General features: G+C 44.2%; 1 protein-coding gene across 3 annotated transcripts; it reads right to left on the bottom strand.

The window, feature by feature from the left end:
* Positions 1 to 72,447: 72,447 nt before the first annotated feature.
* FGFRL1 (fibroblast growth factor receptor like 1) lies at positions 72,448 to 253,265 on the bottom strand. 3 transcript variants are annotated; one of them, XM_063336637.1, is made up of 7 exons: positions 252,804 to 253,265; positions 251,502 to 251,611; positions 164,874 to 165,146; positions 87,856 to 87,936; positions 82,143 to 82,427; positions 77,810 to 78,163; positions 72,448 to 74,846 (listed from the first exon to the last, which is right to left on the bottom strand). In XM_063336637.1, the coding sequence occupies exons 2-7, from the start codon at positions 251,587 to 251,589 to the stop codon at positions 74,437 to 74,439; spliced, it is 1,491 nt and encodes a 496-aa protein (XP_063192707.1). In that variant the 5' UTR covers positions 251,590 to 251,611; positions 252,804 to 253,265; the 3' UTR covers positions 72,448 to 74,436. The 3 variants fall into 3 exon arrangements, with proteins under 3 accessions (XP_063192707.1, XP_063192705.1, XP_063192706.1); XM_063336635.1 differs by lacking the exon at positions 252,804 to 253,265 and adding an exon at positions 252,325 to 252,389; XM_063336636.1 differs by lacking the exon at positions 252,804 to 253,265 and adding an exon at positions 251,742 to 251,785.
* Between the last annotated feature and the right edge of the window lie 35,093 nt (positions 253,266 to 288,358).

Below are 288,358 nucleotides of genomic sequence, written 5' to 3'. Positions count from 1 at the left end.
TGAGTGCTCACGGTGCTTAACTGTATAATTGTCTTAATTATGCTAAATTGCACTGTGTAGTCCCTTAACAATTATATGGGTCAGGAACAGTATTACATGACAGAAATTACATTAATGTAATCATGGCATTGTCTAGCAGAAGCATGAAAGTCAGTAAATACCAGAGTCTGCACAGGTTTCCCATGAGGGACCGCACTCACCATTGCACGCTCTGGCAGCTGCATGTGACTTTAGCGCAGGGGGTCATCGTACTGTCACTGATTACATAACATGTCTTCGCTTCTGGGACAACTCTACCAAAATGCTTACTGTGAAATATTCACTAAATAGTGAGTGTTTGGACAAAGACTTTTAAGCCAACGGTTTACATCAAAGAGCTGACGTTGGCTATCAGAACTTGACTGAAGGGTTTTCAGCTGGTTTTGAGAGTAACTGTGAAATCTTACCATTACTATCACAGAGCTGATTCAATTCAAGTACTCCAGGACAGTTTTCATGAACAGATTTTTTTCTGAGTGCAGATATGGTCGGCCTTTTGACCATACGGCTTGGCCTGAGAGCCAGGGACGCAAAGCCTTGAGATGAGAATCTTGGCAGTGAAAACCAAGGACGAACTTGCACAGAAATTCTAGTGCCTAAAATCTCAAAATTTTTTGCAAGTGTCTAGTTTGTGACTCCGTTAAGATCTTCCTACTGACTCAGGTACTGCAGACCAGTTCCTTCTTCCCCTGTCTGAGGCAACAGAGCTGTCGGTGGCAGCGTCCCTTACAGATGGGCTCTTGCTCTTGGGAAAGATGCAATCCCTTTTCCTTCCCCAGAAAGGTCAGCCTCCTATAGTAACCCCAATGCGACAAAGAGGTAACTGTTGAACTACTTGAATAGATAATAATATTATCTATTTTAATATGTATCAATTATATTTAACACTTCAAATATTTTAAATTTACTTTTTTTTTAACAGACCTTAATATATATTGCATTTGCGCAGTAAGCTGTGAACTCCAGATATGGCTGTTCTGCCATCCACTGCTTTCCATGGAACTTCTCTGAAACCTGTGTTGTTTCAACCCCTGTGACCAGCAACAAGAGAGTAAAGGCTGTAGCTCAGATGAGCAATCGGACATGAGTATGAGCTTCAGGGAACCCCAGATCGCTACAGACCCAAGTGACAGCTTTTGTGCTGTACTGTATGAAGGCCAAAAAAAGGGCTTTACGTGCATTATTTAAATATTTGACCAGCTTCACTGTGAAATAACATCAGGAATGAACAGAAACTAGTTTGTTCTTATTGAGTTTTCATGTTAGGGTTCTTTAAGTGGTTGTAGGATCCTCTGCAGCTAGCAAACTTTTTACATGCCTATTTTTAAAACGGTGGTTATAGGCTATGGGTATGAAATAGCACAGCCACATCAATGAATCCTATCTTAAATATTAGTGAAGCCTTTATGACTGTTGTCTTAAAGTGCTGCTAAAATCCAGAACAAGGCTCCTAAGCTAAGCTACTTGATTGACTGTCTCTGCCAGTAAAACCATTTGTAGAAGCTAGAATTAATCTATATTATAGCAAAGTAATAACAAATTGTGAAGGACTATTTTTTCACTTAAGCATCCGTGGAAAAATCAGTGCATTCCTCTTTTCCTATTCTGGGGTAACCTTTAAATTAGTTCCTTAGGTATTTATAAGGATAGCTCGGTGTGTGGGATTTGTTAATAAGCCCTCCTGAATTTTAGTTTGGCTTTCCTCTGGTGAAGTGAGGATGCATATCCCCAGGTAAGGTATCTGGACAGACCCTGTTCTGTCTGAAGAATTTAACACTCTTGTAAGGTTTAAGCATTCCTAGAAAATTTTGGATTCCCTTACAAATTGTATTTACATTTTTTAATAGTCTGAGTGTAGCCAAGATGGACTCTATCTGGAAGAGGTCTCTCATTTATCAACTGAATACCTACTCTTTGAGTAGTACAGAGGGCAAAGCCTAGAAAAGCAAAAAAATCTGTTTGAAAGCAGGAAAGAGAGATATTTTCTTAAGACGGCATGCCTTCTTGCATTTGAAGTCATATCTCATAGAATATATGGCCGAAGTTCAACGTGATGTGGTTTGAGCTTGGCTTCCTTTGGTAAACAAAAGTGTATATTCAATGAACGGGCCTTCCTTTCATTTCAAATTCAGACCCAGACTCCCTCCAGAGTCTGGAGAATTGTGCTCCAGGGTTATGACCAATAAGCTGAAAAAGGAAGGAGCTGTATGCAGAGCTCCAGTATTTGAGATTTTGGTTTGAGGACATCTCCACCATTTAAAAATCCTTCCATATACAATCCCTCCATAATGCACTAACTAAAAACCTACACGGACTTATGAAAATGTATTGAAAAATGAATGTGCTCTTTGTCTCTGTTAGTTTTTTTTTTAAAAAAAATCCGTCCTCCTGCGCTCATGTTCAGTAGTGCTTCTGAAAGCACTCAAATAAAACTTTGCAGTTAAAGAATTGCTTTATCAGCCAAAATGATCTATAAAAAAACTTGAGGAATTTTCTGGGGAATAAAATATTATACTGCAAATATTTGCTCTGCTTTAATCTGGCATTGTTCTGGCTCTGAATCTACTGACAATTTGGAGGGGGGGGGGAGGCAAGTTATCGTTTTGAGCCATGTCTCAGCATTCCTGATCTAGTTTCTTTACAGAATATGTTACAGCAGTAATTTCCCTAAAAATGTCATTTGATACTTTGGTACAAGTGGAACAGTGTGTCAGGTCTGTTTCTTTGCAAAATACCTTTGCTGTGGACACAGATCTCAGCGAGTGCAGCTCATTTAAAACCAGAAAACTTTCTCTGCTCCCAGCATTACTCAGCTTCCACATTTAACGTGTCCTTGGGTTCCACGCTTGACAATTGCTCTTGTCCAAAAATAAATAAAAAGAAAAGAGAACCTACTGGTTGAAAAAGTGATTTAAATTAAAGAACAAATTCCTGCAGTGCGTTATAGGTATAGCTGGGGAAGGAGTATGGACTAGGAGCCTTGCCAAGGTCCCAAACAGTTCTGTCTTAGGCAGCTCTGTGCCTCATTTTGGCTGCAGTTTTATCTATCTGTGTTCCCCATTTTGGGTGTCTGCTGTGGGCTGTGGTTCCCTCTGGGCTTGTGGCAGCTTCAGAGGAGAGTGGTCAGCCTCAACACCTGGGGCATTCAGTACTGAGATGCACTTTGCTTTTTTCCTGTGCAAGACACAACCTCCAGCCTGAGAGAGAGGAGACTTGTAGTCTGAGATCTCTCTTGTCCTACCACTCTCAAAACTTAATTTTAAAGGGCTCATAAATTAATTTATTTGTTTGCAAGAGACGTTCCCTTAAGAGAATGGGCTGGATTCATATCTCACACCCATGCAAATCTGGAGTAATGGTTCTCTTCTTGGAAATCACTCTATGCTGCTGCAATAAACCAGGAGTTGGCTACTGTGATCTTCACAATCCTCATGTTAATTCCAGCACATACTTGTATGCGCTCTGCAGTAAAATTAGAGAAAGAAACATCTGGCAAACAAAACAATTACTAAATAGATGTTGCCCATTGGCCCTGATTTCACACTCAGGATATTTAAAACAAATGTTCTGGTGCTATTGAGAACTCGACATGTTTGTGTTTAGCTCGTCGGGTCAACTGAAATTGCCTGTGTTCACAGTGATCCCTGATGAGAGATGTTTTGAGTCACAGATTATTTAGACTATTCTCAGTATGGGGTACAACTCAAAGCTCCTTAGCAGCGTGACTCTCATAACAATGATATAACCCAACAGCAGGTCCTCTGACCTGCCAACACACCCGTCACTTCCAGGGAATTTGTGTAGCTAAACAAAATATTTGTGAACTAGTGGGAAAACAGGAGTCACCTGCAATGAACCTGTCTTTATTTTAAGGACAGGCAGCATTCTGTGGCCTTTTCTTACTTCCTGGCATATCATACCAGGACTTTGTGTGGAAATGGCATTTCAGGAGATGCCAACAGTTTTCTTTTCCTCTTTTCTCCTCCTCGTTTGGAGATGAGCACATGCACAGTTTGGTTTGGCACCATTTGCTCCACTGTTGCTTTTCAAAGGTAGGATGGAGATGCTCAGATGTTAATTAGACAGTGACAAACTAGGTAGAAGAGTCCATAGAATAGACTCACAACGTAGTGTAAATCGGCACTTTTGCCATATCAAGTCAACAACATATGTGTACAGGGAAATGGGAGGGAGAGGAAAAGAGTAGGAGGATGTGTTTGGTTAAAGACTGATATTCTTCAAGATCTGAAGACAGGTGACTTCACCAGGAGTTAGCACACATTCATGCTTGAACCTACCTTAAACTTTTCCTTGTTGCTAAATCCATTTCTCCTTCATCTTTTTCTTCCTCCATCTCTTTTTCTCTTCCAGCACAAAACCTTTCTAGAAAATCCAGCTTCCCCAAAGAGGACCATCCTTTCCCCTTGGCCCAAGACAGTGTAGAAAGTTACTCTTTCCTCTCTCCCAGTTTGAGATCAGTTTGTCCTTGTTAACACAAACAGGAGCAGGTAGCCAATATGTCCTGCAGAAAAATACCTGGCTTTTCCATGTGCGATTCACTCCTCACATATAGTATGCATCTTTGTCTACAGACAATCCACCTTTTCTTTCTTCTCTGTCCTTCGTATGGTGCTTTGGAGAATGCCAAACCCACTGCCCAGAGTAGGCTGTACTCATTATTGTCTGGCTTTACAACATCTTCTCACCTGACGCCTCTCTGTTTCTTTACTCTTCAGCTGAGGCCGGATTTCTGGATGAATGGGGCAACATTTTGGAGTGCTGTTTGGGGGTTTTTTGTCTTTATTGGATTAATTTCTCCATTCAGGAAAGACTAAGTCAGTTCTGGTAAGCTCGTAAGGGCCTCAACCCAAAAGAAGCAAAGCATTCAGCCTCAGCCAATCAGAATCGCTTTAGTGGATCCATGTTCTACCAGAACATGCAAATTTGGTCAAAATGAAACACTTCAGAAAACATACTGATTTTGTCAGCACTTTGGTTTAAGAAAATAAGAGGGAGGAAGAATTTCAGTCTTGTTGAAATGTGCTGTTTTTTAAATACTGCTGTTTTGGTTTTCTTTTCATTTCAGAAAAAATTTTCTTTGGCATTTTAACATTGTTTTGTGTTTTCTAACAAAATCGAAGTAAAAATCAGAAAAGAACTGGTCTTGTATGTTGAATTCTGAAGGCTGCAGGTTTAATTTTAAAAGAAATTAAAATACGTATCTAGATCAGCAGCAATCAGAAATTGCTTCAGCAGAGATCTACACTAAGCCCAAAATCTTAAGCAATATCCCTACCATCTCCCATCATCCAGCTCTACCTGGGGAAAGTGGGACTGCAGGGGATTCAGATAACAAATTAACATGGAATCATTATGAGTAATTTAACTTTTGAAATGAGATATTTCTGCACAAACAATAGATAGAGCTTGAACTCCCTTCTTTCCCACAACTGTCAAACATGCTTGTTTTTATGAGGCCTGGGATAAAATTCAGTTTGACTTCTTGATAACATCTTTTTGGTATCAAAACAAGTGACTGTGGCATAGATTCTGAAAAATTACTATGTACACGCAAAATCCAAACTGACTTTCATGTCAGCTTTTTGCATTCTTGCTGATTTTCTCTTCACCTCCCTTTTTATATCAAGATTTGAGGACTTTTTCAGTTTAAATACTTTTATCTACATAAAAAAGCAGTACTGAGAAAACATATTTTTTATGAAAATCTGTTGATGTTGACAGCGTCTGGTGACTTCTGAGTGGTCATTTCTGAGTGATTTGTTCTAAGTAAAGCATTAGATAATTTTTTCAGACTGCACGTGGGGAAAGTAGACACATTCATATCAGTAATGATGGAAAGTATGTATCTAATTCTTCTTATGCCATCACAGTAAAATCAGTTCTTAATAATGACATTACAGCAAGACAGACAGATTTATTATTCCTAACAGCATGGCAGAGTATGGGAAAGTAAAGGACGGGAAAAGTTGATTGAATCTGAAAAATGTCTGGTATACTTACACTTAAAAAATGTCATCATTAGGGAAGTCCAGCAAGAACAAGGTAGTTGTGTGTCATCCCATTAAGTCTGTCTGTGTTAATGAGCAATTAAAATGTAGTCACACGGATGTAAGTGAACATGATTAGGAGTGAAAACTCACCATGCCCCAGAAGGAATTTTGTTTCAGTTCATAATAGGAGCTGCTGGTTTAACTTTGAACACACAGAGGATCAGAGTCAAAATCAGACTCACTACGTATTTTAATTCATGAATAAAGCTTTTGTTTAACTGAAAGAAAGAAAAGTTGTGATTTCATTAGTGGCATGAGAGTTGGACAGCCCGATCTCATCAGGACTAATCACTTTCCAGGAAATGCTGAGCGCCCTGTCTCACACAGCATCTCCCAGAAATGATCACTATTTTGCAGGACTGACCTCAGTGTTTAATACAACTGTTGCGAGAAGCTGTCATTTGCTGTGTTAGGGAGGACAAAACAGGGACAGAAAGCCACCATTCTTGAAATGAATGTGGCTCTCCAGGCTCTCAAAGCTTCCTCTTGCTCATTAAAACCACAGCTTGCCGTCTCCCCCCCATATAGGCTTGAAGAACAAACTGGATTTTATTACAAAGGGAAATAACAGAGGATAACTCCAAACAAACAAGGAGTTTGGGCAGGAAGAGGTCAGGTTTGGAGAAAATGGTGCACAGATGCTGTCAGGAGTTAATATATCCATGTGGGAGCGGCCACGGAGGGAGGCACGCAGGGCAACAGAGGGTGCCATTGTGCCACTGTGCTAATTGTGTAAGCCTGGGTGTGGATAGTTTGCCCTTGTAAGATCCGAGATCTAGTAGATAAAACACTATCAGATATATTTATTTTTAAATCTTTGATAATTCGTTTGCATGGCAGTCCTGGCAATGCAGGCAGGAGGATGTCACACATGTTTTCATGTATATATATGTACAAATAAATAAATATATTGTTGGGGGCATCCATAAAGACAAAAGATCACACCTCCTAGGCGGGCTGTCGTAAGTGACTTCAGTACACATTCTTTCCTATCTTCATCTGCAGTCAATCCACTAGTTTCTTGGTCTGGCAATCTATAGGGTCCCAGTCAAGCCCTGTCTCTTCCCTCCTCCCCAGTGCTTTGGCATCGAAATATTTCCCAACAAATCTACTCTGGCTCGTGGTCCAGCAGATCAAAGTACTCAGTCATTGACAGCATTTGTTTATAGTAAAAAATGCCATAGCTTCATATCCAGATTTAGCCCTCACCCCTTAGTGCTGTAGAAAAGGGACATTTTTAGATACTCGATGCTCATTCCTAGCTCTCAAGTTATCAGAATTTACAGTTGTAGTGTTCTTATGAACTGAGAAGGCTATTTTTAGTCAGAATGAAGGCCTGTGGTGGACCAAAGCTATTAAGACCCCTTACTTCATTAACAGGAGGGTAAAAAATAGTCCTAATTAAATATTTTTCAGTTCTCCTAAACATTCCTAAAATAGCCTTTTCTGTAAGGGAAAGGGCATAAGCAGAGGGCATGCGGCTTATGTTTTGAGGCGGCACAGTTTTCATGGCACTCCTTTAGCTGCCTGCAGAATTCATACTGCTTGTTATGTGCCCAGCCCAAAGTTCATCTGATAAAGACCTCTCCCCCCTCTTCCTTGTGCTCCTTACCCGTGTCGCAGACAGGCACTTGCACACTTCGTGCGACGTTCGCTTCGCGCAGCAGAAGACACTTGATGAGTAAAATCACTGGTGCCCTTTAAATCACTGTAAAGTGGGTTGAGGTTTTAAAGGCTTAAGAGGAGAAGCTGAGCTGTGCAAATGTTGGTGTAAAAGCTCTGTTGTACAAACAAGAGCCGCGTTCCAAGGATGCTGCCACCTTGGATTTCACTAAAAACAACACCCCCCCCGCCCCTTACAACTACTGAATTATTTAGACTATGAATCCTCAGGACAGGCAACTTTTATTTTGAACCTTGTCCTCTACAAGTCCTGGAGGCTCACCATCCCTTCTCCCCCAGAACACAGACTTGGGTACACATTGCATCGTTGCAATACAGATGTGAACATAAGTTTCGGTTTCTGTCTTTGTTAGAAAGGCAATACAGACCCAGCTAATGACAGGTCCTATTTGCTGTCTATGGAATAGACATATTCCATATAGTTTGTTGGGCATTCAGAGGTAACAGCAATGAGACCAGATTAGCTCCTAACTAGTTTAGGAGCATTGAAGTTTTGACCCTGGAAGACTTTTTTGAGCAGAAGTGTGTGTTTAAGGAACAAACCCATCTGTGTGCCATGCAAGTTGTTCCTACTAAAAATGGAGAGTCCTGTCACAGTGACATTGATTACGACAAAGTGAATGAAAACTACATACAGCATTTCAGTGAAAAACAACACAAAAAAACCCTTATGTCAGAAAATAACTTATGTCCCTTTTTGTATAGACTCATCTGGAAATACTGTTTTCCTTTGAGTTTTGCTTTGAAGGTAAAAAGGATCAGGCCTGTAATAAAAATATCTCATGGAGAGAGAAGTAGAATTATTCAGTGTGAAAAGGTCTGAAATATATGCAAGAACGACGTCAAACTGGCAATGGCTTGGAGGTAGAGGGGCATACTTCTGCTCCTGTGGTGAGTATCCCAAAGAAGATTGAAAGGTTTCCGTCACAACCCTGTGGCAAACACCAGTACATGTATGTTGAAGATAAACTTCAAGCACAATCCGTGAGATCCCCTGGCACTGCCTCTAATGGCCAGGACAAAAGAGAAAGGAGTATTCGGCTCCAGCCCCCTCCATGGCAGTGCTCAAGGCCAGTTTGGATGGGGCTTTGAGCAACCTGATCTAGTGGATCTTTAGGGTCCCTTCCAACGCAAATCATTCTATGATTCTATGAAGTTGGTTGTGGAGGCATCCATCCACATTTCTTTATTTGCTAGCAAGCAGAGGTGTCTTGGGCCAAAAAACAAACCAGCCAAGTGACCATTGCCACAACACCATGTGGCTGGCAACATAACCCCCAGTGTGAAGAAATAGCCATGTTTTTTCTGTTGATCACCTTGAATAAAACTTGTGTTGGTGCAGGGGAGGTGTGAACATCCACTTACTGAAATTCATAGGAGCTGTCATGATTGCCCAGATTTTTCTTTGGAACAAAGGAAACTCCCCAGTTCAGACCTTCAAAAGTCAGACTGGTGTTTAATGTTGCCAACCTCACCCTTCCTGTCCCCTTCTCACCTGCCTTTGATGGTAAGCCAGGTATTGTTTGTATGACTTATACACCCAGTTCTGTCTCTTCACCACTGAAATGCCATCAGCTACAACGGATCAGCTCTTTCTTTACCCAAGCACATTATGTGCATGAGGACTGATAATTTTGGTCGTTTCCTCTTCCATAAATCCTGTGGGATTTGTGCCCACAGACGCTCTCTGAAAATGCTGTAGTAGCAAAGAGTCACCATGGTCCCTCTGAGCCAGCAGCAGTGACCATCAGTACAAGGGGGAAAAGTGGCACCCTCTTGGACGTGCGCTCTTGAATGAGACCTGAGCACCTTTATGGTGTCCCCCTGCACCTAGAAATTGCTTGAAGTCTGAAGTGCCTGGATTTATCCTTTCCAAGTGTTTACATTCTGTTTTCCTATAGCTTTTCATCTTCATTTCTCTCCTAGGACTGAGTCAAACATGGAGTTTCAATCCTATGCAAAATTCTGGCATTTCAGATTCTGTTTCCATTTTCAGACAGAATTAAAAGAATATGCTTAGAAATTGCAGCTTGGAACAAAACCCACCCCTATGCCCCTTCACCTGAGCCATCCCCATTTGCATGTAGCTGACACGTTTTTGCAAAACTATTATTTCCTCTTTCTATCTCAACAGAGAAAAGATATTTTTAAAAGTTTCCTATTATCTTCTTAAAGAAGTTAATAAAAATTGTCATCAGGCTTTTTGTTTTGACAAAACAGTATTATTCTGACCAAAAAAATATAAGCATTTAGACAGCAGTTGGAATCTAACTCTAGTCTTTTGTTTCCCTGATTTCTGCCAAGTTCGTGAACTCAGAGACACAGAGAAGACCAACACTCCTTTTCTAAAGGTCTTTTTGCCACAGCAAAACCTTTTGCCACAAAAATCTTTTGCTGTGAATGAGGCCATTCACTGATTTGAGACGTCGGCACTCTCTGACCCAGTAACAAAAGACTCCATAGAGAGTCATTCCCAATCAGAGGGGTTTATGTAGTTTGGGAAACAGCTGGTGGTGGCCAAGATGTTCAGACTTTCTCACCTACAGAATTGCACCTTCACTTGAAATTCTAGCACTTAACACTACATTTAGTCTGTTATGCTACATTCATCCTATGATCTGGAATGCCGCAAAACCCCAAGGAAAATGGTGTATTGCTGCTTCTGTGAGAAATACTATGTAATCAGAGACATTTCCCAGAAAGGGCTGCTACCATTCTGTGCAAAAGCACAGTCGGGCTTTTTTTTATCCCAGAGGTGCTCTTACCCTTGACCTCCAAAGAACATTTGGAGGAGAACAGTGGTCAGAAAAAGTGGACGCTATGGCATGAGACAGTTGTACACACTGCAATTACAATCTGCTTGTAAAAATTTTCAAATAGGATAATATTAAGTGACATGAACAACATGCTAAAATTGCAAAACTGCGAATAATCACCACTTATCTTTTTTATTGGCATACTCCATCCCTGCACGCACATCTGAAACACACCCAGACCATGACGGCACTTCCCACTAGCACAATGATTTGGCTTTATTGCTACTAGAATTGAGAGAGGAGGCTTTAGCCTGATCAAATCCAGATAAACCCTCTAGGCAGGTGGCATATCTTCATTTTTTCTAAGGAATGGATATTTAGGCAGTCCTCTATGAGCCATAATTACAAACTTTCTCCAGGACATTCAGGTGAAATATTAGACAACTGCCATCCCTATTGAATGGGATAGGAAAAAGTTTACTTAACCTTGACACATCTATCTGTGCTCTTCCTGCTGAAAAAGCAGGGGTTGGAAGGGTGGTGAAGGGCTACCTCTCTGCCATGCTACACGTTCCCCTGGCAAACGATCCCTTACAGACCAACCCCCTATCACGCTAGCTTAGCCAAAGTGCTAAGGACAAACACTGGTGTGACCAGAGCATGGGGTCACTGAAAGAGAAACAGACGTCCATGAGACAGACAGTCCTTTAGCTAATTATCTGTCAGATCTTGAAGCTCTCAAATCCTCGGGCGCTGAAGTGCAGTAGGAAGGTTGTGCCCTTCACGTCCCATCTTTCAGCAGGGCATCCATGGACTTTCTCTGCAAGATCATCCACACGCCGTTGTCTGTTCATGCATCAATCACGTGCCGTTATCTAGCTGCCATTGGCTGGGGTCCTGTCTCCAGGGCCTTTGGTGGAAAAGGCCCCAAATGACCTCAGTGGGTCAAGATCCGATCTTACTATGTAAGAAAAGAGCGTCTCTCGTTTCAGGCATGGTCCCTTACTAGACACACATGGAAGATATATTTTAATAGTAATTCTCTCTAGATGCCAAACATTGCTTGGTTTTTTGGTTTTGTCAGAGCACAAGCATAATACAGCAAGAGTTAATCTCACCATTCAAAAATCATCTCTTCATCCAACTTTCTGTCCTACACAAATGCTACGTCACCTTCTGAGCTATGCAGGACAGATGATCAGCCAGAGAATTACAACACCAGGCTGCAAGGTACAAAAGGGCTGCGTGAACGTGGTTGCCTGGGGCGGGGGGAGTTATTACTTGCTCGGTGGCATCTGTCAGCATCTTGCCATGAGCTTTCATTCTATATTTATGAAAAGGTGCCGAGGCACAGCAGGCATTATGCATGATCTTCAGCATAAAAAAGGATCATGCCCTTATCAGTTTTCTACACTGATTTGCTAAACGTCATTGCTCTTACCCAGGTCTTGTTCTGCAGAGCCCTGGCATGCTGCGGTCCTGCTAAAATCAGTCTGTCTTTCCCCTCGCGCCCATGTGAGCGTTTGCTCTGTCATGAGATCGTCTGAATACTGGATGTTTCATAGGCCAGTTAGCTGCCTGAATAAATATTTTCACTTTCTTTTAGTCAACGCTAGAGCCAAAATTTCAACCGAAAATAGCTTGGGGTAAGCGTTGTTTTAAAATTAATTTTATAATACATTCTGTTCGTGGAATCATTGATTGGTGTTCCTATGCTGGCTTTTAAAGGGCACGGTACCATATTGCAGAGAAATAACATTTTTACCACTAGAAGTATTACATTTTAGGCCCATCTATTTTTGGAAGGCTATCCTAAACTGTTCGTGGAAAAGCAAACCAAACATTCTAGCTGAAAAACAGTGATACATGTCTATTGCTAAAAGAGATTTTATAGTTTGACTTAAATGGCTGATTGCAGTTGCTATCTACTTTTGCTGCAGCCCAAAGAGATTTTAAATGAAAAAAAAAGTCAAAAGAATTAACTCTCCCAGCTGCAGATCTAAGGGGAACATTTAAAAACCTCAATAAGAGTTTTTATAATAAATAACAAAAAGGTAAGATCCTAGTTTGGATGGTGAGCTATTTTGGACACTATTTGATATAAGAACTCAACATGGATCTTTTTGAAATATGGTTCTTATTACCATTTGGATAGAGTACATTTCCTTTTCGTCATTCAATCATGAAAACATTCCACTTACAGATAGTCCATACATTAGTGCAGCTTCTTTCACACATTACTACATCATAATACAGTTGGCTGCGCTTTCTTCGAATAGGTGCACTCTACCCATATGGCCTGGGTTTATTATTTCTTGCTCCCATCTGTTGTAAGTTATCTTCTTTGGGCTACGTTTTTCTAAGAGACGTTCTTCAGATATACGCACAAAGGCTGTTTCTGAGAGAAAATGTGAACAATTGGGGGGTTTTACACTCCCACATCTGGACAAGGTTCATTGAAGTCGGTGGAGCCTACTGGTGTAGATTTTGGCTCTGCAGAGTCTGTTAAACCCCATTTTGTCTGCATGATCTAAGTTTGTATTACAAAACCCTGGAGGCCTGGTTTTGAAATCCTTGATTCTTGTGACTATTCCTGCTGAAGAGCAGCGTCTTGCGAAGAGAGGTCTTTCATTTTCATTTTCCCTTTCACCTCTTTCCCTCCTTGTCTCTCCCCACCAGGTCACTGAGTACTGACCACATCCTCCACGTTGGAAAAGCAAAGCAACAGTCCTTGCCCTAAGGCTTTCCCATCCCTAGCAAACAGGTCCAAACCTAGAGGAGATTTCTACTGACTTCCCCAGTGAGTCTCAGGATGGCCAGGAGAAGCAAATCCAGCTCACAAGACCTTCTCCTACCATCCAGCCTTGCTCCGTGCTCCCTAGGTGGTCAGACCATCAAAGTCACTGCCTTGTTAGGAAGTCCATAATCTTCTCCTTTCTTGTTCTCTCCTGAAACTCGATGTTCCCAACATAGTGATGCCATTTGACATTACTGATCCCTCCTAAACACCTGCTATCAAATGCATCAAATCTTTTCTTGTCAGCTTGCGTAATGCCCCAGGTCTTTGCAGCATCGAGCAAAACTGATACCACACAGCTGTTGTAGAGTCTTATTTTTTGTTTTGTGGACATGTCACTACCCCATACTTTTGCCCTTGAATTTATTTACATTGATCTTCACCTTATACTGGTCAAGCTTAAAACGACATCGGACAAAATCCCAGCTGAGTGGTCCAGAGCACTGGGAATGGGAAAAATACAAAAACATGAACGCTGCCACGATTGCAACAGACCTCAAAGGGGAAGGATGAAGCCAGTATTTCTTTTCATCGATAGACACAAAGCCATTATTTAATCGAAGGCTTTGAAGTTGGTTTCTACTGAAAGTTTCAATTTTTAGGATTTTTTTAATAAGTTTATCACTGGCCTTTGAAATCACCAAAGAGGAGCCAAAGGATTTTGTAATTCTTCTAAATAGCTGGATATACTGTATTTATGAAAGCCCTTAGAAAAGAGAGACAGAAGGCAGTGGATCTTAAATAATGTATTAAGTATGAAGGATGTTTTTCTTTTTCAGAAGGCAAAACTTTGATATTACTGAATTTATTGATGAAGCTCTGCACCAAAATTTAAAAAGAAAATAACAGAGAGGAAAAAAATAAAAGTAAAAGCTCTGTGCATAATTGTTTTCATTTGCCCAGAGGTAGGTAACACCATTTATCACAATTTTTAACAAACCTTCTGACTTTTTTTTAAGTTACGCAGACAGTATAAAAGAAAACAGATAGAGCACAATGGTGTTGATTTTTAAATTAACCTTTCCTGATTTGTTTTGTCTTCTGTTAAAACTTTCCTTGTCTGTGGCAGTGTGGAAGAACAAAAAAGGGTGTGTGTACATTTCCATCATATGAAAATAATTTGAAATTAATTTTAAAAAAATTTCGGAAAAAGATTAGAGCTGTGTAGAATGTATTTTTTGTATATCTAAATTCCAGGAAATGTCCACAGAGCATACAATCGGAATATACCAGCCTATGCAGAGTACTGCATATATTCAGTAAAGGTAATATTATGTCAGAAAATAAAGAAAAGTTCCTTCCTAAAATTATAGAATTTTATATAAAAAAAATTAATGCTTTATGACCTATGCATAAAAGCATACAGTAAGCATGGGCCATTAAAAATATTTAACTTATTCTCCAGTATTGAAGAGGACATTAACAATATATGTTTAAAAGTATTTTGAACAATAATATCTTATGTATCTACAATTGTATAGCTACCTTATATTATACTTATATATAATACATATATAATTATAATATCATAATAGTATTTCAATAGCTATTGAAACAAATATATAAAAGTAATTTTCAATTGATTGTTATAATTCTATATTACTAATTGTTAATTTGTTCTTGTATTTTTACATAGTACAATTATATAACTGTATACATTATATGTAAGATTATTATATATTAAATGTAGGAATAAACGGTTTACAGTTTTCAGTGCCTCCTTTCTGGCAATTAACATAAGACTGTAGAACACTGGTGTATTTTACTGTTTTTACTGCTTATGAAAAGTCATATGAACATAAAAATATCTAGTTGATTCTACCTGTGGTTTTGTAATTTTCATCTAACTTTTATTAACTTAGAGCAGGCTCACATTTCATAAGAAACCTGAAATATTTTGATCTTCCAAAGGAATAAAGTCAGAATGCAAGTAAGGCATGAATCAGTTACTGCATCCAACAGTTCAACTTGTGAACCTTTACTGTGAGCATTTTTCACACTGCTTGTTCCAAATATTGCCTTTGCTGTTTATGTACCTAAGGAAATATACAATACATAATTCAATCATCAGTGTGTCATTAAAAAGCACGTTTGAGAGGCTAATCCATAATTGCAAGATATTTAAATAAACGCAAGTTGAAAAGAATTCCAGTCTGATAGACAAAACTTCTGCAGAGCAAAGATTGCTATTCACAGGAACAGATATTGTCATTTTTCGGGTTGTTTCTAGATTTTGGTCTGACACAGACAGGAGAAATAGATTCATCATGACTGTTGGAATAAAATCTGCCCATAAGCAGGTATGAGAATAGTTCTTGTATTTTTTTGTGCTGGACAACAATCTTTGCCACCCAAGATTCAAAAGATTTATTCTTTTGAAGTTAATAACAAAAATAATTTTGATCAGAATTTAAAAATAATTGTTCAGGTATTTGAGTTGCAATTTAAAACGGGACTAATTTAATGTCTAAATATTAATTTCAGTGTGACTAATAATATGTGTAACCACTACCACAACTCTGATTTGCAAATAAGTACATATCCTTTCTCTATGAAAAATGTACTTTTTTATAAACGTGACATTAGTTTTTTAACTCCACCAGGTTTCCTTTACAAAATGGGAGTCTGTCAATTAGATACTTAAATCCCACTTCAGTTGAATTTGCTTTGAACTCAAGAGTAGCATGGTAACGAGAAAGAATATTTTAAAAGCTTTAAAACATGGCGCTGGACACTGTATAGAACGTGCCCTTTTATAGCAACAGTGACATAAGAGAGAGGTGCCTTTCAACTGTCTATTTTTTTTGCCAAGACCATGTCAAATGAACTAAAAAGAGGCCAGTTGACAATGAGCCTGTGTGTATCTGAGGTCATTATTTCTGGGCACTGAGGTAACAAATTCTGCGCAGCACAGCTACCTGCGTAAAGAGCAATAAAACAGAGGTGATTTTAACTAGAGCATTAATAACGTGCAATGTGATCTTTCTTCACTGTAAATCGTGAGGGTTTGGTTTGTTTGTTGTGGGTTTTTTTTCCCTTGTTTTATTTTTTTTTTTTAAATTTCAGGGCTGTTTGAATGGGGACAAAAGGAGCAGCACATCCCCGTTCCAGCCCGGGTGCCATGACCGAATGCTGGCATCCGACAGGGCTGAGGACTAGCTCAAATAAAAGGATAAAAGCATAAAAGCTACAAATAAAGGAGATGAATCCCACCCCAAAAGATGGGAGCAGCACAGTGAAGGTGACACAGTGGAAACACACCTCAGTCTCCAGCTCTGGAGGATGACTGAGCTGAAATAACTGTTCCACCAGTGAGATGAAGATGTTGGACCTCATAACATGAGGCTCATCTGGGAAATAGCACGGTGTATATTAATTATGACTTTGGACTTTGCACAAGAAGCCTGGTGAGCTAAAGGCAGATAAATGGGGTGGTCAGCTATAACACCAAGAGAAGAACTCAGGTCCAAACATTGTTTTTTTTCCATATGAATAACACCAGAGCACATGTTCAGGCAGGTGTCACACACAAAGGCAAATCATAAAGCTTCCCTGTCTTTCAAACTACTAAGACTTCACCTTCTCTCAGTCTCAAATAGGAATATAGTTCTTCTTATGCCTTTGTTTGTGGGCCCCGTAGGGAGCTACTATGGTACCTGCCCTCCATAGGCGAGCATGGTAGATGGGTTGCAAAGAAATGCCGTAAGAATTGGTCCTAAGCTATGGTGGCAGAAGTCAATGAAAATTTAACAAGAGCAAATGAATCAAAAATCGTCAATGCACAAAAGACGCCAACAGGATGCAGCAGTTTGGTACACCATCGCTTGCAGCTGGACCACAGATTAAACTACTCAGGTATATAAAGCTCCAGCTCAGTACACAAAGTCTCCTTTCCCTGTTCAGTATCCCACAGCCCTGTACCCACCAGGTCTCTCCCTGTGCCAAGGACATCAGCAAGAGCTGAACCTTGGCAACGCTCCACTCCAGAAATCACATGGGACCGAGAGAGGAACAGAAATTAGCTACTGTCCTGGATTGTGAAAAAAGCTCTGAGGTCTGAAGGAGCCGATTTTGTGCCGTTGCTCTTAAATGCAAGAGACAACAGGGTCAGCAGGGGGGACTCCAGGGGCAACGTGGAGCAATTATGTTCTGTGAGTCCTGCCCTGCAGAGCTTACCCAGGTGGACAGACTCATTAACAACAATTAACATCCCATTTCCAGGCATGCCTCGTAAAAGTACAAGGGTAATCACTGACTCAAAGCTGAAGTAACATTTAAAAGTCAGTTTTACTGCACGTCCAAGTCAAACAAACCAGATCTGAGTTTCTGCAGACACTCAGTAGTCCCGTGTGCTGTTTCTGGGCAACAGGGAGGCTGTTACCCAAACAGCCTTGCTGCAGCTCCAGCGGGCTGAAACTCTGCTTTGTTCAAACCGTTTCTGAATGGTGCCTAATTGCATTCTGCCTCCCTGCTTATTTATTATTTTGCATGAGCTGACCCTGTTACCAGCGCAGCTTTGCACGGAGAACGTCAAAGGGAGGTCCACAAGTTATCGGAGCTTTCTTATCTTGTAGCCAGCATGATTTCCTAACAGCACACATCTGCCTCGCATTTGTGAATTTTAGCACGTTGAAATCATTGTGGCTCAGAAAAGCTTTTCTGGAGCCTGCTTGGTTGATACACGCTCAAATCACTGCTGCTTCGCGTCCTGGTCCTCCAAATGCTCAAGTACTTGAGTTACTTTGCACATCTGAGCAGTCCCATTGACCCAGTGGGAGTATCTGAGTGGGTAAGTGTCTGCAAGATCCAGACCCTAAAGCTGAAGTGAGGCTGAAAAGCATAGGTGAAAAGGGGTCAGAGAGAAGGAAGGACATGATATAACCACACTAAGTGGTGAACAACCTCCGGCTGTGAAATCAGGTGTTACTATTTAACTTCTCGTAATAAAGCAATAAGGAACTCCTTGTAGCACAGGTAAGATAACAAACTGAGAAATGACAGAAGGAAATACTAGCTTTTAATCAAGTCATGGAAGTCTTCCTTAATCACAAAAAGTAATTCATGCTGGAAATTAATAAAAAATGCAACAAGGGAACTATTGTATTTCTTCCTAGTTATGGAAGCAGGATACACTCATTCTATGCAAGGAACATGATACAGTGACAATAGTGGGACAATTCCTCAACTCGGGCTGGAAGTTGTTGCTAAATTGATTGACACTGATTTCAGATGCTGGCTAACACATATCACAGATCGAAAACAAAACCTCGCAAAATTTGGTGGTTGGATGGGGGAGAACAGTGGCAGTTGAGACAAAGAACTTTGTACACATTAGGCTGAAAAGATGTTTGGGGCAGGGATTTGCGTTGTGATATATTTCTACAGTCCCTCTGCAGCCTATCAACAAGAAGTATTATTAAGCCAGAAAAAGCTGGTTAAAAAAGAAAAATCAATTTTTTTTTTGTAAATAATACTGTTGGAGACCTGCACTCTTGGGAGTACCATTGCTCATTCGGGGTTTAAACTGAGTTACCAGGATTAGAGACACAGCAAAATAAGCCCTTCCATTAACTCGGACAGCCTGCCGCGAGACGCAAGGGCGACTTGCTCTTGACCTGCTGGTCTCGCTTTTGGCGTCGTGCCCTGATTTGAGTAAATGTGACTCACTAATATTCTACAAAAAAAAGCAGTTTCCTGGTTGTTGGGCGATTTGTCCTGTTGCAATCCTTTCCACTCACTCTCCCTTACAGTGTGGCAGTAGGGCTGAACTGTAAATTTGCTGGAACAACACCACCAGCAAACCCAGCACAAGTCCCCCTGCTACTTGCACATCTTAAAACTTACTGAGATTAATTTAAATAGAAAAAAAAAAAAAACAAAACACTTGCTCCCTCACCCCTTGCACCAAAGTCAGTGATTGCTGTAATATACTCACTGTGGAGTTAATGACGAGTGAGGTTTTGGATGGAGCCTGAGCCTTTGATGTGCCATAGCAAGGCATTTTGCGGGTGCTGCTGCGGACCCCTCATATTTTAGAGCCCACCAGGCTGGAGCTGATGAGCACACCCAGAGCCGCAGCTCTTGGCATTCAGGGATGCAATCAGAAGCACAGCTAGACGGGAATATAGAAAGCAGCAGTGGGAAAAAAAATGCCTGTTTGTCCCAGCTGAAATGCTTTGCAGCAGCTTTCAGATTTTGACAACTGCCGGGGAAAGTGCGGGGGGGGGGGGGGGGAATTTGAGGGGAACCCAACAGTGGAATTTGAGGGGAACCCAGCCGCTTCACCTCTCTTCTGACCCTAAAGAGTTACCGACGTGTTGTCGCAGAACGGCCAGAACAAACTGACTGCAATTTCCCAAGTTTTTTTTTTTCCCAACAGGAGCAGTAATCTGGGTGGCTCCGTGCTCTGGGGATCACGTCTGGATGCCCCGAGGGGCTGAGCATCAAATCTTTGAGTAATCGGAGCGCAGCAGAGCCAAGTAAATTCAAATCCTTTTGCTTATTTGTTTCTGAAATGCTTGGAGGACTCCCCGTTAGTGTGGATTTGTGCCTCTGCCAGGCTTAGGTGAGAAACTGCCAGTTTCTGCACATTAACATAGGTCTCCATAGACTTTATCAACACACCCAAATATTAGCAATTCTCTTGCTACCTCTTCTTTCCTTTCCACTGCGTGATTTTTTTTAAATGCCAGGATTTTCGTTCTGAAGATCATACTATCATTTGACTATTTAAAACTGCTACGTAGCTGTGCATACAAATTTCTCTCATGTATTTTGACATTGTCTGAGGTATTTCATAATCTTGGACTTAAATTATCAATTACTTTGTCAACCTGAGTAGCTGAGTAGCTGAAATACAGCATTTTAAAGTTAGGACACCAGAGGGTTATCTTCCCCTGCCCCTTGGGCTCTCCTACTGCTTTATGTAAAGTGCTGAGCAACTCACTATAACGTTTTGCACCTCTTTTTTATTTTATTTTTTTTTTAATTCTGTTTTGCAGAGCTCCAGTAATTTCTTTCTCAAAATGTTAGTGTGCAACTAAATTCATTAGCTTCCTTTTGGGTGATGAAAGACAAACTATTATCACTTATTGAGCCTGGTAATCAAAGATAATTTGAATATAATGTGGCCTCAAAATTAATAGCCCCGAAACAAATAAGAATAATAGACTCTAAGGAAAATTACCAGAATAGCAGCACAGCAGGCTCTCTTTAAATGTGTCTTTAAAAATAAATTGCATACTAATAATCCTATTATTCAATGGAAAAAAGACTATCTTTCTATTTTTATTAGGTACTCTGGAAAAGCCACAATCTTTTGTAATATTGCTTCTCACAAATCACTTCAGTTTAATGACAAGATACTGTACACTTCATCTCACATTTAAGCAAATATATTTATTTCATCCTGTTGAGAGATTTTTTTAAACTTTAAGATTATAATTTTTTATAAGCCCGTCATAAAACAACAGGAGCTCTGCCAAATGGAAATACATACCACCACCCCTGGTATGTTTAAAAATTAAGTTGTTTTTTTTTTCCGCCAGCACAGAAAAATACTTATTTATTCTGACAAAGAAGCAAAGGACAGCGATCAGGGACACTAAAGTTAACTGCTGCCTGAAGTCATAAACATCTGGTGGCTATTTTAATTGCATTGTGAACTAACCACAAAATCCTCCACTAAAAGAATAGAAATATTTCCCCTGTGCAATATTGTATTTTAGAATTCCTCTCTTCTGAATCAATGTCAGACGTGATTACAGCACAATGAAGTCTGTGTTTTCATGCCTGCATCTTCTTGAAAATGCCGCGTACCCTTATTACAATTACAGCGTTACTCAAAGATTCACGTACAGGCGAATTATTCAAGTTATTGTTGCAAACACTGACTGAAAGATGAAACATAATGCTTACATCATTGTCATTTTTTTGCAAGTAACTTAGATTAGTATGTCCGTATACAAATACCGGACATTAGAAAGCACACGGATAAACACACAAGCGCACAACTTTGCGTATGTAAGAATGTATTTATATATATACACAAACACACAGATATTCATACATATATATACATGTATATATAGGATGCATTTAGTAAGTAGTAATACAACCTACCTAAATGTGAATAGAAATTGTTGTTAACAAAATACTTGCATGAGTTGTACAGGGACCTTCTAAATGTCTGTGCTTCCTGGGGAGACCAAATGACCTCTTTTTTTACAGATACCAAGATCAAAGCTCTTGGTTTAGATACTCCAGCTGTCCCTCTCGTTGGCATTTGACATGCAACCCGGTCCATTTAAAATCAGGGGGCATGTAAACATTTTAACCCTTGGCAGCAGTATCTGGGAAAGATGCTAGCAATAAATGGTCATAACTCTCTGGGCCAAATCACATTTGGTGTCCTTCCTTTGAAGTCCATGCAGGCACTGTACCCTATGGTTTTGACAAAGAGCCAAGTCCAAAAAAAGGATGTAGGCTCTCGAAGCTGGCCAGACATGGACTTTGGGATCCAGAGTGGCTCCACACAGCTGAACGGTTGCCTCCATACTCGCTGCAGGCCTCCCTGCTTGACCTTGGAGGGTCTTTGCCCACAGCTCTGTTTTCAGAGCCCCAGCTCCTGCACTCAAGTGGCAATTTTTTTTGCCTAAGCAGAGGGGCACCTTCATCCCTTGTGAAACCTCTTTCGGTGGGTGTGCATATGGGTAACACATGCTGACAGGATTAGACGCCGCACTTAATGCGGTCACAGCTATTTTCTTTTTTTAAAATCATTGCCACAGGAGGGTGCCATTTTTCTGTTTAAGCCCCAATTGGTCAGATCCTTTGCTCAAAACTGAGTGATGGGTTCAAATCCCTCTTGAGGACCAACATATCCCAGGAGAACAGGAGATGATGGATGTGAACCCTGAGAGGTGTCCTTGCATGCCCTCTCCCTTCCTACCAAGCACAAGCCAGGTCCCTAGGGACTGGCGAGCAAACAACATCAAAGATCCTATGGGTAAAAGCACTTCTGCAGAGGACTTCTGGTCCTCACTGCCAGGTTGATTTCTGTCCCATTTTTGGAACAGAGAGAGCAATGGAAAACCAGTGCTCTTGTCTTCTGCAGCCATGCTTTAAAAAGAACCTTTCTCTCTGTCTCTCTCTTTCCAGTCTGTGAAGAAACAGTGGAGAACACCATCCCATTTGACTCCTGAAGCTACTTGCCTCTTGCACCTGGTACCCATGGTCTGGAGAAAGAATGAGCTCCATACCCAGGTGAAATATGTCCCATTGGCTTGTTTGTGGCTTGAATGCCATTCTCCCCACACAGAGAGCCCAGTTGCTTGACCTGAGCTTCCAACTTCATTTTGGGTTCAGGTGCTTAAATACTTTTGTCCTTAAAATGCCAAGGTGCCCAAAGGTGCCCAAGGGCACCTATGCAAAAGCCAGATCTGATGCAAAGGCAGTAAGACAGGCTGATGTGACATTGGTTCTCAGAGGGGCAGAGCAGACCTGTAGAACAGCTGCCTCTTATAAAGTGATGCAGAACATGTTCAAAGCCATGTGATGCTCGTGGAGAAGAGAAGGACACTGCAGAGCTGGGTACACCCTTCCCAGAGAGGTCCTCATTGTAAGGCAGATGCTGCAAAGCCAACTCTGATGGTTATTGCCTGGCAGTGGAGTGGGGAGCCACGTGCATGGATGAAGTGGCAGGAGCTGGTTCTCAGGGGGAGAGCTGAGGACCCGTTTCCTGCTTGGAGGGTAGTTGGTGTAGTCAGCTGAAATGGTAGAAATAACGCTGTCAGCAGAACCCCAGGAATTTCCTTTCTCCAACCACAAAACAGTTTCAGGCTTTGCGCCCCCTTTTACTGCTACGCTCACCCAAGTGCTTGGCTTCTTCAAATAGCTGAGTTTCATGCACATCCCCCTCCCTGCTCCTCCTGGTCCCATTTTCCTTCTGAACTTTCCTTCCTTCCTTTCCTCTCCTTTCCATAGACTTCCATGGACGGTTAGTCTCCCCCATGCCCGGACAGGGAAAAGCCCTGTTAGGCAACTACCCTGGTGCTGTGATCTTCCTTCTTGGGACTCCATGGATAGCAGTGAGGCATCCTTATGAGCATCCCTGTGCCTGAGTCCCAGTGCCTATAGGCAAATGTAACAAAACACAGACGTTTTAGGGAGCCATCCTTGAGTCATAGACCAAATAGTGACAGCTGGTTTATACCCGTGCTGCTCTCCTTCCTCATCTTGCCCTACGGAATTCATCCAAGGTGGAAGATGCTTCACCCCCATGCTTGGCTCCCCATAGCATGCTCACAGCTGCTCAAGCTGTGATGGCTCCTCCATTACTAAACTCACGAGTACTCAGAAGTGAATTAGTAATATTTAATCCAAATCGACTTCAATTGACTTTCAACGCATTTGAGTATTTAAATGGCAGTCCCTGTCAACTGCAAATAAAGCTATTAATGGCATTGTAATGTATTTGCATTCAACATTTATTGTCAGGAATTGTGAAAGTATTTTATACCAACAAAGATCTCGGCAAACATGATCTAAGGAGGTCATTGAAAGGGGAAATTATAAGATAATGCTAACTTCTGAAGTTTTTTTTACTCCATTATTCTCTCTCATAGAACTGCAGCTATTAAAGTGTCTTGTTAAATATGTGGCTTTTAAATTAAGTACCCACTAACTCAAAATTTACAGTGCTTTAACATTATTTTCAAAGTTATGCTTGCACAAAGAGATAAAACAATCCAACTACACCATTTCAGAGTTTAAACAAATACACTTTGAGCTGCAGTGGCAAGATTTGGTTGTTGTTAACTGACTGTAATTGTATCAGTGCATTTATTTCCATTTCCAGATGATGTTACAGAAAACCATCGGGGAAGGATTTCTTAATAGTGCAAGTGTAGGCAGAAATATTAAAAGAAACACTATGCTGAAGTTCTGTAATTAATACAGAGTTGACTACAAGTGTTTGAGGTCAAGAAATTGAAGAAATAAACATAATTTTTTGAAATTTATGCTGTTCAAGAATTGCTACCTAACCCGAAAGACTGAAACCTGGATTCCAAGCGTACCAATCCTGCACTTCGCTATCAATTGCTGATATGGATCACCGGTCACAGCTCTAATTGACTGATTACACAAAAGCACTTTGCAAATTCAAGACTAAGCCTCTGCAAAGTATAAGCTGCAGTTCCTAGCGACTAGCTCTAACGGAGCTTCAAAGTTTGCATAAAGTCACCAAAATTGAATTTGCTGACTTAAAAGCAAAACTCGGGGGATTTGTCCTGTGCATTTACAGAATCTGAAGGAATAATGAATAGAACTGGAACAGCCAGATGAAACATTAATTGCCAGGGTATAAATTGAGCAGCAGTGTTTAAAAAATATATTTTGTGTCTGACTTCAAGTGAAAAAAAAGGATTTAGATCAGAATTGATGTTAAGGTTGGAAATCAGCTTTTGATTTGCCGATAGCAAAATTCAGATGAATTTCACGAAAAAATGATAGCATAAATGAGCAAGCCTCTGGAATATGATTTCATTGATGGGGCTGTGAGCTTGCTTTCCTTTTACCTATTTCAAAACTAATTAAATTAACTGGCAGCACATCTACCTATTTACACTGTAATCTCAAATCTAATTCTGCAGATGGCCTTGAGACATCTTTTCGTCTGTTGCCTAGAAAACAGGAAGAAAAGCAGAGGCAGAGAAAGGGAAGCATAATCAAAATTCCTGGTAGTAGCTAAAGATCTGAATATCAAACCGCTTCGTTGTCACAACTATTTAGAAACAAGCCATCTCACTTTCAGTGTGCACTATGATCTCACATGGCAAATGGTGGAATATCGTATCAGGAGTGCAGAATTTATGTAGTAAATTAATCACATCAAGCATAATAAGATTTTGTGTTCTATTTCTGCAGCACCACATTATCCATTTCATGAAGGCTAGGATACATTTAAAAAGACCCTCAGAGTTTTCATGGATATTTCAGCAGCCCAAGAACAGAAGCCATTATACCATTGCAACCTAATAAATTCTACCAAACCAGTGGGGTTTTCTTATTCTTATTCTTATTTGGAAATTCAGAGAGGAGATAAATGAGTTAAAATAACAAGGAGGAAAATTACTTTCCCGTAAATCTTTGCCACCTTCTAATTTATGGAAGAAGACAAATGTAATTTGGGACAGCAGATTTGTATTAAAATGTGACCCTTTACAACTGGAATGTCCATAATGGGTGGCAGTTGAAAGATCTGTTTTATAATGCCGTCACTTCTTTAACAGCCTTGCATGCAATGATTTCTGCATTCAATTTCCTGTACATGTGTACGACAGCTCGCCCAAGGGAATTAGGTTCCCCTACAATACTCCTTCTTTTCCTGAGCATTTACAATTTCTAGCCACTGAAGGAAAAAAAGAGGGAAAACATACTATAAAAATTAACACAATAACACTTACTGTATTTATGAAACAGTGAACTAGTTTGCATTCTTTGCTTCCAGTGGAATGGAAAAGGTCACAGCCTGATCCCACCAAGCTGTGCCACAACTCTACCAGCTGGAGGACAAGCCTTCCTCACCAGGGAGAGCAAAGATGCTCCTTGTGGCAGCTGTCAGATCCAGATGCAAAATGCTGTATTCCTCTTTCCCCTTCCATCTCTTCCAGCTGAGAATGGAAGAGGAAAGGGAAGGAGACGGAGAAGAGTCGAACTCAGCCTTGCAGCTAAAAGGGATAGTCCTGAGCCAGCTATGACAAGAGATGGTGGAGATGTCATTCAGTTTTAATGTTAATCTTCTTCACAGTAGTCCTGGACTGTAATGACACACACTGAATAACTTACAATTTATTATTTGGCATGGGAAATCATAAGGAAATCCTTTACTTAACAATGGAAAGTGTTTTCAGCCCGTTTGATAACTGACACTTCCTTGTCTATTGTTGTTGGGTTTGATGCGAGAACTGCTGGAGGGAATCGGTAGCCCAGGCTATGCCCAGAGGACTGACTAGAAAACTGATTAATCTCCTCTGGATGTGTAGTTCATTCAGAGTAATAAAAATAAATCACCTATTGAACTACATACTGAAATTTTATACACTTGGTTATCTCTGCTAACTAATGCTCCAGGCTTTTAGAGCTGGCTTTGGGCAGATAAGGAGCCTCAATGCTTACAGGAAAACCATTTAAGCCCAGTGCTAGCCACAAGCGTTAGCCTCGCCAGCATCGCGGCTTTGAAGGGACGTGTCATACAGCTCTTGTGGACTCGAGGTCATCTATCTTGTGGTGGATGATAGTACCTCCACCCAACCACCGCCAGCAGATGAAATGGTACTCATTCCAGCTTGTGAACATAGGTCATCTATATTTAAAGTCTGCATGTGCATATAGCTCCATATCTATATGTATGAAGTCCATAATATTTAACAACTCCTCAGCCTTAAGTGTAATACCAGTGTTAAGGTTTTGAGCTAAGACTAGATCAGTTTTTGTTTTTGTAACAAACAACTCCCCTGTTTTTGGCATAGTCACATTCTCCCAGAGCTATTTAGTGTCCCTTTGCCCTTTTGGGGGTGAGGATGGTCTCCAGGATGCCTAAGCGTTGCAGGTGTAATTGGAGCACAGATGGTGGTAATAGCTTCAGAAAATTAACCACTTTTTTTTGCTTCTCTTCCTTTTTTTCCAACAGACAATAACCATCTTAGAAATCATTTGGCCAGGCAACGCTGCTCACCGCACCCAAATACAATAAGAAATCCAACAAAGCAGTCAAGATATTAATCAATTTTTCCAATTCCTTTAAAAAATGTCAAGTGATGTGGCAAAATAAACTACCATCTGGATAATTTTTGTTGACACAGCAGCGTACATCGCCTAGAGAAGCTGCCGCCTTTGATTTGTTTCATCCAGCAATGAGGCAAATGGGCCTTCGCTCTCCAGCTACATTATCGGTGAGAGCATTAGCATGGCTGCTGTGCCATTTATCTCCTGTGCTTCCTGACACGTCCTTCATCCTGCTGTCATAACAGATATTTCTGCAGCTGGAGACACTCTGCAGTGAGCGTAGCAGCCCAAAGCAGGTACACCTACGGCAAAAGGGAACTGGGAAACGTAGCACATCTTGGGAAAAAAAAGGCCATTGTTTCACCTTTACTTCCCAGGAAAGCAAGAGCATGCTGACAGCACCCTTTATATCACAGAAATTACTTTTGCACCTGGGAAGGGTATTGCCCAAATTCCCTTTGTTGGTGTGAGCTAGAAGATGGGGAGCAGTATTGTACATGAAATGCTTTTTATTTTTTTCAGAAGAAGGAGCAAGCCCTGCTGTATTCATTTCCCAAAACACCCTCAAGGATAAAGAAACTCCAGGCATCTCCAGCAGGACTAGTGCACCAACATAGCATGTTCGGTAGCTTTAAAATCATGCAAGACTCTTCTAGCTGGCCACTCACAGAATCACAGAATGGTTGAGGTTGGAAAGGACCTCAGGAGATCATCTTGTCCAACTGCCTGACTCAAGCAGGGCCATCTGGAGCCGGTTGCCCAGGATCATATCCAGATGGCTTGTGAATATCTCTAAGGATGGAGATTACACATCTCTCTGGGCAACCTGTGCCAGTGCTTGGTCACCCCACAGTCAAAAATTGTTTCCTGATGTTCAGAGGGACCCTCCTGTGTTTCAGTTTGTGCCCGTTGCCTCTGGTCCTGTCACTTGGCACCACTTAGAAGAGCCTGGCTCTGTCTTCTTTGCATCCTCCCGTCAGGTATGTATGTACATAAATAAGATCTCCTCTAATCCTTCTCTCCTCCATGCTGAAGAGTCCCACCTCTCTCATCTTTCCTCATAGGGAAGATGCCCCTAAGAAAGGGCTTCTTTGTCACCTTTGTTGGATTCTCTCCATGTCTCTCTTGTACTAGGGAGCCCACAACTGGAACGAGTACTCCAGGTGTGGCCTTACCAGTGCTGAGTAGAGGGGAAGTACCACCTCCCTTGACCTGCTGGCAACACTCCTCCTGATGCAGCCCAGGATACCATTCACCCTCCTTGCAGCAAGGGCACATTGCTGACTCATGTTCAACCTGGTGTTCACCATAACCCCCAGGACTTTTTCTGCCAAGCTGCTTTCCAGATGGGTTCACCCAACATGTACTAGTGCCTGTAGTGGTTCTTCCCGAGGTGCAGGATTTTGCATTTCTCCTTGTTGAACTTCATGAGGTTCCTGTTGGCCCATTTCTCCAGGGACCTGTTAAGGTCCCTCTGGATAGCAGCACGATGCTCTTGGCAAACTTGATGAGGGTACGCACTGCCCTACCATCCAGATCATTAATGAAGGAGTTGAACAGGACTACATCCAATATTGATGCCCTGGGGTGCACTGCTGGTTACTGGCCTCCATCTAGATTTTGTGCCGTTGATCACCACTTTCTGGGCACAGTTGTTCATCCAGTTTTTAGTCCTTCCAATCCTTTCAATACCCATTAGCAGTATTCAAAATCTTGGAACTGAGGAATTGCCTACTAAAATGACCCTCAAAACTGCAAACCTTGCATTTGATGATTGAAGAGTGCAGGGGTTTTATGGCCTCTTAAAATGTCTGACACTGAGTGTCAGACACTCTTAAGTGTCTGAAAGGTCATTCTGCTTTGCCTTGCTGTGTGATGCAGGTGAGGCACTGGACGATCAGATGGACTTGGTACAGAGGAAGGTAACTCATCTCCCTCTCAGCGTCACGGCATCCCGCCCTGCTAGTCTCCATGGCAAGGAGAGGGGAAAGAGCCGCTTGGCTCTTTGAGGGGGAAAAACATGACAAAAGGAGGAGAATCAAAGTCATTTTAACCAGCTTGTTATCCTGGGAACACAGCAGCCTTTAAGAGCAAGACAGTCCTTTCTTTTCTTTCTTTATAGAGAATTTCTTCTGGTGCACTGCGATAATGGGGAGGTTCTACAATGTCAAAAATGTCTCCCTTCACCTCTGTCCATAACACTCACAAGCTGTCAGTCCCTCTGCTATGAGCTTGTTTTTCTTGTCAAAGACAGTGCTGACCACTTGTGCTGGCTAAAGAACCGCAGTGCTTGGTGCCAGAGGCGAACCTGCAACTGGACTAGTTACAGCTGTTGAGACTTCAAGCCAAAAGCCTCCCTTTGCAGAGCCAGCGGCATACGCCGTGTATCCCTCCATGCTGCCCTATCCATCCTGTCGCACAGGTCTGCATTTCCATGGTGGTTTCAATGCAGTCAGTGTTAGTCCCTTGTGTTGTTGGGCTCAGCACCATCCAAACCCCCCAAACAACTGACAGCAGCCTAGAATCCAAATCTTGGTGAGATACGGACTTTTCTTTGCTGTTTTTTTCCCACTCCAAAATGTGCTAATTGAAACCTGCAGTTGGAAAATCATAGAATCATCTATGTTGGAAGGGACCTTTCAGATCATCGAGTCCAACCATTAACCTAACACTGACAAAACCACCACGAAACCATGTCCCTCAGCACCATGTCTATCTGCCTTTTAAATACCTCCAAGCATGGTGATTCAACCGCTTCCCTGGGCAGCCTGTTACAGTGTTTGATAACCCTTTCTGTGAAGAAATTTTTCCCAGTATCCATCCTAAACCTGGTGCAACTTGAGGCCATTTCATCTTGTCCTATTACTTTTTACTTGGGAGAAGAGACCGACCCTAACAGGCAAATTTCACAGGATGGACATGTAGGTGGTACACGAACACAGCTGGCTGCTGTCTCACCACCAAATCTGGAGCCACCAAACCACAGCGTTGCTGGCATGAAGTTGCCATCACATGAGGATTCAGTTGCTGTGTCCATGATTTTGCATAATCATGGGTTAAAGTGCACAGGTTTTTTATGCAACCATGTGGATAGAGGATGTCAATGTCATAACTGCCAACTTTATGTCACCAATCAGGTACTTTACCACTGATTGTGATTGGACATGTATTTACCAGCTAGGTTCCTGAACAAAATAGAGCTAGCTTTTTAACATTAAAAGAAAAAAAAAAAAAGAAAAAAAAATGGCAGCTTGATAAACGTTTTTATTTCTGACTTTTAAAACCTGGAGCCTGAGAACTACAAATATATTGAGGAGTCTAGGTCCTGGTTAGGAAAGCAGTAGGGATTAAAATGCCTGAGTAAGTGACAGGCACTAAGCACCTTTTTGCTCCTAGGCCTAAAATGTTATTGATACAAGGGATTGCCAGCAGACTTATTCTGGGAAACGGTTTATTCAGTTATTCTGAATTGTTACATTTTGTTCTGGTTGTAGATGTACCGTTGAAATCGGAAGGGACAATGTGCCCTTTCCACAATAAATTAAACACTAATATGCTTTGGAAAGCAATAGGGAGGGATGGTGTGGGCTTTAGCAGAGCTGGTTTTATTTCACATCCATTTCCAAATTCTTTATACATTTCTGGACAAATCATCTTATTAGTTTGAGCCTTTATTGCTTAAAGTATAAAAATATTTCCTTTCTCTGTAATCCTTTGTCTCTCTTGTCTGTTCAACTTGTAAGTTTTCTTTGTGTACATTGTGAAGTAGCTTTAACAGGACTCCAATATTAGATGGCAATTCTAACACTATTGCAATAATAACTGCAGCCAGCTTGCATTAAATCACCATATATTTGATGTAGCAGTGACAGTTTCAGTGGAATTAGGCTAGAGAGAAATTTATCCAAGAGTCTTTAGCAGTGATTTAGACATGAATGCCCTTTTTATGTAAAGCGATAGTTGGAAGGATTAAGATTGGAAGGTTAATCTTTCCTAACGGCTAGCTCATTGTTTTCTCACGATTCCAAGATTCTTTGGTAAGAGACATGGTCTGGATAGCTCACCATTAGCAGTTTTGGAATGGAAAGTTAACCGCAAAATAGTCAGAGCTGGATATCTTGCAAAACTCGCTCAAATACTGATTTCCTTCTGAGTCTTTCTTCTAAAGATGCCAGACACATTCCTATCCATGTCCAACAACTCTGTTTTCTGAAACAGGAACGCTTACACATACACACATATCCACGCAAAGACACACACACACACTCAAAAGAGACAACTTAATCTCTGCCAAAGAACACGTACACTGGAAAATATATTGATTAAATAACTTGTTTTCTTATCAGGATTAAATAATTTGTTTTCTTATCACAGGCTAAGAAACCTTAACCGATGTAAGAAAGGGTGCTGCTCGTAGGGGAGGCTAACATCAAAGTTAATATTAATTAATTAGAAATCTTTAATGATTTTTTTTTTCTTTGGTTCCTGAAATGGGAAGTCATTCCAACAAATATTTGGGACAGGAAGGAATTTTGCTGCTAGTCCTTCCCAGAAGGAGAAAGACTTTCTGTCAAAGAACGGGTGGAAAGCAAAGAGGGAAGGTGCCATGAATACTTTTTGACTTAAATCCCAACGTCTGGAATCTAAAATGAGAACTTTTTGGTCTTATGCTAATACATACCTAGTATAAATCGCCTTCCAACCTGTTTCTAAATCTTGTCTTCAAATCCAGCGATGTAACATGTTAACGAAAGCTTTGTTTCTCCTTGGTCTGTCTGAAACAAGTCTGCAGTTCAGCGTTGTGTCTATTGGGCACCCTGTTGGTTCATGTTGCCTCCAGGGCACTTTTGTTACGGTCTTGCCATTTTGGTGATTGCAAGGCCGTGGACTCAGAGGGAGCTTGCTCCCACAAGGATTCAAGCATATTTACAGGCAAGTGTAGAGAGGTCTGGGGTTTTTTTGGGGGTATATCTTTCATATATCAAGGGTCTGATGACTTCAGGGCAGCTTACGCTAAGGGGCCACCTGGAATAGAGGATGCTGCTCATGCTTTCATGTAATCATTTTGAACCATATGCAGAATACATTTAGGGACAGGATTTATGAAACAGCCCTGCATTAGGCAAAATCTGCTCCCATGGTGATATCTGAGTGGTACATGCACAGAAACGGAGCAAGGCTAGGCCAGCGAAGAGCGCTTTTGGAAAACTGCCAGAGTACACAGTTGTGGGATGACATTTCTCAGTCACACCCTGAATTCTTATATTCTTCCATCCTGTTAGAAGTGAAAGTCCTATTACTTGGAAATTGTTAGTTATGCTTCCAGTTCCTAAACAATTATTAAAGAGGGCCATCTCTGGTTATTTATGGCACAGCTGCAATCAGAAAAAAAATGGCTGTAAAAGTGCCATTGTGGATATCTGGTTCAGGAGCAGCTTTCTTCGCTCTGTTTACAAATCAGGGGAGTTGTCAGCCTCACAAGCTCAGCCAGGGAACTGGGATTTAAATGGGGTCATTTCTGGCTCAATAATCATTAGCAGTACTGAACTTTCTGCAAGATAAAGAGTCCTCCATCTAGGCACAGATTTATATCGGTAGGATCAGAGCCTGCAGACCATAAATTCTTTCGAGGCCAGCACTGCCTACATTTATGTTTTTAAAGTATCTCACTGTAAGGGGCCTCAGAGCCATATTGTATCAGAATTAAATGTTATTTTTAAATCAATATGTTCCTGAATCCCTTACACGGTTTTGGCAAACCCCAGGCATTCCTGTTGATAGAAAAACAATAATTTAATTTTACTGGCTAATTCATTCTGGACACCTTTAGATGAGGCAGTGACCTGATGTCCTCTGAGACTGGTGGAGAGACAGAGAAAATGCAGGAGGGAAAAATCTTTGAAGCTTCAACTAGGAAGTCCAAATTTGGAGGAAAGGATTTTGTGCCATACAAATTATGTTATTGTGAGTTTGGGACTGAACTGTATCATTATTTTTTATAGTGCTATAAAATGAAAAACTCGTTTTATGAATCCAGTTCTAGCTGTCCCTTTTGGGTTGTCAAGTCCAAGCGTGCCGTGCACAGGATATCATTAGCTTAATGCACAAGTTAGTGAAATAAATGGACTTTAAATGATGCTCAGGGTGCTCAAAGAAAAGAGTAGCCAATGCAAAAAAGTGCATTAGAACTGGAAGTAAAATAAAATTCCTTCTTACAAATGACTTTTTGGCTTGTTTGCTCATTTTGTCTCTGGATGTTTCTTCTTGCTTTTTTTTTTTCTTTCTTTTTCTTTGATTGAATTATTCTTCATAACTTCCAGGGAGGCAAACCTGCTGCAGGCACAAACTTCCCTGACTATTTGATCTTCCCACCCAGTCCCAAACAGCTGCCATTTCCTATGTTCCCTCACAAGAAACAGCCTTGCCAGCTCTCCCCTGGCCCACCACCGTGTCAGGCTGTCTGGTGAGGACGCCCCTGGGCCAAGCAGGCTGCAGGCTGAGCAGGCTGAGCCTCAACAGAGTGGGGGTCAGGAGACCTCTGATCTGCCCCCTCTTCACTCAGCAGAAATGTCATTCAATTTTCTGTCTTGCTTTTTTCTTGGAAGTGGAAAAACTGTTCTGGATCCCCCTGACTTCTGCTTCTGGCTCTTTCTCTTCAAGAAAGAGCAAGTCCAGTTCTGAACTTCGAGCCCTTTGCTTAGGAGCTGTCATTTTAAGAGGAACTTGTCTGCCTTTAAAAGACTACAGTTCTTAAGTGCATATAATTTGTAAAGAGTGTAAGTCTCATGCTAATTATACATATCCTGTGGATGCTCATACTGAAAGGCCATCCTTCTTCCACAATGTACTGAAAAAGGGAAATGAATCACAAAACACAAGCCTCCGTGAGTCGGACTGAGTGCAAGTGTCTCCCTATCTTAGTTCACAGAAACTTTTGGCTCTGAGCCCTAGATCCATTTGAACTGGTGGCAACCTTCCCACTGCCTCCAGTGGCACTGAATTTGGCCCCTGGACATTTATGTTGTTAAATGGAGCTAATAGTCCCTGGACGAGCCAGGAGAAAGGTCCCCTCCAGCCTACAGGGTCATGGGGTCTGACTCTCACTTACTCAAACACGCAAAACAACGCCATCAAAAACTCATAAACAGCGACCAAGGCTGGAGGTTAAAACAAATGCCTGCATGCTTCACAGAAATCCAAAAGCAGTTGTGCAACTGAAAGCACATTAAAGCATGAGTCAGACCAGCGTTTGGAGGGAAAACACATCCCGTGGTGGACAGATACAGCGGGTAGATGGACCACATGGCCCACTGCCATCCTAAACTTTTGCTATTTTAGGTCTCTTATAATATATTATTTGCAAAACAACCCTTTTAAACCAACTTTTGTGCCATGAAGTGGGGTGTAACTTCCCTGTAGGTTGGGTTTCTGCCCCAGATCTCATTATTTCTCCTGTTACACTCTCAGTTTTCCACTTTCCTTTTCTATAACTCACATTTTTCTTAACACTGCCCTTTTGTGCCTCCTACTGCCTGCTCACATCTCCTTAATCCCAATGTTTGCAGTTGCCCTCCCGTTACTTTTCCACCAGTCAGTATCCTTCTTCCCAGTTAAACAAGTTATTTACAGAGCTCTGTTTAAGTGTTGCTTTCTTCTCACCTGATCCCACACTCCACGTTTTCTTCAACCCTATGCCAGTATCAGTGCTTGATTATTTGTGTTATTATTATTAACTGGTCTGGTGTGCGCTCATACTTACGCTAGGTTTTTTCCAGTTCAATCACTACCCTCACTTACACAGTTTGATGAACTCTTTCTTTGCTTTTCTAAGGAGCTCCTTTGTTAAATGCTCTTTTCCTTAACACGTTTATGGAAAATCCAGCCTGGTGGAAGCTCAGCTGTTAAAGATCTTATCTGGGAAGAGCTGGAAAAGTGAAGATGAGTTAAGCCACTGATGCAAGATTGCTTTCTAGGCAATATTTGGCTGGTCACCTTCTACTAACAGGTGAAGTCAGCATCCCCCTGCTTACCTCGTCACACAACTGTAAACCTCATGCAGCTTGTGGCACCATTTATAGCAGTCAGTATGTGGGAGAAATACAATTTCAGCTCTAAAATTTTACACGCTGTTGTTATGAACTGTGAAACTATGGCAGCTTTCCCTCCGGAAACAGCTGGACTTGCATGCTGATGAAGTAAGCCCTGTATTTTACATCTATAATTGTTTTATCTACCATAAGGTAAGGATTTCTGGAAAATGGATCAGTCAGTGCATTAGCACACCAAAGCATGTTGCTATCCTCACAATTAATGTCATAGATAGTAATGAAATTGTCACACATATCCCATGATCCATTTGCATGTAAATTTTCAAACCCAGCTTGGCATGTTTCCTTGGAAAATGTGAGTTTTTAGGTGAATTAGCCATTTAGTTGTTAAAATAAGGCCTTTTTGCAGAGCATGATTGAATGTGTCTTGGATGCCAATCAGCTCGCTCAGTGAAGAGAAAGAACAGACAAAACTCTTGGAGTGCTAAAAAGCTCCTTAGCTGCCATCCACCTTCCTGCTTTCCTTAAGCAGCCAGCCTGGTGGGAAACTGGTTTTTCTCTCCTTGCAAAAACACTTGGGCATGTGTGGTGCAAGGCTTAAGCAAAGCAGCTTCCAGCAGAAGCAAGTAATTTCTTACCTAAGAGCACGACTAAGCTCAGTGTAGACAGAAATGAAAAATGAAAGGTTAATATTTTGGCTCCAAGGTCCTTCTGGCAGAGTTGAGATTATCTTTGGACGTGTCAAGAAAAGCTTTCAGGACAGACCCCAGAGCCAAACATTTCTGAAGCGACTAGCAGTTTTGGAAAACTCAGCTGTGCCGTGCCTGGCTTGAGAAAGAGACATCTGAAATCTCACCTTGTGAGAAATCAGGCCCCTTTTCAGGGCTGGAAGGAGATAACTCAGCCCTCCACCTCCAGTAACTCCCCACCTATAAAAGCATTGAGCAAATCCTTCTCGAAGCTGCCTCCACTTCTTCCCAGTAAGACATTTCTGCAATGTAAGACATTCTCATTTCAACATGAACGTCTGGACCACATTAGCATTTGAGATTTCTGTCTTGAGGCCTAATTGCTTTCAGCCAATCGCTCCCGGTGGAAAATCAATAGAAGTTTTGTCACTTATTTCAATTGCACTGAGATTTCTCACAAATGAGAGCTTAGGTGTCAGCCCGCCTCTTCATAAAGACACAGTAAATCACAGACATGAGGACACAGCATACTTGAACCTGTGTTCATCGGTCAGACCTCAAAGTTGGCTCCATGCAGAACAAAACAATTCTCCTCTTCCCCACAGGGCAAATGAGGAGTTCTCCACTGAAATCAGTGGGGTAAAAATAGTATAACTGAAGAGAAAGTCTGTCTCAAAAAATCAGCCTTTTAAGGCTGTATTCTGATTTTGTATACACTAGCTTGGATCTGGAGTGTGCCTGAGACAAAGATTCTGCAGCTTAAAACTTGCACTTAAATGTGAAGGCAGATCTCAGTAGTATGGGGGATAAAATTGACAAAAGAAATGAAATGTTGCCATGCATATGTAAATATTTCTGGAGGTATGTAATTCAGCTGTGAATCCTCTGCTACTGTAAGGTCTTCAAGGATGGTCTGCCTTTCCTTCAACTGTCTTATATAGCCATGGGGTGAAAACACACACTTTAAGTGTAGGAGACTGAATCCGAGCTTTGAAAACAATATTCCAGCTCCAGCTCATCTCTCCCTGTCTCCCCTGACCTGATGGATGTCTGACTGTGTACAGAAAGTGAGAAATCTTCAATAGGGGTGCATCACTCCAATAGCTTAAAGGCTATCTGACCTTGCAAACAACGCGTGAACTGATAGCTCAGCTAAGCTGGGGGGGAGGTTCTCCGCATGGCCACAAGTCACTCAGATGACCTTGAAAGGCCATTCCTCTGCATTATCTGGATACCCTTGCAGTTTGGTTTACAGGCAGGAGAGGGAGGGGAATGGCTGGTATGGGAACCCCTAGAGGTTCGTGCACATGTCCAGGTATCTTAGCTCTGACAGGGCTTGGTAGGTTTTCTTAGACTTTCTGACAGAAAATTAGGCACCTGCTGTGTCAGATGAAGTTTGGAGCATCTCAGAGGAGCCTGTGTGCTGAATTCAGGTACCTCATCATCCAGCCCTGTTCCCAAAGCTTTTCTGGAATTCAATCCTTTCATTTCCCTGAAATGCTGCTATGAGTTCAGACTTGCAGAGAGACAGAGCTCAGATTCAGATAGTAAAAAAACCAAGAGAACTCTGCTGCACCACCACGTCTCCAAGTGTTATGGTCCACAGGTGTCCAGCATGCAGATGTGCAAGAGGCACATCTCTTCAAACAGGTTGTGGTCTGCCCAGCACTGTACAAGCTAATTATATTTCTTTCACTGAAGAACATTCCTTCCAGCAGCTCATCAGGGCAGGGGGAGCTGCATTTGTCAATCGAGGAGAAAGGTTTGATTATTGATCCTTTGTGGATGGTTCGGGGCAATAGTGACTCAGCTGTTGTAGCAACACACGCTCCAGACTCCAAGTTGGCTGTCGCCCACTCAACCCTCGGCCTGTTTGCGCCTTTTTTCACCCCCAGACATTGGCAACAGAGCACTGGAAAACAGAAATGTTCAACACGTAGGAGTGTTTACTCTTGTCATGACACAATTTGGGATTTTCCATTTAAGCTTGAAAAACAAACCCTAAACAGAATTTATTAGGAAAATAGTAGCTATGAGGTAAACTTATGTCAACAAATGCCAAGAGGTCAAATAGACGACGCTTGACATTTTGCTTGAATATTCTATGTGTTCCTAGAAGCAGTGCGAAAGCTGGCTTTCAAAGTATTTGCCGGAGCGTTATAGTGACTGGGGAATAGGGGAAGTCCAGAAGGTTCCTGAAAGCAAAGCCTTATTCTGCTTTGTTGTAACAGAGGTCTTTTCTTCATACACCAAACCCAAGTGCTCCAGATGCCAAGGCTGGGGAATGGCAGGGGATGGTGACACTGGCATGGCCACGTCGCCAGCAGGAGCCAGAGGTTGCAGGACAGGCTGGTGCCACGGACTTCCCCGCTTTGGCCTGGGTGAGAATAACTCTGACTTTTCCCATGATACTCCCAAATTAAGTAGTCATAATTCTTCCCGAAAACAGTCTAAGCAATCCAGCCAAAGTGAGAGATTCACAGCTGTTTCTCGGGAAGGTGCTCAGCTCTCATTAACAGAGGCAGAAATCCACTCAGCCAGCAAGAGGGGAAGCAAGACTAACGGTGAAAGCTGAATATGAGGAAGAGGAGGGTAACCATCCCTGCTTCAAGTAAGCTTCATATATTGTCCTCAACAATCACGAACAAGTATGATGCGTCTCACTCATTTTTACATCACGCTCATTTTTATTCTTACCTTGTGTTTAACTCCACAAGTTGTGTTCTAAGAACACTGTCATATGACATGAGATTCATAGTGAATATCACAAATGAGAATATTCCTTTATCTAGGCAGCATCTGGAGACTGTGTAAATCCTATTTTGTCAGAGCTCCTGCATTCCTGGGTTACTAGCTAGACAACCTTGCACTTGTCTATCTTCAAGATGTCTTGGCATCACCTGGATAGGAATATTCAGTACATAAAATATCACAGGTAATCACAGAATCACAGAATGGTTTGAGTTGGAAGGGACCTTAAAGATCATCTAGTTCCAACTCCCCTGCCATGGGCAGGGACACCTCCCATTAGACCAGGTTACACAAAACCCCAGCCAGACTGGCCTTGAACACTTCCAGGGATGGGGCATCCACAACTTCCCTGGGCAACTTGTTCCAGTGCCTCACCACCCTCAGAGTAAAGAATTTCTTCCTAATATCTGATCCAAATCTCCCCTATTTCAATTTAAGACCATTATCCCTTGTCCTATCACTACACTGCCTGACAAAGAGTCCCTCCCCAACTTTCCTGTAGGCCCCCTTCAGGAACTGGAAGGCCGCTTAAAGGTCTCCCTGGAGCCGTCTCTTCTGTAGGCTGAATGACCCCAACTTTCTCAACCTGTCTTCACTGGAGAGGTGCTCCAGCCCTCTGATCATCTTCGTGGCCCTCCTCTGGACTTGCTCCAACAGGTCCATGTTCTTATGTTGGGGGCCCCAGAGCTGGATGCACTACTCCAGGTGGGGTCTCACCAGAGCGGAGTAGAGGAGGAGAATCACCTCATTGGCCTGCTGGCCACGCTTCTTTTGGTGCAGCCAAGGATACGGTTGGTTTTCTGGGCTGTGAGCGCACATTGCCTGGTCCCGTTGAGCTTCTCATCAACCAACATGCCCAAGTCCTTCTCCTCAGGGCTGCTCTCAACCTGTTCTGTGCCCAGCCTGCATTTGTGCTTGGGATTTCCCCGACCCACATGCAGGACCTTGCACTTGGCCTGGTTGAATTTCATGAGGTTTGCACGGGCCCACCTCTCAAGCCTGTCAAGGTCCCTCTGGATGGCATCCCTTCCCTCCAGTGTCCTGACCACACCACATATCTTGGTGTCATCAGCAAACTTCCTGAGGTTGCACTCAATCCCAATATCCATGTCACAGATAAACAATGTTAAGCAGTACCAGTCCCAATACTGACCCCTGAAGAATGCCACTTGTCACTGGTCTCCACTTGGACATTGAGCTGTTGACTGCAACTCTTTGAGTGTGACCAGCCAGCCAATTCTTATCCACCAACTGGTCCGTCTGTCAAATCCATGTCTCTCCAATTTAGAGGCAAGGATGTTGTGTGGGACAATGTCAAATGCTTTGCACAAGTCCAGGTAGATGATATCAGTTGTTCTTCCCTTATCCATCAATGCTGTAATGCCATTGTAGAAGGCCACCAAATTCGTCAGGCACGATTTGCCCTTAGTGATACCATGTTGGCTGTCACCAATCACCTCCTTATTTTCTGTGTGCCTTAGCATACTTACGAGGAGCATCTGCACCATGACCTTTCTGGGCACAGAGGTGAGACTTACTGGCCTGTAGTTTCATGGGTCGTCCTCTTTTCCCTTTTTAAAAATGGGGGTTATATTTCCACTTTTCCAGTCAGTGGGAACTTCACTGGACTGCCATGACTTCTCAAATATGAAGGATAGTGTCTTGGCAAATTCATCTGCAAGTTTCCTCAGGACCTGTTGATGCATCTCATCAGGTTCCATGGATTTGTACACCTTCAAGTTCCTTAGATGGTCTTGAACCCGATCTTCTCCTACAGGGGGCGGTTCTTCATTCTCCCAGCCCCTGCCTTTGCCTTCTGCAACTTAGGCGATGTGGCTAGAGGACTTGTCGGTGAAGACTGAGGCAAAAAAGTCGTTGAGTACCTCAGCCTTCTCCATATCCCAAATCATGAGGTCTCCCATTTCCTTCTGGAGAGGGCCCTCATTTTCCCTAGTCTTCCTTTTGTCACTGACCGTAGAAGCTTTTCTTGTTGCCCTTGACATCCCTGGCCAGGACAATAGGTTTTAACAGTTACTCTGGTTTAACATATTCCAATAACTCTGCAAAATTATGTCCCCTTTCTTCCTATTCTGCTTATAGTTTCAGTTTTAATAATACCATTTCCAGGCCTCCATTTCCAGAAATTATTCTCCCTGGTTTGCATTACGGCATATAGCATTTGCAGATGGTGAGTAAAATGTACTGAGATTATGAGAGGGGAATTAGAAGAAAGTCACCAACGAGACAAACAGGACAAATTATCATCACCAGAGCACCCCAAAGAAGTTGACTTAAATGTTGTGTAGGACTATTTTGCAGAGAGGCAATACACTCCAAAATGCCCTCTCCTCTCAGTGAATGGGGAAAACACTCATATAGATACATGCTATTAATAGACTATGGGTTGACACCCGGTGATTCAGGAGAACTCACATACCACAATTAGGTGTGCTAGTTTTCACGGTTGTGATAACCGTACTGTGATGGACATATCGCAACAGGTCGCTTGCAAGCTGCAAATACAACACAACACTGCAGTATGCACAGAGGCCCCTGGAAGATGCCATGAAACAATTCAACATTTTGATGTGTATCTCTCGTGTGAGATGCAAATTCACGTGCTTTATGATACTTAATTCGCAATGCTGAAAAACTGTAAAATAAGTAATACCACAGAAAAGAAGAAAAGATGGATGGGAAAGATAAGATGTTTCAGATGATGGAAAAAATTTCCAGCTGCATCTGTGTGACCCCGAAGGGTAAAGCCACAACTATACCAGCACATTTCCCTGGGCAAGGCCGTAAACAGGAGAAGACCTGGTGTACAGACCATGGGCCATGTCATGATGGCTGACTGTGGCAATGCTTGGGTGTGACAGCCAACCCCAACTGCTTCACAAGCTATCATGGGTAAGAACAAGCATTTACCCACAGTCAGTAAGGTGAAATAAAGTCATCCCCTGGCTCACCCTGCGATGACTTGTTTGTGTAGCTATGCCCTAAATCTCAGTTCACAAAGCTCAAGTAACTTTAAAAACTAGAAGTCTGGAGGTTGTAGAGAGATGGGGGCTGACCTCTTCTCCCTGGTGACAAGTGATAGGACGAGGGGAAACGGGTTCAAGTTACGTCAGGGGAGGTTTAGATTAGATATTAGGAGACATTTTTACACTGAAAGGGTTATTAAACATTGGAATAGGCTGCCCAGGGAGGTGGTGGATTCACCATCTCTGGAGGTGTTTAAAAAAAGGGTAGATGGGGCACTGAGGGACATGGTTTAGAAGTGGCTCTTGTCAGGGTAGGCTAAAGGTTGGACTCGATGATCTTAAAGGTCCCTTCCAACCTCAACAATTCTATGATTCTATGATTCTATGATAATTAATGATCAATTTTTTGCAACATTTCTGGCACCTAAAGATGCCCAGTAAGATTTCAGAGCTGAAATCCTGTTAGAATCACAGCATGTTTGCAAATCCAGACTCCAAGAGTCCAGGTGTTTAAGGTGAGCATATGTGCAAAATGTATGTCCACAGAGTTCTTCAGCTATCACTCCAAAGCTTCCCCCTAAAAATTTTGACTTGTACTGTCAACTATATTTCCAACAACAGCCTTTCTGCCAGGGACCTAATTCACACTGAAGTCTGGTAGGGAACAACCACTAGCCTGAGCAGAGGTCCTGGGGCAAGCTCCCACTCACACTAGTTGGGATGTTATGGTACAGCCAGCTTCCTCTGATATCACAGTGGCTGGAAAATTAACCTTCTACAAGAGGAGGAAAGAGGATAAATCGTGGTCTCTGGTCATGTTTTACACACATTTATGTCATATAGATTGAGATGTAAGGATCTCCATGCTTTGGATGAGCACTGAATTGAGATGCTTTAGTCGGCAGGCTATCATTTCCCCAAGTTTCAGGAGGTGCAAGATTGCAAACATAGACCAATATTTAGCCTTTTTTTGTGGTTAATTAGGGTGTCTCCCTATATGTTGACTGGTTCGCACCCTTTCTTAAGTGATATGTGAAGTATACAAGCCACAGCCCCCCAGCTCAAAGGTGTGGATCCCTCTCTAGCAACTAAACATCTAAGGCAGGTTCTTAAGTGACTGAGCTTTTTCAACCTAAATCGTTTATTATTTCTAGCTCTGAACCTCCAAATATGCCTAAAAACGTGATAATTAGACTTAGGGAAAACCTTATTCCTTCCCTGTAAAGAGCCACATCCACATCTCTGCAACACCAGCACATCTTTCTTGCAAAGATTGTTTTGGTGAGGCATCCATCAGTGGTAGAATCTGAAATATAGATCTTAGACATTTGCCAGGGGGATTCAATATTAAGTAAAGGGAATTTAGAGCTTTAAAATGCTGATTTTGAACCAATAGATCCATCTGCTGCTGACAAGGTGGAGCATAGAGCTGTAGGACTGAGACGAATAGCACAGCAGAAACTGGTCCTCTCCAACACGGGGGAACAGAGCCCAAATCCTGCCTTGGGCACCCTGGCTAAAGCTGGCTGGTGTGTGGAGGCATTCCTAACACAATCCCATAGCAGATCCCAACAAAAAGACAAATGGAGGTCAACGCACTTCCCCACCCTGCCATTCTTTGATGCTAGCTCCCCCCTCTATTCACCCACACAAACCCTTGATGTACATGGGTCAAGACTCACTCTCCATATGGGGCAGCCCACGCTATTTTTAATTTTTGAAAGTTAAACCAGCTCTGAAGCTGGATTAGTGATGGCAGATCCCCCTAAACTATAGGCACGTAAACTGAGGGTGGACAGCTGCTCCGACGTTCCTGGCTGGGAACCCAACCCTTAAACACACTAGATGCACATACATGGCTTCTTGGCTGCCCCATTTATGCCCATCTGTTACAATGGCACACTGCCTGCTTAGAAGTTGGTCAGATCTTTGCCCTTGGGTAATACACCAGGCAATGATGGATATATAAGGACAGTCTGCATACGGTGGCAAGAGATCTCCTCCCAGGAAGTGCCTTCTCCTGCTCCAGTTGAACCTTGCAGTTTGGTGTGCTGGTACATCCTTGCACTCCGGGCACACCTGTTTCATTACTGGCCTCTTAATAAGTAAGCAACCTGAGGAGAAGGAACGGAGCCTGTGGACTTAATGGAAAGTTCTGGCTGTCAACAATGAGCCAGGTTGTATTACAGAGCATTCCCGAAATACATGCGGTCACCAACAGGGACATCAACATGACAGTTCCGCCCACTGCCACTCTGCATAACAAGCAACAGGACCAGGGGGCAAATCAAATTTCAAAGGATTGTGTACATTTGAGCCCAAGATACCACTTGTACATTTGCCTCAAGAAGAGAGCCAAAGGACATAACCTTTCCTGGTCTTTAGTAGGGTGCACGATGCCCTTTCACATGGGAACATGATGACATGAATAACTATGTCACGTGAAAAGCGGGGATTTTCTTATGTTCCTTTAAGGTACGTCCATTTCCCTTTGCATAAAGTGGGAGAACGCCCTTAAAGTGAAGACTGAGAATTTTATGGACTTCGCTTTCCCCTCGCCCCAAAGATCTTTTGCCAGAAGCAAAGATCTTGAGTCTATAGGGCAAGTAATATTTGGTGTGATGCAGAAGAGGGCACACACTGATCTGCCTTTGTATTTGCAGTAACACTTTAAGACCTCAGCTGAGTTTGAAGCCCTAATCACTCTTCAGGACAGCTTCTATCGTGGGAAGTATAAAGCATAAGCACGTAACATGGAAGAAGGAAAAAGAAGAATATTATCCTGCAGTTAACTACCAAGAATTGGATAAAATGACTGATCTGTTCTCCCAAAGGAAAGTTTTATTTTAGCAAAACCCAATACATCCCTCTCACAGGCTTTATCTATAAGTCCTCGTATGTTAGAATTGTCTCAAATACGTTTGCACTAGTGCAGGTTGGTAACAGCACCTCTTTTGCTGCCTTTCTCTCTACATCTTTTCCCCCACCGCAAGATTCCGCTTCAAGTTGATTTATTTGCTTTAGCAAAAGCTTAAGGAAACCAAAATTGTTTTGATGTCACCTTGGAAGCGTTGTTAGGAGAACGATCTCGCAAGATCCAGGATCCTGACTCTGGAGAGCAGAAGCATGCTTGATTCAATGCATGGTGCCAGTGAGGATGCTGCAACTCTCTCACCCTACTCTACTTTCCCAGTAAATCTGCACCTATTTCTACACTGTCTGCAAAGCAGCTTCCAAACCCTGCGTGAGCTCTGGTGCCCAAATGAGCGCAGCGGGTCAGTGTACCAGCGCAAGCGCACTCCGGCTCCACCATCTCGTGGACAGGCGGTTGGCAGCCCTTCAGAGGCCATTCTTGCATGATGATACACATGTCCCCAAGGGTAGGTCTTGGAAGGGTAACTGAATGTCTGGATCCCACTGAAATCCTATAGTCTCCTTGTCCCCCAGGCCTCCATATAAATTGGGAATAACAGGAAATCTCCAGCTTAGAAGAGTGCCATGAGGCACTTAGATACTGATGTAATTAAAGCTATTTATGTACTTCAGGTGGACGGATCTGATGTATTACCCGTGATGGCCCTCGTACTGTCCAAACCAGCCTGCAGTGTGTGTACATTTCACTGCAACACGCTGGCCCATATCCCATCGCTAACAGCTATTTAGAGTGCGCTTTGAGACTTTCTGGTGAAACCTCTATCGTTCAGTCACCAGGATGAGATAACGCTTTAACGCAAGAGAAAGTCCAGAGTTTTCTCACCACCACTAGTGAGAAGCCCTTGGTGTGAACTCCTGTCTCTGGGAGTGCGGTGCAGGGTGCTGCCCCACCGACCTCTGAGTCTGGCTCAGCCCCAGAAGCCAGGAGTGGACAATGTATGCAGTTTCTGACCGTAGGTCATTCCTCTCACCCTAATTAAGTCTGACAAGCCCAGTTTCTCCTTACACGTTGAGCTCACATGTTCCCATATGAGAAACTTTTATTCCAGCTGCCATTGTATAATCAGAAGTATTATAGGTTTTGTTGTTTTCTTGCCAGACAATGTTTTTTCTCTAATTGGATCCATAAGAATGCCCTTACTCCTGAGATGAGACAGACTTTTGCCAAGACTAATGTCTGCAGAGAGGAGCTAACCTCATTTATACCTTAAAAAGTCATGCTTTTAATCCAGCAAAAGGATTTTATCATTGTGTTATTTGGATGAGTGATATGGGGTGGAAGCCACCTGAGTGACCTAATAACTCTTAAGTAGTTAGTAGCATAAATTCTTCTTCCTCCTAGAAAATCTTCCTTCAATCTTGTGTCTGCTGGCTGCATTTTGTGAAATGCCTATCCTGACAGATGCCCTGTAAACACCACTGGGTGGGCAACTTGCTGGTGAAAGGGCTAGAGAAATGCCTCTTGTACGCAGTCTGGCAGGATTTAGCTGTAGGTGAGATGTGTTGGTGTCCAGCACGTTCAAAGTTTATCTGGATGTGCACGGGGTGCACTTGGTGTGTATATATATGTGTGAGTGTGTATATAGATATATATATACACATTTGTGTATCTAGCAAATCATCCCTAAATTCTGGCAAAACATGTGTCAGATAGTTCACAATGGACCTGTCCCAGCTTTTCAGACTTCCAGAGTCCTTAGGAACAAGGAATATTCATGTAAAGGACTCTCCTTCCCTGTGATGGTGCCTCTCTCTATGTCTGGACCACTGTGAAATGCATACCGTGAAGTGAAAAGAACTAGGTTATTCACACATGTGAACACCTGAAGGTCCAAGTCCCAATGTAAATCATGTCTCAAGACTTCAGTAGCACACACAGACAGCAGCTGAGTCAGGGCTAGAGGATCTCAGTTTTACATTTAGGGATTTTATTATTCATTTTGTGGAGCTAGATCAAAAGCACAGATACTTCTTTTTCAAAATGCCTCCTACTCATTAAATTATATTTCTGTTGGCAACTGAGGGCCTTTGACCTCTCTGAGTAGCACACTCTTTCCAGAAGAAAGTTTATGTGTAGACTGACTGGTTCGTTACCACACAAACGATCAGTTTTTGTTAGGAACAGACAGTACTTCAGCATGGTTAAAAATGAAAACACAAAGGAAACTGGTCCTTTTTGGGCAGGAAATCATGGACATGGGCTTCAGCTCTGAATGAAGTCACTGAACTGCTACTCCTTATGGTGGCATGAGACAGGAAAGGCATGATAAAAAGCTGCAATGTGATGCTGCCAGGTAATCGCTAGGGTTGGAATCACTCCTGAACCAAAGACCCAGAGAACCACGGGCTAAGGACTTCCAGTGTTGTCTGAACCATTTATTAAAGATTTAAATGCCAAACAGATCTAGCAAACTCTATCCTACAGAATATTTGAAGGCTCAACTTCAGGCTGACTATAGGAAAGATGCAGGAGGGAAGGGGGAAAGCACAGGGATATATCCAGGATGTCTGCCTTACACAATACCTTCCAGAAGAAGGGCCAAGATTTCTGGCTTCTTGGACGTACTCACCCAAAAACTTGCCAAAGCTTTTCATTCTCTGTGCTGTGAACAGGAATAAGGTAATGGTAACGGGAGGCGAAATTCAATTAGGTGGAACAAAAGGGACCTTTTATGGATTTTCCATCATAAATCCTTTACTTGGACTTTTTTTTGGGGGGGTGAGGGGGGGAATCATACTGTTTAAAGAAATGAGGCATAACATATAAACCAGTAATGGTGATTGAATAAACATAAATCAGTACTTAGTGAAAAGTTGGTGTAAACGCAATAGCTGCACAATATGTCATTGTCCTTTTGCCAGGAAGACTGCTTAAAAGTAATGGGTGAAAAACTGCTCTTATTTAGGCATCATCTAGGCACCAGATGGATGCCAAATGGCATTTGGGATTTTAAATCACAGTCTATGTTTAATGCACTAAGTTCAATGAATCTTAAGCAAGGGACAACTTCCATTCCTTAGACCCTCCACACTTAATTCATGCTGACTTACATCTTGTCCTGTCCCAATATGATGAGGAATTGCAAGGCTTATATCTGGGCTTTGTCCACTGATATTGAAGGGGTTGACTTAGGTCCTACTGATGTCAGGGCAGCTGCCGTAAATTTAGACCCTGACTAGCCTTTTCATTATGTTATTTTGAATTTTTCCCTGGCATGTCTCAAAACACTTTAACAGTATAAATATTGTCACATCAATGTTTGTATGCCACTGTACAAACCAACGATGCATCTATATCACAAAAACTGTCTCCTTCAGCCCTCAAAAAAACCCAAGTAGTAAAATAAGGAAAGTGGCTGTACAGAATCTGTTTTCCCTCTTTTCCTCATCCTTGGATCATAGGTCCAGGAGAACAGGGTCATGATCCCACCAAAGATTTCTGGCAGGTGACCCAAGTTTACCTGGTAATGTTGCCAAAAGCAATGTGGGATGTCTAGGCCCCTGCTGGACCAAGGAAGATGAGACTATCATCTCCCACATTCCACCAGCCAGTTTTACATTCTTCCAAGGGCAATGATTCTTCTTCAAGAAACCTTTGTCAGAGTCATGGTCTCCATGTCACTCTCTGGAGCCTTCATGGCCTTCGAGTCATAGATTTTCCACTTCAGCCCCAGTCAAAAAAATGGTTCACTGCTCAGCACCTCTCACACAACTGGGTCTGCCAGATTCCCTGGCACTGCAGTCAGCCACAGAGGGTGATATGAACACTGGATCTGTTTCTTCAGATGATGGATGAGCCAGAGCCATGGCCTTCAAGAAGCCTGCAGGAGTGGGGCTGGTGTTCCAGGTGATGGAGCAGTTCAGCAATGGCGAGGGTAACAGTGTCAGCTCCATCACCATCATCTGCTCCTCTGCAAGTTTTGCAGAGGCAGGCAAGACTAGAGATTGCAGATGTATCCCAGTGTCATTGACACCTAAGGAAACATTGAACAGTGCTGTAAGGAAGAGCTGTTTGCATGGTTAATTAACCATGGTGATTAGAACCTGAGTGCTCTATGTCATGGGGTTGACCCACCTTCAGTGATCTTCCAGTTTTCCTCTGGGAGAGTGGTGGTCAGCAGGAAAGCAGAAGACATCGGGAGCTTAATGAGGAAGAGCCCAGGTCAGTGCTATATGGATGCAGGCACTAGATCGTGGGAGTGAAGTGCTCAGAGCCTTTGGCTGCATCTATGCCAGCAGAAAAACTGTCCCAAGAAGCACTCTTGGTCAATGCAATTCAGTTGTCTTCACTGTGCATTGCTAGAACAGCCACTGTCATGGTTTTGTCCAGGGCTGGCTAGCATTGCTGAAGGCAATTTCTGGGCATAGGTCAGGAGTCAGTAGCTCCCAGTGAGCAGGTTTCTCATGGCCACCACTTGGGAGTTTAGAAACAGTGGCTAGGATCATTTGGTACAGGCAAGTCTCAATACTAGACACAAATCAAATGCATACTTAATTTACCATTACATTCATAGCGCTTAAGGCCAGCAAGGTCCATTTTGAGCAAGAGGAGAATGGCTGGAGCCTTCAGACCTTGAACCATTTTCGTTATGCCAACTTAAAAGAGGGTATCCCAAGGCCAGAAGAACACGTGTGACTATCTTCAGTTGTCAGTGGTGTCACACAAGGTCCCATAAAAGCTGCATCTTGGATGGAAATGCAAAGGTGCATACCTATCCAAGATATAGCAGCATCAGACTCATCCCTGTTTAAAGATGTAGTTCCTTGAAGATGGTCCCCAGCTCTCATCTGCTAACTCTAAGACCTGAGTCAAGAAGCTCCGGGTTTTCTGAGTGATAGAAAACCTGCGGAGAGGCAGTGTTACTGGGCCTTTGAAGAGGTTTTACATGAAGGCAAATGTCTAGAGACTGCAGAGGAAGAAGAGCTGTCTATACTGTCTCTGCTCTTAGTCATATGCTTTAATTATAGGTAGTCCTGTGAGGAGCAGGGAGTTGGACTCGGTGATCCTTATGGGTCCCTTCCCACTTGAGATATTCTATGATTCTATAATTCTATGCTTCCACCCCTATTGCCATGCTGGGTCATGATAATTCCTATCTATCTCCCTCAGGAGAAAAGAAAATAGGTCCTGCACTGATGAGGTAGCTTAAATTTCTCTTCCCTGATGAAGTGAATATTGCAACAGGAATGTCTGTCTTCTTGTAGGGTCCAAATCCCTTAGGTAGAGCAGTTTTTGTACACAAAAATAACACATACACTTTATTACAGAAAATGACACACCACAGACATCAAAAAAAGGGAACCACATATTTTGCCCCTCCTCCAGGAGCCCGCAGCAACCCAGGCCTTGGATAGAGAGGATGTGGGCACACCAGTCACCCATCACCAGGCAGCATTTACTGGTCCTGCCCACAGACAGAGACATGTTGGTCACATGTACGCAAGAGCTCTGAGAATGGCCCATGGCAAAGTGTACAATTTAAAACCCACCCAGTTACATTCTTGGAAACATTCTTCCCCGAGTCAAACCGAGAAAAATACGTACTCCAGATACCAGCAAGAGGCACAAGGAATTGCATCACTCTCCTATGGCTCCAGGGTTGCAGCATGGCCAAACAAAGAAGGAGGAGCGGGAAGGGCAGGATGCAAAACTGCAGCCCTAATTGTTACCTCAGAGGAGGCTTGAGGGTCCTTGGTTTCAAGCAGGAGAGATTATAGCCCTGCACCAAAACTCTCCTCAGCTACCAGCGTATCATCTGTAGAGGTGGCAAACCGATTTCGTAAAAGACACGGTCTTGCTGTCAGTGAAATCGATGCTAAGACTTCTCCTGACTCCTAATGAATTAAAGGCTCATGCAGACCCAAGTACAACCTTGCATCAGTGTGCCCACCAATGTTCAGCTCTCGACACAGCAGCACACCAGTACGCTGGTAACACAGCGAGCCCGCAACAGACATGCAGTTACGCATCCACGTATTCATGCATTCACAGATGTTACACATGTAAATAACCTGAATTTAAACATGATGATGGAAATGAGCTGTGTATCTTTAAGAAGGTGGGGGTTTCTTTTGGAGAAACAATGATTTTTTTTCATCTTTTCAAAGTGTGAACAAAGGAATGGTAGGTTTAATTCATGTTGTTTTTTGCAGGGGTCATTATTTGCAATTTCAGGAATAGAGATCTTAAAAAAAAATAATCAAATTCAACCTGTTCTTTAATCTGTCTTTTCTTTGAATCTCTCCTTTCTTTGTAGACATGTCCACTAGTCCTTAACCTGATTTATGTGATTGGTCAATTGTGAGTTAATGAAGGGGATAAAATGTTTTCTGGAATGCTAGGATAATCGGCAAATAGCAATGACCAGTAACTGGACCATGGCCAAGACAGGAACTTAATCCCCTGAAGTCCAAGGGTATTGTGAAGTTGCACTGAAGTGGGAACTGAAAGAAACCAGTTACATCATTCCATTTGTTTCCTTAGATTGGGACAAATGCGCTCACTCCAGAAAGCATATTTGAAGACTAATTATACAGAGAGAAAACAAGTTACGAAGGAATTTCTCTACTTCTAGGCATATGTGATTTCAAGTGTGGTTTAAGGGTTTTAATCCTCTTCTTTTCTTGCAAGTTTTTACTGTTTGATGCATTCAGTGTGGGTTGTTTCTTCCAGAGGTCACACTCTCTCACCCCCTACCTCTGCTTTCCCTAATGATGCAGAGCAGCTCCCTCACCTTCTGTCAAACATTTCTCCTGAATTCTCAGTGGCAACACAAGAGCTGAATGGTTCAGCTGCAAGGATTAAAGAGGTGGGTTTAAAATGTATGTATATCCTTCGAGTGTAAAATTTAAATTAGAATACAGAGACATCCTTGCTTGCTCTGCCTTGGATTTCACATAAAGGTCAGAATTCATCGCTGCTGGAGTCCCACTGAAGTTAAGCGGTTTTGTCAAGGAGGAACTTGGGGCTCTTCGGTCTAGCCAAGGCCTCTCAGCCTGGATCTTTCTGGTTCTGAACACACACCTCAAGACACGTGGTTGGAGAGGATAGGGAGAGAGGATTTTCAGGTGATTGGTACAGAGTCATTGAATTTAAAAGTTGAAACTATGCTCATGAAGCCCTGATAAATACTCACGAGTTCAGTGTTTAGACAGGGATTGAAGCACAGCACCTGTAAGACCACCAAGAAGTGAGTTATCATGCCTTTGGTGGAGGAAAAAGGGTGGGCTATGGGCAGCCCACTAGTGATAGCGAGAGAACAAGGGGCACTCTAAAATATCCCCGTTGCCTATGGTGGGTATCTCCACCACTGAGGAGCTTGTCAGGAGTAGAGGGAGGACAACCCAATTTGCCCTGGGTCTCTGGTTTTGAGAAGTTGGACCAGGTCCCCAGTGCATTACATGATATATGTCAGTACAAAGATGTTCTTTGACTCACTCCTAGTACTAAGACTATGCAACACATCCCCCAGAAGGGGATTTTGGGGACATTGCAGGATGACCCCTGTGCTCTAATCAACAACCAGATGCTCAATAATGTTTTCTTAAATACACATCATCAATCTTGCTGGAATAAAAAAAAATAAGCCTTCAAACAAACTGAAGTGACTGAAACTCTTCATGGACTTCCAAGCTAACACCCTCCCCTGTGTTTCTGTGCTGCTTAGGCTCACTTTTCCTTCAATGAGTGGTTAATTTTTATACCATTTTACGGATATTTTTCTGACAAGAGGCCCTGGAGAGCCAGTGTCGCATATGCAGGTGGATTGTAAATTCTCTGGGGAGAGGGCTGAGGTTTATTTGCCTCGTTTGCACCTCAGACAGTGGTCCTGATTTTGATGCTGTGCCTAATTCACGTAATTGATAGGCAAATAATTGAACAGCTTAAAATGCCTGGGAAGGCCCAGGAGAAGGTTCAAATGGAGCCATTGCTTTTCTTATAAGAACAGTTGAGGTCTGTAATGATGTGAGCTTTGAAGGGAGCAAGAGATGGTGTTTGTGGTAATGAGATTTCCAGAGCCAGAGGCCCACAGGGAATGATAAAGAAGAGAGGGAAGTGAGACATGAGGATTGAGGATAGATTAATTAGTGGTAAGAAACATCCTCTTGATACTCTTTAATATGCCAAAACACTGAAATATGTGAGAACTATGTTAATAGCCCATGGTGAAGCACCAGATGGGCCAGCACCAGGGTCTACACCCAAATGTAGGATCTCTGGGGCAGCCCTGCTGCTCTTCTCCCTGTCTGGCTCTGATCCAAATTTGCAGACCCCTCGCCACCCCAAGCCACCTGGCCATACGTCCAATGGAGTCAGGTTCCTCTTCCACCTTCCCCTGGCTCCTCCTCACTGGTCTCTTTATGCTCCTGGCCTTGATCTGCATATTTTTTCAGCAATTTTACCTCTTCATTAGCATTTCAGCAGCTAATTGCTGTCCTCCCGTGAGCTGGCTGGATAACTGTATCAGCCAGGCAGCTGCATCTCTCTTGTGTTTAGGGATTTGTTGATTAAAACGATTAGCTCATCCGGTTTGACCCTATCAGCTCCAGCTTCCTTTGCTGCTGATGAGAAGCACATGTTGGTGGGCCTGGAGCATTTCACTGCAGAGCTCATCAGTAAAACAAGGGTCTGGACAACAAGCAGGTGGGCTCTAGTGGTGTGAATTCCTTCTTGCCATGGGTTCGGGACAGATCCATAAGGAGCAATGGCAACCACCAATACAGAAAACACTGCCGGTAGCCCAGGATCCCATTTAAGACAAAATTCAGCAATAGGTGGCTTCAGAAGACGAGGTCCTTCTAGAGAAAGATTGAAAAAGGTGATGCTGGTTGGGTGAGGTCTAGGAAGTTAAGGGAGAAGAGGATATTTAGCTCTAATTTGCTTGTGATGACAAAAAATAAAGACTTACAATAATTATTGTGTAAATGCCTTGTGAAAAAATAGAAATTCTTCTCATTTGGTTTGTGTGTGGTGTACTAAGGACTTCTAATATATTGCATAAGTTTCGGAGAGCTGCTCTGTGTGTCACAGACTTCAGATTAAGCTTTTGTTACTAGTCAGTTTTCCAGCTCTCTGAATAAAGCTAGATCTGGTTAGCTTACAGCTCAAGGGGCTAAACCTCATCTCCGCACCCTTTTAGTCAAAGAACAGGCCTGGGGGAGAGGTCCAGGAAGGTTTTGTTATTCATTTGCTTTCAATATTTAAATGCCATATTAAGGTACAAACTTGTAAGGTCTAATGTGTATTGGATTTAAATCAGGAGGACAGTTGCTCTTCAAGACAATGAAATACAGCTGTCCAGCAGTGAACATCTACGATAGCTCAGTTTCAGGCCTGATTCATCTATCTCGGGTCTCTTAAAAGCCTGCTGTTAGAAATCCTCCTATGCAGTCTATTCCAGTGCTTGCCTATCCATTGATTTACAGAGCTTTCTGGTTTTCAGCAAATCTGATTCTTTCATTTGTCCACAGTTTTTCCACCTATCTTCTTTTCTGTGGTTTGGATCTCATGCGTCTGAAGTATGTATTACTTAAGTTGCAGTGCCTGAAGCTGAACAAAGCGCTCCACACGTCTCAGATATGCCTCTCTCAATTAAAAACATTAAACTAGAGCTGCCAAGTGCTGACTTCAATAACGTATCTATTAATAGTGACTGTTATCAGGGAAATGGGAAGAACAGCAGACAGATAGAAAGAGAAAAACAGTATCAAATTAGACATTTCTCTGAAAATATCCTCCAACTTAAACCACAAAATGTAGTCAGATAACCTACAGAGTTATGGCTATGTGGGTGATAAGCCTCCCTTTAATTTTTGCAGAGGAAACTGTGCTTCAGACTGGCTTTTCAGAAGGGATAACAAAAGCCATTTACTCCCACGTGCACAAAACCCCACACCAGCACGTTTATGCATTGCCATGGGCAAAGCGCCTTCCAGACACTCAAGATCGTTCCCTGCTCTGAGCGTCGTGCAAACCAGACTGTTTTTGTTGCTTACTGGCCTATAGCAGCACTGATTATTAAGTTTGTAACAAAATCTCAGGTAACACAAATATTTAGAAAGAGCAATCCGGAGGGATTAAACAAACACAGAGACTAGCTCTTACAGGATTTCCCCTGGGTTGTTATTCCACTTGCACATTTTAGAGTTAGGAAAACCCAAGTGCGTAGGGCTGCGCGGATTGCTCCCAAAGACTAAATGCCTGTACGCATGGGACTAGATTCACAGGAAGGATTTAAGGATCAGCATTAGACCCTGTTCCTAAATCCTAATTAGGCAATTCCTAAAGATGGTTGTTCACAAACCCCAGCACCCTGAGCAGGGTTCTGCCTAGTACCAGACCCTCTATAAAAACCAGAAAATGCTGAATGGGACAAATTTCTTGTGGGATTAAAAGCTGGAGTTTTTTTCTTAAATCTAAGCGCTGAATCAGGTCAGTCATTCCTCTCCCTTCTCTCAAAAAGCAGTGGAGTTGGGGTATCTTTTGCAGAGCTCTCCTGCACCAAATATTAGCCTATGCATCTCTGACATGACGGATCCCCTGCAACGTCCACAGACTGCACTGAAAACCATTTTAGAAGTTGGGTCATTAGGTCTTCTGGTGTAATTATTAAGGGTTTTTCATGAAGAGGGGATGGGGCTTTGGAGTGGTGGAGAGTGCAAAGAGAGGGGGACAAGCTTTCTGCAATAGCCCATGGGATATGCACTTGATCTCCGGCATGTTTTTCCAATCTGTGGCCTGAAAAAAACCTAAAACCCAGCTCAGAGTCAGGGGAGGCAGCTTTACGTGGTGAGCTGCTGGGCTCATACACAATGAACCCTGTTTTGGATGGAAAAGCTTCAGTTTCAGCTCCAGAAACATGCTAGCGTCAGGGGACTGACCAAGTTATAATTGAATCTCTTTGTGTTATTGGTCCCTTGGCCTTCCTAAGCTGAAGCAAGCTACATTTGATTTCTTTGGCATCGTCTAGCGTGTGTACTGCCAGCGTGTTGCCCTTGGTGCCTTGTGTAAGCCAAACTGGCCACTTCTGTGACCTCTTGTTCCTTCTATACATGGAACATATTTCAATGATTTTATAACTCCTCAAATAAGGTCTCTTTTATTCTAATCTGAATGCCCTGTTAACTTGGTTTTGGATCCCCTCCCAGTCTCCAGAATACCTGATGCTTTATATTTTGGATATACCGGACTGCCTGTTGCTCCAGGTTGTGACAGATGGTGTCTGGTTCACATACTTCTCCCTTCAGATTTAGACAGCTTATTCCAGTTCCCCACCACTGCTTTAAAAAAAAATAAAAGGGGGGGGGGGAAGAGCATAAACAGCTTCCTTCAAAATTCTCACTGCAAAAGCTGCCCATCAGCTCAGTTGTGCTGTCTCATCAGCTAGCAAAAGCAAAAAGTCCCTCTTGGTGCTCAGTTCAGCTTCTCCAGCTCATGCAAGTGGACTGATTTTGAACGAAGAAACTCAGCGTGGGTTGTTTCAATACAGGTCTAAGGACAGTGACTGAGGCACATGAATAGAGAGATGAGGATCTCCCAAGCAGTGCAGGAAACCAGCATGAGAAAAGTCACATTTCCTGGAAACTGGTTTGTCAGAAGCCAACCTGCTTGCAGGAACATTTGGGGTGGGAGGAATCTCTAGACTAAACATTTTTAAAATATACTTTTCAACTTGCCATAATGCTGGCTCTCTCTTTTTTTTTTTCCCTTAAATTAAGAATTTCTTTTGATTCTAAAGCACCTTTGAAATTGCAGTAGATTAAACTTTTCAAAAGTTTTTCATTATCTTTAGATATCAGAATTGAAATAAACTGTTCCCATATGCTTCAGATTAAAAATTTCAGTGGAACCAATCTGAAACTGGAGAGGGAGCATTTGGCGACAAGAGTTTTACTCGTTCTTCTTATTTATTACAGGAGGGGAAAAACAAAAGCTCTGAAACCTCTCACAGGATGGGGAACAAGTTTCCTACTCACTTGTGGGGGCCAAGTTCTTCAGGCAGAGCTGCTCTCGCAGGAAACCAGCCCTGGTGAAGGTTTCTCTCCATCAACAGATGGAGAGGAATTACTCCCCTCTCAAACGTAAACTGGTCATAGAGGGTATTATGAAAACTGGGGGGTAGATCGAGCCAAAGTGATCGACCCTTGCTCTCATTTTCAACTCGGCTTCCTCCTCTTCCTCCAAATTAACTTGTTTCTTTATATATCTCCTGCTTAGTATTAAGCATGCAAGCTGTAGCTCCTGTAGTGGTGGAAGGTAAGGGTGCAGTTATATTAAATTGTAGCAATTGACCCCAAACTTCTCCTGCTTTTTACGCTCTCATGGTTGCTTTTGACTTCTCTCTCTGGCCTTGGTTATTTATTCCTTGAACTTCACCCTCAAAAAGGCCTCTCAAATCCTGAACCAGCCTCTTGTGTCTCCCTCGTCTGCAGATTTTCCAGTTGAAGTATCCCAGACCATGCCAAACTGGCTATCTTTTAAAAAAGCCTCCCAGAGGGAAGATTCAAGTGTTTCCCCCCACTCTCCCCCTGCTCCTCTTCACACCTTCTTTTTATGGTTTGAACTCTGGGCTGTATCATCTCTGCAGCCAGTAAATCAGCCAGGAATTCATCATAAATGTGGGTTCTTTCAGCAGCATGTGGGTTCCTATCTGTTTTTTGCCATGCTCTACCGCAGCATTCAGGGGAAAACAGTGGCTTCAGCAGAAAAAGGCGAGATGAGCAGCCCTGAGTGCCCTGCTGGTCCTCTCCTCCTGTGACGTTGGGAAGTGCTTAGCAGAGGCTACTGCACATCCAAGAATTTAGCTTCATTATGGACAAGACTGATGAGTTTCCAAAGGGTCATGAGGTCTTGGAAGTGTGGACAAGACTGTCTGCCACCCTCATAAGCTTTTACAAATACAATGTCAGCCTCTCTTCAGGTGTTACCATGAAAGCATGTGCTTACTTCTTAATTTCTTGTCCCTCATGAACTTTCTTTTGCACTCAGATTCCTATAATACAGGTTTTTCTTATTATTATGTGTCCCAAGCTTTCAGTCGGGAAGAAAGCTAATAGTCGTGAGCCAAGGAGACCTTGCCCAGAGACCACACCATTCACCAGCCCAGGAACAGCAGCTGAGGCAAAATGGAGCCCAGGCTGACTTCTCCTGCTGGGAAGTCACCAGGGGAAATTTCTCCAGGTAGCAGATACGACTGCACAACTCCAGGCTGTGCTCCAAGAGTCATCCCATGTTGGCCTAAGATGACTCAATGCCACGTGAAGTGCCATCCTATGTGCACTGGGAGCACATGCTGCTTGCAGAAATCCCTGCCATGATTTACATCCATAATCCTGGGCTGTGGAGAAGCTGGCGTTCCCATGGGAATCCTGTCACCAGCCAAAATTACAGCAATGAAGAATGTTCAATGACCAGGACAGATCAAGTGAGGCTTCAGTGAGGTCCTATGAGCAGCAGAAAAATATTTCAAAAGGTCCTTCTAAAATCCAACTTGCCTTTTCAGCTCTACACCTTTTTATTCAGAGAGGGAATTTTTCCGGGCACTATTGCAAGGACGATCCTGAAGGAGCAGGAGAGTGTGAAGGGTTAAGAGGAGGTGAGGGACAGAGAGAGGTGGCAACATGAGACTGCTCTGAACCAGAAATACAAGGCAACATGGAACGACAAGGACTAGATACCTTACCCTAATCTTCCACGTAAGGATAATATCCAGGTTTTCCAAGGCATCTCCATTCAGAAACAAGAAAAATAGAGAAGTGCAATCAATCTATCCCTACTGATGTTCTGAAGCTTAAAATAATAGCCTGTAATCCCAAGTGAGGAAGCAATTACTAATTACAAATGTAATATAGAAAACGTTTAAAAAACCCCCACCCAGTTCCTCTTTCCTTTTCTCACAAATCATTCCCTGAATTTTATGCGAGTGTTTGCTGTTTTTGAGTACTAACTTTCAGACAGTGGGACGCCTGTGAATTGCTCTCTTAGTCTATATAATTTCCCAGTAAGAGATGGCCGCGCCGCCATTTGCAGTGTCAGAGTGGCCAGTTACACCTGACAGCGGTATCTGTATACAGCTGTAAAGTGAACTATACTACACCATGAGGTGTGCTAAACGTCGAATGAAATTATTCTCGTCAGAAATGAGTAGTTAAGGAGACGCAAACATTTTAAGAAATCCCCAGCGGCTGCCCCATGCATTTGTGAATATTTTATTTAATTATTTGATGGGCTCTGGGTTGCTATGGGAACTTCATGAACTTGGAGAGACACAACAAAGCTGGGCCCCTTCCACTTGGGACAGCAATGTCTTTGGTCCCAAGCATTTCACCATGTACTGTAATTATTTAAACGCCAGCAGAGCAGTGATATCATGCAAAGACATGACAGATCACACTTTTCTCATATTAGGAGCGAGGGCTGGAACATGTGAATATGTGTATGGGAGTCTGTTTGTAATGAAACTGCCGTTATGGGGCCCTTGTGTCCTTGCAGTCTCGTTTCATCGAGTTAAGAGTACTCACTTTTCTTAATGCTTTCTTAATGTGTTTACTTAAATATATTTAATAGCCTATGGAGTCCATTTCCATCTACTGTTGGAGTTTTTTTAGAGCGTCATAGTGGCAATGCTGCATAAAATACCCATGAAAAACATCAGTAATGATAACATATTGAAACTTATTGAGTGCATGTTCAGGATGTAAAGGGAGTAACCTTCAGTTTTGTGATGAAAATAAGTAGATGAGGAAAACTGTGGGGACATATTAAAATAGAGCAATCAGCCAGGAAAGTAACAAATTCCTCTATGTACCCAAAGGGAAAGAGTGAAGAAGGACAGTTTCTTGTTTCAGATGTTGCTCATTGTGGAAGCAATGAATGCCCAGTTTGGGGAGAAAAGTAATAATAGTACAAGATAATTGTGCTCTCTGCTCCCTGTTCACCATCTGACCTCATCCCTATTGCATTCCTGGCTGCAAAACAGCTCAGCTTCAAGGAAAAGACTGGACTGCTCCCAAAAAACCCTGTGACCTGGTGGTTAGGACACTCTCTTAGTACGAAGGAAAGGAAGGTTTAGTGCCCCTTTTAGGGCATCTAGTGCTTCCTAGGTGAATGCAGTAGCGTGCAAACAGCAGCCACTACCAAGACGAAAGGTAGTGGCTGTCCTGACCACACTCTGGGACCTTCTCTGGGAGGCCTTGGGTTGAGGTGGCTGTGACTGCGACGGAGGTCTTGGTGGGAAATGACCACCTCGAGGCTCTTCTGACCATGTCTGAGGACTAAAGGTAAGCATCTAGGGAAATTTCCAGGAAAGTTGCTGCAAGTCCTATGGCTATTCTCGTTTCTCTGTCAGTACACAAGAAGCTCCCTGCTCACTGACCTGGGGGAAGAGAGGCAGTGGAAGAGGCTAAAAGCCTTGAAGCAGAGGCACCGAGGAATTGAGAATCCACCCTTAAATTGCAGGAATGGCCAGAGGATTTTGCGCTCACCCCTTCTGTGTTTGAGTACCGGGAGTCCTGTTATTCCTGCTAGAGACATCTATATGCTGGAAAAGCACGTCCTGGTGGCAAGGGACACAATGATCTCTTCAGAAGGGTCCCAGCTGCCTTCCCTGTTCAGTGTCACTCATACCGCCAGGCCCGGGGAGCCAGTGGTCACGCATGTAAAATCACTCTTTTTAATTTTCTGTTTCTGTAACATGACCTATTACTATACTACATCTTCATGAGGCAGAGCTGTCTGGAGAACATCTGTTGCAGTCCCAGCTGTTCGGGTACTTCCTCCGTCTGATGTTTCAGCCCCTGATATGTGCAAATCACTGACAGTATTACATCCCCCAGTTCCTCCTACAAATCCTATTTTCTCTGTTCTCACAGGGAGAGGAGGGGGGAGGAGAGGGGAAAGATACTTTGTATGGTTAAATATGGGCTAGATGCTTTATTCTCACCAAATCACACCAGTAGGGTCATTGTGGACTGACTCATACCAGACAGACAGTAAAAACCATCCCAGTGTTCATTCCCTTTGGAGCCTATATAATTAAAGCTGCCCACCTGCTCCTGAATTTTGCTGTCATTTTTTGATGCTATGGGCAATGTGATACTCAGTTATTATCATAAACTATGTTAAGCTCTACCCACTATGGGGTTTATGACAACAATCCTTGAGAAAATTGTAATCCTCTGTGCTCAAGTATATCTCCTTGTTATAATGCTTATGATTCTTGGCTTGAGATGATGGCAGATGATGGCCATGAAAGACTTCCAAATATGGGTCCTGGCAACTTGCTCTCTCCCTAGCTTGCCCGTGTTAGATACTTTAGATGAAGCCATTTTCAGCCCATCTCTTCCAGCCTTTCAGCAGAGACATCATTCCTCTTCCAGGACACATGACTGAGAGGTGTGACAGCCTGCCCCGAGGTAATAGTTCCCCTGCAAAGCTGTCCCTCACAAAGCCGCTGAGGGTCCAGGGGGAATTAAGGTGGCTGCAAGGAGGTGGGGGGCTGGAGTGTCATCCGAACAGCTCTCATGCTGTTTCCTCTCAGAGTTTGAACTTGCCTCCTTTCCCTGCCTGTCCCACGACTCTTGTTTTCATCCACACACAATAACAAGTATCAGTGCACCTAGCCGAGGGCGCTCAGTAAGGATTTGGGGCACTTTCCAGGGCTTTGGATGGAAAATTTGCAGGGGCTGGGGTGTAGAGAGCCCTTCTCCTGCACCTTCAGTGAGAGTTACAACCACTAGATGATCACATTAAAGGCTGGCAAATCCTCTGGTTGTGTTTTAAAAGGAGACACTGCCTGGATCTTGAGAGAAGGGCTGTACAGAAGAGCACTCCAGGCTGTGGGTCCCACGCAGACTTGGCTTTGGGTGCATCCAGTGTGCAGTATTTCCCCTTGGAAAAATGGGAGTTATTGACTATTCCTCCTTACATACTGCACAGGCATTGCTAGAGGCAAAGACTAAAACATGTCTCCAACGCTCAACATTTGATGCACTACATTTAAAAATAAAAATCTATCTTCCGAGCTCCGAATACTGTGGAATAACTGAGGGACATCAACTTACAATATTACAAATACAACCATGGGACAGCTCAAATATTCAACAGTCTTGGAAACAATAAAATGAGTTTCCATATCACCAATACCAGTGACACATATATTAAAGCAACCATCATAAAATGCTTACTGTAACTTCATGATCGAAAACAGTAATAACAGGTTTTGTGTCTGTAAACACTCTTCATTGGTTTCTGGAAAATTAAAAAGCATTAAGAATATATCTTTATAATAAAATTTTTCAAACAGTACAAATATTGAAGGCTTTGGAAACTGAAAAATTTTTATGACTTTTTTTTAATTCTGAATAACCAAACATCCAAAATTTAACTCCAAATTGTTATGAAAAATCCACATCTGATGTAGTTTTCCCTGTACTGGTGCCTCCAGCTACAATCTCAACAACGAAAAACTATCAAGATTAACAATCCAAACATGTTTCCTAGACAGTCTGGTCATCCATAATTGTTGGAAGCAGCCACTTCTCTTCACTGCCAAAATTTTGTCTATCATTTGTTGCCTGATACTCCTGGAGGGATTTATCAGTGTTTATTAAATAATTTGAATCTGCTTGGTAAAGTTTCCATTTAATGCTGGTTGAAATGTGAATTATTTATCTCCCCCCCCCCCCCCCCAGCTTTCTGAAGGACAACACATGGTCTTTGATAAAAGCTTTTGAACGCTGGGTGTGCGTGAGCTGGAACCACACACAACTAACTTTCTGTAGTAGCTCTACGACAAAGCTTTGATCTTAACACATCTTGCGCAGGTCTTACAGGATGGCGCAAAGCAAAGTCTCCCCTCGTATTTCTCTTGCACACACTTACCCAGAAAAAAAAAAAAGAAAAGAAAAAAAAGAGATATTGCTCACTTGTATCGGGTTTGCATGGCAAGGTTTTGGTAGTGGGGTGGCTACAGGGGTGGCTTCTGTGAGAAGCTGCTAGAAGCTTCCCCTGTGTCTGATAGAGCCAATGCCATACGGCTCCAAGACAGACCTGCCACTGACCAATGCTGAGCCTGTCAGTGATGGTCATAGCACCTCAGTGATGGCATATTTAAGAAGGGGAAAAAAAACCCTGGGCGGCAGCAGCCAGAAGAAGGGAGTGAGAATATGTGAGGGGAACAACTGCAGACACAAAGGTCAGTGAAGAAGTAGGGGGAGGGGGTGCTCCAGACACCGGAGCAGAGATTCCCCTGCAGCCCATGGTGAACACCATGGTGAGGCAGGTGAGACCACTGTAGAGCAGATATCCCATGGAGGACCCCATGCAGGAGCAGGTGGATACCTGAGGGAGGCTGTGACCCCATGGGAAGCCCGCGCTGGAGCAGGATCCTGGCAGAACCTGTGACCCTGTGGAGAGAGCAGATTTTGTGGCAGGACTTGTGATCCTGCAAGGGACCCATGCTGGAGAAGTCTGTTCCTGAAGGTCTGCACCCTGCGGGAAAGATTCACATTGGAGAAGTTTGTGGAGAACTGTCTCCTGTGAGAAGGACCCCAAGCCAGAGCATGGGAAGAGTGTGAGGAGTCCTCCCCCTGAGGAGGAAGGAGCAGCAGAGACAACATCTGATGGACTGACAACAACCTGCGTTCCCTGTCCCCCTGAGCTGCTGTCAGGGAGGAGGTAGAGAAAATCGGGAGAGAAATTGAGCCCGGAAAGAAGGGAGGGATGGGGGTAAGGCGTTTTAAGATTAGGTTTTATTTCTCACTACCCTACTCTGACTTATAATTGGCAATAAATGAATTTCCTGGAGCTGAGTCTGTTTTGCCTGTGATGGTAATTGCTGAGTGATCTCTCCCCGTCCTTATCTTGACCCATGAGCCTTTTGATATATTTTCTCTCCCCATGTCCAGCTGAGGAGGGGAGTGATAGAGCGGCTTTGGTGAGCACATGGCATCCAGCCAGGGTCAACACACCACAGCAGTGCTGATGACAGCAGTTGTCAGAAAGCTGCTAGCTTCCTAAGAGAAATGCGCTATTATGCCAAGAATTCCAGTGTTAAGACTCCCAGTCACTTCCATGAGGCCAAGTTCAACCCAAACCACTCTGATGGCTTCGCCCAGCAGCTGGGGAAACAGATCCACCTTTTAAACCATGTTTTTGGGGAAACAAGGGTAAGCCAAGACCCTGAATGGACTAACAAGTCATCTGTGCCTTCCACCGACTGAGAAACTGAGCTCAGCGCTGGAACGCAGCCACCTCAGTATGGCCTCCAGTATCTTCACTCTGTCATCAGCTCAGGTTTGGGAAATAATTGATCTTGGTCTTGGTTTGCTACCCCTGGTGCTCTGAAAAGCAGCAGTTGTCCTGTGATTTCCCCATGACAAAGAAGCACTGCTGATTTAATGAGGAAGGTGATGGCTTAGGACAGACATTAATTTGACGCGTGGATCCAAGTCCAAATCTCTGCTCTTCCTGCATTAAAAAAAAAACCTTTTCATTTCTCTGTATTTCAATGTCTCTTCTACACAGTGAGAGTAATTATCACTATAATTCACAGGGATGTAGTGAGAATAAGTGGGCAAAGGTGTCTGGAGTGCAGACACTCTGGAAATGGAGAGAGTCATTCAGTCATTTACCTACACAATGTACGTCATGTTTTCCCCTTAAATTATTTAACAAGTGGATTGGTTTTGACCTTGTTCTGCCCATTTGGTTTTCTGCCTTTTGGTTTGTAGGTGCCAGTTCTAGCAAAAGATGGCAAATCAGATTAACTACTGCAGAGACTTGCACTTTAAATGCTGACCGCAGGGTCATGTTTGCACAGAGGCCCCTGCAGCACTGTCGAGGAACAAAAAACAAGTGCAGACCGAATTGTGCTGACTTTATGCCCCCTTACAAATCTTCTTCTGGCATATGGGGGTATTAGGTCTTAACACACCAAAACGAGAGAAAAGTGTTTTATCACTTCTCTCTGATATCAGGTCATGCCTGTCCTTACACGCAGCCTCTACTGTGCACGCACATTTGGAAGAGGGTTTCAGATAGACATCAAAGTGCGTCTCTTCTGATGTCAAGCAGGAGAGCTCTTTGCTCTTATTCAACCATGACAAGAGGGCAGCTTGTGGCCAGGGCCAGCAAACCGCGGCTGGAGCCATGCGATGAAAGCTGGGGCTTGTACCAGCAGGCAATCCCACCCTGCACGCCTCTCCCCTCTGGCTCCCTCATTTTGTTTCCTATTCCTATGGGCAGGGAGAGTTCAGGAGGACACCGTCCTCCCAGGCTTAGAGGGATAAGGAAAGTCACAATTATTTGCTGAGCTCTCTACCAGATTTCGGCAAATTTAATGTAGATGAACATTTCACCAATTTGCCGCATATCTTTGTAGTTTTCCAGTGCTGTATTTCAGTGCCAAAGCCAGGTTCATCCTTTTATTTCGTGGTACCTGGATGACAAATTTAACTTATCTTGTTGGCTTCAGTGGAACAGTAAACATCATTGGGCATCTTTCTCTCCACCCAGGAACCGAACCACCTTCTGGAAGTGCCAGTTTCTCTTCCCTATTTAAGGAAGCTCATGTTTACTCTGTCCCTAACTTTGTTACCTACCTTAAGAAGGATGAATCATGTCCTTAAAACACATCCTTATTTGTCTGTGAAATCCAGGCAAGGCAAGAACATGCTTTACGTGAAAGATGTTCTCCAGTGATGCTCTCAAGAGAAATTGTCTGTTATAGCGGGAATTGAGTGCTCTGGTTTGTCCCAGGTGCAGGGGGAGCATCCCATAGCAGCCCCTGGCTGCCTCACAGGCTCCAACTCACGTGCACCAGCCAAAGCAATAACTTGACTTTACTGTGCAGACCTCCTGTGACATGTCACGTCTCCCCCTCTTTTTTAGTTGCTCCTTCTTATCATTCACAACTCCTCTACTCCTATTCAGCTCCTGTCTTAGGCAGCATTAGTGAAAATACTAGAATTTTCAATTTTCCATATGAATAGCATCAATATTGAAATAACTCGGCAAAAATTGCCTTAAACCCTTAACCTCGTCCTCAGCAAGATTTCAGATCCCAGCTCCCGCTGGTTTCAGGATCCGGGCCTCCATCCTTATCTCTCTGATTAAATCATTAGCTTTAAAATCCTTCACCATTTTCAACCTGATAAAAAAGCACGGGAAAACGTGGCTGTAAGCTTCATGAATATTTATTTTTTCAGCGGTGAAGGAGCAAGTTTTCCTAACAGCTTTGCTAACTGGTTGTCTGCAGAACAGGGAAGTTATGTCCATGTTAACGCAAGCAGTAGTAGTTTATTGTTTTAGTAGACACTTCTTTTTCCTTCCTTTTGAATAAACACACCGCAGGGTCTGGGAAGACGTGTGCCAAGAGCATTACTGCGCACAGCAACAGCCGAACAAAGCGCGGCAAAAGCACAATCCTAATCATAACAGAGCGAGCAAGTATTGTTAGAAATGTTCCCTTTAGTATGGAAATGAGCCAGGGGTAATAAAACCACCATAAAAATGTCAAAATGACTGATCACCATGAAGCACTGGCCTTTTTATAACCAAAACTTGCAATGAAATTAAAAAAATTCCCGTGTTAAGAGAAATGCCATTTTTACTTAACTTTATTGTTCGACTTATCCTCACTTCACTGCACAGCATAAACGATTGCAGAAGAGAACAACTTCAGAAGGGCATCAGTAAAGATCTGATTGATATTAAATGGCATTCAGGCACGACGGTGGACTCTGGATGGAAACAAACTGTTAACCAGGGCATTAACATTAACGCTGCTACTACCTCTTTATGAGAATGTGGGGCATCTTTAGGTACTAATTGTTTGAACAGCAGCAATAAAACATAATGCTTAATGACATACAAATGAAGAGCTGTGTAACTCATGTAATTCCATCAGAAAACACTCAGGAACAGCAGCTTGACTCTTTAATTACTCAGATCAAAGAAAAAAAAAAAAGGCATTTTGAAGTCTAGTCTAAAGTGTTATTTATTACTCCTCTCACTAAAGCATAGATCAGCTCTGATAGAAATCGCACCTCAGACCGGATTTGGTTAGCAAAAATGGGGAAAAAAAAAAGAATATTAATTGCTTTGCTGATGTCCACATATATTGTGGGATATGTTAAATCCTAATTACAACTGACTGGCAGAAGGGAAAAGAGAAAAAAAAAGAAAAAGTGTAAAAGCTAAAATAAGGACAAATAAAGGTCATAGCTCCACAAACTGATCTCAGAGACCTGAAGCTGGTAAACACACACAGAGGTGCCTGGGCTAAACACAAAATGTAAAACGGGCATCCTCTTTCCTTCAGACTCCACTCTATACATAGACAATATGTGTGTGTCACTTAATAGTCAATGCAACACCAGTATTTTTAATATCGTTATATCAGACACTACTTCCTATTTCAACTACAATACTCCACATTTTTGGTGGGGTTTGTTTTGGGGTGGACTTTTTGGTTGTTTTGTGGTTTTTTTTTTTCAATTGTAGCAAACTTAAAAACTGAGAATCTGAGTGCAAGAAATGCATGGTTGGTAAGAAAGTCTGAAATAAGAGTTTCCTAGTTATTGGCATTTTCTGGCAGGTCCACAATGCTAAACTGACCACAGGCAGGTGGCCTGGGTGCATCCCAGCACACTTGGATGACAGACCCTGGCCCTGGCAAGGCCACTACCTCCATGCCTCGTTTCTTCCTCTGTGAAATTCTTGCTGAGATCTACAGGTGAAACCTACTCTTAAAGCTAGGCAGTTTTGTGCCTATGCCCATCACACCCTTGCTGCATCAATCCCCAAGCAGAGAAATGCACGTGGGTGCCCTCTTTGTGGGTCTAAAACCCATTGAAATCCTGTGCACGTAGGAGACCTGTAGGGGCACTTTGGCCAAACTGTACAACCCAACATGCGACCACTCGTGCCCAAAAGAGTGTGCTGGGGTGAGCTGTGGCCAAGGCCAAGGCCTGGCTGGCTCCCGTGGAAAGCGAAAACGGATTGAAGATACATCAGTGTCATGGTTTAACACCGGGTGGGACCTAGGACCACACAGCCACTTGCTCACTCCCCTGAGCTGGGCTGCAGAAGAGAATCAGAAGAGTAAAAGTGAGGAAAAACTCATGGGTTGAGATAAAGACAGTTTAATAGGTGGAGCAAAAGCCACACACACAAGCAAAGCGAAACAAGGAATTCATTCACCACTTCCCATCGTCGGGCAGGTGTTCACCATCTCCAGGAAAGCAGAGCTCCATTGCACATGATGGTTACTTGGGAAGACAAATGCCATAGCTCCAAATGTCCCCCACTTCCTTCTTCTTCCCCCAGCTTTATATGCTGAGCATGCCGTCACATGGTGTGGAATATCCCTTTGGTCAGTTGGGGTCAGCTGTCCCAGCTGCGTCTCCTCCCAAATTCCTGTGCACTCCCAGCCTACTTACCGGCGGGGAGGTGTGAGGAGCAGAAAAGACCTTAATTGCTTAGGAACAAGTAAAACCACCAGTGTGCTGTCACACTATTCCCATCCCAAATCCAAAATATAGCACTACACTGGCTGGTAGCAAAAAAAGTTAACTCCATCCCAGCTGAAACCACAACAACCAGTAACGAGTTTAAGCAACTGAGCAGGCCAGTAACCGCATGTGTTTACATTCAAATTCACATGTAAATCCTTCATGACCGAAACGGCAGTGAATCCACTAAGATTTTCTAAAATGCTGATGGCATAGAGGAGGGGGGGTGCGTACGCACAGGGCTACGCTGCTGTTTACACGGGGGGTTTCTTGCAGACACAGTAAACGTCGATGCACAGCTCTAGTTTATCCAAGTAACACCATCACCATTGCTGTGGTAATAAGCGGGAAAGTGCTGAGGTGACATACTCCCAGTCGGGAGGCAAGCGGAGCTGGGTGTGCGGCCTGAGCGAGGCTGCCGTGTGCCAAATGTTGCTGTAAGGTCTGGGGTGCATGTGTGCAGCTACAGCGCTCGCCAGGAGCCGCGCGGCAGGGGACTTGCGCTGGCATCTCCTTTTCTCTGCAGCTCAACTACATTTCTTTAGGGACAGAAGGGACCACCAGATGCCCCCGTCTGGACTAGGTGCCTCCCTGTATCCTTACAACATTCCCAATATCTTGCACCCAACTGAAACACCCTGTCCACAAGGCACCCAGCCTTAATTTTGAAGATTTTTGAGAGATGCAGTGTCTACCCCTTCCTTTGATAGCTCCTTCCAAAATATGTGCATTTCCCATTTAAATGTGTCTGGCTTCATACTCTGGACATGTCACATCTTTCTCTGCCAACGGGCCAGCCAGAACAAAGATGTAAAAACTTTGCAATGACTCCATGCGTCTGATTGATTTCCCAATGGACACTGCAGGGATTTTTTCCCACTGGCATCTGCAAGAGCTGGAACGGGCACTGTGTGTAGAATAATCATTGACTTTGGGTAATTTGGAGTGCTGGGAATGCTCAACATACCCCATACAGGCAGAGGTGATGCCCAGATAGCAAAGCCATGATAAATTCTCCATTAACCTTTGACCACCTCCCAATTTTTGCTCACTGCTACATCTCCCCCCGGGGCTTTATTCCAATATTTCAAACCTCAGAAGAGTTTCAGACAGCCACAGAAATGGAGCCGACAGAGAAATATTTCCTCTTTCCCACCCTAAGTGTGCAGTTTCTCTTTGGGTCCGAGGTCCAGGTCAGGTCAAGATGAAGTCTGGGTGAGGGCCAGCTTTTCTGAACTTTGTCACAGCTTGGATGTTTCCTGCTTCTGGAGTGAGTAGTGAGACACTCACACGTTTGCCTCGAAGGGCTGGAGGTGCTGGGCTTGACCTTGAAATCCCTGCTCCACTCCAGGCACTGGAGTTTGGCCATCAACTCCAGCGACCCCACAATTTCATCTTGCTAATTGCAGTTTGGCTCCTGGTGCAACTACGGCATTTGGCTGTAGAGGTGAAGAGAGCAAAAATAGTCCCTGTTCACTAAAAGACAGAAACCTTTTCCAAATCATTCAAAAAATAATGCCTCTGCCAGATTCACAGCACCTACACAAAACATCAGACCAAGCTGTGGTGCAAAGGTAATTTTGCAATATTGTCTGCTTCGCCTTGCCAGCATGTGTTCCTGATGTGTGCAAACACACACACATGCACACACACGTGCACACCCTCTCACACACGCACACGGCCATCCTTTCCTTCACCATACAGTAAGTTTACAGAACTCTATTGTCTATCACCATAGTTCCAGGCTTTTATTCCTTTCTTTTCTTCTGTAACTTTTATTCCACAGCCAACAGACATGCACACACTCTGCCACGCTATCTCATTGTGATGTGTTCAGCTATTGTATTTGCCACCGACTGAAAAGTCACATGAAACTTTTTATTTTAAATGTCTGATAAAATTTTTCAGTTTGAAAGGGGCCGACTGTACAAAGATTGTCCATACAAAGTTTAAAAATGCCACACACAAACTGGCACGTAAGGCCATGTTTGATCTGTAATGCAAATAAAATAAACAAAGATGGTGAGTTTTAAGCCTAAAATTCCTTTGATCTTTGAAGCCCCATGGCTTTGAAAGTACAACTGCCTTCTGTATCACAGCCTGGCATGTACATCTATATGCCTATATGTGTACGTATACTTATACCTAACATAAAAAAACTTCTGTGTTCAAAATAGAGTCAGTAGCTAATTGCAAGACTATGGTTTTCTTCTTTAAACACCCTCTATGCATGAGTGAAGATCTTGTCCCGGTGAAGAAAAACAAATTCAAACACAAGCAGGACCTGGTTGAATTTATTTAGACTAAGGAAGACTTTGCAATACATGCAAGGCACAATCAAGCCCTAAAAATAAATGGCATGCAGTAGGGCATGGGGCAGAGTGACCCTTAAGAGCACTTATTGGTACCCTGTGGAGGCAAAATAACTCCTCAAAAATGCAACACCCACCCAGGCACAGCAAGGCAGTGCAAGGCCCAGACAATATATACAGCCCCACTTAAATAGGGCATAAAATGATCTTATCCTAGGGGGAAATTTCACATCCATTTGGGTGCTCAAGAGGTGATGCTCAAGAGGAAGCTGATACCCAAGGCAGGATGAGCATCCCGAGCTTTCTGCAAATCAAGACCTTTACAGCATCTCACGTGGCACATCCAAAACCAGAGCTGTCTTTTCAGTGCCATGGCTGAGAGCTTCAGCTGCGCTTGGCCATTGCATCGTCCATGCTGGGTGGTTTACTGCAGTGTTTGCCTTTGGAAATCTCTATTAGCATCACTAGAGATTTGTCCCTAAGGGCAGGAGCTTCAACGGGCAGGAAGAAGCCACTCCTTCTGCATATCTGGCAATATGTAAAGTTTTTGACTGCATGATACAACATTACAGAGCTGGACCACAAAGGGTAGAAGGCACCCGCGGAGAGCATTACGGTCAGCATGGAAGACTGTGCTGTATGGGAAATGCAGGATTGCTTCTTTTAACCACTGACCCTCCCTCTGAGGGTCAGCAATATAGCTGCCATTTGAAAAAGTGCCATAGGACAGTCTCTTAGGGATTACTTAGAGCTGAACCATCCAAAAACAGTGTTCACCTCCACCTTTGAAGCTGGTTTCAGGACCTCTATCACAGCATGTGTTAGAAGTGTCCTCTCGCTGCAGCACTGGCACAAAGAGCAGAGAAGGGCCACGGGCTCACAGGGGCATCCTGCCCTCTGCCATGCCCATAACGCTGCTGAAACGTGTGGTAGCTCACGACATATTATGGTGCAATAAGCAGCTTCCCATAGGCACGAAATATGAGATGTAGCCCTTAGTATCTCTCATGGAAACATCCACTTACTGCCTCCTTAAAATAAAGGTGATGTGCGTATAGTTTATAGAGGCATTTTAGGTTTGTGTGGGTTTTTTTAATAAAATGACTCAATAAACTATAGCCGTTAAGAACTGCCTAAATCATGCCTTATACCTGAACAGAGCCCTCAGTGCTCATATTTAAGCCTCCCTGAAGCCGAGAGGATGTATACAAAAATACTCATGATCTGCATTTAGCTTTTATGAGCTTCATAAATTTGTGTTAACAAAGTGTAACTGAACCCTCCTGCTGAAAAAAAAAAAAAAAATTAACAATGAGTTGCTTTATTATAACCTCTACAGGAAGACCATCGTGAGGGATGGTCTTCCTGTAGAGGTTATAACATGAATTTCCTACTACAGCATACAGGAAAGCAGCAGAGTGTGCTATGAAGTACTGTATCGCAACAGTGCCAGTTGGTAAACTCCACATGAGTGGGAAGGTCTCCTTCTTCTACTCCCTCCTCCTCCTCCCCTTCCCCAGAGCTATTGGAAGGCTCCAGCCGGCATCAGCACAGTGGGCAGGGATGGAGCTACTGATCCAAGTGCCTAAGGCAAAAAAGGGACTTTTTGGAGCAGCATGTACTGGTGAAGGAAAGCAGGAGCTTACGTGATTTGCTGAATGGGGGCCCCATCTCGCAGCGCTACGGCTGAGCAAACAGGGAACTGTTTGGTTTGCTGGTGACTCAAACAAGCCAGCAGAAAAATCACTGCAGGTCAACCCAGAGCAAATACCTTCAGAAACGTTGCGAGAAAAGCAAAGCCTAAAGCACTGTTTTGTTTCAGGTTAAATGAAGTGTTTCACTTTCAAACGGAGCAGCTGGTATGCTGAAGATCTCTTTTGCAGGACGCGCTTGAGAAGGAAGTAATTTCGAAGTTAAATTTGGCATGGTTCAAATTTTCAGGGTTTTTGCAGCAGCAAACTTCACGTGAGAACAGCAAACAGTTGCACCATTGCTGAACCTGCCTTCTCTAAGGAAAATTTTGGCCGCCAAAGGGTTGGGTGCCTCTCCTTGGCATGCAGCACAAGGAAGGTGCGAGGTGCGAGCCCTCCTGGAGGGCAGTAGCTCCCGGCGTGCTATTCCTACTGCGTCCAACTCACCCTCTGCTGGCTCCTTCAGCAGCTGCATTTACAAATGAAGTGTTTCACCTGCATTTCATATTTTCCCCTCCCAAGCACCCTGAGGGTGAAGTTCATTTTACAGGCTCACCAATTATTACGTTTTGATTTACAAAATTTTCTTTTAAAAAGGAAACCCACCGCAGGTTTGTCCTTAAAAAACAAATGCAACCTCCTTCCCCCACCAAAAAACATGCATAGTGAAACTGGCTTCCCTGTGAGCAGAGATCTTTGCTGCTGAAGATGACAAGGTGTTCATGAGAAGTGATGTGGCCACTGCAGACCCTCACAGTCAAAGCATAAACAGCGGAAAAGGCCGGTTTCTGATGGAAAGGGTGGCACCAGCGGCACCTGAGATGATGTTAGAAGGTTATATGTGGCTAGTATGAAAAGGCATAGAGATAGATGACCTCCAGGTTAGGAGAAGTACAGTTGGTCACATGTTACATTGAGCATATTCTGAGCGTCGCATCTATAGAACCCGAAAAAAAATCTTTATTTTCTTTGATCAAAAATACGTATAGAAAGGCCTGTTTCGAGGAAAATATCATACACTTTTTTCTTGTTTAACAAAATAAATTAAATATACATGACTTCTGTTTAAACTCTATATAGAATTACAAAGGTTTTATATTTGCAATTGGACTAATTTCCAGTCCATATAGGTATTTAATATGGTCCTTCTTTATTTCATCTTCTTACTGTTGTTTGAACTGCAATGAAGTTGTATCATTTCCAAAATGTTATCTGAGGGGAGGGGACAACCACACACAACCTAGGTGAATATTTCTCAAATGCATTTTTTCCTACAAGATTATTATTTCATTCTCTTTGTTTCTTACTCTTTTTTCTAATGTTTTCATATATTTTGCATTGATGTAGAAAATCCAGTAGCTTGTCACTGTGAGCCATCAGAGGACAGTGTGTTTTGCTTTCTTCACCATCAGCAGTTCAATTATTATTATTATTAATTATTATTATTTCTTAAATATAAATATAAAGGTGTTCTGTACAATGTTCCTCTTTCCTTCTTTCCTTTTTCCTGGCAGTGGCACTGAGTCCTAGGACCAGGGAGCGGAGCATTTGTGGTTTGATCTGCAGAATCCGCCATGGGAAACACGATGCCTTCAACTTGCAGAAATCAAAAACACCAGCTCAGTTAGCCTTTCAGACCAAATTACCGTGATTAAGAAGCATTCAGCATTTCACATTGTGAACAGAAATTCATTTTTCCAGGCCCTCTTGAACTACTTTTTTTTTTTCCCTGGAAGAGCTGAGTTGGTTACGTCTCCTGGTGCTTTGGCACTAAAACTCAGGTACTTCAGAGCTCGAGTCACTCAGAGGGAACAGGCTCTCCTGCATGCTCCCACGTGGGACAGGCTTGGGCGCTTCCCACCAAAACGAGTGATGTGCAGCAGGCACAGGAACAGAAGTGCCCATCTGGAAAAGCGCTGCAGTTGCCTCTTGCTCTTCCTGCTCCTTTTAGCAACACAAGGAAGGAGGTGGTGGTTCATGTCCCTGTGTCCTGTCTCACTTGTTGCCACCTTGATTAAAAAATCCAGGAAGGCTCTGCTGTTGGGGATGGCTGCCTCTCTGCTGAGATTCGGAGTTCCTTCATTATTCCTCAGCTACATCCTGATTGCAATAATTAAAAAAAAAAATCTCTTTTCTCTCTCTGTCTTTCTCTATTATATATATATTTATATAGATAGATATAGATATATACACATATATATACACACACATACACACACGCATATACAATTATATATATATGTATATATATATTTAAAATTATATATAATCTTTTCTGTCTGCTTTGCCTATTGCTGGCAGTGTGAGCTGACTTGGAGCAGTCTCTTCTGAGGTACCACGAGGAAAAGCCCAAACGAGCTACTGTACACGGCCACCCACTTAGCACTGGTACTGAATGTGCTGGTGCTGATGGACTTTGCCTTCCACGTGCGAGTGGGTGTGGGTGTGGATGTCCGTGTAAATCTTTGGGTACATTTTGGATGCCATGGCTGGGGCAAGTGCAGGCCCTTGCGACAGTAAATGCTGCTGCTGGGCGACATATTCCTCATAGTTTATGGAGGAGATGCAGTCTTTGTCGGGGACCTGGGAGACACAGATTCTGTCCCGGGGCTGCGGCCGGTGCACGGGGGCAGCAGCTGGTGGGGAGCAGGGTTTCTTCTTGGTCTGGCAAAGCCACAAGAGGATCGTTCCAAAGATGAAGACGGCTCCGGCGGGGATGCCAATGATCACGGGCCAGGGCAGGCTGCTGGTCGAGGAAGGGGGCACAGGTGCACTTGGAGGCTTGGGATCTGGACATCATGGCAGGAGAGAGACAGAAAGAGTTAATTAAATGCAGGCAAAGTGAATTCAAAACAGATGTCACACTTGGGCTGGCTTTCGTACAGCCTGTCTGGCAAGCGTGCCAGACCAAGTAACAAGGGAGAAATCAAGCCAGCACATGATGTTTGGTAACTGCTTTGCTTTTCAGTGCTCCTGGAAGGACAAGCAACCCATTTTCTTTGGTTTAGGGGTCGGGAGGGGAGTCTTTGGGTGATTTTTTAACTTTCTTATCCAAGCTTTAATGGATGCACTAGAGCCAGCCCAAAAGAGTTTCCTAACACCCTCACTCTGTGATGGAGTGGGCTTCGCTGCCCAGATTGGAGGATACAACGTGGGACGTGTCAGTAATACCTCCATGTCAGCAGCCCAGGAGGCACGATCGGGTTGCACAGAGCAACGGCACATTGCCCACTTGCCTCTGCCAGGTGTAGCTGTGTCTGCGTGGGCTTTAGACACTCTCTAGTATCCCTGTCTAGCGATATACTGGAGCTACTCAGCAATGCTCCACCATGACAGGCAGCATGAATGTGGCATTTTGGGGGGTGTTGTTTTGAGTTTCTTGTGTGTCTGAGAGGAAGGTTGAAGGATGTATGTGAGCTGGTGTCCCCTCCTTGGTGCCCAAGCCGTGGAGAACTGAAAGTTCACATGGTATTAAAGTGTGTGTCCAACTCCCTGTGGGTTCTACCTTCACCAGTCTTTTTGGAGCTGCTGTTGGCTTTCCTAGGGCAGCAAATGCAGCTACTGGAGGAGATAAGATGCTTCAGACAGCATCTTTCACACCTACCTCCCCCCTCTCCTCTGTGCTGTTGGCAGTCTTTACACCCCCGGGTTTCTCAGCCTGATCTCTTGATTTATAGACCCAAAAGGAGTCCTGGGGTAGGATCCTAGCTATCAAAATCCTCATCTAGATAGCTACTAGCTGGGATTTCCATAGCCGTAGGAATTCAGCTTGCAGGAAGACGCTCAAGAAATTTTGAAAACCACAGGTTATCCAAACCGCCCAATATGTTACATTCAAACATATATCACTTAACTTTCAAGTCAAACTTCTATAAGACACTGATGTCTTTTTCTCTCCTTGACAAATAATCCTACGGCTAGCCTGAAATATTAAATATATACCATGTGGTCTCTTTGAAGTCAGAAGCACCTAAACTGTTGACCTCAATAGACAAAACTTTGATTCACCAACACTGAAAATTACAGAATAATTTAGGCTGGAAGGGCAGTTTGGAGGTCATCTTGTCCAACCCCTGCTCAAAGCGAGACAGGATCAGAGAACTGACCCATCAGCTGACCACAAAAAAACAGTCTTCATGTTGGTTGGCAGAAATCCTCTGCTGGGCTGAAATGAAAGTGTTTTGATATTCATCCATGTTGTTCTTCAGAGTTGTCTATGTCAAATCTGGTAGACTTACAAGCAAAATGGTGTTTTTCTAACTCATGGCCTTGCAACCACATTGTTGCCTCTGAGGGCAATCTGGGTTCTCCTTCTCCGTCATTGCTACTAACAACAGGCCTGCAGGCTCTCTTTCTGGAATGAGGCCTCATTATAGTCCCATTTAAATCAATGGAAAGTATCCCACTGATTTCATTGCAAGCTGGATCAGACTCTCATAGTTCAGAAACACCCAGAGACTTTGAGTTATATCCCACCCACGCAGCCTTTTCCTTGGGATTGACAGGCTTTCTAGTTGGGAGTTTAGTCCTAAATCTAAGTGATGCAGAAGAAGATGCCAAGAGCACTCTCTTACTTGGCAACCTGCTGTCAGTATCTAAATTCAAGCTAGTGACTCTCGGCTGCTGAGAAACAGAGCTTTGGCAATCAGCGAGCAGGGGAAGGGGGAATCGAGGATGGAATCCTAAGGCCATGCTGCCTTCCTCACAGGATTCATGAGTGTTTTCCCCACTCTCTACACAGAAAACCAGTCCTAACAGCCTGGGAGAGTTAATGATCTCTCTTTCTTACTGGTGTCTTGACTGGAGACACTCCATTAGACCTGACCGCCAAAATGTTCTGATATTGCCTCCAGCTCCTGAACTCTCTTGGTCATGTTGGCCTTGTGGTGGTGAAGGGAAGAAAAAACAGTAAGGCTGATTTTTTTCATAAAACTGGTGGATCTGAAGCTAGATTCACATGGCAAGATAAGGCAGAAAGAAATGCCCTTTTCAATAAAAAATTTTATAAGGGCAGAACTGCACAGTCAGGAGACAATGGAGTAAATGACAAAGCAAAGATGGTGTGTCTCAAACACACTCGATACAGCCTCAAGTGGACGTGGCCACCAGCTCTGAGGCCTGGAGAGAGAAGGAAGCAGCTGCAAGTCTGGTACAAGGATCCCCAGGGAATCACTGGGTAAGAATTCAACTAATCAATCATTCTCTCTTTCACACTCATTCTTTTCCTTTGCTTGTGACTGGGACAGTTGTTATTGTTCTGTCATTTTATGGGCCTGTATCATTGTTTCCTTTTACCAGTAAAAACAATATAAATAAGAGGATGAGAAAGAAGAAATCTGAGGGAATGGGGTTGCAAACTGTGTTGCTATTCTGCTCCCCTCTCACGCGCTGCACCCTGTCACTAAAGTGATTAGTGCCTGCAACTGTACTATCCTTTCCCAGCTCCTCTTCCATACAGGAACAGGTAACTCATTTTCCTTCCCCTTACTGGAATCATTATTCCCCATGAAGGGAGAAAAGGAAACATCATCAAGAGGATTTCAGCAGGGGCTGATTTAAATCAGGGTTGGTTTAGTCCCTCATGCATTCTTACTAGAACTGGACTAGCCGAAATCAGCACAGCATCACAAAGGGCCATAGAGCCCAGTAGGCATCAATAGTTGGGTTAATAAAGATCATGATGCAGACTATTGTCTGCAATGGTTGTCTATTGTCTGCAAGTTCATATGGGGGAAAAAAAGGCATAACTCACCTGGCAGAACGGTGAGAAAAGCACTGCGAAAGCTGTAGCCCATGGTGTTTGCCCCTAGGCAAATGTACATCCCTGCATCCTCTTCCTTGGCTCGAGTAATCATCAGTTTGTTCAGGTAGGAACCATCGGGACGGGACCAGACCTCCCCCGTGGGCAGCACAACGAACTTCTGTCCCCCAACGTCGATAGTTGAATTGTACTTGCTCTCTGTGCCGTACTCCACCCTTTTCAGCCACTGGATGACGGGTTTGACATCGCTGCGGACTTTGCACTGGAAGGATGTGGTCCCACCGTAGTCTACCGTCGTGTTTACGGGGTGCGTCCCTGTCAGGATGGGCTTGGACCTTGTCCTCTCTGCACAAAAACACAGGGAGCTCCATGGAAAAAGCTGTTTGCCAATCTCATTAACTTGTGATAGCAGAAACATTGGAAAAAGGTGTAGGAGGGACGCAAAATAATTGTCTAGTCCAACTCCCTGCCCCAAAGCAGGCTTAGATTTCTGCAAACCTCTCCTGATATAAATTCGCTCAGCCTTTGCCAAAGCCTCTAATGGTAGATGCTCTTCAGTCTCTACAGTCAACTCCTCCATTGTCTGAGGCTTGGCAAGTGTTATCTCATGCTCAACCTGAATCTTCCTATTTCTAACAAGGAAGTTACTTACTCAATCTGCCGCAGGTCTGGATAAAAGTTTGCTCTCCCTCCTAGCCCTTATATTTCGGAAAATTTTCTTCATCCCTCTCTGTTGTACACTAAACAACTCTCCTAACTGCTAAGAAAACAGGGTCCTAAGATTCTCCTACAGAAGGTTTTTCTCTCTTTTCTGTGTTTCTGCTCTCTCAGGTCTCTCATGAAGCATTTATATTTGGGCGGCAGTTTGCAGGGTGTTACGCAGCACCGCACAAGTCAGACCTGGCCCTTCTGCTCCTTAGCAAGTATTTGAAGTCCAGTCTGAACTGCTGAATTTCCCCATTCCCTTCCCGTACACTGCAGCTATGAGACGACAAAAGGGGCCATCGTTCCTTATACTCCCACTCCTTGTGTACCCATATCTCAGGGACCATATCCCAGAATAATGGGATCTTAATGATGTATCTACAGGGTCAGAGGCTGCACTGATCTTTCTTGAGTCTTGACCTGAGGAAGATAAATGGCCTGACACCAGCCAAAAAGGCCAAAACCCATTTCAGGATTAAATTTGAGCAATAGTATAGGTCTGAACACAAATGAAGTGGATTATTTCACTGTAAATGGTCACTTGATATTGACCCTGATGATGTCTTATCAATGTTTATAAATATCTGAAGGACAGTGTAAAGAAGATGAAGCTAGGTTTTTATCAGTGGTGCCCAGTGACAGGACCAGAGGCAATGGACACAAACTGAAACACAGGAGGGTCCTTCTGAACATCAGAAAACACTTTTCTGTTGTGAGGGTGACTGAGCACTGGTACAGGTTGCCCAGAGAGATTGTGGCATTTCCATCCTTGCCGATATTCAAAAGCCATCTGGACATGGTCCTGGGCAACCAGATCTAGGTGACACTGATTGAGCGGGGGGGGGTTGGACCAGATGACCTCCAGAGGTCCCTTCCAACTTCAGCCATTCTGTGATGCTGTGTCTCTTACCACTGTGTCTGGTAGGGTGCAATTTGCAGGTGAATATGACAGAACCTTTGTATTCTCAGACACAACCTCAGTTTTTTACCAGATTATTTACAAATACATATCTATTGAGAGTCTACACCAGAACCACTGTGGCTATTCCCAGTTTGGGGACAGTGAGGGGAGGGGTAAGATATATTCTTTCTCCTTTTGGTCTTCCCAAATGTTCCCTAAGGACAGACAAAATTGGATGGGAAAAGGCCTTTTCTTTCATGGACTAATGGCAGGCTGTGCATATTGTCTCATCTTTCATCTGGGGGTCCTTCAGGACTTCTGTCATCTCAGTTGCTGGGCCTGGCAGCTGCCCATGGGGACCAAATTCTGCTGGAAGCCATCCCATGCCATGTCATCCACTACTGGGGGAGCGGAGACCACAGACACCACCAGTGAGGAAGATCTTCACTTCACCCTTACCTCCCTGCTTTTATTATTTCTTTCTTCAGTCTAATCGTCCCCACACTCACTATGGAGCAAATTTTTGTGGAGGAAGAGCTCAAGAAGGCTTTTTCTTTTCTAGCCAATTACAAAATCTTTCCTTTCCCACAAATTTTTTTCATCAAGTCTCAGCTGATGAAGGAAACAAGATGGTAGGAAAGGAAACCAAACGCACGAGGTTCACAAGACCATCCTTTCCAGCATGATCATAAGCCTTATGTTGTGTCAACACCACATAAAGTCAAAGGAAAAATATATCCCTCATTCTGAGGAATGTCTGGGGTTTTTTTAGTGCTAGCATCAGAGAAATCAGTCACAGTTTCCAGAAAAGGAGGTACTGCAAACCTCTATCCTAGGCACCGAGATAAATTATGGTATCGCAGTGGGTGGTAACTGCTGGCAATCATCAACTGCATTTGATGGCAAACACTGCAGAATTGAGCATGTAACAAAACAGCTCCCACCAGCACTGGCTTTGGGGTGAGAGGAAGGAACAATGGATCCTCTTTCAAAACCTCAGGATACTTTCAATGATGAGGGCTCTAAAGATGTGCCTGGGGAACAAAAATACCACAGTGGTCTCCACAGGCTTTGCCTTGGGACTGTGAGCGGGAATCACAGCTGGGGAGAGTAAGACTCAGATAAGCAGGACTTAGGAGTGGAGGCTCAGGGGAAATAAAAAAAAAGGAGGAAATTGAATAAAACCTGAAATGCTCCACAGAATTATGTTAAAAATAGAAAGACGTCTGAAAACTGCTTAATGCCCTTATCTCCTTGACTCTGGTTCCAGCTTTGGTTACTGTTTTCACTCCTAGCCAGCAAAAGCTAATGAAAACAAAGGTTACATACATCTTTAAGTTGATAAAAACCAAGATAAACAGGGACACAGAAAGGGGTTTGTTCCTGGTGCTGTCTGGTTTTGATGAAGTGAAAATGCCACAGCTGCCATTAGGATGGGGCTTGATTCATTTCCCTGTCTCTGCTCCTGGTTTTAGTGTAAACACATGTTTTTACTGTCTCCACACAGCTGCATCTTTATCAATCCCAGATGTCCAGCAGGTTTGTGCCTTCTGAGCCCAACAGAGCTCCCCACATGTGCTTTTAATTCCTGTGATTCTAGAGAAAGGACTTATCAGAGAACAGATCTTTACCTTTAAGAACAATCTTTCACACTGGGATAAACTTTCTCATGCTAAAATGTATGCACAGACAGACAAACGACATGCTTTCCATGTGGCTGGAAATAGCCCTCCATGCCCCCGCTCCTCATTAATGAAAGCTATTCAATCTTCCCTCCATTCAGCTCATCTTCTCCACTTTTGTGAGTTGGCTGCTCTGTAATCATTTCCATGACAACTTATGATGATGTCATAGACAAAGCACAATGATTTAAGAATAAGAGCTCTCCTCTGGTAAACGTAGGTAGGATTTGAGTATAATTACCTTCAGTAATAATATGGGAAACAAGAGATGAGAGACCAAGAATCAGAACAGCTAGATAGTAAGAAAAGCAATTTACTCTATGCCACCAAAATGCAGGGTAGTCCCCCGCAGCTCATCTTCTAAGGGCTGAATCTTTAAAGCTACGTAGGCATCGAAAGATACAGACAGGACCCTGGGATTTATTTTTTTTTTAGTATCTCAGTTGTACCCACCTGAACCTTCAGATGCCCAAATGTTTTTTAAAATCTGGTCCTAAAGCTTTGTCTGGCTAATCACTCTAGCCATAAGATTTCTGCTAATTCCCTTGGGACGCTCCTCTAACGAAGTGGGCTTCCTATTACAGCTATATCTAGACTAAATTTTCAGTTGATTGGTTTGACCCTATTACCACTGTGATAGAGTAATCTGGGCCACGCTAAATATTTCCACTCCTCCTCTATGGTACACGAAAGGGCTTTCTCAGTTAGTTCTCAGTCTGTCCTTGAATTGACTCTGTTGGTAGTATAAGATTGAATTGGGCAATGGTGAACTTTTACCATGCAGATGCCCTTAGAGAAGACTGTTTCCCAAGTATCTCTCCTAATTTCAGCTACTAACTTCTATTATTGCTACTCTGTCTTACCCAGGTGTTAGGTTTATTCTAGAGTTTCAATAATGTTTTCTCTGTCTCTAATGTTTTTAACACTTTCCCATTTCCGTGTCCACACACTTGCCATCACACTCCACTCTTTTTCTGCAGCCAGCCTTCTTCTCAAAGCTCCCTCCCTGACTTTCCACCCCAGATGCTGCACTTACGGATTACTTCAACTTTGTATGTTGCATTGATTTCTCCAACTTTGTTAAACACTCGGCAGGTGTATTTCCCACTGTCCTCTGGCTTCAGGTTCTTCAGGTTCAGCGTCCACTTCTTCTTCTTGTTCTCCCCAATCTCTTGGGGTGTGAGGGGCTTATTGTCCTTCAGCCACATGATGTCAGGCCGTGGGTTCCCGCTGGCCACACACTTCAGGCGGATGGAGCTGCCGACAGGACGGGCGATCACTCTCCGTCTCATCTTGGCAGGCTGTGTGAACCTGGGTCGGGCTGCAAAAGGCATGAAAAATTGACTGTGGTGAGCAAAAGGCACACAAAGGAAGATACTACTGTCAAGTGTTATGGACAGATTTGTTTGAGGGGCACCCAACAACCCCATACATACCAGTCTAGCAATCTCATATCAGCTCAAACTAATTTCCTTAGAAAGGGGGCACTATCCAGCCTGATGCATTTGAATGTCTAGTGGACTGCCATGGTCACCGCATTAGCCTTCAGCATAGCAGAACCCTGGAATTTCTCAGTGTCCATAAGGCAACTGCGTCAGACCATCTCACAAAATAATACCAAAATCACACTATTGCAGATGAAGGCAAAATGCAGCCCCATAATCACATTATAATCATTACCATATTCCATGCCACAAGTTCAAGCCCTTATCCAAGACCTAAGGAAAAACCTCAGATACCTGTCAGGCCATCTATTTTCTCAATCTTTTGCTGGTCATTTGAAGCTTCACGTTCTGGAGGTGTTCTGACCCCTAGTTCTCACTGCCTTTAATGTGACTTAAGAAGAGTCAACATCTTTTCAATGTGTAGCAAAGTCTTAGAAATGTGCCAGACTTTTGTACATTAATCTGAACTGAAACGTATGCAATTCATTCAACATTAATTTATGAAGCATTCACGCTGAAAGGCACAAAGAAGCACAAAAACAAAAGGAAAGACCCAATAAAAAAACCTTGAGTTTGTTCTTAGAAGATAACCCATGCCAGTCCATCCCACAAATGGAGAAGCTGAAGCAATAGCTGCTGATGGACAGAATCATGGGTTAAGATAGTCACCTTCTCTTAGCAAGGAAGTCACCAATATTTCTAATGGCAGTGACAAGAGCGCTAGAGAAATGCAAGGTCCTCAGCTGGCAAAATCTGAAACTTAGACCCTCAACTGCACCTAACTTTAATTCAGATTATGTCACAATTCCAGAGGGAAAAGAGGTGGCACCTTTACACCCTAGTAGCTTTACTGACATTGCAGAGAGTCTTCCTGTAAAGTCGTGAGTTGCTCTACCTAATCAATAGAAAGAAAATTATCTTTGCAAAAACTCTTAAAACAATTGAAACAATAGAACATGACCAGTTGCAAGGCAAAAGCTTGTCTAATAGTATCCTGTAGTGCAGAATTCAAAAGGAATTACATATTTCCCAGAGTTACTTTAATTATGCAGTGACAGTCCAGGGGCACTGCTAACTCCAATCTCCTGCTGAGATTAACACCACCTCTGACTCCCGCTTGGCACTCTCCTCCTACATCCAAAATACTGCTGCCAAATTCACCTGTCTTCTTTTTTTTTTTATTTTGACAAAGCCAGTTTCTCCTCTGAGTCTATTCAGCATCTCCACAACACATTTCTCTCCCTGCTTTTGAACCCTGTTTCTTGCTTACCATAATCTTACTCTTCAGCCATAAAGGGCAGTCACCCTGCATTTTCACAATCCCTGGCAAATTCTCCCTGGTCTTTGTCTTGGGAGATAAGAGAACTAGGCAATGAGTGGCCTGCTCTGTGGCACACTGGGTTGAATTATGCCTGTCAGCCACTGGCCTTCACCACTGGCAACTGGAAAGCCACAACCTCAGTAGCACATAAGACACCAAAGCAAGCTGAGAAGCTTGTGCTTTAGGTATCAGGGAAATCTGCTGCAGGGCGACAGAGTGGGACACCCTACTACAGAGCCAGCCCTGCTGCCCGGGGCTGAGGGACAGAAGCTCTGGGATGTGCACTATAGCAGAGCTTTGCTGGATGGAGGAAGCTGCTCTGCAGCTTCTTCTCTCCAAGCACTGGGGAACTGCAGCTATTGCCCTCCGAGGTCTGTGAACATATCCCTTAGTCCTCACCCCACTGCAGCCTTGCCCAACATCCCTTCCTTTCAGAAGAAGACACCCTTTGGCATACCCCTCTCTTCAGAGTCCTTTTCTGTAGGGGAAACCATCTGCCTCCACAGCCTCCCCTTGCCCCCTTGGCTGTCATTTTGGGTCCCAGCCATTTCATGTTATTTCAAACTCTTGCTCAGAAATGCTTTACTCTCCGTACAGAGGCTTTCATGTGTAATCTAAGGAACCGGAGCAACTCCAGCACTGAAAGTCCTTGCTGTGACAGCTGAGCAGCAAGTGTGACATACTAACCCACTCCACAGGTCGTGGTGCGTAAATTGCTGGGTATTCCCTTGAGGGTCTGCTGCAAGAGGAGGCCCCCTCCTAGCAAAAACAATCACCCTCCCAGAGAGATAATTAACCCCATCATAGCTGCACATTGTGAGCAATGACATGCTGACGGTTAAGTCTGAGCGGAGGGAGATGTGCTGATAAGGGCTGTCATTGTGGAAATCCAGTGAATGTCTGCAAGGTGCATGGAGAAGTTAAGAACAAGCTGCGAAATGGGTCTAAACAGTTATCCTCTAACACAGCAGTAATTTACTCTGAACTGCGGGTCCAGGTAGGGGTAGATCCTCACCGGATTCTTGGGCTGGGACTACCATATGAGAAACCAGCCTGGGGACAGGACAGTCACACTGCCCATGCAGAGTGAAGAGTTGAGTGAGGCTAAGCTCTCGCCTTCCCTTACCTCTTCCCTACTTCCACAGCAATATTTCAGAAGGACTTGGTGTCCCTGCTCGGTAAGGGCGCTGCAAGACAGAAAGTCTCTTTCCTCCCCAAAAATCAGGCCTATAAGGTTTCTGGTTTTCCTCCCACTGTGACTCCCATGAATCTCTCTGGGGTTTTGCATTCATTCCTCGTACATTGTTGCCCAGATACATTCCAGTCTACAGGTAAAGCTAAACTTCTTTGGCTCTTTCTGTCTTTCTTTCTTCTTCTGTTTAAAGAAGGTTAAGTGATTATGTGGTCTCAAAAGCTACTCCAGGCTGTGCGCAATATGCTGAAACCAGATCCCATTTACACAGTCCTGAATGTTTCCTTGACAAAAGCCTGAATTAGACAAGTTTAGAAAAGGCAGTTAACAAAAAAGGAGAAAGAGACACACACACATAAGAGAGAAAAAGAGACCCAGCCAGCACAAAGGAGAAACAGGGAGAAGCAGCAGTGTGAGAGAGGCAGAAAAACTCTTTTGAGCTGGTGCTAGTAAATGTCTGTCCCCAAATCTGTACCATTACAGAAGTTTTGCTTGTTGGAGTGCCAGTGAAGACCATTACAAAGTGCCTCTGTGTTATTTATACTTCACATGCTTGTTCTCCTCCACATCACTTGGCGTTTGCTTCATAAACATGAACAGCACATTTGTACAGTATAAATTATGCCACACACAAGAGCAAGGGAAAACACAAGTGGATGGGGACAAAGAGACAGTGTTGTGTATGGGCTCCTTGCTGAAATGCTGTTTACCATAAAGATTTATTCAAGCTAATGAAAATTAAATGAAACAGAAGGCTGTCGGCACAAAGACCTGGGAAGGAATTCAGCAGTCTCCTCTTCCTCTGGGACACCTCGAGGTATATGGATTAGTCACAGAGGCTCCTGTCAGATGTTGCTTATACAAACTGAGGTAGTTAGCTAAAACATGTAGTCTGCTGCGATCCACCACAATTACCTCTACATTGCGATGGTCAGCACCTCTTCAATCTTTCCTGATACTCACACAAAAAAGTGTCATGATATGACTAAGTATTGAAATACTTTCAAGTCTTTTGGATAAGAGCTTACCCAGTTGTGGGAAGACATGGCTTAGGGGTATCTAGTTTCCCAAGATCAGCTACCTGCTCTTGATGGGGGCCCGACCTCTCCCTAGTGATACCACTCAACAGTGGTAGCTGGAAAGCAAAGTGGAGGGTTTTTTTCCCCATGCTTCTCCTCTCCCAATTCTCTAGAGCCCAGGACTCTGCAAACACAAACTGTTCCTTCACCCATTATCCTCCAGAGACCTGCAGATACACACTGACCCTCACAGAATCACAGAGTCACCTCCCTGCACACCAGCTCACACCAACACTTTGCTGGTGAACACTGCTGGATGGAAAGAGCTTGGGTGGGTGTGTGGCCTGCCACAGCCGTTTCCCTGCTTGGGGAGAGGAGAAAGGAGGGAGGGAAAGGGGAAAAAGCAGAGGTGCAAGAACACTCTGCAGCATAATGAAGGACTGGGCCAGGGAAGAACAGAGTAAGACACTGTTTGATATGAGATTGTCAATGCCTAATAATTTTAGTAGAGCTTACATATTTTTTTATAATATTATTGTTGCATTGATCCACCAGCTCTACCAGTAGCACATCTGCCGTGGCATTCAATGTCTACTCCTATGTCCACCAGGGTAATGAAGAGTGGAGAGATGGCAGCTTTTCTTGCTACCTGCTGAATCCCTCCTGACCTGAAGTTTATCAAAGCCACCCTTTCTCTAGCTTTAAAACATTGTCAGCCATTTCCAGAATGAGTGGAGGTTGCCTTCCTCTCCCAGATCAAGCTCAGGCTCAGATGAATCTGTAATTCAAAGCTACTATGGCACTGCCTCCTCTAGGTGTTGACTGGACTACACCACAGCACACCACATCCCTTGTTTGCCAGCTCCTGAAGAAAACTGGCCTCTGCTCAAGTAGTGGAGACTCATATGGTGAAAGTTTGACAGGTTCCACCCCTATCATTGCTATGAGGTTACTCCCTGGCCATGAATGTGGTACAAAGCCATCTCTGTATTATAAAATTAAAAGGAGGGATGTACTGCAAGAGCAAAATGGAAATGCTGTGCTTCATCCTTCGAGGTCATAAACTCACATTGCACTCCTGTTGGTAATGGCCAAAAGCTGTTTGGCATCAGCCTGACAACTTACTGACCTTCAAGGAGTGCTTGGACCAAACTTTGGACCTGCAAGTTTTGCAGTGATTCAGAACCCATTCCATTCCAAGTGAGATTTTAGGAGTTGCCCAAAGCTCTGCAACAGCACCAAAATCCTATGCTTGAACATGCCAGGCCTTGGAGCAGTTCACGCAGGTGTCTAAAACAGAGGGTAATTTTAAAAAATACTCAGCTTTGGCCTAATGTTAATTCTCCTGAAGTGAAGTCAGACCTCCCATTTGCCCTCAGTGGGAGCAGTGTTATGTTGGCACAGAAGGCTTTTGGAAATATTGCTGTAAAAGTCAATATGCCTTTTATAGACAGTCTATGAAAGCTATAATAACTGCACATGCAAAAGAAAGTCACTGCCCAGAAAAACAAATGCAAGGGAGAACCATGCTGAGGTACATGGCAGGGGGCCCTACAGCGGACCATGGGCTGCATTTCACAGAAGGACCCTTGGATGGGATCCATTGACATCGAAATGTTCAGCTAACACACTGTTTATTATTTGACCATCTGTAGGGAGAACTCACTCCAGTCGTTCTGCCTTTCCTTTCCTTCCACAACTGAGAAATGTGCCGCATGAACAGCACTGAACCAAGAACCGAGGAAAACCAACAAACATACACTGCTCCTTACCCCATTGCTTCCCAGTATGATCTTCATATTCTCCATTGGAGCCTTCAGGTACCTGGCTATCCTTTCCTGAGCTGGTGTCATCTGCAAAGGAAAGGAAAGGGAAGATGTTACAAAGGTCTCCTACAGTGCTGCAGTACGATAACAAGAGTTTGCATCTCCTCCTGGAGGCACCATGCAGATGAAACACATTCAACATACATTTGGCATCCACATCCTGGCACTTACAGCCTCGTCAGTTTAATAAACAATTTAGTTTGCTGCTTTATGAGTTTTTCGGCAGGCTACCAAAGCAATGGGAGATTAATCAATGTTTCCATTAATAGCTGACAAAAGCCTCTTTGTTTATGTTTACAGGTTGCCGTTCCCTAGGAGGAGCTGATCTGTTGTACCTTCTATGCAAATAATGGTATAAATCCAAATTACAGCTAATTAAACCTAGGAGGTGGGGGAAGACTTATATGATCAGTCACACAGAGCACAAGCAGTGGAATTAGGGCCACTAATTTGCCTTTCAGCTTCCATACAAAATCAGGAAATCCAGCAGGTCTGGGGTCAAATGAGCCCTCAATGGATACTGAGTGCAAAGCTGTGGCTGGAGAAAGCAAGAGTGAATTGAAAAGCTGTTTGTGTTTTGTTTTGTGTATTTTGGTCTTTTTTTTTAATTAAGACCACCCATCCACCTGTATTGACAATGCACCGCTTTGTCCCTTGTCACTCTAGTTGTCTATACCACTACTACAGAGCAGCACCAAGGCCTCCGTACCCTGTACTGCTAGGAGAAACAGAAATCACCAAAAGGTGAAACCCCCATCTCTCCAGCAGCCCCCACCTCAAATTGCCACATTGCCACTGTGACACGGCCACCTACATGGTCTCCATGAGGGCTGAGGGAGCAGGGGAGTGCCCTGAGCCTCTTTGTGCAACCTGGGCTGTGCTGGTGGCCTCACACCTCTGCAGTGCCCAGATGTGAAGCTTTTTCTGCCTCCAGTAATAGCCTGACCTCTGCTGCACAAGTGCTCAGCTCAGCACAGAGCACCCTTTTACAGCAGTGCATCACACCAGGAGGGATGTCCACCTAAGGGACTTTGGGCATCTATGGGTGACAGTGCAGCAGCGTGGCTCTTCCAAGGCTACTTCTGTACTCTACAGGTGGCGCAGCCCCATACAGCAGCTGGATTTGAGCTCTTGATTAAGAGCTTCTCAGCTCCTAGCTGAAGTGCACTGAAGTGTGTGAAGTTTCATTTTCAGAAATAGGTCAGGTGAAGCTGGGAGAAAGTTCACTTTTAAGGAACTGCTCTGCAGTAGTGTAAAAAAAAATAAAAATGGAAGGAATGAATCCTTACAAATGTCCAACTCCTAAACCCCATAAGAAAAAGGTCTCATGAGCATAAGAGAGGAAATTTCTTGTGGCAGTCTTTGCAGCAGAGAGGAAAAACTTATCTCAGCCTATACATGAGCATGTCCATCCCCCGCTAATGTACAAACAGTATAGCTGCAGAGTACAGTTGTTTTATAAGTTAGGTTGTGCTTAAACAGTGCTTAGTGCCTAAACCTCTGTGCAGTCTTTGAGAGAGAACGTGTGTTTAACCCCATCCTCACCCCAGTTTCCGCTATTTTGGAAAATCATCCTCTCTCTTCAGCACGGGGCATTTTATGCCGACACATGCTCCAATCTTGTTTGCCGCTGTCCCTTAAGCAGAGAGGCTGCAATGCCATATGGGTTTGTCCCCCTCGCCCCTGACAGATTTTTCCCTTCTCCTTGTGGTTACTTCAGCACAGTTTTCCCAGAAGGTATGTGCAGCTGTCACTTCGAGGAGAAAAGAAAACTTTCAGGGCAGCAGCATGCCATGCTCTTACTTTGGCAGCTCACTCCAGCTGACTGCCCCTTCCCACCTCCCTCTCATCCTCTGTCCATCGCTGGAAACCTGGAGGCTTTCCTGAGGGCTCCAGCCAGCTCCCAGGCCAAACCACACGGAAGCAGCCTGAAACGCAGTCACACTCAGGAAAACACGGACTCTTGTGCAGTGCCGTGAGTGCAAACATACCGTCCAGGCTCCGCTGAGGCTGGCCCGCAGCCCGTGTCTCCTACAGGAGAGAAGTAATCCATGTGCTGTGTTTTACAAATATGTTTTTACAGCCTTGGCAAACCCAATGCAGGGAATACAAATATACCCATTATATATGATGGCTTGCATATGACAGATTGTCTCCTTTCAGTCAAAATACTGAATCGATTATCTTCTGGCACTTGTACAGTTCTTCACATAAATATCAGTAGTGCTACGAACAAAGTCTTGGATGCTCTCTGACAGAGAGCTTAGTAAATCCCTTAGCAGAACTAGAAAAATGTATTGAGTAATGGAGAAGAAAGAAAAGCTGTGGTCAGAGATGTAGGATTCCTGCCCGTTGTTAACTGCCGGATATCTTAAAAGTGGTTAAGACATTTAAGTGGTGATGTTCTGTCAATTATATCTTAATCCTCCTCAGCTTGATGTACAAAGAGCAGTATATCCTCCCTTGCGTCCTGCCTCATGTTACAGTATGTCAGCCTATGTGTGCTCCTCCTGCCTACACACAAGGACTGACTGGAGGTCTCAACACCTCTTGACATGCTGCCAAGCTTTTGATGTAAGCAGAATTGCTCTGAACCTGTTTGATCTTTGAAGACGCTTCTCCGGTTTTTATCCTGCCAAATCGCAAACCTGTGGGGTAACCTACCAAAACCAGAAAAAATCATTCTGGGGGGAAGAGATCAGGATAACTAACGCCACCATGCTGAGCCTATGAAAAAGAATCTGGCGGAGGAGCAAGACTGAAATAAAAAACCGCACACATTTCGACATGTTATTTTAGATCCACTGGAACCGGTCTCACTTTTGTGAGTTGTTAACAACAACACATAGTAGAAGTCTTCGTGGTGGTGAGGAAATGTCATAAACATGGAAACTCACATAGAGCAAAACTACTCCTTCCCATCCCCAGAGCCGCACACTGGGGGAGCGATGTTACAGCAGTCTCCGTTCCAGCTGCAACATGCGGTGATTGGGCTCCTACCTTCAGCGTGACCGTATCTGAACGAACTCACACTTGAGAACTGTAGGAAAAAAGCTGATTCATGAGATCCAGAAACTGGATGAAATTCAGCAATGCTCATTTGGGGAAGATCCCCTGAAGCCCAGGAATCTCTGGTCAAGCTTCAATGTGTGAGTGAGGCAGCAGAATAGCCAGTGATATAATGATAAAGTGTTAACCTGGGATGAGAGTGACACAGGGTCAAGTTCCTCTTCTGCATTCAGAGAGGGATTTGAACCTCCCCTCTTGCACCTTGTGTGAGTGTCTTAAGCTCTGGACTGTGGTCTCAGAGAGCCAAAAAGGAGCTTATTATTGCATAAAGTGGAAGAGCACTATAGGAGACAGGTACACCCTTAGGATGGAAGACCCCTGTCTAATACAGATATCACCAAGATTTGACTTCCACCTGCCTCATCCAAAGTTAGTACTGTGGCTGCTTGAAAAGAATTGGTCTCTCCCTGTTTTGAAGAACTTTTCTATTTTTTTAATTTTAATATCAAGTGGCTTCCTAGGGTAGGGAAACACTTTGCAGTTGTTCTGGTCCCTGTGCTAGCTAGGATGGACATCTTTCTGGACCTCAAACACACTTTGGTCAGCCTGCTCACTCCTAGGGAGGTATCTGTGACACTGAAAGCAAAGCCAAATTTCCTGAAAGTTCAGAGGCATTTGGTTTAGCCCAAACCTGCAGTCTGAAGCCTGGTTAAGAGTGCCAAATCTAAAGACCCGCTGTTTGTATTTCACCCCAAGCTTTACAAATGCAAATGGCCTGGTAATATACTTATTAGACAGAGTGGACCTGAAAAAAAGAAGCACATTCAGATAAGTATGACCAGCATACAAACCGATGAGTTAGTAGCAGAAATCACATGAGTCTTAGCTATATTCAAAAATGACCTAATAAGCCGATTGCTTACTCATGCTCTTGTCACCTCCTAGAGAGGCAGGCAGGTCAGGGTGATAAGCATATACAAAAAAATGAGCCTGCAGCCAAAGGGCAGCAGGGACCAGCTATGCAGCATTGCCAGCTTTGCTGCCAGCAGATTACCACAAGCGGCAGCGCTAAGAAGGATAAGTAGCTGAAGTTTCCTACAAGTTCCCTTTTCTGTGACCTATATTGGAAGGTCATCCTGTACTGGACTTCTTGGACAGTATCACAGGCTTAGGAGAGCAGCCAGTTGGAAGATGAAGTGGAAAACCAGCCTTGAAAAATAATCACTGATTAATTTTATGTCACGAGTATCTGAGGCTAAGAAAACATATATACATGATTTAGGTGTCCTCACTGTACGATTTGGTTCCATGGTGTTACAAAGCATGCTGGCTGGTTGAGAAACCTGAAGTGGAAGGCTCTGATATCATGTCAGGTGGCAGACTTAGAGACATGTGACAAACTCATGTAGCCCCTTCCCCTCCAAATGCCGCACCTGACCATAAAAGACAGGGCCAGAATGGATCCAGACGCATCAGCCCGTTGTTCAGGAATGTCATCTCAGTGGCATGATCCCTAGCTGCTCTCCAGCCATTGCCTCTTCTTGCTTTAGGATCTCATTCCAAGCTGGCTTCTAGGTCTGACATGCCACAGGACTGAGATGCTGGCGCTGTGCTGGGGAAGTGTGTGATCACAGGTAGTCACGGGACTGGTTTTCCATGAGACTTGACATGTCTGAGGGTATGAGGCCCTGATTATCAGTGCAGACTTCATGGGCCAAATCGCCCTTTCTCCCCCCGGAAAGCACAATGGTCTGTGCACATTGCCTGCCATGGTCTACCCCCTGTCCCAAAGCAGGCTGGATTTCTACAGAAAAGGGATTTCTGTATGCAACTCCATCAATTGACAAAGCACTTTGGGAATCCTACGCCACATAAGCAGGATATAGTTACTGTTTATTACCATAGCAGAATTGTTCCATTCCCTCTTAAAGGTCAAAAGAAATGGAAAATTCTGCATAACGCTCCGGCTCTGAGAGAAACTGATGGGAAATATTCACAGACTGTTACCGAGCCAGGATCAAATTTTATTTACCCACAGACTATCCATGAAGGCTTCATGTTTTAGCTGAACGCGTATGATTGGTTTTCAGGCCAATACTACACGCTGAGCATCATACAACGAGTCTAAACAACGGCCCAATTTTTGAAGCAAAAATCTAGCTGTGATATTTCTCTATGATTCACAAAGTTGCTTCAATTTGTTATAATGCAAGGCTCGTCCCTGCTCTGACTTGATGGGACCAGCTTTGGAGTCTTTGATGTCAGAGGCCTTGAAAGCCCCATTTCACAGATGAGCCAGCTTTGCATAAATAAACAAAGTGACCTCTGAACTGGAGCCTGAGACCTGAGCGCACTTCAAAGCACTGGGGGAGGCGATGGGGGGGCAACGGGGAATGAAGCGATCAGCATGCATCATTAAGGGAGCCCTCGCTCAACGCTGCTGCCGAACAAGGGGTGTGAATAAAAGGAGGGAGGCAAGCAGGGAGGGAGTGAAATGAGGGGGAAAGTGATGTAATCCAGTCAGGCTTGAACAATTATAATGAGGCCTTCTCCCATGGATGAATGAAAGAGATCTCTCTGAACTCCAGCTTTAAGAGCTGACTCTCCCGTTTACCCAGATGCGTCATATTTGCACATCATATGTGCTCCCCAATGTCCTTCGCTGCTGCAGATGTCTAGTGACAAAACACAAGTTGCTTGTGGGAGGGGGGTCTTGGACGTTACTAGGACTTAAATCACAACTTGTTCTGCTGAGCCTAGCCACTAAAACTGAGGGGTGAGAACACACCATAAACTTATACTGGGAAGTTATTGGACTAATTTCTCAGTAGTCCTGATGGTGCAGTAGATAGAAGAAAATACACATGAAAGTAAGTACAATCTGAAAAAGTAGGCCTCTGCAGTTTATCTCAGATAAATTCAGGATTTCCTGTAATACTTGAGAGAAGTTAAAGAGGACCACAAGGGAAAGATCATTTTGTACTTTGTTTTAGGGAGTCTTCTGCTATCCTGACTGGTTCATCTGATGCACAGATAAATGGTCCATGAGGTATATATGTAGGCAGGCAGTAACAACTTTATCACTGGGTTTGCGGGGATTAAGGCACTTGCTTTCCTCAGATCTCCTTAACATGGATTAACACTCCAGGTTTCACTAGAATTTCAGCTGGTATTAACCCCTAATGGCCAGGGAAACACATCCCGGCCTACTGGCTAGCACGTGATTTCCGTCTGGAAGCTACCTCTGCCAGATATTTGGGGTGTTTCTGGAGGACCTCTATCCTGGTGACTACTTGAGAATCTAACTTTTTTTTTGCAACCATAATAATTCTTAACATCTGTGATTGTAAAGAAGAACACTACACAAATATACCCTAAAAGCTTGGAGGAAAAGGAACTAATTTTTGAGATATCGTGTTTTTTCAGCTTGCTTTGTGACGTCTGAATTATGGCTTCAGAACCCTTGGAACTGGTGATCCACAGATGAATCCCAAGGCTGATTTGAGATCATGAAAAAGATGAAGATGCAAAGTCCTCATTTTAACTAATTCTGAATGTCCTCCCACCATTGAGGTCTAATTTAGCAAGCCTCCTCCCTGAACCCTCCTTTCTGCCAGAGGCAGACACGACAAAACTCCAATGAACTCATCCCATAACACAAACCTGGTGTAAATCTTAGCTACAATTTTGAATGTTTTTCATAGTTCCTCCATCAACCCTTAATCTCATGCTCACCATTCCTTAACCCGCCTACTATATTTAGAGTATCACCTACTGTATTAAGAGTGCTGATGCTATGAAAAGACAGGAAATGTGTTTAGAATTTATTTGGAATGGCATAGTGAAAGCAAAGGGATCAGGAATATTTGGAGGGAAGAAAAAAGATCTTCTGGAGGAAACCCCTCTCCTTGGGCCCAGCCAAACAAAACCCCTCAAGATGAAAAAGAAGAAACCCACTCAGAGGAGCACAAAGCCAAGGAACACTCTACTTTTCTCAAAAAAAAAAAAAACCCAACCAAAAAACAACAAAACCAACACAAACTAAAAGGTTGCTGGCAGACAATTTGCCTCTGTAACGGGCACTGAAGACTTTACTGCTTACTGCCTTTGACTCCAGCTGAGCCAAAAATAACCAGAGGTATTGATACTGGAATTTTCTGAAAATAAAAATAAAAAAGGTTTGTGTTGGTGGCTTTTTTGGTATTTTCAGCTCTGGCCATTTTCATGAGAATTTCCATGCAAAAATTTTAATGGATTTCACTTCAGCCCTAGCACTGGGAATCTCTCTGTAAGTAGGATGCTTTGCAAAAGAAATGTTTGCAGCGCACTTGCCTCCCGAAACACTAAAGAGCTGCCACAGTCTACAGACCAAAGCCCTGGCTGGGGAGCGAAGAAACAACACTTCTGTCCCTAGCTAGATCAGTAACTCACATTTTTAAGTTATGAAGATGTATAGGCCCATCTTATTACCTGTAGATGACAAAGTTCTTAATTGGTGGTTATTGCTGCATCCCACATCTCAACACACAGGTGAACATATATCAGAAGTGACTGCTTTAAGACCAAAGACCAAAGAAGACTTAACTCCTTTCCACAGAATGAAGGAAGGAGGGACTATGGGCAGCACAGACATATCAGAGCCAGCTTATTTTATGGGCTGGTACCAATCTAGCTCCAACAGCACAGGCAAACTAGTCCTACTTCTCTGGAGAGTTTTATCAGTCCGCAGAGAATCTAGCACTGCTGTGCATAAGCTGCTACCAGCACCTGAGCTAACTCTTTTACCAACAATTCCTTCTTAATACTGCAATCTCTGCTGGGAGTCCAACATAGACATATCCCTGCTTCGTACTCTTGCAGACCACTAAAGAATGCTGTGGTTTATTCTTTGGGCTCGATTAAAAAACTTTGGTATGGAAAGGGATCACATATTTCCTTAGAGAGGTAAATGTGTAACGTGGAGAGATGAACCTTCAGAAAAGCAGGGTATTTTAGGTATATAAAGGGATTGATACACAAATAATGAGATAGAAAATGAGAATATTTAAATTGAACATATTTCAAAGCTTACCAAGAGGGGCATCTGCTAAACTATCGAATAAGTCACCCAGAAGAAGAGAAAGAAGTTCTGTTTCACAGAATCACAGAACCATAGAATCATTTAGGTTGGAAAAGACCTTCCAGATCATGGAGTCCAACCGTTAGCCTAACAGTGCCAAGTTACCACTAAACCATGTCCTGAAGCACCACATCTACATATCTTTTAAATACCTCCAGGGATGGTGACTCAACCACTTCCTTGCGTGTTCCAATGCTTGACAACCCTTGAGGTGAAGAAATTTTTCCTAATACCCAGTCTAAACCTCCCCTTATGCCACTTGAGGCTATTTCCTCTTGTCCTATCATTTGTTACTTGGGCTAAGAGACCAACACTCACCTCACTACAACCTCCTTTCAGGTAGTTGTAGAGACCGATAAGGTCTCCCCTCAGCCTCCTTTTCTCCAGACTAAACAATTCCCTCAGCCACTCCTCATAAGACTTGCGCTCTAGACCCTTCACCAGCTTTGTTGCACTTCTTTAGACACGCTCCCGCACCTCAATGTCTTTCTTGTAGTGAGGGGCCCAATAGTGAACACAGTATATGAATCCTGCTGGCCAAACTACTTCTGATACAAGACAGGATGCTATTGGCCACCTGCACACACTGCTGGCTCATATTCAGCCGGCTGACAACCAAGAGCCCCAGGTCCTTTTCCACCGGGCAGCTTTCCAGCCTCAATCTCTGGAACATTTAAAATTATAATAGTCTAACTATGGCTGAACTAGAGATTTTACAATTCCATTTGCCAAAGTTGGCAGAGAGCTTTAGTAACTCCTTCACTGTTACTGTGAATACAGTATGATCGATAAGAATGAAAAAGCCCAACAGAAAAGAATGTTCATGCAAAAAAGAGTCTGTGAAGACCATAAAAAAATTCTCTATTGGCTATATCTATATAGAGGAACTTTGGAAATCTTCTGAGGTCCTGCATGGAGCTCTTTTGAGTCCACGCAGGATGAGACCTGTGCATACCATCTTCATCTCTCTCCTCCCCTTCATCCCCATGACTCTGTATCTGGTTCAGATCTGCACCTACTTTATAACCCTTTCTCCCCCTCCTTCCTCAACCACTTTCCATAAAGCTGTGGAGAGAGAAGCCTTCCTTGAAGGTTTAGTTCTTCCCTTGCTTCTTGTGGTCTATTGCTACCCACAGAGCTCACAAAGTCATCTGAGACACACTCTTACCGCACATCTCCACATACGGATGCTCCAGCTCCTGCTGTAACCACACACAGAACCACAAGGAGAAATGGCTGGAGCTTTTCACTGAACCACTGCAATTCCCTGGCCTACCATTATAACAATTACATTGCAAAGGCAATCACAGGCCTTCCGCCATGCCGACTTCTCCAGACACCAGGACCTCCTGCCTGCCTTCAGGTCTCCATTCCACAGGGGGCAAGAAAACAATTCTTCCTTCTTTGTTGTTGTTGAGGTTACTTTTTTTATCAGCATGCTCCAGCATACACAGCCGCCCCAAGAGCTCTGTACCACAGGCACCAGTCTGCAGTGTGTTCTTGATCTACTACTGAAGAGGATGAAAGGGTGAAGAAATCAGAGAAAAAAGGTGAGTAGCTAGGCTTCTGCCTTGTCACCAGCACTTTCTGAGCATGAATAGTAGCACCAAAAAGACAGCAATTACCAATCAGCTGTTCCGGACCTTGAACAAATTGATAATATTTCCCAGTATTTTTTAATTGTTATTTGCACCATGATAGTATCAAGAATTTCTTTGAGACAGGTTCCCAGTATATTAGACATTGTTCACACGCAGCACAAAAGACAGACTCTTTTTAAAGAGTTTACTGCCTGGGTAGTGCAGGCACAGAGCAGATGTCACATGTACTAAGGTTCCTCAGGAAACATATTTTTTAGCATCCACCTGTTATGGCCTGATTATAGAGTTGAGAAGCAAAGCTTCATTTGTAACACCAATCAGCCTATCTGAATTTATAACAATTTTATTGCATTTATTATTTATAACAATAAATCATTAGTTGCTTATAGTACATTTATAAACATTGGGAAGAATTACGTGATTTTAATTGTTATCTGACAAATAAAGATGTTGAAATAGTCCTTACTTTGGAAACCTAACTGTAGTACCCAAGTTAGGAGTGAGAATGAAAAGAAGGTCAGGTTGACATCCACCTCTCTTCCTGGACTGCAAAAAAGATGATGGAGAGGGCCTCAGCCACGTAGAGTGGGTGCCAAAAGCGAGGTGGTATGAACACTCCATCCAAGAACATAGGCCAAAATTCCATCTCCAACAATCCTAAATTGCTTAGGGTTGGGGGAGGGAGGCATGCCGCTGAAAGGACTAGTGCAAGGTTAATGATAAGAAGAAGATTACAGCAGAGCCGAGGATAAACTGGTAAAACCTGACTCTCAGCCTTCTATTTTAACCACTATGCAGCTGCTGTTCCCTATAAAGTTATACCTCTATCACTCTCCTTCCTTGTAGCACTGATCGATATTTATTATTTCCTTCACCAAGATGTGTGGGAACATCATTGATACATACTCTATCGCCGTGAACATCCACATGGTCAAAATAGCCATCACAAAGAAATTTCCAGGGGGCTGGAAGAGAGGTCGTATTTGTCAGTGATTGAGTACAGGAATTATTTTTGGATGGCATTTATAATCAAACAAAAATAATCAATCGTACAATCCTGACCCTTCCAAACACTAAGTTAATTCCTCAGTGTGGAATTACCCAATCCATCATGATGAACTGGGAATTGCAATACTGGACTTTACAGACAGGAATGTGGATCCAGCTGTTTCTTCAACACCAGTATGGAAATTATTGAAACATTCTTTGTGGGCTTACATATTTCATAGTCTTCTGGTAGAAAAGTAAAAATATCTCCTATGGAAAAAAATGAAACATCCTACGGAGTATGACAATTACCAAATGAAGCAAACTCTCAGAGAGGTCTGCTGCTTAATGTCTTTAATAGGAAAGGTGAGCCCCTTGCGTGTTTGCTTGAGGCGAAAAATCCCACTTCATCAAGATCTATCATTAGCCTATTATGTTTTAACTTTGATTTCAATAAATAACAACACCTATAAGTGGTAACAGTGCAAAGAAATAAACCATATACAAAACATAAAAATTTCAGTGTCTAAGATGTTAGTTATATTCAGTTAGGCACAAAATGTTGTTAGGGAATCCCTCCTCTCAGATTTCAGAAGTAAAGAGAACTATTTCAGAAAACAATCCATATATGTAATAAATGTGGATTTCAAAAAAATATGCCATTTGCAGCTGTCAGCCCCTCAACAGCCACCAACCTATGACTATATACTCAAATATTTTTGATAAATAGACTTTCTAAAGGACAGACAAACCACTAAGACAGAAAGTACAGAAAAGGCCTTTGAAAGGGTAGAGAGAAAAAATTAATTTTAGCTTAATTTTTTTTTTAAACTTTTAAAACTTTAAAACATATTAATAAACTCATATGCAGTAGTGTAATAGCAATATGGCAGTGGTATAATCTCTGACCACTACACTTCATAGCATGACAAGAAGCTAAAGAAAATTGAGATTTTGGGGTCGCATCATAAAAGACAGAAAGTAGCCTCAGTGTCTGACGATGTCAAGCCTTTCAACGTTGCCCCCATATGCCGTTAAATACATAATTTTATTAGTGAAGTGCCATACACCTTCTACATAATGCTCAATGAATGATATGCATATTTCAAACTAATAATAAACCGGTTTAAGTAGCAAAATGTTACCACTTTCACAATTCTGTCCAAGAACAACTCTGTACAAGTGGCAATTTTGTTGGCTCCCAAAACAAACGGAATACTTGGCACCCTACCTAACGTGAGGATTACAGTATATTACATGGGATAATATGGGCCTACGTCTGGCCAAAATTAAACCTAACCTAATTACTTGGAGTAAATTATAGCTTTCCATGTGGGGTAAAACACAAATTGTAAAAATGGTCGCTCCACAATTAACTATATAATCCCAATGCTGTCATTACAAATTTCTAAAACATACTTCTAAACAATGACTAGCGTGGTACAGTCATTCCTGTGGGATGGAATTAAATTCCCTCGTGTTCTTTGTATGTTTTTTTTTTAAAAATGCCTGTTCTGTGACATGACCAGCAGTGTATGAGAACAACAACCAGCACAGGACCAGGGACTGCAGCTACCTAAGAAGACACGTGAAACCCAAGATCATTTTAGGTAGAATTCAACAGCTTTTGGGTGCTTAGTCGCAGAGTTACTGCATTTTTTGGAGAGTGAGGGTACAGCTCTCCCCAACACTCAGAACCCTCTACAGTCAGAGAGGCAATGCACCCTGTGTTAGTGGACTTCATACCTTGAACCTCTTTTAAAAGCTTCACTGAGATGAAGAAAGCGCGGCAGGAGTCTGCGTGAGTAATACTGTTCTGCAGATAGGGAACAAAGGCACGGAGACCATACAAACACATTGAGAAGACAGCCTATGGCTGCAATTTGAATTCAGTGCTTGTCAATGAACCAGAGCTAGCTAACACCTAACCAGAGTTAGCTGTCACCTATGACCTTGCCAAGACGATCCATAAACAACTTTTTTTCTAAGAAGTATTTCACCTTCTTTGATATTTAGAAGCTAAAGCAGGTGCAGTTTATGAGCTTTCTATGGGAGTTACCCCATAAGGACTGCTCTTGGAGAGCACTGGAAGCCACAGTGTGCACCAAGGGTGAAAATGGGAAGATTTAAGTCCTCTATTCAAAATACCGAGGACATATCCCAGTATTATCTGCGAGGGGAAAATATATTTTTTTTTACTATTAAACGGTGCTTTCTCCAAAACCTCTAGATACTTAGTCTAACGAGCACTGCATTTATACACCTTATTTTTTACTGTGATAATGTATACTATTATTAACATACTCATATGAATATTGCATACTGAATGTATCCCACACGCTGTTGGCTATTTTAAACAACAGATGTGAGAGGGATTTAAATACCAATTTTAAAACTGTGCAGTTGATTAGAATCCTGTGAGCCATTCATAGATTGCCAGATATTCTATTTACATGTATTCCTCCCATATAAAATACTTCAGGGAATACTCTAGACCCTGGCATATGGTTTAGAATGATGATAACTGATGTTGGAGATGCCACACAGACAACAGGACGTATTATCCGGTTACATCTGTGTGTAAAATGCTTTGAGATCTTTTGATGGAAGGAGTTATGAATGTGTAAGGCTGAGATGCTACTTTTATGTCCCTCTAAATCATGCTCAGAGATAACAAGCAGTTAGAGCCCCATCAGTGCAAAAACAAGCACTTTTATGAATGCATTTCATTGCATCCATGTGCTGTTATCCTCTAGGGTAATTATGACTTGTGGGTGAACCTTGAAAAATTGCGGAGGATCAGCTTAAAAGGAGAACTCCAATGCCAAAACGTATCCAAACCTTGAAAACGGAAACCTTGTGAGAATAGCCTGTGCGCAGTCAGACTGCAGGGCACTCGGGGCTTACTCTTCACTTCTTCTAACACCGGGGAAACCCCTGTCCATGCCACAAATCTGACTGACTTCAACTTCTGCATCTGTAGCCTCGCAAATCCCACGGGCCCGAAACTCCCACGCTCTCTAGCAGAGGCCCTGTCTGACAGATTACATGCAAATGTTACAAATACATCATAGGTTATAGTGGAGGAATGTTCACAGTGCTGCAGACGCGTTTGGCAAAAAAAGATTCAGCAAGACCCCTTGGTAAAGCCCCCATGGTAATATGTCCTGAATGAGGAACTCTATCGTGTGAACGCATTCCTAATAATTCCTTCTGTTTTCATTAATAATATTGAATTTCCTGCTTCTGGGGTATCTTTTCGTTTTAACAAGGACAGCTTTTTGTCTCGTCTTCTGAAAGACTGTGCCACTGTAGTAATTATTACTATTTATGCTGAAGTCGTTTAAATGGACCAGGCATCCATATCCAAAATCAGCAATTTGCAAGCCATAATCTCATACCAACCAGATTAATGCGACACCTGAGATGTGTTTTCTTTCAAGACATCGGAGTCTGAATGGCTGAAAGTGTCAGAAACGCATGAAAAAATAGCCTTTCTGTTTCAGAAACATATATGCAGTTGATTCTGCAGTGCTCATAAGTGACCTCTGGTAATTTTTTTCTTGAAAAACAGCCAACTAAAATTGAATCAACTTGTAATAGGCCAATGGTTTGAAATCACTAGAAAAAAAAATAAGAGAGTTGTTTTCTTACTATTTGAAATACCTCATTCTGGCCCAGAAATAATTAGGGGCGGATAAATTATCTGGTCTACGATTTTCTCTGGCATATTATTTTACTCATGTCTTTCTTCTTCCTCTGCGGGGGGTGCTTGTGGTCATATTGTTCTTTTATTTATGGCTCACAGCCTTTTCAGTGGCAGCACGCACACCAAAGCACAGGCACCGAGCAGGAATGCAAATTCCTTGCGAGGTAACCAAGAAGAGAAAAATGTCCCAGACCATGCCAAATCTTTACAAGAACAGCAGTTAAACAGAAAACTATACCCTTTAAAAAAACAAAAAACAAAACAAAACAAAACAAAACAAAAAAACACAACAAAAACTGGGAAAAAAACAAACTGGGAAACAACAACACTTAATTACAGTGTCATGATTTGTATATTTACAAGCTTTAAATATAGGACCTGGTTCCCTATTGAAGGCTAATTGGTTCTTTTGAAATTCCCTTATAAAACAGCACTCATCTTATCCAGCTGATGCATTCCCCTATTTATTTTGCTCTACGGTGACTTGCTTCCTCTTTGAATAGGTCGCTCCCAGGACTGCGCTCTGGCTCAGCTTTCAAGCTGATTTCTCTGACAAGCTGGCAGCAATAAAATAATTCATTCCAGAGGCTGAGAGAATCACCCGCAGCATATACTGCAAGTATCGTCTGGCAGCAGTACAGAGGCCTACGCAATGGGAAGCCTGGGGTAAACCCTGTGCTGGGACACACGAATGCTGCGGGGAGGAGGAAAGGCTTCAGTAATTCGACCAGGAATAAAGGCAGCATCATGGCAGTGGGATGGGAGGAATGCTGGAGAGGGGTTGCTCTGAAGGTGGCTCACTGAAAGGATGAAGAAGCAAGCAAGGAGAAGAATATTTGGAGTAAAACTGGAATTTCCAAGAGAAGCAGCAAGCCTCTGGGATGAGCCTTGCGACGTGGTGCAGGTTTTCAACCTTTGGTCTGCATATCAATGACAGCTTCTGAAGAACTGGGGAAGATATCTGAGGAGGACAAGCCTAACAGCAGTAGCCATGCTTTTGCAATGCTTTTGTATCAAAGTTTTCTGCTGGAAATGCTGGGGATCCACAAGCTGAAAAAAAATTCTTGTGCTAAACAATATAATGTTAGAAGTCTTATAACTATGAAACTCTGAAAAAGATGAAACAGCAGATATACTCCTGCTCAAAAAAAATGGCAAACTCCTCAGAAGCTGGCAAGAACATGGGTTTTTGGATCATATCTTTGGCTGGGGTGTCTATAGGAAAAAATAGGCTTGAGATACTACATCTCCCTGCTGAAGTCACTGGATCTCCGAGTGCTCAAGGCAATCAGGACTTTCCCGTATCAGCACGATGTATAACGAACTAGCCCAATATCTCACTGAACAATCACCAGCCTATTGCAAGGAAACCTGATTACATATCCCCGTGTACTTCCAAACCAACCACATCTGGGTAGAGATTAGTCACTGTTTTTACAGCAAACTCCTGGACTAAGATCTGCTGTCTGATGCATTTCCGAGGGCTAGAGACCCCACTACCTGTATGCCCTGAAACTTGTATTAGCGGCAGCCCCAACTGACTCCCACTTGCTCCCTTGGAGTCCCATGTAAGGGGAGGCAAGCCAGGGTGATTTGGCAAGTCTCCTTTGAGATATCACAGCAGGAAAGCAGGGTTTAACTGTGCTGGCTTTGCTCTTTGAGCACTCAAAAATTATACCACTGGAAAACTATATCGGCCTCCACATGAATCTTCCTTCTGGAGATTTGACTTCTGGCTCGTCGTAATCTGTCAGCATCTCAAACTGCAAGAAGTCTCTTCCGCAAGACTTTCTCATAAGAGAGAGCTGACCCTCCCGCACAACCCAGTTTGTTCAGCTGAGTGGGCAGATTTCCATTGCCTCTGTTCAAACTTGCCCACATTGTCCTGTCCCAGTCTACAGAAAGTTCAGTGATGCCTAAGGATAGCCTGGACAAGGTCAACCGCCTGACCTACAGCTAGGATGGCTCTCCAGAGAAGGTGTCTGGAACGGGAGGCACCGCTTTACCCCTTCACAAGCAAGAGCTAATGCAAGCACACTATTAGAACACCAGAGATGCAAAACAGACTTCATAACATGACATTCAATCACAAAGCCCCATACTGAAATCTTTCCATTGAATCGCCAGGCTGAAGTTGGCGGGATTTAGGATTATGTTTTAAATGAAGCAGAAAATTGCTTCGATTTTATTTTTAAGCTACATGTTACTCAAGTGACCAGATATTCCAAATGAAAACTCCATTGGAAACTTCCCAGAAACTGAGGTGTAGCATTAATTCTTTATAAAGCAGAGCAGAAGGCAGCTATCTCCTTTCTATAGCATGAATGGTTAGTTGGTGCCTAGCAGTCTTAAAAAGATTAAATATCACCTTAATTTCAGAAGCCTTCTGCTCTGGCTATAAAAATGCTACAACTGCAATAATAACACGACCCATTGTGAAATATCAATGTTTGGCTTGGATTAATACCACTGCTACTTTCTTCCACAGGGAAAGTAGTGCAGTGTGTCTTACGTGTTATCTCCTTCAGACAAAAAGGGTTAATTACCCATTATTCATTACAATAATTGTGGTTTTGCCTGCTTAATGGAAAAAATACATCGTTTTCTGCTTTACAAATATTGGGTTAATCTTATCAAAAGAAAAAAAGAACCCTCTGAAAGCAGATTTTTTTCCCCATTAGCCTTTTCTAAAAATGAAAAGCATAAAAAAGTTTAAAAGCTAATTCGGTGACAGTAAAGCCAGGGAACACATACACATCTCCATAGGTAAACACACCATTGCGCAGGAGACATCTCTCAGAAGAGACTTTCAGGAAGCTGTTATCTTAAAGCTATCAAAGCCTCTTCCCCTTCCTCACCTTCAAGGGTCAAAAGCGGAGCAGATGGCACAGCACTAGCTGGGCAGTAGGCTCTCCCCTGCCACCAGGGAGGTGACCTTCCCAGCTGATGGCCCAGGACCTCATCTGTGAAACAGGGAGCAACAGGTTCCCACCAACTAAGAGTAATATGAGGATAAATACAGACGAATTGTGAGCCCCTCTGGTATGAGCACAGACGCAGAAAGACAGGCATGTTGTTTTAGTCAGTGTGTATAACTCACTTAAATTTACCATGCAGTTTCAACTTGCAATCCCATATTTCCTGTCCTAATCTCATATACAATGTGGGTTTTGTACTGTTAAACAGTTTCTCTGCGGTTGCTCCATAGCGATGGGCAAATTGATTCCTATACGAAAGGCCAGACTCTGCTTTCAGATACGTACACTGTTTCCAGTGGTCTGAAATGGGAGTAGCTGGTCTGGTCAAGAACAACAATTGGTGGAAGGATAAGGCATAGGTATCACAGAGGAGCTGATTGCTTCTCCGCTCTGCCCAATGCATCTGAGTAAAAATTAGCAAGTTATTCTCTCCACTTACTGCCTCAAATTTTAACCCATGGTAATATTAGTTCTGCCTTTTCTACTGTTGCTAAGATTACATATTCTTTGGGCAAGGGTGCTGGACTGTCCACAATCAGTTGTGCAACAGGACCCTACTACAAGGAGTTAGTAATAATTAAGAGCCATGTTGGTGTTCCTTTAGAGGAAAGGCTAAATACAAACTCATATTAAGAACCTGTACAGCATGACAGCAACCTTATACAACTATCACAGGCCTGATCAAAGCACACTAAAGCCAATTAAAATGTTTCATTGGCTTCAAAGTAGAATGGATGAAGAACATTAATGTTTATGGATGGATGTGAACAACACTGAAGGACCCAATAATCTGAAACTGTTCTCCAGTGGCATCACCCTGAAGGGCTGAAGTGTTCTCCATCACATATTATATCAATAAGACTGAAGCAATGCCACAGAAAAAAAAAAAAAAAAAGAAAAAAAAAGCAATGCAAAGCACAAGCTCTAGAAGATCCCAGTAAAAGGAACAATACAAATTACTTAGGAAAAAAGCCTGGATAAAATTACCACCTTCACCCTTCAAAGTTTCTTCCTGAAACCAAATCTAAATCACACCTTAGCTGCACACAGTGGTCTTGCTGGATGGGGAGGTGAAATACCTAGTTAGCAGCAGCAACGCAAAGAATGTCAGTGAAAGACGCCAAACCATCTGTTTAGCAACATGTTGCCTTAGGACAACATATGTTACATAGGTTATTTGTGTGAGTTCTTTGATACCTGGGTTGATCTACATCTTGGGGGTTTTTGAGCTTAACAAGTAGTAGGCCTTATGATAAATCCTGGTCTGTATACACAGTCAATGGCCCCATAGGCAATTTGTGCCAGAAAGATCGTATTCTTAGGGAACATGGTTATTACAACTGTTGCTTTAAAAGGAAACTATTTTTTCAAAACATGTTATTGCTTGTCTGTACACAGCAGATACGTAAATATTGGTTTGTGCTTCTGTCATCTAAGCAAAGGACAAGCTTCGAACATCACCCACAAAATCAGACAGGACACAAGTGAGTTCCCATGTGCTACTGGGAAAGGGAGTACCCCAGGTAAGAGAAACACCACCTGGCCCTAAGTGCTTCTTTGTGATTGTGATTTCTGAAAACAAGTCACTCGTCTTTGCCATGGCCACAAAGCACATCTCTCAGGAATATATCCAACCCCCATGTCTACCAGAGCTAGGAAATGACAAATGCTTTGCCTTCAGCAACAAATATCCCCTGTGGGAATGGTGGACAGTGTGAAGCCACTCCATCATGGGCAATTCGCCTGGGTGACGATCCTGCACCAGAGACAAAGAGGCAACGTTCCAGTAGGAACAGATGAATTGCTGTTTGATTGGAACTGAGCAGGCAACAGCAAGTCTCAGAAAGGTGAGAACTTAGTTGTCTATACAGCCTTACTCCATGCAAGGAGAGGGACTGGACAGCTAGCACTAATACCTCCCACCTTTGCCGTTTTGCTAAGGTGAAAGAGAAGTCCAAGGGTTGCCTTTTCCAGCAAAATCACTGCATTTCATAGAATCACAGAATCATAGAATTGTTAGGGTTGGAAGGGACCTTAAAGATCATCTAGTTCCAACCCCCCTGCCATGGACAGGGACACCTCCCACTAGATCAGGTTGCTCAGAGCCCCACCCCGCCTGGCCTTAAAAACTTCCAGGGATGGGGCTTCCACCACCTCTCTGGGCAACCTGTTCCATTGTCTCACCACCCTCGTGGTGAAGAACTTCTTCCTAACGTCCAATCTGAATTGACCCATCTCTAGTTTTAATCAATTCCCTCTAGTCCTACCATTACGCGACATCCTAAAAAGTCCCTCACCAGCTTTCTTGTAGGCCCCCTTAAGATACTGGTAGGCCACTATAAGGTCTCCTTGGAGCCTTCTTTTCTCCAGACTGAACAACCCCAACTCTCTCAGTCTGTCCTCATAGGAGAGGTGCTCCAGCCCTCTGATCATCTTCTTGGCCCTTCTCGTGGCCCTTCTCTGGACATGTTCCAGCACGTCCATATCTCTCTTGTAGTAGGGGCTCCAGAATTGGACACAGTACTCCAGGTGGGGTCTCACAAGAGTGGAGTAGAGGGGGAGAATCACTTCCCTCGACCTGCTGGCCACGCTTCTCCTGATGCAGCCCAGGATACGATTGGCTTTCTGGGCTGCTAGTGCACACTGACGGCTCATGTTGAGCCTCTCATCTACCAGCACCCCCAAGTCCTTTTCTTCAGGGCTGCTCTCAAGCCAGTCGCTGCCCAGCCTGTATCGGGGCTTGGGATTGTCCCGACCCAGGTGGAGGACCTCGCACTTGGTCTTGTTGAACTTCATGAGGTTGGCATGGGCCCACCTCTCCAGCCTGTCATTTCACTGCAGGTCTCAGCTGTTGGATTTTTTAATCATACCTCCTCAAGATCTAAGAGCAGAAACTGGTTATTAACATGGCAGCAGCTATGAGCGAACACAGTCAACAAGTGTAGCCTGGGAGGGAGGGGAAAGCTAGCTTTTATGTCATACATTACTGCTTCTGAGCGAGGAAAACGTAACTGGCAATAAATTACAATGAAAAGAAACACGCTGATCAAATACCCATCACTGAAAAAATTGTCATTAAGAAGAAACTGATTCAACCAGATGCAGTTTAGCACATAATGACACATTTGAGCTTCGTCCCGTGAAAAGCAAAGGAGAAGCTGTTGGAAAATGAGCTAAATGCCTCATAACTTACAGAACATAAAAGCAGAGACAGCTGTAGTGCAAAGTCACAGCTGAGAACATTTTCAGTAGCAAAAGCAGGCTCACAAATAGCAGGACAGAGGTTTCTTTTTCTTATGTCTCAACTGTTGCATATTCAGCATGCGAAGTAGATACCTGCCTCCTTCGCTCCAGTCTAGCCAAGCAGGACAGCCCAGAGCCAAGTGAGTGCTCAGAGAGAAGTGGGGCATCAGCGAAAAATTCGCTACGTATCAGGACTTGCTTTAAATCCACTGGGATAATCCAGCAGGTCTAAAGACTGTGATTCAGAGTTCAAGCAAGGTAAGGTTAGACAAATTCTAGACAAGCCAAAAAATAGCAGAAGAAAGCAAAAGAAACCAAAAGCCAGTGCAGTAGCTCTGGAGGAAAGGCTGTTGTATTGGCTGACTACAAAAGCGGTCCCTTTCTCCAAAAAATGTTTGCAAACAACTTTCTAATATTGCAGAAAGGATTGTTCTCTAATACTGCAGAAAGTGTTGGCAATGTGAAGAAGCTCAAGACAAATGCTCTTCCAAAAAAACCCTCACCCCTACCATTAATAATTTCTTATCTTTCAAGAAGTTCTGTCCAGATCCAGATAAATCTGGAGTTCAGGAAAATTCAAATCTATGTAAAAATGGGGTAGGTCAGACCCAGCTGCCTGTATCAGACTTACAGCACAAACAGTAATTATCTGCAACTGTGTGCCGTTAAGGCACCTATTCAATTTTCCTCTCCAGAGCTATGGGCACGGTGGGTTTCATCTGCACAAGTGTCTATTAGCACAACATGCTGAGCGCTCCAGGAGAAAAGTGGAAGGATTATGCTACAAACAGTTCAGTAGCCTTCAAAAGCCTTCAATATGTTAATAGCCTTTAAAGTGACATTTCAGAGCACCAGCGGCACCTGGTCCAGCTGCTCGCGGCTCCACTTCCATCTAAAACCCTTGCTGCCCATCTCCCAATCCCTCAGGCCAAGGTGAGGAGGGCCTGTGCCTGCCTACTCAGTGCGAGAATTTATTGGTTAGGCAAGAGGAGAGGACACAGGATTCTCCTTCGGTTTCTTGTGCACATTCTCCTCTACAGCTGCTGAACGTAACTTTAGCAAACATCAAGGAGAACAGGAGGCTTTACTGAATTAAAATATTTAACATACTGGCTGGTCATCGTTCCCTTTGAAACCAATACCCATCTGGGATTTGACTTCATGAAGACTGCTACAGTCTTTCCATACCATGTCCCAAAAAAGTTCAGAAGGGAAGCACATTGTTGTATACTTTATGTAGGCCCACAGAAAGATTCGGTTTGGAGTGCACATGCACACAAAAGCTTTTTATCTCCAGAGACCTAACCTTTGATAACTGTCATTGCAAACATTTTATTTTGCTCTCTTAAGTAGCGCTATCAATAACTGCCTTTTGCTCTAAAGACAAACGTGGTCTGCTTTTCCAAGCAAAGGAAAACAAATTAAAGACCTAAAACACCCATCAGTTGTTCACTTCAGCAATTTGATCGCTCTCTTTTTTTTTTTTTTATTTCCAGAAGACCCTTCAGGCCAGATAATAGTTACTCACTGCCTGCAACACTGAACTTCAGTCCACAGCATGTGTATTTTTTGAGAGCTTCAGTGAAATATGAGCAAGAGGCACAGATTAGAATCTGGCCTGGAATTACGGTTTGAACTCTGCAAAAACGGATACAGCAGGTCAAATTCTACTCTCAGTTACAGCAGAGTAACATTCCAATGAAGAACAGAAAATCCATGTTTTTTGCCCTAATTTTTTAGCTTATTTATACAACCCAGAATGATGTGGGGGGTGCGGTTTAGAAGGATTAAAATCATTTGTAAGAAATCCGTGGCAAGCTGCATGTATACAGCTCGCTGGCGCATCAGCTGAATGCTTGAGTGAAGAATAAAAAAGTGAGTGGCTCTGCGTTGTTTGGGAGAAAGCAGATAGGTCTTACTGCCTTGCAAGTCTTATGCAATTCCTGGAGTCTGGTGGAATTTGGAGGAAGCTCTCCAGGCAGCAGAAATTTAGCTGCAGCAGCACAGAGTTCAGCAGGGGTGATTTTACTCAAATACTCGTGATCCCTCAGTTGTTTTGATTAACACACAGACTTTCATGCCACCATGGCTAGGTAGGTGCCGCTCCCCCCATGATATCTAGGCTAATTGCATCTGCCATCACTCCATTACACTGAAGGCAGTGATGGAGGCATACTCAAATAACAGCGAGAAGAACTTGACATTTACCTTGAAATGGGAAGAAGTGACATAAACATGGTCACAAAGGATAACACCGAGAAGGACCTTGCGCAATACAGTCTAGGGAGCGCTACTGTGGGAGCAATGCAAGGCATTTCTCATGTGCATGCAACAAAAGCAGCATTTGGAGCCCCAAACACGCGTACATGTGAGTGGGTGCAAGTATGAGTTGCACCCACATACACCCACGCGCACGTGAGGAAGGGAATGGGGCACATGCGTCTCTGGTGCTGTTGCACTGGAGTTATTCAAGAGAGCATTTACTGGCCCTGCTTCTCCGCTTGCTTACAGTGGAGACACATCAGGGATAAATTTCATCCTGTGATTCTAAGCAGCTGGCCAAAACAATAAAACTGCAATCTGTAAACGTGCTCAGATATTATTTTTTTTCCCCAAAAGGTAATAACTTCCCCTTACATACACACATGCACATTGTTCAGAAATATTAGCCATTTCTCCCCTGCTCCAGCTCTGGTAAGTCAGGTAATTGAAGCTTCAAAGGAGAATCACGGTTTAATGGAGCTGTGCTTGCCAAAGAAGACAAAGGACTTTCATTAGATTTCTTCCAGCTTATTTACATGACTTATCTTTTTATAAATTCAACTTCCTTCCAAAGTTGATAATGAGGTGCCTTGAAAAAAAGAAAGAAATGGAACGGTTTATTTTGTCGCAAGACAAGTGATTATTTTTGTGATAGAGTGTGTCTGGTGTACAGTTCAAAAACAATGGAAGTAATAGTCTTCAGGCAAAACACATAACTGTTCCTGATAACAGCCTCCCAGGAAAAAACAGCATTTTTCAGCATTCTGCATAATAGCATTGACAAATACCTTCCAGAAGCAGCTGTCATGGTTAATTTCTGCTCTAAGATCTAAAACCAGGGATGGTTTTTCAAATAGACGTTATTCATAACTTTTTTGCATTTTATTTCTTTTGCCTGAGTAGAGAACGGACATTTCCGAGACAGGAAAAGAACCATTAACATACTAGATTAAAATGTTTCCACGCATTTCAGCCCTTGTCATTCTGACTTGGACACAAATATATCCAATTTCTCCACTGTGGAGTCCTCATAAAATCAGAGGCATGCTGATATTTTCCTAAACTGGCCTCTAAAGTGCGGCAGTGAGCCTTGGGAATATCAAGATTTTAGTGAAGGAAAAACAGAAGCAGAGCAATTGGATCATTTGAAAAAATGATGGGAGTTACGTTCTAGGCAATAAGTGATCAAAAAATAGGCAAGGTGGTTTGTCCTGATTTGCCATTCAGCAGCTGGGATGCATGGAGAAGATTTACCCAAAACAACAGAAGGGGACTGACGACCAGAAAAAGGATGGAGCAAAGCATCCCCCTCTGCAGGGAGTCAGCTTCAACACTTAAACTAACTGCTTCTTTACGGTTTGCATAAAACCCTGACAAATAAGCACTCACCCAGGGCATCTGACAAATTAATCTGAGGCTCTATCCACACGAATTTATCCCAAATAACTACCACAGTTAAATCATGCCTTAGCTGAATCTAAATTCACTTGTGAAGCACTCAGTTCTGGCCCAAAGATTCCTGTTTCCAAACCTTTTCAATATATACATCAGCAAATGAACAGCTTGTATGTTTGAGTTTCACTCAAAAAAAATATTTTATTTCATGTCATGAAATAAAAACGACATTAAAGCAAAACTATGTGTGCAATAATTAAACAAAAATAAAAAGCTCTCGCATACTTGAGCAGACAACCTAAAAATAGTTTCCAAAGAGATTCTCAACATTTCTAAAATTAAAAGCTGCCATAATAAGAGCATGTTGCAATAGCAAATCTTGCTGTAAGAAGTTCTGAACCTTATGTGTGTGAACTAAAAGAAACTAAAGCAAGAATTTTTACAAGTCACTTGACTCAATATTATGGTACATTAACCTTGACTTTTATTACCGCTCAGCATTTTTGCTTTTGGACCAGACCAAAACCCAGAAATACAAATGACTACACATATGGGGGTGGGGAGGAGAGAAATGGGAGGACTTGGGGTTTGTAATCACTAAAAAAATGTAGTATGAGTTCTGTGCTAAAGCCCGAGTGGGTTGTCATTTTATCTAACTGATTAGCTCCATCCATAATTAATCCAACTTTTCTCCCTACAGACTATGAATCAAAACCTGTGTCTGAGAACTGTGCAGGAGGGACGGCCTGGGATGGGACGTGGGCTCAGGTTCAGGGCACAGCTCAGCCTCACTCCATCGAGACTAGACTCCAGGAGGAAATTAACTTGCCAAAACATCCATTTCACTGACCACCTCGTATTCAGTGGAATATCACATGTTTGCAAATAAAGTTGCTAAAAATAAAAGGGGTGGCTGCTCTGCCTTTGCTCTGATGGGAAAGGCAGATGTTGCCTGTAGCTCTACCCACCACAATTTTATTCTCAATTTACCCACCACCCCCTGTTTTATTGCTCACTCTGCGGTAAGATACTGCAAGTCAGAGCTGCTGATTGCCAGTATGAACCTCGTGCTGGTGTTTATAGTGCCTCATACCGGCAGCCTTTGCTGGAAAACAGTTTGGAAATATTGAGAAACATTCTCCAGTCATTCCAGTGGGAACCCATGAGGGCTCTGAATTAACCTTGGCCAAAAAGGAAGTGAAAAGGGAAATAAAGAAAATGAGTGAAGATAGCATTCCTGATAATGCATTCAGTTTACATGCCTAAATCCTGCCCTCAGATAGAAACGGCCGACTCGGCTGCTAAACAAATGCTTGAGCAAAGAATTTGGCACCCACGTTTCTAACCGTAGGTCACTGAAAAGCAAATCATTTTTGCTGCCCTTCGCAGCACTGGAAAAGGTCATTTCCCAAAGATGCAGGGCACCAGGGGTGCTCTGAGTGGGCCAAGGGACCCCAGAAGCACTGTGGCAGAGCACAAAAGGCGTCATGAAGTAGCAGCAAAATCAGTTCATCTCAATCTCTTCTTAAGGTGACTCAGTCTTCCTGCAGCCTCCCAGGTATGACTAAAAGCTGCTTGTGTTGACAGAATGAGATGCCAGTGGTGTGGCCGGTGTCCCAGCCTTTCCAGGCTCCCTCTCATCTCTCTCATTAGGAGTCTAATGATCTCATGATCATCCCAGATTCATCCTACTTCATAGATTTAAGCTATGCCAACATAGTATGGATGCCCTTTCCCACCCTGTGTTTGCATCCCTCCTGGATTAGACACACCTTTACCTTTGTCTGCAATCAAATGTCAGCGTGTTACTGTGGGACTTTTGTAAAATAAATATTTGAATCGTGATTTCTTCTAGAAACTGAGAGCTCCTGCACTGATTTGTGAACACCGTTCTACACCATGTAAGATCACGAGCAAATGGGCAGCTGCATTTTGAAGAAGCCAGATTACAGCAAACACGCTGGCACCCAAAACTAGGAAACAACACAGCAAAAAAATTATCCCAGATTTCTTTACTCGAACTGACATGCAAATTGTTCAGCTGTGGCTCATCTCCAGTGGAAATGCAGCATATGTTGAGTATTTCAATGATGCGGTGAATGCAGTTAGCACAGAAATGCAAGCACAGAGAAACACATGGCTGGTTTGACAAGAGGTGCAACACGGTCTCATCTCAGACTGACTCCCTCATCTTCGACCCACCTCCATCTATCCAAATATTTTTGAAAAATGTCCAAACTGCCTAATGGTCAGTTGCATATCCCCTTATCCATAGAGGTGTGCTCACTGGTGTGCCTTGTCAGAACAGGGTACACACAGGTGAAAATAAACAACTGGAACTTGTAACTTGTTTTTTTTTGCTCCTAGTTGAAGGTATTTTTTTGTATTAATCATTTGTGGCTCTTCCATTAAGCTAAATGATTTGGATGCCTTTATGTACGCAGGCTGGCACGGTGAGGCGGCGAGACCGGACCTCCAGGCCCACCAAAACTCCCACTGCTCCAGAGGAAATAGCTCTGAGAGCATCTGTGCTTGGAGTTGGTTCCGCAGTAACTATTTTGCCGTCAGCCCCATGGCGATACCCTTATTCCCAAGCTCTCAGTCCAGATGAGAAATGAGTGGTGAGCTCAGACCCCTGGAAAGAGGGGCTTGCACTCCAGAATTGATGTCTAACAATGAATTTATGCCAGAATTTCCAAGCGTTAGTGCAAGGGAAGCAAAGCGGGCTCCCTGGACGGCTCTCTGTGCCAGCTAAACCTGTAGTAATTCTGCATTTGATAGTATTCCCCTGAAAGAACAAGAACTATTCTGGTTGCGAAACGAATGTTCCATAGGAACAGCAGGAGCCAAATCCTGGAGCCTTGACTTGCCTGTAATACTGGCTGATACTCAACCGAGGTTCCCAGCAAGGACAGAGGGAATTTACCTGCACACCAACTTCACGTTTCAGCCTCAAGGGACTATGGATACCTAAAAAAACCCAAAAACCTCTCTGCCTCCAAAGCAGGAGCATTTGGGAATCAAAGGGAAGTCTGAAAGCTCCTAATGAAGGGAAACATTTCTATGGAGAAACTCCTCAGTGCAGGCAAATTAGAACTGGAAAAAATCAAAGCTCTGGAGGGTTTTATGCAACAGTAGCCAAAACCTTGAAAGAAAACATTGTTAAAGGTTCGTATTTTCTCTTTTCTTTGGGGGGACCATTTCTTCTGGAGTGGCCTACATTCTCAGGCCTGAATGCTCCCAAATTAATTGCTTTGCGGACTCTTCCCTCCCCCTACCCCCTTTTCTTTCTCTCTCTTTAGCTTAGTCCCAAGCCGGAGAAGTCTTGGCCGGGCCCGTAATGAACTGGCAGAATGATAAAGAGATGCTGGGCTGAAGGGAGGTGGGGGACCGAAAGCCCACTAATAAGACCAGGATCCCCTACTTACGCTGTGCCCCACCGCGGGGAAGCCATTAAAGAGCCGCAGAATAGAAGAGAAAAGGAAGAAAGTTCTTACAAAGAGACCTCCCCTCCCCGGGCCCTCTCCAGCACTTTTTCAGAACAGAGCTCTTGACATGGCTAATCCCTCCACCGCTTAATGAACTACAAGCTTCCCTTTCACTCAGACAAAAGTTTCTTTCCTTTCTCGGGCCTAATCGCAGACAAATGGTCCCCCCACCATGATGCCTGTTAAAAACCCATTCCCTTTTTTGAGGCTGTGGGGCAGGAGGAATGCCACTGGCAAGAATAGGTACCCTTGAAATGAGCTCCTTCTGCACTTCTGAGAGATAAGTGGGAGATGACATTGGAGCTATAATGGAAAAAATATTTTCACAAGGCAGCATCTGTTGTTTCAGTGGATGCAGCCCCATTTTTGTTCCAGAATGCTTCTGTGCATCTGTCTATATCTTTTCTGTCAGTGAAACAATTACCTCCCGCCCGCCCTCTCTCTACACACACATATATTACTGCTAGGAATGTTGCATGGCTGCACAATAAAGCTGCCACAGCCTGTGCCGAGTTTCGAATGGACAACAACTTACTGCAAGAAAGAGTTACCGGTTTGCTTCCAAAATGAAATAGTAGGCATGATTTTTACAATTTATTACTTCACCATGCATGGGAGGACCTCAAATATTGCCAATTCCACATAGGAAAAGGAGGATATGCTATCTAATTGGGTATTAAAAAGCTGAGCATCCAAATTTTATTTTGGTATATAAATAATTATCCTTATTTCAGGATAATAAAGAGGCAAAGCATTTGCAGCTCTCACTTCTGCTGAGCAACAATGAAACCAAGCCATTTATTTTAGTCTTTAACCTTCCAAATGCAGTATGAATATTTCATCTTGGATGATTTTTTAGATGACTATTCAAAGTTGATTTCCCCAAGTTTATAAAATACACCAATGTCAGAGCTGGGAATGTGGCAGGTCTGCCAAGCCTCCCTCCAGAGCTACATCCTCTGTCTCACACTCCTACGTGACAAGAAGATGTATAGACTTTAAAGCAAGTAGGGACTTTTTGAACATCTAATCTGAACTCCCATCTAATCAGTGCTGCTGTATTTGGCAAAAACATTTTCCAGGAAAGCTTCCAGAAATAAGCTGAAGACATCAAAATATGGAAAATCCATCCTTCCCCTCGGCAGTTTGTCCCGGGGGTTTTTCACCTCCACTGCCTGGCTAGTTTCTACCTTGCTTTTGTCCAGACTCACCTTTTAGCTCTCATATTGGCTCATGTCTTTCCTTTGATAAATTGAAGGACTGTTCAATATCTTGTATCTTCCACCCATGAAGTACTTGCTCACTGCAATTAAGTCACCTCTCAATCTTCCTGTTGATAACGTTTACAGCTGGAGTTCCTTAAATCTCTTTCTTTAAGGCCCTATCTTCATCCTGTTGACATTTTTGTGACTTTTTATATAGCCCCCCTGATATGTCAATGTGCTTTTTAATGCGTGGGCCCTTCGGTTGTGTGCAACATCTCTCTATCTCACCAATGCTGTTCACACGGCATAACAACCTCCTGCTCCCAACAAATGAGACCACATGAGCCCTTTTGCAATGGCATTGTTGACACCAATATACAAGCATATTTAACAAATAGAGAGAGGTACTTAGCATATAAAAATGCCTTTCTGGACTTTCTGTGGGAATGGATACTGCTTATTTTCTGCACCTGGACTGAAGGAAAAGGCAGACTTCAATTTGTTTGCAAGACAATATTTACTTACTGGATTTAACAAGAAGGGAAGGGAGAAGGAAAAACTCCCAAGCCTATCCCAGCACAGAGCCCTGGGACACAGGCTTCTCTCATGCTTTCATGCATAAGGAAATGTTGGAGTTTGAATCCATGTCTCAGTAGACTTCATATGCAGTTATTTTACACTTAAAAAGGGGGGGGGGGACGACACGGAAATCCGCGCATGGATTAAATGAGCAGCTGTAAATCAATTAAGACCAAATGCTCACAATGGATAAAAGTTTACTTCAATGTGCAGGTCAAATAAGACCCGAAGCATGTCTCTGGGGCACCACACGTTCAGCATTTCCTTTCCTATTACAAACCATCACAGCAATAGTAACTGCAGTTTCCTAACAGGCCCCTGTGCGGATAGATACACAGAGTTTTGTGTATGTCACCAGCAGCCTACAGAGCCTGTCTGGGAACCCACAGACACATTTTTCCCTTCAGGATTCTCAGCAGTTCTTGCTCCTGCTCTGTTCTCTTACCACTATACTTCTGCCTGTGCTCTGAACAGATCCAACAAATGCAGATGCAATTGAGGGAATGACAAGTAGGAACACTAACACGATCAGAGCTCTGCAAAGAGATCTCACACGGCCGCGTAGTGCAGAGGAGAGAGAAGCTGAAACCCGCTGGTGCGAATGGGAGCTCTGTGGCTTTGAGCCCACCTTGAACCACCACATTTATCTAAAACAAGGGTGATGACACACATTTGGACCAACGAGGCTTTAAAGTGAACTAGTAGCAGCTATACAGAATCATGTCAGAAAAGGTCTCTTTCAAGGTGATTTCCCACTACTATGCCACTGAATTATGGCTCTCTTAGGAGAGGCTCTCCCCAGTCAAGTGTCAGAGCCCCCCCTGATATCTGGGTTACTCCAGGCTCTTGCAAAAGCAGCACCGAGCTTATCATCACCGACTTCCAGCAGAGTTCACACCACAGTCTAGGTGAATCTTTGCCAATGTCTGTAAAGCACCTAGGATGTGAGAAGTGAGTACTTCCAAGCGTGCATTTCTGACTCTCCGGAGCAAGCTCAGTTTCAAAGGGCTGGATTCGGTTCTTATTTCTCTCAAGCTTGTCTGCCCATCAGTACGTGTAAGGTCAAGCATAGGAGCAAGGGACTTCTACCCAGAAAATTAAGCAGCTACAAAACAAAAGGAATCCCGTTCAATTATTCCCAGCAAGCGGATTAAGCAATGAAAGCGACATATGAGTCCTTTGTGTGGTATTTTTGCAATTATGTTCATTTTTCCTACATTACTAATACGCTACTAGAAACCAGACACCATGCCCAATAATGCGAAAACAAGACAAAAGAATGGAGCCAAGAAGGGTAAGAAACAGAGTGGAAAATGCAAACCAGTAAACTATTCCTCTTAGCAAATGCTGAGTACCAGCAAGGGCGCATTATAGCTGGGCCCCCAGACTCACGCAGCAATGAACTAGGAGCAAAGCAGCAGATGGTGGTACAGCAGATTAGAAATTGCTACCAGCTGCCTGTCTGGAGAGCTTTGCTTGGGATTACAGTCTTGAGGGTAGAGCAACAACCTGTAGTGAGCGACATCAAAATGTAGGGATCCTTGAAACAGGAAGGGTCCAGGCCTCACAGAGGTTTAATCTGCCCATGCGGACTCTACCCTGCCAGTGCCAGAGAAAGCAGACAGAAAGTTTTTGTGAATGTGTTACTAGAAAAAGTAACTAGATCATGTTACTTTTGTGAATCAGTGCAGCTGCACTGGCACAAGCAGATCTAAGTCAAAATGTACTGAGATTCAGAGGTGGGAGAGTTCTGAGCGTACCAAAGTGCTTATACAGTGCTCCGTTCTCTGTTCTCTGTTAATCAACCATTAATTCTCCTTTACTCTTCTGTCCCCATTGTCTTCCAGGTGTAATTGTAGTGACACATTAGTATTTCCCCATTAAAGTGCCATTACAGAGCAATACTTTTCTTCTAAAGTGCTGATAAATACTGATGTACCACATTTAAGGGATGATCGCCTTTACTGTTGGCTGCTCGGAATAGTAACTGCAGAGCTACTGAGAGCAGAGAGCATTGCAGGTCTTTAGTGTGGAACAAGTGTCTAACAAACTATTTCATTCAGAATTTCATTCACAAGGTCATCCTCCTGTTAAATCATTCTCAATCAAATTCCTCTTAACTTAACTACCAACAGCTACTAGTTTATCAATCAGTGCATCTCTAACTACAAGGTTACAAATAACACACCTAAGCAGAAACCCAAGAGAGAAAGTAACTGACTTCAAACTTACTGGATTTAGCCTTTCCCTTATATGACCAGAGGTATTTTCCAGAGCAACAGTTAGATGAAAGCTTGGGAGGAGATCTACTGTATCAGGATGGGCAAATGTGCATGTATGCATATATTTATCACCGCAGTCCTCCCAAGGACTCAAAGTGCCTTCTGCAGAGGGATACAGTTTCTTTACTGGGTGATATCCAAACATCAGCTTCTGTCATTGGCTTTAACTAATGAAACATTCTGACAATAAATCGCAGCAAGCCACATGCCGCATCCATCGTGCTGAACCAGTGTGTGTTTGCACACACATTTTTGAAAGCACATTTTCCTTGGTGAGCCTGTAATTTGACTCAGTGGGTCAGTGCAATGTGTGCTAAATGGGATGGGAGAGTCCTTCACAGTATCATTCACATGGCCAAAGATCTGAAGCAAATCTATTAAACACATTATGTTATTCCAGATATTTAGCTGTGGAAACAAGATCAGGACCTGGCTTATGATCACAAGAAAAATGTCCTTTATGACCTTTGTCTTTCAAGAGTGAGGGGAAAATCCTGCCACTGAACATATATAAGGTTTACTGATATATAGATTTCAAGGTGGACCAAAGAGGATCTAATGAATGGGCAAAATGTTAAATCAAATTAAATAAGTATTTTACAGCAGTTCAGATTTGGGGCTCCAGTTGTCAGACCAATGAAATGTTGATCTCTTTCTATTCCAGCATCTTCCAACCAAAGCAACACAGAACTCCCAGTCTCTCTTGAGAATGCAAAGCTCCAAGTAGCCTTGAAGTCTTACTATACAATACCTACATACATATACTTTAGAATTGCAGCTTTGCCTCAGCATGACCCCATTTAGTTTATGAGAAAGGTTATCTTTTTAAAATTATTTTTAAATAGGAGCGAGAATGGGAATTTCCACCAGGAAAAACTGCCCTACACTCGTGAAGGAAGCCCAGTACCCAGTGAGGTAGTTGCCCCTGTCATAGAAGGCAAATACAAGGAGGTGAAATACCCGTTCCATTGAGGACTAACTCTTTAAAGCTATGTTTGACACAAACAAAACCATTTCTGAGCACCTGTTGTGGTTTGGCCTCAGACGGCAACAAAGAACCACGTGCCGCTCTCTCGAGCTTTCCCAATATGGGAAAGAATCAGAAGAAAAAGGCAAAACTCTTGGGTTGAGACAAAGGCAGTTTAACAGAACAGCAAAGGGAACAAGAAAACAACAACAATAACACGGACAGAGGAATATACAAACATGATTACGGAACTGCCGCTCACTGACCGGACCCGGGACGCCCCAGCCCACTCCCAGCCGTGACTGCCTGCCCCCTCCCCCAGCAGCTCCGGGCCGGCACGGCTCACATGGGATGGAATACCTGTGTCCCTGACAGAGACAATGGAAAATTAACCCTAACCCCACCAAAACCAGGACAGCACCTTAGTACAGGTGCTCAGAAAGCTGGCATTTTCACATCTTGTTTGTCAATCAAAGAAGACCTTGCTGGGAAATAAATAAAGAACACAGGCTGCCCTGCTAAGAGTTTTCCAAGAAGACTGGTGACGTGAGCAACAAGACGTGTCACCACTTGCTGCCATGGGGGACTGTTAGTGGGTCAGATCCTGCCAGTGATGCCATGCAGTGTACCCCACCAATACCCCACACTGGGATATGTGGGAAAGGAGCAGTCAGGGTTTATTGCCATTTCCATGAGGAATAAATCCTGATTAGACCGGCCAAGGCAAACGCTGGCCTGCCCTCCCGCCTGCCACAAAGGTCAGGGCTGGTGGGGCCAGGCCAAGTGCTGGCTGTCATCTGCTGAACCGGTGCCATTCCCCACGCAGACGAGGCTCTGCTTTTCCAATATGCAGCTACAGCCAGGCCTGGCAGATGCTCTCCGTTGGTGATGCCAGGACTTTCGCCTTGGCTTGGCTTCTGCCATTTGGATGGGAGTCATCTTCAGCAGCAGACAGGCTGACGCCTGACAAGGGCTGCCCTGCAGGCAGGATGTGACCCCTCGGTGATGACCAAGGGCTCCCTTTTCTCCCACCTCTGCATCCATGCTCCAACCCCAGAGGCAGAAAAGAGACAAGCCTGTGCTGTACAGGGGTGCTGGATCTACCCCTTGACGCTCAGAATATGAAGGCAAGAAACATGGTTGCTCCATTAGCTGTGGAGAACTTAAGTCTATAAAATAGCAGAGCTGGCAAAGTTTCTTCTAAAGCCGGTGCTCTTTGAAATGAAGGCAAAAGAAATCTGTTAAACTCAACCCCCAATTATAATGATCTTTTTACATCAAAAGAGAATTTAGTAGCTTTGTTGCTTTCACAATAATAATAATAATAATAAAAGAATCATTTCTCAGGAGACACAAATTAAATATTTGTCTTCTTTGCTGACAGAAAGGGTGAGGTTTCTCTCATCTGCTGCACAAGTAATTCATGTGCACTCCCCTCGTGTAACACTATCCCTCTCCACCATCAAAGCACTGTGGGTAGAATTTAATCACTGCCCCTACTTGCTCTGCTCACAAGCCTTGCCTTAGAAGACAGGTCTCCCTTCAGAGATGGATTTTACCATCAAATCCCTTTTTTCAATGCCACACCCACTGCACAAGATCACAAAGAAAGGGGATTGTTTAAACACAAAACCACAACTGTTTGATCACAGCAGTGTTATCACTTAAAAATACTACAGAATCTTTCAAACCTCCAGGTATTCATATAAGAAATAGTTAATCTCTGCCTCACGTTGTAACGACATATTATTCCCCCTTCACCAAAGAGAGTTAACTTAAACTCAGAAAATGAGAACAGCACTTATATCTGTAACACATATAAATAAGTATACTCCCCTTTGTATGCATTAGAGATCTACTTAAAGATTAGCCCAAGCCAAATGCCAGAATTCAAACCACCTCAGGTTGTGAAAACACCTGGATCCAACAGAATTAAGGCCAATCTCCAGTAACTTATCAAGAGGATACCCAACAGCAGAGAAATTAGGGACCCCTTCCCCATCTGAACCAGACATAAATTTTAGCAGAGTCATTCCTTCAGGCTAAATGGCTTTTTAGAACATCAGTATTGGTTGTGTGTTACTTCTGATGCAAGGGCTATGCAAACCTCTAAGTTTGTTGAACAAAAAAAGGAAGATGGAAAAAATTAGGAAAGAAATACACAAAATGTCTTGAAATAAATAACTGCATGGCTATAGCACGCTGACCTTACAAAGATATATGTAAAAAGTGTGCTAAAGCGACTAACACAGAGCTATTGAGACAACTTTGAGAATGGAACAAAGTGAAGAGCACAGAAAAATGTAAAATTTCTGCTGCATGGAAAATTCTGACATTTCAACATTTGTTTTATATCCTGGGTCTAAAATGTTGACACTTTTTAATATTTGTCTAATGGACCAAAACATGAAACTGTTTCATTTTCATGTTGTCAAATCAAAACAAAACATGCTAATATTCTCAAAAATTAGACATCTCATTGTGATGTATTTAAAAAGACCAAAATGCTTAATTTCTCACTATGCTGACACTAGACTGCCTTCTCTTTCCCTTACACATTGCCTTATGGGAGCTGTAGTTCCTGGCCATACTTCGTCACCTAATAGGTATGCAGAATTCTTGATTCTTGTGATGGATCAAACAAGTTTGGATAAAAGATCATAGAATCATAGAATCTTCATGGTTGGAAAGGACCTTTGAGATCATCGAGTCCAACCAAACAACCTACAATCTCTGCCACTAGAGCATGCCCTTAAGTGCCAAATCTACACGTTTCTTAAACACCTCTAGGGATGGTGACTCAACCACCTCCCTGGGCAGGCTGTTCCAGTGCCTGACCACTCTTGCAGTAAAGTAATTCTTCCTAATCTCTAATCTAAACCTCCCCTGCTGCACCTTCAGACCATTTCCTCTGGTCCTGTCATTATTCACCTGGGAGAAGAGGCCAACACCCACCTCACTACAACATCCTTTCAGGTAGTTGTAGAGGGCAATGAGGTCTCCCCTCAGCCTCCTCTTCTCCAAACTAAACATGCCCAGCTCCCTCAGCCTCTCCTCATATGACCTGCTCTCCAGACCCCTCACCAGCCTGGTAGCTCTCCTCTGGACACGCTCCAGCACTTCAATGTCCCTCTTGTACAGAGGGGCCCAGAACTGAACACAGTACTCAAGGTGAGGCCTCACCAGTGCCGAGTACAGAGGCACGATCACTTCCCTACTCCTGCTGGCCACGCTATTCCTGATACAAGCCAGAATGCTGTTGGCCTTCTTGGCCACCTGGGCACACTGCTGGCTCATGTTAAGCTGGCCGTCCACCAGCACCCCCAGGTCCTTTTCTGCTGGGCAGCTTTCCAGCCACTCTTCCCCAAGCCTGTAGCGTTTCTTGGAGTTGTTGTGACCAATATGCAGGACCCAGCACTTGGCCTTATTAAACCTCATACAGTTGGCCTTGACCCATCGATCCAGCCTGTCCAGGTCCCTCTGTAGAGCCTTCCTACCCTCAAGCAGATCAACACTCCCACCTAGTTTGGTGTCATCTGCAAACTTACTGAGGGTGCACTCAATCCCCTCATCCAGATAATTGATAAAGATATTAAACAAAAACGGCCCAAAACTGAGCCCTGAGGGACACCACTGGTGACCGGCCACCAAGAGGATTTCACCCCATTAATCACAACTCTCTGGGCATGGCCACCCAGCCAGTTTTTTACCCAGCGAAGAGTACACTTGTCTATGCCATGATTCACCAGCTTCTCCAGGAGAATGCTGTGGGGCACGGTGTCAAAGGCCTTAGCAAAGTCCAGATAGACAACGTCCACAGCCTTCCCCACATCCGGAAGGCGGGTCACATGGTCATAGAAAGAGATCAGGTTGGTTAAGCAGGACCTCCCTTTCCTAAACCCATGCTGGCTGGCCCTGATCCCTTGGCTGCCCTGAACTTGCCGTTGAGAGCTCACTCAAGATGATCCTCTCCGTGATCTTTCCTGGTATCGAGGTCAGGCTGACAGGCCTGTAGTTTCCTGGATCCTCCTTTCGACCCTTCTTGTAGATGGGCATCACATTAGCCACCCTCCAGTCATCTGGTACCTCCCCTGTTGACCAAGATTGTTGACAAATGATGGAGAGAGTCTTGGTGAGCTCTCCCGCCAGCTCCCTGAGTGCTCTTGGGTGAATCCCATCTGGCCCCATAGACTTATGTGCGTCTAAGTGCAGAAGCAGATCATTGACTACTTCCTCCTGGATTATGGGTGGGCTGTTCTGCTCTCCATTCTTATCTTCCAGCTCAGGAGGCTGAACACCCTGGGGATAGCTGGTCTGACTATTGAAGACGGAGGCAAAGAAGGTAGTTGTATTACAAAAATAGCACATGGGAAAGTATGTAAGATTAAAATATAACTGCTAGAAGGTGCTTGCTGCATTGGTAGAAGCAACTTAATACCTTATTGAACTGACTCACAACAAAGTAAGTTGAGTCAGATTCAATAAAACAAAATATTTTAATTTGAATCATGCATAGTCAAATAAAATTTCTTTGGGATTTTCCCAACAGAAGAACTGATATTTTTGGCATAATCAGAAGTTTTCTGAATTAATGGATTTATAATTTTATGGAAATTCCATTTTCCATTAGAAAATGTCTCCGGGAAAAAGTTTCCAAATAGCTTTCATAAATGTTGTTGGTTGAGGCAGCAGCTATCTTTCTGTTCCTTGTACACTGCCTAGTACAATAGGGTCCCAGTTTGTGCTGGGGCTCTTAGATGTTACCTTGTTACCAATATCATTAAATACTAGAAGCAAGACACTCCTATTGCCTTGTTCTGTAACAGCTTTTTTGGTTTCTTGTGGCATACCTCTCCCATCTCCAAGCCATAAGTCAATTTTACATTCATGAAGTTTCTTGCATTGCCATATGAAGAACATGTCCTTGGATCACAGAAGAAGCTGGCAAGGCTTACTACCCCTTGCAAAACTTTACTGAACATGGCTCAGATGCCAAATTTACTACAAAAATACCCAGAAGAGAAGCCTCACATTGATTTCTTCTACTTCACTGACACACGACCAAATAGGTCTTCTCCTGTGGCTAGCAATTCACAGGCAGGCAAATAAGTGATCTGTTCCATGCTGGGCTTCATTCTCATGGCACAAACCTACTCCTCCGGGCAAGAGAAGTTATTTTCTGGGCCTGGGGGAAAGTATTTGACAGTAACTGATCAGGACGAATGGCTGCTGTGTGCCTCTCCAAGTCAGTGAAACATGGTAACGCACCATCCAGAATTTGTACTGCCACAGCTTAAAACACATTAGGAAAATAGCCCAATCAATAAATCCTCAATGAATGCACTAGCACATTGCTGCGTTATCACACGAGTGGAAAGAACAAATGTGTCACTCCAGTGATTGTTTGATGTGAAATCATGTGGAACGCCTCATTTGGAGAGCAGCCCGGTCGGCCTCTCTGAAACCGATCCCCCTTGCGCCATGTTAACGAACACTGTAGCGTGAAATCCAACCTCGCATCTGCGCTGCTGCAATCTCATTTTGTGCCCGCTACGTGTCAGCGTCTGTTTTTATTTTCTGGCACCTTGAGCAAGTGTTAGTGACTCTAAATAATAAGTGACATACGGACACTTTGCTGGGAACAAGCACCTGGACTGAAGCACGGCATTCATTAAACCCCGACACATGCACCCTCTGCACTCTTTTCAGTACCTTCCTTTCTTTTCTTTACCACACGATTACTCATGTGCCTAATGTAAGAAATGGAAAATACAGCATGCCCCACTGGCCTAACAACTGGACCATGATTCCAGCAAAACTCTCCTCCTCTATGGTCCCTTTTATCCTTTCTTGCACAGCACATTTAATAAAACCACAGACACACCTTGGCCGGCTTCCTCATTAGAGAATATTAGGCACTTACTTTTCTTTACTGCATTAAAACATACACAGGTGCAGTCAAGCTAAAAGGGTATATATGTTTTGCTTTAGATGAGAAAACAAATTTCAGGGCAAGTTAATTGCACCTCCACAGCCTCGTAACATGCAAAAAGCCTGAATTTTTGATGCATATCTTCCATGAAGCTGAACTTCAGAGGAAGTAAAGAACAGAGTGGGCACCATGATGGTTTTGAGACTTGTTAGTGCTCTCTTAGTCTGTGTACCTACTTACTCACCATCACAGCATGGCTAGGGAAGGAAAGGAGAAGGCATACTAGTCAATCATTTTACAAACTTGAGGAGGTCAACTAACACTGAAATTTGTATTCTTGTAGAAAACAAAATGAATGTACCTTGTTAGCTTGACTGGTCAAGCCTATGGCATCCTCAGTTTCTTGTACAGGATAGACAAACTAAAGGTCTTACTCTTTGCAAATGAAGAATCTAAAGTGTCTTTCACATTTAGCTTCAGATTCCAGTTTCCGTATCTGATGAGTCAACGGAAACAGAAAGCTGCAGAAGATGCACATTGGGTAACTGGTGGGTGATCAGGAAGTTGCCAGCAGCCATTCTCCCCATAGGATTTGCTGAATTAAACATCTTGTATCCTCCGAAGAGAAAGCTGTGTCTGGAAGGGTGGAGGGATTATAACGGCTGTGCCATACTGCACTGGGTAATGCAGGATAAACTAAACATTTCCAGACCATCTGAAGGAGGAAGAGAGATTTTATAACCTCAGTCTCATGCGCTAAGGATGGGACAATCATGAGGATTTTCCACAGAGCATCTACTTTCATTGTCAGACCATCCACTTCCATTAGCAAAGACAATGACTGCTCCTTAAGCCTCTGGTCATAACATGTGTTTTGTTTGTGGTTTTTTTTTTAATTTTAAAAAAGCTTTCCAGGGATAATTGGAATATTTACCGGGCACCTCATGAAGTCTGAACTTCCCAATTGCAAAAAACTGTCTTGGCTAAAAAGATGTGTGAAAGTAACACTAAAACATCAAGAAAAAGCATATATACACACACACAGATATATATGCGCATTCCCTGAAAAACAGGGAAAAGAGAAGATTGATGATGAGCAATGTCATTAGCCTTTAAAAAACACAGCCTGCAAAAAACTCAAGTTAAAGGAGTGAAACACCAGGGACTCATCAAGCCAAAATCAATAAAGCAGCATTTAAAAATCCATTCCCAGTTCAGGGTAAGCCTGTTGCTGTATGGGGAAGGAAAAACCATCAGTGGCAACACAGAAAGGACAGAAGCAAAAGCAAACTGTGGAGACGGTATTATCCTGAGAAGAGAGATGACTGTTAGAACATAAACTGTATCACCCACTGAATAGGTAATCATTCAGGAGATTGATGCAACGTGCACAGATTTGAGGCTGGAAGTGCACAAAGCTTCAGGTCATGAGACTCAGTCTTGAAAAGTAGAGACTTTAGGACAACCAGCTCAACTTGAACTCTCAGGCAAAATCTGTGGTGCAAACAGCTAATGCATTGTTTGAATACAAGGAGAATACTACATAGAAATGGAGAGGTGATCTGACTATATACAAAGTAGTATGTGATATAGCACTCTGGTTCCAGACTCGATGTCATGGCTCAAAAACTAAATGGGAAGAATGAAGGAAAAAAAGAAAAAAAAACAAAAAAGAGTACAAAAGTGAGCCTGAAACATTTAAGAGAGCAGGAGAAAACACTTGTAAATGTTAAAGTATTCAACACATCCTAAGAAAGAAGGCTGAGAAGTGAGTTAAGCCCACTACTACTACATAACCAACACATAAAACTGGGGCCTCTGCAATCTTGGTGAACCAGGCAAAATATAAGCCAGCAGCTGGCAGTGGAAGTCAGCAAATGGCAAAGGAGAACTGGCAACAGTACATTTTTTTACATTTCATTCAGCTGCATCTTTACTTGCATCTTCAAGTAAACAATTTTCCAACTTTTTCATGAACACATACATAGACGTAGAGCTGTAATATGGGACTGATGAAGTCAGCTGTTTTTTCACAGCAAAACTTTCATGGATTCCTAAACCTGCCATTTTTCATTAACTTTAATCCTGGCAGGTAGCAATGTTTAACCCTAATTTCTTAAAAAAAAAAAAAAAAAAAAAAGGCAAAAACCAAATAATCAAACCCAACTATTTCACCATTTTTCCAAACAAAAGGAAATAATGTAGCGTAGGTAGCAACTGTGATGACATTTGAGATTATCCTATAATCCAGTTTCAATCTTCCAGCTGGAGAGCAGAGACTGGATGGTTTGAAATCTGTGAAGCCATTTGGTTTTAAAAACTTAACAGGCAAATAAAAGGCAGTGTAGGCCAATGACACCAAATTTGCTTTACAATGTGTAGTACACTGGATACAGATTTTATACGTGTTCTCTGTGTGCTTACTCTGATATAAACAGTTACAGCAAACCAGAAATATGTGCTGTCTGTGCAAGATGGACTGGAATTCTGTCCTTGCTCACATCTGATCTGTTCACACAGAAGTCAGCAGGATCAGCCAAAGGAAGAGAAGTTCTCAAGACAGAAGGTATTTAACAACAAAAACAAAAAACCCTAAAAAATTTGATCATGAAGGAGGAAAGGTCATGGGGAGCAGAGTACGCATCTTTATATTCTTTGTATCATATTGTAGTGTGTGACTAGCTCTTGTCCACTAACTTAATCAGGAAGACATATTTTAGAGAGTGACAAGTAAGAATGAATACAGTCAGTCTTGTTTTCACCGCAGGACACAGAGATTGGCTTTGGATGTCTTTTTGAAACGTTCATTTGCCGGGCAGAATGGGAGCCTGAGGGCAGAAGGCTTCAAAAAAGAAAAAATATATATCCCAAAAGTAATCTAAAATATAGGGCTACACTGTCAGCTAGTGTAAATGAATGTAACTCCACTGATGAGAAGGAGCATCTATAGCATAAACCAGAGGAAGATCTGTCGATGACAAACTGAAATTGTGCCCTTGGTCACATCTGATCTATTCACAAAAATATGCATGCCTTCTGGGGCAAATTTTACTATCTGTTCAAGTTTGTTTGGGGAGTATGTGCAGCTTTGTCTGCTGGGAGAACCAGGAGGGGCAGAGGGAGTGCTCTGGCATAAAAAGCACTACATCATTAAACATCTCAAGGAGCAAATTCCACCCTCAGTTGCACAGAGGACAATTAACCCCCTCCGGAGCTCTGCTCCAGATGATCAACCCAATGCGCAGTTCTCATCACTCTTGTAGTGAAATTCCTGGTAGAGCCATGCTCGCAAACATTGTGTTGGCACAAAATAGGAGCAACTTTGTTGAAATAACCATCATAGCCATTCTACCATAAAGCTGAGCTGCTTGCAAGGGGAAGGTAATTAGAAATAAGAGAGAATTTATCTGTCATGAGTGGCAGTGTGCTCCAGTTCAGAGCAAATTCCTTGTCATTTACGCATGCAGTTCTATGTGGTTTTAACCTTAGCATAGTCACTGGTAAGTCAATAGTAACAGAAGGGGTGGGGGGCAGGATGATTTATTTTTCCTTCTTGCTGCTGCAGAGCAACTGCATATTTTCCTTGTCAACAGCTGTGGTTCATATACACTATAGAGATAGGCAGAAAGAGGGAAAAAAACCCACCCAATAAACAAGACGTAGGACTCTGAGGAATTATTATTACATGCTGAGCATGCCAATATAATGCTATTTGCTGTCTCCTCTCTAGGTCATTAGAGATTCCAGTGTCTTTTGTCCAAAACAGTTGCTCTTCCCCGGGAGTCTGTGCAAGCCCTCATCTTTGTGCTGTACAGCCAAACCCCGACGGAGGCTTTAACCAAGGAAGGGTGATCAAGTCCCACTTGTGTACCTAGCTGAAACGCCTCTGCTTTTCACACCAAATTACCACATGCCTGTCTACCCTCTCTCTTTGTATCACTCTTCCACGCTTCTTTTCTGCTGCCTTCCACGTGACTTACTCGTGTCTGTAATCCCTTCCCAGACCCAGTCCTCTAATGACTTCCCCACGCTTCTGCTGGGAGGTTTTACTGACGTTAGAGTCCACAGGGACACATAGTCTTGACACTAACAGGCAGTAACACTCCTACTTGCTTTTCACCTTCTCCACACACCGCGTCTTGCTCATGGCTTAGGATATTGGAAGCTCCAAGAGGACAGCTCTGGCTATGCTCCCTTTTAGCATGAAGGCTCACAACCAAAGATGGTGGAATTGCTGTGCCTATCCCACCCACCTCTTTGCCACAGTAAATAATCACTGAGTTTGCCCCAGCAGCAAATTAAACGTGGAAATCTAAACTGCTGCGAATGTGACAGTGTAAGAATGCTGTTTCAGCTACCCTAGCTCAGCTGATGAGGAGTAGCTCATTAAATGGCAATTGCATTGGCATTGTTCATCAAAAGCCTGTGATTTTAGGTTGCTTGAACTTAGCTATAAATTCACTAGCACCTTACTGGCATGAAAATACAAGAGCACTGAGACTCAGCCCTCTGCCTCAGCTTTCTTCTGGGTAGAATAGCAAATATCGTCAGCTGTCCATGAACACAAAACACAAGTGCTGACCTAAACCTTCATCCACCATCTGAACCAAACTAAAAACGTATTCAAAGGCATAGGATGTCCTTCCTTTACTCTAAAAACTGTCTTGAATTATTTTGGCACTTTCCAAGAAAGTTAACAGCATAGTTTCATGAGAGAGGCTGTTCATTGAAATGTTGATTAACATTTGCATTGTGGTAGTGCCTCACAGAAACCTGTCAGGCGCCCACTGTCTGCAGGACTGTCTCCAAAAGCATTCAGCTTACTGAAACACCAAATCATTTTTGCAGGTATGAATGCAAAAATATCCGGGCTGGTGCTCAGGAGACTGTGACATTTGTAACTGGGCCACACAAGTCACCACCTGAATGGCCATTCGCTTCTGCTGGGGCCAAATCCACCTACTGCAATACAAATATGCCCACCAAATACAAATATGCTCCCAAATGTGCCAGGCTGGCTGAAGCTGCGGAGGACAAGAAAGTAAGGTCAATTATTTAGAGTTTTAGTGAAACCCAAGCGAACATATTTATCCTTGCATTTTTGAGCTGAATTTTGTCTGTAGAGGAGCTCAGCAGAAGTTGAGGTCAGTAGAAAGAACAAAATCTGGTTTTCCACTGTCTTGCTTTCACCACAGAGAAGATTTTTTTGGGAAAAATAATACAGTATTTGAGCTTCTCACAGCAACCACACTATCCAAGTTTTTCAGTTTGAGATCTCATTTCATGTACGTAAAACTGGCTCCATATATGGCTCTTGGAGAAAACCATGTTACAAATACAAACATCAGGAACAGATGGAGTTCTGCAGAAAACTAGTTGTTCTCAGGTGGAAGAGTAAGCACTTAGAGGGCCCAAAACAATTTTATTATTCAGAAATAAATAACAGAAAATAGTCAGCAATAGCCACAGTGGTCCTGCAGCCAGGCTGAAACCTGATTTCAAACTAAACACCGTGGAAAAGTGAGCAGCATTGCTGGCATTTCCACAATGCAGGTTGGAAGGAACACTATAACCACTGATTGACACTTGACTCCTTCCAAATAATCTTCAGGAGTTGCCCAAAAGCAACATCTCTCTGCACCCACTTGCCTTCCTCTCCTGCTCCCCAGAGAAATGCGTTGCATCCTCCCAGATGGACTGAAGTTTGATACTGGCAGCTGCACCGATGAGAACAAAAATAAAAACACAAAAAATGTTGCTCTCCTGGGCTAGGCGCTGAGCTATGCCTACGTGTCTGGAGCCAACTGCTTTCCTGCCTGGCTTTCACAATGCCAGCTTCTCTTTTGTTGTGCAGCACGTCTTACACAAGGAACCTCGTATCTGCTTTCATTCGCAAAGAAAGATCACCCACAGAGCAGGACCTCCATGTGCCTGGAGGGAAATCTTTCTCTTTCACTTGGTGGGTTTTATGAGGGCTATCATCCAGTTTGCACAGCAAACATATGGCCTGATCCAAAGATCATTCAAGCCAACAGAAATGCTCCTCTTGAATTCTATAGGCTTTGGCTCTTGCTGCTCTAGAGAGCAAGGAACTGTAGTCTTCATAATAAGACACTGGGCCAAAAATAGAACTGCACATATGACACGACTCTCGCCCCAACCCCATTCTCATCCCCCACCTGCTTCTACAGGTCACAGCTTTGTAGCCACAGGAAGATGTTTACATCATGGTCCTACTGACACAGGTCAGAGTTCAAGGAAGCCCAGTAAATCATAAGTCTAAATAGGGTAGGGCTGGAGCCAGGCAGAGGAGAGAGGGGAAGTAATGAGACCAGAACCATCTCTTTGAAGAGGAAAAAATGTGAAGGTTTACAGTCCCCTTGTTGCATTCTCCCTCTGCTGAAAACATGTTCAGACGCTGGTTAGCTAATCTGCCTTCTGAGACGTTGTGCTGAATGGCAGGGAGCCCTATTCATGCCATCAACAAGATCTTAGCCTATGCTTCAGTTAACCCTGCAAAAATCCTAGTGGCATGGAAGGCAGCCAGATCATTAGCCCTGTATTTTCATATGCGCTGTACCAAAGAGGCTGAACTGTGCATTGCGTATTCCCAAAAGGTTGGTGAAATCAGACTTAGTCCCAGCACACAGTGGGATTCTTCTCAAAAGGGAGAAAGCAAGAAAAGAAAAAAAAAAACAAAAAAACAAAAACAAAACACACCAAAACACCAAAAACCCAGTTAGCTAACAAGGCAGGGCATATTTTGGCACTAAACTAAACCACAGTACATAGCTTAACAACTTTTCACAGATCTTTTTCATTTATCATTAATCTGAAGGCAACTTATTTTTCCTCAGCAAAGGATGTACAATCCATCTCCTTTATACTACAACATTTCTGGGTTTCCTATGCAGTTCAGGGGATCTCGAAGATATTCCCACTGCCTGTAATTACTGCAAAGTGCATTAGCACTTCACTCTGTCACTCACAGATTTCCTCTGCCTCATTAAGACTCCAGGAGTGTCTGATGACAGCATTTAATTAAAAGTGAGTGAAAACCAATAATAAAGCCTTGTGATTCTTTTGTTCATCTGTTTGTTGATCAGTAAATGGTAAACTCAAGGGATTGATGTCCAGGACAAAATGAGTGGAGGAACAGTAAGAAGGGAGAGTCAACATCCAGGTGTGGCACACTGACTCAGAAAAATCAAATTTCATGCTGAGACTCACGTAACAAGGGTGAGCACAGTATTAGAAATCCTTGACCTTTCTTCCTTTTAAGAACAGTCCATATTTGAAAGACATTTGAAAAGCATTTGCGAGACAGGACAGTCCTGTACACAGGGGTAGGCTTCTAAAGGGAAGTGTGATCTGCTTGCCAGGCCCCATCCACTTAGCAAACATAATCCAGCCTGTCTTCGGCACAGCCTCTTTACTGATGCCTCATCTACACAAGGAACATTATAGTTGCGTAGCTTTATTGCCAGACCCTTCCTTGCTCAAACAGACACAGAAAATTATCCTATGGACAAAATCCTGCTATTGCTAGTAAAATTGATTTATTCCAGCTGAGCAGCTGGTCATAGGATTTTTTTTCTCTGCAAGAAAGTCCCAGCAGAGATTCACACAAAGAATATGATGCCCAGGTAAAAGCAACATTCACTTGGCTTCCCGGACATAGCCTTGGCTAATATAACTATTATTAGATGGCTGTTTCAGAGAAGAAACTGTGTAGGCGGTCAGCCTCCCACTTCTGTAGCTTTCAGTGAAATCTCCAACTTGTCTTCAGCCCTTTTAAGCCACAAATACTGCTCCTAATCAAGTTTCTTTATAAATTGCAAAGGCAGTTACTGCATTTTGCAGCAGATAGCGGTGGCCTAACTTTGCTGCTCTACAATCATGCAAATCTGTGCCCACAGAAGCTGAATGTCTTCTCTCTTGAGGCAACCACAGAAAAGTCTGTGGGATACGATTGGCCTTCCCGACATAACCTGTACATTTAGATGTTGTAGCAGAAAGTCAAAAAACATCACAGGAACATCTATACTGGCTGCCTACCTATCACATGACATGACACATTGCCTATATTTCATTGGAAATGCAAAATTCTTTAGTTAACACACATTCCGGTATTGTAAGCAACTACATTGAGCACAACAGTGAAGTAAGGCTCAACCACCGACTCAATTTCCAGGCCTCAATGAAGAAGAAGGTTAATTGCCTGAGGTAAGGCCCAGTACTAGCAATATCCCTGGCTGCAAACACACACAAAAAACCATCTTGAGAGATCCTTGCCAAAAGTGCTAAAGAAAAAATTGCTGGCTTCTTCTCCGGCAATGAAAGGTCCTTGCCATGTGAGAAAGACACAGAAGACAGACATTGAAATCACTGTGCTGTCTCAGAAATATGAAAAAAGGCCTCCATGATCTACTGGATTGGGCTAGAATACAGGATAATGTGAGTTATTCTGTGGCAGTAACTATTTTTCTTATTCTTTCCTGCCTTTAATTTTGCACCATCAGTGAATTTTAACAATGTAGGATGACAGTCACTGTAATGGCTGCCATTTTTGTTATTTATTACTTATTCTGTAGCTATTGCTCAGAGACTCCATTCAGGCCACGAGACACAGAGACCAGGAGCACAAAGCACAAGGTGACATGGATATGCAAACAGGCCTTATGTCCGGTTCGCAGGTTTCAGCCGTTATTATTATTTTCTTATTAGGTAACTAAGGTAAGATGCAATGGTATCAGTCATCCTTCCTGGCACCTTCCTAGCCACATGAGTGATAAGCAACACAACCCACAGTATTGCTTTTAACAGAGGACATGCACAATTCCCTCCTCTGGCTACCTGGAACAATATACTTCAGTCTTATTTCTGCAGGAGAAATGCATCGTGTCAGCAAACACAGTCGTTAGCACAACATTCAACATAATTTGTCCTTCTGAGCAATGATTATCACTTTTAAAAACACATTAAGTGATCTCAGATATTTCACAGAAACCCAGATTAATGACTTGTTAATATGTTTAACTGTGTCTTGGCTCAGGCCCTCTGGAAAGTCAGGGACAAGGTTATCTCTGCACCTGCAAATGATTTAACTATGGTTACTTTTTTTTAAAAGGGTTGGTTACAATATTTGATTGCCAAATTCTCTGCTGCTTACTGTTCTGCATATTCTGAAGCACTGATCTGCTGCAGGTATTTTTGATGACCCTCAATGAGAGGCAACCTAGCACAGATCTGGATGAGCACCCAGCGTACGGTGCTGCCCGCTCCGCTGGGGATGAAGTCCACCAGCTGCAGCTGTTCAGACAACTTTCCTAACACCATCCCATGATGCAACGTCTCCTGCTCAGAAATTACTCAGAAATCCCTGCTTACAAAAACGACACAGGAAGAAGGCTTTTAGGACACCCAGGACAGGCTGGCATAACCACAGCTCTGTCAAAATATGTGTCCCTCTGTGGGCATAGTAACGCTCTTGCATGGTTAAGTGATGCAACCTGCCACGTTCCAAATAAGCACCAGCTGCAATTTTCTCCATATTTTGAAAATTACATGTGGCTCTCAAGAGCCTGGCAAATTGTCAACACAGCCCCTAGTCTGGTGCAATTTAAGTGTCCTTAATCCAAATGGTATAAAAGGAAACAGTTACAGAAACTCTGAAAATAAAGGATGATGTTGGGTTGATGGCTTTCTAAATATTGCTTAAAATCCTGGGGGTGCCTTCTCTAGACATCTACTTTCAGGCAAAACTTTAAAAGCCTGAGCTGCCATCACTTCCCAGAGGAGCTAGTTTAAAGGCTATATTTAGAAGATCTTGTCAAAAAACTTTCCTTTAAATCAGGCTGCTTAGTCCTACCCAGAAAAGGATGTCATTTTATACTCATTTGCTTAACTTTTAGCTATTTCCACACACACGCATATTTTAAAGGAGAGAGACGACTGGGCTACCTCCTAAACTTAAATGAAACCATTATAAAAAGCTTGCAGAGAAAATGCCAGCTTTGTGCCTCGTAAAAAAACCAACGTAGTATTTTCCTGGCACTGTGCAAATGACTGATCCAGTGGTTGTTATCTTTCCAAAATGCTCAAACTATGAAATTCTTTGTTGGTTGGCAGTTACCAAAAACTTTTGGGTAGAATCTGGCTCATGTGATTTGAACGCTGCTTAGCATCGGTCATGAGAAAGGCTTAGGATGAGTTTTCCTCTTTTGCAGGAATGCAGTGAAACTGAAGGAAAACCTGAAAGCATGAGGAAAGAAGCAAGTGAACAGAACAGCCAAGTTACTACTACTGACGTGCTTTTCAAGCATCTTTAATCAGCAAACATTAATGTGATCCTGTCTTCTTGGGGACAGATTACATGATCTCTTTCCGTAAGCCTTTTCCAGCTTTTACATCTATGATTCATCCCTCTCTTGGGCAAAACATGAAACCTGTGTGCTGATCATTCATCATCATTAAAAATCTCATTGCATTTTTTACAAAAGCAGAGATGTTTGTTCTAGCCAAAATTCCAATTTGCGTAATTACTGTACACTGCCTACCTAAAAAACTCCCTTTAGTTTGAATCACAGAGGCACTACTTTATAATATCTTCTGTTGAGAGGAAAACAGCCTTCATTCTTCTCTTCCTTGAAGACTGTGTAGTCATTTGCACTTACCCAAAGGGGTTATAAAATGTTATTTACATACACTGTATTAGAGTCCTACTGGGTAAAGCATCACACAAGATACTGTGCAGGGGAGAAACGAGCATTGCAAGTCATGCAAGCTGTGGGAGTGTAGCAATAAGGACAGAAAAAAATTTTGCATGCTTTGAGACATGACTTCCTTCTTGCTCTAAATCTGAAAACCTTCATAGTGAGTGCAGGGCACAGCCCGCCCAGGAGGCATCTCCTTAGACTGGTCCCTCGTGGATCTCAGCTTTTCTGCCCCTGCTTTGAGTTGGGTTTGGTCAGAAGGGCCTTACAGACGTGTTACACTCTGCCCAAGGTGACATTTTCTATGGAGGTAATTCCCTTACTGTTTTTCTTATTGAAATTGAATGTTTTTTAGCACAGAAACCATCTTCTCACAGAAAATTCTGGATCCACCAAACTCCAGAAAATTTTCAGAAAGAACATTTGGGGCGACTACTGCTCTAGACACCACGACAAGCTGCAACAACATCTTCCAGAACGCAGCAAAACTGAATAAATGACTATGTGTTATTTGGAAAGAAACAAAGGTGAAGGAAAGACTATTGTACAGCACCTCCACCATCATTTTGGGTGCCATTTCCAGTATTCCCAACACAGTATGCCTCTCCCTACCATTGCAAGCCCATGGATGCCACACCACCAAGGCAAATCTGGAAGGATCTGTGGACAACTGTGAAGAAAAACAAAAAGATGACCTTGTGGATCTTTAAAGTAGTGTATGCCAACCTATGGGTAATGCAGAGCCGGATAATGGCTTTTCAGCACTGCATTTGATTTAGCTGTTCTCAGCATGAAGGATCAGACCCAGGGAACTCCTGTCACAAGAGAAGGACTGAACTGAGATGAAGCCTTCAAGGGATTGTTTTCCATGGGAGGTTAAGGAATAACTACAAGCCACCCAGAGCTGCAAGAGATGGTGGCCCTTCAGCAGCAGCCCTAACGCTGTTTGCAGCTATAGAAAGGACTAGTCAGCCACTGCAGCCCACGGACAGGAGAGTGTAAGACCCTATCTGAGGAAATTAAGTCAGTGACAGTAGGGTGACAGGAGAGTGAAGTCCATTGCTGCTCTCACAGCCAGTGTACTCCACAACAAAAAATCCAGCCACGTGTCCAATACACTAAACACAGCCGTCTACTAATTTTTTAATTACAACAATATTCCCTCCACGTTGTTGCTAATGAGCCAGCACAGGTTGGGGTCCCTTGCTTTGCATGCTGTACAGAGACGCCATTTCTGTTTCAGGGAATTCCCAAGCAGCCAACTATTGGAGTTCAGGCATTTATGTCAGGGGAATACCATGATATGCTCCCCCTGTGTTTTTTTTCACTGTTCCTTGGGTGCCCACTATCGTGGGTGTTACAGACAGAAGATTCTGCTAGATGGGTCTCTGCTTCAGTCTGACCTGGGCATGCCCATGTTCTGATACCCTGTGCCTAAGGCCAGCATGTAAGACCCTATCTGAGGAAATTAACTCAGTGATAGTAGGGTGATAATACAGTTATCAGTGATGATACAGATAATTTCATAGCACAGTGTCCAGCACAGATTCTAAGCTCAAAGGTTCCTCAAAAAAGAAATTCTTCGGGAACAGGCGTTATACTTCATTTATTGTAATAAAGCTGTAAGTGCTGTAAAATTCTAAGGCCAAACTGCTACTGTCAGAGGGTCAAAGAGACTTATGGCACCTGTAGTGTATTGAGACACTCGTAACAGATTCTTCTGAGTCCTACATTTGACAATTAAATATGGAAAGCCCCATGCATGTAAAATAAATTTGGACAGGTTTCCCCCCTTACCTCCCCAAAATGCAAATTAAAGCGGAAAACAGCTACCATAGTCAGGTTTAGGTTAGACAGCAGAACTTTCTAAATTGTTAAAAGGCTGTATCCTCCACATTTGGGTGGGGTATGTGTGCATGGAAGCACCCTTGACCCATGTCTTCTGCGCTTCACACTAAGACATTATAGCTTGCTTTAGTATACTTTATAGGAATGCCTGACTGGTGGATTTTAACACACAATACCTTCCATATGTGTTGGAGAAGTTTCCTGGTGTATCAACTAACCTTCTATCTGTGCACAGAAGCAAACCAAATAGTCACTGTTCTCTATCATGTATGTGCATTGTCAATAGTAGAAAGCCAAAGCCAAATCAAAAGGGGATATCAAATTCTCTACAGTGGGTCTACCTCAGCCTAGCAGAATGAAATTAAAAAAGAAAATATTTAGGTTCTATATCAGAAAATCAGAAAAAAAAACCCCTCTCTGGCAGTGAAATAACATCTATTGATAAGTTTTGGAAAAGAAGGACAGACTTCAGATTATGGCACCTGGACTTGTAACACAGGGTCACAGTTTCCAGTTCCTATACAAACTTCCTTTGGGACTTCAGGCAAGTTCCCTTACTCAGTAAAATGGGACAAGGGCTGTCACTCATCATTTGTCTGTGTAGTTGACTTAGCCTGTAAGATCATAGGGGTAAGGTCTATTTCTTACTACAGAAAAATGACCAGAATAACATGGCTTTGCTTTCCATTTGCGCTTCTGAGCACTATCATATAAATAAGTATTTAGAACTGCTTGTGACGAAAAAAAAATAGGCTGAGGGGAACAAAACAATAATAATAATACAACATGTTTCTTGCAATAAAGGAAGGCAAATGACATGTCCAAAGAAGGAAAGACCAGTTCTGGGGTGGGACAGGCAGAGTTCATATGTGGCAATTGGCAGTAGACTCCTGGGACCTGGCAGATGGATATTGCTACCTCAATATCCAGGACAGCAGGATGAGAGCTGACAGCAGCTTTGGATTCCTGCTGGGCTGCTCCACTTTTAGTTTCTGTCTTAAACCACCCTGAGATGCTGCTGGGGCTTTGTTGCCAGCTCGTGCTCTGCCTTCCAGAACATGGCACCTCAGGTGACTTTGATGCACTTTTAGCCTGGCAGATACTCTTTCCTTAATCCCTCACCAAGGGTCTATCATATCATCCGCCCCTTCATCCAATGGACGCACATATCTGCTGGTGTTTCCTCTGCTGCTAGCCACCCAGGAGAGGTATGAAAGGACATGGAGAAGGTAATGCCATAAGCCCTGTTCTCCCATGATGTAAATCTTGGATCATGAAAAATACATGCAAGATTTTCCTTAAGACAGAAAGCAGATTTCAAAACTGGAGAATCAAATTCAGCCTTGGCGTATTGCCAAGCAAACAGACAGCTCAGGCTAGACTGAAGCCCAAGGGACTGCACAAGGCAGCATCCTGCTTTTTAGCAATGCATTTCTGGCCATCACACCACCACACTTCAAGTTAAAGGTCTGCAAAAGCCTCTACTTTATAAACCTCTATCAGGTACTTCCATGTCATACAAAAATGTAAGTGACAGAGAGAGGTAAGTGGAGAGGGAGAGAGGAGAACCAATGCACTAAGGAAATCGAATGCTGATGCACAACTGACATAAGCACTAAATATTTACCTCAGTTTAAAAACTTGAGCTATTTTCCTTTTCAGTCCTATCAAATCACCTTCCTAATCCTACGCACTTGTTATTTTTCCCCAAGGATATGAACGCTGTAAGTAAAACATCTACTTGAGGAAAAGCGAATTGCTGCTGGTGTGACATGAATTGATGAAGAAATGCTGCCGAGGGTCTGATCCCAGTGCAAGCTTGAGCCATGGGCCTCCAGCAAGATTGAAGGCACGAGTCCGAAAACCACTTCCCTCTCTCTCTCACTCTCTCTGAGTCTTCTGATTCAGTCACTCCATGTTAACCTTTCAGATTACCAAAACCCACATTTCACTTAAGTCCTAGGATAGGAGAATCCTAATGAAAACCTGAGCTCAGCTGCTTTCGCCTGAGCCTGAGATCTGCCACTTGAAATAAAGGGACGCCTTTTTCAATTTCTATTAAATTAGTTTTGCAAGGAAATTGTTTTAGCAGAAGCTACGCAAATGCTGAACATTTTGCAAGCTGTGAAGATCCACAGGAACTGAAAAACTTTTCTCCCATGACTGTTGCATTGTTTTACACAAGGAAGGATGAACAGGAGGTCAAAAGCAATGCAAGAACAGGAGCTTTTGGCCAACTTTGTGTGCTGAGGACTAGGAAGTCCCACTAGGAATTCGTTCTGCAATATATAGAACAATATGGTTTCTTTGCAGTGTCCAAAAATCCTGCCCCACCTCCTGAACAGTGGCACGTAGGCCCAACAGCAAGGAAAAACTGCTTTAAAATATTTCACCCTGTGCTCTGACTGAAGTGTTTAACCAGGCTTCCTCCCACCCCTTAAAACTCATTGAAAAAAAGCCCCCAGCTATCTGCAAAGACAATATCCAGAATTAGGTCTTTGAATTCTCCCACATCCAGGACAGACAGAGGCAGAAATAAACTACCCTGTCACAAAAATTACACACGGAAATTAAAAGAAAAAAGACTTTAAAATAGTCTTATGTAATTTAAGTGTGACTCTCCACTAACAATGTTCTGAGGCCTTATTTGAAACCTTATTAAGGAACTGCAAAGTATTATTGTTATAGCGTTGTTAAATAACCACGTGAAATAATTCCAGATGTAATGAGGATGGAAAGGAAGAGGGTGCCTCACACTCCGTCACAATTATATCTTCAGATTACTCTTTTGCTCTAGCTGAAATTTCCCACTCTGTGTCCCAACAGTGGAGGCTCGCAGTGCCTTACACACTGGAATTGCTAAAATGAAGCCCACGATGAATAATAGTGCTTTTGTTTCAAACGAGCTCCAATTCCCATGGTTTCTTTTGAGATCTCTCTCCCCCTTCACAGATTCTATATTTTGCTGACTTTTCCTTATATTTCAGTGTCAGCCAGCAAAGAATTGGCAACAATTGTGGGACAATTTCTTCTTCTCATCTCCCTCTTACAGGGGGAAAAAAAAAGGGGAAAAAAAAGAGGAATTTAAAGAGACAGCCTGCAGGAAGAACTGAAGCTTAAACCGTAAGCTGCACATTTTCAGAGAGCATGAAGCTGTGAAGTGGAGGGCTTGGGGAACTGGAGAGATGCAGCACACCTCAATATCTAGGTTCTTTACGATGTCACCTGAAATGGAATTTAAGGGCAATGGACCTGTATCACCGGGCTCTTAGTGACTTACACAGTCAGATACCACCCGCGCAACTTCTCTCGGTCCTCCCTAGCCCACGGGTGTTTGCAGGAAGGGCTGGTGGAATGAGGTGCTCAAGTTGGAAGAGCACTGATTTGGCAATTACGAGACCCACAGGGCATCTTGAGTGGGACTGCTCTGTTGCCGCACCCACTAGAGCTCAGAGCCTGGTGAGAGCATCCTTGATGTCGAACTATTAAACCTGGAAAAAATATAGTTAAGCCCTGGAGTGAGTTGGACAGGGAGCTCCATTTTCTTCCTGGCATGCTATGCAAGCAGAGGAATGACCCCCTGCCTTTCCACTGCCTTACTACATAGACCTAGGCTGCTTGCTAGATGGACAAGCATCCAGTGAAGTTCAGCTAAATTATTTTTAATGAACAGAAGGTGGTCTAAGCCACTTATCTGCTGTTGACCCTTTGGGAACTCTCAGGAACTGGCGTTTGCTACAAGTCAATTCAAATGGCAAAAGATTTTTCTTAATTTGGCAAAAGTGATAGTCCTCTTATGCTTTCTCCAATAACGTTTGCAATTTGTTAAACACAGCTAAGGTCCCCAAGACAAGCGATCCAGGATCTCTTTTGCCATGTTGTTGGACTGTCCTCCATGGAAACACGAATACCCTTGTCATACACTTTTATTTGGGATCAAAAAAATAGATGATGCTCTCAGGAAGTTTCTAATGCAATCCTGGGTGCCACAAAACTGCATCTATTCCTCATCAGTCTCAGCCCTCTCAGCATCCTCTTTGGGCACAGAAAAGTCCCACTTCTGCTCTGGACAGAGGCCACCCGGGTTAGATGTCCTTCCTACCTTTGCATGTGGTCAGAGGTGACGCTTTATCTCCAGTGCTCAAGGGACTTGGGACACCATGGAGGAAGAAGACAGGGTAAGGATAAACAGGCCCAAAGCTGGGAGCCAGACTGGCAGGACACATGCGATGCCCAGGAGGCTGGGGAAAAGCTGACATAGGGATCTCTACCACCTTAGACTTTATGGGCATGATCTTGGGCCCTTTCTAATCTTTCACACAACAGTCCCTGGGACAAACTGCCTTGTTTATTCACCTTCCCACTGTATTCTCTTCCATCTCCCCTAATGCCATTAGAACTAATGAAACCTTAAGAGTCCCAAGAAACAGCTTTGCCATTGCTCTGGCATGAATACATTGGTTGCACATAGGAATGAGAGCTTAGCCTGGAGACATAAACCCAAATATACAGCTGGTACGGTATGCTGAAAACTAACCCAGCACAGAGAGCTGCTTTTATGGGCAGGATTTGTTTTTCCAAATGGGATTTATTTAAAAGAAAATTGAATGGTTATAAAGAGCTCACTCTAACAATAACACAGAAAATGAATCCAGTGTTCACTGCCGGCTTTGCTACACAGTACAATCCAGAAAGAGAAATCTTCTTTAGAGGGTCCTGGCAGCAAATGACCTGCCCTGCAGAGCAACCAATTCCTTATGGGGAAACAGCTGGCTGAAAACTGGGGCTCTGCTAATGACTGAAGTTCAGGCAGGAATTTCACTGGGGGAGATTGTTACAATGCCAATGTGAGAAAGTGACTATGGGAACACCCTGTTTCAATAACCTGTATCAATAGCGTAGCAAGGCTCTAGGAGACAAATGGGACTTCCCCCTCCAGGAAATTGTTGGTGGTCCCCATTTGCCATTTCACCATCTTCATCACCAGGGCCAGGACCCCTTCAGTCCAAAGGTCGCTTACATTCCCCTGGATACTCCAGCCAGCTGTGTAAAATTGCTTCTGTACAACCTTGTTTCAATTATGATGGCATTTAGAAACTAACCTATGAGTACCACAGAAGTATGCATCAATAAAAACTTGATGCTCTAGGTTTCAGCATAAAGTGTCCATAACTTGCCTCACTGAGTTCCTTAAAACAGCACTGGGGATCTTTTGACCATAACCCTCTACAAACTCTCCTCTCTATCTGCTTTTCCCAGTGCAGTACAATGTGCTGCATCTTCATTTGTCCTCCTTGTCTTCTTCAGCATGTGTCCCAACAGGCCAATACACCCAGTCACCTAACTGCAGTTTATCCAACTATCTGAGGAATAGAAACAAAAGTAATTACCCATGTCCATTAATGTTTCTGATTGATAGAATTTGATTCAGAACTACAAATCTATCTCAGTGACTAATAAGAGAGACCATTACATGTCTTTAATCTAGGCACATCAAAGACCTTTCCTCTCCAATTAGGCAATGGGCTTCGTTCAGTCCCGCCCAGGACAGTAAGCCACGCGCTGCTGCACAGATGTTTTCAAGTCACAAAGTAAAGTGGGCATGGGGACAATTTTTACAGCTCTTACTGGAAACCTATTAAGGTCATGGTATTGGGAAAGAGCACAGTATGGCCTTCATATTTTAAGCTTTGGAAATATCAACCCCAGAGTTATAAGATTATTTATACTGGAAGCTGGCTACCAGGCAGCTGCCAGGGTAGAGCTAATCAGGGGACTGGCTGGTCTATTAATCCTGACATACTCCTCAACCCACAGTCTGCCCATAGCCTTCCATGCCTGCTCCACAGTCAGCAGATAACCCATTACACCAAGAAGTCCTGATGAAACCCCAGACCCAACTGATTTTTTAAACCTGCCCCAACCATATTAAGATCCAAGCAGAGAAGCAGCAGCTGGTTATTTTGCTGTTACAGACAGAAATCTGGAGATGTGGATTAGCCCTGGGAGAACTGTCCCTTGAGATCACCTGATCCCTTTCCTGATTAATTCACTGAAAATTGAATTCTTACTTTGAAGAGGTAAGAAAGTTGTGCAAGCGGTAAGTTTTAGTAGGGTACATTAAGTGATAGTGAACATTAAATGGGGCAGTTTTCTAAGACCTCTGTAGGTAACTTGCAAGTAAGAAGCGTTTCGTTTACCATTACTTTGGCACATTCACTGAGAAAACCAAGTTACCTAGCACTAAGGAAACCCTGTCAAATAGCTACCAGTGTTAAAAAGAGGAAATTCCCTTACTTAACCTTTTGAGGAACAAGAGGTTAACAGAAAAGGTAAATTGTAAATCTCTCCAATTTAAAAAGTGGGACCTTTTCAACAGCATTTTCAAGGAAATCTACTGCCAGAGTATTCCCAGAATTAAAATGGAAAACCTGACACCTTTAACAATTTCCTGCCACTGTATAACTGTCAGTGTAGCATGGATTTTATCAACTGAAAAGTTAAGTTTCGAGGTTAGGAAATCTTTGCATTCATATGCTTTTACTTTGTTTTTATACAGTTTTCTTTCCTCTGCAGCCCCAAGTTACCTTGCTGAGGAATCCTTGGAAAGGCAGCACAGTGGTTTTTACAGATTCTTCCTTCTCCCATGAAACACCACGCAATAAACATCTGAACAGGAGAGTTTTGGACCACTCCCATCATCCAAAATAGCTCAAATCTATTGCCCTTTGTGTCACGTCACAAGACATAACTTTCGTAAGTGCTGGTGAAGGAGCAAATATCATCGATGTGGCTACTACTTGCCATGCAATTAAATCCAGATGCCATAACAAAAATTAGAGCCCCACAACGATGAACACTGTCCCTCTGGGAGTACACAGGTAGCATACATAAGACCCAGGTAGGAAAGCAACAGCCAGTGGCACCCAGTAGCTAAATGCCAGAATCAGGAATAAAATACAGGTTTCTTAACTCCTTGCCTCCTGTCTAGTATGCTGTGGCACCTCGTTTCTGGGGTGAAGCAGAAATTTGGCCTAGCTACACATGCTGAATGTAATTAAGGGCAGGGAGGACTGAGATGAAGTTGCGGTCTTGCTGGGTTCATACCACACATGGATGCACACAGCTTTTACTATCTTATCAGCCTCGGTGAACTTTTTTAAAAAAAAAAATCACAGTTCCTCTCTTTCTTGGTTGCTTTCTCACGTGCACTTAAAAGTCAAATCAGCATCACCAAGATCCACAATGAACATTGAGAATCATCAGCATGGAAAAAGGTCCCAGTATTTTACCACTCCATCCTGTTTATTACAGAAAAAATGCTGGTTTTCTTTTTCAGAGGTGTTCTAGGGTATACCAGCCCATTTTAATTACTGTGAAGATATTCACCTGCCCCTGTCTGAGCCAGAGGTGCTCAGGACATCGAGAGCACTACATGTTATGATTTGATCAGTTTTATTAACTGAAGAAGTATAACATTATAAACATAACCCAAAAAGCACCCCCAAGCATGCACACCCCTATAAGAAGAAAAGCAGAAGAGCTCACATGGGAGGAAGAGACTGCGACTACAGAAAATGTTTCTACGGTGCTGTTAATTATTTTAAAGCCATCCTCACCATCCCCCACAATATGCTATTTTTAATTCATTTTTTTTTACAACAGAAAGAGCATTTGAGACAGGAGAAGGCATTCGGTTCAGCTGTCCGCTCTCAGCCCTGCAAAACCACAGGGCACTCTCCATATTTCCACCTCCACCATGCCGGGGAATGACATCACCTCTGCTCAAGGGGGCTGGCGGGCCAACAAAAATAACTGTTACTGACCAAGAGCGCTATTGCAAGGAATATTTTTGGAACCGTACTCTGCATTCCTCCGAGTCCCCTGCTTCCTAGTCCAAACATATCATGGCCTAAAAATTCCTCGCATTTTCTATGCAGTGTTTCCTTTGGGCTCGCACAATGGGGCAGTTCTTCTGCTCAGCAGCGCTAGTGTTCTGGAAAGGGAAGGGGAAAAAAAAAAGGCTGAAGCACTAAATAACCCTAATGGCAACCGCAGGGTCCACAATGTTATTTTTAGGTCAGAAAAGTGATGCGGAAGGCAACAGAGTCACCTCAGATTTACCTTCCACTGCCCTTTACTGAACAAAAGGCCAAAGAACTCAGTCATTTCTTCCACGTGGCAGTAAGGGGGGGACTCACCTATGTTTGTGGCAAAGACCCAGCTATTTAGTGGCATTTTGCATGGAAGGAGGAGGCCAGGAGGATGTGGCATCTCCCTCTGACAGGGCCTTTGGGACCATGCAGGGCCAATGCAGCCCCAGAGCCTCCTCACCTCTATGCTCAGCTGCCCTTCAGCTGCAAGAGGCACAAAACAATGGAGGCAAATTCTAGGTTGTCTCTAGGCTGTGCACCAGCCATCGTTTTCCCGAAGGAAAGAGCAGGAGTCCCCAGCTGGACGGTCCCTCCTAACACCCCACCCAAATGACACTGTACCGATCCCTTCCACTCCCACATCTGTTGGTGTATTGACAAAAGGTCATTCTGGACACTTTCTCACTAGCAAAAAAATGATTTTGGCAAAATGCGTATACCTAAAAATATTCCAGCCTAAGCCAAGCACTGGAAAAAGCTCTTATTACTACTTTACTGTATGGTTCTACCATTTTTTTTTTTTTTGCTTCTGTGTTGGAAGAAAGCCATTTTCCTTATTATCAAGGTAAAAGTCATGGCTGATCTCACAGGGAGAAGTAACACATGCCTATAATGGTAGCTCCATTCCAGCCCTGCTCTGTCCCAAGCTGAACTATTTACCCAGTCTTAGTACAATATTCTATTTGAATAGAAACAGAGGCTATTAAACAATATGTGCTTTACTGGCCAACACTTTGTTTCTTTTTTAAGCTGCTCAGATAAGAAAAACAATACAGAAACTAATAGGGGGCATAAAGAGACCGTTTATGCCACCGATGTTCTGCACAAGGTTTAGAAACTCCCTTTATCTTTTTGTACCTCTGTTACTCTGCCAGTCCTTGATCAACTTCATCTGTTTAGACTATAAAGTTCGGGACTCACTTTCTGCTGTGCCCTATCCTTTCCACTCATAGTTGGGCCTTGAAGCACACGTTTATTAAAATTATTACGTTTTTAAAGGTATTTAGATTGACTGCACATCCGCAAACAGACCAGCTGCCCTAAAACTGTTTTTCAAACACAGGGACAGCAAACAAAATTCGCTCTTTGGGGTGTTACAATTGAGAGACAAGGAATGGGCTAGGGAGATCAGTATTTAGGTGGAACTAATTAGCAATGAGTAAAAAACTAAATGACAACGTAAACCATAGCCCCCTTGTGGGATATTCTAAAATGGCTGTGCATGTCTGAAGCATTTCAAGGACTTTCATTATCTGCTCGGTCTAGCGTTTTCACAGCTCAGATAAATCAGTATTTTCAACCACAGCATTCAGCCTCTTGCCTTACAGAATAATTCCCCAGTCATAATGTCCAGAGATACAGAAGCACACAAAATATGATCTCTTTTACTAGGCTAATAAAAATCAGAAAGTATACTGTATAAATTTTATAGACCTCGAAGGTCTATCTTCCATAGGAGGAAACTGGGACTTCAGGCTACTGTCGGCACCGCAACGGAGAGAAAAATATTTATTGGCTGCTTTAGAAAACCCACCAGATAGAAGTCACCAGCAAAGCATAATAACATAACTGTAAACTTACCTGAGTCTTTCCTCTTTGTGGAGCCCTTTCATGTTACGGTTTCAACTTGCAGATTAACGCTCATAGAGCCACAAGGGAAAAAGGGCCAACCAGCAAGAAAACTACTTCTGCTTCTTTGAGCCTACCCCGAGCAGGCAACTCTATACTATCAGAATGCAAAGCGCAAGGGCCATATGGGTCTCACTCGCAGCTCCTCTGCATCGCTGTGCTGAGCCCGCTCTGTGTGGGGTCACCGGCTCCCTCCAGCTAAGCTGGGCTGGGGGCGTTCGGAGGAGAGAAGGCGCCTGCTCTGTGCAGAAAGTCCTGCTGATTTGGTAGGATGATTCGGGGAACCTATCTGTGCTCCGTTTCTGGAACGCACTGGCCCTTAAGATATTAATGTGTCACTGAGCGCTCTGAGGTATGTCAAGCACAGCCCTCACGGCTGCGTTGCTCCTTGCTGAACTGGGGATGAGAGATTGGAAACCCAGATGCCTCCTGAAAGTGAGCTACGTCCTGAGTTGAGAAGGTCCATATGGATCCAGCTTCTCCACAAAGTGGGAAGAGGCAGGGTATGAACGCAGGGGAGAGAAGGGAAGGGAAGGAAAAGATTCATGCAGTTTTCCCCAAAGAAAACAAGGTGCTGAGCTAATGCTTTTATAAGACTGAATGACAAGGCAAGAGATGGGAAGGAGGACTTTTTGGTTTTCAGATTGGTGAAAAACGGGAAGAAGCTGAATACTGGGGTCCCAAGGGAGAGACAGAGACTGTGCTTCAAGCAGAAGCCGGGAGCTGCAGAAAGACAGCCCAGCAGAGGCAACCTGAAGACCCCGAGAGGCAGTAACAGAGATTCTGGAGATCACCTCAAGGTTGGAAGGAGGACATACTGCATGAGCAGTATGTTTACTTCTTTCAATATAGCTCCCACATGGTACAGAGCACAAAGTGACTGCTTCAAAGAGCTTTCTGCAAAATCTCTGTCAGTTTGCTTGTGGGCAAAAGCTCATGCCTCAGACAGATGACATCAGCCACTTCAATATATGTCCTGGATTCTCATAAAGTTCCTAAAGACACCAATCCTCATCAGTTTCTTTGAGATCAGAGGCAAGAATGATGTCCTGAGCGCAGACCTGAGAAAAAGTGTTTTCATGTGCCTTAGTGGAAGGCTCCACTTTTAAAAACATTTAGGTTTTCCATGAAAGGGATGTTTTCCTCCTCAGGCTGTTTGGGTTCAGAGTGCTTGTCCACATGGAAACATTTCTCCTCACCTTAATTTCCGTGATCCAGGACTGAACAGCTTCAGAGGCGGGACACAATGGTTGTTGAAATAAAATCACCCAGAGACCATCACATTTTTTGCTCATCCAATGATCAAGGCGGCCAAGACTACGGGGCAACATGAGCACAACTGAAAGCCTAAAGGTGCGTTTTACTCCCTCGAAGATGACAGGTTGGATTGAAGAAAGAAATAAGATTCTTTCCAGGGTAAGGAAGCTCTTCTTGGCACTGAGAAAAACCGTGCACCAGGGCTTTCCATCTCATCCGCCATGGATGTGGACATCACTGACCACCCTCCACTGCAGCGAAGCCTCAAGGAAGAAGTCTGTTGCAAAGGAAGACAGGCGGGTATGTGTTGTGACTGGCTTCCACTTACATAACTTCAGACTTAGTCCCAAACTGGTTAGCCAATTTTCTCTGTTTCTGACAAAAGAACAAACAGCATCTCTTCCTGGCATTGGAGAACGGAAAGAGACTGCAGTAACCTTGACAGGTTTTGGGGGAAATAGAGAGTAGAAAGACTATCGAGACAAAGTTCCTAACCTAACTTAATTACCTAACTAACCTGAAGTATTCCATCTTCACAGGAGAGAACGAGCCACACAACCAGGCTAGTTACATGAGGGTCCCATCCCCACAGTCTAGTGGAAAAAACAAGGGGTGCCTCTTCAACCCAGCTTTAGTCCTAATTTCAATGCTAAAAGATGGAGCAAATAGATCTGGCTCATGATTTTGACATTTGCTCTGCTATCATCATCAGCTCTATCTGATAGGATGACACTACTTAAGCTGTGGTAGCCAGAGGAAATCCAATGCTAAGGAAATGGACGTTCATTTAATGTTTATCTAGGATCTGCTCCACCAATGAATTCCAGATGTTGGCTTTAATTGTCGCATTCTGCTATGTTTAAGCAGCAGGAGTTTGTAAGACCGATTTATAAATCAATCTGGCAGACTCATACTGAATCCCATCTTTGCCAGCTTTTCTAAGTAAGAAGATGCTCTTAAAATATTAAGTACTTAACATGTCTGCAATGCAAAAGGAAGGAAAGATTTTTAAAAATCCCTCCCTGATGTTTTTCTCCTTTTGCTCCTTCTCTCCTTCATTCCTCCCTGCAGAACTGCAAGACAAGCCATTTCCCTCAGACAAGTGCAATGAATTTTAGCAGCCGTAAAGCTAACAAGGGCAGGTATTAGGATGCCTCCCCGCAACATGGGCAGAGCACCCTGCTCCTCACTCACATATATTCCTTCTGAGTAACTCCACCGATTTCCCACCACACCAACGGCAACTGCATACATGGACTACATCCAGAAACAGTGTTCCTGATATTTGAGCCTGGAGTTTTCTTAAAGTGGAAAAAAAATTAAATTGATTACTACAACCTTGGGACTGTCTCAGGCCCCTAGCTTCCATGTTCTTATTAACTTGTATTTAACTGTTGCAGCAGTTACATCTCATATCCAGAGGTGGTACAGAAATGTCTTTCATATTCTGAATCCCCAAGCATCGTACAAACTCCGAGTTAGACACGAGCAAACCTTGCAATTGCTTTGTGCTCCACATGACTTCACACAACAGCTGAATGTGCTGGACTAGCATTACAGGGATTACTTATTGCAACAGCCAACTTATCGGTCAGGCCTTGCTTACAGGAGAGAAAACTATGTTAAAAAATAGCTTCAGCTTAAGTACTATGTCCCTTCTAACTAGGGCAGACGCTATAGCCCATTTAAGTTGCTTTAGAAACCAGTTTTCTCAATTTCCTTTCAAAACACCTGCTTCTGAGAAAGCACCTCAGTATTCAACACATGTGAACCCTACTTACATTTTCCCAGGCATGTGTGCTTAGTACACACATTTTTCAAAAGGTGTCACTGGATGGTTAGGTAGGGTTTCAAAAGCTTTCAGCATTGGCAATACTTATCCCATGGAAGTTCATGGGATTTTCAAAAGGGGTTGACTCAGCCTCGGCTGACTGCTTTTGAAAAACTCCCCTTTATCTTCCATCTTTGATGGCCCCAGAGATAAAGTTCAGTTTACCATCCTCCTTTAAAATTACAGACCTCTAAGTGGGGTCCACTTCTTCCCTCACTAAGATCATGAAATGCATTTCACTTGTGGCCTGAGTGATGCCATACTGGAAGAGGGGTTCGAGAAAAGCAGTGGCTAAAAATCCACTTTACACTCTGAGCAGAGACCAAAGTATCAGCAAAGAACTGGCTGTATCATCTCAGCTTAGCAGTGGTTTAGCATTGGAGGCTGGAGAAGAAATCTCACTGCATCACAAATCCCCTAACATAGGCAGGATGAAGTGAGCAGGCTTGAAACTACTTTACAAGCCCATGGGACTGTACCTAAGCAAGGCATAAAAGCAATGCCATCCCAACAAGTTAAATCGTTATCACTGCGCATCCTGCAGAGCTGGGGTGGCACCAGGTACTGTGCCACATCTGAAATATAAAAAGGCAGGTCAGAGGTCCATAAGGGAATAAGCAGACTGGTTATTTCACCACAGCAAACAGGCTCCCCGTGCTAAGCATCAAAAAAGCTGGTACAGGGCTCCAGGAAGGTAGCTGTCAATAAGAAAAGCAATAAAATACTGTAAAAACAGGCTGCAGCAGAAATAACAGGAATGACATGCAGGCAACTTATGGCTTTTATGCCCCACGTCTGAAACTATTTCTGTGGTCCATAGCACATGAGCAAAGGTGAATGGATTTGGTCCCAAACACAGAAGAGTACTTTCTCCTAATACTAGGTCAGAAGGATCTAGTGAAACTTTTAGAGTTTCCCCTTCAGGACATGTCAACATGGCCTTGGAGGAACAGAGATGCTGTCACAGGATCTGCAATATTCCCTCTCTTGCTGCAGATGATGAAGGGTGGCAAAAATGTCATTTGTGAGCAGTTCAGTGTGCAGCCTGTACTCCTGTCAAGTGCGGAGCTTTGAACATGAGAAGGGCCAAAAATTCCTAGGAAAAGCTAACATGGGTCAAACAAACAAATAGCAATAACCACATATAAGGCATAACTCCTGTATTTAAGGTTTGACAGTTTAATTTAGAGCTGACTATGTCCACGACCTAGGTTTTGTCTAGAACAAGCGTAAAATGTATCCAAATCATTCCTGGCAAAGGGATGGGAGATACATATGAGCACTGATGGCACTTGAAGATGTCGGGTGACCAAATTCCTTTCTGATGCAATTCCAGCAATCCACCCCTGAAAGTTGTTGCCCTTTGCCTGTTGATCATGGCAAGGTTTCAAGGGGCCACGACAAAATTCTCCATAATTACCCAAGGACGGAGCACCCAGAGAACAACTTCTTTTTTTTGCAGGTCATACAGACATATTTTTACAAAGGTCATTTACAATTTACAATTACAGCTTCTCAGACACCATCCCAGAGGAAAGGGATTGATGGATTCCCCATAGATGAAGCCAACCAATCCATTAATGTGGAGCAGGAGATGTTCTCGCATCTCAAGAGCACTCCTGTCAGGACGGGAGGAGCATGCCTAGCATCTTGCTTGCGTTTCAAGCCAAAGGCAGAGACCAGCTTCTCAAAATTCACCCTCAATATTACTCACTTCCCACAAGCGAAGGCTGCTGCGTCTTCCAAGCCTCCTTGAAGAAAAGGGATTAGCAAAACCACACTCAAACCAAAGCAGCTCACGAGAGATGTTGGCTGAAACAACCCACTTGATGTCAAATTCCCACAACTTTCTCCTGGGTTGGAGTTTCTCCTGCCAAAGCACACGCGAGGGCTACCAGGAGAAACTGCAGTGGGCTTGCAGTTGTCAGGAGACGCTGCAAACAGAGCCCAAACACTGGACTGTGCCGGGGATTGGGGAGACGCCATCACTCTCCTCCATGAGATTCCTGGGATTGCTCTGGAGAGAGCAGCAGGCAGGTCTGGGAATCCCAGCCTGCATCTGAAGTGGATCCAGCTCCCTTCCCAAATGCCCTGCCAGTGAAAGAGGAGGACTGTCACCAGCTCTTCAGCACATTCAACAAAAGTGACATGAAGATCCTTGTTTATTTCAGCAGAAAGCTCATCATAATTTATTCTAGCTTGAAAAAACCCAGTGCAAAACCAACATGCCAACTCATATGGTTTCTCTTTAAGAAGAGAAGCACCTAATATTGGACCAAAGAAAACTCAACAAAGAATTTGGCGGTGATGCTTTTTCCAAATCAAAATAGTTTTGCAATGGAGGATTCAGTCCCAAATATTTTGAAGCCCTTTGTTGACAATCAAGCTGAAAACAGACTCGACTCAGTAGTTCAACTGACTTGACAACATTTTTCAGGGAAACGATGAATTGGAAGTAAAAATAAAAAAAAGAAAAAAAAAAAGAAGACATAATAGAAGTCCTATGCATCATTTCAACTGTGTGATAAACTCAAGATTTAGTCGCTTGGTTCGCATGAAGAGATCAGAAAACCATCCCTATTCTGCATTTTTTTGCCCTATAACCTTTGTAGTGTGTCTGTAAGAAAATTACATACATATACAGCAACACACATATCTGTAGCAAGATGAAAGAAAGAAAAGAAGAAAAGAAGAAAAGAAAAGAAGAAAAGAAGAAAAGAAGAAAAGAAGAAAAGAAGAAAAGAAGAAAAGAAGAAAAGAAGAAAAGAAGAAAGATATCAACTGCCTTTGTTGCACTGGATCATTGTGATGGAAAATAAAAACATTTGCTTCCTTTTAATTTACATGAAATATTTTCTGTACAGGCCTGTTAATAATTTAGCTTATTATTAAACAACAGCATTGTTCTTACTGTTTGTCTCCCTATTGTTCTGCCACTTGCAGTAATTTAAAACAACCCACAAGAAATCACAGACAGATGCATTGCATAGAGGACAGATGTGTTGACCCATACAGTGCTTTAACAGCTAAGTTTGCAAGGTATGTTTATGTTCCTCGCTTTTACTGCACGTTAAAAGAAGGTTCTCTTTAAAACATTAACTTGAGAGCTGCAAAATACATCACGGGAGTAGAAAGTGAAGGGATAACTTCTGTTATCTGATTCCTTTTACTGCTCGGAGGGGTTTTATTTCTCCCTTCTTTTCCTTGGCTTCAGTGCGAGGAGCAGGTTCCACCCCGTCAGCGCGACCAGAGTAAAACTGACATTTTATGAGTGGAAACAGTCCAAGTATGGTGGCTTATGCTCTTAACATCCTGACATCTCAACCTCTGAGAGCAGCAGCGGCACTGCTTCCAGTGGCTGCAGAACACCTTAAAAAGCAGCACAAACTGACAATGAAAATAAACTACGGTTGCAGCACTGCTGGAGTCTGGCAGCCCTTAACAAATACAGCAGCGTCTGGGTGTTAAAATACATAAATCTGTCATCATTACCAGGCTAAGGGGTCGTCATCCTATTCACAAAATAAAAGAACTGTGCATAATCAGTAGGGCAGGGAGTTCAGAACAAAGTACGCCTTTTACAAACTCTCAACTGCTGATAGATGGATGTTTGCAAGGGACTTAATGTCTTTAACAGGGTACGTTTAAGAAGGAGTGTGGGTTTCAGAACTCCTGGGATTAGTGCTTTTTTTCTCTTCTTTTCCAAATTTATTGCCAAAAAGTGTATAATGTAAACACTCAGGACTTCTGACTATGAAACCCACGTTATTATAAAGCAAGAAGCATCAAAGAGTTCTAGCACAATGATATTATTCATCAAGCACAACACAGAATATGTTCTTTCTCTCATCAAACAAAAATAAATTGGATTTTAAAATAGGTTTATACATTAATTTCCAGCAGTTTTGTTGGTTTTTTTTTTTTCCTTTTCTTCATCTTTTTCTTAATGTGGATGCCAAAGACAGCACAGGAAAGGTAGAGAACCAGACCCTACAGGAATGTAAAAATACACCTCCTCAACAATCATACATTTTAACAGGCAACATACCTGCATGTATGGATCAAGAAACAGCACGTGAGCAATTGATGGTGTGTATGTGCCTTTACACATAAAGAGGGAGCCTCCAAAATCAACATTCAATCTACACCTTATAAACTAGCCCAACTTGGTGCTGTTCTTTCTGTAAGGAATATTATACACTGTGCCTTAATTTACAAGTGTGCCTTTTGTACATTTCTGAGTTAACTGATACCAAAGGGACTTCAGTTTGGCTAAAAACCACTATCAGTGGTATTTACCAGGCAAACTGAGGACAGCGGAGCTGTATGATGGCACTAGTGAATGGGGCACGGAGCTCTCTGGCAGAGACCTCCTGGAGACACTGTGCCCATGAAGCTCAACCCAGCTTCAGTGGTTCTCTGAGTCCAAGGAGGCCACGCTAAGTCATTCACTCCCAGCCTTTGGCAAGAAGAGGAAGGATGGAGCACAGGTGCCAAGGAAACACTGTCAGGAAAAGGAGAGGACAGTAGTAGTTGTAGGAAAGTTAACAGAAAGATCCTGCTACCTGGGGAAGATGGCCATCTTGGATGGTTGGCAAGATGGTAGATATCTCAAAACTGTTGATGACCAGGTCTGCAATTAGTGTCATGGCGTCTCACTACTTGGGGCGCTATTAATTAAAAGACTCTTAACTACTATTCTGCAGTCACAGCAGATCTTTACTGGTAATCTAGACCACCTTCTGCATGCTTGCTTTCCACACACATACATATCACCTGCTTGGACCAGGGACTGCCTTGGCTTCAAACATGCAGCTACTTCTAAGCATTATAGATCCATAGGTGTGGACAAATCAGTGGCTGTGCACATCATCATTGTTCTGTCAACACAGGCTGAAATTCTGTCCATTAGCTGTATGGAGGATTGTAACAAAGACAATTCTGATTCATCGAGTCAGAGGCAAAAGATGTTTTTAGCCTCAGACATACTGATGAGAAAAACCCGACATGTATGCCCCAAATTTGTTGGGATCAGAGGCTAATTCTATTAATAGCGTTTAACAGAAGGAAGCCATAAATTGCTCAGATCAAACACACTTTTAACATCAGCCTGCCTGGCATTGTGTATTGCTTTCATTCCCAAACAATATTCATGCAGCAAACAGAGCTGCAGTTTGCTATTTGCATGGGTGTAGCAGCAGCTACACGCTCCAAAGCATCTGCAAAGGATTGCGGACTAAATGCATCCATATGTCCTGCATGCCTCGAATTTACACTGGCTGCAGCTCTGGTTTGCCGCAGCCTACCACAGGATGGAGTATAGGGGAAAATTATATATCCATCCATATACGTATGAATTTCATGCTTACACTCATGGAAAAAAATCTTTTCATTTCCTTTAAATTGTGAACAGGTGTTGTCACCTTCTTAACTTGGCTCCTATGTTACAGCTTCACGAAGGGAAAACAGAAATCTACCCAAAACAGTGAGGCTTTTGTTTGCCAGGACATGATGTATTGATAAGCATACTGTGAAGTTTGTTATAAAATCAAACGAAACTAATAAAACCTAACAAAGATCTTGTAAAAACTGTGGACATTATACAGCATTAGCACCGAGTTACATTATAGATCTGGACCTGGAAGAAACAAGACTGCTGCCCGGTTGTGATATTTTCCAGCCTTTTACACCCATTCACCAAGAGCCATCAGCCAAATCACTTGTCGCTACATTTTTGATCAGTCATTTTTAGGACAGTCACAGCTAATACTGTCACTCACATCATCACCTATTTATGGAGAAAGAGCTTTTCAAGAACAAACTATTATGGGCTGTTGTGACATCAATCCAGTGTAGCACTCATCAAACTGACTAAAACAAGTGAAATTGGTTTTCTGCAGCAATCCAGGAATAATCACTTTTCATTTTGGAGTATTTCCCTCTCCCCCTTTCCTCTCGCAGGACAGTGGACATTTTCCAGGACTCAACATGCTGCTCATGAGGACAAGGAGTTTGTTGAACTCTGAGCGGGATTCCCCAAATGAGGAGGAAATGAAGCAGTGCTGAAATTCAGCAGACAGGAATACCCAATTGCTTTTAGATTTCTTTTAACATGCTTGTGCAGTCCCTGAGCAACACCAAGATTGGTCAGGGTGTGTGCCTTTATGCCTACGCTAATAAACACTCAGAAGGAAGAGCCCTTGCTTGGGTGAGGGCATGATTAGTCAATGATGAGTCACTTCCAGTGGAAAAGGAGCTTCATTTCCAAATGAACGGTGTTTAGCTATGAGTTTGCACCGAAACATGAAAATACTCACATTTTATGTACTGAGCATTTCATTGACTCCTCTAGTCAATGGGATCAGTTCATGCAGATTGACAGCCTCTTCCCAGAGGCTGACATGCAGGACACCCTCACTTGGCAACACCACTAAGATAGGTCTTGTTATGAACTGAAGCCCAACCTGCATCTCCACAGAGGGGTTACTGTGACCCAGTGACACCACACCACACGCTGACAAGAAGTCCTTGTGCAATGATTGCAATTGCTGCAGTAAACTATGGCTCCCCTTTTCTGCTAAGCTCCCGAAGGCCAAAAACAATCTGAGCTTTAATTAGCAACATAACCATTACTAAGCATTAGTGACTATGGCCAGATCCTCATCTGGTGTTAATCACACTGCGTATGCACAGGAGGCCACCAACGTAGATCCAGCTGCCGAATTGGGGCCTTAACAAATTAAACATGAGAACTTTGTTACTGTTTATTGTCACAAGGAATTCTTCATTTCCATATAACAACTGACTAATCTTCATTAGTCATGATTATATGCCCTGTGATTGTGTTAACGGTCCCACGCTGGATGGGCTGCTTTTCACACTTCACGTTGAAGTAAATGCGCTATAGATGGATTGTGAACTCCATACCATGACCAGCACAAGCCACACCACCATGTTCTCAAATGCAAATACTGCACCTTTTTTCTCTTTTTTTTAAGCTTTGACTCATTTCAGTTTTTGCTTAGCATTAGCAGTCCCTTGGTGCACGCATTGCTGACTCAATGTTGATTCACGTCTTCTTGCTGAGCACATCTCTCTCTGGTCCCCAGAGTTTATTAAGAGGCCAAAACCCAAACATAAATGAATTTGTCATGCTTTTCCAAGATGGCTGGTGGCACCTGACTCTGGGCTACAAATGTTTTCTCAGCTTTTGCACTATAAATGAATTCTGAGGCACGGATTGATGACTTCATTGGAGAACTGTAATGCAAACCATATTTTACTGTACTTGATTTTTTTTTCACACAGTATTTTCTACTACTAGGAGCAGAAAAAGGACATTAGAATAAATACCCATTCAGACATTGCCATGATTTTTTTTCAGGATACTTATGCTGACTCTTTAAAAAAAAGGTTATTTTAATGCAAATTTTTCACACATGCCTGTTATCAAAGAGAGCTGTCTTTAGACAAGCTGTAAAAAAGCATAAAATAGCAGCTGGCTCAGCAGGAAAAAGCTACTTTAAAGATAAATCTTCTGATGTCGGGGAAGATTCTCAAGCAATCAATTGCAGCAGACAGGCAGCAGGCATTTAATAGTAATTTTGATTTCTTTGAAAACAAGATGTAGCTCAAACAGCCCATCAGAGGTTTAGGACAACAAGCTGCACTCTTCCTCCTGCTCTCTGCATCAAGATTTTATTGCTCGGCAGCTCAAATGGGGCCAAGTGGCTTGGTCACTCAAAGGGCCACGCACCACAGCGAGGCATGAACTGATGGATGGTGGATTCTTCACCAAAATCTTCCTCCAAATAAACCAAAAAAAGAGAAAAAAACAATTACAGCAGTCAGAGATACGGGACAAGAAAAAGAAACACTGGAGTGGCTGTTCTTTGGACTTCAGTGTTGATATTTTCTGATGGTGTGCAGAGATGCACCCAAACAAGATATGCCTTTGGCAATGTACAAATTCCAAGTGAAGCAAGAAATCTACAGTGCAGAGACAATCCTAAACCCAACTCTTGCTGCTGCTTCCTTTTTCTTTGCTACAGAAGGTAACGAGAAACATGCATGCAGATGCAAAAATAGAGACAGTTTGATCTTCCATCACTTGGTTGTGCAACTGATGCAAGATGAAGTATTTACTGGCAGCACCTGTAGCAATAGCCCCGCATGTTGCAATGCTGGCACACCTTGCAGGATTTGGCCCCTAACACTTCTGAAAGTGAAAGGTCCTCTGTGTTGTGCACTAGTGAAAGAGGTCATTATGCTACAGCATAAATATTTACTCATAGTCTTTCCTACAGCTGTTCACCAACAATTTTCCCTTCAGAGAACGACCAGACTTCTGGAATGAGTGATACTGTTTATTATTGCAGAAAGAGATGGTAATGGAGGTTGTCCAGCACTTCCTTGTTAGAAGACTTTGTTTTCAGTTATTCATAAATCAGGAAAATCTCACCCATTTGGGCAAAGATTTCCCAGTGAGGGCCTGACGGCTGGATCGTGTGATGGCTCCATATGTGCAACCACAGAGTTTCTCCAGACTGGCCACAGCCTGATACAGGCTTCAGTTACACCACCACATGCTTTTTTTTTTTTTTTTTTTTTGCAGAACATACCTCCATTCAGCATGCAAGGTGGATAGTTTTCAAATAATGAGCAGCTATTCAAAATTTTGTTTCTTCCTCTTTGGCCTTAGGCTTCCTTTTAGAGCACACTGGTAAGGAAGTTTTATTCTGCACTAACGAAACTGTAGGTTTCAACCAAGAATCTAGAAACAAAATAAAGTTACATTTCACACCTGTAGGTTATAAATCAGCTCTTATGAATTGATTCAGCTGGGAAAAAACCTTAAAGATAAGATTTTCATGGGCACCATTGCACAAATAACTTTTTGGGAAGGTACAGCACATTTGTTTTGATGAGCTACAGATAATTCTCCACAATAAGGAACCATTGTACTTAATAACTGCAATGCTGATTTAATACTGATTAAAGAGAAGTTCCTCTTCCAGCATTTGTAAATCTGTCTGCAGTGTAATTGGCATCCCAAATCTTGTGGTAAGCCACAAAGACTATTAAGACTGGCTAAGAAAGGAAATTGTAGTTTTGACTTGTATTGGTTATCTGCTTTTACTGGCTTATATTTCACGCAGGAGTGTATTAGAGCAGGATTCCTTGGATCTTTGGGATACGGGTCCTGCAGTCTGAGAAGATGGGGAAATAAGCAGGGCAGAAACCAATTGCTACCATCTGGGTTGGCAAAACCTTTGTCTGAGAAGCAAGATCAAAAACCTAGAATAAGAGAAGACTCCCTTCCAATGCAGCAGCAGGAAGACGCTAAATTAGGAAGAAAAGATTTTACCAAGTGTTATGAAGGAGGAATAGTCTTTTAGGGTAAGATTTAAGAGGTTTAGACTCAACTCTGAGCCACAGCTCATATTTTTTGTGGTCTTGGTCTAATCACCTGGTCTCTCTTTGCCTTAGTTACCATCTGTAAAATCACAGTAATTCGTCTCATCCACACTTACAGACTGAGAAGTTCTCCTGCCAGGAAACGTGTAGGTATGTCTACCAGACGTGTAGAGGCAGACCTAAGTTTGTTCTGCTCATACACTGAGCTGGCTGGTTGCAGGCGAGATCTCTCATGAAAGCCACAAAGCAACATTCAAACAGGCTTATACCAAAATTATTCCATCTCACAGAGGTCAACGTGCAACATAGACAAGGGAGCTCACCTCTGCCACGTCTGCTGGCACCCACTGATGTTGGCAGATCCACTGCCCTTTTTTATTCCTTTGTACAATGTCACAGACTTTTGTTGGTTCCCTATACTCTAATGGATTATAGAGACTAATAAGACTTACTTAAGATAAGAGTTATGTGGCACTAAGTGCAGGCAAAGTGGTTGAAAACAGATGAATTTTAGTCTCAGGTCTCTGTAGGACCTTGGGTAAACCATCACCTTGTCCTGCTGCAGTGTACACGTATATAACACAGGTGTGACAGTTCCTCGCTTGCCAGTGGTGTGGCAGAGCTCAGTTACAAGCATATAGCATAACTTCAAACTCTTTCAATAAGCTACTGTATGGATTACAGATATTACTGCTTCAATTCCCAGAATGTTTTCATTTAAAAATGGATTTTATTTTTTCAAGTCCCAACAATTAATAAATCATTTGATGCTACTCTAGATTTAATATCTTAACCACCTTGCCCATGTCTGACACCTGCACGGTTTTACATGTTTGGTGTCAGCAGTAAAGCTGGAATAAGAGGGCTTTTTCTCCTTTGAAGGAGTGGGAGAATAGAGAGGCCATATGGTTGAAAAGGCCACTCCGCCTAATGAAGTTTGTGCTTTCCGGAGCACAAACAAAACAGCTCCATCAATTTGATCTTGATCCTCAAAACCCACATGCAGTTGGTCTTAAAACACTGCCTCCTTCTCAAAAATCAACAAAGGACTGATATGCTCTCAACCAAAAGCATTTTCACCAAGACGAACACAAGCATCTGGCCAATGCATTAAATGTTTGGATCCTTTGAAAGAACAAGTCAGTGATACCTTGTGTTTACTTGCAGACCTTGGCAAGAAAGACACTAGGGGAACATTTGTTTTCAAGGGAAATCGTTCTAGTGAAAAGCAACTGGCTTGAAACATTATGTGAACACATCTGTACCAGTGGAGATGAGGGACATAAGTAATCTGTCAGAAATGTTCCGAGCAACAACAATGCACAAGGGTGCACTGTGAAACAAGGAAGGAAGGTGCAAAGAGGCTACGAAATACTGTGTTTAGCCAGCATTAGAAGCATACAGGGAGATGAAGGGTAACTCAGCCCATATGTCTGCCACGCATTTATTGTAACATTGCCCTTTTCTTGGCACTTGGTGATCAATATTTGTTTGCATAGGGCTCAATCTCACACCCACAGAAGCCAGTGGGAGCTTGCCATTTCCTTCCATAGCTGCCCGATGAGGCTCCAAATAACTAGTGTTTGTGCCCAGGGCTTTTCAGTGCCAAATATAATGAACACTATTGTTCTTAACACAATTAAATTTGATAATCCAATTTCCCTGAACAACTGAATTGGAGTTTTTGCCTCAATCTTTCCTGAATTCTAGTCCAACTTTTACCCTGTGCCTCCTGGCTTTTCCCTTTCATTTGTTTCTGTTGTGCTACCGAGAATAATCAGAGCCTTCTTTGACTTACAGATGCCTTGATGGCTCTTTGCCTTGGAATAATGCGAGCTGGCTTGGGCCCTGAGATTTATAGAAGATACTGGATGACACAGAAGATCAAAGACTTTGTCAACCTCCACATACTGCAAAAGCACAAAGAGGACTGAAGCAGGCTCCTATAGCACTCCTTTCTCCACACCAAACAGTCTGGAAAGCACATCCAAAAGGAGTCTGTATAGACATGACTCTTTATAGACTGTTTCCACTTCACCCTTTTTGCTCAGTGTAGCAAAGAAAGATGCATGAATGTGGATAGGAAAGAGGCAAACAAGGAAAACCAAATCCGCAGACGATGTAAACTGTAAGATGGCTTTTCCGCCTTTATCCCACTGGTGCTACAGGAGTCATATAGCAAGAAGGTTTCCATCACATAAGCATCTCTTTCCTGATAAGGCATTTACATTCTGGTCTCTCTCCCATATAGGTTCTGCAGCAAAGTGCATCCTCCAAGAATCACCCTGTTACCGGGTGATAATCCTCCATCGAGCAGCACCAAGTGTTTGCTACATGCTCTGAGCCCACAGCAGCCTTCCTACTGTGAAGGTGAAGAAGAAACAGAACAAAAACAGGCCAAGTGCCAACCAGTAGGCAGCTGGAATCTGCCCTAAACTCTGTCCTCACTTCCACTGTCTGAGAGAAACAGAACTCTGTAGACCAGATACTGAGGGTGCTGATCAGGCAGTGGAGTGAGCAAGATACCTGATCTCATCCCCTGCTTCGTAATCCTCCCCTTTGCTCCCTCAGCATCCTCCAGCATGCCAAATTTCCTCCAGCTCCTTCCCTCCTCACAGACAAGGAGCAATGAGTATATTTCTGGGGCAGCCACAGCAGAGGAATATCTGATTACCCAGAGAAGTGTCTTTGGGGGCCTTCAGGAATGCTCAGCCCAGCAGGCGACTCCAAAACCCATCGCCAGGCCAAGCGAGCCCTTTGAAGACTGTCAAAAGCACAGACAGAGAACCCATGATCACCAAGATGGCATCTGCAGCTTTTTTAATCCTACCTCCATCGAGAGGATTTCTCAGGAATTGAGCATCCCTGGGTCATATGCCAGCTCTGAGCTTTGTTCCAATCTAAATATTATTATGCCTGAAGACACCATGCTTTGCAAAGGCTCAGTACCTGGATCTTCCAGCTGTGCGTTTTTATATGGGTGCCTTAACATTTGTTTTGAGAGCTATCCTGTTCCAACAGCAAACATAAAGATCAGTGTGACCTCTCCTTATCGCACAGCCTTTCCTGTGTGGAATTCATTGTGATCTGGACCCTAGTGACTATTGCATCATTTCTGTTTATTTGTAACCTTTGGCACTGAGTAATCTTATCTGCCTGCAGCCGGCTGCAGCAGAAGATGTGCAGCAACACAGCCAGCTCTGGCAATCCTCAAACACTGAAAAGGGCCAGTTAAGAGTGGAGGTCAGTAAATGATTAGCAAAGCAAATCTGCAGTCACTGACAGCTACACAGAAATCAGCTCGCTCTCACTCCCCCCAAAGCAAGGTGAGGCTTGGCTTTTCTCCAGCTCTACTCACCAATCACGATGAGGGTGTAGTTCACGTTGGTGCTGCCAAACCCATTGGTGGCTTTGCAAATGTAGGTTCCCGCGTCTTCGCTTTCCACCTCCTTGATTTTCAGCCCCTGCTGAAGGATTCGGAACCTCGTCCAGCCGCTGTGGATAGTGCGTCCATCCTTCATCCACATGGTGAGAGGTGGGGGGTCGCCCTCCACTGGGCACAGGAGCTTGATGGTCCTCCCTAGCCTCACGGACTGACGGTGAATCACTTTATCGGCAATTCTTGGGGGACCTAAGAAAGAACAGAGAGAGAAAGAACTGTTATTGCTTTTGCCAGTGATATAGCACTGATTTAAAGACCAGTCATCAAACAGGGCATTACATTGACTGCTATACAGAGATATAGCGAAAGGTGTTTACCAAAAATCACTTACAACAAAGTCTAAAAAATGCAGGCAATTACAGAGGGATATAACAACAGAGATGATACTGGTTTGTGCAAGACCTGAAGCTGTAGCCTTGCCATCATCATCATCTCCTGATAACCAGGGAATAATAATAATAACCAGGGAAGCCTGGTTCTGAATCTCTTTTGCTCTTCCAAAGCACCCTCATCCTATAGCAAGGAGGAGTCCATTACACAAACTGTTCAGCTGTATTTGGTAAAGCAACTGCAGTTGTTTAAAATTAACACCTATCCTGAAGGCAAAATGAATAACAGCACTGGTACTTAAAACAAAACACTGCCCCCCCCAAAAGAAATTTAAAATCCTTTCATGTTGTATGTACAGTAATTCCCTTTAATAGTCACCAGATGGGCTTTATCTGAGATGCATAAGCCTGCAGTTGTCAGACATAAAGCATTCATTGGGTAGCGCTTCACCGAAAGATACAGCATAGCCTGACATGTTAGCACTGCTTATAGTCCAAAAGAGGATATTTTTATAAATTCCTTGGCAAGCCTGCTGGTTTGACCTGACTGACAAATATTTGTTCTTTGTAAAAGGTGATAATTTCATGCAAAACAGAGTGTCCCTGGAATGCCAGAGTGAACACACTGTTTGCCACATGATAACAGGATGCACTTGGACAGACCAACACTCAGAAAAAAGAAGTGGTAAAGACTCAAACAGCGGGAATGGTCCCGTGGCTGAATTCAAACCGGAATTTCTTCCCAAGGGTCTGAAAAGCTGAAGCAGAGCGTCTTTTTCCTGCATCTGCCTCTTCTGCCTTTTCATTAACTGCAGGAGTTCCCCACACAGACTGCAATAGCAAGGCTCTTCCCAGAATAGTCTATTAATGGGTGTGATAATAAGTGCCCTGCTCTTGCATAAGGCCAAAATGTTTTGCTAAGGATTGCTAATGCTGAGTTGCACCCAAAACCCACAAGATGTTTGTGGGATTTGGAATTGTTCCCTCATATTTTATTCCTGTTCCTAGTGTTTTGCAGGATTGGACCCACATGGGATAAGCTAAAGAGGTCATATTTGCACTTCCTCATGACTAATTCCTATTATTTCAGTGTCTGCCTGAATTTTCCCCAGCATGACTAAGGCAATACACACAGTCCAGCTCATGAATGACCACAGAGCTGCTGTTGCAGTTACTCATGTTGAATCGCACTCATGAATTTCGCAGCTTTGCTGGTGGACAGAAATGCTTCTCTAGCTGAGAAAAAAGTCATGAACTAGCTTGAAACTCATTAACTAGTTTAACTAAGAGCCTGGTTAAATCAATGGGTCTTAGACACGCTCAGATTCTGATGAACTCCTGAAGACCCAAAGGGGGATCTTGAGAGTGCTTATTCTGAAAAAGTCAGTCCCTGGCAAAGATAACACCCATCCCTGCACACCTTCTGCGGACACCTGTGGGACAGTGTCTCACACGTGATGGTGCCCTCCCATACTCTGAGGGAACGGACAAAACACCATGAGAAATTCTGCCTGTCCACGTCTTTCTAAGCACTACAAACCACACTCTTAATATTCTTCACCCTGGGAAATCTCCAACCAGCTCTGTGGATGGAGAGATAATCCCAAGATCCTTCGAATGCTGATCTGACACAGGCTGCGTTGCTGAATCTTTTAAAGAGGAAATCCACCCATCAGGAGGGGAGGTGTGCGTTTGCTTTGATAAAGCTGAATTCACCAACAGCGTGCAAGGATCCAGCCCCAAATTCTGCTACGTTTCCCTACATGGTGCAGCATCTCACTCAGTGTAAAGGAGCAGAACTGCCCAGACAAATCCACAGCCTTGTTGGAATTCTGGGTTGGCCCTTGGAGAGGTCCTTTCTGACCTAGAGCCCTACCAAACCAAGTCAAACTTTAAGAGCAACTTCATTGCAATCTTGTGAGCCAGGATACTACTCCATGCATATTCAAATGACAAAAACAGTTCTATAATTAGTGCTGGGGAAAAATGTTTAGTGCAGGGCAAGCAGGGACAGTGGAGAGAGAGCAGCCTCCTCCCAACTTGGAAACCTGCTGTAGCTCCTTCAAAATCCCTTTCCTTCCGACATTCAGGTTGACTCCTGATGAATTTTGAGACCTGGAGGAATCAGATAGTTTCCCAGTCACGTCATGTGCCTCGCTGGGGCAGACTGCACAAGCTCTCCTGACAGCACCAGAGTTGCCTCTGGATCTGTCACATGTTTGGGTCAGCAGTAAGCTTGGTCCTCCTAAATGCCATTTTCCTTTGATTGACCTTTCATTCTGAGGAATTGTTGGATCGCTCTCTGTCACAGGATCTATTCGCAGACATTTATGACATTTAGAAAAGGGTGCGTTTCTTGAAGCCTTTCTGCCTGAGAAGAAAAACATTAGCATGGTCCTCTGCAGCCCTTCGTTAGCACCTCCAGCGACTTTACTGGGATGAGGAATAAAAATTTCCCCCCACTCTTTTTCCTGCTCTGAATTTTGCTGGGTACAGCTGCACACACTTCTCAATGAGGTACAGCCTCAGGACATAGATGCTAAAACCTTGCCTCTGTTCATTTGGTGCTGTAAATATTCCCATTTTACTACCTATCATCTTTGCGTTAATAACTTTCTGCACAAGCAGTATTCTCTCTCTGGAATCAGTGCCTTCGCATACACCAGAGGCTTCAGAGACCCTGGCAAGCCAATGATAGCTGAACCTCGTGTAGATGGCTACAGCAAGAATAAAATGTTGATATCATCACGGACCTCTGTCTCTCTTTCTTATGTACAGGCATCCACTGGGTCTTATTTCACTACATATCTGCACAGCCCTGCCTTGGGACTGCAACAGTGACGGATGAATGCTTTTCAAGTCAAGATACACTTTGGCACATCTCGCCACTCTGCGCTGTCAGTATTTGGAGGGGAGGCGGTGGGGAGGAGAAGTGTGTTTTCCAAAAAGGCTCTTCTGCAACATCCCCTGTGCAGTGGGTGCTGCTGACAGCGCTGCCTCGCATGGCATACCATGGAAATCTCACACTATCCAGACAGAAACGTATTCTCCCTCTGAATCCATAAATTAAGCTGCCTAGAACCCCTCAGGTTCCCCTGGAGCTAAATTTCCAGGGCTTCTCTACGGCAGTTCTATCTTCTACTATATGAACAGAGTGAAAAGATGCAGTAAAAGGTGCTGAGCACCCCAATTCCTTATGTGCGCCACTGGTACTTAAGGGAGCTCCCCACCTTGCAGAACTGGCCCATAACATGCCAAGGGGGTGGGCATGAGAGCAGAGTGCCCAATAGCCACCAGCTTTCCCAGGGCACTGATCTGGGGTGGGTGTCCCTTGGCGGCTGCCCACCTGCGCTCACAGCTGAGCAAGGCGGGACGGGAGCAGAGTCCAGTGCACAGCCTGCCACCCTGCAGGCTGGATACATTCCTACAGCTGCTTAGGGAGGCAAAATCCCAGGAAAGTACCTGCTGTTTCACCTACAGCTGCCAGCGAGGTAGAAACAGGTTGAACCCTGGCTGCTGCCAGCTTCCCATCCCTTGCTGCTGTCGGCTTCTGTCCTGTGCTCCAATGCAGCATCAAAAAGCAGATACAATTACTCCTCAAGCAGACAGTGACACGATCTCAGCCGTCCCAGACTCCAGCTTTGTGTTGTACGTAAGCAGAAATGATCTAATGCATTTTGAGAGTTCTGCCCTATGGCTGCTTGCTGTAGTGCCGCTCTTGCCCTGTTTGCAGGTTATGCATCAGGGCAACACCACAAGAGCGGGATGGCAACGCCATAAGGGATTGTTTTGAAACCCGAAGTCATTTTGTTAAGCCAGATTGTTAAAATTGTTAATTCATATGTCTACCAACACATTTTTTTTTAATACCAATATACAGCATCTTTCTGGCTAATGGGGGGGATCCCGTGAATTGCCACGTGCCTGCACCCATGGAGCCAAAGCTCCAGTCTGGATGCTTTGAAGACAGAGGAGGAGAGAGCAGTCTGCTCTCTGGCCCTGGGTGTAAATCTTGAGGGAGGTGTCCCTACGCCATACCTCAACTCATTTCTTAGCCATTAGACAGTGATTCTTGAAAAAAATCAGCCTTTGTAAGTGCTGGGAATCTGCAACCTCTGATGCTCCTGGACACAGAGATAACTTCCCACAGCAGTTTGCCATGAGATATGGGAGAAAGGGCCAAAACCAAGGTCGCAAGTAGATATTCCACCAGAAATGGTGACAGATTTCTACACATTTTTATAGTTGGGAGGGGTGTAGGGAATGAACATTGGGGAGAGAAAACAAGCACTGTTTCTTGCTTCCACTCCTGCAATTTTCCATTAGGCAAAGGCAGCTCTCTACGGCCACAGGGTGCTGCTGAGAAACACCCTTTTAACCCACACCCCGCTGGAGCGGGTGCAGCTGACTTCACAGCCCGTACGAACAGAAGGAGCTATTGCAATAAATTAAGCCCTACCTCGACACAAAACCAGCGGGGGCAGGTTTCCTTCAGTCCCCCTTGTCCTCAACCCAATAGTTTGAGAGAATAATTTCTTAATATTTCGGCCGAGGAGGGAGGGTGGGGTTTGACATCTGTGGATGTGAGTTGGGAAGAAGTGACAAGAATGCAGCTGCCTCCCCCCGCGCCTGGTTGTTATTCTTTCTCCAAATACGAACTAAATATAACTTTGCGCCATAACATTCAAATCATTTTAGTTACTAGAAGGGATCATGCCTGGAGTTCCAAGGGCCAGGGTGCAATCAGGCTCAAAATATAATTTAAACAATTCAGACCCTGCATTTTCCACCAAGTTATTTTCTTGCTTGTAGTTTCCCCATCTGCAAACGCATATAAGTACACCCAGAAAGAAACCAACAACCCCAGTCAGATGCCAGGTTTTCTGTTCAAGATCATATAAGCTCAGTCCAACATTAACAAGGAAACGCCACGACCACCTCATTTGTTTTAAATATTTCTGTTCGTATAGATGCAGACAAGTGTGCAGATTTATTTGCCTCATTTACGAATACAAGCAACTGGAATCTCCATTCTGTTCCATTATATAAAAGACAGATCCTACACCTGTCTTACTGAACAGCTGGGCAATTTTCAATTTATATCCTGCAATACTGCTCTCCACTATCCTATACCACAGAAAAGCCCCACTTGCTGTTCTGCTGCTGACACTGCTTTACAGGCATTCCTGATCTCCCCCCCAGTGCCTTGGAAGGGCTGGTGGTTGCCACTTCTTGGCAAAAAGAGTTATGTAAAACCCAAGAAAGCCTCTTTGCTTTACCAAATTGCTATTTCCGGGAAGCAGTAAAAACAATTTCTAGAAGTGTATTTAAGACACAACAGTGGAATAGCCTGGAGCTTCCTGTCCATATTTCTCACAGTCAAAAACACACACACATGTAATTATATTTTCCTGGACTGCATTGCAAAGTTCATGCACTCATTCAACTTATACATGTAGTAAACATGATTTATAGCTCTGTGTGAAAACCTTCTAGATATATGGTGTTTTGATAGTGACTCGAACCTAGAGCTATAATTTAGTAACACCTAGCAGTGAAAGCTAAATGATTTCCCACTCCACATTCCTAACTTTCCATGAACCCCTTTTACTGCTAACCTGGGGAGAAGATACTGCTTCTACAATTGTTTGGACTTAGCCTTGTTATTCCTTCAACTAAACTGCACACTAACGTCAAGCTTCACATATGGTGAACACACCAGCACTGACCCACGTCCTAGGAGACCATTTGCCATGATACAGTTCAAAGTGAACTTTATTAACACATTAAACATAATTACAAAGAGGAAATTCCAAGGAAGGTCAACTAGCCCGGACAGTTTCTTGGAATGGAAAGTAATTTATAATATCCACATACTGTATTGTAAAGTTTATAAAGAATTTAAATAAGTTTTAAGAGCCCCATGGGTTATATATATTTTATTATTTAATACCAAACATATTCACTTTCCATGAAGATAAGATTTATTTTGAAGTGCTGTGTTAGCAAATTAGCAAAGTCATTTACCATGAAGCACCCAAACAACCCATCAACACATGCAAGGATTTAACATCAGGGACGAGGGTACCACAGACAATGCGTGTCCTATGAGAAGAACACAGCCAAGCACAGAAATCTTTCATTATGACAGTGAGATGAAGGAGTTGGACAATGGCCACTAACCAAACCACTCGTTCCGTGTGAACACAATCTCTTACACCAACACTTGAGGCAACATTTGGCCTTCACCATACTCCTCACTGTAAAACCTGATCCTCCAAAGTCCTTAGTACAAGGATAGTTCACACCAAAGCTGATTTCCTTCACCTCTCCCATGCTTCAGAATGAACATGGATGGCTGGAAAGGACGATCTAAAAGTCATGTTTTAAACTTACTGCCAGAGTTGTTTAACTTGGGATATCCATTGCCAGAAAGCTGGGCTGAACAACTGCTGCTCACGCTCCTGCTTAACCCTTACTACAATAGTTTAACCCATGATTCTGTGATTCTGCAAGACTCACATGAGTATTATACAGTTAAACTCTCTGCACATCTTTATTACCAGTATTTGTATTGGTATTCAAGCTGTAACTATGGATTAATGGATAGAGGCCCCCCTATGCTGGGGGCTGTAATTCCCACAGGGAAGGGCTTACAAAGCAATGATGGCAAGAGTTTCAATAAACATGAGGACGTGTTCCTCAGAGAGAGGAACTTTTGTCTCTCCGCACAGTGGGAAGCCATTACACGGAGAGCAGAACTTTACAGCAGAACTTCAACATCTTTGTCAGCAACATGGACAGTGGGATTGAGTGCACCCTCAGCACGTTTGCCAATGACACCAAGATACGTGGTGCAGTCAACATGCTGGAGGGAAGGAATGATCAAAAGAAGCGCGGTCAGCAGGTCATGGGAGGGAGGTGATTCTCCTCCTCTACTCTGCTCTCATGAGATCCCACCTGGAGTACTGCATCCAGCTGTAGGGCCCTCAACATAAGAAAGACACGGACCTGCTGGAGCAGGTCCAGAGGAGGGCCACGAAGATGATCAGAGGGCTGGAGCACCTCTCCTATGAAGACAGGCTGAGAGAGTTGGGGTTATTTAGCCTGGAGAAGAGAAGGCTCTGGGGAGACCTTATAGCGGCCTTCCAGTACGTAAATGGGGCCTACAGTTATTATCACTATTATCGATATCACTGTCAGCAATAGGACAAGAGGTAACGGTTTCAAACTGAAAGAGGGTAGATTTAGATTAGATATTAGGAAGAAATTCTTTACTCTGAGGGTGGTGAGACACTGGAACAGGTTGCCCAGAGAAGTTGTGGATGCCCCATCCCTGGAAGTGTTCAAGGCCAGGCTGGATGGGGCTTTGAGCAGCCTGGTCTAGTGGGAGGTGTCCCTGCCCATGGCAGGGGGATTGGAACTAGATGATCTTTAAGGTCCCTTCCAACCCAAACCATTTTGTGATTCTGTGAACTGATAAAAGAGCTTTTGCAGAGAGATAAAAGGATGAATGTTTTGCCTGTGTATACCATTAACTGTTGGAATAAGCAGGTCAAAGGACTGGTGAATCCAAAACCTTTTCATATTTTCAAAACAAAACAGTTTGCATTTCCAAAAGGTATGCATTAGCCAAGTAAAGTAGGGGTCAACAAAGGGGTAACTAGGCCGAATGCTTTGGCATGTGACATGAAGAGATCAGATCAGATGAGCTAATGGGTCCTTCTTGGCTTGAAAACTTAGGCGCCCACAGACAAAAACAATGCTTATCAAAAACAATCAAAAGATTAAAGAAAAAAACAACAGCATCTCTGTATAGCAAAGACTCTTAGAGAGGAACACAAAAACATGACAAGTATTTGCTGACCAACCCCGCTGACTGGTCAGGCGTAGCTTTGGGAATAGCAGACTGTTTGCAGGAGCAAGTTGTAGGCTTGGACTGCACAGCTGAGCTCAACAAAGTGATGGAGAAAACAGCTTTGTGGATTCGTTTTACAGCAAGTAAAGTGACATATTTTCTCTTTCTGCCCTGCCTCTGTGGTAGGAGCTGCTTTCCTGATGAAATGGATATTTATTGATAGCACAAGAAGTGCTTGCCATATTTTTACATGAGTAATAACTAGCCCCTTGGGTGAAGGCTGCCAGTAAATTTTCTATTCTAAGTGTTCCAAAAACAAGAAAAATAGAATATTTGGGAACTTGTTCCATTTAATTAAGTGCCCTGCATACACATTTCACTGAGATTTAATAAAATAGTTATTGTATGTTAAACAATTGGCACTTGATTATTGCATAGATTTATTGCAGTTCAACAACAGTAGATGAGATACGTATCTCTTACATGGTTTTTAAATCCTTTGAGCATATGTTTTCAATAATCAGTTGGTATTTATTTAACATGAAATTACCATCTTATTAAATTAAACGTGCATGGGTGACATTCAATTTCAAGTGTTGCTGAACATTTTTTCAGCAGCAAAAAATAGTAACTTTATCCCTTAGGTTTTGAGGTAGCAAACACAGAGGAGAGTTAGGATTACTTCAAATTACTTTTGAAGAAACAGACTTCATATGCTAGAAGGTTTCTCTTCTAGTGTGGAAGAAAAGATATTTATTGTTTCTTAAGTGTTGCCAGTGGCCTTAGCATGGGCCAAAAGAGAGGACTAGCATTTCTACGCTAAGGCTAAAATTATACTGACGGCACAGTTCAGGTATGCAGTTCAATGGATAACCAGAAAACATTTTTTAGAGAAGAGAGAAGTACAACAAAGGTATGTCGGCACATGTACCCACACAATCTACGTTTTTCATTCCCATTCAAGAAGGCAAGCCCATCTGAATAATGACATTTCTAATTTGGTTTTGGTTTTTGTTTTTGTTTTTCAAAAGAAATAGCATTAAAACATGTTTTCAAGGTTCTGAAATTAAAAGGCTTTTTTTTTTTTTTCTATGCCTCCTGTTTCCAGGAAGGACAAACTGTCTAATTCTGGAAGAAAGTTAGAAATCTCCCGGCTTGAGGGAGGCAGGAGGATCCAAAACCCAACTGAAAATCCTGCCCCGTAGCCCCAACCTGCTCCCACCAAACCTAACCCAAACCCCCAGCATCTCCACCACAACTCACACAGGGACCATTCCTGCCAATGTAAGGCATCTGTTTGCTTCCCATAATCTCCGGGAAACAATCCAGTCAGGCAGCCCTGAGTTTACTTCTGGGGTTAATCTACCACAATTTTAAGATAAATGCTATTGTACTCTGCCCTTCCAACTGCTTCCCAACCATGCAAATCCTGCTTCATGAGCCCCGTGGATTTCCCAGCCAAATCGCCCACCATCTCCAAGACTTCCAGCAAAACAAACCAGACACTCTGCAAATCTCAGCTTAATTCACTTATTTTGTAACAGAACTCCCCTTCGACCCACGACTTGCCATCATGTTCCAAAACACCGAGGCTTCAAAGACAGGCATTTACTTCTGAGTCAATCTGGTCTGTTTTTTTTGTCCCCTTTTTTGTCCCTCCTGCCTACATGCAGTATCCTGTCACCTAATCATTTTATTTGAACAGCTCCTAGGAAATAGGATGCCCAAGTTCACGTTCGGTGTCATGGATTCCCCTTGAACTTTGTTAGTCAATGTTTAACCCAGTCTAAGCACAGTGCAAGGTTTAATAATTAGCCGTTTCCCTTATAGACAGACATTTGTGTGAGAGCTGCACAAGCAGGAAATTCTAAGTGTCATTGTTTATGTCTGCAGGGAAACAAAACCCACGATGATTGACTCTGTGCCATATTCGGGAATGATGTGAACAAAGATATTTAAATAGTTGGTTTGCCTTCCTGCGAGGCCAGAGCGGTGAGTCTTCGGCCATACACCAACATAGGAGCCTTTTTCAGTTGTAACCAAGATTTTGGTTTTCCTCAAAATATTCTTTAAAATCTTTTTTAACAAATTTCTCTCCAAGAAATGAAATTGGAGAAGACTTTAAACTCTTCCATCCAGTGCTCGTTCCTACTGGCCTTTCCCAATACCCAAGATTGAAAAAGTGTGATTAGGGTGTTAAGGAGTCAGAAAAAAAAAAAAAACAAAAAAAACCAAAAAAACAACAAACCATCTTGAACATTCATTTTCAAACAGGAGACACTGCCAAAACATCCATAAGCCTTGTGCTGTTGGGAAATCAATGGCAGTGCCCTACATGGCGAGGCTGCTCTCAGACCTCTCTTTGCTCTGCCCTCGTCACTGGAGGCTTCTAAGTTTGGTCACCACACAAACGTGGTAACAACTGGTTGTTGGTGACCACAAAGAGATAAACACTGTGGTATTTAAGAAGTGAAGATATTTTCGGAGGCTCCTCTAGAACAAAAAGCACTTCTAGCTGAATGGCTGCAGAGCGGACTTGGTATGGAGTGTTTTGCAGAAATGTTTTTGTATCAGAAAATGATATTTTTGTCAAGAACCAAAACTTTATCCAGTTTTCTCTTTCAATATTCCTTTTTTCAGTTTGAGAAATCTTTTGTGTCATAATTTTGGCAAATTAAAATGAAACACATACATACAAACAAAAAAGTTGGTATTTTAAAAGTGTAGTGATTAAGCAATTGTAATCTTTTTTTAATGGGCTGCTGTAAACCTAAAATATGAAAAAGGCTTTGATTTGGGACAGGAATAAATTACAATACATAAAAAAATCACAAGGGCACCCCCCCATATATATATATTAAAAAAAATATATATATATAAACCCCTGTCTTGCTCCAGAAGAAAAATTTAAAAAAAAACACTCATCTTGCTCCAAATGAAAAATGCAAAGCAGAGCTAACTTTCCACCTTCTAAGACAGCAGCATTGCAAAATTCTGCCCGAAACCATTCACTGTTGTCCTACCAAAACATCCAGTTCATGGTAGGTGTGATGGAAGTGCTCTATCCAGCTCTTTCTAAACTAAACTGTCATCATAAGGGTCTACCTTACTTCTGTCTACATCAGTGTTTTAGTTTGGACTGGGGTTGTGGTTTAAAGTGAATCTTTTTATTATCCCCACCAATTATACTTTGGTTCATATAATGAAACAGTTTTGGTGTTCATGAACTGAGTTGCTTTTATTGAGCTGCAAGGGGTGCTCCAGTTTGGATGGGCATTTAGTTCATAGGACCAGCCTAGGACTGTTCTGAAGTGAAACACCCCTCTGAAGTGGTGGCATCAGGTCCTCAGCACCAAATGCTTTGCTTTACAGATCCAATTCTACCATTCCTCACCAGCTGCTAATGCAGACAGAGACAGCAATTTTAGCTGGGTCCCAGGTAAAACAAAAGCAAAAGATTTCCATTAACAAGCACTCTGTCTACATGACCAGAGCTAATCCAGAATAAACTCCCAAAATGCCTACAGTGTGAACATCACCTCCTCAGCACCAAATATTTCACTTTAAAGATTTGTTCCTGTTGTGCCAATCTACAAGCTCACTTAGACACACCTGTACATCTCTTCCAAGAGGCGAAAATACTTAAACGCATTTTAAAAGAAAGTGCTCACAAGGCTGATTCAGTGCAAACTTTAAACTCAAGAAACGCCAAGTCTCCTGCATACGAAAATTGGGAAACCATCACTGAAGTCTTATAGCATTCACATCTGGTTCTTGCTCCCCAGACACTGAAGCACACACTAACTGATGTAAAAGCACACAAGGAGCCAGGACTTCTTAATGCATGAAGCTTTCATACCCATAGAATATTATATTGTCAGCTCTCATATAAGAAACAGCCTCAGCTCCAGGCCATACCGAAAGGAAAGCAGGTAATATTTTCCGTAAATGGATTGACCCTCATGTGGTGCCACAGCACAGTATTAAAACATGCGATGACACCTGCACAAGTCCATGCACAAGCGACCTTCTGGCTGAGAAAACTCAAGTTATCACTGGCACAGCCTGAGGGCTCAGCTGCTGCCTTGGAAGGAGGCTGGTCCAGATTTCTGCAGCCTGCCTGCAACTGGGAGAGATTCAAACAGATCCACTTCCTCTGCTCCTCCTTTTCTACACGCTGGCTTACTCACAACAACAGGGTTAGTGCACTCTTAAGCAGCATTTATTAGTTTTTCTAGCAGGAAATAGCAAAGACTTGTTCTGTTATGCTTACTATATCTGATCGCACCACCATGGTTTGTGCCTAGAATTGCCAGGTGCTTTTCTGGACAGTCTCTGGACTGTTCAGCTTCTAAGATCAGAAAAAATCAGTGCATGTCATCTGGTATGTCCAAAGCTCTGCTGCACCTCTTGCTGCCAAAAGCTGTTTCACTTCATCTGGAGGAAGGTATTTTTCCTAGATCTCTATTGCACACCAGTGCGATATGTCTCAGGTTGGATGGTCTTACCAAAACAGCACCTAACAGTGGATACATTCTGCCTAAATTGAAACACTGAAAACAAATATTAAAAAAATACATCCATTTAAATTATCCAAACTATCAAAGGATTTAGAAATATTTCTCCTTTCTGGAAGATCCCACATTGCCTGCCTTTTATCTCTACAAATCTGCATGAGTAGAAAGATACACAAGCAAACTACCAACCCTCCGTGACTGCCAGTACAGTTGCTTTATTTGAGCTGCCTAAACTCCAGCAGCTACAGAGCGTACGGGAGTTTTGCTGACGTCGATTGCTCTGCAATTTCAAATGACGTCATTCCGTTGGCGTGCTGGTGTGTAACGCCATATCCATCAGGTAGATAGAGCTACACTGGAATATCAATTAATGTGCACTCCTATTACCTCACAGTCTGGTAATGTACAGTCTCCGCTACCCTCCTGCAAGCGTGTGCGGGGGAAAAAACCTGGAGAGCATAACAGCTATCTAGGAAAAGCCGTGCATGGAGAAATACTGTCTCGCCGCGTGCTTACATATCCCCCACCGCGCGCGTGCGCGCACCAGCAGCACACGCACATCGCATCAGCTGTCAGCAGGAATTCCTGACTGCAGATTAAAGCGTTGCCACAGTCTGTCTGCTCAGCCTGCCCTGGCTGCCGACGCACATCAGAGCAAAGCGTCCACTCGCATAACGATTTCTGAGCTTCTCCGTTCACAGAAATCACAGAGGTTTTTACTGTTGCAACGACTTGAACTTGTTCTTGAGAGAAGCCACATCAGAAATCACTCCTGTGCTGCACGCGAGCATTTCTAAGCAAGGTGTCAAGAGGTCAAAACCCAAGGTCAGGAACAAAGCAGACACGCAAAACCCCTTGCTGTACCTGTGGCTGTATAAATCAGCACTTTCCTAATCAGTTGCTAATCCCCTAATCTTTATTGCATGTAAATTCCAATCCCTTCCCAACGGCTGTGCTATGGTAATCTCCAATCTGATTTCAGTGAAACCCCATTGGAAGGCTCATTGATAAAAGATGGAAATGTGTAAAATCAATTTGCTATATATCACAGACAGCGCTGCACACCCCTTCAGGGATCAAAGAACTGCCATCAAATCCCAATAAATAAAGGGCTGTTAAAAACGCTTTTTATCTAATAGTGGATTTGACTATTTGACAAAAGACAAAATTCACTTCTAAAGGGAGAACGAGGGCATTGTTTTACGTACAGTAAAGAATCAATTGGTGACTAAGGCAGAAAAGGCAGCGTAAGAAAGGTCATCATTTAAGGCCACACCATAAAAGTACGAGGGCAAAAGACAAGAAAGACTGGATGCACTAAGGCTCAGAATTTACTGTCAGGGACTCAGACTCAGACAACAATCTCACTTTTACCTCCAGAAGGTACAGCAGGAGCAGTGTTGTCATGGAGCAGTTGTCCAATGAATTTGTCATTTGGTATTTATCTTGATAAAAAAGCAATAATCATTGGTAGGGCTGAGTAAAATGCTCCAACTTTTGGTCCTGAGCTCAATCAACCTTTGGGCTGAAATGGCCCCAGCAGTAGGGACTGTAGCTCTGGCCCACTGGGAACAGCCTGGGCTTCATCACTGGTGATAACAGTGGCTCTTAGTTTTGAAAACAATGGAAAATTGATAACACTTTAAAAAACAGAATATCTTGGCAGGATCTCACTCTCATATCACTTTTCTACAGTGGGTAGAAGGGAAGCCAAAGCCTCCTTTGTGTAACCCACGAGAAGACAGAGAAAAATATTAAATTAAAAGAAAGTACAGGCCAATCTAACTCCTGTGTTTCACCCATTGACAAGAATTCACCAGCATTCACAATTTTATCTTTTCAACCTTGTGATATTAGGTGCTTGTTTCTTAATGTGTTGTTTCTGAAGGCAAAATCCTGAAGGCGAATCTCCTGTTTATTTGAACTTGAAAGGAAATTTGTGACCTTCGTGATCGTGGGGAATCACTAAATGCTCTAAAAACAGGAAGCAAATAAATAAAATCCAGTTTGTTTTAACATTCATGCTATTTAAGCCAGAGTACTTGTTTGTTGGGGTTTGACCTAGGAGTGTCGAACACGCAGGATTAGTAACGTGAGTGTTTCCCACGGATGTGTCCCATGTGATTTATTTAAGCATCTTTATGACATGCTTTAACAAAAAGCTACGCTGGCTGTGGGATCCAATAGCTGTAGGATCTAATATAGCTTATGCTCCATTGACCATAGAGGAGATTATAAGCAGGTGTCTCTCCTAGAGAAAACTGGTATGCTACAATCAACAGGAAGCTGGCTCATATCCCCAGATGTTTGTCATTATGGGAAGGGGGGCGGAGGGAAAGAGGGACGTTAGGGTCAATAAAACCATGCTGCTACTCTTGCAGCACCTACAGTCCACGAGGGACTTCAGTAGTTCAGCTCTGCCATTGATAAAAGCTTTACAAGACCTCTGCTCCAAACAGCCCTGAAATCAAAGGGCTGTTTACTTAGCCTTTGCTTGCTGGGCTTTAGGATAGTGCAGGGAAGATCAAAGCAAGGACCTCGTTTAACATGTCCAAGTACACAACCAGCAAGTCTGTTTATGTTGGATTCCTGCACACTGAGTGTGCTGCTGTCTGTCAACACGTCGGGCTCATTTTCGTCAATATTGGGTGAGGAGCAAAATATTCAGAAGGACCCCACAGATTTTGGTCCTACTGAAACAGAAGTGAAAGTCAGAGCAGGGAGCTCTGCTTTTCACTGTGACTGCTGAGGTCAACAATGAACTCCTTGCAGGAAAAAAGTACACTTATGGTCTCAGCTGAAGTGCTACACCACTAAAACGCAGCTAGTGTCTGCAAGAAGAGCCGCAAAAGATGATTTTGGTTCTGTATTTTCTGGGTCCCACCTGTTTTTATTGCTAATGCACAGTGCGGCTAGGGTACTTGGTTTGGCATTGGTAAGGGATGACACCCTGTGAGCCTCACACACAGAAAGAAGTGAAATAGCCATCAGCAATTCACATCTTCCAGCAATCTCCCGTTGATGCCTGTACAACCCCACTCTGTGGATGCAGCAGTTTGCAATGGCAGGCCGTTTATTCACCATACGTAGTCTCTCTTTCACACCTGCTGCTGGGGACTCCCAACCAGAGATGCAAAAATTGCAGCAGAACTAACAACACCTAGTTTCCAAGGGCCCAGCTGGATTCTGTGGCTGAATTTCCCAGTGCCTATTAAGGGGCAAGAAGCTGTTGACACTTTCATTTATTTATTTGCTTGTTTGTTGCTGGTGCATTCATCTCTCTAATATTTAGAAAAGGCTGAAGCCATGCAATGGCCTTTGCCTGAAGCATGGTGGTAGTGGGATGCAGCAGCACTATTAAGCAACAAATTAATACCTGCTTCTTCTTCCTTTGGCTTCACAGCGTAAAACTTTACTCCTTACTTTATAAGGAGTAAAAAATTATGAAAAACATGTAGAGAAGACCACACAAACTGTAGGCCATAGGAATCCTATTAGATATCCTTCCCACCCATCTCACTGTACTCCCAACAGGACCAGCCCTTTACAACAGAGATGAGTAAAACGAAAGAGAACATAATAGTTAAGATACTTTCATAGGTCCTTGATTCAAGTCAGATATCAAGGGTCACACAGAGTACCAAAGTGCCACAAGTGCACACAGGGACATCTCCCTCTCGTGGGGTGCTGTGAGGACAAACATTAGATTGCCAAGCACCCCGTGATGAAGGGGGTGCAGATGGGTACCTTGATAGGAAGAAGTTCTTCACCATGAAGGTGGTGAGACACTGGAACAGGTTGCCCAGAGAGGTGGTGGAAGCCCCATCCCTGGAAGTGTTCAAGGCCAGGCTGGGACGGAGCTCTGAGCAACCTGGTCTAGTGGGAGGTGTCCCTGCCCATGGCGGGGGGGTTGGAACCAGATGATCTTTAAGGTCCCTTCCAACCCTGACAATTCTATGATTCTATGATATGCAGGTTTGTTTTAAATGAACAAGAAATATTACTTAAGAGCCTTCCCAGCCTTGCAGTGGGATGTTTTCCCTACACAGGCAACACAGCTCGCTTTGCTCCACCTTATTCCAGTGCCTCTAGTCAAAATCCTCATCTACACCCCTAAACTGTTCCCTCCCCCTTCTCCTGGATCCGGTATCCAATCCCTTCATACACTTGTAGACAGTTATTGTCCCCTCAGGTGTCACTTAGCCAAACTATACATGTATTTACAAGCAGCTCTTTTAATCTTCTCACATAAATCAGTCCCCTCAGTTGTCTGATCCAATCACATGGGCCTGTCTCTTTCCGTCCAGACGAAAACCTTGCCTGTCTCTCTGACATCTCATGGATGTCGAGCTGTCAGCTCAAGCCCAGAGCTCTTAATCTTCCTCCCCCTCCCCATCTCCTTCCTTAATTGCTGCAGACACCGCTACCGTCCCGACTGTCGCTCAGGCTTATGGCCCAAGTGTTATTTTTTAGGTTGCTCTCCCTCTAGCTCTCCACATACCAGCTCGGACCATGAGCCACAGATTCCTTCTGCAGCTCATTGATAAGCCCCAGCCTTGGCTGTCCATCCACTCCCTTGCAGCTTGCATCCAGGCTCCCGTCATATTTCATCACGACTCGTCTGCTCCAGCCTTGACGAAACACACTCTTGCCTCATTTTTTTCTAGGCACCGCTCTGGCCACATCTGCTTCTCTTCGCATCTAGCTCTCCCTTTCCCTGCCACATCAAATGGCTGCTACTTTTCTTCACTTGTCAAGGCTCCTCCTGGCCTCTCCCCACTGTTGCTATCACCTCTTCTCTACCAGAGGTCCACCCTCTTCCAACTGACACAGAAGTTCAGGCTCTCTCCTCGCTTTTCACATTTTTCAAAGAAAATCACTGGCGTTTTCTGCCAAGCTGCCTGCGTTGTGTGGGAGCAGCTCCCCATCAGCATTGGCTGAGGCACTCAGCTCTCTCCCCATGCACCCCTCCTTAAAGCTTTCCTGCACCAGACACCCAGGATCGCAGGTCACCAACTAAGACTTACACTTCTGGTGTGTCCTCATGGTCAGCACCATCTCACAGTTGCTTTGCTCCACCTATCTCTCCATCTTCCTGCCACTGTCCTCATCTCGTTCCCCCAGGCAGGTCTTTGGGCACAGCCCGTGTTCAGCACAGTGTTCAGACAACACGTTGCACAGTGGGGTGAAGGCCCTGAGCACAGCAGTGACACACACAAATCACGCTAATCACAACAGCTTCACTAGCACCTCTCCACTGATTATCCTCATTTCTGCATCCACAGCATTAAAGTATAATTGCATTTTAACAAGCTTCATTAGCACATTGCCTTAGTCAAGCTTAACACAGCCCAAGCACCCAAGGAAACCTCATGGTGCTTCTTTTCTGCTCAATATAATTTTCAAGGCTTCTGTAACCTGATTTGTTAGGAATAACCTCAGGGCTGTAAAGCTTTTCTTCTGCTATCCAGCAATTAAGGAATAATTTGTCACGGAGCAAGTCAAGCTGCAGGGCAGGAAAGCCCTGTGCAATACAATGAGACTGTGTAAACCATAGCCCTCAGTGCAGGAATGAAGCGAGCATCCCATCCTCCCCTTCTCCTCCTCCGTTAGCTGGGAGCCTGTGCTTAGCAGCAGCTCCCGTAAATGCTGCACCGTCTCCTAAGTAAAGCAGCTCCTTGGTGCCCAGGCAGAGAAATGCCTGTGTACAGCCTGCCAGCATACACCAAGTGTGGCTCTGCCCCTCCTGCACTCCTTTGGACATTGTGCGGAAAGGTAAACAGCAAGTTGCCAAACCCTACCATTGGCGTTGAGCTATACAATGGAATAGGATTCCGAAATGGGCTGCAAAGCATTTTTTAGCAAGTTTTTAGCAAGGATAACTGAAACCCTTGGAAAGAAAAATGTTAGCATTTTAGGAAAAAGAAAGAATGATCAAAGGTAGGTGATGAGTTCACAACACTCTAGATGCCTTGATCTCACTTAATTTGCATACCCTGCTATCCATGAGAGGCGTAAGGTATGGCATCCTGGACAGACCAGACCAACCCATGTTGCACATGCAACAGGATCAGGACGTGACCCTGGGCAGGGTCACACTCCGCATTTCAACCATTGTTTATGGTCCAATAATTGTTCATGTAGCAACGGACAAATACACACACATACACTGTTAGAGAAAACAGTCTCACATTAGAAAGAAGGAAGAGACAGCTCCAATCTCTACAGAGTTCAATTAGTATTTCTGTCTGGCTAAACCTTTGCTAGCTTTAAAGTTGTTTAAAACTTCCTCCAGTTATGTCAGTGACATAAAAGTCAAACACTTTCCCAGCATTCCTGGAAAGATGCTTCCTGTTTTGGTGAGGGAGAGAGGGTATTTTTAAATAAAAAATGATCTGACTATGCTCACTGTGTATTAAACCCAGTCACAAAACCAGAAGTAGTTTTGCAGATGGAGGCTGTTACCTGATTTTTTTTTCCTTAACATCCATAGTAGCCAGATTAAGGAACTGCTAGCAAACCTCAGTCACTGCTTCCAAAACCATACGTAGGAACCATGTGGCAGGAATAGAAAGCTATAGAGTATCAACCACTACATGGCCCCAGACAGTTGTCTGTGAAAGCAGAAAACATGGGGTTAATGGTTCTTTTATATTTTTCTTGCAGACAACTGAGGACTGGCATGGATATCATTGATCACTGCTGGAAATTCTGCATGCAAAGAGACAGTCTGATCTTGTGAAGTGTGGGCAACACTCAATACCCATTAACTTAAAGGGAGATCAAAGTTGTCCAGCATTTTGTAGGAAATTCTAAATCTACGGACAGGTAGGTTCCCATCTCACTATAAAATGGTTCTCCTCCAGCAATCCCCTCTCATGTCTCTATTTATTCATGTTTTGTAATTTTTCGGTTTATGCACAAAAAGAAGAAAAAAACCCCAGTTGCTAACTATCCGATATTACAATAGTACATTCTTCAGGAATATGTACTTTTCACATCCTACTACCATTATTTTAACATTCAGAGGTAGAGGAAAAACTTCACCCATTCCCACCTTCCTCCCCCTTAACCAGACAAATAAGGCATTCAGCTCGTCTGAATTTAAATTTTTATTGGAGTTGATCCAGCAACCAGAGCACATTGCTAGAAGCCAAGGTCCTGCTTCCTTCAATACACCTCCTTCATTCTGACTCCCTGCTTTTGTACTGCTTTGGTAATCTCAATCTGTGGTCAGGGATAGGATAAAATTTCAGCTATTTCCCCCATCAACTGCACAGAACAGGGCTTGCTCTTAAATCAAAAGCCCTGCACCCTAAACCTCTGGTTAAGTACTTAACTATAGGCAAGTCTTTGAAATCATCATGGGCTTTTTTTTCCTTAGATATAGCTCTGAAAACCACAGAAGTAAAGCAAGTTCTCAGGAATATCAAAGGTATTCAGAGGAAACTGGAGGAGGGGGGCACATAGGACGGCTCCGCAGAGCTCTTTTGGCCTGATCCTCTGAAGTAGATGGCATTACCAGTCCTCATCAAGAATGCAAAATTTCCTCCCTTATCCTCTAGGGCATCTGAAAATATTGTTAACTTTTCTGGAAGCATTAGGAGCAGACAGCAACTGGAATCCAGGCAGAAGTCACATTTCTGTCATTGCCTTGGTGAATGACCTCCACCTTTCTGCACAGGATGGTGTGGGCTCCCACATACCTTCTACTAATGTTTATATTTTCCTCTCTCTGTGTTTTTCCTTTTTTCCCTCATTCCCTCTCCTCTATACAAATAGAAATTCAAGAACCACGATCAACCCTTTGCTTGGCTTCAGGTCCCTCGCATGGGCTAAAGTTACCTCCAATTCTCCGGCACGGTTTGGGGAATTTATTTATATTCCGTGTTCTGGAGATAGACCTCATGTCTTGCCAAGGGCTCGCATGGGTCTTACAAAAGGAACACTGACAAATATTTATGGAACCTAAAGTGAAACTCAAGACACTGTTAAAATAAAGTTTGCCTTAGTTTTTTTATTTTGCTGAAGAATTGACCTGGCTTTCTTGGCAGAAAGACTAATCCAAATGCTATTGGTATCTTAACAGCTCATAAGAACCACATGCTTCAAATAAAGCCATTACTATCAGACACGCTGAGTGGTTCAATTAAACAAATATGAAAATAGACACTTCATCCTGCTTTAACTAAGTGGGATCATTTCACTCCTGAATCCAGACTGACAATGAAAATGATATAGTACTTATAAAGTAGCTTTTTATCCTGAAAGATCCCGAAGGATTACGCAGACCCTGCTTCACACACTACCGAGATGCTGCCACTTCCAGGGAGGAACACGCGAGCTGTCCCACAGCCCCGAGGAACGGCACATGGCAATTCAGAAGGAGGAGCAGGGAAGAATTTCGCATTCAGCTGAAACTATAGGAGGGAATTTGGGCAAGCAGAATGTAGATTGTTTAGACTGGAGCATATCCAGCACAGAGGAGGTATAGTACTCCAGTGTTTTAAATAAAAAAGTTAAGGCAAAACAATAAAAAAGTTCTGGTTTGAACTATACAAAAATCAGAATTTAGGGCAGAAAGCGATACGCCATCTTGAAGGTAAACAGCTTCATTCTGTCCACTTCATTTGTGCATGGGAAATTCTCTAGAAGATGGTCTTGCTCACTATTCCCTTCAGGAATACGAGAATCAGAACTAATAATACTTTGCATAATTGCCTGTTAACATAAGGGTGACGCAGGATACTTTATGAATTAAAGGCTTCAAAATGCTTTGACTGGTAGTCTCACACGCTTCACGGAGAAGAAAATATTGGGTCCACCTACATCGCACAAGGGATCACATCGACTGCTGCCATCTCTGCCCCACTTCACATTAGCTGCATTGCAAATGTAATGCGGCCCAGAACGAAGAGAGAGAGCGACTTGCCCAAGGCTGCCCTGCCAGTCTGTGGGGGCAGCATCAGGAATTCAGTTTTGATGCCCAGCGTTCTACTGTGATGACCAGATGATGCTTCCCCTCTCCAGGACATGTTCCCTCCTGTGAAACGTTGGCCATACATGAGGAGCTCAGCAAGACTCGGGGTTTTTAAATATTATGTTAATAGGTGGCCAAAAAATTTCCACTGAGAAGCTTTTGTGGAAGAAGGAAAAGGAAACTGCTGATTTGTGGAGCAGCAGCATGGCAGATCATGGTAAAACAGGGAAAATCCATTCTTTTAAGAAGCTAGGGACACAGTGACATGACACAAAGTTACATAGGGATGCACCAAACGTCAGGTGCAACTCTAGGGGTTACAGCAAGGACTAGGACTATCTCAGTATGCAGAGTTCAAGCCTATGGATGTGCTTATGCAGCCATGTCCGTAAGTAGATCAATGCAAAATGCCACATTTCAGGCAATTTTGTTTTCCCTGCAATATTTACACCTGCTCTTCCTCTAAAAACATCAGTGGTCCTTCTTTTTTTCTGATTCACAGACACATCTGAGAAGAGAAGCAGTCGTGACATTATTACTGCAAAAATCCCCCAGTAAGGAGTGTGAAAGAAATACAACTGTGCAGTGAGTATTTTACCTGGCACAAAGACTAGAGCTAGCAAAAGCCTCTCTGCAGAACAATTAGCAGAAAGCACCAATTTTATAAAGCTTCATTCTTTTTTGCAGTTCATTTAGCCTAAGTAGAGCAATCAAGATTCTGCTGGCAGGATATCACATACTCAATATGTAACCACTTAAAGGAAGAGGACAGCTCTTGCAGAGATGTCCCAGGAGAAGAAATCATTACACAAGTGAAAGGGATTTCTTTGGAGTAACTTTTTAAAAAATGTAAAGCTGCCTTTTGCTTTTTTCCCCCCTTCCAAGACTGCACAATGAACCTTCCTTTCACCGGTGAGCAGTTGATCACACACCTAATCTTCTGTCATAGAAATGAACCCCCTCAGGCAGATAATCATGTACCAGCAGGAGGAAGGGGCTGACTCTGTGGCCCTACAGCCTCCAGGTAGGGCACTCCTTTTTCCTGGACGGGAACAGAATGGGAAAGAGCAAAAGGAAAATAATCGGTCTTAGATGAGCAAAGAGGAAGGAAGAAGTTGCATGCTGTATAAAGGAGAAAACTTCCAGTGGCTCTACATACTGCCAAGAATTAAGCCTAACCTCTTATTTATACATATTTTAGGGGGTCTTCAGTACTCACAGAACTCATATCGCTCATATCGATCTATACAGCAGGGAAGAACGCGCATCTATACAGAGACTGTGCATTTCCCTGCTGTGATGGGGAACCTGATATGACCTGTCCTCAGATATGATGGAGGAGGAGGATGCAGAGAGGTCAGCCCCGTCTGGCTCAGGGTCCTGTGACATGCAGGACAGCAGAGCTCCAGCCCCATGCAACAGTACAGAGGAAGGCCGTGGGCTGTATCACGGATAAATGGGTAAGGAAAGTAGGTGCCTGTTGTGCCAACACTGGTGGGGCGGTTTGAGAGGTACGTTGGACTGAGGCCACCAGTTCGGCTGCTGTTCTGGAGCAAGAAAACCTCTATTTCCACTTCTGAGCAGGAACCAGACTGGACTAATGGGCAGCAGGCTGAGCTGGAGGAAACTGTGCAAAGAAACTCGCTGGAAGAAACCTTAAGGCAAAGCAGCCCACATAACCCACAGGACTCAGTATTTCTTATAGAAGTGACTCTCTTCCTCTGTTCCTGTGTGAACACGCTGTTCATAGTGAGTAAGCCTGTGTCATCCTGCAAGCCCGGGACATTAAACACACCCAGCTTCAAAACCTTTGTGGATGGTGAATGTTTGCAATGCCAGTCTTCGAACTGCAGTGCAGGGCTGCGCGTAGCCCACAAAATCATGTATCTATGAGCTTTAAAGCGAGCAGTGAGACAGACGCCTGCAAAGGCGTGGTGGAAAGGGCTTCTGCACAGATTAGCAACCAAAATATGTGCCTTGGAGGACCTCTGGCTGGTGTCCAAGGTAAAAAAAAAAAAAAAAAAAAAAAAGCCTGGCAGAAAGCATATCCCCTCTCTCTCGCCCTCCCGGTTTCTTTAGGACAGTCCACTGTGCTCTGGCTGTTGCTGGTGCCAGTACACCTTTGCCGATACGGCCATGCAGCAACAGCACCACCGCTGCCTGCACAGCCTGAGTGCTCCTGCTAATCCCCCCACTAAACTCCTCTGACACTGGAAATGCCCAACAACCTATCCCTGCTATGTCCAAAAATGATGACTGTTGCTGGGAATGGAGGCAAGGGGGAAAGGGGGCGTTTAAATAATGCAGCAAATGATTGAGGATATTAAAACTTACTTAAAATCTATTTTTCCAAATCAAAAAGAAAGCTTTTTGGAAAACTTAACAGCTTATAATTGGTTCCCCTGCATATGTATATACACGCACCCACGAACAGCACACATAAGCACACATGTGTCCACACACGACCTATGTGCATTTTATCACATGGCTCTGCAAATCAGGACATGACATCATCCCACATACAAAATATGCGCGTGTGTGTATTGCCACATATTTCATGAAAGTAGAATTGGGACAGCATTGTATTAATGCAACTTATGATGCTGCTCCACAGCCACGAGGGCGCTCCCTCTGTATCTTGAAATACATGGCTATTTTACCGCATGCGGGGCCTACTTTCTCCAATAGTATGACATCACCCACCCCCCACTCCGAGAATAATTACAGCCTTGTCTACACTGCAAAAACTGGCCCCATAATTCAAAAAAAAAAGTGCTGTTCAGCCAGTAGCAGCAACAGCAGTGCTCTAATGCAAGACTGGACTCAGCTGTTTTTAGTATTGGATCATCTAACTCTGCTTAAAGTGCGGTTAGAAAACACACTGGGGAAAAAACTTCCACACCCTGACAGCCCCCTCTTAACAATAACCTAATTGCAGCGGCCACAAGGAAAGCAAGGGGGAAATGGTTTTCCTGTCCCCGGAGATTTTTCTGAAATTTCTAAAGGCAAATTCTATTCCAAAGAGGGGTAACAAATAATAATGAAAAGTAAGAACCTCAGTGTTTTCTCAAAAAGTTAATCTAAGAACATTTTCCTGTCTATCTGGTCAGATGTTAAATCAGCAGTTTGGGAGTGTTTCATTTCAATCCTGGCAGAAGCTATTAGTTTTTAATCTTTTCAAGCTTTTTGGTAAAAAGTAAACTAAATTGCAGATCAAAGCCAAACTATTACAAATCAGAAAATGTTGCTTTTCATTTGAGGAAAGTAAAGTGCAATTACAACCTCCCTGGGTGAGAGATGATTTTATTCCTACCATTCTTTATTTATACAACAATTAGCCTGTCCTGATCCAAGATAAAGTCCCCCAGGCACAGTTGTGAAACGGATGATAATAGCAGTGTGTTGGGTTTTTTATAATGAACCTGACAAATTACCAAAATCAATCCTTTCCTCAAAATTTCAGTTATGATGAGCTAGCATCTTGCACCCCAAAAATGTTACCTCCAAAAATTCTCAGCTAGACCCAATGGTGACGTAGGAGCATCCTAAGCTTCCATGTCTCGCAGCAGTTCATGGGTGGTATGTTATTCCATGGTGCTTCTGCAGCTGTGTATTGGCACAGCCACTAGCTACTCTTCTTAAACACAGAATACGTAAGATTACATACACATTGGACTTTAAAAAGCAAAAGTAGCTCCTTCCCCTACATGGCAATGTCAATGAAAGATGACATGAATTGAATTCTTTCAAGCACAGAGCCACTGAGCCATAACGCAGGGCAGCACACTAGCCCGCCGCGTCAGCAAGCAAGGAAGAAACGCATTGAGACCTTGTGCCAGATGCACCTTATCGTTTAACTCGCATGCAGTGACAGACAAACACATCGGTAATGGCATCCCTTCCCTCTGGTATGCCCCTATCTCTCAATTCCCTGCCAGGAGAAGTGAAACGCTTGCAAAGTGACCTACTCTCTGCAAGCATCTGGGAGGCCGCCCTGTGCAGCGAGCTATCTGGCATGGCCTTCAAGATCTTCCATTCCTCCGCACAAATTACTTTGGTCATTCAGATAAAAGCAGAGGGAGAAGAAGCAGCACTTGTGTCTGGAATTCCCTGAATTTCATTCCCAATCACCGAGGGCTTAGCCAGGGCCAAGCTCTGTGGTCGTTGCACAGCCGCGCTTTGATTTCAGGATGCTAAAGGACCATTCACTACCACCAGCAAGCCTTGAGGGCTGTGATACAAGTGCAAAAAGGAGCAAGAACACGGCCCCCCTGGTGACACTTGGTTGAACTCACGCAAATGGGGCAGCTGTCACAGCATCCCCGCTGCGACGTGCACTGCCACGGTACTTCTGCTGCTCTTGTAGCGCTTAACCTATGTCAACGGCCTTCTGAGCTGTCCGCTTCAAGACCTGATAGTGACAGACGTGTAATTCGGTTTCGGAAGGCATGAGACCCGACACCTGCTCTCCCGTACCACCTCCCTCCCATGTCTATCCACTTTCCCTGCTGCTGGGTTATGTCAGCCCAAAAGCTTCTCTGGGGAGGAGAATAACAGCTGGTTCTCTCCAAACCATCTCACCCAATTAAAGAAAAATCTGCAATCAGTGCTTACATGCTTTTATAGTTGACGAGGCACAAGGTGGGTGAGGAACGACCTCACCCTCCCTCGGATGTGCTGACTTTACGAAATTCCTGAAAAAAGCCAACTGAACAAGAAGGTGCCCATCGTTTCCCAGAGCAGAGCCAGGCTTGTAAATGTTAGGGCTTATGCAAAACTCTCCAAGATGTCAACTGTGCTCTTTTCATCCTGAATTAATTATATTTAGTATGTTTTCATGAAGTCCCAGCTTCTGGATTCATGGGATAACACAAAAGGATGAACCTTAAGGAATTTTTTAGCTGTTGTGGCGACAAGCTTGTGGAAAGCTTGAGAATTTAAGTAACAAGCACCCAAATGGGAATTTTAAAATAACGTTACAATATCCTCTTTAGTGTTGGAGACTGAGTCATGGTTCTGGGAAGGGCAACATTACATCTTTATCATCTGCTGCAGGACTCAACTAGGATGAAATCAGAGGTTTTCTGCAACAATTTTGAGCCTCTGTCTCTTCTATGGAGGGGATGGTTCTCAGAAAGTAGCAAGGGCTGCCTGCCTGTTAAACCAGCATTAAATTAATAACATTACAAGTGCTTAACAGCCTTCACCGATCAGGACAAGGCAACAAATCTAGGTGCATAAGTGGATTTAAGCATCTATCATTAAACACATGAGTTTGAAGGCTTGGGCACAAACTTCTTAGTGTTACTTCTTCCCTATGAAGTAGGTCTAAATCTAAATCTCTATCTCACTGCAGCATCATGAGGTTATTCTACTGCCTGTAGAGTAACCTGAGACTGAATGAGATGGGCAATGTCAGTGTGATAACTAACACTTAGTCAGTAAGGGCAAGCTCTGGAAGGATCATTTTCTACACGGGACACCCTAAGCTAATGTAAGAAGGGCAGGGGAGGCTTGACCAATGTTGCTCAGCAATTCCTAGGCAAGCCACCAAGTAGAGTGCCTCTAGCAAGAGGCCAACTATACCGACACAGCCACTGCAGCGCAAATCTGAGATCAACAAATGGGCACTTGGGTAGGTCAGGGCTTTAGTGGCTAAAGCTGTCATGGGTCACTTGCAGACAACAAGTCAACTATACTTTTTACTGTCCCCTGACCCTCCTATCCCTACTCTCTCCTCTCCTCCCAAAACATAAGCAACTGGCTTCTTGAGGAGGAACTTCAGGAGGAACTCACAAAACAATTTTCTGGTATTTACAAAGCAAAGCATGACATGTGCTGAGGGATATGGCAGGGATTCACCTTCCTCTCTGAGCCTTTTCACACACGTATCTGCAGAGCCCAGGCTCCCGTGGCTCCAAGTGATGTGTGCATTACTACCATTTTCCAGAAGAGTCAGCTCAGCAACCCCCATGCTCATCAGCTTTTAACTGGGACCTTATACGTTTTGTTACGGCCCTGTATCACCATGCCACACAACCCCCCCGCCCTTCTCTTTGAACAGAGCCCTTAACTCTGCAGCCACACAGCCTGGTCCTGCCGTAGCCCCCTACACAGTATTCACATATACCTTCTTATTTATTAACAGAGACATATATTTTCTGCCAAATATGTTTCTCCTTCATACAGATCATGGGACCATTCCGCTCCTTGCCAAGTAGACCTCTCACAAATATAGTGTTAAAACTAAAAGGGCCCTTGTAATTGTGCAGTGCTATGAAGAGAAATCTTTCTTCTTGCTACATATTGTACTCTAGGTGCAGCAACAAGCCTTACCCACCAGGAGCTGAGGGCAATATGGTGACATTGCTGCTACTACCCCAATGCACAGGGAGCAGGGTGGGGGTACAGGTCTGTTCCCAAGAGGATAACCCGATGGCCTGGATCTGGCATGACACAGTTCACCCCATTCAGCCAACAGACATGAGACAACAGGATTTTAGGCCTGGATTCATCACAACGGTCTTTGGATTTTGCAGGAGACATTGTGCTCTGCTCTGCAGAGTCCCTGTTCTTGGATGTGAAACCGCTCCGGAGGAAAGGCCGTAATTTGACCAAGCTGGCACGCAGTGCTCCACAAAACTCAAAATTTCAGGCATTAGTCATCTGCGAGCCCTCACACAACAGCAGTTCAGTTCATGAAGGAGGGGATTCCTTTCCCACAAAAGTCCCCAATAATAATCAGAAACCTAAAAAGCCTTTACATGGGTACAAATCTCAGTGGGAGCAACCAGGCTACTTGCACTGTTCACATAGAGCGGGAGGCAAACGGCACTTTGATTATCAGTCATCTTCATTACATTCACAATCAGGAACAGGGAGGGGGATTTACGGTAGCGCTGGATGGCCTGGCAAGCACAACTGGTGATGAAAGACGAAGGGACTTTTGCTCCTCAGCCAGCCAGGAACTTCAAAGACTTTTTCATTCAGTTGCTGTTACCACAGTACGCACATACACAACTGCTGTTAAGGTATCGCAAGCCTTGGCGGGGGTCAAGCTGCCCGACTCATGCTACAACTGCCTGCTGCAAACACAAAGTAGACAGCTTTCTAAAAGGTTTTTTATCTATATACGAGTTACGTTCTGTGCCCAGCAGAAATGATGCAGAAATTAGCATGTGAGACTTTGTGAAGCACATTATGCAAGAGGTTGGATGAGATTACAGCACAACCATTTTCCAGCTGCCTGCATTTCAGTCAGAAGATGCCAATTTGAAGAAAAGTGCAAATTTGGGATGCAAGAATATCAAAATTGATACACTGTAAAAAACTTTCTAGGTCCAGGATGGAAATTTATGTTTCCCAGAACAGCCACAGCCTAGATCACAAAAATCTCAGCTCAAGCCCTCCAATAAATCAGTGAGAACAGGACTTACGTATTTTCTCACCACTCTAGTGCACACGCAGATGCACCTCTACAGCTTTCCTCTCCTTCTGGCCTAAGGAATACTGACTTTATTCCTTGGACTTTATATCCTTGGAGCTAAGGAGCTCTAAGAAGGGAGAATGGGAGAGTGTCACCTCTAGCTAGTCTGGTGAGAACCGACTTCCCACCCGCCCCAGTGATTTCCCTCCCATAGAATAGGTTGGTGCACCTTTTGGGTTTTTTCCTTGCCAAAACACCACCTAACTCCAAAATACAATGGAAAAAACAAAAAGCCTAATTATGATAAGAGAATCCAAATGATCCCTTTTGCTTTTCAGGCGAAGAAAAGACGTTTTTTGCTTCCAAAAGGCTTAAGTTTTAGGATCAAACTCTATAGTGATTTTTATAGGAGAGCTCCCCACAGTGCCAAGTGTCAGTTAAGATAAGATGCAACAGGTAAGTGCAAATCTGCAAAGGAGAAGGGGTGAGACAGGAAGAGGACTACTATAAATTTGCACCATGAAACAAACAGAATAAATAAAGCAAAACACATTAAAACTCTTCCTAGGTTGGTTGTTTTTTGTTGTTTGTTTTTCTCTGAAGTGTTAACAAGAAGAGAAATGAAGATATTTAGTCACAAAGTTTAAGTCAATGGTTCCCTTTAAAAAGCTATATTCACCCTCCTCTGCTCTCAGTAGGTTTTTATTGAGCAATTGGAAGACACTATTTTCAAAGGCAGGACTCAAGTTGGTTAATTGTTACACCTCTTTGTGTTGCCTTTTCTTTCAATGAAAAACAGCTAAAGGTTTGCAGAAAGGAGCCTCAGGGCTGCAACAGATGTCATGAGCCACTTCCTACAAATTAGAAAAGGAAAGTAACCCCCTCAGGTTAATTATGGGGAGAGGCCACACACGGAGCTGTGTAATGAGCCTGTGGGATGGAGAGAAGGCAACTGCTTCATATTGGATTTCAAGAGACAGAGCATGAAATCTCTCGTGCTGACTACATGCTTTCACACTGCAAGAGCAATGCCTTCTCCTCTGGGAGGACACAAGCCACACCGTCTGGGGCAGGCTGCAGAGTTAAGGAAGGATACGCTTACATTGCTCGACTACCCTCCAACACCATCTCTTACCATAGATGTCTTCCTGACAGATGGCTACCACGGCAGGCTACTCTCTGCGGCTCTGCACGCCAGGGCTTTGCACCTGCCTCCCTATTTACACAGGTGCAAGGTAGTTCCAAAGCCATGGCCTAAGGACGAAAGCGTAAAGACTGGGACTTGGCTGACCTGGATGGTGTTGTTTTCCTGGTGGGATAAATAAGCCAAAGTCCTTTCATCTTTCTCTGCCTCATTTCCCCATCTGTATAATGGGGATGGTGGTATTTATCTTTTTTTTTTTTTTTTTTTTTTAAACAAAGTGGTTAGATTTTCACTGAGGGAAAGCTCCAGAACAGTCCTAGGTAACATCATTACCAGAGAGCCCTGTGAGAGTGCAGGTTATGGCTTTTTTTCTCTCTTCTTTTCTTTTACGTTTCCCCCTCCCCAACAGGTTGGTCCAGACATGTCTGAGTGCCCTTATTTCATGAAACCGTTTCCTTAAGGATCCGGTCACTTTAAAAAGTCACAGATGCTCATCTAAAGTAAATTGGTGTAGCTAAGCAATTGTAACTCAGCCAGGAACCTTAGCTGAAGAATCAGCCCCATGTTAACTTCAACTAAAATATACATCTATGGTCAGGTTAGCATGACCTGACAACAAACCCAGCAACGACAAAAACAACAACCCTGAATGAGCCAGCCAGTGTGCCTAGAAGATTTATTTTAGCGAAGGGGAAATAGCTTGATGTTTACTTAGAGTATGGTTTGCAGATTGGGGGTTTAAGTGACAGTTAATGGGTTCATCCACAAACAAGGAGAATCCTGGCAAAAACTGGGCTACAGCTTCACCCGGGAAGGCATCACTGTCATCAGAAGGGAGTTCAGTGGGATCTAGGCACCGTTGCACAGGCGTAGCTGAACCTCTAACTGCCAGGATGGCCACATGTAAGCTGTTCTTGAAGAAGTACGGATAAGTAACTGCATGTTTCAGTAAACTCATACAGAGGCCAGAAGGAATGGAAAACCTCAAGATTTTCAGTCCAAAAGGGACGTTTTGTTGACATTCCATCTTGTGGGGAAAAAAAAGTGAAATATCTTGGGTTTGTTCCAGTGCAGAACAGTAGTTTTTTCACCCCAAAAAAGCAACAGGAGATAGATCTGCCATCCTTTGGAAAGCTGTAATCACAGCCTCCTCCTGTAACGTCTTCCCAGTTGTGTGCACATCACTTCTAACACTTTTGTTGATGCTCTGCTCAAAACAGAGGCCAAGAAGAAAAGTTTGAATCACTTCAAACTTCTCACAAAGCGTGACCAGTGCAGCAAAATACACAGTTTCCTCGCTGACAAAAGCACCAAGCAGTGCTTGTGGCAGTGGATATTCATCAACACCTATTACTTCCAAGTGCACAGGAAGATATTCACAAACACGCTAAAAGTGACTAGCGGTCAACGAATATTAAATGTCTTCGAATTTTCCACACCCAAAGACAAACAAGCAATCTCCAGACCTGAAGTGCCGGTTTGCATGTCATCTTACTTCCCACTTCTTCCAAAACAAGGCACACCAAATCCACCCTAGTTTCAGCACGTAGATTAGAGGCTAAGTAAAACAGGTTTTCTTGAGCAGGATTAGCTTGAGGTGCTTCTGAGATAATCTGTCAGCCTTCCAGGCACCCTCTAAATACTTAGAGGCACCCATTTGTCATCACTGCTGCATTATCCTTGCAAAGTGCATCGTCCTTGCACGGTGGAGCTACCTGATCTGCAGCTACCTGGGAGCGTGCGTGCTTGTTACCTTGCGTGTGTATCTACTGGGGAGAAAAATAGTTTGTGGCCTGCATATTTCAAGCTGAACACCAAGACTGCTCAGATATTACAGGGAGACACATTGCCGAACTCTGAACACCCTGTCCCAACAGTGCAGGATGGGACTCAGCTGAGCTACAGGAACGTGGCAGAGTAGGTCTTCACAAAAACAGCTCTTCAGCAGGGCTCAAGGAGCAGTTTCAATTTCTTGTGGCAGATATGAGGGACACACACAGTCCACCTGGGCAATTATCAATGTCCTGTTAAGTGCAACAGGATGGCAAGGCAGTCTGGAAAACTGAAAAAATACAGCAAGTCTTGTTCATACTTGTACCAAATTTTCTTGGGCTCAAAGGATTTCTCTAAGACTTAAACAAATAACAGGATCTGAAGGTTTTAAGAAGCTCCCACAGGCTCGTAAGGGGCTCAATCGAGCCCCCAGTGCAGTCAATAAGTTAAAAAAGAAAAAAATCTCCAACTTGAACACAGCTATCACAATTTATGCCAGCTGAGGATCTCTCACCCTGTCTTTAATGGGAACATGACCAGGCTGCTTGCCAGCACTTTTGGCTTTGCTGCAGTAGGAGTGACGTTCAGGTACGCGTGACCACTCACCATCAGATTTCTTCACAATGACAAGCTTTGAAGTCAGAGTGCTTTGCTCTCCTTCCACAAACCATTTTCACTCAAAACAATAACTATTTAAACGGGAGCCTCACCAAAGCCATTTCAGATTTTCTTTACTCCTCTGTCAATGACAAAATGTAGTTAAATCACAAAAGCAGAGAGACCTGCCTTCCCCATAGTACCTATTCGTCGTAGACTGGATATCCCAACACTCAACCACCTCTATTAATTTTCAGCGCTGCAAGAGAAGACACCAGTGGCTTCACCGAATATTACATTGAAACACTAGAAAGAATAAAATTGAGCAAATGACTCTCTTTGCTGAACAACTTGTTAAGCTGCTCACTCCAAAACACACTAGAAGTTGTCTTTTCGTAGCCAGCGGGGCTGCTAGAGGCTTGAATGAGATTTGTGGACCTCATCCTGCCTATTCAGAGCAAAAGATAACACCTGCGGGAAGCGGGCGAAAGGTTAAAACCTGGTACCCCTGTGTTTTCCCAAGTGCAGAGCTTGGCACCAGAACAGAGGCTGTGAACAATGGCAGGAGCATTGCACGTGTTTTCTTTTCCCTTAAAGTAACATTTTTGCTGCAGTGTCATCTTTCTGCTCAGCCAAGCAGGCGCTCTGGGTCAAATCAGCTGCCTGAGCCGTCAGCAGATTTTTTTCTGGCCCTTTCAAAAGATCTTCAGGCATTGTATTAAGAAGCCAAATCAGTGAAAAAACCGGGGGGGGATAAAGTCGACAGACTGCCCACACGTTTTACCAGTCAGGCGCTCGCATGACTGTGAAATAATCAGCATTCTTTGGGTGAAATGTAGCAGCTTTAAACCAGCAATCTGGCTTCGCTCTCTGGAAAAGAGTGTCCTTTCTCGAAAAAGCTAAAACCAGGGTATTAGAGCCTGACAGCTTCAAAATTCCTCAGACCTCCCGTAGGAATCGCTCACAAAAGAGCAGGCTATTCTCCAGGGCTGGGTGTCAGGGAAACAGACCCTCAGATGGAAAACCCTAAGGGAAGGCATACTTCCATTTATACCATCTTTTATGTTTTGGCTAAGTCGCTTGTTTATAATTGTTGGATTCAGACGAGAGAGGCTTCACCTCTTCTCACAGTTCCTGTAATGCAGCAATAAGAGCTTTGGGGCCTGTTGGGTCACTTCCCAAATAGAGAAGAGAGCAGAAAATTTCTTGGAGTATTTCACGTATTTTGGCAAGCATCCTCCATCACACACGGACAATTTTCACAGCATTTTGCACAAGCCATTCCCTTTTCTAGGAGCCACCATGCACCAGCAGAGCAGAGAGAGAGGAGGCACTGAACAAACTTCATTTGCCAGGATTTCCATAAAAGAAACAGCATTTTTAAAATGAAGATGCATTTTTAAAAAGAAACAGCATTTTTAAGAAACCCCACCCTTTCTATACAAAATTTCTTCAAGGGCTATTGCTATTCCAAACAAAAGAAACTGAGGAGTTACATATGGGACTTCCATACATAATAGCTACCATGAGTCTCTGTGGTTATGGTGAGAATCAACAGGTTCTTAAAATTGATGAAGACAAAAGTTTAATTTCTCATAATTTTGCCAAACAGAATTGTTTGGGCTACGACTTTCCCATGCTTGGGACATGCAACTCCATTCTTATGAGAGAGAAAAATAGTAGGAGAACATCTAATTAGAAATTGTATGATTTGGCATATGCACACATGAGCTGAATTAAGGCAGAAAAGGACATTTTCTTCAAGTCTTCATTTTGCAACCTTAATAATTTGTTTAATACAATTTTATGTATTTGTAAATACATTTAATGGATGGATAAGTTAATGCCAATTCCTAAGACTTGTGAAGCAGAGGAGTTGCACTAATCGTTGCTGCACATTAAATAACCAGCCTTAATTTCTATTTGTATGGTACTGAAAGAGTGGCCTTCAAGCTTACACCCTCCCTGCTGCCCCTTCTCATGTTAACTTCCTCCAGTTTGCACTGTAGTGAAAGACAGATAAAATCATTTCTAAAATGAAACGGAGGCCTGAAATGCAAATCGGAGGAAGAAGTCGTCAGAAAGGGGTCTTCATACAGATTCAGTAGGTTATCAGGTCTTTACCTGCCTGGTAATCAATCCTGGTGCCTGAGCAGCTTCAGGGGATGGGCCCAGCAGGAGCACAAAGGCTCTTTATCCCCTTTGCTCATGTTGTGACTCTGCTATAAAGCCTAATTCGCTGGGAAGGGCAAGGTGGAGCTGGACATAGGGCCTATCAGGTAACGTTAATGTTCAGCCAAGATATGGACCTTGTGTTTGAACGAGACAGACAGTCTTTGAAGAACATAATCTGTGTTGCCAACAATGGCCGGAGTGAAAGGAACTCACTCTGGTTACCTTATGGGATGGACTGGTAAAACACAGTTGGATTCTTATCAAGATGTTGGGTTTGGGGTTTTTTTAATCATTGATTCATTTGGTAATGGCTGTGAATACAAAATGCAAAGTCTTCAAAGGGAGGAAACATGAGAAGGGTATAGCTTTACCCAGTTCATGTTAAGGTTGCACACTTTAGTTCTGTGTGATTTTTTTTAAATATATAAACCCTGCTATCCTCGCAGAGACTAATCCTACTCATGTCTTTTCAGATTCCCTCCAATTCCAGTTGGATACAGGCTCACCAGCAGCAGTGAAAAGCAGCAGCTCTCCTGGGGTGCTGTGTTTCTCAGATTGACCTTAGCTCTGTTTACCCTTGCTTCGAAAGTTTGGGCCAACATCTGCTAAGTAAACTGGAGTGCCGGGGTGATGGGGACAGCGAGGGGGACTTAAAAACAAACAGGATTGTTCTGAAATGGGAAAGTAGCTAGAGGAGCTCTAGTGTGGGTCAGAATATAGATGCAATTCCATTTGAATCAACAGAAAGCCTTCTTCCGACACCTCTGATCCCGTTTTGAAGCATGCAGCACACACCTATCAAAAGGTAGTGTTTCCAATTTAGATTGAAGCACTCTTCAAAATACCCAGCCAAGGCACACTGCTATTTCTTCTGTTTCCTCTTCATTTGCACCACATTGAAAATACCCATATACTTCACCCAGGCGTACGCAGTGACTTTGCTCATACAGCATGATAAGAAGTGCAGCAGCTTATATTTAAGATAAAAGAACCCTGCTAGCTAAATTCAAGTTAATCAACCCAACAGCAGCCAGCTGCAAGCACTGGGGTTAGAAAAGTCTTTTCAAAGCCAGTGGTGTATTCATTCCAATACATCAGGGTTCAGCTCCTCACTATCAGCAACCACAGCATGTCGCAAGCCATCACAGCTCCTCTCTGATACAAGAGGTGCCTGACTATGTCACACTTTGGCCTTTAGGGCTGGTCTCCAGACCAGGCCTGCACAGCATCACTATAAAGCAGTCATGCCTCCCTCCAGGTGTTTGGCAGGGGCAAAATAATCAAAGCTCACTCACTCACTCTTAGTGAGTGTAGATGGACATGCGGATGCTCAGTGCTTTACTGAAGAAGCTCAGTACCTTGATGGATCGGAGATGGAGGTATTGCTTCACACCTATAGCCTTCGTAATTTGAACATCTTGCCAGCTAGAGTATCATCTAGGCACTAATTACGAAAGCCAGTAACACTGGGTGAGACAACGTGCACTTCTGCCTCCAGAAAGCCAAGAGTACACAGTAAATCTTGGACAGGGCGGGGGAGGAGGGGAGGAGGGGCCATCCTAAAGGTTGTAATCACTGTAATGATGAGGCTGTATAAAAGTGATCCCAGACTCAGGATGCTCCAGTGTAGACGATATAGATGGGAAAACCTGCCGCTTCTTAAGCTTTCATAGGATGCTTTAGCTGTGTGGGCCAAAGCATGGCTTTGTTGTAGCAGCCATATTCACACTAGGAAGCCACTGACTGCATAGCATACCATTATATACCAGTAAAGCACTCCTTAAATAACTGTATCCTCAGTATTCAGCATATGCCTTTAAAGCATCAGGATTAACATCCCTTAAAAAAGAAAAACTGGGTAATGTGAGAGCAGATATTCCCATTATCAACATATCTACATATTTTTTAATCCCAACCAGCACGTGGCCCTGGTATTATCTCATGGCAGTAGGCTCCAGAGCTTATCTAGAATAACTTTGCTTTTCATCACCTTCAAAGTTCCCTGAATATTTCCTTGTTCGTCTGTCATGCTGCCTTTGGCTTACTGGACGGCTCTGTTCATACTCAAGGCATCTGAGAAACAGATCCCAGCTGACTCAAAGAAACTGTCTAGAAAAAAAAGCAAATGAGGCCCTCCTTGACAGCAAGCTGTCTGATACTCTTTTTTCATACACACCAATAGTGAGAGTGGCACAGTGTCATCTGAGGTGAGAACAAGCCCAAGAATACAATCTTAGCACTATACAGGGCTTTATAGCAAATCTTGAAGCCCTGAGCAATCGAAGGTGGGTAAGTACCCATGAAAATTGGGTAAAATGCAACATTTCTTAATCAAAGATTCCAACTAACTGGGAATCTCTTTTTGATATGAAACCTCACTTTCTAGACATGAAAAGGTGATGCCGAGTTTGAACAAAACATCTTTGGCTCATGCCAACCACACAGAGAAATGAAAATGAAGTGGAACTCGTCTTGGCCAAAAAGCACCTCGCTGAGCCACACTGGAAATTTTCAGTGAGCATGAGGAGATGGGGACCAGTATGGCAAGCTGGTCAGTCATCAAGCAGGAAACCACTCGGCATTATGTTAAAAAGATCAACCTATAGGAACTTTCCTAGTGGAGTTCTTCCAAAAGGGTGTCCACAGGGTAAATCTTGCTAATGATATCACTTGCAGTTTTGACACCAGAGCATAGCACGGTGTTAAGAGGCTGGAAGGCTCTGTCTCAGCTCTCCAACCTGTTCACCACTCCAAGGGCAGAGCTGGATGCCACATCTCTCCAGAGGAAGCCGATTATAGGGAACCTGGTGCTTCCCCATCAAAGTATTTCTGTGAAGCAATATTATCCTTGTTTCACACCTGGAAAAATCATGCACATGCTGGTGATGGCCAAGACAAAAGGGATTTCTCTCAAGTCAGTCCAGAAGACTGCTGATTCACAAAGATTTAAACCATAGTTTGTTAAATGCCAGGCAAGAATGGTAACCACTAAACCAGTCTTTCTCCCCTCTAGGTTATAAATGCTTGAATTCCTCTTCTGGCCAAGTTTTCAGGTACATCAGTCCCACATTGGAATATGTAAGGGTTAAATACGGCTTATAAAGCATTTTCTCTGCTGATGGTAAAGAGTTTGAAATATATTACAAATAAAATCAATAAAAATCGCAAAGGAAACTCTATTGATAACTGTCACAGTGGGAACTCCCTGAACTCTATTTGTACTCAAAAGCAGCAAAATAGTAACCTAAGCCCATTCAGTTCACCTTTAACAGAAGAAAACCAGAAGAAGCAGGGAGTTGAAATCTGTGTCATTCGATAGCTCCTGGCAAACTCTTCTTGGCTTTATGGTTATGCTTCTAAATCCTCTCGATTTAATGGCGTAGCTTTCCCTATTTTTAGATCACAACTTAAGGCAGCTCTGCTTTTTTTCCTGCATTATTTTTTAACCAGACCATGCTCATTAAACTTGGCAGCAAAGGAGCAAGAGCGTCCTTTAAGTAAAAAAAAAAAAAGCAAATCACCATACATGCAGAATAACTACACGGCTGGAGAAAAGAAATCACTCACAGGGGCTGACAGACCTCTTGAGTTTCCACTTCGCTGGCCCACGAGGCAGGTCTGGTGCTGGGACTCCCGAGACCCCAGAGGTGCCAGGGCGCTTGGCAGCTGACAGAGAAGCTGCCTTGGCACAAGTCTCCCATCAAGCTCAGGTCACCAACAGGTCTGCAGCGAGTGCCGGTCCACAACACTTCAGTTGGATTATAACGAAATAACCCCCAGTTATATCAGGGTGAATATGGCACCTTGCTGCCTCCTCTCTGCCTAGCTGCAGTCAGGCTGGGGGGAGCTCTGCACCGGGAGGGCATGCTGTCCTCCGGATTGTTTTGAAACAACAAGAAAAAAGCTTATCGTAATCCTCCTGGCAATTAGAGCCCTGGCTGGCTGTAAAGTGTAATGCATTTATCAAAACCTCCTTTGAAGGTGCTGAGGGAAGTGAATTTGAAGCTGTTGGGGACTGCAGGAGTAAGAGAGCCCAGCTGCTCCTGGGGAGCCTGAACTGGGGTGAGGGGGCAGAGGGAGGAGGGAGAATTCCCTTGTCTGGGACATGCACATTTTCCATCAGCCTGTTTGTGCAAGGATAAATAAAACGTTATCTCTCTCAGCGTCTCTCTCGAAAGCTCAGCTGATTACAGCTGGCATGCTCTGGGGGCTCTTCCTGCAAGGATCGCCAAAAAGTTAGCCACCCCTGGAGCCATAAATCATCCCAAACCAGGCTTCTTCTCCCCTCCTCCCCATCAATGTGAGAAAAACCCAAACTGTTAAAAAAAAAAAAAAGAGAGAGAGAAAGTTGCCAGTTTTGTGAAATGTCAGGAGGACAAAACTGGCAGCTTTTGCCTTTTTTACAACATGCATCAGCACCACTTTCCCAGAGGCGATTCATACACAGTGGCATGTTGAAGGGGATCATCTCCCCTTGCCACACAACAAGGCCTCGGTCCAGCAGTGTGAGGTGGGATTACAACAGTGTAGTCTTGTAAAAACCATCTAAAGTAACAGGCTAGAGCAGTGTTTCCAGACCTCTACCACCACAGACTGGGTATTTGCATCTGATTAAATTCTCCAGACGCTTTTCATTTCCCACCTAGGGCCTGCTGCTCTCTCCGCAGCTCTACAGACCTCTAGACATCATTCTCCCTCTTCCTCTTCCTCAAAATTAAAAGTTGTTTACTTAGAGGACAGGGGAAAGAAAGTTACTCATGGTGCTCTCTCTCTCCTCATCGGCTTCCTTCTGTCTGGTGTGGGCATTCAACCTCTTTGGCCACAGGATACCCTCATTCTCTTGGAGCAAAGACCATCTTCTCTTTGAGCAAAGACCATATCCCGTGATATTTATGTTGTAATATTAGTGGTCTCCCCATGGCAACCAGAGAGGCTGATCATGACACCATACCTCTCCTGCCACCAGGAAAGGAGCTGAGTCAAGCCCACGGTGCAGCCATCCAAGACTCCTAGGGCTCTTTGCAGAAGCACTTGGCATATGCACACCCTCAGCAAGAAAAAGGACGTCAGGAGAGGAGTGAAAGCCAGGGAAGGATGGGAAGAAGCAGATGGGAAAGTAAAAATTAATTAAAGATTAATTAAATTGTCCTGAGTAAATTGTCTGCAAAGAGTAGGACCTCCGTGCCATCCCCCTGCATCTCCTCCCCACACAGGGTGGGATTTCTCTTTACTCTCTATAGGTGCACAGTCCCACACCCCCTTCAAAAACAGCTTCTCTCCGTTGCAAGGTTTTGTTCGTCCAAAACCATGAAACAATCATTGGCTTGAGTATTTGTTTAATCACTCCCAAATGCCTTTCCTTTGAGGGGTTCCTGCTGAGATCCCAAGCTGGATTTTCCACTGGAGTAAATCAGCCTAGCTACACTAACTGGGCTGCTGATTCACATCTACTAGAGATCTACCCTCCTCCCAGCCAACTTCACTCCCTACGCTCACCCGTGCGCAAGCCTTGTCTAAAAAACTCCTGGCGAAACCTTGCAGTGCATCCTCCCCTGCACAGGGCTATTCTTGGGATTTAAGGAATGTGGGCATTATATTGCTATGAAAAGGGGCACTGTACTGAATTTATACACAGGGAGGTTGCAGGGATGAGAGCCAGGGTGTAGTAGCCTTACATCTGTGACAATGTTACAGGGGTGACAACAGCAAAAAAACTTTGATCAATCCCAGAGTACAAATGCAGGTTTATATTCTTGCCATCTGGCAGAGTATCATGTTAAGAGCTGAACAGACAACAGTGGCTGCTGCTACACAGTGTACTATATACCAATAAAAGCTGAATGGATCTACAATAAAGCAGACTTTTGAAATAGCTGTGAAAGGGAAATCTAGGCCACTAAGTGCTGTTAGAAACAATGTCCTTATATTTTTCCCTTCCCTTACTATTCACCTCTGTCTTCCTTCTGCTCTTGGGATTCCTCTTCTCTCCCTTTTCCCAGCCCCGCTGGCTGCACAGAGAGCTATCAAGTGAAATACTGAACCAAAACTAAAAGTTGTGTTCATTTAACAAGCATTAAGTAATGGTCAGGAGGGGCAGACTGGCAGCTGCCTTCACAGCTGAGGCCAATCCCCCTCCATAAATGGTGAAGCACAGCATCCCCACGAATGGAGGAGGTGACTGCAGTCTTTTCTTTCCTGCTTTTCCCTCCCCTACTCAGTGCAAATACATACAAGATCAGGGCTGAGCCACAGCCCCATGGATAAAATGCTGGACTACTGTAATCATTGTCTTTTGCACTCCTCCAGAGCTTCTCCAGCACAAGGAGCTCCAGTGGTTCTCTGGACCTTGCCCATAGCAGCTACAAACTCCCAAATATGATCAAGCCACCACTGCTTAGTGGGCAACAGTGGTCTGCACCCATCTCAAACGCAAATGTTTTAGCTCAAATGTCTTTCATTAGAAACGGAGTGGATACACTCTGTCCTACACTCTCCACGTGCCAGGAGCACTTTTGCTCTGCCACATGCAGCAGTGCCTTACACAGTGTTATTTGGGCTGCAAAGTGCCAGAGCATCTCTCTGACGGGGATCAAAGGAGGAACAAACCCAATCAAGCTCAAGTTCACCATGGCTTAAAGATGTTTGCCTAAGCCCGTAGCAAACCCAGGAAGAGACTCTACCCATCCTGGTTCCCAGAAACCGGTTTCAACACCAAGACCCCCCACTCCTGCATTATTCAGCTTCACAGGCCACAGACCTTAACACAAAACACAGTTGGTATCATTCTTCACAACAAACCATATAAGCTGTCCGAGCTACCAAATCATCACACCCACTGGATATGGACAGACACGAATACATCGATGCCAAGATGTACTCTCCAGCATTCTCCATTTCATTGCACTGGTAAAAATACCATGGAAAATGGCACGTCACCTAAAGGACCCCATGGCAACCCTTCTCTCTGTTTTAAGTATGTATTTCTCATTGAAATGAATATTTGCCAGCAATTAGACAGAAGAAAAAATTAGCCTGGCAGCTAGGTCTCATTGTTACTGAGTTTTCCTATCAGGAAATACAGTGGTCTCAGAAGGGAAGCAATGGAAACTATCACTTGAAACAACTGAACAGGTTGATAGACTAGACACTACAGGGAACAGTCCTGACCTGGCAGGAAGACCCAATAGCCCTATTCTTCCTCTTTGGCATCTGTGACCCTACAACTGCTCCATCATTTCAATAAATCCTTCAGCTTCTCAATCAGATTTCATTTTTTTATGGCCTTAATTCTCAAAAGAACTCAGCGCCCAGCATTCAGACCAGCTTTTTATCTTCAGTTGCAACTCTAAGCTTTCCAAACATGCTCAGCACCCAAAAGGCTATCTTAGGAAAGTCCCAGATGAGGTGGTATTACTTTGCCCAGACTCTGAAGTACTAAGGGTATATTTGATGGCTGCCTGACTCTTCAACAGGAGGAAATGTTTGCGTGATGTTCTTATGGATGTTCACACTGTCAAAAGGGCAAGATACTATTTTCCCAAAGTAATTTTACCCATTTAAAGAACTTCTCCGGGAAAGCCAGTTGAGTATCTCTGACATCTGCACTACCACAGACACTCTGGTATTAACTGTCCCCTTTATCTCACTATATTTTTGTTGATAGCTGAACTATGCAATGCAGTGGTTCTGGCATCCCAGCAATGGCTAGTTATCAGGAGCAAGAAAGCACGAGGTCTGGGAACTCATTGAAAACATTCAGAGGTGATACGTGAGGGACTGGGAGAGATTAGACAGGGTTTGCTGGGGCTCCAGGAATTCCTGCAATTCAGGAGTTACATGGTGAGATTTTTTATTTTTTTTGTATGGGACAGCAGCAAGCAGGAAGATGGAGTTTCCATTTCTCTTTAAAGTTGTTTTCCCAAAACTGTCACATATACGCAGCTTCTCCTGTTTTTTCTCCTCTGTTTCAACCAGCTGGGGTACCCAGGGCAAGTCCTCAGAGTAACAACCCTCACGTAAACTGGAGAGGTTCAATTGGGCTCTCACTTCACCAGGAGCTAGACTTTGGAGCCTGACTGACAACATCCATAGCTGCCTCCCCAACAATTCACCACTTAGAAAGAGGTAATTAGTATGAGGCAATTAGTTTCAGGCAAAGAATGCTTGAAAAATAAACCATGTGTGTGAAGTCAGCCATCCCAGGTTTTGTTCAATATACTTTTTTTTTCTCTGCTGCTGAAACAGATCCCAGTAAGATGATGCAAGACACCTAAACTAGGTAGATGCTTAAAAATACAATTTCATCCCTAAATACTTCTGATGTAATGGGCATATAAAATGTGGAGACTTCATGGACGATGCTAACTACCCTAATATCTCATCTCCTTTTCCCATACACCCCCACACCTAGGTTATTGGTTTGCCCAGGGAAACAAACAAGACAACACAAAAGCAATCCAGTAGAAGACAGATGTGCCAACAATGCCGCAAGGGTTGTGGCTACATTCATTTGCCACTTGGCTCCTGCCCGGTCATGGGGCAGCTGTGAAAACACAGCCATTGGGAAAGCGCCACATGATGCCAGCATGGAAATGCCGACACAACCCAAAGTAATAGCAGTCAATCTCAGCCACAGACACTACAGTGGGAGCTTTCTTGCATTGTTGTTGTTTTTCCCTAAAATAGCCTGTAAGATAAAGAGAGCCAGTGATTAGCTAAGTGCCATCTCCCCTGATACGTGTTTGCCCATTATCTGCTCCTGACACCTAATATCTAACTGCAATGAAACATCCCAGCAGGACAGCCTGTTCTAAGAGGGACTGAATAGACTGACTGTGGTGGGGAAAAAAAAAATAAATAAAAAGCTTGCTGGCACATCCAAGAAATGAAAAGGCTGCACTCCAGCAGGGTTAGGATGTCAGTATGGGGATTTCAACGGCAAAGGTGAAAAAGGTGACTTCTAGAAAAGGTTGGCTACCTTTCAGAAGAACATACAGGTTCCAAGATAGTGGGTCTGGTAAGGTTTCCTGCCCATGAAAATAGCCACATGCTCTCTGTCGACGAGACCTGGGCTCTTCCCTCTTTCCTTCCTGTTTATATCACTTCGCTTCAAGGACGCCAGCGAGATCAGACGCTCTCTGTGCTCCAGAGAGAGCCCCTGCCTCGCCATGCTTAAAATCTGCACAGAAAAAGGAACAGGGGATAGGATGCATTATCAACTCTCAAGGAGTTCGTTTGTTGCCATCTTCTTTTTTTGGGCTTGCTTTTTCTTTTTTTAAACTCCTCCATTTCACCGATTCTCTTTGCCAAGCAAACACGTGAACAACCTGATCAGCACATCTGGCAGAGAAGCACAACCTGGCACAGAAACACATGACCAGGAATGAGAAGGTAGGAGGATGGACCCTGCCTGAAAACCTCCGCCTGAAAACCCCCACCTGAAGTAGACTGCTAACTGTGGCAGAGCCCAGTTCCCCCATGCTTCAACCTAGAAGGATAAGATCCACTTGCTTTTCTATCATTTGGTAACCAAGGAGCCATCTCTAGTGGTGGAAGAGGCCTGTGGGCTCTGGGACTGACACAAGTCATCCGTTCCCCAAATGCAGGCCTGAGTCCACCATAAACATGACATTATTTAACTGTTGTAAAATAAACAGGAAGGTATCAGTTATTTGGGAACCTCATGCTGTCCATGCTGGAGAGAGAAAAATCCTTAATCCTTAAAAAGCAGCAAAGGGAAATTCTGAATACTGGCTCTGCTGACAATTTTTGGCAATAAGGTTTGTCTTCTACATTATCTCCTTCATGACAAAGTGATTTTGGGTTATGATCTGCAGATGCATGGCAAATTCCTAATGCCCAGGAAGAAGGCAGAGGTTTTTGGATTAGGTTGCAGTGCTTTGTGGCTTGCACATCAACAAAGCAACAGCCACAACAAACACATGCATCCATGACAGTTATGACACAGCATAAGAGGTTCTCTGTCTCCACAAACTGTGACGTACTTTTCCATCCTCTGATACACCTGACACATGCCTCTGAATACTGTGTTATCCAATGCGAAATGTAAACTCACAACACTCAGGGGCATTGCTTTACTTGCCTTTGAAATCAGTCTGGAAGCATCCCAGTTATCCAATGTTAGAAACGGTCATGATGCATTAGAGTGCTATTCTGCCAAAGATCTATGCAAGCATCTTACAGCCCTAAAACCACCCTGGGCCCTCTCATCTAAGCAGAAGCAGTAGTGCTTGAGTCTTAGTCCAGACTCAGTTTGCCCGGGTTTCAGAATTTGAGATGTAATCATAATTAGGCTACAGAACTCATTTCCATGATGCTGGAATCATTTAGGCTGTTCTGATCAGATCCATACCACCTGGAGCAGCATAAAAAGGCTCCCAAACCCCACCTCACACTGCTGTAATGTCATTCCTGTTTTCCTGATCCTTGCTCTAAATGGGACCAAATTCACAAAACAGACACCTCTGGTCATGCAATCCAAATCCAAAACCAAAAGCCATTAAGTCTGGATTTGGATATAACAAAAGCGTTCTTTCACATAAAAATTAGCATGTAGATATAACAGAGAAAGCCTTCAACTTCTGCCCATTCCTTGTGAAATAATATGCCATAAACAAAAGTCTTACTGTATGTAATGTTGGACCATATTTGTCACACAGGCCATTGGTTTGCAAGATGACTGCAACTGTTCTCTCTTGATGTGAAAAAGCAAAAGGAATGCATGCAGCTCTGCTAGGGATGGATGACGAGCCAGCTGAGAGTTATCCTGAGGGTCAGCATTACAGAGCAGACCATGGTGGTCAATGTTGTGCTGGGTGTCTCTAACAGACTGTCTGTTCAGGAAGAAGAAGTAGATAAAGCCTTCAGACAACTGGATGAAGCCTCACATTCACAGGACCTGATCCTCATGGAGGATTTCAGGATCCTGAGAGGAAGGAGCTGGGCAAAAAGCAGGATCACAACCTTGGACTTCAGGAGACCAGTCTTTGGACTGCTCAGCAATCTGCTTGGAACAGTTCCCTGGGAGGAGGCTCCTGGAGAGAGGACGGGTCTAGCAAAACTGGCTGATTTTCATGGATCACCCCCTCAAAGTTCAAAAACGATCCATCCCCATGAGCAGGGGGTAAAGTAAAGGTAACAGGGACACTTGTGTGGATGAACAAGGAGCTCCTGACTGAATTCAGTCATAAAACAGAAGTATGGGGAAGTCAATCAACCTTACCTTGATCCCTGGGAAATTGATAGAGCAAATAAACCTGAAAGCCAAACATATTACAGACAAGATTGTGACTGGTAGTAGTCATTGATTTACAAAGGGGAAATCATGCCCGACCAACTGGATAGCCTTCTATCTAGCCTACCACAGTGGAGATGGGGAGATTAGTGGATGTTGTATATCTCGGCTTCAGCAAGGCTTCTGGCATTGTCTCCCATAACATTCCCATGGATAAACTAATTAAATATGGACTAGATAAATGGACAGCAAGGTGGATTGAAAACTGACTGAACTGCCAGACATAACAGGTTGTGATTAGCAGCACGAAGTCCAACTGGAGGCCAGTCACTAGCCAGGGGTCAATACTGGCGCTGGTACTGTTTGACATCTTCATCAGTGACATAGAAAATGGGACCAAGAGCACCATCAAAAAGTTTGCAGAGGATACAAAACTGGGAGGAGTGGTTCTTGTACCAGATGGTTGTGCTGCCATTCAAAAGGACCTCAACAGGTTGGAGAAATGGGCAAACTGAAACCTCATAGAGTTCAACAGGGGAATATGTAAAGTCCTACAGCTGGGGAGGAACCATGCACCAGGACAGGCTGGAGATATCTCCCATCTTGGAGATATTAAAAACCAGACTGGACATGGCCCTGAGCAACCTGCTTCAGCTGCCCCTGTATTGAGCAAGGCATTTGCACTAGATGGTCTCCAGAGGGCCCTTCCCGCCTCAGCTATTCTGTGATCCCGTTAAGTTCTCATGGAGTGTATGGAGAGTATACAAATATTCTGGCTTTACAGTACATGAATAAACTTGTTGGATACTAACACTGCCTAATAGCTATTGTACCTTCAAGTGAAAGGTGACTATGAAAGCTATCAAAATGATGAAGACTGCCACAAGGGACACCAGTGGGAAGGCTGTCTAACTCCACAAGAAGAGCAAGCAATGCACAAATACATACTGCACCAGCTAGTGCCAAATATGAAGTCCCCTTCTTCTCTCTCTTCTTTTCATTTTACTCTTATTTCAGCTTTTACTCAGGAATGAGGTTACAATTTTTACACTGAATGTCATAGGTGCAGGGTCAAGTGTCTCCCACTCTCCTTGTTTCAAAGGTACATTTCATTCCAGATCAGACATTTGAACCTGGAGCTCTATATCCTGAGCCAGCAACCTGAACCCAAGATGAGGAGCACCAGGAGCACCACACTGTCTTGGCCTCTCTCTTGGGATATTCCTACTTACATTTTCTTCAAAGCTTCTACCTCTTTACAAGTATGTTCGTTTCAACAAACGTACAAAAACAATTTCAGGAAAGCTTCATTTCACAAAAATGTTTCCATCACCTCTAGTGGTGACTTAACTTTCTCTAAGTATACAAAACACGAGTCCAGCTGCAATGTGTGTGTTGTGTAAACCTGGTGTGACTGCTGAGGTCAGCAGATGTGGTCCAGATTTGCAGCATTTTCTTGGAATGAAGAGTTTTGCCTACTATTTATAACATACTTCCTTGCTAAAGAAATAGCCTTAAAATGGCATTCACTTTTTCAGTAAATGCTTTAGAAAAAGAAACAAAAAAGACCATCAATTACAAAAAAAACCCAAACAAACAAACAAAAACCAAACCTCCTATGCAATGGCAAAAAAAATAGCATGTAGTCCAAGTTTTGCTGTTACACTGACACAAAGCTGGAGTCATCCTGATCTTGTCATTAACATGACGGCACATTCACTGTAATTTAAACAGGCAGCAGAAAGCTATTTTCATGCAAATAATACACAAATCTGCGAGGAACTGATAATACTTAGCTCAATTTGACAGTTATGCATACCATCAGACAAGTATCAATGACAAATAAAGATAATGAATGAGAAACTTGTGTTTAGCAGCCTAAGCAATTAATGACTAAGGACAGACAGACAGATGAAATCTGTCAGCACATGGAAAGGATCCACTAATTTCATCGCACCTAAGTTGCAAAAGTGGACAGCTTTTATTGTTTTGTCTTTTGGAAAGACAAACTTGGAAGAAAGTTTAAAACGATGCTGCTTTTCCATGGCTGCAGCTCGCTCCCGAGCAGGGCAATGCCAGACATCTTTCAGGTGTCCTACCCTCAGCTGCCCTGCTCCACAAGGGAACCAGGACACCAACAGCACCCCCTCATACTTAGATTTTCCTCCCATTAGTCAGGCAACTTTCCTGTTGACTTAACTCCCTTTTCTTTAATGTCTCTAAGGTTGATCTTTCCAACATAAGTCCCATTCATATTTAATCTCTATCTCTATTTAACTTGTCAAGGCTCTAATAAATGAGGAGAGCACTCTTGGCCGAAGGTTTTCCTCTGATCTGCTTGGTCCAAATAGGTACACGGAAGTGGATATATACTTCAAAAAATGATACAGCTCATGTCTTGGAGGACAAAAGTGAGACTGCAGCCAGCAGCAGGGTGTGCAGGCACACCAGCCACACAGCAGACCCACCACCACACCCCATCTTGTTAAGATAGATGTCAGGCTCCAGCACCCACCTTAGCCTTGCTTGCATATCCCAGTTAATCCCCAGGACTAGTGAGGGAACCTCCAAAGGCTGAAAACGGCCACTGAATAGGTTAAGTCAAAGAAATTTCAAGGACTGCAGGCGGCTGGGATGCAGGCTTCACCATGGTCTCCTCCCACCTTGGAAAGAGACTATTTTAGAAGGTCACTCCCCTTTTTTTTCAGGAGCAGGGACTGATTCCACTCCCTTGAACCCCAAGGTGTCATTCATCTGTGCAACTTCTGCTGGAGAAATGGGGCAAATCCCATGAATACCGTTTAAATGAAAGCGTAGGACACATGATGGGACAAGAGGTCGCCCTGGCCAGCTGAAAGGTCTGCAAACACCAGAAAACAAGGCTCTAACTGCTGCATTTTAGAAATCTTGCTACTATTTGACTGCACTTTCATCCCTTTTACCCTGAAAACATTGGTGTCCTTGTTGCTCACAGACCCCGAGCCAGCTCCCATTGTCATCAGGATTTCCCCCTTTCCTGTTACACAGTGCACCACTCCCCCACCCCTGCCCACCAGCACCATCCATCCTCACACACATTGGGCCCACCGGACACCTCAGGAGTTTACCGCTGCCGTGCCCTGCCCACCATGTCATAGAATCATAGAATGTGTTGGGTTGGAAGGGACCTTTAAAGGTCATCCAGTCCAACCCCCCTGCAGTAAGCAGGGACATCTTTAGCGAGATTAGGTTGCTCAGAGTCTCATCAAGCCTGGCCTTGAATGTCTCCAGGGATGGAGACATATCATACTACATCCACCATGTCATGCCCTACCTGTCACATCATGCCCTACCCACCACACCACCCAGCCCAGCTCCTCATGGCAGCCATTGCAGCGGGTCCAGATCACCACCTCAGCACAGAGAATGAAGCACAGGCCCATTTCTGCCTCAGCTGCCAGTTTTTCCTCCCACGACCTCCACACCAGTAGGCATTTCTCTGAAAAAAAGTCACCTTGAAAGCCAAAACCCACACGGGGGCTGGATGAGAGGAAGAAAGGGGTCTTTCCATCCATGCTGTCCAGACGCTCTGGCAAGCAGCACTATCTCAGGCTTGGCTCCCTCCTCAGCCCCCAGACAAACGTGGCATCCCTCTTGACTCGCTATTTTAAAACCATCCCAAAACCAGCATACGGCGGTTTCAGATTAACGAGCTGGGGCCGTCAGCGGGCAGGCGGTGTCCCTGTCTGCTGCAAAGGGCCGGGTGCCCCCACAGCGGAGCTGCTGCTGCCTCCACGTCAGACCAGTCCACTTATTTACTTGCGGCTTCGTCTTATTTTTTAATTTAAAGAGGACCACTCCCTAAAACAGAGGAGAAGCTCCAATTCCGGGGGAGAGGAGGCTCAGTCATAGGTATATATTGCATAAATTCAAGGTTTTATTGCATTTACACGTCCCCTCTCAGCACACTTTACCAGAATAGCTCTTTATCTGCAGACATGGCTCGTTGACTGAGGCTGAACGTGGAGCCCGTACCGAGGCAGACAACACGACCAAAATCATTTGGGTCCCTGTGTTGTGTCCCTCTACCCAACCTGCTCCCTCTAAAGCCCATGTCTTGCCCAGCCGGCAGGGCAGGGTACTGAAAGACTCCTGCCATACAGAGGTAGGCAGAAAGTGTGTATTTTGTTTCACGTACAATTTCAGATATTTTGAAATCCGCACTGACATGGAGCAGCAACAACACTTGAAGTGTGGAAATTGTCTTAAAAGGAAACCCTTATTTTCAAGAGGATTGTTTAGGTCTGAAGTTCAACAAAGCCCGTGTCACTTTGTGAGGTGCTTTCATTTCAGTGGGACAAGACTGCAATTTCTGATGGAAAACAGCTCTTTTCCCAGTTTTTTTTTTTTCTATATATATCAGAGGTAATGTAATTACATGCACGGAAAAGTGCTTACTTTTAGATCTGCTACACTCAGGGCAGTCATTTACAGTGATGCAAAACAGGTTAAAGCCCTGTCAAATCGACACAGTAGGGTTTTACATCACAATTACTACAGGCACTTCCCCCAAGGTCCCAGCCAGGATCAGAACCCTGATCAAATGAGGTATGGTGCAAATGCAAACGAGAGAGCACGTCCAAATGGAGCGACCGGACAGAAAGCAGGGGGGTGAACAGAGCTATGAAATTAATTGGCCAAGATCCCACAGCAGGTTGATTGCAGAGGCAGGAATCACCCCAAGGGCAGGTCACACCACCCTTCGCACAGGTTTGCACAACTGTAAGTGAGCAGACACTTTAAAATCAGACTCATTGTATTGGAAAACATGGCTTTGGGGCACCACGGTCCAGATGTACCTGCCAGGGGCCTCCTCTTTACACAGCTCACAGCTGCGCTCTTGCTTTCTGTGGCAAACCAGGACCAAAACAGCACCATCAGCAGACGGTGACATCATTTAATACCTTTGCTTGCTTAGAGCACCTGGCCAAAAAAAACCTGCAAACATTTTGTGTTGATTTGGGATGCAGGTGAAGAGTCCAGTTCTCTCAGGATTTAGCTGCACTGCAGGATGAGAAGCCTGGGGAGACTGAAGCTGGGTAGAGGAAAAGAAATAGCCAGCAAGAGGATTAACATAAGCAATTGCAAGAGGATTGACAGTGGTGGAGCCTGGGTGATAAAAACCAGGCACAAAACACAAACCGGCTTTAACATTCAGAAGCAACTCAAAAAAACCCGCAGGAACATGGACAGACATCTATGTCATCCTTGTGCGAGCACAAGGCAGCTCCATACAGATGGGGTAACCACTCAGGCTGTAACCATCTGAAGGGCTGAAGTGACAATCCCAAAGCCAGTGGATGGGAAGAGCCTCAATTACAGCGGGTGCAACCTCTCAGCAATTTGTAGGACCAGCTTTTACACAGTCATGCTGTGCCCTGGAGTGTATGCTCCTTTCCACATGTCCAGCAACGGCAGCGCAGCAACAAGATGACACCATCTCTTGGGTCATGCCGTCAAGTCACAGCATGCAAAGAGAGGGGCTGGAAGCTGGAGGGGCAACTTGTAGGGTTCTGTTATGCCCTAAAGTCATTAGTGCACGCTAAAAAAAAGTGGCTGCTTTTTAAAAAGGTTAAAAAAGAACAGGAATTGCATTCTAACCCTGAGAGTTGCATGGCTGAAGTCCATGCAAAATCTCGTCTAGGATGCCTAGAAGACAAGCTGCATCCTGTGCTAAAAAGCCATCTTGATGAGTCCTTGGTGGGCAATATTTTGTTGCCAATCAAGCCCCTATCCTTTTTAAATACCGCTGTCAAACAGCAACCTCGTCCACACCATCATCCGAGAGCAGTCTTCAGAACAGGCACTCACAATGGCACCCTCCACCTCCCACCAGTGCCCACTCAGCAGCACAAGGACTGTAAGTAAGCTCTGCCAGCTTCAACCCAGGGCACAGGCACAGGGTTCGGAGGTGGCCGGTTCAGAGGGCAGCAGCGAGGCCGCCCGCCCCAGGTGGCACTGACATGCATGCAGCCCATGCATTTACTTGCGACCATTTCTGCTTTGTAATTTCTGAAAGCAGTTTTTAGGGGCCAACGTTAGAAAGGAACCACAAGATTACAGAGGGCTTCTGGACAGCCACACTCAGGCCCACCAGAGCTGAAACTGCAGGCGCCCCAAACAGTAGACAGAAATTCTCTGGGAACTTCAAGCCCATCACCAGGCACTGACTCCTTTGTGTCCATTCAGATTCAGATGAGGAGAACAGGCATTAAATCCACAGCAGATCTGCAGTTTAGGACTCCAGTTAACAAGGGAGGCTTTGCCTTGCTTATTTTTACATTCCAGTCGTACATAAACAAAGAATATAATCTGCTTTTGAGGATTTAAAGTCTGTGGGTCTTGCTGTCAATGTTAAGGTGTTTGGCCAGTGTCATCTGCCTCTGTTCATCGTGTCTGGTGCCAGGTTGATTTTTTTCTCCCCCCTTAATGCTTTTGAGAGGGAGGGAGCACTAGAGAAGGGAAAATCAAGGTGCTTTTGAAGAATTGCTTGCTGTTAGGAAAGGCAGGGAAACACTTCTCGTTCAGATTAGCAGGGTTGGGTAATGACAGAGGAGACCTTTCGCTGTAAGCCCTTGCGTTTCATCAGCACACAAGCTCTTCGCTGGTGCCCTGTCCAGCCCAGTTCTGACCATTAAAGCAATGGCATTTTCAGCACTGTTTCCCTCCAGAGGCTGTCCTGTAAGCTCAAGTGTCTGGAGCTATTTACACTGCCTATCTTTACCCTCCTGTGTAGCTAATGGACAGAGTAGACACCACTCCGAGTCCTCACTCAGATACCCAAATTAGATGCCTACAGTTAGATGATACCCGCACTTTCTCACAACACTCCCTTTCACGTCCTTCTCACACTGTCAGATCAGCACTAACAAACCTGAGCATCCACAAAACTAAGTGTCTCCACTTCTAGGATTATATTACCCCAGGAACAACCTGCATCCTTTGCCTGGGAGCTACCGTTCGACTGTTTGTTGGCTGTTGGTTTGGGCAGATTAACAAAAGAAGGATCATCAGCTTCTCTGCACTTTCATGCCTATTAAAGAGAAACCACAGATGAAACGCAGGACCAGCCTCCTGCCTGGAGAGGCAGCGCCTTGCACCCAGGGGTTGATTTGTAACCAGAAGGGGAGCAGGAGGAGAGAAAAACCTCTCTCCCAATGCACACACCACCTGTCCAAGTGGTCAGCTTGCCTCCGGCGGTCTCGCTTTGACGCATTACTCACTGGATTTGGGCTATGAAACGCTGGGTTTGCAATATATCTGTAAAAGTAACAGCCACCATAAAAGAAAGGGAGCGGGGGGTGGGCTCTGGGTTTCCTGCAAAATGTAACTAGCAGGAATTAAAATGTAAAAAAAACCACCCTCCAGGGTCTTCACAGAAGCTATAAACCCAAGCAACTGTTTTGCCAGGTGTTATTGTGCGGCGCCTGCTGTTAAAGCGACTCTTTGCTGGCACCTCGCCTGTCTCATCTTCCCAGTACCCCTGAGCCCACTGGGCAGGCAGCACTGAGCGGGGGCAGCCGGGGAAGTTATGAGCCAGCACCGCTCGGCAAGGGCTGAACCGGCGATGGGCTTTGAGCAGCTGAATGAAGTGTTGTCATTTCCCAGCTGGGAGCGGGAAAGAGCACAGTGCCGCTTCCTGATGCTGTTATTTTATTTTGCAGCAGCTTCCCCTTCCCGCTGTCTGAATGTCACAGATTACTTCACTGCTGTGCGAGCCTCAGGGAGGAGGAGGGAGGGAGCAGAGGGGGAAGTGAAAAATCTGGCAAGCGCTTCCCGAGCTGCCGGCGTCCCTGATGCCCCAGCTGCTGCACAGAAACCAGGGGCTGGAAGGGATGGGTGGAAAACTCACCTTTTGGGAAGCAAGAGCCATGCACAGGTCAGGAAGCCATCTGCCAAAGTCTGCAAACACCCAAGGATCCTGCTCTCACTCCTATCTATTTAACCCCTCTCCACTAAGGCTTGCGATGTCTTGCTGGCTCAGGAAATCTAAGCCCCGGGCTGCTTTTTGGAGCCTGTCAGCAGCACTCTTTTGTCAAGCAGAGGCCTTCCTGTCAAGCGATACAAAGTGCTTGCTCTCCTTTTCCCCTTGGGAGAAAGCACATGCTTCCTCCCATGGCAGCCCCAGCTTTTGTCAGCCCAAGGGAGCAGGGTGGCTGGCAGGGCGCCCGAGCGGCTGGCAGGGAGACCACTCTGCGCGGCCCGGTAGCTCACCACCACATGCATGCAAAGGGCCTGGGCAAGGGAGGCAGTGGGGAATTTGGAGGACCAGGCTGGAGAATGGCAGAGATCAGCGGTCTGGATGAATTGCAGGGACCTGCACATCACTTCAGAGCAAAGCAACTCAGCTGATCCCACCTGCAGCCGCTCGGGGTTGATGCCCCCATGCCAGGGACTGACCAACTGCGTGGCTGCTGGGAGACAGCATACCAAAATGGAAAAAGCAGCAGTCAGGACTACATCCAAAGGCAATATATGCTGCTTTCTAACCCTTTCCAACTTTTCTGGCTTCAACCTAGAGACAGACAGAAAAGCAGAGGGTCTATTTCACCAAGTCAGAACAAGTGCTGCAGCCACATGATTTCATATAGTTTACAGAAAGCTCCTTCCCACAGCAGGAGTAAGCTGTCTGACCAGGGCTGAACTGAAGCATTCATAGAATTAACAAGAAAAAATAAGAATAATAAACAAAAGAGCCATGACGTGATTTCCCCAATGATGCTACACAGCTACAGCAGCAGCAGAGAGAACTCCAAATTCTCCAGCATACAGGAGAAGCCCTTTTCACCAGAGCATCCTTGTCTTCACTTATCTCTGAAATTTCGTTGGCCATAGCCCTGTTTTGGGGAGTTGGCTCCATATGTGCAAATTTACACACTTAGGTTTGTACCCTGTAGGCTGTACACACAAAATAAGCTAGGCCAAATTCAGTTCTTTTTCCATATCTTAATAACTGGCACCTCCAACCCTGGGTGAAGAGCCATCAGAGGGAGAGCAGACAGCACTAGTTTGAGCTGAGGTGATCTAACACCGACCTACAACACTGCCACTGACTATGAAGTGGGTCATATTCTCTTTTCCTTGCTGTTTAGTGAAAGCTCTTCCCTGTGCCTTGGATTCGTAAAGCAGGGACAAGGGTGCCAGCTGCCTCTGTAAAGGATTTTAAGATCTGTCCACTACAAGGTGCAATACCCGTGAATTTCAGCAGGACTGTTGCCTGAATAAGGTAGCACACAGAGAGCTCAGAGGGTAGGCTGAGGCTACTAAAATCATGCTTTGTTTTAAGACAGAAGATGCAAATAAAAGTATTCTGCTTAACTTGTTCATTCTGAAAGAGATGGAAAGTGCTTTCTTTAGTATGCAAAGACAGGAAGGATAATTAAACAGCAGAGATTGGAGCAGCATGGCGTGCGATTGCAACAGTCATCTTTGTGGGTTCCCCATATAACTGTCATATCAGAAATTGTCATATCTATAACAAGTAAGTATAATATCTATAGCAGTAAGTATTGTCAGGAGTGATTAAATTTAAAACATCTTCAATTTTTAAGCCTAAATAGCACATTAAAATCACTGCAGAAAATGCAAAAAGTCAGACTTGATGGCAAAATTAGTGTCTCAAGAAAGGCTTCTCCTCCAGTTGCGAGGGAGGTCCTGAATCACATTCCCCTCTCAAGTGATTTCTCCTTTTACTTCCACAGTCAAAAAGACAATTCATTTTAATAGACAACATCAATAGAAAATCCTATGGCTCATGTGCATCAGAGCATCAAGAGACGAAGACCAAAACACCAGCCTGGAGCTCTCTTTCTTCTATTTAAAGATCCTAGCCATCTACCTGGGAGGCTCTGCAAGACAGGCAGTAAAACCTCAACCTGTATCAACTTCTTGGTGAATTCCCCCAAACCAGGCAAAGAGGGATGCATCAGTGTATCAGTGCTTGGTAGGAAAGGGCTGAGCTCCCAGGCTGCTTTTAAACTCATCTAGCCTCATCCTGCACCTATGTGAGACAATCAGCAGAGGAAAGCAGGGCTGTAGTTGCACCATATATGTTGGCCTAAATCACTGCTGTGGCTGAAGTTGGGTCAGTTTATTACAACTGCTTACAGCAGCACTAAGGGAGGGGTAGAGCAGGGCTGGTAGGTGGCCAGGGGCAACAGGCAGGTAGGATCATTTTTCTCAGCAATTGTACCAGCCTGTGAAGGCTGAACGTACCAGGGTTAGACACACAATCGCACTGCAAGCTCTGGGCTGAAGGACAGAAACCATTTGATAGTGCACAGCACTGCTTCTACAGTAATTCAGGCTAGGAGGTATTTGCCACCACACAGCCTCATGGTTTCAAGGAGCATTTATGCAGACAGGTTGCATTAAATCCCATGTCAACATGCAGCCTCCGGCTCTGATGTTTGGATTGAATGAGTGTAACTCTCCACTGATCTCTGGGGCGACAGGGAAAACACTATCCTCACATCCCTCAAGGCACAAAGAAAATCTTTTCGTTCTCACTTCTTTTTCACCCCTCTTAAAGTGATGGCATTCCTCACCAGCTGTAATCAGCACGCACACTCTCCCAAAGTGCCATTTAATACCGTCACACAAAACTGCAGCGTGACCCACTTTGGGTTATAATGTGCAATAATTGCAAGACACAGCAGCCCCGGTCTGCCAGGCTCCAAGAGGCTTTCTGCAAGGGCATTCACTCAATCCCCCCTTTCGGTAGACTCTCAGCTACATGCCTGAGAGATGGACAGCATTTCTCTCCGTCACATCCACCCCCACCTCCACTTAATTTCATGCTTGGACTGTGACTGCACTAACAGGGCATATCTAGTTTCTCCCTCATATGCTGATTAAACCGACATGGTGCTTTGCACAGTCTTTCACGGACTCCTTATCTCAATAACAAGAGGGAGGAAAAAGCACAAGGACAACCCTGAGCAAAGCAGCAGTGTCTCCTTTTCTGGCACTGGCAGAAGTCTCTCTGGGAAGTGGTGTGCACCCTCTGTCAGGAAGCTGGGAGAGAAAAGTTAGGACGGCTCAAGGGCTTGTCAGGGCAGGCCAGTCCTGGTAAATGGGAAATTCTGGAGGTCTATTTAACAGTAATTTTTTCCAGCCTTTTCACTGTATTTTTCAACTGTATCACATTGAGGAGGTGAATAGAAACCAGAGGTTCAGAGAGGCTGTTCATAAAGGTTTTCAGAAGTGGCTGCTTCTGAGAGATCTGCAAGAGATGCCCAGGACTGGGTGGTGCCCTGCCCTATCACAGTGCATGCCTATGAAAATCAGGATCATGGCTATGGAAGCAGGGCAGTAAAGCCACAACTAAGTGCTGCTACTTTACATCAGCCAAAACTCATTGGATCAGTTTCAACCAAATTATTTTTCCCATACTGCCTTCTTGGATGCCAGGCTTTGGTGTTGTTGAATGTACTCGAGCAAGCTTACAAAGTTTTTCTGGAGAAATATCTTCGTTTAGGACAAAAAAAACACAACTTAAAAATAAGAAATCAGGAATTCTCATCTAATCCCGTTTCCTTGGTTTTTCAAATGGTCATAAAAACAGGAAATATTCTAAGGCCCACAATAATTGCAAAGGGAATTGCCACCATTAAAAGGTCCCTTCCCACTCAAACCGTTCAATGATTCTATGACCATACCAGGATAAATCAGCGGCAGAGCCATGGGTAGATGCAGGGAGGGGAGACAGCTCTCCTGGCTTTAAGCCCTTGAGTCACTCTAAACATAGGATGCTTGGGGAAGCAGAACATGCCCCAGGTCATCCATATGGAGCTGGCAGATAGGACACTGATTCCTATCTTCTTGTAGGGTAGCAGAGCCTTGGGTAAGAGCCGCCATGTACCAGTTATCTATGTCTGGGAAACCAAATAATAGCCTAGATTTCCACAATGCAGCTACCTACATCCAAGCTAGTTCCCTTTAGCTCCCTCCACCAAGAGTACAGAGAGACTCTATTCATCTCATGACAACACAGGCACTTAAAATGGGTCAGATGATTTCCACACCAGGTCTCCTAGCCCATAGCCCAGCATACTCTTCACAAAGACTCTGTTTGACGGGATCTTCAGACAGCAATAGAACAATGAATGTAAAATAAGGATGGCCTCAAATCAAAGTCTTCATCAATCCTATGATCTGAAGCTCTAAGATACCTTTGGAAAATGTAAACGAATAAACTTGACTTTCTCTCCTGCCTCATTCTTGGACTCTGGTACTATAAGACCGGCTTTTTGTTCCTAATGGGCTTGTGAAGCACTCACAGCCCCTTTCAGCTCATACTGTAACCATTCAACACCTTTACAAGTTCCTTGGTCTCTCAAAGGAGACAGCCCAGCACCTCCATAGCCAATTACAGGAGAGCACAATGCAAGTATAAACGAACAGACTCTGTTTCCAACCCACAGGTTAAAGGCTTTGCTTAGAGAACCTCCAAATTCATCACAAGCATATTCACTACCTTCAAATTCCCTTGCCATAACCCTTGCAAAGACAGCAGCACCTGGAAGAGAGATGAGGGGAGCTGATTTCAGAGGCAGATTGATTACCTGTGACACCTCGCTGATGCAAAGGAACCAGCTTGGACCTCAGGTTTCCCAGCAGTTCCTTTGCTTATCACACAAAACTGTTTGAGAAAGACTTGTTCTAGTCACACATACCTACAGGTGACATTTGTGCAGTTTAAAATAGGCTATTTCAGGAGGAAATATCTTTGTTTGGCTTGGGGTTTTGATGGGACCAGAGAATTGCAGCTGATAATCACTATTGAATGGAGCTAGGCCAGGTGGGTTATCGTTCCAGATAGTCGGTCTGCTGGAAAGTGCTTTCACACATGCAGACACACACACACACATACACAGAGTTTGGCTGGGCTGATTAAAACACTGCAGCACTGATTGCTCCTTGAGGCCTATGAGTTCACTTCTAGGCTCCAGGCCAGCTTGGAAATCACATAACCCACATGAACAGCAAGGTTGTAAGGAGACATTTGTCAAGAAAAAAGATAGTTCCTGAGTGCCGTTCCCCGCAGGACATATCTCAGCAACCCTGAAACCAAGATAGTAACTAGTCAACGCTTTGGGCGCTATCCTTGGCGAGGTCAGCCAAGAAATGACTGCCCACCACCACAATTGAAAGGGTTGCCATGCTGGGGGAAAAAGGAGAAAGTATCTCCTAGGCCTGGCTCTTTTCTGCAGAGAAGTGCAGAAATTTTGAGTCATATTCTCAATGCTTTTATGTCAAGTAAAAGAGCCAAAGAGGCATAAAAAGGCCCTAAATCATTTACGGCATCTAGAAAAGACAGCAGAGCATGGGTAGTTACCTTCCAAGGACCTCCTTGCAAACATTATCACAAGGGGCAGGGGGAGGATGCCAGGTAATCAGAGAATGGCAGGATGAAGAGGCATCGAGCAATACTGGATGGCATTACATGGTCCACAGGGCACCTCATTTATGAGGTATGTCTATACCTCTAAAGTAGATTGCAAACCACCATGGGTCTCTTTCCCCGACCAGAGCAACACATGATGGGCAGGCAGCAAGGCAGTGAAATGCCTCTCAGAGCTCAGTATTGATCTACCCACAGAACAAGGTCCTCTTCCCCAAATCCTGGCAGGGATAATCGTGCTGGCCCTTCACAAACTCATCCCGCTGTGTCCTCTCTCTGCAGCACCTGGTGCATCCGCTTCAGCTGGATCACAACAGGGTGAGAACTGGTTCTGAAACACGAGGGGGAATCAGGCCAAATTCTGATACCTCACAAGCACGTGCCATCACTGAGGAAGCCAATGGGGTTTTGTCCTATCATATGGGGATGAAATTTATGCTAAAAAAAAGCTAAATTAAGGGCAAACCCCTATTGCATCATGGTGTAACAATCTGCATAAAACCACAGCTATTGATATCATCAGGTTTCCCATCCCTAATAGTAATCTTTTTCTTACTTTGTTTTAGTTTTTGCTGTTAAGAGGTAACTCATTATTTGGGGGGGCTGGCTATGTTGTTTTTAAATTAAATTGTGGCAGCGGTGTGCATAGAAGCACGGCACTTCCCCTCTCTCACCGGGTAAGCTGCAGCACAAAGGCTTGGGGCTGATCTCACATCCTCTCCAACAATTAAAAGTCAAGGCCAGCAGCACAGCCAAAACTTGACACGCTCTTTAGAGAACAAAGGTCACAAGACTGAAGTCTTCACTCCCCGCTTTGGCTGAAGCAGCATGAAACATCCTCTTCAAAACCTAAGGCAGTTGAATCTTTATCAGGTGATGATGGCTTTTTGGAGAATAAAGACAACTGACCTCTGTGTCTTCCCTCCTACTGTTCCACAAGAAACCTTCAAGCCACCTAATTAGTATAAATCATTTTCCAGTAAGTGCTCCTGCCCCATGGTGGCCTCATCAGACACAAGGTCCAGAGGTAATGCTCCTGATGGCCACGACAGCAGCCAACACTGAAGCAAGCCAGAAGCCAGACGGTCACAGGCTACGGTTGGCCCCGGCTCCCCGAGGAGCAGAATGGGCTGAGGTGGTCATTGCAGAGCTGCAGGTGTGACCTCCGCACAGCTGTAGGCCACATCGCTGCCCAGCCAGGGGACAGGGGGCTGGAGAGGACAACAGCTGGGCAGGAAATGAGCCAAAGAAATCCTGCATTAGAAACCCCAGCACTCCTAATACTTTTGCATAAATAGCGGTTTTGGAAGATAAAATAAAATGAAAGGTCATTACATGGTTAAATGGTTAATTTCATGGCCGCATTCATAAAGCTGACAGAAGTCAGTGCACCCACAGGGAGGCCCTGTCCAAGCCTAATAGCACCAACTGCCCCCCGAGAAATGAGACTTCGCTGGGTAATTTGATTTTGGCTAATTTAAAATTAATCCTCAGAGCATGTTGCTTGGTTAGCCCTGGAGTCTCACTCTTGAAAGAGTCCAAAAGGCAGACTCATAGGACAAAACTCAGCCATCTTCTCACCCATCACAGGGCAGGACTAACATCCATCCGAGAGAGTTTGGAGGTCCTTCCTGCCTGTTGCCCCTTCCCAGCGCTCCCTGCTTTGTCCATCACGCTGAAATCCTTACCTGAGAGCCCAGCCAATTCAAAGGTAGCCTCCAATTTGCGGACACTTTGTGTGAGTGGTGAACAAGGCCTAACAGGGCCTAACACAGCCCCAGCTCCTTCTCTGCTCAAGACAAGGGTGACCCATGAGGAGAACCTACAATGGTGGACTGAAATTGCCCTGGGGCTCACAGGATTCATCTTATTCACTCCTTGCCACCATCTCAGACAGACTCTGGAAGCGGAGTACAGACTGACTGCACTTCCCCCCACACTTTGGTTTGCTTCTAGCATAGCCCTTGTCCCAGCACAGAGCCTTTTCGACAGTTCTTCAGCAGCCAGGGAAAACCCTCACAAAAAAGGTATTTTTAGGAGCTGTTTCATCCTATCAGTCTGAAAAGCAAGCGGCATTTTCCTATCATTAGCCCAGCAAAAATAGAAAGCAACAAGGCGCCACAGCATCAGACCTCTCACTTCCATGAAGAACTCAAAGACCTAAACCTAAACTCCTACAAACTTAGGCTCAAATTGCAAAGATGAAACCAAGCAATCCCCACCAGCACCAGGAAGGTGTTTGGATTCAGCTATGAACTTGGAGAGACCTAAGTCTGAAGCAACGTTAAAGCAAAAAGCAAACCGACCCTTTCCCCCCCTCAGAGTGCGGTCACTCCCTAGGTACTGTCCTGGTCAGAAGGAAGATTCAGGTCATTAATCCAGCAGAAAATGTTTTGCTGCGTTAGTTTTCAGTCCGATTGGCCTAGTGCAGCCAGAGAAGTGTGAGAAGGCAGCAGGCAGCCAGCAGCAGGAACAGACGGGGGGAGAGAAGGGCCTCTAAAATGAAACTCACCCGAAAATATGATTTTTATATGAAACAGCCTTTGCTGACAAATAGTTCTTTGTCCCAACCCAGAGAGCACGCTTCAGGCAAGAGCTGCTAAGGCAGAATTTCCCTCATGCAATTCCCGGCTCAACAGAGATATGCTGCAGAAGCTAGTACTGCCTCCATGTGCCCTATCTGCTCTGGGGTTAAAACAAAACATTTCCAGCCATGTCCTTAAGCAAGTAAGTACTCCGTTTCATGTATTGATCTATTCTACTTTTACTGAGCCAAACTCAAAATCTTCACCCAGTACCACCGAAGTCAGTGGGGCTGCGCTGTTGGCGCCCAGGCAGAACTCTCTCCTCTCCTCAAAGTGTCATCTGTGTTCACTGAGGCTCAGAAAACAAGACATTTACTAAAATATGAGATAGCTTTGATCAGGTTACACTAATTGATACCTTAAATTCCAGTATGCAATTCTAGTTTTAAAAACCTTGTCTCCCCCCAAAAATGTAAGAGGGGGAGAAATGCCAAATTTTCTTCAGTTTTCTTTCATGGGACGCTGAAGAAATTCTACATGATGGATGGGTAAAGGCTCAATACTGCTAGGATCCTCCATTAAAGATTTTCCCTAGCAAACTGGATTCAGGTGTATCAGACATTAATTACCCAGATAAAAAAAAAAAACAAAACAAAACAAAACTTCTTCCTAAAAACTGGTGATTAAAAAAAAATAAAATTGATAAAGAAGTCATAATGGATGAACACACACATGCATTCACCCTGCTACTTACTAACCACAGCCCCTAATAGGAGATAATGGAAGCTGCTTTCAAATGAAACGTCTAAATGGGTCTAGAGCTTGTTTTCTCCAAACTCAGCCAGGCATTACTGCTGCCACAGCCACTTTCAATCAAGCTTTTACTGCAAAGCAAAACAAAGGAAGAAGTTAAATCCATGGGAGATTTCCAATGAATACTTAAAAATCTTTTCATGGGACAGAGTGAGGGAACTCTGTACCAGCAATGACCTCAGAAATCTGGTGAGTTCACTACGTTGCAGGCTGTTCCCTCTCTCCACTAGATTTTAATTAGCTAATTCAAGGCCTTGTATGGAGGAGGAAGGAGTAGTGCTTAAGCAGCAGAAAGTTCAGCTAAATTTGCTGTGTGCTTGGAATTTAATACACAAATACCAAGATCCTTTTGGAGACTGTTATTTTACACAGTTAAAGGTAGACATACGGCCACGTGGAGCTTTTCAAAGGACCACGTAGACAGACAGTGCGCCCACGCATGCAGCCACAGCAGTTCCTCTTATATCAAATATATGCCCAGATTTCTGTGCCGTGCATACGCCTTCTGATGCGACGGGGATGTACGCTTGGGGAGAGGTGCTGCCGCGCTCTACACGTGCAAATTTGCGACTGTGCAGACACACAACACCCACCAAAGGCATTTTCCCTGCCTGCCCGTTTCTCCCCCGTAAGCTCTTTTCACCCGTCTGAGGAACAAAGCCAGCGGTTGAAAGAATCAGCAAAAGTGCCTTGTTACGCAGAAGAAAGAGATACTTTAACTCCGCTGTCAATAAGTTTTTCCCATTTACATGTGTGCGGAACACTTTGAATAAATTACGTTTCCAGGATTTAGCTCCACGATACTGGCCTAACAAAAGCGGACTTACAGCTCCGGGTGAGGGGAGGGGGCCGAGGGGGAAACACATTTTGCACAAGATAAAATCCCTTCCAGAAGCACGAGGGCAAAATGGGTTGGTGTTTTTCTTTGAAGAGCATGGCTTTTACATCACTTTCAATCTATTCTGAGGCACATTTTCTGCTTTAAGAAGCAGGGTTTGAATCAACCATAGAGAGTCAGTTCCACATATGGTCTCTGGGGGGTGAGGATGGGATGGTTTTGCTTTTTTAGTTACAGATCCAAGGAAAGTAAAAATGATGGGGGAATCATGCAGCGTTGCTGATGTCGGATAGAGATGTGCCCCTTGGGGGTCAGATTTTACTTGGAGGGTGAAATTTGCTGTTCCAGCTTTTAGCAGGACCAGCAGCCAACGGAAGCACTTACAAGACCCTGGCTGGGGTTTAAATCTTATTTTAAATATGCATACTTATGTCCCCAAGTGACTAACCTGCCTGCAGAAAATACACCTGTGGGGAGTGAAACAGAGCAGGATGCAGTCTGTCACATCACCAGGGGGGGCAGGAAAAACAGCCTTCTCGTGGACCAGTCCTATACCAGGGGAATCATTCAGCATTTTGCTAAGTAAGAAACCCTACAGAGGCAAAACCCACTAGGGTAAAGCCAGTGGGTTTTGTTAAGAAAAAATTTGGGAAATTAGGTTTCCTGATTATTGAAAGGAGACTTTCACAGGTGGCAGGTACTCCTCTCTATGATTCACTTGCCTGCAGGGAGATAATCACATAGAGAGATGCTAGAATGGGTTTAATCAAACACGAGTAGATGAAGCTCCCAGCCCTGCGCCAGGCAGGACAGACCAGCCGTTCTAATGGTACACACTGATCTCCGCATCCTTCAAACTGCAACACCACACTAGAAAGCCTGGCTGCTTTCCAGGGATGCACTGGTCAGTGGTATTAATAAAAATAAGTGAAGAAAACTAGAACCATGAGGCCGACAGCTCAGGCAGGTTCCCCATGAAAATGGCAACTGAAAACATCCCCAGCTGTCAGCCTGGGAATACAGTGCAGCAACAAGTGCTTCGGTGACAGCAGTTTGGGATGGGCAGCCAAAAAGAGCTAAGGACTACATGATTCCCTCCCCCTCGAAGGCAGCAAACACGAATTCCTGACCTCCCTGATATGAAAACCAAATACACTGAAAGCGAGAGAAAAGGAAACCACCACCATCATAGCTTCATGTTTAATATCAATGGGAACATGCAGAACCTTTCTTCACGGCTTCAAACAAATGAGTGACTCATTCCCTTCGCAGCAGCAGCCCTTACAGCCACTGCCAGCGAAAGCAACAACGTGGAAAAAAACCAAAATCCACCTCAATTAGGTGAGTTCTTTGCCCCCAGCAGCCACCAGTGAATGGCACTTAACAAATGGTACAGGAACACTTTTGAAAAATATCTCATCATCCTCAAAAACGGCCTCTCTGCAATTACGACCCTAAGCCTGTCAAAACCACTGCCAGAAGCGTGCCGATTTCAATGCTCTTAATCTTATCTGCGGAAGAGGATACAGGGCATCAGCTTCACTGATGTTTCCAGGAAGAGGAGCCCTAATCAAGCATTTCTCCCCATGAATAACAGACAAGGAATGTCTCTGCTTGGCCAGGGGTAGCCTGTGAAAAATTAACAAAACATTGTAAAATCTGCTTTGGAAGCAGGGGAGAGCTAGCAGAGGATACGATTGCTGTCTTATCTCCACCAGTACAGATGTTGCGAAGGCAAGGCTGACCTACGGACGGCCTGTCGCTCCAAGCTGGTGAACCAAATCAGCAAGGTCAAATGCAGACCTAGGGAACTGGTCTACCATGCTGGATGGCAATCACCCAAAACAGACGTCTCTGCCCAACAGATGCTTTTTTTTATTTATTTATTAAGAGAGTTGCAATAAGCAGTGATTTTCTTAAAGCTTCAGCTGCTGCAGCATTGCAGCAATGTGAAAGCTGCAGTCAAAAAAGACCCATTTTTTTTAGAGAACTCTCAATGTGCAGCAGAAACAGCCAAAGAACCACAAACCACTTCAGATTTGAATGTGAGACCAACCAGCCCCAGCCTGGGGACATGATCCATTGCTCTGGAAGGCACCAAGTGGGCCATGTTCACTTTTTACTAGAGTATAACCCTGAAAAAGAAAAGCAAATGTTTAAAAGCTCTTTTTCATGCCATCTGGGCCTGGTCATTCCCAAGCAAACCCCACGATCCTGCATGGTTCGCAGACAGTACTGCAATTGCCAGGAATAATTGCTAATGTTGGGATGGCTGTTCCTAAGCAAGTAAAAGCACTTTCAAGTGCGTGCATGCACGCAGATTTACCATGGCACTTCTTAGAGATCTGACAACATGCAGCAAAGGGTCAACAGTTCTCTCTGGAAGGCTGTGTTGATATCTGCTGCAAGATAACGCACCCTGCAGTCAAAGAGACTTACTTATTTTCTAGGCACGTTATCAGTTGTTATTGTAAGTAAAGCAGTACTATGTCAAATGCCCCTTCATTTTGACCTTACCATGGGCAGGACCCACTAAGATCTCATGGAATGTGAAATAATCATTAATACAGTCTTCGTGGCAGTGCTAATAAATCATACAGCTCAACATCTTTTAAGAAAGCAATAAAACTCTACCAAAGACACACCAATAAACTGCACATACGAGAACTCTTCCACTCCCAGCCTCTTCCCTCACATTCCAAAAATGCAGAAAAGCAGCGGTGACGTTGGGTCCCATCCTCTAATCCCCAAATCCCCAATTACACTGAGGGAGCTGAAGATAACACAGATTTAAGACCTAGAAGGAAGCTTCTTCCAGAGGTAGAAGAAAGGTGTTAAATCAACAATCCTGGGTAATGGATTCATTTACCATGACACTTCTCCGTGTGCAGACAGACAGGCAGCATAATGTCTGTGAACCTCTGGCCTCCCATGCAAGCCCTTAAGAAGGGTTTTGTGGTACCTGAGCCTTCTGCAACGAGCTGAATTTCATGCCATAAGAAGAAGTTTTGCCTGTGTAAGGAAAAGGGCTGGCTCACATATTAATCCTTCTAACACTCACTGAAGCCTGAAGGCGAATTCACGTTTATTGACTTTAAATTAGCCTTTCCTTTCCCACTTCAAAGAAGCCATTCCTGATTTACACCAGGACATGCTTAAAAACAGACCCCATCAGGGCTCCTCCACCTCTAACTTCAGACACACACACCTGAGGGGTCCGTCCCCTCAGGAGGAAAAGGTGCTTTTAGGACATGATGCATCTCAGTCGCATGCAGATAAATAGACTGGGCCAAATAAATCCCGCTCCGCAGCACGGCAGGGGCCGGACAAGCTTCTCTCCTTCACACATGTCAGAGGGACCACTGAGGCTCTGCACAGAACACTTGTTGTTGGTGGCTTTTTCCAACTGCTGCCATGATTTGATGTTCCCTCTCATGGCAGCGGGGCTCCAAGCCATCGTGTCCAATTTTTCCAGTTCACACAATACAGAAGCTGCTGTATCGACCCTGTATCTAGCCATGGTGAAGGCCACCAAGTCCTCTGCGTGCGTCACCAGCCTTGTCAGCAAGGGCAGGATTTGCAGCGCTAACTCACAGAGAAAAGTTTTGCTTCCAGCTCCTGATCCACCACCCACAATTCCTTCTCCCAGATCCAGCTACAAACCCTCTGCTAGGACACTTAAAAAAAAAAAAAAGTAATGTTTTCAGGGTCACTGTGAAATGATGTTGTTTTCAGTAAACAGAACTGCCTGAACCTGACTTACTGATTTACTGTACATCCTGTCCATGCTTCGCAAAGAAAACACCACACAAGGTTTCAGGTCAGACCTTTGAGCCTCTCCTGCTTGGGATGCTGATTCCCTGCATGGTGATGAGAAAGCCCCAAGGGCTATTAATCCTTCCCACTCTGGGGTATAAATTGATCACCAGGAGGGAGGAAAACCACCCCTTCCCTCAAATACATATAATATTACACACTCAGGAGCAATTAGCCTGCCTGTGAAGCTCCCGAGGTGCAGCTACTTTGCTGATAGTGGCCAAAACCACAGGTCTGCCCTCAGATGTTTGGCCAGTGTGAACTACAGTGTGTCTTCAGGCACCAGCACCCGTCAAGGAGTAGCTGGGGGCTCTGGGTAAAAGTGGCCTGACTTTGGCTGAGGATATGAGGTAGCTAAGGACTGAGCTATAGCACATCCAGGCTCAAACACAGGAAAAAAACCTCAGTGGGGACTTGCCTGTGAATTACCTGGAGGCTTTAATTACTGGCACTGCATGCAGATAGATGAGCAGTAACCATATATAGCATCACCATTAACTATCCCAGGAACCTAAATATCGCCAGGACTTGGCTCTTGGATTCACTGAAATTTATGTGTTTAACTACCATTATGGTCTGCAGAGAGATGGTCGATGCTAGCTCAATGCCCTTGCTTACTAACATCTCCATCAACTTTGAGGGCAGCTCAGACGCCGACACATACATGACTTAACCTTGTGGTGCCTTGGCTTCATGCTTCAGGACAGCATTCCTGTGCCTGGTGGGGTGAGCCCCCACAGAGGGGACGCTGAAGCACCTTCCCCATGCGTACCTGCCTTCCTACACTCCCCAGTAGTGCGCAGGCTCCTTGCCCACCCAGAGACTCAATGCACCAGCACAGCTGGCTCAGAAAATAATGTGCAGACCTGCAAATGCAGGGGGATCAATCCTACTTGACCAGGAGCACGTGAAGGAAGCCAAGTGCATGTCAAGCCTCCACCCTCAGGGTTCATCAGGGCTGTCCTGGCGCTCCTTACAGGCTGCTGCCCACTTGAGAGGGGAGCCAGGGAGGGGAACCCTGTGTGCAGGCAGTAGTTTCCAGAAACGCTTTTTCATTCTCACTAAATCCTCAATCCAAACCTTTCCCTTTTGCTCAAAGTCTTTGCAAACACTAGCAAAACCTTTCCCGTTAATCTTTCTTCATCTTGCTAAAACAACACAGACTGTCTGTCTCCAGGGAAGGCTGTCACAGGATATGGGGGAGGAATCTATCATTTGTAATGCACGGAAATATAACTTACATATATCAAAGGCATTTTCTGTAAAAACAAATACGCAGCAAAGATTGGGAGGCCAAACCCCCATTGCCTTCAAGCTACTGTGCTTAGCAATCGAGTGAGCAACAGCCTGAGCAAACCCAATTAACTTGATTTGTAGATTGCACAGATTAGCAATTGTGTTCCAATAGCAAATCCCACAAGGAGCCCCTTTCTCTTATGTTTCTGTACAGCTCCTCATTTGTTACCACAATACGTAAGGGCACCTATCTAAATCCCTTAAATTTATGTACCGCCAGGTATGCATCCCTGTCTTCCAACACCACCATCCAACAAAGAACTGCGGAGATCTCTGCAAATTTTAATTCTGAAAACTCCCAGATCTCCGCATCAGGTATATAAGCAAAAACCTGGACACTGAGTCATCAAGTGGCTCAGTTTAGCTCCTAACATATAAAGTTTGGAACAGAACAGAACTGTCTTGAGGACACGATTTCTGATGGGCTTCACACCTCAACCACCAACCGTGACAGGGCTCCTGCACCCTCCAGCACCTCTGGCTTGATCCAAATTTAACTCCCACTGTTACCAGATGCAAATGTGAGACCCTTTGCATGATAACAACCCAAACGAGAGGCATCTTAGCAAAAAAAAAAAAAAAAACAAACCTATTCTGAAAACTGGAAAAAGTTGCAGGATCCACTCCTAGAGAGGAAATTATTCTTTCAGCTTTATGAACAGCTCTCTCCCAAGTAAAAATGTTTGACATGGAAGTACATAGTCAAAGTTGCGTGAGATTCTAGTACTGTTTGTTTTCAACTCAGAGATGCCCCTCTAAAATGAAGAGATTTGTGAAGCTGGGAAAAAAATACAGTGGCGACAGAGGGGCAGGGAAAGCTTTTTTTTTTGGTACTGCATCAACTAAAGAAACATGTTCTGTTGGCTAAATTAAAAAAAAAGGCAAGATGTCTGATGAATAGTTCTACTGATATTGACTGGATTTCTATATTTCTAAAAACATGAGCACTTCATAAATACACTGAAATATTCTGTCATCGCCGGACAGAACGTGCCAGTTTTCTATAAATACAGACATCTGGCGGTGGTTTCTTCTACTGTTATGGATTTCTGGTGCAAAGAACGCTACTTTGTGAGCAAATGCATGTTTGAAATTAATTTCATATGCGACAGGTTACATTAAAGAGCAAGAAAGATTTGCTGGGCAGAAGCGCGTAACAAAAACACTGTGTTCCCATACTGCTCCTGACCCTCTGGTATGAGGTTCCCTGCACAATACTAAAGGCATAAAATATGTTCCTCCGAGCAGTGCTGTGAAGCTTAATTAAAGCATGCCCACAAATTGCACTGAAACTTGAAAATGGGACTTGGTGTTTGGAATTGTAATTCCAGCCATGGTGAAACACCACTGAGAAAACAATGAATATTAAATATCAATGAATAACAGCATGCTTTTACAAACCACCTGAGGGGTGCCACAAGCAATAGCCAGCTATATAAAATCCAGTGCTATAGGGCTGTGCCGTGACTTTATTTCTTCTCCGTTTTTTTTTGGTGGGATTTCCAGCCAGATCTCTGTCCTAATCTGGCCCGCTATGCAACTGTCCACAGAGTTGCATCAGACAGAGGCCAAGCTGGGGACGCCACAGGGTGACAGCAAAGATGAGAGCATGGGGGGACACCTTACGTCACTATGGGCTTTCTCAGGCTGAAAACAGATGCTAATCTCGCACCCCAAGGACGACAGAAAACATCTCTGTGTAAGAGCATGAGCTACATTTTCCATCCGCATCTGTCTTGTTCCACAGGCTCCCTATAACAAAGTCATCAGGATCAGCAGGTAAATCAATTTTTGACTGCAAAGGTTTCCTTTCTGGTTAACATAAGCCAAGTGTAAACACTCCCCTGCAGGTTAACAAAAGCCAGTAGCCCAAACAGGGATAATGCTTTGGGAAAGGGGGAGTGGGAGTCGGGGGGGAAGTTGAAAAGAAAATTAATGACAAGCTTTCCTACACTGTGAGACACTTTTGCCAGTGACTGGGTGTTTAGGGTGACTCTGCTCCTCACCCTCTTTAAACTCCGGTTGGGGGAAATATTCCACCAAACCCAAAGTCTCTACACAGCTCTCAGTGTGTGTCAATACTTGCTAAAAAAATCCAAATAAAGACAAACCCAAGAAGCCTCTAAACCCTGTGTTATCTTTGCAGGCTGGCTGCTGCCTTATCAGCTCTGACAGAAACCGGCATTTAAGGAAAATTCAGTAGCCTTTGGGTGGAAGCTGGTTCCTAAGAAAACACACAGCCGAATTGCTGGAAGTCGGTACAAGAGGAGAGGGTGAGTGGGTAAAAGAGGGCCTGAAAGCCTCCGCCATCGTCTCGCTGTTCTCTGTCAGGAAATATGCTGCGACGTATGATTTTTAACTATTTTTCATAATTCACTTGTCACACTTCACACCCATGGCATAGGCCAAGAGCTACAAGGGTGAACAATTACTCAAAATGCCACTTACTTTTATTAGGTAGTGATGGAATCCAGGCAAAGCCACCAGCTCTTGGCACCAGGTTTCAAAGTGCATCAGAAATTAAAGAAGACAGAAGATCATGTCAAAACTGGCATTAAGTACCACTGTCTTGATGGGGAAGGGTAAAGACTGGGAGGGTTTTCCCACCCTCACTTATAACAAAGATGCTTTTTTTGGCTAAACTCGTCATGAAAGAATTTGAATGTTAGGGAGCATTTTTTTCCAGAAAAGTAAAAGTCCTGTTTGCTCTCACATGTAACCCACCACGCACGGATTTTGGCAGCCACCCCGCAAAGGAGTTGGACTTGCCCTTTGCAAGGCCGTGAGGGTCCCGCTCTTGGAAAAATTATAAAATAGTTATAAAAACCCTTTGCTTGATGTTAATTGATGGGTAGAATGAGCTAGAGAGAGAAGAGCTGTCTCAAGGCCAAGGGCTGCTTTTCAGCGTCTCATTCATAATGTGACAGAGGGAACAGCTGGGGGGAGGCTGTCTGCCTCTTGTCAACCCCAGAGGGAAGGACGGACAGACGGACGCTCCACAGGGAACTGCCCTGGTATTATAAATGCCTTGGGTAAAGGGTGAACGGCTTTCTACCTCTGACCTGACCCTTTATCCCCCAGAGAGTCCTCACAAATCTTCCTCAACAGCTAGCAAAAATTGAAGTGACACAGCTGGGGCCCAAAAATGTCTGGTTTTTTGTTTTTTTTTTTTTTTAAATTTTCAAGTTTTGCCCAAGATAGCATTGCAGGGGGAGGCAGAGGGACAAAGCAAAGAGAACTGCAAGTGTAGAGAGTGTCCACACAACCGGGCTTAGGCCCTGAAGTGACAGCATGCTTAGGGGCACTGCCTATCCCAAGTTCCCAAAAAACATAAAGCAAGCTCCAGAATAATGGGACTGGTTTAGAGAAGTCATGGAAAACTTGCTTCGGTTCTTTCTTTATTTCCCTTCCAGTGCCTAAGCCAGCCAACAAGATTGGTGCACGCAACCCACATTTTCTATCTATCTTCAAAATCACCAGGGCTGAAATCTTGTGGGTTAGTTCCTCTTTTCTTCAACTGAAAGCTGAGTTATTTCCCAATTTTCATGAGCCCAGAAAAATAGTTTTAAGGGGAAAAACCAAGTGTCAGAATCTTTGTGAAATAATTGCTACCACTTCAGTCTACGCTCAGGCCCTCCGTGTTTCATAACTAAGTGCAACATACTGTGTAACGGGGTCCTCAGCAAGTGTTTCTTTGAACACAAGCAATCCTCAGGTGCTTAAAAGCAAGTATGCGCTTAAACACTTGGTAAAAATGGTATCTGAGATCGGAAACTTCTGTAGTTGCAAAAGTGCATTGAAATACTCAGTTTTGTACCTCCCCTTGCGTGTCTCCAGTGTCATGCTACATGGGTTTCAGTGGATTCAAACCACGATGAATTCAAATAGATGTGTCATACACTATTTTCTGTGGTTTATTTGACTTTAATTACTTCTTAACAGTACTGCTGTTTGAAAAATCTTTCTCAGTTGAGGGTGTTGGTTCTGCCTAGGGCTGCTTGGCCCTTTTCCACTAAAATGCCCTTTCAGCAACCACCACAAGCCTTTCCAAGCAAAACAAAATCTTTTGTAAGAACCTCTTTTTCTGTGCTTGTGTGAAAATTTGCCTTTCCCAACTCTCTTCCTCTCCCCCAGATTTTAGGTTGGCTTTTCTTTGCACTTTTCCAGGAGGGAACAGAAACCCATGGCGGGCTCCAGTGGGCTCTGGAGCAACGCTTGGGAGAAGGCAGACCTTGTTGGTAGCACGTGTGAAAACACCTTGATGATAATAATAGTAATTATTCTTGAATAATGTCTCTAATTTTTTTTTTCCATTAAGGACTTCTGACTGTTGTTTCCATCAAAAATATACTCAGTGTAATGTCTATCGCCCCCACATGTCAACGATGAAGTTTGTACCCAGCAGAGAGGGGATGACTGGGCTTGTGATTCACGTATGCAAACCATGTGGGGTGTGTGGTGGAAGCCCTTCAGCCCCTGCATGAACGATACCTTTGCACCTGTTTTGCCTTGGCCTCTTGCCCAGGGTTTGGGCACAAGACTATTGATTGTGTGGGTCCTTGTGAGAAATCCTTATCAGGGCAACATCTGCTTTGCACGGGACATTGTAGGCAAATACAAGATCTCACCTTTCTCAGGTTTACACGAGCAAATTAAAACTCGGCTGACGGATGGCTCTGGTTTTCAGAGGGAGCCTCTGTCAGAGTGAAGCACGAAGTCTGTATACAAAGAGCTGTTAGTACCTTGCAGTTAAGGCTGTAGCTGTCTGTCTTTCGTTCTGGGCCTGACGGCCCTTAACAAAACAACAGGACTTTGGTACAATTAGGACCTCCAGGCACTAACTCCATTACTATTGAAAAAAAAAATAAAAATAAAAAAAAAATCACACCAGCTATAATAACAACTTTACCTTACGCTGTGTTCATTGTATCAACCAAAACCATTGCTCGTTTGCTGACCTGCTCTCCAGGAGCAATATTAAATATTTTAGATGTTGCAGTCCTCCTCCAGCTCTGCCTTAATATTTGTCTTGTAGCAAAATACCCTCCAACACATGCCACAGACAGAAGGCCCTGCTCTGGTTTTAAAGCTGGGATACTTACAGCAGAAAGCTCGTTCAGTTACTTTGGTGCATTTTTCATCTCCCTCAGAATAGTTATGGGGTTTGCTGGTTGGGTTTTTTTTGCATTTAGTATAGTATCTGCATTACTCTTGCAGAGGTAAAAGGGAAAGCACCTCTAAGTATGTGAACAAAGAGATCCAAATCAAGAAGCTGTTAAAATTCATTCAGTCTTGTTCCTCTCTCCTGTTATTTCAATTAGTGTCTGATAACTAAGCTGTTCCCTTTTAATTTTGCATCACACATTTTTTTCTTTCAAACACTTGTCTCAGTGGAAGTTCGATGCTGTTTTTCCTTCTGGAGAAAGAAACCCCAAAGATGTATTTTCAACCTCCCAGCTCAGTGTTTCCCAGATATTTTGAATCAGGGACTGCTGCCAAGATTCACATTTTTCCACAGATCACCACACACCCTCACGCTTGCAGCAGAAAGCCATCGTGAAGACACAAATGCGGGGATGGACCCTGGAGCAGTTCTTATTGCTCTTATCGCAGCCCACGAGCCACCATGGGAACCAGCGCTTGCCCCTCACAGCATCCAGGCCTGAGAAGATCTGGCAGATTTTAAAGGATATTTAAAAACAAAACAAAACCATACCCCTGCTGCCTTGGGATATTTATAATTATTCAGCACTGAGTTCTGATTTTCCTGAAGGTACCAGAATTTAGTCTTTCAATGCAGAGTAACCCCAGCAGCCTTCACGTGGGTGCTGGGATGTGCACCAGGACCTTCCCTTCTCTACAAAAACTGGACCAGCAGGCAAGCAAAAGCCACCATTTCTCTAGGGTGCAGGGTCATGGTTCGTCACTTTAGATATGTGTCAATCATCCCTGGACAGAATTCACCCACCACATCTCACAGGCCAACATAAACACATCTCCTCCAGAAAACCCCTAAAAGCGTTGTTAATGCAGCCCAGCAGCTTTACCTGTTTAGCCTACTGGCTCTGTTCCCCTGGAAAAATATTTTCACCCATGGGGAGTATTTTGCACAAGTTGTTTTCTCTGCCTTGTTTTCTCAGCCCCCTGAAGCAGTGGCAGTAGTCAGACAGTAGGCTGTCTTTGCTGCTGGTTGTGCTCCTGATGGAGCAGCTCCTTCCTTGGAGCAGGCAATACCATAGGAGGGACAGAAAACGCTGGCAGCATTAACTTGCCATTTCCCAGCTCCCCACCTGATCCTTCTCCCTCACAAGCCAAAAAGCAAAGGACAGGGGAAGAAAGATTCCCATTCCCCTGTAAAACACTCCGATTTCAACAGAAAACTGAGACAAACAGAAAATCGTCGTGATAAAGAGGGTGAAAGCCGGAATCTCCCAATGCAGAAGGGTCAGCGATGCGCTACCCTCTGACTGTGCTTAACCAAAAGCAAAAGCCAATGAGGAATAATTACGGCCTGTTCCGAATGGCTCAAACCACTTTTGGGTGAGATGTTTCTACCAGGGTAATATACACTTTTTTGGGTGGGATCCACCGAGGAAGAACCCAGGATCCAAATCTGATTGTTCCAGTCTTCACATTCACTATTCCCGGCAGTGCTACATTTTGCAGTGTGCACTCTGCTGCATTTTACATTCCTAAAGGGTCATTTTACAAATGTTCACGTAAATGCCCAGTCCTCCAAAGTATTGAGCCTTCCTGCCACAAGTGGGAATGGAAAGGACTTGCTGCCTGTGGTCACACTGAGATATCCCGTGAGCTCATGTCATGCTCCTATACCAATTTAACTCATCGCATTTTTTTCCAGGTTGGCTTCTGCCCAGGTTAGCTCCCCAAAACACCCAACAGCAAGGTCAGAATAGCTCTCACACTGGCACAAGGGAGTAACAAACCTGGGAGCAGAGCAGGACAAGGACAGGACAGTGATGCGGTCAAGTTCAGTCATCTTCAGCTGCCACGAGATCACACCTGAGAAGCATTTACTGCCAGGATCCAAGCAGCTGCAGTCGGGCAGAGGAAGGGGGGGTCCTATTTGTGCCGCTGATGACCCAACTTAGCAGGACAGAAATCAAGTGCTTGACCTTTCCCAACATCACGTGAAGCAAATGCTCCATATGACATGTCTCCAGCATTATCTACCAGGCACAGGTGCATGACTGCAATTAGAAATGACTGGCATTTCGTACATAACAGCACCTTTCAATGCAACTCAGCCCATCCAAAAACACTTGGGACCCTCAGTTCACACAGAATCACAGAATGATAGGAATTGGAAGGGACCTCTGGAGACCATCTAGTCCAACGCCCCTGCCGAAGCAGGTTCACCTAGAGCAGGTTGCACACCATCTTCTTCCCACCCAACCACCTCGCCAGCTCAGGAAGCACCAAATAATTCCCCCTTTAGTCTCACAGCTATTACTCGGAAATTAAGTTGGAAGCCACAACACCTCTCTGCATGCTGCTAGATCTTAAACTTGGTGCTGGGCTTGTCCCCAGACCACTTCTCACCCCCACCCCTAATTCAACTTCCGCAGAGAACAATGCTGCTGGTTTGTGTCCACAACAGATTTATTCCCTCCTTCTAGCAGCTCGCGCCGCCTGTACCTTCAAGGAGCAGTAGCCGCTTGAGGCGAATGGTTCCTTCTGGTTTCTGGGAATAAAAGGCTGCCCTCCATAATCAGGATATTGTTCTCCCTAAATGGACCCAGACTCTGTAAACAGGCTCCTCTGCACAGCACTGGGAGGGCAACTGCGAGCGTGTGTACGCGTACGTGCAGGGAATGTGGCTTGTTCTAAAAAACAGTAAATTATGTTAATTCATTTCCTCTGCCTAAACAGTGGTAATAAACTTCGGGAAAGGAGGAGGAAAAAAGTAAACAAGAGTCAATTACAAAAAGGTGAGGGGGAGAGGTAACCGAATAACTCCACCAAATGTCTCCTTTGGGAAAGGACATTCACGCTACGGCTCGGATGGGCTCCACGCAGCCCTCCCTCAGTCCTACTGGAGGTATAAATGTGACTGTAACAATGTCTTTCTTTTATAAGGTTTCAGCTTGTTTTCATGAGTCCAGTCTTGGGAGCTGGGAAATGAGCCCCCCCCCCGGTGCCCTGATCGACAGCGAGTACATCCCCAGAGGCTTTGCTCCACATGTGATGTGAGCGCTCTGGTGACTGAAGCCAATACGAATAGTCAGAGCCTATTTGTAATTTTCTAACAGGAAAATAATTTCACTAAGCAAACTACCATGCTTTGACTCAAAACCCTGATTAGCACAGTTTGAAAACAGGGCAGCATACTGTTCTGGGAATTAACTTGCTTGACCCCTAGTCTATAATGGCACTCAAATAATCTGTGAGTCAGACGAAGTTGAAAAACTCTTGGAAGACCACACTGAAAGAATTTACTGGATTTATTGGATTTTCTAGGATAAAAGAAAAATAAGCCTCAAACTCCACTTAGCTAGTCCGTGGTCTCCAGAAAGATGAGCTTTTCTCTTGACACTATATCTAGAAGAGGAACACTGCCTACGCTGAGCACTTTTTGTGTCTCTTTTTTATATTTATTTTTTTTCTTCACTGGAAACTCTCAATAAATAGTAGTGATTATTATAAATACACAGGTCTATTGCTGTGACTACTTTCGAGTAGCACCTTGCTGTTTTCTTCCTTGGGATCAGTAGTAAAACATGGGGAAAAGGGTCAGATTCCCATCCCCATGAATCTACAATCCTCCTCCCAACAGCAGTGCTCATGGGGAAAAGGCCCCTAAATTGAACTTCAAATTAAATATCCTGAGGCTACTTTACCAGTTGCAAAGAAGAAAACTCTGGTGTTTCCAATGAGCTTCTAATGTCAGGATTAATCCTGCATAAAGCACTGTCACAAAATACTGCTTGCAGTCCTCCAAATCCTCTGGCCTACCCCTGTTTGAGCACACAGGGAATCAGGAAAAGCGTTCTGCCTAGGTGACCCTTGCTCTGGTCTAGATAAAACACTGACCCATCCTTACCTTATGGTTTCTCCAGCCCCTGAGCAAAATGCTCTGACTAGCCTCTACCACTTCTTTGTGTCTCTTTGTACCCCAGAAACAATAGATGTGTGCTGAGAGCAGTGGCAAACATTTTCAGATAACAAATCCAGCAATTAGAAATCAACTGTCCAAAGCCAGTTCCCCTGCATATGCAAATATCTCCCTAATAGGTTTACGATTCCTTGTCAATCAAACCTGTCAAGGAAAAGTAAACACCAGTCCCAGCCATGATTAAGTTGAAAGCTCCACTCTCATTAGCCCTCAACAAAGTTAACCCCAGCAATACTGCATTTCTGATTGGTTGCAAATACCAGGAGGAGGGAAGATACTCATCAGCTCTGATCTGTTAATCTAGTTTTATATTAACTATTGCAGATCACGATGAACCTTCATGTGGCTTGGTGCCACACTGTACAGGACTGAAACACAATTTGGTCTTACGAGGCCCCAGTTTCTGCTTTCTGGGAGGATTATAAGTTTAAATCATACTCAAAGCTACTCAGCCACAACTCACTGAACCTAAAGTGACTATCACCTTTGTAATGGAGAGCCATATCCGACCCTGAATATTAAAATATGAAATGACTTAGAAGAGCACAGAGCCTGATCTCCATATGCTGGTGGAGCTGGCAACTCCTCTCCCAGTTTCCCACTCTAAACCACCCAAAAATACATTAAACACTTCCTAATATTACATGTCTGTCTGAAGAGACACTGTGATTGCCACCAAAACGTTGCATTAATCTGCAGAAGAACATGAAAGATTTTGATCCACCCAGAAGGCGAGTAAGCGTCTCTCTCAGACAGGTATCCACACTCTGAAGGAGCCTTAGCCACCAGTTTACATCAGCTGGTTGATGCCAAACAAGCATTCTTCCTTCCACATAGATCCTGCAGTATTCCTGCAGAGATATTCCACAATGTCCAGAGGTTTACCCTGTTATTCATTAACCCTTCCATCCTTGACATGCAGTTCATGCACCTGTAACTCGTCTGACACTTGTCATTGCTTAACCAGTGTTAACAGATCTGTTTAAGTAAGAACAACCGCTAAGAAAAATAGCTTCCTCAATTACTCCAACTTACACAAATCTATTAGTCAAGAAGAAAAAGGAGGAAAAGAAATGAGTTCACAGTGCTCCAGTGTCTGCTGCAGCCTGACTCCAGTAGTTTGGTTTGCTCAGCTTTGGTAGACTGGTGGGGCTGAGTAACTGTCCCTTCTCCCTCCTTGGGGGTTGATGTGGCCTTGATTTGGCCTCACCCCATCCAATTCTGTCTAGAAAAAAAGAGGATTTAAATCTATACAAGGCAATAGCAAAACACGATCTACCATAATGAAACCTCCCTTTTACAATCTAATGCTTGTACTCAGTGTCACACGTTGGTCAAAAGCCAATTAAGCATCCTACCTATACCTAATGGCATGGGGGCACCTGGGAGGACACGGGTGAAGAGAGAAATACAGCACAGGTTTGGAAAAGCCGCATCCCAACATCCTCTTGAAAGCACACACGCTGCCCACTCAAGATCCTCTCCCAAGGCTCGGCTGCACCAGGGCCTCAAGAGCAGCAGTACACCAGTCCAGCCTAAATTTTCTCTCAGAGGTTGGTTAATGCTTACATTTCCCTCCACGTCCTCCTCCAGCTTTTTCCCTCCCCCGAACGTCTTGTTCTGGGCAGAACTAGCACACACACAATCGCCATGAAGAGCCTGCACAAAACCAGTACCAACCTCTTACAGTCACCAGTTCATGGGCACGTGCGAGCAAACCCAGCAAGCAGTATATGAATTTTAAAAAATGTCTATTGCACAAATTAAGTCCGCATTTCTGCATTTGTCTGCTGTTCCTGAGGTTTTATCTAACATGCACAAATACTGACAGCTCCTAAACTACCCACCAAAGTCAGCACCGCCCAAGTGGCACCTAGGGTATGACACCTCTTGCATTACTCACTTCTCAATCACTTGACAGGATACCCAAGACTGTGTAAATCTTTCATAAAATAAATTTACCAGACATAAGGAGAAACTATTTGGGGTCCCATCAAGCTAGAAGCCACTCGTAGAGAGGCTGAGAATGAAGGAGCAGCAATCCCAAGAAACATTAACCTGCTCCGAGAAGCCTCTGTTCCCAATTTACATTTTTCTTCCCTTAGTGAAGCTCAAAATTAAGTTTGAACGCTTAATGGAAGAAGTAGCCTGGAGTTATTGGCTGAATTTCTTCCTGAAAATTGGAGTGGTTGGGCTGAAATAAAAACTGTTAGGTTATTCGCAGCACTGCTGGATACTGGGTTTCTACTGCAGTACAATGAGGAGACTGTGTAATCAGGGCAACCAACCAAACTCCACGCAGACCGTGTTTACTTGACTCGGAAGGGGCACACAAAAAAAAAAAAAACAAAAAAAAACCCATAGATGTGAATGGATTCAGCAGCAAATGGCACTTGTTAAATAACACTCAGGCCAGTCTTCAGCCCCTCCATACCTAGCAACACCACCCGCAGGAGGGCACTCTTTCTTTGGGGATAAAACCCCACTGCAGCGACCCAGAGTTAAAGCAATTAATTTCCATGTTGCCTTCAGCCCCAACAGCGCACACTCCAGCCACCAGCCAGAGCTCGCAGCGGGCAGAAGCAATGAGTTTCCAGAATAAAAAAAATTGAGCCCGACCCATCTGGTTGAGCAGGTGAATGGCAGGATCCAAAATTCCAGGCTTAGCCCACATCTCTTCTGCTGTCGTACGTGAGGGATCCATATGGAGATCGATATCACAGATAATCTGTGTAAGTCATCCTTCGGGGATGGATCCAAAGCCCATGGGAGTGAGTGGGAGTCAAGGCACCAACACTCACAGGCTCTGAATCAGGTCCTAACCTGTTAAAACTGGCATGGGCTGCATCTGCATATCTTGTACGAAATCGGGGCAGCAGGATCGGATTATTCAAGCTTACTTTTGGAAATATTTTTCTTTCACCTTAGGACCACAGCTGCCATGAACAAGCACCAGACTAGACTTTAAACAGACAGTAGTCTTTGCAACTTCTACACTCATGCTGGCTCTACTCTTAAAAAAATAGTCCCTCATACAACCAAAAATGTTCCACCTTGGTGCAAAAGATTAGGACAGGTCAACATGGCTAAATATGTGTGGAGACATTATTATTAGAGAAAGCTCCAAGTCAAGACTGATTACAAAGAACAAGAAAAGGAACAGAAATCCAAATGAAGGGTTCAAAACAAGATCAAGCACGTTTCAGCTTGAGCAGCCCACCAGAAAACACAAGAGGAGGTCAGGTGAAAGACAAACTCCTTGAAACAAGACAAAATGAGCAGGTTAATGAAAGAAAAGGGAGAAAGGAGCATTTCCACTGACTCCTGTAATGCTGGGATACATTTGCTCAGACCCTTCAGGCAGGATGATTTTACAAGTCACTGCAGACACAAATAGGAGCTGTGTGTCTCAAGAAAATCAGAAAGATACACTGGTTCTACTCCCACTGAACAGATAAAGCTGTGACTAAAGGTGGTTGTTTGCTGTTTTTTTAATTTCAAACTAGGCACAAGAGGACCTCTGCATTTTTATTTTCCCCTTTCAGTGGAAATTTTTATCCCTTCCCCTAATTAATCCAAAAATGCACTGCCAGACAGTGACCATCTCTACTGCATTCACGCTATTCCACAATGAGTATTCTGCACCCAGATGTACCAGCGTCGCTCGCGGCAAGAGAGCTGCTCAAAAAAGGTATTATCAGACGGGTCTTTAGAAAAGATCAGCTCTAACAGGCAATTCTTGCCAGTCGAAAAAACTCATCTTTAGTTAATAAATTAGTACCGATGGTCCCAAACCTCAAAAACCAGGTCCCTACTTGCTAGCCACTGTCGTTTTTGCTTTTCTGTTTTTGAATGACATTTTTTTCCTGAAATAACCATTTTCCTCTAATTTCTTGAGCACCACCTCATGGCACATGAAAGTTTCTTCTGTGGCTAAGAGTCAAACTTTGGAGTCTCGCCTTTGCCGTGTACAAGTTCATCACAGAAAAGACATATTGTAATTTGCTGCTTGCGTCTTTTAATGAAGGTCAAAGAAACATATGGACTTGGAAAAAACAAAGTTATAAAAGCTTTAAGGAAAATCTAAATGTATTTGAGTAATTTGCTGAGTTTTGTAATACTCCTAATTTAAAAAAAAATAAAATTAACCTAATTTTCCAGTGTGACGCACACTGTATTTTATGTTTAAACTCAGCCGCAATTTAAAGCGGCCGACAGCCTCAGAAGAAGGGAGGAACCAGGGTTTAAAAAAATAACAAGGATTTTCTTAGATCGTCATGTTGACTCTAGGTACAAGTCATGCCGACAGATTATTCAAGAGCAAGTTCCCCAAGAGCACGATCCAAAAAATGCCCCAAACTTAACCAGAAGACGGGCAGTGATTTACATAAAACCTGGATCAGGCTGTTAGATGTGAACATGCTTCTCTTTCACAAGTGAGAAATTACCTAATCGTTATATCTGGTAACAATCATTCAACAAGAATAAAGGAGTAAAACAGAAGCCAGCAATCACCTCTCCTACATTATTATTTATCTTTTCCACGTTTACTACCATTCACTTTTATAAACCCTAAAGTTACAGAATGGCAAATATGTTCACCAGAATGAAGAACTCATCTCCCAAAAAATAAAAAAAAAAAAAAAAAATAATTCTAGCATCCTATTCCCTGTTCTCCAATATTCAGAGAAACAAAAAATGGCACATAATATTATTTCTGCCTGATACCGCTGAATTTTGAGGTGGCCCCATCAGCAAACTCCCCGTAAAGCAGGCATCAACCAGGTTTGCAAGCCAAGTGTCGCACAGAGACACGCCAGAGCAGAAAGCAATTAAGGTCCTGTTCTTCTCCTCCCTACGCAACGCACCGAAAATGAAATCAACATCCAAACTAATTAGTTTCCAGCAGAATATCAGTTTACTTGCTAACAGGAGGGTTGTTACTGCTCTTACCAAAAACTTCTAAACATACCATACGAAATCTTGTTTGAGCCACGGGACCAAGCCAAGCACATCCCAACGTTACCATATACGGTCACCAACGCGAATACGATGGCAACTTGACAGATTTGGAACAAATATTGCGTTGTGTGTCACTGCGATAACATAGGCAGGAAAATATCAGATTGTATTACCTGTATCCAACCGGAGGTGTGGAGTGGTAGGAGCTACATTGCTGCTGGACGTAGTCACTAAAGGTTAGTGACCCAACATGGCATTCGTCCCCGCGGAGGAGGGCCGGGCAGGGCGCTGAGGACTTTCATGCCCAGTATAGGACTGCTTGGAGCTAACAGGAATGGAGTGACATGAAGGACGAGCCACCAGACCTGCACTATTATGCCGGGTTCAGGGCTGACACTACTCGGTGTAGCTGGCAACCAGGCTGAAACTGCTGCCCTGCGCCCTGGCTGTCAGTCGGATGACATAGTCCCTCTTAGAAAACCACAGCACACAGGTTTTGTTCTCAAAGAGTGGATTTTGTGTACACAGAGGTTCTTGTGTTCATCCACAAGGGAAAGAGAAGGGGTTTGAATATTTACCAAAATAATTCCTGAGGAAGACTTTCTTGGTACAGGCTCCCTCCAGGAGATCCTTAGCCCAGAATAAAATTGGTCACTGGGGGAGTTATTCCAGATTAAGTTTTCTGGAAGGGTTATTCCAGTGCATTTGCAGGTGTAGACCTGCCCTTAGCCAAAGTCTTTAAATTTCAGCCCCAAAAGCATTGGTTCAAACTTAGCCAGAGCTACCTCATCCTTCATCCCTAACAGACACTGCAAGTTCTGCACCTGGACCTCTAAAATCAGACCTGTTCTCTGCTTTGTGTGGATACTTTGAATGTATTGCCTCTTTCTTAAGAGTTTATCTTGGTTTCCTGGGATATACCCTGTTCTACAGTGTTTTGTACACTGGATCACAAGAAGGGACGGAGCCAGTAGGCACAGCTCCGAACCTGGACAAATGCCCCATTTGCTGGGGCCGGGGCGGGGGGGGTGGTGTGAAGAAAAGAAAAAAGTTGCCGCATTAGCCCAATCAGTCATCACTGCAGGGCCCTTCCCCTTAAAGGGCATCACCTAAATAAAGATGTAAAAATAATACAACATAACATTTAATGCAAGATTGCAGCTGAGCGCTCAACTGTCAGGAAATATCAAAGCCGGGGCGCGTGGGCAACTTAACTCTGCCCCCTTGTGAAAATGCACTACGGCACAGCCCTTCCCTGAACACGGGGCACGCAATCAGCCGAACCCAAATTAATACCCTAATTCCAGCATAAGTTACTTTTGCCTAATATGAGTCGAAGAGAAGGACCAGCACTCTCACAGAGAGCCTCCTCAGCCACCTTCCTCACTTGACTGCAAGCCAGTGAGCACCTATTTAACTTCTGACACCTCAGATTAGGAGGCGCTGGCACGCTTTTGGCCACACACGTCTAATTTGCAATCAGGATACAGATATTAAACGCTATTTGGCCAAAACAAAGAGCCCTTCTTCCTCCGGAGTAAAGCCTCACGACCTCAGGCTGAGATTTGGCCAAAGGACTGCCTATAAAACCCGAGCGACTGAAACAGGTAACATTTATACATCTCCAGCGGCTGAACCCACCATATGATACATTCGGAAAAAATCCGCAGGCACGTTAACGACCGGGCACAGTTTTCTGAGAATCTGAAATTATCCCAATGTAAACATCTAATAATTGGGGATATTCAACAGCACAAAATAAGGTTGCAACATGCTGGAGAGTGTCCCACCTCTGCTTGCTTACAAGTTTGATCTTTCATTTACATCCTCCACTATCAAGAATACTCTTAACCTCAAGAGGTGCAAAGCAGGATTTAAATGTTAGGGTTTTGTCTATTTTTTTTTTATTTTTTTTTTTTACAGCATAACACCCTTTCCTTCTTCACTTTCCCTCTCTAGATATCAGCACATGAATGAATGACATTTTTCATGGGTTTGGCCCTGGTTTTTAAACTCTACTTCTACATCATTTTAAATAACCAGGGCCGTCTCTCCATCCACTTGCAGGATAGATTTTTCCAGCTCTGAAAAGAGTTCAAATAACCCAATCACCAATACGATCCTATCAAAGTTACATTAAAAAGACCCTTCCGTAAGAAAAACGACGACGTCCTGAGATTACGGCTGTTAATTTTCTGTAGCTTCTTCACACGACAACAGCCCACAGCACTTCATTTTCCAGGGGCAATAAAAGAGTACGAGCAAGACAAGTGCAAACCAAATTTAAACAGGGTCAGCCAGTAAAGCAGCCGATACGCGGCTCACAACAGAGACAAAAATCTTTTTGTCTTCTCCTGCCCACTTCAGATCTTTTCCGGAACTCCACCAACTTCTCAGGTCCATTGCAATAATATACATCCATGAGGTCATTTTAATTCATACACTGCTGCCCATTGCCTACAATTTAAACTGAGTCTCCATTGTAAACCTTGCCTGGAATCCAGACTTGAGCAGGACTTACAGCCTATATACTGTTTTCTTTTTCATTCAGCTTCCAGCCGAATCATTTTATAGTGCTTTTGCCTCCATAAAATATTTGCTTGGGAGCCGATGCCAAGAAGGAAAAAAAAAAAAAAGCAACACACTAACCAAACCTTGGGTTTTTAGAGTAACATGCCCCCTCTCCCCCAAGATTTATTTTTGGCAAGTTACGGCCCAAGCAAAGGGCAAGTTTAAACCTTTTAATACCCAACTCCGTGGCACTGGGTGATTTAAAGGTCTTTCAACAATTCATGCAACTCTGATACCGTTGGGAATTGCAGCTGGAGCAATCTGCATCCTAAAGCCATACCCCCCATTCTCCTGGAACAATGCAGCCCCTCCTTTGTGACCAGAGCCGGGGGAGCTGAAAGCCCCGTTTCTCATTCAGGCTTTCCAGGGACAGCACCCACCAAAGTACGACACAGGCGAGAGCAGAGGAAAAGCCACCGCTCCTTCCACTCTGATGCCAGAGCTTTGCTTAAAGCACCTTCCCATAAAGAAACTTCTTTTTTTTTTTTTCCCACCTCCCCCATCTCTCCCAAGTCAATGTATTTCAGTTTGCCTCTGGTAGGGTAACCTGTTTATTGAAATCTGATCAACTGCCGGAGCCCCAGAGTTAAAATACGCTCTTGCTGTTGGGAACTGTCATTTGTCTGTCACCGAGGAAGTTAATGGATGTGTTTGTTTAGTTTGCTGGTGGGAATATACAGGGCAGAGGCTGGAGGGATTACAGGAGGGGAGAGGTATTTCTGATCCACAGAGGAATGCAGTTGCTTTTCTTCAAAATTATCTGTGTATTTTTACACATGCACGAGAAAAGCCCCTGGAAATTCACCTGTGCCTACAAGACCTCAGCAAACCCGGAGTGACCACGCTCCATCCAAACCGATGGCCCCAAAACACGCAGGTAAGGAGGCACCACACATGGGCACGAGTCTGCCCAAGAGCCTGCACCCCTGTGCAGCAGATAAGCAACGTGCAGGGGACAAGTTCGCACCAGCAGCAACTCCCTTTTGGGGTCCCTCCGAGGGCACCGCGGGTGTTTGCGGAGCACGAGCCCAGCAGAGCAGAGGGCAGGGTGCCAGTCGCACAGCACTCGCAGCAAGCGCGGTCTCCTTACCTCTCGCCGAGTCCGAAAATGCAATTATCCCTGCGAAAAGGAGCGCAAGCTGCAATTCCATTTTGAAAACCAGATCCCTCCGTGTCATACAGGCTACTGTCCTCTCAGACCTGGAGGCAGGAAAGAGGAGCGCAAAATAATTACTGGGGAAAAAAACCCAAACAACCCACAACTTTGCAGAGTTTTAAAACCTATTGCAAAGACGTAAGAGCAGAAACAGCAAATGAAAGAGCAACGTACTTGCAATTCATTCCTTGGCGCTCAGCACGTAAAACTTTGCCCTCCTCTCTGCTTTAGCCTGATATAAATCAAGAACCCACTGAGGCCAGTAAGCTCCTCTAAGTTTACAGTTAATGCATAATTCTTTGGTATCCTGTACAGAACCAGTCTGGAAGGCAAACAAAACACTAGCAAGTGGCCATAAAACAAGATTTCAGGTTAACAATTTGCGGAGGAACTTGGGGAAGGGGGAGGAGGAATGTTACCTCTCCCATCAGCAGCCCAGAAAACTTTGTGTTGCTGCTTCAGTGCCCCTCAGACAGGCTCCGCTCTGGGTATGCGCCTTCCTCCACTCCGCAACTTCTCTGAACAGCACTGATTTTTCCTTTCCTCTCCCCCCCCTTCCCCCCCCTCCCCCCCCAAGCCCCACTTGTTCCCGTGTGCTCCAGAGGTGCGTCCCAAAGCGAAACCGCACTTAATTATCCAGATTCTTAAAGATGCCTTCGCTGCGATACGCAAACCCGGGGTAGATCAGGTTTACATTAATTACACCCTGTTCTCCTCCTAAAACTCTCACTCTCTAAACACTGTCTGAATTCCTCACCCTTGTAAACTCCCCGGTTTAAACACTCCGTGCCCCCAGGACACACAACAACCCGTGTACAGCATCCAGCAAATCAAATAAGGACGCTTTCCCATTAGCTTCCCAATTTGCAGCGGGGAGCTGGTACGGAGGGAGGGGAGGGCGGGCGGAGGGGGCTCTCCCGGGGGCAGGACCCGGGGCCCGGCGGGGCGCAGCGCGGCTCAGCCCCGCGGCGGCCGGTAACGGGATATTCGCAGCCGGGAATTGGGGTCGGGGAAGGGAGGCTGGAGGGAGTGGGGGGGGGGGGGGGGGGGGGGGGGGACGGACGACACCCGGCGCAATGCCACCTTGGTGCTGCCCCCCCGCTTCGGGGCAACCCCGGCGGCTCCCGGCTGTGCGTTAGTATCTCCCCGACCCAGCGCCCACCCAGGCGGGGGTGTCCCGGCCGGGGTCGGAGGGGGGGGGGGGGTGGGGGGGGTGGCGTGGGGGGGGGCACTTACCTTGGCTGCTGCCGGGGCTCTAGCACCGTGCGCTGGCGCCCATCCCCGCCGCTCGCCGCCTCATGCCCTCCGCGGCCACGGCGCCCGGCGGGGCGCTCCGCCGCCGGCCTCTACCTCATCCCACCCACCCCCCCCGGGGGCGGATGGGGGCTGCCCGCTGCTTTGGGGGGTGCCCTCCCCACGGAGCGGCTCTCCCCCTTCACCACCCGTTTTTTACTACCACCCCCACTTGGCCCCAGGGGCTATTTTTCCACTAGGGAGCTACGGGGCGAGGAGCTAAAGAAAAAGGGGGAAACCTCGTAAATTATTTTTCCTGCTTCCCGGGTCGGGCTGAGCGTGTGTGTGTGCGGGGAGGGACAGCAGGGACCTGACAGATCCGCCGGGGCTCCGCAGCCGCGGGATGCCCGGTGATGCCGTCCCGCGGCTCGCCCAGCCGGAATCCCGTTTAAGGAGCGAGGGGAGGAGGGGAAAGGGGCTGGGGAAGGGGAGGGGAGGGGGGGTGGGGTGGGGTGGGGGGGAGAGCCGGGGCGAGAGAAACAAGCGATAAAGCAACTTTCCCTGCAGGGCTTTGTGGCTGTGGGGGCAGAGCCGCCGAGGAGGGCGGTGCGGTGCCGCCCCGCTCCAAACTTCGCACCAATCCCCGGGAGCCCCCGCCCTCCCCGCCGGCCCGCTCCGCGCCGCCGCTCCCCTTAACCCTTTGCGGGAGCGGCGGGGGCGCGGGGTATTGGAGCTCCGTGTGTGCACCGGAACGGCGCAGCCTGCCCCGCGGCCCCCCTGCCCGCTTTGCGCCCCACGGCGGTGGAGAGCCCGAGGGCCCTAGAGTCGTCCTCCCCGCCGCCGCCGCCCCTCCGGCGCCTCGCAACCCCCCGGGGCAGCGGTGCCGGTCCTGTGGCCCAGAGCATTCCCCCCGCGCCGTCCCCTCCGGCACCTCACCTCGCAGCCCCCCGGGGCAGCGGTGCCGGTCGTGTGCCCCGCTGTGCCCCAGAGCATCCCCCCCCGCGCCGCCCCTTCGGCGCCTCGCAGCCCCCCGGGGCAGCGGTGCCGGCCCTGTGTCCCGCTATACCCCAGAGCATCCCCTCTCCACGCAGCCTCTGGAGCCCAGTAGCCCCCGTAAGCCCAGCGGCGTAACCTCCAGCTCCGCAGCCCCCCCCAGCCCCCCAATGCACCCCGCAAGCCGTCCTTGCCAAACCACCCCTCTTCTGAGGCAAGGAGAGAGCCCCGTCTGTGGAAACCCACCGCGGAGGCAGTGAGGGAGAGACTGCGGTCAGCTACGCTGTTTTGATCTCTCGGCTTGGATGCAAACCATGCCAGAAAGAGACTGGACTGAACTAAACTAAACCAACTGGAAAATAAACTGTGGAGAGGTCTGTGCCTTAGATTAACTGTTACAATTATTTATTATTTACTTTCAAACAGGACTCAGCTGATGCATCCGCTCTTACAGCAAATTACTCTCTGCACAGGATAAAAAATAACCTGGCAGAATTCACCAAATAGACTAAACAAATGACAAGAAAAAAAAGCTGCCTCAATAGCTATAGTTTTATATCTGGAGAGAAATATTTTTACTGTTGATGTTATTGTTTACTAGATCTCTTATTTGATATGCTCCAGCATGAAGGCCTCCTTGAAAATGAATCTGTCTCAATACTAATTCAATGTGACAGGCACCGGGGGAACCCCTAAATCCAAGCCAAGAAGTAGTTTGAACATCCATTTTATCTATTTTGTTAGGATTATGAAATCACACCCTCTATTATTATTGTTAATAAATATTTTTACTCAGTGGTTCCTCACAGCATTAAATCTTGATACACAAAATCAATGTGAATAACATTCAAGACTAAACATATAAACCCCCTGAACCAGAAACAAAGAAAGTGGCTGACAATATTGTTTTTATATTTTACATATATATATCATCATTTTTATTATTAAAGTTCATTCATCTGAGAAATCCCAGATGGACTACTCCTCCTATCAGGCAATAACTTCAGCCTCATTGACTTCAAAGACAGTGTTGACTGAGGCAAACCTTCAGGACTTGACCTACATGGTCATATTCATGCCATGGATTCTGATAAAATCGCTACAACTTGTACCAGACTGAGAGCTCAACCACACGCTACATCTCGAGGGATGATGTGTAAAACACCTCTTTGTAACATTTCCCAGCCATTTCGCCACAAAGGAGTCAAGGTCTTTGTCCTAAGGACATCACCATCCAGATGATCCAGACCCAAAACTATTTACACGACCTTCTTTTCCCATGCAGACTGAGTCCAAAGCAGCCTTAGTTCTGTGCTCAGACGTGGGACACCAGCTTGTCACGGGTAGGTTTCTCACGAGGTTAGAGGGACCTGGCTGAGGAGCTCCTACTCCTCATCTTGTTTTTCTGGGTCGTGCACAGAGACTGAGGTTTAATTCCCAGATTCACCATGGCTTTCTTGTTACAGGCTGTCTAGAGGCTTGGTGAACTCTGTCTGGGCCTGAATCAGCTCCGGTCTGGAAGAAGAGACCTTCTTCCAACCCAGGCTGTGCCCAAGACCAGCATCAAGCATCCAGCTCAGGTTGGACACAGCAGATAAGAATCCTCTGGTGGATCCACTCCTTCCATCCTCACTTCCTTATTGAAAAATCCCATGTGTGCCTTTGTAGCCTCCAACTTCTCCTAGACTGTGGGCATTTCTTCTCCCAATACACCTGTGAAGCAGCAAAATCCCTCCTGCAGCCTTTCACCAGTGGGAAATTCTGGGAGATGGAGGATTACAGCGGTAGTACACAATATTTTTGAAAGCATCCAGGTGCCTAAACATCCTCAGATCCCCCTTAAGCCTCTGTCTTTAGGCATTGAGAAGCTTTTTAAGAATCTGACTCCAAGTGATGTTGCAAAGGAATTATATGGGGCAGGGAACAGAGCCCACAGCTTCCATACCCCAGGCTAAAATAACCAGAAAATAACCCCTACTGACTCCAAAATGTCAGCACAATTGTTATTTTTTTGCAGGGCCTTAGGAGTGCCTGAAAGACAATCTGAAACCATGCTTTAGACTTCATCCATCTCATTCCCAATACCGCAGTGGAGGAATAAATGTAAAACATTGATATAACAAAAATAATTAATATTCCTGAAACAGCTCCTAGTTTATCAGAAACAAAATCTCATGCTGTTTTCCCAACACTTCTACCTAAATAAGGAAACATGCAGAACTGTGTTTTTTCTGGGCTGGCTGTAATTTGTGGGATGATTGAGTAGTCTGAAAGTCAACAGCCCCAGTTTGCTCCTGCACCCCACGGTCCTGAGACAAGGCTGTGGGAAAACAGCTTTCTGGAGCTGACAAACAAAACCGAATGCTAAGCAACGAAGTACGTGTCTCCGCGTGGCCTGAGAAGCAGCCTAACAGTCCATTTGTATCCCAGTTGTCCCCAAAGCCCTGTTTCCAGACTGTGGGTTTTTCCAGATTTTGTGTAGCTGTGATGGTCTAGTGACCATACATCCCCAGAACGACTTGCCTAATGTCTCCAAAACCACGGCTTGGCCTTTTTACAGCTTTCTTACCTCTTTTCTCTCGAGAGCTACTCACCTCCATCATCACAGAACTCCATTTTTGCCCATTTTCTCCCTTCCGTCCTGGTTCTTTTGCCTTTGCTTTTCCCCTACAGATGTACTGGGAGACACAGCACCTCCAGGCTGTAATCCTTAACCTGCCTCAATTATTTTCTCAAACTGCCATGGTAGCCACGCGGTTGCGTTTCCCCATCTCATGGAGAACCCCAGGAGCCTGGGACAATCCAAGCAGCTTGGGCTGGCAACGGTGCCTTGCAGGAGCACGAGGCCCTGTGGCACGGGTCCACAGGGACATGCCACCAGGGCGGAGGGTGTGCGGGACCGGGTGGCTGGGCGCAGCTGACGGAGCACGTGAAGGTGATAGAAGGGCACGGCCAGGATTAGGCACATTCCCTCCACCCCGCTGCCCCATTTGTGCAGCCCTCCTCGAGTTACCGGCAGGGAGCAGCCGCCCGGGGTCAGCCTGAGCATCCGTCTAGGATGCCTGGCTGAGGGGAATCACTCTGGACGTGGGGAAAGGTAAGTAACGTGATTAACAGGGCAGATTTCCCTGGGTGTATCAGTTCTGATAAAACACTTGACATGTGACAAGACAGCACAGAAAATGTCACAACCGGGCAGACAAGAGAGCACAACACACACCTTTCCATTTGCACACCACCAGAGTCGCTGTGCTGGTCCGTTTGGGTCTATAGTTAAGGCTGAAACTGTGTTTTTCAGAGAAAGTGGTGTTTCTTGAGAGCTGAATCACCATCTCTGCTATCTGTGGTAGTTGAGACCTAGCTACAACCTAGGTAATATTCAGAGAGAGAAGGTATGGGCAGGTGGAAAGATGAACCAGGGTGATTTCTTAATAAAAAAATGACATTTCTTCTCCCTACATATACATTAATTCTCTTAGACTATGCTTTGCACTAAGCAGTGTTGCAAAGAAACAAATGATTCATCATAGGCATAAGGTTAACTTTTATACATGAAGCATGAACACCGTTGTCAGGCAGAGAAGAAAAGATGGTAATGGGGTTAAATGTCCTTTCAACCAAACCTTGGGTCCTGTGTGGGATGCTGGGAGGTCCCACTGCCCCATGGGCCTTGCATCTGGGCCTTCAAGGCTTTTTGCAGGCACAAATGATTCCTCTGCTGCCTTGTGGTCTCTGTCTTGGTCTGAAGTGCCACCAGGAGAGGGTTCCCAGCCTCTCCCCTGAAGACTGGTCGCACACGCTGCCCAGCCTCACTGTGCCTGGGGAATGTGCTTGGATTTCTCATTGATGCTAAATTTGCACATGACAGCATCTGCAGGAAATGCTTTCCACCATCCCCAGTTGGCCGGGAGACCCTATCTCTCTTGGCCAGGTTAGGCACGCTGTGTCAGCGCTCCCTGGCACTAGGGAAACGTGACAGCCCTGAGCAGGGTACGGGCAGCGCTCGGGGAACGCTAGCCAGCCCAGCCCAGGAGGATGCATCTTGTCAGCGGCACGAGTCCCTCCCGCAGCCTTCCCAGGGGCTGCCAAATGAAGTTCAAGCTCACAGGGGCTAGGACACACTGCTCAGCAGCTTACTTCAGGTCTCCAAGATGGACTATAGCAGAGGACAACTCCTCTCTCCAGGCTAAGCTGAAGTGTCCACTCAAAAGCAAAGCTCACTTGTGCAGGAGAGCCAGAGCATCCCAGGGCAGCCCTGAGAAGTACAGACAACATTCCCTGGGTGACAGCTTCAAACAGCCTTTCAGGCTCCAAAAGTGTGTATAAGAAGGTCCTAGCATAATAAAACACTACAATCCATGCAAAATTCCCCTTCCTTGCAGGAGAGGTATGCACGAGAAAGGTTTTAGGTCAAGCAATGCATATGAAAGAACAGAGAGAAGGTTTTGGATGCACAGGTCCCAGACTTCATCTGCTTTTTCCCTGACTTCTCTCAGAAGATCTAAGAAAAGATATTCCCTCTCATGATAAAATTTGCTTCCCTTCCACCCAATGACCACACCACCATGACAGCTATAGTAGGAACAAACCACACCTGACACTCAGCACACCATTTCCACACTCCCAGAAGGTGCTCAGATATCCGGATGAGGAACATGGTTTGAAAAGCTTATGGCAGACCAGGCTGCCATTTGTTTGAAAGAGCTATACTCCTTCTGCTTTCTTTAATTGTATCTCATTTTTTTCTCCCACATCCCTTTGCATCACCTCAAGCAATTTGCTTACGCTCTACTTTTTTCCACTCTTAAATGTTTGCAGGCAGCTCCCTTACTCAGCATTTGCTCAAACTACAAGTAGTTAAAGTTTCCAAATGTTCTCCATAAACACATCCTTCCTCAGGCCCCTTATCCTTTATATCACTCAACACTGGTTTCTTGGAGTCAGTCTGACACTGATGTATGAAGGATTTGATTTTGCTTTCCTTTTACATCTGGCTAGTCCAAGAATAATCCCACTGGAGCCATTGGAATCGTTGTAAGTGAGAAAAAAACCTGATCAAGCCAACAGACTCATCTGTGCAGCAACTATTCAGTCCAGGTAGCCTGAGCTGAAGACTCTGATTATGCATCCCTGAATCTAAATATCTCACCTGGGGAGGTGACCACAGTTTCAAAGGCCTAAATCTCCTCTCACTGCCCCCTCATATCGTCCTCCTGTGCAAGGAAATTGTTCGGTACACATCGATGCTGGCTTTAGCAAACAGATGTAGCAAACATGAAAGGAGAGATGCAAAAATAACAAAACAAAACAAAAAAAAAGCCCAAGATCAACAGAGGGAGTGAAAAACAGAAATGTCAAGTATTAATTGCTGCACAGACGTGAGGAATGTTAAGGGAAACTGTTTGGGGATTTATGTTCAAAAAAATAAGACAGCTTCCCAAACTATTTCCTTTCAAATCTCTCAGCGTTTTCCATAAATTCCATGTGCCTGTGTGGTACTCTCTGATAACATACAAATCTGCATGCATAAACTGTTTTGAAATGTTTGTACAGTTTCATCCAAAAATATGACTATATGTTTGTGTTTTAATTGTCAGCAATGAGATATTAGGCAATAGCCACATGCAGCATGTCAGGGGCACCAGCTAAGTTTAGGTGGTACCAGCACAACCTCCCCCTTTCCGGCTGGGTCTCCATAACAAAGAGAAACCAGATTATCTGAAGGAAGAACCTGTGATCAAACAAGGTGCAAGCAAGAGCACAGCCCCTGCTCTCAGTGACTGGGGTGCCAGTCCAGACAAAACCACTGAAACCAAAAAAGCCATTTCAGATTCATAAGGGTATAACCAGGAGCAGAGATTTGCTGATTTCCAGGTCAGACGTTAGAGTTTTTGCAACACTTTGCAAAAAAATAAGGCCTTTTGAGGGGATGGGGGGGAATGACACTTTGCTTCAATCAGTGTTGTTTGAAATGTCTTTCATTTATTAACATTCTTGCTGAAGCCGAACATTAGTTCCCCTTTATCAGGAATATAATGCAGCTGCATTTTCTGGATGGGAACATCACCAAAAATATGTTAACTATATAGTCGACAGCTATGCCTTGTTTACTCTTATGCGTAAAGCCATACGGAAACAATCCTCATAGGAAATCTCTTTCCTTTTTCTCTATCTGTATGCAAATAAAAACAATAGGAGAGGCGGGAATGGGATGCTTGCCAAGAAATGGGGTCAGAGGACTGTTCTGCCCTCTCCCCAGTGAGCAGCAGGATCGAGTCAGCAACGAGTGGGGTGAGGATTTGTCCCTCGAGTGTGGCAGAGGGAGGCCAGCACCACGCTGTGTCTTTGCAGAGGAGTGCTGGGTGCTGGGGAGCCTCTTGCTCCATCCCATCTGTATTGGCAGAAGCTTCGGGTTTGCTGAGAAACTCCCCCTTATTCCCCCAAGTGCAGATCCAGCCATGTCGGGCTGCTCCGGTACAGCAATAGGGTTTGCAGGGAAGATGCATCCATCCTCTCAGTGCTTTCCCTCTAGGACATTCCTCTTGCAGATGCATTTTTCGTGCAGCAAACATCGCAGGCAGGGTGATGGCTTGTGGATGGCTCTCAGCCCATGCAACTGCAACACTATGAGGGCTCAGCCTTGGCATTACTCATGCCGGGAGATGAGCTGCCCGAGGAAATTGGCTGGCTCCAGACATGGGTTCCCATGGGCACAGGGTGTGGGGGCTGCAACAAGGGAGGCATCTCTGAAGAGGCTTTACCTCAGCTCAGAGGAGACCTCTTGGACCTTTAGCTGCTCAAATGTTCATCAAACTGTCCTTGTCCTGGTGCCCGTGGCTTCATCCAACAGCGCTGGCAGGGCGGCTGCAGGCTCAGGGCAAGGCTAGGGGAGAGAGGACACTCACACCAGGAGGACAAATCGTGATGGACCTGAGGAGCGCTGCCCGCTTGCCCACAGCCCAAAGACAATGGTTACAAAATCCACCAGGATGTGACACACCAGGGACTACATGGCAGAGCCTCCGTCCCACCCTCCCCAGGCACAGGCAGGGTTAAATATTAACCACACCAGGACCGCTTGGGCTAAGGCGCTTGGAGACACCCCCTTGGTTGGGCAGCCACCCCCACAGCCATGGCCATGTGAGGTGGAGGGAAGAGCAGAGAGCACGCTAAGGAGCCCTGGAAATATGCAAGGAGCTGCCAGTGTTTGCTGCCACACACTTTTATCTTTAGACAAAGATAAATCTGTTGCTTACTTAACCCAGCCTTTATGAAACTCACAGCTCTGGGTTTCCAAAATAACAGGAGCAGAGTAGGGCTGGCTGGTGTCCTCGTGAGCAGCAGACATATACAGGGCAGCCAGAAGGTGACAACGTATCTCGCTAGAAAAATGGCTGGAGAGTAAATCATATATCAACCTTCATGGGCCAGAGAACTTATCTTCTCCTGTTTCTGTAAAGTGCAGGTGTCTGTTTACTTAAGAGAGCGATTAAGATATCATATTAATAATGAAGAACAAAAAAATCTGCTACTCAGAAAGAATAATGAGGAACATAAAAATCTTGCAATGCAAGGCAGATGTAACACAATAGTGAAAGAGCAGAAATGTGCCATAAATACATAAGAGGGTGCCCTCAGCTGTCGCATCATTTGTAACCCAAGGCCAGAGGGGAGAAAGATGCCGGTGATGCAAGGAGCAGCCCCCACTGCAGCACTGGCTCCGAGCCCCAGGGTCTGCTCACGGAGGTGCTTTTAGTCATGATACACACAACTGTGAGTTAAATGTTTGTCATCCCAGGGGTTTGGCGCGGAGCTTTGGTGTGAATTTGGGACCTGCCTCCTCTCAGAGGTTCCACATCTGTCTGACCGGGCACTATCCATTTACCAGGACTTTTGTCAAACCTCAGGCTTCCTGCAAAACCGAGGTAGTCACCACTCTCATTTTCAGGTCATTTGCTTAGTTTTTGCAGGATAGGTGCTGCAAAACCATTGCAAGTACTGACTGGGAATAACAACTCCCTTTTTAGCTACAAAACTCACCAGTCCCAGTAAATGCTATTTTTTTTTTAATACTAGAGTTATTATCTGACAAGAATATCACCCCTTTCTCTGCCACCCGTGACCCAGGCTGAACCTGTTTGGCCTGTGTTATTGTGCTAGTGTAATTCAGTGGAAAAGAGATTGGATTAAACAGGCAGCTCTGGAGGAGTAAATAAAAGGAACATGCTTTAAAGAGTAAATAGACAAGTCTGGGTATAATGGAATAACTCCTGGCGGTGCTAAATCAAAGAGAAAATAATGCCCTTGCTAAAATCTGAACACGGATGTTTGTCTCTGCAAGAAAGAGCCCAACAAAACCCAGAGGGGAGCAGAGGATGCTCTGGGGGTGTCCACAAATCCACACTAGAAACAGTACCAAAAAAAAAAGAAAAAAGGAAAGTATAAAAGAAAAAGGAAAAATGAGGCAAGATCGCTGTAACAGCCAGGTTTGTGCTGGGGAAGAAGCCCAGTTTGTGAATGATCTGCACACATTTCCTAAGAGGCGTGCAGAGAAAGCCGGGTTAGCTCCAGGTTATTCCTCACTGATTCCAGACCAAATCTGTTTAGCAACAGAAATATTATTTTTTTCCTCGCTGCCAGCCCTGTAGTTCAACCTGGACTGGCGGGTCAAATCCTCGGCTTCACCTCCCTTTTTCCTTTTATGATGCTCCAGCGAAGTCAGGAGCATGTTTGAAGGCAGTAATAGGATTTTCCTAGCACAGGGGATCCTACAAGAGTAGCCAGCAGCAACTCTCCAGGCCAGTAGCGTGATGTCCCGGCGCAGGAGAAGGTTGGGAAGATTTGAAACTTGCTGGCAGCCTTAGCATGCAGATTCCCACTTTGGGAATGGTTAGCTGATGGCATAAATCAGCCCAGATGTATAGTAAAGGGATCTGTCTTGCTCCACAGGCTGTTTTACCTCCAGCAAAAAGTTGAGAAGATGACAGGAAGATCGCTGCATTCTCCCCCTGCTCACCAGCGCTCTGCATCCCCCAGAACCCAGCAAGAGACGCAAGGCACTCACCTCTCCAGGACCACAGCAAGAAAAAAAAGTTTTTGCAAGCCCAGGATCTGATTCTCCCTGTGTTCATACCTGTATAATCCCAGGTTGATACTGGTCTGCCTCCATCCCTTTGCTGCGTTGGACTGCAGAGAGTAGGGAAAAAGACTTTAACATCACCTCTCACCTGAATATATAAGCAGTAAACATCCAAGTGGGGTAAAGCATATGTAGAGTCACTTTTCAGAGCGAACATCCTCATTTTCATGCGGTGGCATCAGAAAAAGTACATTGTGAACGACTTGGGGACATTTGTTTCCCATCAGCTGCAAAGGAAATTCTCTGCACTTGCAAGGTGTGAGAGTCCTTCCCGTGGGAAAATGGGACAGTTAATCTGGGAGCCAAAAATAAAGTTCTCTTTCTTTTCCTCATTTCTACAGCAACTCCAGTGTCAGAGCTTTAATGAAGAGTTTTGATAATATATAGCATGGCTCAGCTTTATGGATGTATTACCTCTTCCGTGCTAACAAGGGAATAGGGATCATCATTTCAGTTGAAAACAGACATACGAGTGCAGAAAGACTATATATATGCAATTTTATACAGTCATTTTCCTAACCAGGCCCCAAATGTCATCTTCATAAATCATTTGCTAATATGGAAAGGATAAGAACTTTTGAACATTTTAGGGTCCTGATGTGACCATTAATTGAGATACCCAGATTACAGACACAGCCACCTCTACCTGAGCACAGCACTTGTAGTGAACAAATGGAGAGAAGGAATTATACATATTGTAAAGTTATAGAGTGCAAAAGAATTCTTCAAGGAATACCACATCCTGAGCCTTAGACAAGGAAATCCAGGCCAGGCATTGTGGAAAAAATTAATACATTTCAAGGCCAGGCAGAATTATGAGGATGATCAATCTGAATAATCCAAGGTGCACAAACTCAGCTGTATTTTCCAACAAAGTGGAGTAAGTGTGAGTCTGTCGTGTAATCCAGCACCGAGGTGCAGGATTTGGGTAACAGACACCAAAGTCATCTGCATGAAAGGCTGACCAGGGCTTCACTTCAAAAGAGATTCAAAAGCAAGAAGAGAATTAAAACTTCAGGTCAGCATTTCCAAATCACTGACCATGACTCCAGGTGGGGAGAGCCACGCTGGTTAGTGTGCTCTGGCACAGCACGCAGCTCTACAAATCCCAGTGCACAGGGCAGACAGGCATTAGAGGAAGGCAATGGTCCATAAAAGCATTGTGCTTTCACCAGCTAAGGGTTTCTGCCCACCATTATAGCCCCCTCAGATGCAACCAGTCCTAGAGTCACTCTTTGCTTACATCTGGGCAAAATTTACTCCCAAAGTGTGTTTTCCCAGCAAAGTTGCAGGGCACACTCATGTTGACAACATCCCCAAGCAACTTAGCAAGCTACGCCTCATGAGAAGCCTTCTGGAAGGTGCTTCAAGTTGAGCTGGTAGAAATTTGGGCACAGGACATAGGACTGCATGGCTTGAAACCTAGGAGGCCAGGAAGGAGCAGCATTCTTCAGCACAAATGCAAAGCTTTGGCCATGAAAAATCGCTTGACAAGAGAATGTTGAACAGGAGGGCATTTGAGCTGGTGTCTGTAAGAAGAAAATAAATCAGAAGACCCTTCTTTTTTAGTAGAGAAACATTATTCCTAACATCTATATCCTTGCATAATTACTTTTGTTAAACATAGGTCCATGCTCTTCTGAAGATACAACCCAAGAAGGCTTATATGGCATCTTATATGGCATCACTAATAACATCTTAGTTATTAGTAGCTACTTTTTGCTCAGCTCTCAGAGGTGTCCTGGGGCTAAATAATTAAAACATGTTTATTGGATCTGAATAAAGCCTCATGGGTCACTCAACCATGACGCAAAACTCAATGGGAGTGGAGGTTAGCCTAGTGCCATTTCTGACAAATGTCTTTGAAGGCAGAGTTGCAGTTTATTATATTAATGAACTCCGCCAGACTGATCCTCCAAGAGCCTGTAAATGCATATTTCATTCTTAGGCTAAGACTTTTGCCATCTGCTAAGGGCTTTTGAGCTTTTCTCTTGATCTTCCCCACCCTGGGATGAAAATGTTCACATTGGTCTTGCTTCTTTTCATCTGTCTGATGTTGTCGCTCGAAGAAACTGATACCTTCCTATATTCAACTCTTGGCAGGCTGGTTTGCTGCTTCTGTCTTTGTGTTTCCTTAAGGAAGAAGAATAAGAATGTAAGTCACATTTAGCACAGGTACAATCCCGCAAGAAAGGGAGTGCTGGTTCTTGAAGGAGGTGCTGTGTTTTTCCCATCGCTTTGAGGCCTCCTTGGGGCCACTCTTCACATTGATACTGTGGATTGAATTGGAAGCAAAAGCCCCATTGCGCTGTGCAGGAAGGCACATCATGTCTGTGCTGGAGAACATTTTGCAGGTGTGATTCTGTAGGAATCCATCCAGATTCTCAAACTGGTTTTCTAACATCAGAACAGTGAACCATGTACTTGGATAAGTTGGAAAACATGGTATTGTAGCCCTGACAAAATTAGACGCCAAATTGCTTCAGAGTTAAACACAAACTTGAATGCTGGCATGGCTCAAATGTTTCTAGGAATAAACCACATAGTCAGTGTAGCTCTGTTTTCTCAATCAAGATGTTCTTAAAACAACCTCAGGTGTGGAAAAAGCAGCCAAATCAACAACTCCTTATTCTTGGAGAAATGGTAAAGACACAAGGAAACTGAAACACTTGGAACTGCAAGCTGAAATACCACACGTGTAATATGGTAATGTCTCCAACCTTACGTGCGTGTTTTCTGTATAGACCTAGGGTCACCTTTGGATGCATCAGGACACCAGTATAGCCAATACCCCAGTCATCAGTTCTTAGGCTTGTGTAAGAAGCCGTTGGGTTGCCATTGAGATATACACTAGTCTGTTCACTCGTGCATCTCTAAGCATTTTACCCGCATTCATTAATTAAATCTCAGTGAAGCCTCTTGCTCCGCTGATCTGTGAGTACCTCCAGTTGATGGAGAAGAAAGATGCACTGGCAAGTTCAGTCACTTGGCTGAGCTACCCCAGCCAGCTGCAGCTCTGGAACCCAGACTCCCAGTCCTTCCTGATAAACCTTAGTGCTTCCTTGTGGACGCTTCCCATTTCAAAAAAAGAGCAATGTAAGGTGTGTGAACAAGTCTGCCTGCAACACAGATACTGCAGGAGAGATCTCATGGTCCCAGAGCAATGTAGCTGAAGTGCTTTGATTGGAGGAGTGTTTGCCACCAAGGATATACTCAAACTTTGTCAAAGAGCACGGATAAGCCAGATGCCAGCCCTTTTCTTCTTGTTGCCAGTTCAAACGTTAATCACATGGAGGCTCCTGATTTATAGCAAGTTCATGCCACCACTCTTGTGAGCTGGAAGTGAGAATGGCTGTGTGAAGCCCCAGATGCCACCATAGAGTGCAGGACACACGGTGTGAAAGTGTCTCTTAACAATACAGTCCCCATAGCCATAAGGCAAGCGGCTGACACCACCACCCCCTAACAAGGGGAGTTTGCACAAAGAGTAAACATGAGCACGTGGGCTAAGGCTGACAAAATACTAGTCAGAGATGAGCTGCAGCCCCAGAATTTGTCTCCAAGTCCAAAGTTTTCCAAAGCTCAGGAGCATTTGTTCGGCTGTTGTTCAGCCTGTTGGAGACAGAGGATCTCATAAAAACATATCGTCTGCTGCTTTAGTTTGTAGTGCCTAATCCAAACACCTACAATGAGCACATGGCACTCAACATCTTCCTTTTCTCCCCCATTGTCGTCACACATTCTCACCGACTTACTTGAGTTAGTATCGTGTTCAGGGAAACTTTGCAGGCACTTGTCAGCTTTGCCAGGAAACAGTATCTTCATCCCAGTTTGTCCTGAAGATAGTCTAGGAGTCTATGTGTTTGTCTGTGCTATAGGAACTACCCTTTGCTAATCATCCCCCTTCTTGACCCCAGCGTTAAGACAAAAGAGAAAGGGAGAAATAAATGCCACCAAGTCTCAGTTGTGGGTGAGTAACAGCTGAGTGTTTTATCCCTCTGCTACTAAAGCCTCCTGGTGGTGCAGAGACATCCATCTGAGCTCAATCAGAGGACACCACCTTGCTCCTTACATCTGATGCCATGCAAATTGAATTATATGATTTTCCAGGGCCAGGTCAAAAGTCATTGGCAAGATCCCACTGTATCCCATATAAAAATAAGTCCTCTGAGGCCCAGAAGTGCTAGAGAGCATAAGGAAGGACAGGTGAGAAGCTCTACATAGAGTCTTCCACATCTGCTAAGACAGGTATTGATCATCACTGGAAGGGCCACGCAGTTCAGTGCAGGCTCTGTGCAGGCGCTTCTCCGTTGTGCTCCCAGGGCATCCCATAGCTACCTCAATTTTTGGCAATATGTGATTATCACACACACACACACAGACAAAGGAAAAATGCCAACATTTACTTTTATTTCTTCTTCTCTTATCCATGTCTCCCTCTTAGCTGGTAAGTGCTGCACAGCCTCTGTTTTGCCATGTATAGCAGTAGTGTGTGAATAATAAATACCAATGACATGCTTTCAGCCAGCAAATAAACCCCATATGTGTCCTCAAGTCTCTCTTTTCTCCTGAAGAATTCACGCAAACATTGGTTCCAGAGACTGTTATAATCCTGTTTGCTTGTCAATGCTTGGAGTGAGCATGTAATTACAGTTCCACTGTAAGATACTTAACATGTAATTCAATGGCAAAGAGCTGCCACGTTATTATAGTCTTCTAACGTTGGATTTACGCCCTGAAACCTAAATTAGTCCCAACAATTTCTGTGCAGAGGAGGATAATTTAATGCAAACATTATCAAGCACACCAAAGAGCAAATTTCACCAAGACAAGAGACAACAGAAGCAAATAATTTTATTTTTTTTTAAGCTTTCTTTGACTCCACAGTTTTCTTGGACTTGGATCTTCCTAGATAGATAGGCAAAGGATTTCTGTTTGAGTTGGGTGCAAAAGTTAAATGAAAAATATCAGTGGCAACCAAAGAAACCTTAGAAATCAATTTTGTCTTTGGAGACAGACATAAAACTTCTGGGACACATCTCTTACAGTGATACTTAGTGGTGCCACTTGGATGTCAATACTAAGCTAAAAGATGAAGAAAGTTATAGGAGTCTCTGGCCTTTGCTCACTTATTCACCCCAGTGCAGCTATGTCTCTAGGATCTGTTGTTAAGCTACTGCCTGTCATACCATCATCATCAACAACATTAATTGGGCCCTGCCTTTAAAATAATCCATCCTCAGCACCGCAACACTTAGCACTCCTACGGGCCTGTTCATACAAGACTCTCAGAGGGCTTTACATGTTCTGACTGCTTAAGCAATACAATGTGCCCAAGAATTTGGTCAGAGGCACAAAGGGGGTAGCTCTCTTTGCCACAGTAAAGCTACACACTTGCCCATGGTCACAGCCAAGTCTGCTCGAGGAACAAAGAGGGAGGACTCCAGCTCTTGGCTGCCTTCACTTTCTCCATGCCCAGACCAATATTTTGATATGAGCCTCAGTTTCCCTTTTGTAAAAGGAGCTTTGGACTTTCAATCTTCCCAAGGTCAGAGTGACACCAGCCATGGGACCCCTCTGTAGCAACAGAGTTACTTGAGGCAGTGGAGACACCTGGATCTCCTTCACTGCCTTTCAGCAAGGTTGCCCTTCTGGAGCCGTTCCCTGACTCCTGAAGCTCCTTGCCAGCCCTTTCGGTATGAACATAATGCAGGCAGTTTTGTTACGAGGCGTAGAGGCAACAACTAGGCTAAGAGTCCACAGGAGTCATGTGAAAGCGGGCAGAGAGTCCCCAAAGCTCAGAGGAAGGAGAGCAGAGGAATGCAAGCGCGGGGAGCACCTGGGACCCCGGGCTGCCAGCAAGGCCAGGTGTGCACCGCACAGGCGGGGGGACCGTGACTGTGAGCCGGCGATGACAGCTCAGGGTCCCTAATACATTAGTTCCTGGGGTCTCACGTGCATCTGCTGGAGGGTTTGAGATTTGCCGTGGTCCGAGGGGATAATTAAGCAGGTGGGCTGCTGGCTGTCCAGCACGCCTGCCAAATTCAGGCCTGCTGGAAGTGGGTGTAACCCAATGGAAATCATGCAGGCATGTGGATGTATGTGCAATATCCTCACCCATGCATGCATACAAACACATGGGGGAGAGGGAAGAGGTGAGTGCCGCACTGGCTTAGACACATTTGCAGAAGCAGAAGACAACCCCAGGAAGAGAGAAGTGTGATCTGTAATGCAAAATTGATCACCTGAGAGCCACCACATACCCCTTGGAAAATATCTGGCAGTTTAGCTCTCCTTTTGGCAACTCTCCACTCTTTTTTTTTAGGGAGAGCTCTCTGATGGGCCGCCAGAATAGCCAGGTTCATACAGCGGTTACATTGTGCCATCTTCTGGTTAAAGGATGTGGGAGAGGGAGAGGACTCCAGAGTCCTGCTTAACTCCATCACAGAAGAAAAGCTTTTCTTGTATGCTTTCAACAGCTGAAATCTGGAGGTGCTCAGGCAGGTTGGCTGTTGTGGTGTAACAGCGTTACCTGCAGAAATGAACCGCAAGCACAAGGCACAGTTTGCAAGGATCACAGGCCCATAGGAGCTGCCAAACAGAGCCCTGGTCTGCCAAGCCTGTTGTTCTTGCTGCCCAGAGAAATGGTGCTTCAGCATATCTCTTCAACATGACATTGAGATACCCCTATATCCATTTGGCCAGCTGTGTGGCTATGAACCACCTGTAGGTGATGAACAAAGCCACAGGAAAGTGAAAAAGAAAGTAGACTCGGCAGGGTCCTCAGAGACAAAACATGTTCATGTCTCTACTAAGGAGGATCATAAATATCTATAAATGCATGAGGACACATGTTCAGAACAGCTGCCAATTACTCATCTGGATCATGAATATGAGGAACTGGATGTTCCCAACCCACCCTTTGCTGCAGAAAAATGAAGATACACAACTGCAAAGGGATATGTGATCTTGGAAAGAGCTCTTCGTGGAGAAATAACTGGTCTGAATGTGCAAGCCTACACTTGATGCAAAAAAATATTAACTGACAGATCCTCTTGTTTTTCAGCAGCACAGTTTATAATCCAAGTTTTAAAACATGGCCTCTGAAAGTAGAGCGATTTCCAGCACTGCCACATCACGCCCAACTCTGATCTCACTTGCGCCAAGGTAGCTCCCTTGATTTCAACAGCAACATTTCTCCACCTACCAGGATCATTTCGCAGAAGTAGGTGTGCAGGATGATGGGTTCAAAAGGAGCTAATTAGGCACAGATTAGACAGACAAATTAGAAACAACGACTTCACTAAGTACTGGTTAAGCAAACACAGCTTCAGGGAAGATCCGTGCTAGGGATTGTCGTCAGCAGTAGTACTGTGAGCTGGATGAATGAGGTGCACGGCGGTCCCCACCAAAACGTTGGCATGTAATGATGTTGCTACAGGAAACAGTATGAAAGGATGAAATCATCTCCTGTTCCAAGGAAGGGGAAATAGCTACTGCATTTCAGACGCCGCAGAATATGGGACCTGACAGACCGGTGGCTGCAAGTGTTTACCATCCTAGTAATATTTAATTATAAGGCTGTAATGAGCACTGCAAATGTCTTTAGTCTCAAAATGTCTTTTTATAGTGCTCTGCAATTTCAAGTAAATCAGGATCGTTACGAAAGCAGCCTGATGATCTTACACACAGGTCTCAGCCAGCACTGAAGGTACTGGTTTGTTCTTAGCTTAAACTAAAGCAGGAGAAGCAGAGACAGAGAGTTCTACAAGACTTAGATGACTTCAGCCTATTCAGACCACTTTATAAGCTGCCTATGCTTCCTAACGTGCCGGGTAACTCCTTGCACACATCTGTCATCAGACAGAGATACAGGAATATGTCCAGATTTTGAAGTAATTCAGTAGGCCTGTACCCTCCATGACCTGGCAGATGAGAAATCAGGAGCTTGGGTTGTGCCATGCTACAGTCCGGCGGTGCGTGATGTCTCTGTGCGTTACGTGGACAGTGGGACTACACTTACTGAAAGTGAGCTCCTCGCTTAGGCTTACATCAGGATCACCTACAGTAGAAGAAGGATTCTGGACCTGAAGTTGGAGGCTCAGTGGGTTGAACTGAGAACTGAAGCGTGTAACCATCTCATGGCAAGGCATAGCTTTGCTAGCATCTGACCACTGCTGTTATCTAGTCATCTTCCAAGAATGAGTAAGTCCCTCCCTACAGTTGCATCATTGCTTGAACACGTTAGTAATAAAATATGAAGTGTTCATCCTGCCTATAAGCATACTAAACATCAGTCCTCCTTATGCATCAGCTTCTAAACCTTGCAGCATTTTTCTTTTGGTAATTTCTATGCCTACATTTCTTAGATTGTAGGGGCCAAGACTGATTAAAATATTCAGTATGGGATCTTTCAGGGCTGCGAGGTTGTGGGCTTCCAAGAGCAGCAATCTGGACTTGTTTTCATTTCATTATTTACTGCAACTTTCAAATTTGCTTTGAACTAATTTTTCCGTCAGATCTGCTCCTGAGTTGCTGTTCATTCATCGCTGCCACAGTTTTCCTCCTCTCCACTCCAGTTTGGCTCTGTCCCCCTCCACTTTTGGCATCACAAGCTGACAGTTAAAGTTTTCTGCCAGGTCATCAGCACTGACGAACGCACCCGCCCTCGGTGTGTTTTGCAGGATCTCATAACCCATGGCTTCCCTCTCCCTCCCTGGAGGACAATCCCGCTTCACCCCCTGTCTTGGACAAGCCACCCTCCATCAGGAGTTTTTGACCCGTCCCTCCCTTTGCACTTTTGCTGCTTCTCACCTGCAATACTCCAGCATTTCACTGCAGGGGGGTCCCTGCCACCAGACCCCCATTCCCCATCCCTGGCTATTCTGCCTGCTCTCGGCATTCCTGTGTCCGGGCCTGGCTGCAGGCATCTCAGATGGTGCCCACAGGCCACAAATCTCCCTGTTACCCTCTGGGACTAAGTCCCCAGATGACCGGGAACTGCCCTGGTCTTGAAGGCGTGAAATAAGAGTCACCTCCACTACTGACCTCCTTGGCACCCTGCTGCGCCCCGGGGAGCTCACCAATAGCAACATCGCTCCGCTCCTGGGTAAATATAGTCTGAGCAAGTGTATTTTTAACCACTTAATATTTTTATCCAGTTTCTAGCACAACACAATATCAAATACCCTGCTGAATCCCAAATACGTTATGGCTGCGCTAGATTCGCTGCATCTACTAAATCAGGAAGGCAATTAGACATTTGTTCGGGACGATCTATTTTTAATATGCCCATGTTGTTTGCAGGCTATTGGATGCTTTTCTGCCAAATGTTGTTACACAAACTCTTTCAACACACTGTGAAGTCTGAACACTTCCCCAAAACAGAGAACAAGTTAATAGTACAAAAGACACCAAGACCTGGTTTCCTGGTCTTCTTACAGACAGGTAACATATTCTCTTGCTGCCAGTCTTCAGATGACTCTGACCTGGAGATTTATTGACTTAATTTTAACTGGCAGGGCTTTTTCTCACTAGATGCCTGATCCAGCAGCTCTCGTGTTGTCCAGTTCCCATTGATGGCAGAGAGAATCGGGGCTGATCGAGGGTTAGAGGACACAGCCCTGGCTTCTTTCAGCTCCCCTGGGTGCATTTCATCTGTTGATTTATGTGAGAGAAAGTCACTTTGCCTTGGTGGAGAAACAAAAACACCCAATTAAAAAAAAAAAAAAAAAGGCAACTGAAGACACAACAGTCATGTCATTATTGAAATGTGCTCCTCACTTCAGAAACAACAGTCTGTGCTCAAACAAAGTGATAAGAGGGGACAGAGATTAAGCCAAAATAAACCTCCTTATCTTAAAAAAAATTCAGTTTCCTAAAGCCAACCTGGATCTGATCTGTGTGAACAACAAGAGAAAGTGCAAGAAAGCTGAGATATTTCTTAAAATAATATTACTGTAGGACCCAACAAAAAAAGTACACTGTGCTCATGGGACAAAAGTTATTTACAATTAGCACTGACACTATGCCCATGAGAGGTCAGATGGAGAGCAGAGCACTGACCTTTCTGCATCTTGCACGTTTAATTTACAAACATAAGCAACAATCCTGTGGGGAGACACCTTGGCTGGACATCAAACTCCAAGCGGTTCTCATTGTCTGTGAACTTCCCTTTAAAAGCAACAGGACTCCTCCCAGCACGTAAGGTTAGAGGCCTTTGGTTAAAAACTGTGTATTGGACTGATTTCATGAATTCCAGTGAGGCAAGAGGGATGATTCCCAGTGTGTGGCACTGAGCAAGGAGCTTCGTTTTGAGCCCTGGCCCTGCAACAGACTTCTTGGCTACCTTTCCCCACCAAATTTACCTTCCTCTTTTAATCCCATTCCATGAGGTTGGGTTGAAATAAAAAGTAAATATCGAGTATATTCTTTGTGAAGGTTATAAATCCCTCTTGAACACCCTCAGGTGCTGTAAACAGGTATAACACAGAAAACAGCAGTTTAGGCTCAATAAGGTCACTCACTGTATGGCAGGGGAGATGGCCCACACCGTGCCTTGAACTCATTCTCCTTTAGTCCCCCGATCCAACCCAGTAGAGGTCGACCAGAGGGCTAAGCCGTGTCTTCCCTGCACAGTGCAAACTCCTCCAGCGTTGGACACAAATGCGTCTGCCCCAACCCCTCTCCCCGGCTACAGCACACGGATCAGCCCTGGGTTAGGGCATCCCCTCCTCTCTCCTGCCTTGCTGGGAATTGTCACTTAAGATTTGCTTTACTTACCTGTTGTGCAGATTACTTTCCTTTATGCACAAAATATAAATGTCCAGGGGGACACACATTATTATTATTATCCACACAGCACCAGCAGTGGACAAATTGACATCTCCGTATGGTAAACATAGGGCTATGGACGTGCCCAAAGGGCTGATAGTCCAATGCAAGCCCACAGGAACCAAGTCCATCACTGAGCTCAGACCAAGAAAAGCCTGTGACTTTGCCAAGTATTTTGCAGAGGGAGGAGGTCTTCAGGGACACTGTATCCCAGCACGGCAGAGCAGAAATAACACTTCAGGTGTGCCCACTCTGCCCGAGCACCTTCTGGAGCCAGATCTAACAGTGTTATTCCCCACTAAAGCCCATGTCTAACCTGTATGGGTGCTGGAAGAAGTCCAGCGCCAACATCAAATCGTCCATGAAGGGAAGGCACTAAAGAAGCAAAGCATCCACTGGGAAAGGATGTTTCTCCTTTTCTGACTTGCAGAGAGTCTCTCAACACTGTTTCAATCATATGACACACTCAGCAGTAATGCGGCCTGAATTGTTGCTCCTCAGGGGTCTGTCTGCCAAGAAAACTGAGGAATGACTCATGTCGTGGCATTGGGAGCGAGGGGAGGGCAGGACTGGGAGGTGACTAATGATTCAAAAGCACAGTGCTTTACTTCCAAGGGAGGATGAGCCAGTCCTATGCATGATGCAGGAAAAGGGCCTTGCAGCATATTGGGACAATGGAGCAGAGCAACGGGTATGTGATCGGTGGAGGAATGCATCCCTGTCCTAAGGCAGAGACAGCATTGCCATGAAGATGCAAGTGATACACATCTGATCCACCACAGACGGGGACACTCAGCAGGTATGGATGATTCGAAGCTGAATCAGATCAGTGAAAAATAGATGAGGGCGGTTTGGTGGCAACCTGAAATGAGGTTTGGAGGTTTCTGCTGAATTTCTTCCTAAATCACAGGAAAGGCTCAGTGGGGACACTCAAGAAAAAGGCCATGATGTCCCTTCCTCAGTCAGAGAAGAAAAATTGTTATACCTGTGTTGTATTCTCTCCCCATGGAGATGCACTGTGGTCCATGCAATATCTGCATTGGAGAGACACAAATCTGCTCTAATGTTTTTTGGGGGGAGATGCACTCAATGGACCCTTGATAGCAGGCTGCACAAGGGGGATAATACATCTCTTTTGCTTCACCAAATATTTGCTTTCTGACCACGACTTTAGGCATAACAAACCACACATTTATAGAGCCCAAGTGGCCTGTCTTTTGCACTTCTTGCTGCTTAACAAATCACATGGAAAAAAGTTGTACCTCCTTTCCCATACCCTGTCCAAAGGAGAGAGAGAAATAGGGGGAGATGGAAAACTGTTATAAAAGCAGTGGCACCTTGTTACATCTCTGCTCCTCTGCTTTCTTGCATATCTTTGTCCATAAAAGTCCCATCCCGCTGTACACACTAACCTCCTTCAACCCAGGCTGGCCATCTCGCAGGAGGCAACGGCACCTCGGGAGCCAGGAAGAACCATGTGAATTTTAGGGCAACATGGGCAAGTTCTGGAGAAATCATACCCAAAGAGGCAGTTCTGCCTTGAAACTAAAATAGATTACATGGCTGTGCCTACGCGACACTTGACACTGCCAAAAGGAGTGTGGAGTGGGAAAATAAAACACCCCACCACCACCGCTCAGGTTGCTGCCAGCACCAAGCATATCCAACTGCTAAAATGGAGACAGCTCGCCAGCTACGGGGCACTGAGTTGCCCCTCGTTGCTGGCAGGCATCAGGAGAAGCAAGAGGGGCAGGTTGCCCGGTGGTTACGGGGCTGAGAAGTGGCTGAGCATCGGCCCGTCTGGGCACAGGGCTGGTGCGCAGAGGCTGGGGCTGGCTCCTGGCGCAACTACAGCATGGATGGGGTTTGCATTTGGCAGGGGGTGGAGGGGTTGCTGTGCCATTGCGTCAGGGCCAGCTGCTGAGACGATGTCTGGACCCAGGCACTGATTAGAAATTATCCCAGACAGAGCAGGGCGAGGGCAAGGGGGGAGAAGTGAGTGATGGATTAACCCATTTCGAGTCACACTCTCCCTATAAAGAGCAGGGTACTTTCTGCTCCGACGCTGAGTTACGCTAACAGGCATTGCTGAGACAGGGCCTGGGCGAGATTTATTTATCTTGAATCCCTTTAAACATTTCAACACCCTGTGGCTGTGCACCCAGCAAGCCTGTGAAACCACATGCCTCGCAGTTCCTACCCTCTCCCCGCTCTTCCCTCCTGGTTGTTTCACTCCCTCCTTGCTGCAAGCCAGATTGCTTGTCAAAATTAAAAATTAAGCCAGAGGAAGCACGCACTTGGCTTTCCCCTATGCCCATCTGGTAGGGTCCTGATCCTGCCTGCGGATGGTGGGACCTCTCATAAGCACATAATCAGTGCTAAAAGACCCCATGACGTCTTTTTTTTCTTTAAGGTCCAAGGTAATATGGATACCAGGCAGCAGCACAGCATGGGTCGCTCCCTTGAAATTGTGTTAACTTTGGAGTGCCTCATGCCGCACACAGGGTGAGGCTTCGCGTGTCCTGGGAGGAGCTCTTACATCTGCAATCCATCACCCACAGACCCGTCTGAGGAGCTGAGGCGATACAGCCCATTTATTAACATCTCCATCCTGCTGACTAATGAAACATAGCGGGGATGGTTTATGGGCTAGCCCTGAATCACACAGGAGCCTGGCACCTGTGTTTGGAGGATGCACTGAAAACGCCAGGGCCCTCTGCGTGAACAGGGAGATGGTACTTACGTGTAAACTGCTCCACTGACTTCATGAGACTTGCAAAAACGGAAAAGGACAGTAGTTTATCCCAAAGACTTCCTTGCAAAAGGAAGAGCCAAAGCACACAGATTTGCCCCACTCTTGCACTCCTGGATGAATTTTTCTTGCTGATGAACCTGAGTTGAAGGGCTTGCAGCTCAGCCTTACCCTTCTAAGCTGCCCTCTATTCAAGAAGCATTTTCCCCCACCCCCACCTCCAAAAACATGACATTCACCACCCATCAAGGCAAGAAATCCTTGGCAAGACAGGTTGGCACTTCAGGCCCCGTCCTCCCAAGCATCCTCAGTACCTTCACTGCATGGCACACTCCTCTTGCCACACCACCTGGTAAATGCTGTGCTTCGCTGTCATGCTGTTTCTACCATTACAATATTCTAGCACCATTTAGAACAATTTCATCCAAAGATCTCAAAGTACTGTACAAGGTTTAGTTAATTAAGCCACTGAAGTATTATTACATCTCTCTTATGGAAGAGAAAGCCAAGCAAAGATGTTAAATGACTTGCCAAACGTAATATGAGTCAGTAGCTAAGTTGGGAAAAGAACCCAGGAGTCTTGACTCTTAACCCATGGCTGTAAACCATTTTTCTCTATAAAACAGAAATTAAGCACGCAGAGGGGTAGCAGCACGGCTTTTCCTTTTACTCGAGCTGCCTTATAATTAGGAGAGCGAGAAGAATATTGGTTCCTAATTTTAGAACTTGGTACATTTGTTTGAAATAGACTGTGTGGAAGTTTTGGGGGAAGATTTTTGTAATTGTCATATGGCTGTTATATTTAAAGAAGGTATTGTGCTATCAGGAGTTACGGGCTCGCTGCAGAAATGAGCTCTGTGTTATCTAGGGGGTCAGAGCAGATTATTGAAACATCACTTCAAAGCAGTCTGACCAATGTGTGATATCTTCCTGGTAACTAAATGCATGAAAACCACCAGAACAAGTTACCGTTTGTCCTCTCTATTACCAAAGAGACAAAAAAGGAAACATAAAGGTGATTTCTCTTGCAGAAAAGGCCTCCTCTTCCTCCAGCCCAGCCCAGGGTCTGCAAGTGGAACTGCTCCAAGTCTAAAGATAAACACAGTGATAGCAAGGGCATTTCCACAAGGAGGCCAAGGAATTTGAAAGAGGAAGGAGTAACTGGGACCCCAATGAGCCATTTGCCTGTATCCTGCTGTCCATAAGTTTTATAAATTATGGGGGAAAAAATGGTGTGCGTAACTGAAAGTTGCCCCCAGGCACCAATAATTTGTCTGACCTGCGTTTAGACGACCAATCCGCTCAGCTCTAACTAGCCTTGGCAGCCTTGCGCGGGTCATATTTTTACATGGATGAACTGTTCTTCAACAATTTCCTCCAGTGTGCTAGCAGCACAAACAGGCTTTTCTTTTCAAGCAGGTATGTGTGCCTTCTTTTTCCAGTTATTTCTTTGCTCACACACGTGGTTCATGTGGCCATTTGCAAAGAAAAAACACCCAGCCCCCTCGCTCTTTCCTGCTAGCAGGGTTGCTACAAGCCCTGTTGTGGTTATATGGGGCAGGGATGGAGGTTGCCTTGGGTTTGGACTCCCCTGTTTTAGGAGGCAACAGCATCACCTTTTTCTTCCATTTTTCCAAGTCCTGTTCCTATCTTTCTCTAACATTTGCCTTCAGTATCATGTTTTATTACTCAAGAAGCATACTTACGCTCATAGTGACAGCCAGAATTTCCAGTTGCAAAATTCCCTTTGCTTTCTGGGGTAATTCTGAGTCTGAATTAGACATCCAGAAGAAATCGCTGCGAAGAAGGGGGGAGAGCTGGGAAAGCTGTGCCATCACCTCTCTAAATCCAGTCATCCTATGAGTTTGCTTGCCATGGCCAAAGCCCTGTAGCCCCTTAGGTCTGTGGGAGTGAAGATACGGTGAGAAAAGCATTAAGAAAAGAAAGCAGATGACAAGGGCACCATCAGAGATACACAGATATACAAAAATATATGTATTTACCCTTTCTGAGAAGGAATTCATCATATGCACCAAAAGCCACATGACCTTGGGGTGTTAACGCAGGATTTAGGGCCTTGTAGGAATTTGCCCTCGCTCTTTATTTTGCGCCAAGTAGGATCGTGCCTGTATGAACTGAACGCATCCAGTGGTTTCCCTCAGACATTTTGATGATGGATTGCTGGCATCACTTGTTTTCTTCTGAAGGCAATTCATTATCAGAGACAATTACTCAACTGATAAGTTCAGTGTGTTCAGCTGTTCGTGGCTACACAGCAGCTACAGGCCAATAAATATGAGCTGCAATTAGCCTGATTAATGATTTCAGATCACTAAACTGCAGCTTTGTTTAAGATAAGGCTCTAATAAGCTTTTCTGCTGAATCTGGCAAGTTTACCGGCGTCGCTGACACTACCTTCATTGTCAGTGCCCCAAGCCCAGCAGCTCCTTCAGCCTGACTTTGTGATAAAGCGAGTCCCGCTCCTCGGGACCTCTGAAGAGCTCAGCAGGTGTTTGGCGGGCGGCATACAGCGACGGGGAACCCCCTTCCATCTGCCACATAGCAAAGCGCTAAGGAAATTGTTTCCAAATGTCCCTTAATTTAGAAGTTTACTTCTCCCCCCGGCCCCCCACCCCCCCAGCCTCCTGTTTTACTCCTCGGAGCTGCTGACCTTCACCTCTGCTGCCATCCTTCAGCCACCAGGCAAATCCTGACGCTGAGCCAGCCACGAGTGTCTCAGAGCATGGAGCAACGAGCCAAGGCAAGGGAAAATACAAGAGCCAAAGTATTCTGAGCAGACTCTTTAGCAATGAAGAACAGGTTTTAAGAGGACCGCATTTTAACATGTTGGCAGGCACTAACACTGCTATGGTGAGACTTGCAGAGAGCACGGAGCTGCACGTACTGGTAGCAATCCCTTCAGATGGGATGGCATTTGTGTTTCATTCATTTTCTTGTTGTAAAGAACATGAGCATGAACGCATGTGTGCATATACGTGTACCTACATGCTCTTCTGCTGCTGCCCTCTGCTAAAGAAAGAAACGTCGTTGATTTTTGTGCCACAAGCCCAGACTGGTAAGGACCGTGCTTGTGGAGCACAAATTTCAGAGTTACAAGTCCTGCTAAGCTCCAAGCATGGGCTTGAATGGGCCGTGAAATCATCTGAGGTTCACCACACTACACCTAATGCGCTTTATGCAGGCCCAGTCCCACCTCCTGCTCCTCCCAGTGAAGACATTTTCAGGCTGAAGAAAAACTTCAGGGCATTGCAGACCTCTGGAAATTTTATTTCAGTGACCTGGGGAATGATGCGATTGTCATTTTGCTTTAGATGGACATCAGGTGAAATTCAGACCATCTAGACCAACTAGATGTTCCAGCTATAACGTAGGCACTTGCCTCAACCAGCTCACTTGGGGTCAGTAAGCGGGGTGTCCTCCCCTAGCCGAGGGAGAGAAACAGGCCATTTGCTGCTGGTTTCCGTCCTAAAGGTAACGCTACACACAGGGAAACAACTGCGCTCCCAGCCCTTTCTCAAGTTTAGGTGCTAAATTAGCGCTGCAGCTATTTCAACCCAAGTTCTCAGGTCCCCTTCCAAGGAAGAAATGTTGGGAGAAGGCATCCACCTTGTGAGTAAGGGTCCTGCAGCTGCAGCATTTGCTTGTGCAGTGCAAGATGTCTTGGGTTCAGCTCCTGCATCAGTATGGGGAAGAACAACGCAGCAACGGTTGCATTTCACCTCTGCACCTTGAATCTGGATCTCTACATGGCCAGAAGGAGCAGGGAGGAGAGCCATGGAGCATACAGCAGCCACAGCCAAGAGGAGGAGGTCGTTCTTGCTCACCCCACTCCCAGGGCCCTTCATGCATTTTACATGACACTTTAGAGGAAAATACGCTGCAGCTGTTAATTTTATGGCCCCCTCGTTGCTTGAGTTTACCCTGAGAATCCATTTAAAAAATAGCATAAACATTTGGAAATCAATACATTTCCCTGGGAGGTTTTCTTCCTAATGACAAGTAACAAGTATATTTTACTAGCTTAATTAGTATTGCTTTCTCCCATACCAGCAATGCAGTACAACCAAACACTGAACTGTTTACCCAGATGTCCCCAGGGTCTCAATAAAGGCAAAAAAACCCCAAAACAAACCCACCCCAAACTGTAGGCACACAGGGCTGTGTACTCAGGGACCTGGTCATGCTCATTTTGCAACCAAGCCCAGGCCAGGAAGGCTGTAAGGAACCCAGGACCCTTCATCCTGGGAGCCATCCACTCACTGGCTGGTCTGAAGGGCTGAGAAAGGCCGACAAGAAAGGAGGAGAAAAGGAAAAGAGGAATTGTTGATCCAGAAATTTGATACAGCCCACGCATTCATCTGATCTTTGTTTTAGAAAGAAGGGAGATTTTGGTGCATTTTTTTTGTGGTCTGTGGCTGCTTCATTACATCATGAAAAGGAAATATGCCCGTCAGAAACTTCACCTATAACTTTGGGATTGGTTCGGATGAAATCTGCACAGACCTCTGGGTTCACCTTACTGGAGAGATTTATCTACTGAATCCAAACTGGAAATCAAGTGTCTTCCAGCAAGAACTTAACGATGTGATTATAACTCTAGGATTACCATGAGAATGCCCCAGAAGTGAGACGTGAGATATCCTGGAAAGTGTTGAGGACCATAAAGCCTTAATCCAGAATTTCAGTCCCTTCTCAAGGCTGCATATCTGTTGATTTCAAAATTTCCCAGGTTTCCCCAAGAACACCTTTCCTTGGGGTGATGCTGGCACATGGATACCCTGAGAACCCAGACACATGCTAAGAGGTTGGAAAAGGATATTTTTATTTTCCACAGATCTTGAAAAGAAAGTCTGTGTCCAGTTCCAGGTTCCTATGGGTAAGTGAGCCTTGGAATTCATTTGCTAAAAACTCACGTTCTGCTCCTACAGGAAATCATTAGCAAACTGCTTGGAGCTGGTCAAATCTTAAATGGAGCTGCCTTTTAAGGTGAAGACCATATATAGTTTTAGATCCCGCAGAAAATCTGCTAGGCATATGCTGTAGTAAAGGGAAACAAAATTCAAAACTACTACTGTATCTCAGGGAAAAATTGCAAAGGAACACAGGTTACATTGAAGGCTGGGTCAAAAGTATGAGGGTAATGTTGTCATGACATCAGTGTTACAAGATCCTACACTAGTGACATTGGGGGAGTTATTTCTAATGTACATTGAGACACTTGTGCTCAAAAAGTGGCCAAGAGGCGAACAAAGCCAAATTGATGCACAGTGGCACATGGCCAAGTCCTGGGCTTGGCTACACCGCAGTAATTTCCAGCAGATCAGCTTTGTTCTCCCTGGAGCTACACCGGCTTCCGACCTGGAAAGGTAAAGGTGGACCTTCATCTGCGCACTAAAAAGAATCAAAGCAGCAGGAAGCTGGACAAAGTGGGAGGATGAGATGAAAAGAGGAGGAAGACTTTGCTGAGATGAAAGACAGGAGCAGTGGCGGTCTGGAGAAGACACTTTATGAACCCATTTCCCCAGCCCAGTTTCTAGAAAGACATGGTTTTGGCACGTGTGCTATACTGCATCACTTGCCAGCCCAACTGGTATTTTAGCAGGCACGATGACAGCAATCCCCTACAAGAAGACAGTTATGCTGACACATACCTCATTGGCTGCAGCATGGTCAGGGGAAATAGCAAAGGTGACATCACGAGGTACTAAATGAAGTAGCTGAAGGGGTCTGAGCCTAAGGTGGAGAAGGGGAAGGCTACAGACAAAGTCACAGGTTGTGCTGTCAATGCAACCCATGCCAAACCCACCAGATCCAATGGTGGAAAGGACTGTTTGGCTCAGCACAGAGGGAGAACTGGTGTGAACAAGAGCAGGGAAGACTCAGCTGCCCATGGGCTGCACTGTGCCCACATGGAGGGAAAAGTCATCAGACTGGACAGGGAAAGGAAAAATCCACCGGTATGAAAAGCCCTGTAGGAAGCCTTCCCTGAGGAAAGCTCTCCTGAAGGAAGGGCTGGTGGGTTAATAAGGGAATGATGAGGCTTTCACTATTTTGACCCAGATGCAGGGAGAGTCCAGACCCACAGCAACATAAAGGTCTAGCTTGAGGCTTGGGTTTCATGGATGGAGCATGACAGCTTCAGCCCAGCACTTGGAGGACTCATCACCAAAGCCATAAGCTAAGAAGAAAATTAGTTTTACCAACTGAAAATTTGTTTTACCAACTGTGTCAACTGAAAGAGAGAGTCTTTCCCAATCGCCTTGCTCCATAAAGAAAGTCCCCAAGCCTCAAAGCCCATATAGTTTTTTTTCAGCAATTTGGTTTTTTTGGGAAAGGTGGAAATAATTGTGTCTTTAACTGAGCATTTACTTTTAGTAAGGCCCCATTTTCCCCTTGTTAAAAAAAAATAGCTTGAAAAACTTTGTGACCAAGGAGTGAACAGACCAATACAGTTTACTTTTAGTCCCGTTCACATCTTTGCGTTTCTCCTCTGGTCAGTGTAGGGGAGGATGGGAAAGCTGATGGTGAAGGGCCACCCTTCCTCCTGCGGTACCGTTATTCCCCGTTCAAGCAAGAGGTCTTTCACCTTTCCCAGGCACTTCATTCACATGAGTTTAAATAATAACATAAGCCCAGCGATTGGTCCAGCAATACCCCCTTGGTACAGGAGGCTGTTGAAGCTGCATTGAAAGTTTCTGATTCTGCAAATGTCAAGATCTCCCACAAAACTGGAGGGGGTGATGCAAAGAGGGAAAATTTCCCCATTCTCACATGGATGGGCAGATCCTGGCCGTGTTGTCGCCACCAGTTGGATCACACATGCCATCGAGCAATACCTTTGGTGAAGGGGGATGGGACCATAGACGGTCCCAATTATAACGACCAACAGGCAAGCGTGCAACAGGGGGATAACAAATGGCCACAAATATTTTTTACCGAGCAAGTGAGGGGGAGATGGGAGCCCCCCAGCCCCTCTGCTGGGCAGGGGAGGTTTATTTAATCTACCCGACCTCGGATCGTTTCCTCCTTCAACAGCTGCAGCCATGGGGGACAGAGGAGCGTGGAGACACACAGCTGTCCCTTGCCGATCGCCACGCACCCCTGCCGAGGCTTGCTGGATGCAGCCCCCCAAGTCCAACTCTGGGACCAGCTCCCCCAGCCTCTCCTCTACCCCAGTCCTTGTGAGCTGTTGGGGACAATTTGAAAAAGTTTCTTTTTTTTCTTGCAGCAACCATATCAATTTGGAAAAATAAAAGATACAGCTGCTCCTTGCAAACTTTACCTGGTTTACAGCCTTTAACTAGCAAAGCCACGGTGTGATGATAGAAATACGCATTATTTGCAAAGCCAGGTCAGCGACTGGGCAATATCTTGATTTTTATTCTGCGTATTACACATAAATATGTTTCTCCTTGACCAGCACACCAGCTCTGAGATGACTCCAGCACATGCTGCTCTTGATCTATACCCCCAGCACATGAACAGGGATGATACTTTTTTGCAAAATTCAGCTGTCACGAAGGTTTTAGAGCAGTTTGCAAATCTCTAAGGATTACAGGAAAAGGACTTGGGTTATCTGCATCAATTTTTAGTGTTTTGGAGGAAAGGGGGCTTTTGCCAGTCAGCTGAGGGGGATTTCTGAACAGAACGGCTCTCACGGTGGTGAATGTCACTTCTCACAGGGAGGCCTTTTTCCATGGCAAGATTTGCACAGTTGGAATCTGAACAGAGTAAACCTACAGACTGACCAAACACAAATGGGCCTTTTAAAAGGTCTGTGTCAGATTTGTTAACGCCGGCCCACAAAGACCTGGCTGCAGTCACGAGGACAAAGTTTAAAAGAAGACATATCCTCAAACTGGGCTGGATTCGCCAGTACAAAGGGGACCAGAACAAGGGCACTAACTGCATTTCTCCTTTTTTGGGGGTCCTATTTTGTTTGACTCTATCTATAGCACAGTTTCCCGGCCTGGCTCTATATAAATGACAACTTTATAAAGCTGAACTGCTCTTTTTCTGACCTGGATTTTTTTTTTTTTTTGACACAAAAAATTCAGTCTTAGACAAAATCACCTTTTGGCAAGGTATATAAATATGCATTTGTTAGATTGATTAGCTCTGCGTAAAGACCTAAAAGGAATAAAGTCCTATTATTCACCATTGTCAAAGCAATACCCCGGACTCCTAATCAAATCTGCACTGCAAAGGTACAAAAAATAATAACCCTGATATAATTAACTTGCCTAGAGCCACCGCTCTGACGCCACGAAACTGAGTTTTTCTGTGCTGCATAGGGACTTGACTGATACATTTTTTCCTAAGTCATAAAGTCGTTTTCTTGATGGCACAGCATTTTCTCCCAAGGAGCATCACAAGGTTCACAGGCACCTGTGTTAGATCTCAATGTTGGTAGAGAAAGAGCACAACCATTTCGAAGCACACAGGTCGAGGGTGCAGGAATGCAGAATTAGAAAACCACAAACTGCCCAAAACTGCAGCTGCGTCATATCCACACATACCAACACTGATGGTCCTCATAGCAAATTTAAATCATTGCAAACTGACAACAACTGAATTTGGGAAAAATTCAGTATCATCACTGTTCAGATATTTAACGGCAGTAACAGACTCGTTAGGCAGTCGGTCTTATCTTCACAAATTCGATGCTGATGCTTTGAGCTCTGGGTAGGAGGTTGGGTTTCCAGTGATCTCCCCAGCCCCTGTTTCTCAATGGTTGTGTGCAGGTCTGTTCTTTCCTTTGCAACCAGTAGGACCACAGAATTTCACTAACAAATAAAAAAATCTGCCTCTCACTGGAGACAGAAAAGAAAATAAAATCATGCTACTGTTTACATGTTTTGGAGTATTAAAAAAAAAATGAAACCACTCATTGTCATCTTAATTTATACGTCTTTTTTTTTTTTTTGGTCAAAGGTGCACATATTCTTAAGATCTCATGCAAACAACATGCTACTAATGTAAACAGACTGGAGCTTTTCAAGGAAAAGCAAGCACTGAAGAACAAGATTTTTTGAGGGACATTAGTGATTCAGATGCTTCCATTTGCATTTTCATATAAAAAGAGAGTTTAATTTTATCTTTGCGTATAGGATATTTGGGGTCAAGAGACCGGCATCTGGATCTCAGGAATTTCTTTTTTTGAAGGCAATGGCAATAAACGTATGCCCGACCTGCCATGCTGCTCCATTCTTTCCCAGTTCTCCAAGTGACACAAAATGTTTCTAAATTAGATTATTAATTATCAAGCCGATGGACCAGCCCACAGCAACTGCATAAAACCAACTTTACCAGTTGTATTGATGTGTCACCTCCAGAAAGAGTACAAAAAGGCAGATTTTGCACATGACCCTGCTGAATGATAGCAACGGTCTATTGCTTTCACCTCACCAACTTCTCCTTTTAAATAAAAGGAGACGTTCTTTTTATTTCTGATCAGCCTCATACATGTCCCCATTTCACATACAAGGAGAGGCTGCCCAGCTAGACTAAGTGCCACCATCTGGCCATGCAGGGCCTGACTTTATCTTTGTGCAGAAGATGGCATTTAAGATCAAGGGAGCAATGGAACTATGTGACCATGAGTGACAGCTCAGCTACAGCATTGTGTTCCCAGGTCCACGCTCTTGTCCAAAAGCCAGATTGCAATGGGAAAAAAAAATATTTTTGAAGGCTCTCTTAGCAGTATGTCTCTGAAAAAGTCCCCGTTCACTAAAGCCACTCTTTGTCCAGAGGACACAGGAGCAGTGGAGGACATACAGGTAGGCATTAGCAGCGCTGGACATCTTCCCAAAATTGTCCTGCGTGTTGTTGCCAATGCAGGGCATGCTTTCCAAAGTGCTGCTATCCCATACCGTGGAGGGCTACGGGGTAAGTGCAGTTTTAATTTGAATCTCAAACTAAATGTTATTGCAGCTTTTTCATCAGGAAAAAATATTTAGTATACTGCCCAAACCCACTTGTTATCCTACAGGAGGTAGAGGGCAGGGAGGAAAAGATGACCCTCATCGCTCTAGTACAGGCCTTGCACTGATGGCTTGAATAATTGCAGTGAAGGTCAAAAGGTTCTTAAAGCCCTGGCACTTCTCTGCAGTTCAGCTATTGGGACTGGGAGGAGGAAAGGAATTTGGGTGAATGACCATGAAACTTATCACACAGCAGAACCCGATGTTCCTGCCCATTTCCAAAGGGGAGAGGGGAGCCAGCCCAGAAACAGACCAAGACCTAAAAAACATACAAACCAAATTTGATTAACTGAAGAGGTAGAAGAACAGCAAGTTAGTCGCACTTTGGGGTTTTTATACCAATGCACAAAACCTCATTTGTGTTTAGGCTTCCAAGCCTAAAGCAGTTGTGGGAAGGAAGGCGGGGGGCTCTTTTCATTAAAAATATGTATTGAGATTTTATTTTTAAAAAGCCCTAGTGCTCTTCAAAACAGTTTTTACAGTGTGGTCTCCAGGTGGAGAGGAGATCAGAGATCATTGGCATGATAGGGATGGAAGGTGCTGACCATACATAGGACACCGCAAGAGCAGATTCGCAGAGGGAAGTCTGTAATGCACGTGGATGAGCTTTTTAGGCATCTTAGCACCGAAGCAAGATGAACCCGTGTGCACCATGAAGACCTACAAAGAGCCATAAAGTCAGCCCTGCCAGTGTCCAGGCTGCAGAGGTGCCCTTGGTCACCGGTGAATGAGGGTTCATGGGCTGATCCTGACCATCACCTAGATGAGCAAGGCAGTAAGGCCATGCTGTCTCTTAACGCTGGCTTCGTTTTTGTTTCCCATGCTGAAGTGGCTCAAGAGGTTTCACTTAAATGGTCTACACTTTTTCTTTTGGATGTCAAGGCAGGGGCAACGAAAAAGCACCAGCCCCACAAGCGTTTTCCTACACTCGTGACTGTACAACATCACTTGTGCTGTGCAGTCAGGCACCCCCCGCGCGACTGAAAATGGCTTTTGTTCCTCTGTGAAGGAGCACGTGTTCCCCCACAATGACCCACAGCCTTTTTGAAAAATCACATCACCATTCCCATGGTTGCTGCACACAGACTATGGTCTCCCAAACTACATCCTGGGCAAAAAGCACACCGGGGCAGACCCGTGTCCTCTCCCTCCCATATCCAGACCACTGTCCCGGCAGCAGTCCTGACCTTTGGATGAGAAAGCGAGGGTCCTGCTTGCACCACACTTTTCAAAGAGCACATTAACCCTGATTGTCTTGGCTAACTCTCTGGAATTTCCTTCCTTGCCCCGGAGACAGAGCATTCTGTGGAAATGAAAATTAATACTTACAGGCGGATTGAGTTTGGGTGTGTTTTCAATTATATATTAAAAAAAAAAAGAGAAAAAAAGAAAAGAGTGAAAATTCAGTGGCTGCTACAAATAAGCCCATTTTAATTGTAAATCCATTTAGCAGGAGGTGGAATTAATCACCTAAAAGAGAGTGGGGGGAGAGCCCCAAAGTTGTGCACAAAGCTAGGAGAGTGGAATCACACAGTTGGCATGAGATCCCATTTCATTTTTCTTAAGTGCAGGGGTTTTAAGTCCCTGAATATCTCACTGTTCTTTCCCTCCTGTTCTCCAGAGGGAGAACAAATGCAAATGGTGTCGTGTTAGAAAGGGCTAAAAGGGCACCCTGTAATAATCCAGTGTGCGAAACTCCATGGATTCATCAAGGAGGGAAGGTGTAACAGCCCTCAGGAAGCCTGCAATAGCCTCTGTGTACACATAACACCTCCAGAGGAATTTTCTGCAGCTATTCAAGAACAGACCCGGGTCTATTCACCCCGTCTTCACCCCA

Source organism: Chroicocephalus ridibundus, chromosome 5 (genome assembly GCF_963924245.1).
Source record: "Chroicocephalus ridibundus chromosome 5, bChrRid1.1, whole genome shotgun sequence".
Taxonomy (NCBI): Eukaryota; Metazoa; Chordata; class Aves; order Charadriiformes; family Laridae; genus Chroicocephalus; species Chroicocephalus ridibundus.
This window is presented reverse-complemented; position numbering and strand designations above follow the sequence as displayed.

What these genes read in the sequence shown, in the direction of transcription:
- FGFRL1 (XM_063336635.1), bottom strand. Translation starts at nt 252,389, where the DNA reads ATGCTGTACACGGGTTGTTGTGTGTCCTGGGGGCACGGAGTGTTTAAA. An exon ending in CTACACCCTCATCGTGATTG is followed by an intron (nt 87,937 to 164,873) that starts GTGAGTAGAGCT and finishes TTTCCTTTGCAG; the next exon opens with ATGACACCAGCTCAGGAAAG. An exon ending in TCATACTGGGAAGCAATGGG is followed by an intron (nt 82,428 to 87,855) that starts GTAAGGAGCAGT and finishes TGCCTTTTGCAG; the next exon opens with CCCGACCCAGGTTCACACAG.